General features: G+C 61.2%; 49 protein-coding genes, 1 non-coding gene and 2 pseudogenes across 50 annotated transcripts in view, besides 2 other annotated features; 1 reads left to right on the top strand and 51 right to left on the bottom strand.

Annotated features, from left to right (window-relative positions):
* Window positions 1-4,624: 4,624 nt before the first annotated feature.
* Window positions 4,625-7,069, bottom strand: SCG1 (phosphoglycan beta 1,3 galactosyltransferase 1; the record flags this gene model as incomplete). Its single annotated transcript, XM_001680977.1, has 1 exon — window positions 4,625-7,069. One exon carries the CDS (start codon window positions 7,067-7,069, stop codon window positions 4,625-4,627), a length of 2,445 nt encoding a protein of 814 aa, XP_001681029.1.
* Window positions 7,070-12,527: 5,458 nt separating this feature from the next.
* Window positions 12,528-14,003, bottom strand: AAT19 (putative amino acid transporter; the record flags this gene model as incomplete). Its single annotated transcript, XM_001680976.1, has 1 exon — window positions 12,528-14,003. The coding sequence occupies one exon, from the start codon at window positions 14,001-14,003 to the stop codon at window positions 12,528-12,530; it is 1,476 nt and encodes a 491-aa protein (XP_001681028.1).
* An 818-nt stretch (window positions 14,004-14,821) lies between these two features.
* Window positions 14,822-22,450, bottom strand: LMJF_07_1150 (conserved hypothetical protein; the record flags this gene model as incomplete). Its single annotated transcript, XM_001680975.2, has 1 exon — window positions 14,822-22,450. One exon carries the CDS (start codon window positions 22,448-22,450, stop codon window positions 14,822-14,824), a length of 7,629 nt encoding a protein of 2,542 aa, XP_001681027.1.
* Window positions 22,451-25,732: 3,282 nt separating this feature from the next.
* On the bottom strand, window positions 25,733-26,263 carry LMJF_07_1140 (putative methionine-S-sulfoxide reductase; the record flags this gene model as incomplete). The annotated part of the gene is made up of 1 exon (XM_001680974.1): window positions 25,733-26,263. One exon carries the CDS (start codon window positions 26,261-26,263, stop codon window positions 25,733-25,735), a length of 531 nt encoding a protein of 176 aa, XP_001681026.1.
* An 868-nt stretch (window positions 26,264-27,131) lies between these two features.
* On the bottom strand, window positions 27,132-28,862 carry LMJF_07_1130 (conserved hypothetical protein; the record flags this gene model as incomplete). The annotated part of the gene is made up of 1 exon (XM_001680973.1): window positions 27,132-28,862. The coding sequence occupies one exon, from the start codon at window positions 28,860-28,862 to the stop codon at window positions 27,132-27,134; it is 1,731 nt and encodes a 576-aa protein (XP_001681025.1).
* A 2,248-nt stretch (window positions 28,863-31,110) lies between these two features.
* On the bottom strand, window positions 31,111-32,151 carry LMJF_07_1120 (putative proteasome regulatory non-ATP-ase subunit; the record flags this gene model as incomplete). The annotated part of the gene is made up of 1 exon (XM_001680972.1): window positions 31,111-32,151. The coding sequence occupies one exon, from the start codon at window positions 32,149-32,151 to the stop codon at window positions 31,111-31,113; it is 1,041 nt and encodes a 346-aa protein (XP_001681024.1).
* Window positions 32,152-33,994: 1,843 nt separating this feature from the next.
* Window positions 33,995-35,083, bottom strand: LMJF_07_1110 (conserved hypothetical protein; the record flags this gene model as incomplete). Its single annotated transcript, XM_001680971.1, has 1 exon — window positions 33,995-35,083. The coding sequence occupies one exon, from the start codon at window positions 35,081-35,083 to the stop codon at window positions 33,995-33,997; it is 1,089 nt and encodes a 362-aa protein (XP_001681023.1).
* Window positions 35,084-36,369: 1,286 nt separating this feature from the next.
* On the bottom strand, window positions 36,370-37,666 carry LMJF_07_1105 (annotated as a pseudogene).
* Window positions 36,370-37,666: a sequence feature.
* A 673-nt stretch (window positions 37,667-38,339) lies between these two features.
* Window positions 38,340-39,260, bottom strand: LMJF_07_1100 (conserved hypothetical protein; the record flags this gene model as incomplete). Its single annotated transcript, XM_001680970.1, has 1 exon — window positions 38,340-39,260. One exon carries the CDS (start codon window positions 39,258-39,260, stop codon window positions 38,340-38,342), a length of 921 nt encoding a protein of 306 aa, XP_001681022.1.
* Window positions 39,261-40,800: 1,540 nt separating this feature from the next.
* Window positions 40,801-42,054, bottom strand: LMJF_07_1090 (delta-5 fatty acid desaturase; the record flags this gene model as incomplete). The annotated part of the gene is made up of 1 exon (XM_001680969.1): window positions 40,801-42,054. The coding sequence occupies one exon, from the start codon at window positions 42,052-42,054 to the stop codon at window positions 40,801-40,803; it is 1,254 nt and encodes a 417-aa protein (XP_001681021.1).
* A 1,624-nt stretch (window positions 42,055-43,678) lies between these two features.
* LMJF_07_1080 (conserved hypothetical protein) lies at window positions 43,679-46,198 on the bottom strand (the record flags this gene model as incomplete). The annotated part of the gene is made up of 1 exon (XM_001680968.1): window positions 43,679-46,198. One exon carries the CDS (start codon window positions 46,196-46,198, stop codon window positions 43,679-43,681), a length of 2,520 nt encoding a protein of 839 aa, XP_001681020.1.
* A 1,482-nt stretch (window positions 46,199-47,680) lies between these two features.
* On the bottom strand, window positions 47,681-49,186 carry LMJF_07_1070 (putative RNA-editing complex protein; the record flags this gene model as incomplete). Its single annotated transcript, XM_001680967.1, has 1 exon — window positions 47,681-49,186. The coding sequence occupies one exon, from the start codon at window positions 49,184-49,186 to the stop codon at window positions 47,681-47,683; it is 1,506 nt and encodes a 501-aa protein (XP_001681019.1).
* A 407-nt stretch (window positions 49,187-49,593) lies between these two features.
* Window positions 49,594-51,135, bottom strand: LMJF_07_1060 (putative lipoyl ligase; the record flags this gene model as incomplete). The annotated part of the gene is made up of 1 exon (XM_001680966.1): window positions 49,594-51,135. One exon carries the CDS (start codon window positions 51,133-51,135, stop codon window positions 49,594-49,596), a length of 1,542 nt encoding a protein of 513 aa, XP_001681018.1.
* A 939-nt stretch (window positions 51,136-52,074) lies between these two features.
* On the bottom strand, window positions 52,075-52,413 carry LMJF_07_1055 (conserved hypothetical protein; the record flags this gene model as incomplete). The annotated part of the gene is made up of 1 exon (XM_001680965.1): window positions 52,075-52,413. The coding sequence occupies one exon, from the start codon at window positions 52,411-52,413 to the stop codon at window positions 52,075-52,077; it is 339 nt and encodes a 112-aa protein (XP_001681017.1).
* A 1,882-nt stretch (window positions 52,414-54,295) lies between these two features.
* LMJF_07_1050 (putative cation-transporting ATPase) lies at window positions 54,296-58,030 on the bottom strand (the record flags this gene model as incomplete). The annotated part of the gene is made up of 1 exon (XM_001680964.1): window positions 54,296-58,030. One exon carries the CDS (start codon window positions 58,028-58,030, stop codon window positions 54,296-54,298), a length of 3,735 nt encoding a protein of 1,244 aa, XP_001681016.1.
* Window positions 58,031-59,088: 1,058 nt separating this feature from the next.
* Window positions 59,089-60,063, bottom strand: LMJF_07_1040 (conserved hypothetical protein; the record flags this gene model as incomplete). The annotated part of the gene is made up of 1 exon (XM_001680963.1): window positions 59,089-60,063. One exon carries the CDS (start codon window positions 60,061-60,063, stop codon window positions 59,089-59,091), a length of 975 nt encoding a protein of 324 aa, XP_001681015.1.
* Window positions 60,064-61,303: 1,240 nt separating this feature from the next.
* LMJF_07_1035 (conserved hypothetical protein) lies at window positions 61,304-61,876 on the bottom strand (the record flags this gene model as incomplete). The annotated part of the gene is made up of 1 exon (XM_003721730.1): window positions 61,304-61,876. The coding sequence occupies one exon, from the start codon at window positions 61,874-61,876 to the stop codon at window positions 61,304-61,306; it is 573 nt and encodes a 190-aa protein (XP_003721778.1).
* Window positions 61,877-65,302: 3,426 nt separating this feature from the next.
* On the bottom strand, window positions 65,303-65,650 carry PIN1 (putative PPIase; the record flags this gene model as incomplete). The annotated part of the gene is made up of 1 exon (XM_001680962.1): window positions 65,303-65,650. One exon carries the CDS (start codon window positions 65,648-65,650, stop codon window positions 65,303-65,305), a length of 348 nt encoding a protein of 115 aa, XP_001681014.1.
* A 1,033-nt stretch (window positions 65,651-66,683) lies between these two features.
* LMJF_07_1020 (putative PIF1 helicase-like protein) lies at window positions 66,684-70,352 on the bottom strand (the record flags this gene model as incomplete). Its single annotated transcript, XM_001680961.1, has 1 exon — window positions 66,684-70,352. The coding sequence occupies one exon, from the start codon at window positions 70,350-70,352 to the stop codon at window positions 66,684-66,686; it is 3,669 nt and encodes a 1,222-aa protein (XP_001681013.1).
* A 1,272-nt stretch (window positions 70,353-71,624) lies between these two features.
* On the bottom strand, window positions 71,625-72,329 carry LMJF_07_1010 (conserved hypothetical protein; the record flags this gene model as incomplete). Its single annotated transcript, XM_001680960.1, has 1 exon — window positions 71,625-72,329. One exon carries the CDS (start codon window positions 72,327-72,329, stop codon window positions 71,625-71,627), a length of 705 nt encoding a protein of 234 aa, XP_001681012.1.
* Window positions 72,330-73,667: 1,338 nt separating this feature from the next.
* Window positions 73,668-74,654, bottom strand: LMJF_07_1000 (RNA binding protein-like protein; the record flags this gene model as incomplete). The annotated part of the gene is made up of 1 exon (XM_001680959.2): window positions 73,668-74,654. One exon carries the CDS (start codon window positions 74,652-74,654, stop codon window positions 73,668-73,670), a length of 987 nt encoding a protein of 328 aa, XP_001681011.2.
* A 2,679-nt stretch (window positions 74,655-77,333) lies between these two features.
* Window positions 77,334-78,392, bottom strand: LMJF_07_0990 (putative nucleolar RNA-binding protein; the record flags this gene model as incomplete). Its single annotated transcript, XM_001680958.1, has 1 exon — window positions 77,334-78,392. The coding sequence occupies one exon, from the start codon at window positions 78,390-78,392 to the stop codon at window positions 77,334-77,336; it is 1,059 nt and encodes a 352-aa protein (XP_001681010.1).
* Window positions 78,393-79,727: 1,335 nt separating this feature from the next.
* On the bottom strand, window positions 79,728-80,087 carry LMJF_07_0980 (putative RNA binding protein; the record flags this gene model as incomplete). The annotated part of the gene is made up of 1 exon (XM_001680957.1): window positions 79,728-80,087. One exon carries the CDS (start codon window positions 80,085-80,087, stop codon window positions 79,728-79,730), a length of 360 nt encoding a protein of 119 aa, XP_001681009.1.
* Window positions 80,088-81,019: 932 nt separating this feature from the next.
* Window positions 81,020-83,659, bottom strand: LMJF_07_0970 (conserved hypothetical protein; the record flags this gene model as incomplete). Its single annotated transcript, XM_001680956.1, has 1 exon — window positions 81,020-83,659. The coding sequence occupies one exon, from the start codon at window positions 83,657-83,659 to the stop codon at window positions 81,020-81,022; it is 2,640 nt and encodes an 879-aa protein (XP_001681008.1).
* Window positions 83,660-85,374: 1,715 nt separating this feature from the next.
* LMJF_07_0960 (conserved hypothetical protein) lies at window positions 85,375-88,779 on the bottom strand (the record flags this gene model as incomplete). Its single annotated transcript, XM_001680955.1, has 1 exon — window positions 85,375-88,779. The coding sequence occupies one exon, from the start codon at window positions 88,777-88,779 to the stop codon at window positions 85,375-85,377; it is 3,405 nt and encodes a 1,134-aa protein (XP_001681007.1).
* A 1,592-nt stretch (window positions 88,780-90,371) lies between these two features.
* Window positions 90,372-96,191, bottom strand: LMJF_07_0950 (conserved hypothetical protein; the record flags this gene model as incomplete). The annotated part of the gene is made up of 1 exon (XM_001680954.1): window positions 90,372-96,191. One exon carries the CDS (start codon window positions 96,189-96,191, stop codon window positions 90,372-90,374), a length of 5,820 nt encoding a protein of 1,939 aa, XP_001681006.1.
* Window positions 96,192-100,423: 4,232 nt separating this feature from the next.
* On the bottom strand, window positions 100,424-107,773 carry LMJF_07_0940 (conserved hypothetical protein; the record flags this gene model as incomplete). The annotated part of the gene is made up of 1 exon (XM_001680953.1): window positions 100,424-107,773. The coding sequence occupies one exon, from the start codon at window positions 107,771-107,773 to the stop codon at window positions 100,424-100,426; it is 7,350 nt and encodes a 2,449-aa protein (XP_001681005.1).
* Window positions 107,774-109,971: 2,198 nt separating this feature from the next.
* LMJF_07_0930 (conserved hypothetical protein) lies at window positions 109,972-110,979 on the bottom strand (the record flags this gene model as incomplete). Its single annotated transcript, XM_001680952.1, has 1 exon — window positions 109,972-110,979. One exon carries the CDS (start codon window positions 110,977-110,979, stop codon window positions 109,972-109,974), a length of 1,008 nt encoding a protein of 335 aa, XP_001681004.1.
* A 722-nt stretch (window positions 110,980-111,701) lies between these two features.
* On the bottom strand, window positions 111,702-118,568 carry LMJF_07_0920 (conserved hypothetical protein; the record flags this gene model as incomplete). Its single annotated transcript, XM_001680951.1, has 1 exon — window positions 111,702-118,568. One exon carries the CDS (start codon window positions 118,566-118,568, stop codon window positions 111,702-111,704), a length of 6,867 nt encoding a protein of 2,288 aa, XP_001681003.1.
* Window positions 118,569-122,370: 3,802 nt separating this feature from the next.
* Window positions 122,371-127,905, bottom strand: LMJF_07_0910 (conserved hypothetical protein; the record flags this gene model as incomplete). The annotated part of the gene is made up of 1 exon (XM_001680950.2): window positions 122,371-127,905. One exon carries the CDS (start codon window positions 127,903-127,905, stop codon window positions 122,371-122,373), a length of 5,535 nt encoding a protein of 1,844 aa, XP_001681002.2.
* Window positions 127,906-131,717: 3,812 nt separating this feature from the next.
* Window positions 131,718-132,608, bottom strand: LMJF_07_0900 (putative serine/threonine kinase; the record flags this gene model as incomplete). Its single annotated transcript, XM_001680949.1, has 1 exon — window positions 131,718-132,608. The coding sequence occupies one exon, from the start codon at window positions 132,606-132,608 to the stop codon at window positions 131,718-131,720; it is 891 nt and encodes a 296-aa protein (XP_001681001.1).
* A 3,584-nt stretch (window positions 132,609-136,192) lies between these two features.
* Window positions 136,193-138,082, bottom strand: LMJF_07_0890 (hypothetical protein; the record flags this gene model as incomplete). The annotated part of the gene is made up of 1 exon (XM_001680948.1): window positions 136,193-138,082. The coding sequence occupies one exon, from the start codon at window positions 138,080-138,082 to the stop codon at window positions 136,193-136,195; it is 1,890 nt and encodes a 629-aa protein (XP_001681000.1).
* Window positions 138,083-143,659: 5,577 nt separating this feature from the next.
* LMJF_07_0880 (putative protein kinase) lies at window positions 143,660-147,730 on the bottom strand (the record flags this gene model as incomplete). The annotated part of the gene is made up of 1 exon (XM_001680947.2): window positions 143,660-147,730. The coding sequence occupies one exon, from the start codon at window positions 147,728-147,730 to the stop codon at window positions 143,660-143,662; it is 4,071 nt and encodes a 1,356-aa protein (XP_001680999.2).
* A 5,051-nt stretch (window positions 147,731-152,781) lies between these two features.
* Window positions 152,782-153,900, bottom strand: LMJF_07_0870 (splicing factor ptsr1-like protein; the record flags this gene model as incomplete). Its single annotated transcript, XM_001680946.1, has 1 exon — window positions 152,782-153,900. One exon carries the CDS (start codon window positions 153,898-153,900, stop codon window positions 152,782-152,784), a length of 1,119 nt encoding a protein of 372 aa, XP_001680998.1.
* Window positions 153,901-155,153: 1,253 nt separating this feature from the next.
* Window positions 155,154-159,425, bottom strand: LMJF_07_0860 (hypothetical protein; the record flags this gene model as incomplete). The annotated part of the gene is made up of 1 exon (XM_001680945.1): window positions 155,154-159,425. One exon carries the CDS (start codon window positions 159,423-159,425, stop codon window positions 155,154-155,156), a length of 4,272 nt encoding a protein of 1,423 aa, XP_001680997.1.
* A 10,241-nt stretch (window positions 159,426-169,666) lies between these two features.
* On the bottom strand, window positions 169,667-170,215 carry LMJF_07_0850 (putative ubiquitin carrier protein; the record flags this gene model as incomplete). Its single annotated transcript, XM_001680944.1, has 1 exon — window positions 169,667-170,215. One exon carries the CDS (start codon window positions 170,213-170,215, stop codon window positions 169,667-169,669), a length of 549 nt encoding a protein of 182 aa, XP_001680996.1.
* Window positions 170,216-173,848: 3,633 nt separating this feature from the next.
* On the bottom strand, window positions 173,849-180,880 carry LMJF_07_0840 (conserved hypothetical protein; the record flags this gene model as incomplete). Its single annotated transcript, XM_001680943.1, has 1 exon — window positions 173,849-180,880. The coding sequence occupies one exon, from the start codon at window positions 180,878-180,880 to the stop codon at window positions 173,849-173,851; it is 7,032 nt and encodes a 2,343-aa protein (XP_001680995.1).
* A 7,585-nt stretch (window positions 180,881-188,465) lies between these two features.
* Window positions 188,466-195,620, bottom strand: LMJF_07_0830 (conserved hypothetical protein; the record flags this gene model as incomplete). The annotated part of the gene is made up of 1 exon (XM_001680942.1): window positions 188,466-195,620. One exon carries the CDS (start codon window positions 195,618-195,620, stop codon window positions 188,466-188,468), a length of 7,155 nt encoding a protein of 2,384 aa, XP_001680994.1.
* A 4,096-nt stretch (window positions 195,621-199,716) lies between these two features.
* LMJF_07_0820 (hypothetical protein) lies at window positions 199,717-205,701 on the bottom strand (the record flags this gene model as incomplete). The annotated part of the gene is made up of 1 exon (XM_001680941.1): window positions 199,717-205,701. The coding sequence occupies one exon, from the start codon at window positions 205,699-205,701 to the stop codon at window positions 199,717-199,719; it is 5,985 nt and encodes a 1,994-aa protein (XP_001680993.1).
* A 3,133-nt stretch (window positions 205,702-208,834) lies between these two features.
* Window positions 208,835-209,026, bottom strand: LMJF_07_0810 (cytochrome b5-like protein; the record flags this gene model as incomplete). The annotated part of the gene is made up of 1 exon (XM_001680940.1): window positions 208,835-209,026. One exon carries the CDS (start codon window positions 209,024-209,026, stop codon window positions 208,835-208,837), a length of 192 nt encoding a protein of 63 aa, XP_001680992.1.
* A 1,511-nt stretch (window positions 209,027-210,537) lies between these two features.
* Window positions 210,538-212,331, bottom strand: LMJF_07_0805 (putative N-acetylglucosamine-phosphate mutase; the record flags this gene model as incomplete). The annotated part of the gene is made up of 1 exon (XM_001680939.1): window positions 210,538-212,331. The coding sequence occupies one exon, from the start codon at window positions 212,329-212,331 to the stop codon at window positions 210,538-210,540; it is 1,794 nt and encodes a 597-aa protein (XP_001680991.1).
* A 1,031-nt stretch (window positions 212,332-213,362) lies between these two features.
* Window positions 213,363-214,421, bottom strand: LMJF_07_0802 (conserved hypothetical protein; the record flags this gene model as incomplete). The annotated part of the gene is made up of 1 exon (XM_001680938.1): window positions 213,363-214,421. One exon carries the CDS (start codon window positions 214,419-214,421, stop codon window positions 213,363-213,365), a length of 1,059 nt encoding a protein of 352 aa, XP_001680990.1.
* A 454-nt stretch (window positions 214,422-214,875) lies between these two features.
* LMJF_07_TRNAARG_01 lies at window positions 214,876-214,947 on the top strand. Its single transcript has one exon. It is a non-coding gene; the product is annotated as a tRNA-Arg (tRNA).
* Window positions 214,948-217,170: 2,223 nt separating this feature from the next.
* LMJF_07_0800 (flavoprotein subunit-like protein) lies at window positions 217,171-219,183 on the bottom strand (the record flags this gene model as incomplete). The annotated part of the gene is made up of 1 exon (XM_001680937.1): window positions 217,171-219,183. The coding sequence occupies one exon, from the start codon at window positions 219,181-219,183 to the stop codon at window positions 217,171-217,173; it is 2,013 nt and encodes a 670-aa protein (XP_001680989.1).
* A 1,502-nt stretch (window positions 219,184-220,685) lies between these two features.
* LMJF_07_0790 (conserved hypothetical protein) lies at window positions 220,686-221,564 on the bottom strand (the record flags this gene model as incomplete). Its single annotated transcript, XM_001680936.1, has 1 exon — window positions 220,686-221,564. The coding sequence occupies one exon, from the start codon at window positions 221,562-221,564 to the stop codon at window positions 220,686-220,688; it is 879 nt and encodes a 292-aa protein (XP_001680988.1).
* A 755-nt stretch (window positions 221,565-222,319) lies between these two features.
* LMJF_07_0780 (conserved hypothetical protein) lies at window positions 222,320-223,219 on the bottom strand (the record flags this gene model as incomplete). The annotated part of the gene is made up of 1 exon (XM_001680935.1): window positions 222,320-223,219. One exon carries the CDS (start codon window positions 223,217-223,219, stop codon window positions 222,320-222,322), a length of 900 nt encoding a protein of 299 aa, XP_001680987.1.
* Window positions 223,220-226,826: 3,607 nt separating this feature from the next.
* On the bottom strand, window positions 226,827-228,035 carry LMJF_07_0770 (DNAJ-domain transmembrane-like protein; the record flags this gene model as incomplete). The annotated part of the gene is made up of 1 exon (XM_001680934.1): window positions 226,827-228,035. The coding sequence occupies one exon, from the start codon at window positions 228,033-228,035 to the stop codon at window positions 226,827-226,829; it is 1,209 nt and encodes a 402-aa protein (XP_001680986.1).
* Window positions 228,036-231,768: 3,733 nt separating this feature from the next.
* LMJF_07_0760 (putative 6-phosphofructo-2-kinase/fructose-2,6-biphosphatase) lies at window positions 231,769-235,494 on the bottom strand (the record flags this gene model as incomplete). Its single annotated transcript, XM_001680933.1, has 1 exon — window positions 231,769-235,494. One exon carries the CDS (start codon window positions 235,492-235,494, stop codon window positions 231,769-231,771), a length of 3,726 nt encoding a protein of 1,241 aa, XP_001680985.1.
* A 1,433-nt stretch (window positions 235,495-236,927) lies between these two features.
* On the bottom strand, window positions 236,928-237,815 carry LMJF_07_0750 (conserved hypothetical protein; the record flags this gene model as incomplete). Its single annotated transcript, XM_001680932.1, has 1 exon — window positions 236,928-237,815. The coding sequence occupies one exon, from the start codon at window positions 237,813-237,815 to the stop codon at window positions 236,928-236,930; it is 888 nt and encodes a 295-aa protein (XP_001680984.1).
* A 1,862-nt stretch (window positions 237,816-239,677) lies between these two features.
* Window positions 239,678-240,705, bottom strand: LMJF_07_0745 (annotated as a pseudogene).
* Window positions 239,678-240,705: a sequence feature.
* Window positions 240,706-242,097: 1,392 nt separating this feature from the next.
* Window positions 242,098-242,514, bottom strand: LMJF_07_0743 (conserved hypothetical protein; the record flags this gene model as incomplete). The annotated part of the gene is made up of 1 exon (XM_001680930.1): window positions 242,098-242,514. One exon carries the CDS (start codon window positions 242,512-242,514, stop codon window positions 242,098-242,100), a length of 417 nt encoding a protein of 138 aa, XP_001680982.1.
* Window positions 242,515-243,870: 1,356 nt separating this feature from the next.
* Window positions 243,871-247,731, bottom strand: part of LMJF_07_0740 (conserved hypothetical protein) — a gene marked incomplete at both ends in the record, with an annotated part of 11,319 nt that continues 7,458 nt past the window's right edge. Inside the window, one exon of the mRNA XM_001680929.1 lies at window positions 243,871-247,731. This exon is cut by the window's right edge and continues 7,458 nt beyond it. Coding sequence (XP_001680981.1) covers window positions 243,871-247,731 — 3,861 coding nt within the window.

The raw sequence follows: 247,731 nt of genomic DNA, 5'->3' as shown, positions 1-247,731 counted from the left end.
CACCCGTACACCAGTACAGTAGTACACCGTCACGCACCCGTCCAGGTGGAGAGGGTGTCGCTGTGCAAGGAATCAGTGGAGATATAAACCCTAACCCTAACCCTAACCCTAACCCTAACCCTAACCCTAACCCTAACCCTAACCCTAACCCTAACCCTAACCCTAACCCTAACCCTAACCCTAACCCTAACCCTAACCCTAACCCCGAAACAGCTGAGCGGGCCACAGGCAGCGCGCGCCGACGCAAACATCGTCGAAGATAGAGAAATCCAGCAGTCGTCCAAACAGCCACAAGATGGAGAGCGACTAGCGCGGTGGTGGAGCAGGTGCTCTTCTTCATGCTCAACCCGGTCGCAGAGGCAAGGCGCACAAGCACACACAACGTGACCGTAGCGTGTACACTTGGAGAGGGTGTCGCTCCAGATGAAATAAGCGGAAAGAAAAGCTCTTTCCCATCCGCCCAGATGACGCGCGATGCTGAGGGCCGTCTTCGTATGCCTCCCTTTCCGTCTTCGCTGCAGCCAGGTGATCAGGGGCGAAGCTACGTCGTCTGCAGCGAAAGGTATGCGGAAAGCAGTAGTCGTCTACAGGCGCGACACCACTAGCGTTTCCAGTAGAACAGCGTCGAGTCTGCCAATAGTGTGCACTGCCCTCAAATCCACCAGAATCTTCACAGACACATCGCCATGGCACACAGTGCATCAACGCTGGGCGGACGCGAGGCAAGCCCGCGCCTCCTCAACCACGAAACCCTGTACTCAAGGTCGTCAAGGGCAGGGAAAGGGGTAGACATCGAGAAAAGCCTGCAGCTGTCCCCTGCCCGCTGAAGTCCGCCCTGCTGCTCGTGGTCCGTTCCGCACCCTTTCTCGGCACAAAAGCGCTGAGTCGTCTCTGCCTCCACTTTGGCAGGCGCAACCACAACTGCCATGGCAGCCCCAACGCGTATCTCTCGGAAGACGGCCATTGGGACATGCATCACGCTTTGAAGAGGCCACTGCGCACGATACCATTCCCAGAGCACTCCCTTCTCTGTAGCACTCGGTCACTCAGCACGCATCGACTCCATTTCCCTCAGCGCTGCGTCCATGCTGCGCACAGCAACGACTGCCGCTGCGCAACAGCCACACAGCACGCGAACAACTAAACGGGAGAAAGCAGCGGATCCGAAACAGCTGTGTTGCAGTGTCTATGAGGTGCAGGGTATGGGAGAGCGCTACGTGGAGCACCTGGGAAGGAGGTGCACGCGCGCGGGACTTCTCACGGTGCAGCCTTTCCTAGTAGCTCACTGCGAGGCAACAGGGAGGCGTTACCGGAAAAAAGGCGGGAGCAGGAGAGAGCGGGGGCGGGGCACGAGAGGATCGAGCTCAAAGCAGTTGGTCCAGCGGAACAGGGGCGTAAGTACCGCATCAGATTCACAGTACTCTCCACCTACATTCCCGAGCAGAAGTTCAGGCGTACTCACAAAGGCACCTTCGCTGTGACGTACGCCACAACACGTCCACTGCCCTCGCTGAGGGCACGATCCCATCCTCTCTGGGCGGCCTCGCTGATCCGTGTGTGGTGACGCTGCTCAGCCTCCCCCGAAGAGAAGGTGACCACCCTATGAAGAACGCAGTGGCGTGAAGGCACAGAGGACGGCCAAACCTCCTGCCGCATCGCTTGGCGCTGCGGTGATGGCTCAGGGCTGCAGTGCACGCACCCGTTTACCTTGAGGCATGTCAGAAGGGGCCCTTTGAGGCAAGAACGAGGGTCCCCTCAGACACACGGCGGTCTTCACTATAACATCGGCAAACATGTAGGCCCACACGCAGGCGGTTCTGCGCAGCATTGCCTCTACTCTGTTGCCGCAGCGTCCGCAATCGTGTGTGGTTGAGCCCTCGAGAAGAGGGAGCGACAAGCGAGCGTGCACATGTTCAAACACTGACCGCGCGGAGCAGAACAAACCAGAGGCTCCAACCCACAGCTCTTGCTGCAGCGCCTTGCATCCGCCTCAGCACACCTTTCCAACGCTAGGGCGTGATTTTGCTTGTCGCAGCGATGCCGATCGCGTGAGAATAGAAACATCCCACTACTCTCACTCCATACACAGATGCGCACCCCCGCCCGTGAGCGCAGCTTATCTGCTTGGAGTACACAAGAGCGTCGCTTTGGATCACTCGCTTTTCATCGTGCCTGCCGCCCTGCCCACCAGACCCTCCATCACTGCAATGGAAAGGTGGAGTCTGAGTAACTCGAGTGCCCCTGTCGGGCAGCAGTGGGTAGTGCAGCTGAACAATGCTTGTTTGCTGCGTACAGACTTGCGCGGCGCACTACTCCTGCGCGTCTCTCCAGTTGTCATAGAAAGGCTTCTGCAAAGAGGGGAAGGCTTGGCGCGACCGCAGACAGTGAGCGAGGTTGCGTTCATAGTGTCATCGGCAGACAGAGAGTCTACTTTGCAGCTGGCAGCACGACTAGGGACAGATTGTGAGTGTCCGCTCGCACAGCAGACACCCTCCGCATGTTGTCAACCTGCACACAGTCACTGCAGAGTATCGCATCGGCTACTTCACAGCTCCGCTGGCTGCCTTGGTCATGTTTCCACACGTGAGATCCGGTTTGCGTGTCGAATAGTGCAACCTTCGGGCCTCTTTTCCCCCTCCTCGTCGGCGCTACTGCCTGCACCTTGCGATGCAAGTGTATCGAAGACTGCGCTATGAGACCTTGTGAGCACAACCCGTGCCGGACGCTGGAGGGCGTGGTGTTTGGGGAAGCGATTCTCTGTTGAGCCACTGTAAGGCGCTTATGGGATTCACGGAAGAGTCCAGGTCCTTCATCGCCGCATCACACGGCCTATGCAGAGCGCTGTTCGTTTTCCCGCAGAGCACCTGGGTGACTACATTTTCTTCCACGCCTCAATATGCAGCCGCCCAGATCGGCGAGTCTTCGCCAGACAGCTAGCGTCGAGCCTACTGAGTGGCGCAAGGAAAAGAAAGCGTGCGAATCGGGAACCGCACCGGCAGTCATTCGCGCTGCTGCCCTCCGTACGCATTCCACGGTCTGCCTCCAACCCACGGCCGCCGTCGCTTGCCGCGCGACACGGTCCTCTGGGACATTCGTTGTCCGACATTACTCCCGGATGGGTTTTCAGGATTCGTCACACGCGCACACACTCCACTCACTGGTGCCACCGCAGTGTCAAGTAAGAGGGAGGCGGGCAAAGGCGGGGCGAAAGGCACGCCAAGGAGTCCGCGGTAACGAGTCCAGAGCACGAGATAGTTTTGTTTTTTCTTTCGGTGACAGCCCGGCATGTACCACGGGAGCATTCGGCCGCCTTCTTGCGTGTGCTGTGTAGTGAAAGGAGCTCACGTAACGGCTGCCAAAAGGATGTGATGCGAGTAGAAGGGCGAGGGAGGGGAGAGGGAGACGCGGTACTGGCGGCGGATCTGGAAGCGAAACAGCGTTGGTGGCTCAGGCGCAGGACAGGTTGTAGAGCACCGCTTACGCGTTCGTGCAGGACTGCACACAGCCCTCCAAGACAGGCTCATCTTCACGCAAGTAACGGACACCTGGGATGCGCCGTCACAGAAAACGCCACACGAAGGCGGGCCCTCGCCCGTCTGTTATGGTGTTCACGTTTTTTGTCTCTGGGTATGTTTTTATTTTTTCCTCTCTCTTTTTCTTGCAAGCTGCTCGCCGCCCAACCACCTCGTCGGCAACTATGCGTGCGACTCGTACACATGGAACATTACATTGTATCACAAAGAACAAGAAGAAATAACGGAACAAGACGGAAACAAAACAAGTAGAGATGAGCGAACACTGCACGCGTGTCATGAATGCGGAGGAAGAGGGAAACAAAACAAAAGTCAACAAAGAAATAACAATCGGGAGCGTAGGTGCGAAGAGGGTGAATGAAACAAAGAAACATATCTGTAACGCACGGCGAAGGCTCGGCGGGGCGGTCGCTGTTTTCATGAGAAAGCAATCATCAGAATTCAACCCAGAGACAGCAGATGTGAGAGAGAGAGATAGGGGCGGCACATTGTCTATGGCTTGCATCCGTACAGAAGAATTGGGATGGAAGAAGCCGCGCTCTCTCCACGCTACCGACTCTTTGTGAAGTCCATTGCTCCCAACGCGCCCCTTGTCCTCACCTAGTCGAGCTGAACACAGTTGTTTAGAGGGCCTCCTAAAGGTAGAGGTTAGAACACGTCTGATGTACGACGTAAAGGAAGAGAGAGCAACAGAAAGAGAGCTAGTTTCACTGCATCAGGAAAGAGAAGGAAAAGAAAACACGGTGACAGGAAAAGCAATGACTTGGAGCAATGCACAGCACAGCTCATCATGAGGTGCACGCCTCAGAACGGCAAAAACACCAGTGAAAGCCGACCATCAGTGCCCTAGCGCCAAGCAAAAGAAAAGATGAACGAATGTGTAGCTGTTACAGCAGCGCAATGATAAGGAAAGTACTTGAACTCTGGAAAGCAAAACCACCAGAACGGTGGTGAGTTTAGAGCCGAATCGCTGGCGTCACATTTCCGTACCCTTCCAATCGCAGTGTCACTTGAACACAACCTCGACGTCACAAGAGACAACGCAGAAAGAGCACAAACGCAGCTGGCGGGCTGGCACAATGGAGGCCAATCTACCTCTTATCAGACTCCAAGACACACGGGATATCGTTCCTTCGGCGGAGCTTGTACCGAACATCGTATACCGCGACTTCGTCCTCCTCGGCTACAGTGTACGCAGTGCGTGGGTCTCCACGTACCCAGTCGAGATCGAATGACGCTCCGAGCCCCACGAGTGTGCTCGGCACCTGAGACGCCACCCACTCGTGCATCCGCTGCGTTGCATTCTCCTCAATCGTCTTCACGTCGATGCCCTGCGCAATCAACCGCTTCGCCTCCTCGGCCACCTTGAACTCATTTTTGTGGAAGTAGTGGACATAGTATGGAATCGCTGACATGCCAAAGTGCGCCATCACCGAGATCCACGTCAGCTTGACAGGCTTTGGCCGCAGAATCTGGTGCGCCCGGAACCGCCGGTCAGCCATGTAGCACACGCGCTTCTTGGGGCAGAACCTCTCCACGGCGTCGTGGTGATCTCTTATCTGCTTCCCGATATGCTTATCCTCGTGCTGCATGTTCAAGCTAAGATATTCCTTTTCCAGCCTGTAATCGTAGGGATTTGTCAGCAGCTTCATCAGAAGAGCATTGGAGCCATCAAATGGGTTCAGTGCAGCCTGGATGAGGCGACGGTCCAGAATGTAGCCCACGCCGTTGCCATACGCGATTTTATTGCTATAGATCCACCACACTCGATACAGGCATTCCTCCGCGTCGTCGATGGCCAGTGTCGGTGGGATAACCCCTCTGTGTGGAATCGTCACCGTCAAGTTGCGCGGCTTCTGCCACCCACCGCGCACATGCCGCAGGTCGCTCAAGTACTGTGGCACCTTCAGGTACATGTCGTCGTCGCCCTTCATGATGTACGGCACGTCCGGGAAGGCAGTGTACGCGTAGTTCAGCCACAACACGGTCTTTTGAGACATGCCTATTTCTGTCGGTATACCCCACGATATACCCATGCCCATTTTCTTTTTCGTGGTCGGCTTGCGGTCCGTCAAAAAGTCCAGCCATAGCGAGTTGCGGTGGTGCAGCGCCTCCTGCCACAGTGCCGCGGACGCGTGGCACACGTACTGCGCCGCTGCTGTGAAGGCAGGTGTCACGGGCAGCGACAACTGGGCTGAAAGAGCCGCGAGGGACGAGGTCCCGGCCACAAGACTTGCCGCAGTCACCACGGTGGTCCTTACACCAGCGCAGGGTGATCTCCACACCGCGTCATCGCTTCGTGGGATGTCGCGCCACCCATCACGCAGCACCACGCGACGCTGCAGGTAGGGGGGTGCATTGTTGACGTCTCCACCCTCCACAGCCAGGTGCTGCTCAGTTGCTGCGGCGTACTCGCTCACTGTCGGGGCCAGCTGAACCATGTCCACGGCGGAATGCGTCGAGTCCTCAGAATCATGCTCCGCAGCAGCGAACACGTAGAGCTGCAGCAGCGCGCCAGTAAAGTTGTTCTCGGTGCGTGCAACCTCTCGGTACGTCAGCCACGTCGCCCGCTGTGCGTCCCGCAGAGGGTAGCGCATCGGTTGGTCCGTTGAAGGTATGCCCAACACGATCAAGTGTCGCGGTCGCTCACCTGTGCTCCGCGACTGCGATGTGTGAACGAAGCGGCGCTGCTGCGCGTACGACCAGGTCACCCATTGCCACCGCGGCAGTTCCGCTGCAACGTCCACGTCGTCCGTCACGCTCGCCATCGCAAACAGCATCGGCCCCATGAGGCCCAGCGGTGCAGATGTCGTCGCGAACACGGAAAGCCCTTTTTGCTTATGATGTCCCGTCTTGTTAGTCGACCTCCCCGCATCCGCAGCGACCGCAGAAGCGTATGTGACATTGTCCAAGCACATCGTGCAGTCCTCGTCGATCACACGCAACGTCCACGACGGCAGCTGATCCCGGTCGAGTCTCGCCAGAGAGCCAGCGCCAGAGGCCGCAAGACCACGCTGTGTGGTCGTCAACCGCTCAACAGCACTCTCGTGCTGCACCAGGACAGAGAACGGCGATGAAGACTCATATTCACGGTTCGCTTCATTGAGCAACTCTATCGATGATTTCTGTTGTGAGCCTACATTGGTCGTGAATTGGCTGATGACCCAGTGAACCATGACGATGAGAGCAAGTAAGACGGCTAGCGCAACCAGACGACGCTGTCGAGTGTGTAAACGCAGACATTGTGCCGCGGATCGTCGAGGATGACCGCAGGAGTTGAACAGGGGGGTCTGTGCTATGGCATTCAAGCAGTCATCGCTTCTCGACAGTGTGCCGGTGCTCCTCTTACCACCGCTCGACGCTCGAGTCGAGTGCACCTCCGGCTTGCCGCGTGAGCGCGAGTGACAGCCCTGTCCGCTCTCCGCAGCGCTGCTCTGCCCGCAGTGCCTCTGAGAGGGGGGAAGCAGCTGAAGAAGGTCGAGGCGGTGCGTGTCCCTGGGAGCCCACTCCGCTGGCACATTGTTCTCCTCTTGCATGATGGTGTACTTCCCGCGCAGTGCGGGGGTGGCGGAAGGAGTGCCTAAGGTGTGCAGGTGGCCGGCAAAGTGGCACAAGCACACTCTTCGCCGCGTACAGCGAAAGCGCAGAATAAAGAACAGAGGGTGTGTGTAGCAGGGACGGTGCACCCTGAGTGATGCGCGTTGCGTGTGCGTGATGTGCAGGAAAGCGAAGGACAGCGCGGAAGGGATGTGTTTGTCGGTGTGGGTGGGTGGGTGTCTGTGTGTAGGGAAAGCTTGTCGCGCAGACCGCACCTGTGAGCCAAGGAGCGGTATTCCACCTGTAATGTAGTGGGTATATGCGCTCGGCCGGAGGACGGGAAAGGTGCTGCAGAGGTAGGCCAAGTGTAGGGGTGGCAGAGGGAGGGCACAAAAGAGCACGCAAATCAAACGTGTCACACAAGGAATGGACGTCGGCACCAAGTCCACCTACAAACGGGGCAGCTCCGCATCCAATGAGATGTGGCATTGCTTTGTGATTCGTAAAGGTCAGTGTCGTAGAACAACGCGCCTGTCTGGCACCCTTCACCCCAAGGTGGGAAGCTGGACACACGAAACCACTCAAGAGAGAAGGTCGCAGAAGAGCTGTGGCGCTTGCATGTGTGGGTGCTGTTGAACCACTAGGCGGGGTTACTTTGTTCGACACGCTTTCGAGAGTCGATCAGTTTGAGCCGCCAACGCACAGGAAGGATGGCAAACAAGCGCTACTGCGGCGAGCGTCTCGAGTTGCGAATTGCACTGTACCAGCTGGCGGTGGCGAAGGAGGCAGCCTTTTGCACTCGCTGGCATTGACCAAGAATCAGCTGCACGCAGGCGCCGGGGTCGTTCATACTGCAAGCGTCGCTGTCGCGAGCGATTAACGGCATGAGAGTTGGGGCGCATGCTCACCGTGCGAAGCATTCAAGGTAGCGGCACCAGCTCGGATGCGCCGTTAGTAGTTGCACGCACGTACCGAGTCCAGTAGAATTTCGTAGTTCACCGTTCGTCACGACCGCCCTTTCCAGCAGTGAGTTGCCCGCCGGTGGTGCAAGACACTGTACCTGGTGGTAAACTGCTGACACTGATGGGGACTAAAGCGCCGGTCACATGCCAAGGTTGCAAGAGGCTGCGCCCACTACTCGGAGGCGCGTTTGTGACCGCAAGCCACGGCGCCCGTTCCAGCGGCAGCCGACTCCGCAGAGCCTAGCAGCCGGAGCGGCCGAGATGCACATGTGGGGACACACCTCGAACGCGCGGACGGCCGTGCACTCCCCGCCTGTTAAGCCAAGTCGGCTAAGGCTCTCGGGGGTGCAGCGAGCCTGCGTCTATCACACTGGAACCTACTCTAGTCCTCAACGGTGGCGTCTGGAAGCGGAGAAGCACCTATCCACAAGCCTGCGCGAGGATGCGGAGGAGCACACAACGCACTGTACGCTAAGTTTCCTCCTCGGCGCAGCGACACCGTTCTGAGAGATGCCAGTGAAGCATCGAGCAACAAGCCCCTCGGATCAGCGGTAGTGTGGCCTGCGACAACTTAACCGTGATAGCATCGCTATCGACATGCACCTCCTACGGCGTAGCAAGAAGCACCCGTGAAGCTGCAGGCACGTGCCGTACAGCGGATGTATCGCCGATGGTCGGGAGAAGAGCGCACACTCGCAGCTGCCGGCTAACGTACTCGAGAGGCTAGACAGTTTTGGTGCTGTTAGTTGTGCCCTTAAAGGCCTGAACATTTTCACCACCAACGAACGTGGTGGTTATGCTCCTACACGCATCCTGTGAACCCAGTAGCTGAGCGTGGGCACGCGCGGCCTGTGATATCGCTGCCACCGTAAAACTGGTGAGTCTTCCTTTTTGACAGTCGCACGGTTAATGCAGAGGCGTCGCAGCCCCTGGCGTCCAGCAAACGGTGTGGTGCTGTGAGGTCATGCCTCCTGACCTTTACGGTCGCATGCCAGCAACGTAGGCGCTGGATGTCGTGGAAGACCGCCGGAGCGGCTGCCGCAAGGCGACGCGCTCCATGCCAGTACGGAGGGGGCAAATTCAGGGGTGGGGACAGGAGGACGTGCATTGTGCAATAGTGCGGCTTTGTGCACCATGGCGCGTTTGCATCCCTGCTTGGGCCGCCACGGTAGACAGTCCACCACAGCACATGCCAAACGAGTGCGTCAGTGTGGTGTGCACTAGATGTGGCGGGAGTGCAGCCGGAGTTGTCGCCGCATGTAGTCAAGCACGCTCCCGTCAGACATAGAGAGCAGGAAAAAGACCTCTGCGCAACGAACGAAAAAGAAGCAAGCAAGCGTGGAAGATGCGTGAAGAGAGAAGGGCGTGCCAGGAGAGTGACAGGGGCATTGAGAGACATCATGGAGAGCCAGGGGCGCTAGGCAGGGATCGCTCTGTGTGTGTGTGTGTGTATGTGCATAGCTGACATTTTTTTCGTTGTTTCTTTCCTGTTTGGTCTCTTTTTCTCTTGTTCACTTCGTTTTCACACAAGTCTTTCAAACTGTTGTACGCTGCCGTTTAACACGGAAAGCAGGTACGTTGAGAGAGAGAGACGCAGCCCTGGGAGACACGCATATATAGGAGTGTTGGTATCAAAGCAAATGAAACAGACGAAGCACAGCTAACATGCTGTAGAAGAAGGTGGCATTAGATACACACATACATGCACAGAGAGTGACACATACATATACAACTTCCCACATGGATTCGCGCGCTCACACACACACACACACTTTCTCCATGCCAGCAGCAGCTCTATTTCGTCCAGTTCGTGCTGGCAGCTGTTTGCCCACGTGTGCGCGCTTCTGCCTGGGTGTGTGCGTGTGATCGTACACGCCTGGTGACAGACCAAGAGAGACACAACAAAGACAAGGAGCTGAAAGGGAACCACGTAAAAGAACTATGAAACGAGAAGAAGAGGGAAACAAGATTGCTGAAATCGAGAAAAAAAGAAAATAGGCGGCGTGTCTGGGGCAGAGAACAACAACAACAACAACAAAACAAAAAAAAAACCATCGCCCCCCCGCCGCTGATAGAAGCGGCGGAGCAAACGATAGGGGGGAAAAAAGCGTAAAGAAGTCGAATTCTCGGCAAGCCACACAAACCAGGCGAAATTTATGAAAAAAGAAGGGGAAAAGGAGGGGGCCAGATCACGGAGAAAAAAGGAAAGAAGAGCATGGACAGCAGCAGCAGCAACCAAACTCGAGAGCCCGCATTCTCCCTGCTCTCGGCGCGTAATTGGCCACAAGTCAGCCAGGCGGGGGGGGAAGGGGAGAAGGGGAGAAGGGAAAGTAGCGCGCCATTAGACCTATTGGCACGGTGGAGGGGAGGCAATGCGAGCCCCGCGGCACCGCCATAGAGCTGGGGAACAAGGGGTAGGGGGCGTTCCGTGCCGCTTCTTCAAAGCACTCCTACATTCGAAGGGTCATTCTTTGCGTGCCCCCAACCCCATCGGCCTATATCGCTTTCATTGGCTATGCCGTCTTCGGTGCACTTCTCAAACATTCGTTTTTGTTTCTGTTTTTCATTTTCTACATGTATGTTTTCCAGGGAGTGTAGTGCGAAAACTTGTTGGTGCTGCACCTCTGCTGGTTTGTCCACTTCTGTACATGTGTGTGCGAAAGGGAGAATACAAAACAAAAGGGGGTACGCCGATGCTGCCCAGTGTTGCTGCAACCGTAAGCTGCGTGCAAAGTATTGGTACATGCATGTTAGCTCACAGCAGCAACAGCTAAAGCAGGTGGTAGTATTCCCTCCCTCTCTCGTGACTCATCTGGATGGATTGTTAGCCGCAGACAGAGAAAGCGTGTTCGTGATAGCACTCTCACACATACGGGAGTCGGAAACGGATTGCATGCCTCCATTCCTTGAAGTAACCCCGCGTAAGCGCATCTCCGCTTGGCATACGAATTCAAACGCACAAAAAAAATATATACATACATATAATATTCGAGAGAAGGGATAAATCGAAGGAGCACACAGTCAGAGCAGGGGAGAGAGGGGTTCATACAACCACTCAGCAGGAGGGTATTGATGCACACCCAAGGACGAGCACATGACACAAACACACACACACATACATACAGGTGAGGCAATATGTGAGCGCTTCATCTCTCACAGTCCGCATTCCTGCTGCACCGCTCGGAGTCAAATCCTTCGTTCTGAAGACCTTGGAGCAAACAGCACGCCGTGCTCGCGCTGTGGAGGGCGGAGGTGTCGGGAATCACGCCTTACGCTGGAGAGAGAAGGGAGGCACAATGACGTCATCTTCTCTGATCCAACTCAAGGATAAGTGAAGCACACCATCACGTGAAGAGCAGCGATGCGCACATCCACGAACGTCACAGGAGGAGGCAACACACAGGCTACAAAAGTGGCCTAGCACAGAGTGAAAAAAAAGAGGAGAGAAGAAGAGTGAAGACCCCCAGCTGTGAGCCATGCGCTCCTCTACGTGACGCCTCCCTACATGTGAAATATGCGCCCTTGCTGCAAAAGAAAGGGGAGCGGTATGCGGAGCAAAGAAACTTGCAGCACCAAGTCGAGGCGCGAGGAGGGAGCATAGGGACAACGTGCAAATCGCGGGTGTCACACCCCATCTGATGACGACAACGCGGGGGCAGAAAAGGGCTGCCAGCATGCACAGAGAGAGAGAAGAGACACGCGTGTGTGCACACATCGACGCCATCACATAAGCAGGACAGCCAAACACAAGCCATAGCACACGTGGTTGCACGGGCACACGAACCGCGTAACGTGGAGAAAGAAAACGCACGGAAGGTAAAACACACACACACACGCATAAGAAGAGGAGGGGGAGAGGAGGTGGGCAGCGAGGGAGCCGAAAGGCAAACAAGGAAAAGGACAAAAACACGACAGCCGAAATCAAATAAAATAAAAAGAAGCGCAAGTGGGGGAGGGAGGAAGGCAGCAGAGAGAGACGTAATCGGGGAGGAGCAGACAGCAACAGGCAGGCAGACCACATGGAAGACGTCCGTTTTTTTTTTCTGTGCTTTCCTGGTTCTGTTCCCGTTTTTTTTTTCGTTGTTGCCTTTCTGCAGGTTTCCCTGTCCTTCTGTGAAGGTACCTGCGCGCCGGCGTGGATGCATATGCATCGCGGTCCGTGTGTGTGTGTGTGTGTGTGTGTGTGTGTGTGTGTGTGTGTGAAGTGCGCCAACGGCCTCCGCGTCTTCTTCGAGCGCTTCGCAAGCGCAGACGCAAACACACTCCGACGCGACGGGCGCGGGCACAGACACGCAAACCAGTAACACAGTTACACAGGCCCACAGATGCTTGGTGAAGTATGTATAAGAAGCCGTTCCACGAATGCGTGCGCCACTGGCAGTACTCTGCACTACACCGCACACAAAGAACATGGCGGCTGCAGCGCTAGCCCCAAGCCGGCACCCCTCCCCCCCTCCCGCACTGCCAATTGGTTATGATCACTTCTGCCTTATGATCAGACGATCGAGTAGATGGAAGCGCAGGTGCCAAAGACGACGGCGACGACGCCAACAAGGAGAAGGATATAGGTCAACGACCACTCGAGGAAGCCCACATTCTTCAGACTCCACTTACCCGTGTACATGATCATGAGAGAAGGGAAGATGAAGCCGATAAAGCCGCCGCAGAGGGAGCCGACGAGGCCGAGGACGATGCTGAGGTCTGGAACTAGGAGGCCAATGATCAGCACGAATGCCGCGAGACAGCCGCAAATGAGGGCGTTCCTCCACCAGGGCATGCGGTAGACGTCCCACGAGAAGAAGTGGTAGATGCTGTCGCGCAGCGGCAGCTGGTGCAACGCAAAAGCCACGCAGATCTTCATGACGATGCCGAAATAGGCGAACCAGAACTGCGGCGCCTCACGCGGCTGGTACTTGAGCAAGATGGACGACTTCACCGTGGAGCCGAAACGTGCGCAGCCGAACACGCCAGCGAGAACGTACAAGAGGCCGCAGCCGCTCATAGCGATTGTGCTGTTACGCACCATGTTGCGCGGCGTCGGATCCGCCATCTCGTAGTAGATTTCCTGCGCGTTGATCTGGACGAGGCAGGCGAAGATGACAGTGCCTAGGCCCTGAATGGCGCCATTGCCAGTGTTAAAGAACTTGATATCCTCGCGCCACCCGTTTTTCGCCATGAAATCGCAGCTGTCTTGCATGATGCAAATGACAAAGAACACGACCATGCTCACGCTTATGATGGACGTGTGCCGGAGTGAGTCAATATTCTTGGGCAGGCACATGGGGAGGATGACGACGAACCACACTGCGGACGTGATGACGCTGTTGCCGATCTTCGTCCGCAGGAATTCTGGCACACTAGGGTCATCAAACATAGGAGTGAGCAGGTCACCAATGGAAACGATGTAGCTGACGGCGCCGCCGAGACAGAAACCGAACATGAAAATGGCGGCCACGTAGTCGGCGCCACGGCCGAGCAGCACACGAGCCACATCCTCATACGTCCGAACCTTCGCCGCGTCGGAGCACCGCGCCAGCAGCCACAAAGAGAAGACCGTGAGCACTGTTACCAATATGAGCACGAGCAGCGCAGTCACAAAACCCATGCTATTGAACGCGGCCGGGAGACCGAGGATACCGGCGCCAAGAGTGGAGCTGCCCAGGGTGAAGGAGCTCGCGATGACACCGCCCGGCGGCACGACCTTCTCAACCCACCGGCGAAACTTCGAGCAGTGCTTCTTGCGAGGCACCTCCTCGGCATCGTCCTCGTCCAACGGCTCCCCTGTGTTGGCGTCGTCCGCCTCCACGTGCGGCTTCTTTGTCAACTCGGGATTGCTATCCTGCTGGTCTGTAACGCCTGACAATTTCGATTCGGGTTTCGTATTCACCGACTCATACTCCGGGTGGCAGGCTGGCGCCGTCAGCTCACGCTGCGCCGCGTCCGACAGTGGTTCTCCGGGAAGTCGAGACATGATCTCTGTGCAGATACAATGCGTGAAGGCACCGAAAAGCAGGCGCACACTCGCACGTCACAGAACACTATCACGGCAGGGGAGGACCAAGCCCAAAGAGAAGGGGAAAGTGCGAGGAAAACCCGGGACGCGTAGAGGGCAGCGTGCGTACACAGTCGAGAGCAGCTTCGGGTATGAACAGAAAAACGGACAGAGGACTCCCAAGTGAATTGAAGAACGTTTGGCAAGTTACTGTGCAGATGTATATGCATATATATATATGCATATGTATATACATGTGCGTGCGTGCGTGTGTGCGTGCGTCGAAGACACCGGAACGAAACAGCGTGCGAGCACGCCGGAGAAAGGCGATGTTATTTGTGTTTTGCGCGGTAGTGTTCGCGGGAAGGAAGCATGGCAACATAGCGCAAGGCACAAGAACAACAACGAGAGGGCGATGGGGTGCGTGAAGATTAGGACGCGGGGAAATTGCATTCAGTCGTAATCTGCAAGGGCAAGGCCGCGGTGTGTCGCCGCATGGTAGTACACCCCGTCCGGCAGTAAGGGAAAGGCACAAAAGGCGCTGGAGAGACAACGCAGCAGTGTCGTCGGATGCGCACCCCAACCACAAACAACGAGGAGGAGGGACAGTGGGAGGCATGTGCCCCCACGCGGCGCCTTGTAAGAAAGTGCTGCCGCTGTACGTGAGATCCCGCACATGGAGGGAGGAGAGCACCTGTGGGCTGGTTTGAGGAGCGCATCACACGCGCGCACACACACACACACTTTGGTTTGCTTGCTCTCAGTCCAAGAGCAAACACTGCCGGCTGTGCCTCTCGTCATATCAGCGCCGAGCCGCCGTCGTCGGTGGTGTCCGTCGCGGCCGAGGGACGGAAGAGAAACGACGACACGGTGGAAGTGACCTTCTCAAGAAGGGACGAGTTCTTCTTGAAGAAACCTACCGTGGTGACCATCTTGGGTATCTGCTTCACCACCTCCATTATGAGAATTTGCCTTACACGACCGATCAGCTCCGCCAGCGACACACGCGACACATTTCGGAGCTGTAATTTTGGCAAGACGAGCATGGCATGATGGAGGGACGGAATCAGCTTTGAGATTGCTGAGTCGCCGAGCAGAAAGTCATGCGGCGGACGTGTGCTGCGGTCCCAGCTCAGCTCCAGCGGCGTCTCTGCGATGCTAGCGCTCCCAATGTGCAGGTGTTGCGGCAGGGTGGCGGGCAGACTCCGCAGCAACGCCACCACGGTAGGCTCCTGCACCCATGCCAGTGGGTCAAACATTGTGTCTACACGGCAGCACGATGCGACCATCTGTAGCTGATACAGCAGAACTTCGGAGACGGTGATGGTGAGCTGCTGCAGGCCAAGATAGAAGCCCTTGAGGTAGACGTCCCGGCTCGTGCGGCGCATCTCGCGAAGGCTCACATCAGCGTCGAAGGGCTCAGCTACCTGCTGCTTGCGGCCCTCATAGTTGCTCTCGAGGCAGATGCCAGCCACGCTGCACTGCAAGGAGATCGTCTGAGTCCACAGGACGTTCGCCGCCAGTGACCGCCACCAGAGATGCAGCGGAACAGTGCTCGCGTCACGCAGGCGCAGCGACACGCCGTTCGTCTGCACATTGACTGAAATCTGAACCTCCTCTGCCCACGTCTTGCCTTTGGTCGTGAATGCCCACCTGCTTGACAGCACCACGCAGCACCGATCACACTCATCACGAATTGTCTGCACCGTCACCCCCGCCTCGAGCTCCAACGGCTCTTCTTGCAGCAGATCCACCGTGTACACAGCGCCATCGGCGCTCGTGAGGAGCAGGTACTTGTTGTTCTTGGAGGGTCGAGGGAAAGCGACTTGGTAGCGGCCCACGTCACGGAAGTTGATGCTGGAGAGGTTCACCAGCTTCACCCGCGGCAGCACAGCCGGGCCGACTGTCACGTACGCCGTCTCGTAGAGGCTTCCCTTCGCGATGTCAATCTGATGATGGGTGGCGCCCACGCACACTAACCCGCTCCACGTCGTGCCAGGAGCCAGGTCCGTCTCGACAACGGAGGAGAAACTGCTCGCCGTGGCAGCGCACCCGCCGCTGCTACTGCACCACGCAAAGAGAAGGTCGTTTGTGTAGCCGTACTTGGACAGAGTGTAGTAGCAGTAGTCACTATGTGGTGGCACCTCGAACACGGTCTCCTCTAGTATTTTGACGGCACCCGCTTCCCGGACGACGTGCTTGACGAGCAGCGTGTTGCGGGCGTCGCGGTTGCGGAACACCACCGCGGGCAGCAGCTCCGCGAGGCGGTGGGCAGGGCTGGCTGAGACAATACGCAGAAGGAAGTACAACGCGGAGAAGGCGCTCGCCTCGGGGGCATGGTCGCACTGGATGACGCACCCTTCACCGCTACCGTCAATCTCGAAGGCCTCGGATAAGGCAGCACCCTTCGGCTTGATACGCAGTACCACGTTCGAGGGAACGTAACCGACCGCGCCGGAGGCAGTGAAGCCTGGGAGCCCCCTCGTACCCATGGTCCCGACAGAGTCGCCCTCGTCGGTGGAGAAGAAGAGGTCCACCGTGGTGCAGTTCTTCACAAGGCAGTGACAGCCGGCTGTGACGGCTACGCCGTGCTCTCCAGCCGGCCCCCTGCTCTCCACAGACAAGCGCAAGTGAAAGAAGTAGCGGCGTGGGTGCGCCTGATGGGTCATGAGCACGCTGCTATTCCTGCGGGCCGTCTCGCGGTCGAACAGGGCCTCGTCAACGTGCGCCTCGTACACGTCGTCGTCCACACAAAGATGCACATCGCCATGCACCGCCCCGGTCGGTGGCAGATTGAGGAAGTATGCCCGCCCTCCTGCAAGAACATACTCGCTCGCCAGCATCGCACCAAGGGTGTTGACGGCGGTGACGCGCAGCGGGTACACTGTGTCGTTTACCACGTGCGGCCTCGCAGCACGGAAGCGCAAGAGCAGCACAGGGCCTTGCAGTTCGAACATGGTCACCATGAACGTTGAAGACCCGTCCAGCTGAGAGACAAACTCGCGCGCCATGTCCGCGGGGGCATGACCCTGTTGATGGCACCACTGATAGAAATCCATGGCGGGTATGGACTCTGGCAACAGCGGCTCCCTCAGCGTAGCGGCACCCGCCCTCGTCAGCTTCACCGCTACACCGAGGTCAGTGCAGTGCAGCATCGCCTCTGGGACACATGAGAGCGTGAAGGGCTCCACTACGTACGCGCTTTGGCCGCCGGTTGTGAGCACGAGAGGAAGCGGTGTCTCGTTCTCGATCTGCACCAGCGTGCGCACGGAGATGACGTGCACCAAGTCGCGCTTCAGCGTGGAAGTAACGTGGAAGCACCGCTTGTCGGCCAACACCACCGTCTTACGCGACACAAAGAGCGGCGTCAGGTACCCCGGCGCCGAGCCCGTCCCACTCCCTTCTTTCTCGACGACGTCGCGCTCCACGTGGTCTACGGCCGTCCCGTCGATCTCCTTGACGATGAACGGTGCAACCGCGCTGGTTGCCTCCGAGACCTGTGACGGCGCGTCTCCTGCTGCTTGCGGCCTCGCCGGAACGCGGACGATCGCGCCGTGCCCGCCGCGCGCCTGCAGAGCGACACCGGTGTAGTTAGACCAGCAAAGTCCCTGTGACGAGATGCTTTCCATCTGTGCTCGTGCCGTTGCTGCACGCGCAGACACTGCAGCCGCTGCTTTGCTGGACAGGGCGTGGAGCATCAACTTCACCTGGTCTGTCGATACGGCAGCTTCTATGGGAGAGACAGACGCCGTCACGGTCGCGCTGAGAGAAGTCGGCATACGACCCTGCACGCCGACGAAGACAGGGCTGGCCACGACGGGCTGGAAGGACTGCTCACGCCACTCCCACAGCGCCATGTCGTGTACGGCGATGCGGGCCTCCAGCTGCGCCTCAGCGAAAGGCTCCCGCTTGGACCACACAAAGGCGTTCGAGAAGGTGACCCGCGCCACCGTCATGCCGCCAAGAAGTCTCACCGTCACCGGAATGAGGGAGAGAGACAGCAGCAGCTTCCACGAGTTGTACGGAAAACGCTGCTGCTCCTCCGGAGAAGCTGACGGTGGCGGCGGGACAACGTAGGCCACCGCCGAAAGGTCGTCTGCGGAAGCCGCTGCCCGCTCGGCTGCGCCAGCCGCCTCCGCGCGTGAGAAACTGGTCAGCAGCTCCAGACGCTCCTGAGCAGCATGCACCTTGGAGAGCAGAAGTGGGATGGTCACCTCGCCGCAAGTGACCGAACAGCTCGCGGAGCACGAGCGATTCGGCAGATACAGGGCGAAGTCGCCCTCCACGGACGTTTTTGTAAGCACAGGTACCCGCTGTCCTGCGTCCGCGTACTCGATTCGAACCTCGCCATTGCGCAGCTTAAAGAAGGAGCGGCGAGTCTTCTGCTTGTAGGTGAAGGCGAGCGCTCGCTGCGTGAGCACCACCCGTGAACTGGCGTCGAGCCCGATGGAGACGCAGCCTTCCTCGACCGTCACCTGCGTGCGTCGCCGCGGCCTCACGCCGGTGTCCGCAGCGCTGCTCCTCGGCGACGGCACGGTGGGAGCTGTGGTGGCAGCGGGGGAGGCCATGGCCACGGGTGCCGCCTCACCCTCGGCGCAACAGTCCTCGCACAGGAAGAGAGCCGATCGGCTAGACACGCGGATGAGGTCGTCACCGCCGCGGTGGGGAAACACGCATCGTCGAAACACCGCCGAGGTGCCTGGGCAAACCACGACGTGTCGGTCGCTCGACGATCCGCGAAATGAACAGCTCTCCACAACAAGAATCTGAGTCGGCGCGTCGAGGAAGACGTCGCCGCAGTCGTCCAAGTCAAAGTTTGTTGCAGTGACGCTCTCGCGCAGGACGATGCGGCGGGTGAGGCACTGCTGCGCTGAAGCGACGGCGCTGAGCATGTGCTGCAGCTTGCCAAGGTCAGAGACCGGCGCCGACAAGTCCACGTCGACACTCCACCGCCGCATTGACACTTGCGTCGTCTCACACTGCTCCTCGGTCGAGGAAGCGCAGCTGCCGCGGTCGCTCTCCGACGGACTCAGCTGGAGATCCCTCGAAATGGGGAGCCCGGGCGAGTCCGCCGCGGCAGCGCCAGCGCCGCTGACAGTCTCCGCCGTAAGTGCTGACAGGGAAGCCGCCAGTGCCGGCTGTAGGTCCGCGCGCGTGCGGTCGACACGCGCAATTACCCGCACCGCCTCCAAGGTGATCTGCTGCGGCACCGGCGGAATCTCCTGCGCCTCTGCACACCAGAATGGCATCTTCTCCAGCGGCATCCGCCAGTGCATCACGTTCACTATCACCGCCACGCTCGAGGGAGACGTCGCCACAGGCGTAGAGAGGAGCACCGTCAGCTGCGACACGTCAACGTCCATAGAGAGTCGCCCGACATCGTTCAGAATTAGTATCGGAAAGTTCTCTGGTGTGGCGAAGAGGTGCGGTTGGTATACATCGAGCGCCGTGACCCGCTCCTCGCTGGCCGTGTTGGACATGGACAGCAACAACTCCTTGCCGGGTGTCGGGTGCCCCCCAATGGGGCCATAGCGCACCACACACTCACGCATCACCACCTGCAGTGCCACGTCGCTGAAGCAGCTGAAGAAGGTGCGGTAGTACTCCTCCGAGACGATTTCCGCGCACGCGAAGCGGTAGATCTCGCCTAAGACACAGGCTACCGCATGCGATGGTACGGCGCATAGCTGGCCCAAGTCGATGGCGTTCACTCGAACAGCCACCTGCACGTAAGAGGTGAGACACGGTCGGTCAGCCAGCGGCGCCACGCTCGGGTCCGTCTTGTAAATCAAGTCTACCTCCGCTAGCTGGACGCTGCCGGCCACCGACACGCCAGACATGCTCGCGTACTGCACAGTGCTGTGTGTGACGGCCTCGAAGCGTCGAATCTCGAGCAGTGACAGCTCTGCCGCCTCCTTGTCACGGCGCCCTGTGATGTAGATAGAAGGGATAGACATCGCAAGAGCCGCAGCGGGTTCTGTGCTCATGCCAACGCGCATGCCGTCTTCTAGTGCTATGTAGAGGCCCAAGCGTCCTGTGTAGTGGCACTCAACGGAGGCGTGTCGAAGCGTGAAGTGCGTGCCGTACGATCTGCTGGGAAACGGCGACACTGTCTGCACAGCGACTTGATGCAAGGCAATTGTGCAGTCGAGTGGAGAGAAGTTCACGGCCACCTCCTCCACCTCGAAGGGTGGGCAGCTGGAGACCGGTGACCACTGCAATACCTTGGTCATGGCTTTCAGGGCGTCTAGGCTCGTGCTGGGGGAGGACGACGCAGGAGCAGCAGTGGCATGGGCGACGCCGGCGCTAGCGAGCCGAGGTAGCTTCTGGCACAGCAGGCGAAGGCTGTCAGCATCGCGGCGCCACACCGTCCAAGTCTCACGCGGCACCTCGAGCGCAACGCGCGACACCACCACGCCACCACGCGCAGTCATGCGGACCTCGAGTGGGGCCAAGACGTAGGTAGTCTTGTGGCGCAAGTAGCTCTGGCGCAGAGTGCAGCCGAGCTTGTCGGGGGTTCCCGGTGCCTTGGCGCTGGTGGCGGAAAGGCGGTCGAGGAGGAAACAAAAGTCGTCCAGCTGTACCGACACGCTGTGCACGGCTAGAATCGTCGTCGACGGCCTCACCACACCCGCTGCAGGAGGGATGCCTAAGCGTCCCGGCTGCACAACCTGGGTGGTAGCACCACATTTCTCTTGCTCCCCGATTTGCTGCAGCGCCTCGGCGATGGGCATCAGACAGCACAGCACGCCTTCCATGCTCCCCTTCAGTGCAATCTGCTGCAGGATCACCTTGGTCTCGCTCGACACATAGTCCTCCTTTGTGTGCAAGTAAACGAGCGCTGTATCTTCATTGAACGTGGAGTTGCGCAGCTCCCACGGTGCCACCGTGCTCGTCGTGGGAGCGATCATGGTTTGCACCGCGCCATTGGTGTCGAGTGAGATGGAGGCAATAGTGAATACTGTCTCCCCGTTTCGGAAGACAAGTGCCGTGTTGCGGGCAAATACAGTGTTGCGTGCCGGCAAGACGACCTTCACCAACTTCCACTCAAAGTGTGTGGAGGACACGACAGCAGACTCCAGCTTCGCCACATCCTCCGCGACCGGCGCGGCGGCGTTCGCGGCGTACTTGGCCTGCACGAGCCGGCGAAAATACAAGATGACGTCTTCATACCGCAGGTCCTGCTCGGCGTCCGCGAGCGCCTGCCGCCGATCCTCGACGTTCTGATTACGGTGGCACTCGTTCAGCAGCTGCACGTAGCGCTCCCTCGCGTGGGCATAGAAGCGCAGGTGCGAGGCGTTGAAGTTGTAGCGCTGTCGGTAGTCCCGCAGTCCCTGCACGACGCAACACTTCACATACGGCCAAAGCGAGCCGCGGGCACGAAGACTCGAGAATGGCAGACAGTAGGCTGGCACGCTGAGGCGCATCTGCCGCGACAGATGGCACTTGAGCAGCGCAAGGAGGGTTACTTCGTCAGCCGTCAGAGTGTTGGTGCCGTTGAAGGAGAGGGCTACGTTCTTGCGCAGGACCCGCTCCGTGCCCGTCTCATACACCGTTGTGATTTTGATAGAGAGCGCCTCCACGACGATGACACAGCTGCGGACGTCGTCGGCGCTGGCAAAGACGCTGCCGCCACCGATCTCCATGCTCACAATCTTCATCTGCTCACGACCGGTGGTCTGCGCCGGCTCTATTGTGACGACAAAGGAGTTGACGCTAATTTCGAAGTGTATTTTCTTGCGTGCGTCACACGGCAGAATCAGGGTGAGGTCGGTGAAGGTAATTCGCAGCTGCCGACGCCAGATCCACTCCACCGACTGCGCCGCGCGCGAGCGCAGGTAGTCAAACCAGCCAGCGCTCTGTTTTGCAACCTCAGCCGCCTGCATCTCGTCAGCCGACGTCGGGGATCCGAAGCCGCTGCCGCCGCACGTGGAATCGCTATCTGAAAGATCGCCATCGCTGGCACACGACACGAAGTCCTCTTCATCCATATCGGAGTTGGCACAAGAGTAGTCGTACGACGCCGGCTCCGGTTCGCTAACGGGTGACACTGGCTCCGAGCTGGCATCCGCCGCCTCCGCAGCGGCAGCACCAAGGATGGAGTGTTCCGTGACGCCGTGCAAAATCTGCTCCGGTGTGCGGTCCAGAGGCGGTGAGGAGAGATCTAGCGGCAGCAGCAGTCTGCCGCGGTGTACCTTGACCTCCATCGGGGTCGCCGTTGAGGGGTTTGGAATTTGCAGCTCCATTTCGGGCACCGTGCCTTCCTCGATAGGCAGCGGCAAGATTTTGTTCATTGTCTCTGGACGCAGTGACAAGTTGTTGACCCGCACATTACCGTTGAACAAGGAGGTGTGAACGTCCCTCGGGTTCACATCGGCGATGTTCGCCAGTCCGGACAGGACATACGTGATTACCATCTGCTGCATCGCGTCTGTACTCCAGTGTGTGTGTGTGTGTGTGGGTCACGGTAAGGCAATGGCGGTCGCCGTACTGTGTACAGACGTGGAGAAAGGGCAGCGAATAACAAATCAGTGAAGGTGGAAGACTCGAATAGCACCGATACGCAGCCTTTGCCAAGAGAACCTACAGAGAATTATGATGATAATTATCTCGCCCCATAGAGCCCTTAGAAAAGGGAGCAGGAACACCGAGAACATCCACGGCAGACACCGGCGAAAGACGCCCAGGCAAATACAGAGAACCAGGGCAACAAGCAGACGGATAAAGAGAGGTGGAGGGGACAAGCGAGCAACGTGCACTCAAGGCAAACAACTAGATGTATATAGACATATATATATATATGTGTGTGTGTGTGTGTGTGTCTACAGAGTGGACAGATGTGTGTTTCGGTATCTCACGTTGATCCAGAGGAGCGGAAGACACACAAACGGCACAGACAGAGGCACGCTCAATAGACGGAAGAGGCGACAAGCTCACAGACGCACGCACAGACCACAGTCGGAGTGTGAGCGAGGGCTTAGTGGAAACAAGAAGCCTGAAGCAGAGAACCACCGGACCACTCAGCACAAACACACACCGAAACGACACGAGCAGCCAGCAAGACACTTCTAGACCCCTTCGTGTCCCTCTCTCTGCACCGCCTCAGGGCTCTTGTGCAGCGGCCTAAGCAACCTCCGCGATCCGAGTCCGTGGCCCCACCAGACGGTGGCCAACCTCGACGGTGTCCACGCTTGCAAATGGCGTTGCGTCGGAGCGCTTTCAGTCGATACACGGACCGTCCCCTTCTCGATCTTCCGGTTGGACGATACCGCTCGGTTCCCACCACGGGAGGGGGAAGACAGACCCGTGCGACTGCACACAAGGTGCAAGCGGCAATCCGAAAATATAAACTGCGATGAGATCCGCGGTGTGCGTGGCCGCCAGTGAACTATGTGCGTGTGTGTGAGTGTAGGGGGGGTAGAGAAAGAGAAAAGAGATTGAGCGCAGACTCACTGCCTTCTCGTCTCTCGCTGCGGATGAGTGTGTCTGTGCGTACGGGTGCGTTCGCTTCTGCCTCTTCTCCGCGTACGTGAGCCTGCACGGCGTCGACTCGACGACCGTCTCTATAGTGCGACGAGATGGGCGGCGAGAAGAGCAAAACAAGGCAAGAGGAGGGAGGGTGCCCTGAGCACAACACGCCGCTCAATGTCGCAAGGGAGTTGTAAAATGCACTGATCAGGTGCAGCACATATACGATTGCGCGCACACACACATATACGCACACAGGGGGGGGGTATGTGTGTGTGTACGTGTGTGTGCGTGTGTGCAGAAGGAGTGGAGATGTCCGCCAACAGATAACACGAAAAACAGGAGGGCAACCAGCTTCGGGGGTGGGGGTGGGGGGATAGCAAGGAGAATGTCGGTCAAGGGCGAACACAACCGAGACGGTGTGCGACGTACAGACATACTTGCACGCGCTTACGCACTAGAGGAGGTGTACAGGATGATCATAGCTACGAGCTCTGTTTGCTTCGCTGAGCCCGCTGTTCACTCTATTCCTGTCTGCCTTGCACTGGCATCCCGCAGTCGCCGGTCAGCTGCGCGGTAGCCTCTGTATCCGTGTTTCACAGATGGACGGGAAGGAGCCACTCACTTTGGCTCGTAGCTGCGGATTGCTGTTACGCGATGTGGCGCGGTGCCCACCTTTCCTGCCAGTTCAGGATTACCCCGTCTTGCAGGAGCAAGGACGCCTTTGGCTCCTCAGCTTCCTACCAACCCACCTTCCTCCCCCGGCGTTGGACGCCATCTCTACCATCACCGCCCCCACGTGCGAGCACACGTGCACGAGGCGGTCAAGTACAATCAGAGGAGAGCGTGCGACGGCGTAAAGGAGAGAGAGAGGGAGTACGGAAGGCAGGCGTCGACAGCTGCAGTGCACCACAGATCATCACTCAATGAGAAATAAAAGACAAGATACAAAATAGGAAGGGCACGCGTGCACCTCCACAGCGACAGCTGATGAGTGCAGCGGGGGGGAGGGGGGGGGGCATTGTACGAAAGCCAAGCCCCGGCGCAGTGCCCACCAGCACGCATCGATGGAAACAAGTCGTGTATGGGCTGATATGCGGTTCGTTGTCGCTCAACGGCGACCAGGTGCGCGGAAGGCCACACCGGGGAAGGGGGGGGAGTTCACACCGTGTATATAAGACGTACAACTGAAATGAAACGAAAACAGTTTGACCGCAGGCACGCGCTGCCCTACAGCATGAGCAGAACGCCGCCCCCCACCACAAGAGCCCGTCGCAGCCCCCGCACTCTCCCACCACCACCACCATACGCGTCGTGCGAAGCAGCCACACACACACACACACACACACACACGCAAGTTGCAGCACGGCGCCCACTCAGCCATCCGAGCAGGGCCTGGGCCTCACACGCTACCCACCCACCCACACCTCGCAGGTCGCCTGCCCCTGGCGCATCTCCCTTCCCCCCACCCTCGGGGTGTGGCACGCAGGCTCTCCCCGCACCAGTAGGCAGTGTGAAGGCCGAGGGTGAGACGCGTCCGAGTCGCGCTGGTACTCGGCCTATCGCATGGATGGCACGGGCGTGTGTTCACGGTCGCAGGTCGCTCCGACGCCACGCCGTCCAGGGTCTAACCGCTGGGCACAAGCAGCGGTACATCGCTCTGGCCTCCCCTGCGTCGTCGGTGCCTGGCCCTGCTACCGCACACAAGCGGCTCGGCATGGGCAGAGACATGGGGGCTGCTCGGCTTCCTCCCAGACAGGGAGTGGACACACCGGGCCCTGCGATGTCATGCTCAGAGGTGCGCACCCCCTTTCCCCTCTTCTTGGCAGCCGGGGAAACGAACAGCGGAGCGTTGCGTCAGAAACCAAAGAAACGGCAAGGTGACGCAAGGCGGCGGCACACGCGTAGAGAGACGAGAAATGCCATGTGCCCCATGCTCAGACGCTCCTGGCGCACGCGCTGACAATACAGCGAGGGCTGCACTGGGAGGGAAAGAAGCGGCCAATATGAAAGAAGGAGAGAACAGAAAACTAGCAAACCAAGCGTGGCGACGATGGTTATGATGGGCAATAGGAGTCGCAATAGGAGTATGCCGCACAAGCGTCTCCCGTATCCGCGGCACGCTGCGTCACTAGACACGCGGTGCTCAACCGCTACCCTCCGCAGAGGGCAGGTAGGTGACAGCAGCGACCCGCATGCAACACACACGCACACGCGCATATGCAGACAGCCGAGGGAGCCTAAAAGTACAAGCGGTGCGAGCAGTAGCCATTCGGGTGCTTCTCGAGGTAGTTCTGGTGTCCCTCGTGCGCTGGGTAAAACGTGCCAGCCTTCTCGAGACCGGTGATGCAGGGGGCTCCAGCAAAGGCTTTGCTAAAGGAGGAATGGAGCTTCTCGTCGGCACCGTTCAGCTTGGCGATGTAGGCCTCCGCCTCCTTCTTCTGCTCTTCGTTGTGGTAGAAGATGGCACTGCGGTAGTTGGTACCGATGTCGCCCGCCTGCCGGTTCACCGTCGTGGAGTTGTGCATGCGGAAGAAGAAGGAGAGCAGATCCTTGTACGAAACCTTTTCGGGGTCGTACATCAAGTCCAAGACCTCGGCGTGGCCCGTGGTGCCCTTCGTGACTTCAGAGTAGGTTACTGCCTTCCCCTCAATGCCGCCCATGAAGCCGACCTGGTGCGACACAATGCTATCCTTGAAATTCCGCACGAAGAAGTGCTCCGTGCCCCAGTAGCAGCCGGCGGCAAAAGTGGCTCGGATAGGTGCGGGCATGGCTACTGCTTACTGGTGCAGGCGCTCAGCAGTGGTCGATGACGGGTGGGTGGGTGCGTGTGATTGCAAACACGCAAGCTGTACCGTTCGCGTGCGTGGAATAGCGTGCGTGTGCAAGTGACGGCGTAGCACTCGAGCAGCAGGGGGAATATGTCGATGGGCAGAGAGATGGGGAGATGCTGGAGGAAGCTGGCAACGGAAGTGCCTGTCTGTTGGTTGCTCACTATGCGGGGTGCAGCGATGTGAGTGGGTGCGTGTGATTCTGGTGTTCACCCGTGAGCGTAGCAGATGCAGCATAGAGGGAGGAGATGAACAGAAAATGAGAAGAGGCGTGCCACGTCGGCAGAAGCGAGCAGCAGAGACACCACAGCTTCCAGCAGAGATCGAAGAGGCGTCAGAGAACACCCCAATTCAAGCCTGCGCCCATCGTCAAGGCCTCCCAAGGGCTATCCAGCATCCCTCCTTCCCTCCCTCCCTCCCCCCTCCTCCGCCTCTACCAACCTGCTGATCCACGTGCGCAGGCTACAGGGGGCCAAAGCGGGGCGAGAGAAGTACTGCGCGGTCCTCTTCAATGAGAAAATTTGTGCGTCATCGCGTTCAAGCAAGGCCACGCATCTACTAATCCACACAGAGATGAGAAGAGAAGAGAACGGCGAACAAGAGAAGCGCAACGACACTCAACACAACAGCTTCCAGCGATGCATCGCACCGAGAAATGCCAGCGGCAGCGTCGATTTTTGTTTTTTGCTCGAACATACATCTTCGTCACGCAGCATTCGGAGACACACCACTGACGTGAGCACTCTCGCCTATCGGGGGCCGGCGCCGTGTCGCTCTGTTTCGTCTCTCCTCCTGTCCTTAAAGAGCGCTAACGCCGCCGTCGCCGCAGCACGCTGACGAGGGTTTGTCCAATCCGAGCAGCCGCGACAGCGACGATGGCGACAAACGTCGCTCGGCGAAGAATGCGCACGTACGTGAGGGGCGGCTGGCCAACCGCCAGCGCCGGGTCCGAGGCTACGGCGTACATGTACTCGTTCAGTGATGCGGCCTCGCTCTGATCTGGCTGCTCGCTGCTGGTAATGACCGGCGGCCACAGCAGCTGATGGGCAAGGCAGAAATCTTTTAGACGCTGCCCCGCCCGTGTCTCTTTGCCGCCCGCCACGGGCTGCGCAGCATCGGCCTTCGTCATGGCAACGACGAACGGCAGCCGCTCGCATGCGTCGCTCGCGCTGACCTGCTCAAATAGCGACATCGCGTACGCCCCGCTGTCATCGATGTCAGTGCCGTCGTAGCACAGTAAAACGACGTCTATGGTCTTGGACAACTCCGAGTCGGACAGCAGCTGCGCGCACGCCTCGGCCGACGTCGTCGAGTACACCAGCGTCTGCGCCTCCTCCACCCCCTCATGGCCTTTTGTGGCGAAGAAGGTGGTGGTGCGTACATACGTGCCCGCTGGATGCTCCGAGCCTTGAAAGCCATCCGGGCCGCTATTCGTCAAGGCATTCATGAGACTCCGCCGACCGCAGTTTTCCGACCCGGCCACGAGTACGTGAATCGTGTTTGGCACAGTTTCGTCGGGGAGCCGGTATGCACGGGCAGCACGGCGCGTGAAGAGGTAGCTAATCTCACCCTTGTATCCCCAGTACCGGGCGTAGCGAATCACCTCGTCGCGCTGCACCAGTGCCATGTACTTCCAGTACTCCACGAACTTGACCATCGGCATATGCGTCTTTCGGAACCCCTCCACAGAGTCCCACGGACAACCCGGCGTGATGCACCACATGTCCGGCGTGTCGGCGAACCGCTTCAGCTTATAAACATTAGTGAAGAACTGGATCGCGTGGGAGGACAGGTACGTGTTTGTTCCCCGATCCACACGGATACAGTGCAAGTCGTACCACGAGTAAGGCAGCCCGTCGGGGTGGATGCCGGTGGCGTGCAGCGTGGCCCACGCCTCGAGCGTGTAGCCCTTCTGCAGCCACTCCATGTGGAGGGCGAGAAACTGAGCCTGATCCGCTAGCTTCTCCGCCGCGACAGCGCCGCCCCACTCGGACAAGAAGAGACCTATGTCTTCCTCCGCGCTGTAGGCGGCTGCCTCCACCTGCTTGCGCCACCCAACAAGCTCCGGCAGCCGCAGCAGTCCGTCCGCGTCGCGGTCGAAGAGCCAAAAAGCACGCTCGAACGCGGCCTTGCCGACCGGCGTGAAGCAGCCATGCACAGCATCGAAGATCACATGCGGTGGGGCGAGGCCGATCGTCAGCACCCTCGTCTTGAGCTCCTCCAGGGGGCACGTGCCATAGAAGAAAGCATTGTCCCTCAACTCCTCCACACAGCCGGCCGTCGCATCCGGCAGCGCCAGAACCGCTCGATCACTGTAACTCGACTTGTTCGCCGGTGATCGGCATCCCTTGCACAGCACGATAATGTGGCACACCAGCAGAAGCCGCTTGTCCACTTTGTCTACGCTCAGCGCCGAGGTGCAGGAAAACTGGTAGGATGTGTTCCAGGCGCGGTGCGTGTGCACCGCCGTGCCCTGCAGCGCGCCTTCCACGTGAAACGCGTCCGTACCGATTAAGAGGACGTGGAGCGAGGAGCTCATGGGTGGCGGCTGGCACCTATGTGTTGGACGTGCTTATGGATACTTCCCACCTTTCCAGGTGTCAGAGCAGAGAGGTGGAATGAGGAGAAGACTAGTACTGGCTTGAGGTGGCCCGTCCCGTTCTCTGACTTCCTGCGGGCCATCATCACACACACACACAGACACAGACACGCTGGACGTAGCCGGGTAGACAGTGCAGGCCGCTACATTCCACGCTTTCAAGCATTCCTTTGCCCTTTCGGATAGCTTCCGCAAAGGTGCAGTGTCGAGCGCCCTCTCTCTCGTCCTTCACGACTCACCTGGTGACGGACAGGGTTGAGGGCTGCTCGGGTAAGACATGATTTCATCGGAAAGACGAAGCAGTCAAACTAGTTGGTACACTCCCTGACAGCAGAGGGAGGCAAGGAGAGTCACCATACCCCGCAGGCGCACGCGTGTGCCCGCGTGTCGCGGCCGGAAGCCGCCCGGTGAAGCAGCTGAGAGCCCCTACAAGAGGCAAAAAGGACGTCCCTCACGCGAAGCAGAAGGAGAGACATGTTTCATTTCCACACGTCCCTTTGCTGCCCTACAGCATGAGCAGAACGCCCCCGCACCCTCCCACCACCACCACCATACGCGTCGTGCGAAGCAGCCACACACACACACACACACACACGCAAGTTGCAGCACGGCGCCCACTCAGCCATCCGAGCAGGGCCTGGGCCTCACACGCTACCCACCCACCCACACCTCGCAGGTCGCCTGCCCCTGGCGCATCTCCCTTCCCCCCACCCTCGGGGTGGGGCACGCAGGCTCTCCCCGCACCAGTAGGCAGTGTGAAGGCCGAGGGTGAGACGCGTCCGAGTCGCGCTGGTACTCGGCCTATCGCATGGATGGCACGGGCGTGTGTTCACGGTCGCAGGTCGCTCCGACGCCACGCCGTCCAGGGTCTAACCGCTGGGCACAAGCAGCGGTACATCGCTCTGGCCTCCTCATACACGGTGGGGGCACTGAGCATTATGATACGACGCACGGAGGTGCTCCCCATCCTCATCGCGTGACTGAAGCGCAGGGAAGAGCGCACGTAAGACAGAGAGGGAGATGAGCGTACGCTGGACGCCAAGGTCAATGCGTAACGGATCGACTCTCCGGCGGCCGACTCTCCCCTTCCACCTCTCACCACATCACACAACGGCCTTATCAGCGGGGCGGGAGCTGATGTCAGTGGGCAGCGGTGCGAGAGGAGGAGGTCGAAGAGGAGAAACGAGATGCGCAATTATTCACGGTTCGCTCGCACACCCACACTTATGCGTATGCCGCTGGGTGGCGGGGTTGTTCCTTAGTCCCTGCATGTTCAAGTCTGCGGTCGGTACTCTGCACCGGCAGGGGGTGGGGTTGTACATCGCAGGCAGCACACGCAGCCTTCCCTGGCCGGATGCCCTCTAGGCAAAACATTCTGCGCCAGCTGTGCACATCGCTAGAAGTGACAACGGTGCTGCGCACGCACAGAGAGAGAGAGAGAGAGGGCTTGTTGGAGTGTGCGTGTGCAGGCGGGATGCGCAGCGACACAGTTGTCTGTGTATCTGTGTGAGGTGGGGCAAGGAGGGAAGGGGCAGCGGCGCTCGTCGCAAAGGAGAGGGCAGGCGAGTGAATACAAAAAGGGAAAAGTGAAATGCTTATGGGAGTCACCCGATGCGCGCATGAAGGGCATCGCGACCGCCACGTCGCCATCATCCCCGTCTACTTCCTCACGGCAAATACGATGCGGGATCACTGGCACGTCTAGCTCGCCGGCCAGCGTCTTTTGCGACGCGCTGTCAGACGCGGTACCCCCCCCCCTCCAAGTTTGCGCATAGCGGCGTAGGAGTGAAGAATACGTGGGACTGTCCGCCCACGATGTTCGCACTGCGTCTTTGCTTGGTGTTCCGTTGTCACCAAGCTGCATCCAACGATGGCGGGTTTTGCTCTTGGCACTAACCCGCAACCATCGCCGCAGTGACGGCACACACCGGGAGAAAAACACGCAGACTCATACACATAGCCAAGCGAAGGCGCACACGGGACCCTTCCGTCTTTCTCTTGCAACATCAGCAACATCACACCTCTCTTTTTTGCTCACGGCTTTCGATGCGCGCTCTGGTCCATCGACCACATCCACAGAACACACCAAATACGCAACGAGAACACAGTCCGTCATGCACAGGCGCACGCATAAAGGAGGGCAAAAAAGGGGGCGAGGTGGAGGGAAGGGAGCCCGGTCATTTCTCCTTCACGAGCGGTTCTCCTCATCCTCCTCCTCCTCCAAGGCAGCCTCGACGCCTTTCGCAAAGTCGTCCTCGTTCTCCTCCTCATTCCTGCACGCTTCCGAGGTAGTGGCAGGCTGCGGCACCGACGGCGAGGACGCTGTGTCCGACGCGCCCTGCGCGGTATCCTGCAGCGAGAGGGCGATGGCCCGCCGCATCATCTCCTCCTCCGACATGTTCTCGTAGCTCAGCTCATCCTCGTCCACCACCGGTGCCGCTGCTGGGGCTGCCGGAGCAGCAGGAGTAGCAGCGCTACCAGAAGCCGGTGCGCTTTCGGGGGCTGCAGATGAGGCCGCAGCAGCGGCCGCTGCTGCCTGGCGCTGCATCTCGTCCTCCATGGAGAGGCGGAGAGCCATGGCTAGCTCCGGATCCATGTTGGGGTCCACGCCAAAGCCGCTCATGCTGGCGCCACCGCCCTCAGCTCCCTCGGGAAGGTCCTCGCCGAGGAGAATAGCGTTGCTCATCAGTTTGTCGGTCAGGTTCTCGCGCGCGGCCACCGCCAGGAAACGCGAGTTTTCCTTCTTGGATACCTTCTTCACAAAGGCCTGCAGCAGCTCCACGTTCGACTCCACACCGAACGCCACCACGTCGACCGCGACGTCGTCTTTGCGCAGTTTTTTCGCCAGCGCCTCCAGCTCCGCCGCCGTCTCCCCGATCGGGCTGCCAACGAAGGCGACAATGCGTTTTTCAGCGCGGGAGTTGGTGCGGTGACTGAGAGCCAACGACGCGATTTGCAGACCAGAGCTGAAGTTGCAGCGCTTACCGTTGACGGGGATGCTGCCGATCGAGGTCATGATAGCGTCCACATTGTTTGTGAGGGTTTCGTACACCGTGCACGCGTTTCCGCCTGTCGTGAGGAAGCCAAGCGTGTTTTCAGCGTTCGCTTGCAGCTTCGCATTCGCCAGCAGGCAGGCCGCGTCCTGCTCCGCCATCATGCGAGTGGGGTACTGATCCCCATTGCGCATGTACTCCGTGGAGTCCAAGCACAGGAAGCACGCCTCGACCATCTGCGTTGGTGTCTGCTGCTGCCGCGATCGGCGACCAAACTACAAGGCACAGTCGGTGTGGGCGGATGTTCCTTGGTGACGTACTTGGGCGCTGTGTATGAGCTAGACACTTACGGGTGAGTGGAGAAGGTGCGCTAGTCTAGATGAATGTCGGTGCGGCACAGAGAGCGTGCGCTACTGCCTACGCAGGTGAGAGATACGAGGGAAGGAAGAAGAGAGAGGTGCGGGTGGATGAGGCGTTCCTCTTCCACGTACGTTTGCGTGCCGGTGTGAAGGCAGAGAAGAGAGTAAACGGTGCATCCACCACCGCCAGCGGTGTGGGGGAGGGGGGGAGGGGGGGAGGGGGGGAGGGGGGGGGGATAAGAAGCAGTGGGAAGAAAGCCGCGGGAGGCAAGTGAGACAGTGGGAGAGTACGCGGAGCCGGCAAAAAGAAACGGCATGCCGACAGGAAACATGCACGAATCGTCGTAACAGAACCCAGGGGTGAGAGAGGGGTGGATGTACAAGACGCTGATAGGCTACCCGGCCCGCCTCTCCCAACACCCACCGACACCGTGACGGAGGTGGAAGCAAGGTGGTCCGCTACGTCACTGCGGCTCGTGCACCTTTGTCACGTCGCTGCTATAAGCGCACGTGCACGTGTCTTCGTTTACACAGCGCGCACGTCTTTCGCGATGAACGCTGGGCACCCGCTGCTCTCTACTTCTTATTCCTTGGCCGCGCATCCCTGTGCGCAAAGATGCTAACGACAATCAACCCCGAGTCGGCGTTCTCCTCTTTACCGCATCCACGCGCTGCCCTACAGCATGCGCAGAACGCCCCCGCACCCTCCCACCACCACCACCATACGCGTCGTGCGAAGCAGCCACCCACACACACACGCAAGTTGCAGCACGGCGCCCACTCAGCCATCCGAGCACGCCCCCTGCCTCACACGCTACCCACCCACCCACACCTCGCAGGTCGCCTGCCCCTGGCGCATCTCCCTTCCCCCCACCCTCGGGGTGTGGCACGCAGGCTCTCCCCGCACCAGTAGGCAGTGTGAAGGCCGAGGGTGAGACGCGTCCGAGTCGCGCTGGTACTCGGCCTATCGCATGGATGGCACGGGCGTGTGTTCACGGTCGCAGGTCGCTCCGACGCCACGCCGTCCAGGGTCTAACCGCTGGGCACAAGCAGCGGTACATCGCTCTAGCCTCCCCTGCGTCGTCGGTGCCTGGCCCTGCTACCGCACACAAGCGGCTCGGCATGGGCAGAGACATGGGGGCTGCTCGGCTTCCTCCCAGACAGGGAGTGGACACACCGGGCCCTGCGATGTCATGCTCAGAGGTGCGCACCCCCTTTGCCCTCTTCTTATCTCCCGGTATGTAGTGCGATCCAACACGAGAAGGATAGGTGGAGAAGGAGAGCCGGCGCGACTTGGGCAAACATAGCGAAAGAGAAGTGCAGGGAACTCAGACGTGGTAGGAGAGGAGGCGAGAGGAAGTTGATAACCCCGAGGGAAGCGTGCACAGGGCAGCGACCGATGCGAAGAAAAGAGCTCGATGCCGTCGACCGCCTTTGCTTCTATCCACCGTTCTGCCTTGTGACTTCTGCGCACCTGTTGGCCCACCCCACCCCGAAATCGGTGCATTCCACTGACTCCCACCACCATCGCTCCGCTCTCGGCCGTCACACTCGTGCGCAGCGCAAGGGCCACAGTCGCCGTATGCTCAGCGAGTGTGGCCTGTGAGCGTATCGGTCTCTCCCTCCCTCAGCATGCCCTCACGGCTGTGTGGCTTAGGTGATGCGCCGTCGTTTCTCCTGTGTGTGATCCATCGCCTTTGTTAGGCTGCCCGCCCTTCCACTACTTCAACTCATTCACTGCTGTAAGCGTTTCGGCCAGGAGGAAGTAGTAGCTCTGCAGCGCGTCCTCGGCCTGGCGGTGCACCAGGAAAGTGGTTGCCGAGTCACGCCACAGGTCGATCTGCTGGATGGCCTTTTTCACCTCACTATCCGACCGCACGGCGGCCAGAAAGTTATCCTTCCTGGAAGGCGATGAAAGCAACAAGTCGGTTCTTCGTGGTGCAGCCGCCTGAAGGTGCTGATCCAGCTCCCTCGTGTAATCCAGCGCTGCCCGAATGTCCTCCTCGGTGTGCAGCTGGCGCTGGGCACGGCGAAGCGTCCGTTCCAAGTCCCTTCTGCGCTCCGCAAGCTGGCGCTGCCCCTTGCAAAGCGTGTCTGTGCGCATCATACTGACAAGCTTCCGGACACTATCTGACAAGATGCCAGGCGTGGCATTTGGGGGCTCTTCCAGTGCTGCCGCATACCGCATAGCAACCGTCCCCACGGCGCGGTCGAGCTCTTCCATGCAGAACGTGAAGGCGGCGCTGGCCGCAGCGATCGAACTGGGATGCGGCGGAGCCGGGGCTGCCAAGATGCTCGTGCACACCGCCTGCACAAGTGGCTCCGCGACAAACATTGCCTGCACTGTCGCCGCCACACGCTCAATGCCTACCGCCTTGCCGTGCTCCAGCATCAATGCCAGGTTGTGCATCTTGGAGCACGCGATGTCGAACCCCGTGAACTTGGGCATCTCCTCCGACATGTAGCGATAGTGATTCGACAGACCCTTCAGTACGCCGATCGCCTCAGGCAAAGCCGCCAGGTAGGCATGCAGGTCCTTGTTCACCTGCGCATAACGCGCCAGCCGATCGCTCCATAATATGTCCACCGTCTCCGCCGTCACCTTCGCCTCCGCCTCCTTGGCGGCCAGGCGCTCATCGCGGGTGAGACGCTTCTCGTTGAAGGTACGCATTTCATTCATGAGCTTCGTGTACTCCTCATTTAGCTCGGCGCGGCGCAGCTCGACGCGGTGCCATCGCCGTCCTCCAAGCATGCCGACCACCGATAAGACGCCGACAGCGCCAAAAGACGCCACATGCTTGAGTGACATCTTCCGCCCAAGGCTTCGTAGGTGTGACGGCGTGCAGGCATGTGGGGTGGGGCGTGGGGGCAGTGTGCCCGCAGACAACAAAAGGAAACGGGGCGTCGTCATCACCGGAGACCGAAAGAGAGCCACACATACGTGGAGTAGTATGATTGGGGCGAGGGTGAGGTAGAGCCGTCTCACACAGCGCCCCTCCCGCCGCAGTCATCATCATTATAGGCCAAGAAGCAGTGTGCGCTCACCGCCTAAGATGCGGAGCACAAATGGGAACAACGGTGAGTGCACGTGGGCCTCCGTCTTGGTGCATCCACGCAGCCTCTTGTTTGCGCAGCCGCGGGGATGTGGGTACTCTGGGGCAATCAGCAAGAGAGGCGAGAGGATGGGAAAGGGATTCGAGCACAGCAACATGCCATCTCCTCCCTCCCCCCCCCTGCACACACACACTCCACACGAGAGCTGCAGCACTCTTTCCTCGCCGCACCAGCTATTGGCCAACGCCTCCGCTGTTATAAAGGGTTCTTGACGGTTTTCTTTACTTTTCCCTCCGCATACGATGCTCTGTGTAGTGTCGCTCTCAGCGACACCACAGGCACCCGCACACACGCATCCACAGAGAAGGCAAGACAACAAGAGGGAGACAAACAGTTGCGAGGGAGAAGGATGGATGGAAAGGGAGACGGGCAGTGCCCACACCCGCCGCGGCGGACGTCACACAAGGGCGGCGTGCCGGATACCTTCCCAGTTGGCTTCCTGTCGCACCGTCCCTGTCCCCTCCCTTCCGCCGCGTCACCACTTCGCTGAGGGGGGAAGATCCGCTAAGTTAAACAGAGGCACACGAAAGGAATACGAAAACGGCGAACGCCAGGAAACGAAACAAACGAGAGAGATAGAGAGAGAGAAACAACAAAGAGGAGCGCCACTGCCAACCACCCCGCACGCACCCGCTACGGAGAACGCACACCACGCACGCGCACAGCGTACCGCGCGCATGCCGCCCTCCCGACACAAGGTACGCTAGACAGACAGGGAGAGAGAGGAGGGAGGGAGGGAAGGGGGGTAGACGTAAAGGGGAGCTTGTGGACACACGGAAAGGTCGGTAGGGAGGCGGGGGGCGGGGCGCGATGTGGCACGCAAGACCACCGCTGAGGGAGAGAGATGAGCAGTGGCAGACTCACGGGGAGCACGCGCGAGCAGCGAACGCGAAGAAGATGCCGACACGGTCAATTCACTCGGCAGTCGTTTTCTCCCCTCGCGTCTTCGGCGCCCACCGTGTGCGGCATTACTCGTCCCTTGCCCTACTCTGACGGCATTCTGCCCCACGGCCGCTCCTGAGAAGTTCCTTTTCTGCCCGTCTTCGTTTCTGCTACGGAATTACCACGCAGACGTCAACAACCCTACGAGAAGAGCATGAGGAAGGCGAGCATCAGCGCGAACAGGCCAATGGCCTCCGTCAGGGCGAAGCCGAGAATGGCGTAGTTGAAGAGCATCTTGGTCAGGTTGGGCTGGCGAGCGCAGCCTATCAGCAGGCAGCCGAAGATGGCACCGATACCCAAGCCGACACCACCGAGGGCGATGGCAGCGAGACCGGTGCCGACGTAGTGCAGGCCCTGGACGGAGAGGGTGACAGTGGAGGCCTGGCGAGGGGCCACCACGAGCGCGCTGGAGGCGGCCGCCGCGCGACGGGCGACGGGCTGAGCAATGGCACGGCGCATCATCTTGCTTCAAGGAAGTATTGTCAGGTGACACGAAAGCGGAAACAGAAGCTGATCCCGACGAGAAGTGCGTAACGATATCGGCGGATGGGCGTGCACGCGCGGATGGACTCAGTAGTGAGTAGGCGCGTGTTCGAGTGTATGTGAGAGATTAAAGTCGAATAGGAGTGAGGTGCATGGACAGATGGAGCAGAAGAGCACAGGGCGATACCGACAGCTCACCGCAAGCAGCAGGGAGAGAAAGGAGGAAAAAGAGCGAAGCCACAGCGTAATGCTGGCGTCCGAGAGAGAGAGAGAGAGGACGACACGCTCGCTGGAAGAGAGGTGGCGGTGGAGGAGTTCCTTTTCCGGCAAAAAGAGTGGCTGCGCCTCGAGCTCGGTGTTCTCTGGTGCCGCGCTAGCGTGAGCGGAAGGCATTCTGGCGAGTCCACACACAGACACGCATCAGGGCAACGCACGCGGGTTCCTCTCCGTCTGGTCTTTAGTCGATTTATCCATCTCATGCACACACACACACACACGCCGCACGCCTTTTTCGACGCAGCTGCACACGTCGTGCTAACCACTACTTCTCCGACTGCGTGGGCGGCTTCGGTTTACCGATGGGCTTCGGCGCCATGCGCACAATCGAAGGGCCCGAGTTCGTGGGGCAAAGCTGCTCCGGCCGGCTTGGTGCGCTGCCGCTCCTCTGCACCTTCGCCTTCAGCTCTCCCGCGATGGCCTGCGCTCTCTGCTTGAGGAAGCGCCTTGCCTCGACAGCCTCCTTGACAGCGGTGGTGTGCGACTTGGCGCCTTGCGCACGGAGCTTCACCTCGAGGCGGCCCTGATTGACACGCTTTTTGTTACCGCCTCGGGTGATCTTCGCCGAGTGGCCCATCGTGGCTGCGGAGCTGAAGAGGGGGACGAGCGAAAGGTGGGCCGGGGCGGGGTGGAGTCTGCAGCTGTCTAAGCGGTGAAGACTGCAGAAGGAGCCGCAAGCGAAATGAGCAGCGGATGCTGCACCGTTGGTTGAAACGATCGAGAGACAGCGGAGTACGGTGAGGAAGAGCAGTATCGGCTTCGTCCGAGAAGTTGGAGGGAGGATGGAGAACGAATAAGCGAGAGCGAATGTCGCCACCGCTGGCGGCAGCAGAGCTGCCGCATACACCAGCGTCAATAGAAGGAACAGAAGGAAAGGCCTGCTCGCAGCGGCCATGTTGTCCGTGCGCATCGCAGCACATCAATCAGCCCTTTTGTGTGTGTGTGTGTGTGTGTGTCCGTTCCGCAAGTTCGACAATCCGCTCATGCAGCAGAGAAGCAACACAACTGAAAGAGAGGAGCACGCGGAGAATGTGGAGGTGGATCGTGAGGTAGAGAAAGGGCAACCACCACGTGCATACGAGTACACAAACCACCTCCACCTCTACCATTCACAACCACACAGCTCAAGACGACAGGGACAGCCCTCTGCTTGACCGCCGCGACAACACAGGAGAAAGGGAAGCGGTGTGCACGTGTGCACCGGTGCGTGTGTGAGCAGATCGAGAGGGACAGAGACAGAGATGCCTATGTCATCCTCGTGGCTCATCCATTTCGCCGCGGCGCAGCGCACGTTTCATCTCGCGGTCTCGCTGTTGCGCTTGAATGCGCACCTCGCGCACGTACTCCTGCCACGCCGCCTTTTCTTGAAATCTCTTCTTGTCCGTATAGCTCGACTTCGTGCGGCTGTGCCGGAAGTTCTCGATCGTCTCACCCTCCTCGGTAAGCGTTGCGGTGAGATGCGCCTCCCACGCCTTCATCGACTGGGCCACGAGCCCTGAAGACGCGGAGACGCTGCTGGCGGACGTCTTGGGATGCTTCTGCAAGGCCCCCCTGGCCAACTCTCCATCGGCGTCGCGCTGCTGTTGCCCTGCATCTTCCTTCTCTGGCGCGGGTCGCTTGCGCAGGACCGGCGGTGTGTCCTCCAGCCAGCGCCGCATTGCCGGTGCCTCCCGCAGAGAAGTGGCGGCAGCGTCGCCGGCACCATCGACGACCTTCACGGGCATCCGATAGCTGAAGTAAAAGAGTGGGTTCGCGTGCGAGAGAACCGCGTCGAGCTGGCCAGCCAGCGCCGGCATCGCAGTGGAATGCACGTCATGCATCAGTCGCTCAAAACACGCCCTGTTGGTCAGCGTGTACAGCCAAACCGTGTCCTCCTCGGACAGCGCAGCGCGGGTGCAATAGAAGGCGTTCTGCGGAACCGGCTCGGGCTGACCAAGGTGACGCTGGGACAGCACCCGTCGCAGTCGCTGCTCCCGCTGCAATCGCAGCTTGGTAACCTCGACTGTTTCGACCGTGTGCTGGCCAGAGAGACTTTTCAGTGCTGCGCAGCGCGCTCGCTTATCTTGCATGTCGTCATCCTCGGAAAGAGGCGCGGCGCTGGAGCCCGACGAGGAGCTGCGAAGGGAGGCCTCTGAGGACAACGCCGCGTCGTCGGACGCACCCATTGTCATTCAAAGGTCGGCGTGTACGTGCGAGGCTGGCGAGAGGACGAAAAGCCAGAGTCGAAGAGATGTAGAGAAACGAGGAGAATGGTGGAAGGGAGAGCTTGCCGCTACGTGAAGAGTCTTCAGGCACGCACATGCAGGTGTCTGCGCCGGTCTGAGGGTGTGTTTCGTGGCACAGAATGAAGCGATCCCGAGAACGAGGAGCTGGTGGAGGCTTCGTGGTTTACGTGGTCAGTGAGGCCCGCGAAGCGGGCCTGTCTGCTTTTCTTGCCGCACCCGTCGTCTTTGCACAGACATGTGAAAGAGCAATCTAAAGAGTCAACCTGGCGTGGCAAACCGCTGCCGACGAGGAGGGCCGAAAGGCTAGGAGGAGGTGAAGACGCACCCCCCCCCTCCACCCCAACCACCTCGTTTACAGGTGTGTCACTGCATGTCTGCCACAAGTGTGCACATGTGCTTCTGCCAGAGTGTCTTACAATGTGTGCGCCTACGTATGGGTATGCGCACCATCACACGTGCAACCGCAAGGCCGAGAGGTCAGGCGCTGTGTCACGCCCCACGGCGGCTATGACCTCTCTCTGCCATCGGGCCCTCTTCCACCTCGATCGCTCGTTATGCGAGACCTGCACTGCTCGGGCTAAAACACCAACTTGTCTCTGCCCTCTGCGCATTATGTCCCCTCCTGTTTCGAGGAGCTCAAGCAGAGGGGAGCGGCTAGTGCGACCGCGTCGCTTGCGAATCAATGAGCCTCTTTCGCGCTCCTCGCACTTCACTGCGTGTTCCTTCACGTGCGTGCTTTACCGCATGCACCACGCTCACGCACCGCCGAGGTTGCCCGCGATCACCACCACAACAGTGCAAAACGCTTGAGCAACAGAGTGGTAGAGAGATACAAGAGGGCGCACAGACACGCACACACCGAGAGAGCCCAAGTCACCCTTTACAGTGCAGCTCGGAGACTAGGCCGGCACGGGCAAACAGACGCCGGGTAGGAATGGAACGACGGCGACGCAGCGGGATGAGGAGCGGATGGGGGCCTCCGGAGGAAGGCTTCAGAGGGCGCCGAAGAAACGGGTGAAGCTGGAGGGGGCGGGAGGAGCCACCAGCACGGGCAGACGCCGCGCACCCCACCACCAAGAGCAACGACAGCGTGCGTGAACAAGGCACACCTGAAAAGGGTGCAGCAAAGCCGCCCACATTCATATGTGCATACGCAGCTCTTGCACGAGCATCTTGGCATCAGCGAATCAACGCACGGGAAGAGGGGGCGACGAGATCCTATGACGAGGCGGCGTCACCGCCGTGGGGGGGGGGGGGGGAAGGGGTGAGACCCAGTAAAAGAATCGCGTGGACACGAAGGAGTAGCACGAAGCGCACCGAAACGCACAAACAAAGCGAGTCATCCCTCGGAACATCAACAACGAGGCAAATCCCCTGTGGCACGATCAACGATAGACATCGGCCGCGTGCATCTTTCCTCACACACACGATACCCGCTCTCCTCCTCCCGCCTTCACGTGGCACCGCTGCTTCGTTCTCAGGCATCTTAGTTCCCAGCAACGATGAACTCGGCCACGTCGCCGAGGTTCTTGAAGGTTTTCTGGAGCGACTCCATGTACGGACGCGAATCGTACTTGAGGCCGTTTTCCTCAAAAAGTTTCCGCACTCGCGGCGCCAGTTGGACGAAGCGGAACTGTGGCATGGTAGGGAAGAGGTGGTGTTCCACCTGGTAGTTAAGGTAGCCCATGAACCACGTCACGAACCACGACGGTGTCACGTTCATGGTGTAGATGGCCGCGTACTCGACGAAGTGCGCGTGTTCGTCTTCCGGAAGCATCGGCAGGTGAGAGTGGTTGAGGGCGAAGTTTATGAAGATGTAGGCGGCGCTGAAGGCCTGGGAGAAGAGAACGCCGCCGAGGCCTTGCCAGAACGAGACCTGCAGCTGGTGACAGATAACGCCGACCACGATCCAGCGGCACAGGATGGCAGAGCCCTCTGTGTAACGCTGAGTGCGCATGGCGTGGCGGACGTGTAGGAAGAGCTGCCAGTAGAGGGCGACAAGGGAGCAGGTGACGGGGCCGAAGAGGAACATCTGCAGGGAGATCCAGCGGCGAATGCTCGCGTTCCTCTTGCCGCGGCGCGCGATGATCTTGTTGAAGGCGACGAGAGGCAGCGTCTCAAGGTCCACGTCGTGCCGGTGCTTCTGCGGAGTAGCGTGATGCTTGTTATGCTGCGACCGCCACCACGACGCGCTCATTCCATCGCCAAGTCCGTAGAGTACCTCCTGTATTTTAATGTCCAACCACGGAATGCCTGTGACGCTGTAGTGACCGGCCTCGTGCATCCACCAGCCACATCGCCCCTCCGCCACTCCAAGGATCACCAGCGCGACGGGCCACAGGATCGGAAGACGGAAGAGCATGTAAAGACCGATGGCGTGCATCAGGATCAGCTCAGAAAACCGGTAGACGATGTGCGGCCAGCTGGCGTTAAAAAGGCCCTCCTCTACGCACGCATCCTGCAGCGCCTTGAAGTCCCGCGAGAGCTTCTCCAATCGCTTCTGCTCATCCACGTTGACGCTGTGCTGTGGCGGCGCCGGGCGATTCGGCAGCCGCTTGAGATACTTGTCCGCCCTGGGCAGCTTCAAGTGGAACTGTTGGTACGTCTCGGTGGCGTCGCCGCTGCCGAGGTAGTATTTCAGAATGCTGCCACCCGGATGCCGGAAATCGGTGCAGTCGTAAAGGACGCCATCGATCAGCACCTCGTTCGGTTGGTGCGGACGGACATTGTCGAGGGCCATTACACAAGCTAGACGTAAGGAGGCGAAAGAATGGGACGGGTTAAGAGGTAAAGCAATGGCGCGCTTTAGTGCGCGGAGTAGTGGGGCCAGGGGTGAAGCGGACAGGACGAGAAGGGCGAGATGATGATATACACAATAGTAAGTGTGCCGAGGTCGAGCACCCTCACATGTAGCGCGCGGCACTGAAGAAGCGGCCACCGTTTCGTCGTTACAGCATCCACGCGCTGCCCTACAGCATGAGCAGAACGCCCCCGCACCCTCCCACCACCACCACCATACGCGTCGTGCGAAGCAGCCACCCACACACACACGCAAGTTGCAGCACGGCGCCCACTCAGCCATCCGAGCACGCCCCCTGCCTCACACGCTACCCACCCACCCACACCTCGCAGGTCGCCTGCCCCTGGCGCATCTCCCTTCCCCCCACCCTCGGGGTGGGGCACGCAGGCTCTCCCCGCACCAGTAGGCAGTGTGAAGGCCGAGGGTGAGACGCGTCCGAGTCGCGCTGGTACTCGGCCTATCGCATGGATGGCACGGGCGTGTGTTCACGGTCGCAGGTCGCTCCGACGCCACGCCGTCCAGGGTCTAACCGCTGGGCACAAGCAGCGGTACATCGCTCTGGCCTCCTCATACACGGTGGGGGCACTGAGCATTATGATACGACGCACGCAGGTGCTCCCCATGATCAGGCGAGGGCGCTGCAACGAACATAGAGAGCGCTAGATCACACGGAGAAATGTACGGGTGCGAGTCTTGGACACGTAGCCGTCGAGTAACAGGCAACGGTGGGAGATGGAAAGGGCTGCGGGTAGTGGTGGAGGGCACGAGGAGCTGTACATCTCCGTGTACGTGCATGTGTCTGTGTGTGTGTGTGGGTGGGTGGGTGGGTGGGTGGGTGGGTGTGTGTACGTGTAGGAGTCTTCGGCACTTACGCGGTGCAAGCGAAGCACCAACGAAAACGTGCCGTTCACGGAAAGCGAGGAAACGGCGGCATGTGGCAGCGCCCGGTGCAGAGCAGCGAGTACCCTCGAGTGCGCCAATGTGCGGACGGACCTCCTGTGCAGCTGGGAAGCGATTGCTGCACCGCAGCGACTCTACGCGCTCGCACTCGAGTCGGTGATTTCCTGCTTTTAGTTCGCCCTCATCTTTGCACGCGCAACGGCACCGACGGGTCGCCGGAGAAAAAAGGTGGAAAGGTCAAAACGCCGATCAAGCACCAGGAGCGCTCGACGGCTCGCCCTCGAATCAGTCCGCCCCCTCCCCTCCCCTCGTTCGTCAGCGACAACCACGGCTACAGGCGCGCGAGCAGGAGCACAGCACACGTGTGTCTCGTCACCCTGCAGCGCACAGTGGCGCTGCCGCCGAGAACGGCGACCGAGTTGGGGGGGGGGCATGACAAGAGAGGAGGTGGGAAGAGAGACGTGCACGTATGCTCGCCATCTAGTCTATGTAATCTACTGGGCATACATGTGTGTAGAGGCGCTCCGTTGGTCGGCAGAGAGCAACAGTGGCAGCAGCAGCAACTCAGGTGCGCAGTCTCGCGGACACACGGAGCTGCTCTGCACCTTCACCTTCCCCCGCTGTCCTATCCCGCTGAGACTACGGCTCACGCGTCCCCCACACTTTACTGCGCCACACCAAGACGCTGCTTTTCAGCTCCGGAGAGGTAGCGCCGGACCACTTCGGTGGTCAGCTCCTCCAGCTCGCGCACGATGCCGCTGAAGATGCTGTGCAATGTCTGAAGATTCCTCCGCGACGGCGTCGTGGCTGGCGAGGAAGTGTTGTGGGCAGAAGTGTTCACACCGAGTGCATCCACCACCTGCCGCGCGCTCACTGTGCGCTTCTGCAGAATAGCAAGGCTCTCGACTAGAAGTCGGCGCGTCTTGAGAATGAACTCGAACATGGTCTGCTGCTCGCGGATGTAGTTCTCATCTAGAACCCGCTGTCCATGTAGCTCGCGCATCAAGGCATTGTTCGCAACCTCCTCCTGTGTTGTGAGACCGCCGCCGGTGTTGTTGCCAAGGAGCCTTCCCGGCGCCACTACATCTCCCCCTGGTTTGCCGCTACCGGCCGCGTCGGCGCCGAGCAGCGCCGGAAAATCGGCCGGAGCGGTGCCGCTGCCGCTTGCTATCTGGCCGGCGTCCTGCACTGACACCGAGTCTGTGAGGCAGAGAATCGTCTTTTTAAAGTTCGCGATGTCCTCGCCGGACATCTCGCCTTCCTTGGAGGCGAGCGCGACGAAGCGGTCTAGCAGCGCCTGCGTCTCAGCCGGCAGCCCCTGGGCCATGGAGGGGTTCTGCAGATACTGCATTAGCTTCCGGTACGCCTCCGGGTCGGCAGCACGGAGGGTCTGAATGAACTGCAGGAATGGCCCGTTGCGCTCCATCAGCTCTGCCTTGGTGAACTCGTTGCACGGAAGGTCGAAGCGCGGGGCATGGCGTACGATGGTGGCGAGAAGAAGCGCAGAGAGGTTCGGGTCTGTGACACGGTCAGCGACGCGACCACGGAAGGCGTTCAGTAGCGCCACCAAGTCACGGTCCTCCTCCTCGCGACGGCGGATGGTGTACTCCATCGACGCCATGGCAGCCCCCATAAGCGCGTTCATCTTTCGCGCGTGCTCCAGCTCCGCGCTCAGAGCGGCACCTCTGCTCATCGATTCATCCGTGGGCGCCTTGCTCGTCTGCTGGTGGGCGGTAGCGCTGCCCAGTGCCTCACACACACGGCGGTGTTCCGCTTGCAGGGAGCACAGCCTCCCCTCCACGTCGCGCAGGCGTTGCTCCAACGTGTCTTTCTTTGTCCGCTCCTCCGACAGCTGCCTCTCGATGTTTGACTTCTCCGTCTGCTTGACGCTCGTCTCTGTGCGGGCGTTGGAAAGGTCCATCTTGAGCTGCGTTACCTCGACGCGCAGGCTGTTGCGCTCCCGCTCGGCGACGGCCACTTTAGACGCAATGTCTGTCACCTCCTTCGCCAGCTTCGCGTTCCGCTCCTCTAGCTCGTTGCGGTGCTTCCGCTCTGCTGTCAGCTCCACATCCACCATAAGCCGCCTCTCCTCCTCCTTGAAGACGCGCAGTCGCAGCTCCTGGGCCTCCTCACGCGCCTTCATGAGCTTGTCTTCCATGCTCATCCGGCTATGCAGCTCTGCCCGCGCTTCCGCCCGCAGCTCGCTCTGCTGCCGATTCAGCGTATCCTCCACGGCGGAGGTGAGAGCAGCTTGCGCGGCAGGTGGTAGCTTCGGCAGAGGCACCACCGGCACCTGCAGCCCTGCAACAAGCCAGACGCGCAGCGCGCCATCATTGCCGACACTCCACACCTGCGCCACCTCCTGGTGCATCGCCTTGCAGCAGCCGTGGATGAACTTGTCGTGCGCGCCCGCCACGTTGACGGTGATCTTCGCTGTGGTCGCCTCGATCTGTACGACTCGCTTCGTGCAGGTGGTCGCCACCACAGTGCCAGACACCGCCACCATCCCTGTAACTCGCCCGATCCCGCTCACCCGATGCTGCAGTTGCAGCGCTCCGTCCTTCACTGCGTATATGTCGACGTGCTCATTCGCTCGGGACACCCATATCGTTCCCGTGGTGGGCTCGTGCAGCAGCGCCACGACTTCACTCTTGCTCCCGCCGTGGTAGATGACGCACTCCCCGGTTACCGGGTCCCAGAGATACAAGGCACCGCTCGCATCCCCGCCAACGACGAAGCTATAGAACTGGATCGCTGCCGTGCACGGGGACGCGGATGTGGAAAGGGTGCCAAGCCGCTGGTGATTCACCGGGTGATGGACATACACAGAGCCGCTGGCGGTGGCTACGATGGCGACGTGGCCGTTGAAGGAGAGGTTTACCACCTGCACCTTCTTCTCTGCCCCGGGAATGAGCATTGAGTCCACCGGCGTGTGCGTGGCGAGCTCGTAGAAGTGAACGCGACCCTCTTTCGTGCTCACCCACACCTCCCCAAAGACCGCCATCATGTGCGTGACCTGCGCCGCCGTTGAGCCGTCATCGGCCCTGAGGGCGATGTCCGTCACATGGTCTCCGGAGCGCGCCGAGAAGACGGCGATGCCTCCGCTCTGCTTCGCTACCCATACCTCCTCGTTGGCCGCGCAGCACATGCGTCCATCAGCAGAGGCCTTGTGCAGGACGTTCATTGTGTCTCTGCCTCCGTGCGTGTGTCTGCGTGTATATGGCTTCCGTGGCTTCTCTGCCAGTAGCAGCGGTCGAGCGGAGGCGTGAACCGCGCAGAAGTCCCCAAATCCTCGAGCGGCAACAACCAACGCGTGCGAAGAAACGCTAAGACGAGGTGAGCACCGCTATCGAGAGGCAGATGCGCCTGTGACGTGCGTTGTATAGATGCGCTTGTATGTATGTTTGTGGGTGTGTGTGGTGTGCCTGAGCCCGCGCAATGGCGTATGTGAGGAGTGTATGGACAGCGAGCACACGCTCCGACTTCTCCTGTGAAGGTGCACGCAGGCCCTCAGCTCTCGAGCGAGTGGAAGGTGGGAAGAGCAGAGAAGTCGGCGCTGCTGTCTCTCTTGCGCCTGAGGGAGGGGGAGGGGGGCCTTTGCGTCCAACGCAGCATGCGCTCAAACAGCCGTTGGGCCTTTGGATGTTAGTGCCATTCACAAGTTTGGACAGCGAAGAGGCGGGTGCGGGTCAGCGGGGCGGTGCAGAGAGTGAGTGAGAACGTGCAGTGGCGTACCTGCCCAAAGGAGTGTCTCCTGGGTCACAATCGATGGTCGCTCCCCGCAGCTCCGATGGTTTAGTGAGCGCAGGCGGCTCAAGAGAGCAAGTAGTGCATCCCTGCTGCCCCCCCCCTCCCTAGCCACACATGACGGTACGGCCTTGTGTGCCAGCAGGCGATCCGCGTCGATAGCGATCATTGGCATCAGCGCACGGTGCCACGGTGTCGTCCACACGAGCACGGACACAGGAAGTCGCGTGCGCCTTCTTTCTTGCAGCTCGGCATCGCCTTCGTTTGTTGTCTCGCCGTACCTTACTTAGATGGTCAGGGAGAGCGGAGAGGAGAAGTGACGCGAAGCAGCCAGAGAGATGATGCGTGCGTGCGTGCGCCAGAGAACACAGATGCGTCTCAGCCGAATACAGGAGAGCTGCTAGAGGGGGGAGGGGTGCCAGAAGAGGCAACAACAACAAAACGCTGCACAATACGCACCGCCACACATGCTCATGCACAGGGACGTTCTCTTTCGCCACAGGCACACGCCCTCTCGTACGAGCCCGTTCGACCCCCCCCACCCTCCCCACACACACAGCCACACTCACAGACACATCTCTTCACACCTTTCAGCCTGTCCCTGAAGTGGAGCCCCTCCACTCCGCACCCCCTTCCTCTTCCAAGCACGCCCCAGCGTCGCCCCTTCTCGCCAAGTCCTCAACATCATCGCATTCCCCCCCCCCTTCCCTCCCTCCCTCCCTCCCGGCACACAAGAAGCAAAAGTCCCTCAGGCGCGCAGTGCATGTCGATGTCGATGGGCACCGCCCCGGCAGCCAAGCCAACGGTAGCGAAAGCAGACGACAACGCAAGCCTGCGGGATCCGCTTCCCTGCACACCCCTCACTGTCCGCCTCCACCACTGCAGCTGACGTGTACTGGCGTACTCCAACGAAATTGTGTCAAACACGCACCACGTTACCAGTGCCGGGAAAGACCTGAATCACTGGATAGTGATAGTACTTCTTCAGCTGCGTATCAAACTGCGGCACCATACACAGTCGTCCTGTGACGAGAAAGCGACCGCCACTCTGCATGTCTGCCTTCAGTGGGGCCCAAAACTCGTGCCCGTACACGCGCACCGTGTGGAAGTCCATGTCAGGGTCGCCAGGGGCCGGGGTAGCAAACTCGGTCGCCACAGTGAACTGCAGCACATGATCCTCAAAGACGTACCCCTCCTCCACCTCCTGCACGTCGCCCATCAGCACACACATGTTCACGCAACGCCAGTGCGCGGCAATGTCGCCCTCCTCCGGGGCGTTCGGGGCCACATCGAGGTGGTACTGCGGGGCGTCAGGCAGCGCTCCCTCCTGCTGTCGCACGTACTGCGCAGCACCGAAGCTAGAAGCGTTCGCAGGAGCTGCGGCACCGTCTGCAGCTACGCCAGGCACGCCACCAAACGCGCCTGCACTACCACCACCATTCGCACCAGGCTCTCCCGGAGTGGACACGGAGGCGCCGCCAGCCCCTGCTGTCGTGCTCGCGCCGCCGCGAGCAGACGGAGACGAGGCGGAGGTTGGCATGTCCATGTTGTGCTTCGCCTGATAGTGGTGCTGTAGCGCCGCCTCAAGCCGAAACGTCTTCTGGCACACCGTGCAGACGAACATGCGCTTCTCCCTCTCCTCCGCGGCCCCGTCGGCGCCGCTCCCATTCTCGTCAGTGCCTGCCGTGGTTGCGCCGGCCGCGGCGGTCGCAGGGGCCTGCAGCACCCCTGGTGCGGTGCCTGGTGGAGTGGAAGACGACGCCACCCCGCCCATGGATGCGGCGGCGGCACCAAAAGGAGCGGCAAAGTGCACCGGAAACGGTGAGGTGGTGCCGCCGGACAGTGGAGAGGAAGACGCTGCGGCGGCAGCCCCGGCCGGAGTTGCCGAGCTCGCCGTCGCTGTGGAGGAGGAGGAGGAGGACACACAATGCGCCCCACCCTTGAGCTGGTCCGTTTCCACAGGGACTAGCTTGCCGTCCTTCTTCATGAGCGCCTTGGCGTTGTTGCCGTGGCGGGTCATAATGTGGTGATTGAGGGCGTTGACGAGGCGGAACGTTTTGCCGCACTCACCGCACTGATACTGCGCATCCTTCGGGGCGCAGCAGACCGCCGTGGAGCGCACTTCGCGGACGGCGGTTGTGAGAGACGCCGCGGTATCGAGAATGAAGCTGTGCCCTGACCATGGCGTTCCGCACTTCCCGGCGCGGGGCAGCATTGCTGAGGCAAGCCACCGTCGCTGACATGTTGCCACACCAATCCGTCGCATGAGCGCTGAGCTCGGAAAAAGCGTAGGGGGGAGGAGTTGCCTCTGTGTGTGCGTGTGTGTGCGTGTGTGCAGGTGTGTGTGTGTGTGTGTGTGGGAGATGGGCCCCACCCCCTTGTACGGCAGTCGTTGCCGCGACGATACAAGCTGATAGTGATGCATTCAAGTGTTCAGTGGCATCGGGCCGCCAAAAGGCACAGACGCATACGCGTGACCACAGCGCCGGCACACCGATAGTTGGACGAGAGCGAAGGGGAGAGTGGGGGGAGACGTAGAGGGAGGAACGTCGCATGCGAGTCAGTGGCGCACCGGGTGTGCGTTGGGGACTGCCAACGTGGACAGCAATGGCGAAGACGACTTCGGTAGGAAGGGGAGCGGAGAACGCGAAAAGGGGCTGCGCAGCACCGATGCTCTCTTCCGCTGCTCCGTAGGTACGGTTCACGGGCGTGATCAGGCCACCTCTGAGCCAAGCGACTACGCCGTCGTGATTATCCCTTCGAGTTTGTATCTGTGAGCCACAGCTTCGATACACGCCTCGCGCACCCCCGGCGACGCGAAGGCTCGACGGATTAGGTCGCGATGTCGAACACATTCTTGTCTCGCCACACATCCAGCAGCACTCGGGCCACCATCAGCAGCGCCGCGTCGCCGACTGCGTCTGGCAGATCGGGGCAGAGTGACCCTGCCTCGTGCACCAGGCCCTGCACCACCGCCGTGGTGTCGCCAACACACTCCAGGCCCTCGATGGCGGCATCACAAGGGTGGCCGACCAGTAGAGCGGAAAGGTACCTCTGTACCCACCCTCCAGAGCTCGCACTCGATGGCGCCACAGCGCTAGCCGTGGCTGTCGTGGGCGCCACGCGTCTCACGACAACAGACGTGACGAGACGATGCTCGACTGTGGTGACCAGGTGCAACCCCGCTTCGGTTCCTGCCACCGCCTCGGGGCCTTCCGAGCCCTCAAGGACGCACCGCTGCAGCACCGCCAGCAACTCCTCCTCCGCAAGGGAGCATAGCAATGCGACGTGCTGCCGCACAGAAAGCGTTTTCAGGCGCCGCCGCAGTTCGCTGTCGCTGAGGAACACCGTGGATGTAAACGTCGGCATCGCGTAGGCCCACTCTTTCGACGCCGCCTTGTGAACCGCCTCGCCAAGGGTGGCGGCGTCACCGCGGGCCGGCTGCCTGCCCTCTCTCTCGATGAAGGGCATGTCGGCCGCGACAGCTCCGACAACGTCCAGGGCAAACAGAGGCGCGTTCGCGCAGCGGTGTCGTGCGGTGGTGAAGCGCTGCCGCAGCTCCACCGCGTCAAGCTCCCACGGTGTCGCCGCATTCAGCACGCGGTCGCCCTCCGCTAGGAAAAAGTCTGCCATGTTTCCCTTGAGTGCCGCCACGGCGCCCGGCCCGTCAGCGATGCAGCCCGACTCGGCGAGTGAGGTGACTGGGCTTCGCACCGAACCCACCGACGACGTCTTGAACGCCACGTAGTCCCCTTCTGGGCGAAGGTAGCGACCGACCGACGCGTGTGGGGTGTCCACGAGCAGTGTGCAGTGGTGGTACGCAATGTCGCGCTGCACCCGCATAGCAGACCCCGTGATCTTCCTGCCGTCAAGAAAGAGGTCGTGCCGCCCTGTCGTGGTCAGCCGTGCTGGGTCGATTGCGTAGCTCGCACAGAGCCCGAGGCGCACCAGCTGGATCGTCTTCTCTGGAGCATAGCGAGTGCGGTGGGTGATAAAAGAGAAACAGAGGTTGCCCTCGTCGTGGAAAACGGCACCGCCGCCAGAGGCGCGGCGCGCCACGCAAACGCCGTCGGCCGCCGCCCGTCGCAGCGACACCTCCTGAAAGATGTTCTGGTTGCGCCCCACCACGACGCAGGGGCGGTTGACATAGAAGAGGAGTAGACGCTGCTTCGTGTCGAGCGAAAGACCTCGAATGAGCGACTCTTCCGCTGCTAGATTTTCAAAGATGCTGAGGCTGTTGGTTTCAGCGACGACAAGGTTCGAGTCGCTATGCAGCGCCGCTGTGGGCGGCTTAGCTACCATGCAGTTGGACTCGAGGAAGGCTGCGAGGGACGTGGGCTGGAGTCGATATCGCCGCACGACAGTCTGCCACATGGTTGCACACGATCCAGTTGCACGTGCTTATGTCCGCGTGTGCCTGGGCGTACGTGGCGCCGGCACCGAACGAATAAAAGGAAGACGGAGCGAGCAAGGCAGGCGACCGAAGCAAGAGAAAGACGGGGGATAACATGGATGTATACAGAGGCCTGTGCATGCGCATAAACGTGTGTGTGTGTGTGTGTGTTTATAAGAGGGAAACGAATCGAAACAGGACAACGAGAGAGAGAGCGCGTGCGTGCCGGTTAGCACGCGCTCGGTGGAGGGCGGAGTACAGGGTGCGGGGAAAGATCGCCCAAAGCAAACGTGTAGTCAGTGCACAGCCCCGCCGCGTATCTCGCGGCTGGGTATGCGTGCAGCATGAATCTGTTTCCGTTGCATTACACGTGCAGCGAGTGCCGTTATCCTGCACATCGTTTCGTAGCTCGCGGGATCGCCCAAAACGGAGTCGAGAGCAGAAGAGTGAAGAAAAACAACACACGCATGCGGGAAAGCTGGGAGCCGAGGAAGTCGCGAGCGAGGCATGTTATGCCACCACGTCGAGGGCATCGTCACCCCTCTCCTTGAACCTTCCTGGTCCACGTTTCAGGCCCCTCTCTCTCTCTCTCTCTCTGCCTCGCCATGCCAGTTTGGAAAGTCAGTGTACATCATTATCCCCAAAAAATGTGCACGCCAAGCTCGCGTCCCTAAAAACCAAGAAGGGAAGCACGAACTCCACCTTCTTCCGCCCTCCGCCCTAAGCCCGCCGCTGCAGCTCGGCTTTCATGGGCGGTCGCACGCCGCGGCGAGCAGAGTGGCAGTCGCGGCTCAGTGAGTGCAAAAGAAAGCAGGGGGGAAGGTGCCCTCAGTGAAGCATCCAAGAGGACGACACCGCTACCGGTAGACGTGCACGGGATGCAAGACACGCCACCCCCTCCGCCACGCCTCACGACCACCTCACTCATCGGTAGTCGGTACGGCCTTGGGAACGGTGTCCTCGTAGGTCACCTCGACGGTGTTGTTCGCGGTCGATCTACGGAGAAGATAGCTGCCGAGGTAGTCTACGGGATTCGGCGGTCGCACTCGGCACACGTCCTCCAGAGCAAGCGCCAGCACCCCCAGCACCGTGCGCTCCAGGTAGACCTGAGTGGAGAGGGTGGAGAGGTCGTCGTCATTGGCGGCAGCATTCGTGGCCGCCGCAGCAGGCAGTAGGTTGTCTTCGGTGGGTGCTGGTGCCGTCAATGGCGGCCGCTCCTCTCCGGCGTCCGCCATCGGCGTCGCTGCAGGCGAGGACATGATTGTGGCGCTCACACTACGCGCACAAAACGAGAAACGGAGAGGCAGTGCTTTCTAGAGAACGGACACGCCACGGGATGTGCTGCAAGGCTGCGTGGTTGTGTGCAACGCGCGTGCAAGCTCGCCAAATGTGACACGCGGCACCACAGGAACCACGTCCGCTGGGTGCACAACGGCAGGGAAGCGGGCAAGACAGCGAAGGAAGAGGCAAGGCCAAGGACAGACAGAAGTAGAGAACGCGCCCGTTGGGATGATGTAGTCGGGAGCACCGGCCACGGCTCGTGCCACAGGCGTGCGCAAACACATCCGGTGGAGCGCATGGCTGAGGCGTGCCATCAAGAGAACGAGAGCATGGAATGCGACGTGAGAGGGGAGGAGAGAGTGGAGAGAAGGGGGGCTAGAGGACCGCAGAGAGACGACCGAATCCATGCCGGTCAGCACCATCCCTTGTCACCCCACGTTCGAAAGAAAAAAAGTTCAATCACGATCACCACACACGCCAACTGCTGCACCTGTCCCCATGCATGGAGGGCGCCTCGACGATGGCCGCCAGCCTACCGAGAGAGACAGACGCTGTGCGCCCTGCACGCGTGTGTACGTTGAGTGTCGATGTTTCTCCAGCGAGCTGTGCTCTTCGCCATGGTGGCCGTCCAAGTCACGCACACGCGAAAAAGAAAAACAAAAAAAAAGAAGAAGTGGAGGACGGGCGCAGCCGGGGGGACGATGGAGGTGGTGGGGCACTCCTTCTGACTTTCCTTGGCACACGCGTAACGCATGCCTCTCGTGCGCGCAGACGCGCGGCAAGCGATTAGAAGAGCGCCGGAAGAACTTACAGTATTAAGATGAGTTACACCACAGAGACACAGCACCGAAGAGAACAACCATAGACAGCGAGGCAGCGGTCAACACCGACCTCACGATAGTGCCGCAGCTGGCAATGTCGACGAGGGAGAGAGAGCGAGAAAGTAGCAGTTGTAGAGGCACTGCGTGATGGACGAGCGGGAAGACAGAGAAGACACCAGTACGGATGTCCGCTCGACCCCTCCCCCATCATATGGGGCTGCCCGTATCCCTTGTCACCACCATCACACTCCCGCCCGCCCGCCCCCCCCCCCGCTCCACATACGCAGATGGTGGAGCACCACCACAACCACACTCACAAGAAAGTCTACTCCCCCCCCCCAAACCGTCAAGCAACGAGACGCGAGGCACCAGTACGTCACAACACAACGTCACTGGCGCACGCACGCGCACCCACTCAATCAACAGAGGAGGAGAAAAACGCCATCACACGCGCACACACGCGCACACCTCCAGGCAAGCAGCGGACGACCCCACAGGCCAGCAATTGATAGAACCACACCATGAGATATGAAAACAAAAAAAGGTGAGGAGGGGCGCGATGACGCACGCGGGCACACAAGCGTGCCCGGAAAGCAAAGCCCGCGGTGGTGCATCTTCGAATGCCTACGTCGGTGTGCCTCCGCACACACGCACACGCACACACGGAGACGCGGACACGCAGAACCGCGCAAGGATAGAGAGAAACGGCACGAACACGAGGAGAAAAGTCACCGATCGATCCATCCACGCATGTGCTCCGAGTCCACTCAGCACAGCGAGGAAGGCGTTCACAGAGAGCCCCTTACAAGGAGAGGGGGGGGGGGCAACGGACTGCACTACTCGTGTGACCGCAACCTCTGCGACGACCTGGGTTGCAGCGGTCACTGCAACGTGCAGCTCTCCGCATTGCGAACCCGAACTTGCCCACCCACCTCTCGAGTACTCCGCAAAACATCCACTGCAGCAGTCTAGCCCCATTTGCCGTTCCTTTCTCTGCCCGCCACAAAACCCCGACACCGTGTGGTGGATCACTCACTGCTCAGTAGTCCGTGAAGAGCATCAGCGAAGCCTTCTCAATCACAAAGCAGCCGAACGCGTCGAGCAAGAGGAGCTGCGTGAAGCGCGTGCGGAACTCCTCGGTGGGAAAGACGGTGATTTCGAACTCCTCGTTGAGCTCCGGGCTCGCCTCGGAGGCGAAGCAGAAGACGACGAAGCCGAGGATGATGAGGGCAATCAGCATGGGGCGGTTTTTGCGTATGCCCTGCATGAATGGCTCGCCGCGGTAGTTCACCGCAAACGTGACGCCGGAGATGAGGGTGGTAAGGAGGAACATGGTGGAGTTCAACAGCGTCGGCTTGAACTCGACGTCCTCGTAGTTCTTGCCCATGTCGCTCATGGTCGCCGCGTCCACCTCCGCCACCATCCACAACGTCTTCATCATGCAGTATAGATGCAGCGCAAACTGGAAGAAGACTGTGCAGATCATGTACGGGTGGAACACCTTCGTGACAGGCCGCTGGCGGCACAGGTGCGTCAGCGGCTTGCTGCGAGACATGAAGAGGAAGCACACAGACAAGATGATGCCTGCCAAGATCATCTGCTTCTCGCCAAACTTCACGCCAGCGCAGTGCAGCACCGACATGGAGTACGCCTGTGTCAGGCAGTTCAGGGCGAGGATCTTGTACATCATGTGCGTCGTCACAAGCGTCGTGCGGCCAAGCCGGATGATGTCGCACACGGAGGTAAGAGCCTTGGAGCGGCACGTGAACGGCGCCGCGATGGACGCGTCGCCGAGCTTGATCATCGGCGGACCGCCCATATTCTCGTCATCCGAGTTGAAGAGGGACTCCATCAGGAAGTCCGAGTCGCCGGTGCCATTCGATGGCGGTGGCGGCACGGCCGCCTTCTTGCCTGCCTTGGCCTTTTCCGCTTCCTTCAGCTGCTTGTTCCACGCCGTGATCTGCTTGATCTCCACCTTGCGCTTCGCCTCCAGCATCTTCCACTGCATCATCTGCATGAACGGCGTCCCCACCGGCGGCTCGGGAGGCAGGACCGTGAACTTGAAATTTGGCGGCACCTTCAGATCGGCCGGCACATCCGGCTCGTTGTGCGGCTGCGGGCCAACCACCAGCTCCTTGTTCTCCGCCTTGGGGGCGACCGAGGCCGAGTTCAGCACGGCAATGCCGGCGTGTGCCTGCTTGAGCGCACCAACGTCGTTCGTGCCGTCGCCGGCCATCATGACAACGTGGTTCTTCTTCTTGAGATCTGTAACGATTTCCTCCTTCTGCGTCGGAGCGCAGCGAGCCCAGATGGTGACATGCTCGTTGTACGTCTCTATGATGTGCTGCATCGACTCCGGGCTGATCGTCTCCGCGTTCACGCAGAGGTCCCACTCGCCCTCGCGCGGCGCCAGGTGGCGACGGCTGCGCTGGAAGGTGTTGGCGATGATGTCCTGGGCTGTCCCCGGCTGCACCACGCTCGGCACCGAGTCCACCCACTCTACTCCGCCACCCGCCGCGTCCTTCGCCACCAGCTGGCGTTTGCACAGCAGCATCGACACGTCCTTGCCGACCGAGATAGCCGTCTGCACACTGTCGCCGGTGATGATGACACAGCGGTGGCTGCCACCCGTCAAGTTTTCGATCGTCTCCTTGGCGTCCTTCTTTAGCGGGCAAACATACACGGCGAGACCGGCAAACTGCAGCTTCTTCTCGATGTTCTCGCGGCGCAGCGCAAGAATGGTCTCCTTCGACGCCCGCTCCGCATCTGTCAGCGAGCGATACGCAAGGGCGATGACGCGGTACCCCTTAGCCGCCGTCTCCTCGGCGATTTTCAGGCAGTCTGCAGGGACAGACTCACACAGGGCAGTGATGGACTCCGGCGAGCCCTTGGCGACGATGTACTTGCCATCTGGGGCGGAGACGACGCAGGCCATGCGGCGCAGCGTGGCGAGGAAAGGAAAACGCAGGAGAACCTTGTACGTCGTTTGTGGCGCCGCGGCCCCTTTCTTGGCCGTCGCCTGCCCCTCCCTGTCACCACCCCTGGGAAGCTTGGGGTCGTAGAGGATGCTGCCCTCGCTGTCGATGCGGTAGCCCAGAGCGGTGATGGCGGCCTTCTCCATCTCATCTCCGGCCAGTGTCTCTTCGTCGAGGTAGACGAGGGAGTGGCACGTGGCCAGCACCATCTCCGAGTACTTCGGAATTGCCTTTAGTTTGTTCAACAGCCCCTTGCCATCGATCATGTCCACACCGCCGAAGAGCATCTCGTCCGTGGTGAGGGTGCCGGTCTTGTCGAAGCAGCATGTGTCTACCTTTCCAGCGTACGGAATGCGGAACGGCTCCGTGCAGAACACCTGCAGCTTCGTCAGCGCAAGCAGAGTCGTGTTGACGGCCAGCGACAGCTCCATCGGAAGCTCCGGCGGCACCACGGAAGTGACGATCTGCACGCAGGACAGGAAGAGCTTCCACCGGCTGCGGTGCGGATCTGCGAGGCCACGCTTCAGCAGGTAGCCGCTGGCTGCCAGCGCGAAGACCACGAGCACGCCAATGAAGCCAAAGGCCTCGCCGCTGTTCTCACTGACCCGGCCCTGACTGTGCAGGATGGTACGCAGCAGCTTGCCTTGCTTTGTCTCGAAGCCCGTCTTCAGCACGACGGCGAGCGCCGTGCTCCTGTCGCGGTTGTGCGCGCCCTCCTCTGAGGCCTCGTGAGGGCCATTGCTGAGCAGAATCTGAGTGCCAGAGAAGAGCATGTGCCGCGCGTGCTTCTTGACGCTGAGGGCTACATCCACGTCATCCGGCGCCTCCTTAAGCTGCGGCGTCGACTCGCCTGTCAGAGTCGCCTCGTTCACTACCGCAGTGCCTTTCACCAGCAACGCGTCAACCGGGCACGGGGCGTTGCTCGGCACCACGATGATATCCAGCGGCAACAGAGCATCGGTCTTGATCGTGACGCGCTTGCCGCCACGCATGACGTCGATGTCGCGTACTGGCACCTCCGCCATGTCGCGGAGTGTGCGCATGTTGCGGATGCGCTGGTAGACCGTCGTGCACTCCATGCCCACCATCATGAAGCCGGTGAAGAGGGAGTAGTACCAGTACTCGTCGAGGCACCAAAGCAGCACACAAAACATTTGAAAGACGAAGAACGGGGAGAGCGCATGGTCGACGAAAAGGTCCTGGAACTCGGGGATGACCACCTCCATCTTGTTGAGCCCGTACGCGTCCACCTGCTTCGTGCGGTCCGCCTCCTTGTTGAGACCTTCCCAGTGAATATAGTAGGAGAAACTGTGCTTTGTAGGGAAGCGCGGCTTCACAAAGACACCACCACGCCCGTCCAGCTTCCACTTACGCTGCTGGAACAGAAAATATGGCGGCTGACCGTCGTCGCCCTCCTGATGCAGTGGCACGATCTCCGACTCGCCCTTGTGCAGGTGCGTCTCCACCAGGACATCCGTCACCTCTGTTAGCTGCTCCATCGCCACAGCCCGATAAATGATGCGAGCGCGAAACCGCACGGACCAAATCGTGAACAGGGAGAGGAAGGAGTGAAGGAAGACGAGAATGGGAAAGCAGATGGCGTGAAAGAAGTCGATGTACGTCTGGTGCACCAGGTACGTCACGCGGTCCCAGACGAGCTCGGGGTAGAGGTAGAGGACGACGGAGACGACGTAGAGCACAGTGAAGGGCCACACAGTGATCCAGGTGTACCATTCACGGCGCCGCAGGAGCCGGAGCTGCCGGATCATGGTGTTCTCAACAATGTTCTCGGTCGGCATGGCTGGTGACGAGGGTGTGCTGGGCGTGGCCTACGAGAGATCGATAAGGACAGGAAGAAGCCGCAGGGAGCGACAGTGGCGGCACCGACGCACGTGAGATGCGTGCGGGGAGGATCGAAGCGAATGACCCGCTTACTCGCACGGGCACAGAGCAACAACGACGGCGAGAACGGGCGCTGACGCCGATGACGATGACGGCAGCAAGAAGAGCCGCACAGGAGTCGACGAAAAAATGTATGCACCAACGAGACTTTAAGGACGTTTCGGAGGCTACCACCCACGTTAAGGTGGGGCAGGGGGGTGTGGGGGGAGGGGGCGGCGGAGGGATTCAAGTACTGCCGAGATGCGCATGGAGAAGTTGTAGAGGAGAGGAGAAGGGAGAAGAGAGAGGTAAAGTGGCGAAGAGTGGGGCAGCGCGCCACGCAAAAGCTGTGCTGGCGGTGAGTTCCGCAGGAAGGCAGATGGGCAGCCAGAGCGCTCTGAGGTTCTCAAGAGGGTGAAGGAGCGGTGTGAGCACATCGCCGCGCTACGGTGTCCGTGTCGGTGTGCACAGCTCACGCGTGGTCTGCGCTCGCGCGTGCGGTCCGCTTCAAACTGGAGAAGCGAGCGAGTGTCGGCACGCGTCTGCGTCACGGAAGGAAAGGTGGGGGCAACGAAGTACAAGAAGCAGGAATGAGCCTGCTCTGAGGGCACGCGAGACGTGAAGTTGCGGCAGCCAGTCACGCAAAGACAAGCACGCCCACACGCATGCGCGCATGCCATCATCGCTCTTGAGTACACATCTTGTTTGGCGCTCTCCTCCCGCCATGCGTCATCCCCTCTCGTCGCGTGCAAGTACGCCTCTGTTCGCTGCCAAGGAGAGAGACACACTACCACGGACAATATGCCAAGAGAAAGATGATGCAGCGAGCACGGCGGAGAGACCGAGAAAGAGATGATGACGGACAGACAGCCATGATGAGCACGTCCGTTGCAGCTCTTTCTTTCTATATATGGATAGACACATACAACTCCATGGTAGTCCCCCACCGATCCTAACGAGTGCGCAGCAGGGCTCCTTAGCGCGCACCTTGCTCCTCGATGCGCTTCACGAGGCGCACTGCCTCCTCTACGCCGGTTGCAGCGCACGCGTGAAGCCAGCGCTTGGCCTCCGTGAAAAGATGCGCCACCTGTGGCGCAGCGGCGGAGCCCGCACTTTGGGCATGCTCACTCGCTGCAAGGAGCAGTTTCCCCAAGTTCAGCTGCGATGGCGGGTACCCGGCCTCAGCCGCCCGTCGATACCACTGCATCGCCTCGCCCCAGTCCGCAGCGTCTTCCGCCGCCCCCGCTGGCAGCTTGGAAGACGCGGGGGCGCCACGTTCGTAGGTCTCGCCGAGCTCGTGCATAGCAGGAAGGTAGCCTGACGAGGCCGCGCATCGCAACCACGTCTCGCTCGATGTTACATCTCGCTGCAGGCCCGCTGTGCCCTCGCGCAGGCAGATGGCCACAGAGTGCATCGCACCCGGGTGGCCTACGCTGATGGCTGCGTCAAGGAAGGACAGTAGCTCTGGCATGGGTATGACGCAGGACTCGACCTGGCCAAGCGTGACGACCTCAGCGAGCGCTGCACCCACCAGTGCAACCGGGGAGGAGAGCAGCGCGAGCCCGTCCATCGGGTGTGCAGCAACAAAGGCGGAAAAAATGTCAGCGGCAGCCGCCAGTGACGGCGCCTGCGCAGCATCCACGATGCACTCGGTGACCTCTGCGTCGACGCCGGTGCCAAGCGACCGGGAGTGCCGCCGACACGGGCGCTGCCCTTTCAGCTGCGCGCGCTCTTGCTGGAGAATGCGCAGCACGTTGGCGAGGATGCGCTGCAGGGGCGCCGGCAAGAGTGATGTCACGCCTACGGGGTGTACTAAGCACCGCACCCGATCCTCCACAAAGGAACTAGAAGCACTGCTACACTCCATCCAGTGCGGCAGGCACCCCTCGTGTGAGCGTGGGGAGGCGGCGGAAGGAGCAGCAGGGCCGCTTCCATTACCGCACCGCATCATTGATGGTGGTGCAGCACCTCCGTGGAGTGGAGGTGGTGGCGCTGCGGAGGCGCGACCGGAGGTGGTGGCGGAGCGCTCCGCACGGCTCGGTGGAAAGGGGAAGGCGTTGCAAGTGGGCGATAATGTGCTGCCTGTCAGAGGCCCAGCGTTCGCCCGCTTACAGTTCCTTCCTGCTTCCGCTGCGGTCGTCAAGCCGTCACCGTGCAGCGTGTGGAAGCGAGAAGAAGATCCACCGCGGAAGCCCCTGCGCATCGGGGACGTCACCGGACGGGGCGGGTGGTAACTTCCAAAGTTGCCGTTCTGCGGCGGCGGCGTGCTCGCCATGAGATGAGCGACTGGACGACTCCGAGTCGGCGGCACGGCGCGCCGCTGAAGCTGGAGAAGAGCGGAAATAGAGGAAGCGAGACGGCCCACCGGCGGTGGGAGTGTAGGCGTTGATGTGCGCGCCGTTGTGTCGAGCGGCTGTGATGTACCCCTGTGCCCCCTGCCCCCTCTCAGAGCTATCCGGTTGGCGTGTGTGTGTGTGTGTGTGTGTGTGTGTACCCAACGCGCATCAACAAAGTCCGCACCCGTGCGCGAGCGCGCATGAGCGAGTCGCAGAGCGGCGGAGACAAATGGAAGTGAAGAGGCGAAACCGTAGAGACAGAAAGGGAAGCTCGCACAGAGCACTCGCACACACACACACACACACACATTCACGTGTATATGTGCAGATACAGCATGGCGGTGTATGCAGCGCCACTGCGCGCACCAGCGCCTCCACACGGGGAGGGGAGATAGAGAGAGTCATTCGAGGCATACGTCTCAGCCACTGCACGGTGTCGCCACAGCTGTCATGGTGCGGCGCAACACCACCGAAAGTAACGGCTGTGCGCAGCATGGCTGCAGGAAGCAGGAAAGCGATGGTGCAGTGGCAAGGGGCGACAGCCGCCGCTCACCCGAGGCTGTGTCATTCGAGAACAACTTTGCCGGCTGATGATGATGATGCGCGCGTGCTCTGCGCCGCCCTCCTTCCTTTTGTGTGACGCAAGCACCCGCATGCACAGGCACGCGCTCGACATGCGGAGAACCCGTATAGGCTCTCACAGGGCCGCGTGTGGTGTGGGCGCACACCAACACAAGGCAGACGCGCGCTAGAAATTTACCGAGAAAGAGGCGCATGCACGGCTGTCTTCGCCTCTCGGTGTCTCTCGGCTCACGGGCACGTGCCTCTCCCTCCCGCACGACGGGACGGTCAACGTCACGGCTGCGAAGCGAGAAAGACGGCATGATAGAGACGTCGCTGCCTCGCCACCGTGTTGTCGGGAGCGCGCAGGATACGGAGCGAGTCCTCAGTGCGGCGCAGTCGATCGTATGAGAGACGCACGGTGGGGCACTTGTGCTTGCCGGATCGCCAGTAGGCGTACGGCTCCACATGATACCTGCCAGCAAGGTCGACGAGGACGTCGTCGCTAAGCACCTCAGCGACGACGGCGACGAACGCGGCGGGGCCCACTACGTGCACGATGTACACACTACCTTCCGTTGACATTTCTGGTTGTGCCACGACACCTGGTGTGTGGAGCTCCGCCCGTTCTGATGGCAGCAGCGGCGCTGCAGGGCCGCCGCCGCCGTCGTCGTCGACGGAAAAGAAGCTCGACGTGCTCAGGGTGCATTGTAGCCCCGCCGAGACGCCGGTGATGTCCAAGGTCCCCACTTGAAGGCCGTGGATGGCGCCGACGGCACGGACAATGGACGTGCCACACCATGGACTTCCCGTGCCTCGATCAGCGCCCTTGAATAGGGAGCGGCTAATGCGCGTCGCACACCGCATTGCCTGTGCAGCGCGCACAGTGGAAGAAGACGGGTGGTGGTACGAACACCTAATCGGGTACCAGTCCCCCATGAGGACACACGGGCAGCGGTGTGGAGTGTGTGTGTGTGTGTGTGTGTGTGTGTGTGTACGCACGCGAGGCGGTGCGTCGCACAAGCAAAGCGACCGATACCGGGAACGGAAAGGGAGGGTGTGATGGAGGCGCAAGTAGCGTTACATAGCAAATCGAGCGCAGCAGCATACGCAGAGGGAGGCTGAGAATACCGCACAGGAGAGGTGCACGGGACGAACCCCGGCGTACTACAGGGTCGCGAGTCGTCACTGGTGCGCTATTCACTTTCTCTTCGGGTCCACTGGCGTCTGTGCTCACGTAGCGCCGCTGCAGTCGCGTGAACAGAAGATCAGTCACCGCAAGAGAGGCGCCGTGCACGGATGCAAGCGAAAGGAAGTGGCGGAAGACACGAATGAGGGGGTGACACGGCACGGCGTGGTTACCGTTCACCATCCACGAAGGGCAATGAACAAGCCAGACTCATTGGAGGCTGCATAGCCCGCCGGTGGCGGTGGTGACGATAGCGGCGGCGCTGCAGGACGACGCGCTCTGATCTCATCGTAGGGCTGTGGCGCTGGTTCCTCTCTGGCAGTCTGGCGTGACTGCTCGTAGCCCCACAGTGTACGCCGCTGCCGCTCCACCTCCATGGCGTGGTCGAGATGCATGCGGACAGGGGTGGAGAGCGCAGGAGGTTGGCTGGTGCACCACACAACGTCCGTCAGCGTCGCCTGCAGCTGTGTGAAGGGCATGAACAGGTCATCTACCACGCGGTGCAGCCTGAGCGCCGTGACACGCTTCAGCGGTGACTCGCACGCGGAGAGCGGGGAGGCTGACCAGGTCGCACTCGAGTCGCTACACGGGCACACATTCGCAATCGCCTCTGCGGCCACTGAAGAGGGGTCGCGCAGGCCACCGTCACCCCTAAAGTTGACGTCTGCACATCCTGATAACGTGGCTGCCGACACGCCAGTGACCAGATCGCCCATCCATTGATACAACCTACGCAGACGTCTGAACAGCAGCTGCGACTCTTGCGGCGAGAATACGTCCGCCTCATCAGAACCCCGCAAGCGCGGGTTTGGCCTTGACGATGGTACCGTGGTGCGCTGGAACGGCGGAGGGTAGTCGCTCAAATGACGTTGGGTTACTCTCCGACTGGATGAGACTCCCGCGGGTGGCGCCTTGCTACACCAGAGATGGGTGCGAGTGTGACCCACCATGGGAAGCTGAGACCGGGTAGCCCAATCCGTGCCTTCCCGCACTCGCAAGCGGTGCTGTCGCGGGCGGTGCCAGCCGCGATGGCGGCGACGACGAAGCCGGCACAGCAGCGCCATCTGCAGCGGATGGCGGCCCTCTTCCCGTTGAGTCATGCGCACCGCGCCCCTCGTTCTCCGCCAAGTTGTCCAGCACATCTCAACAGACTCCCTCCAGCTCCTCATAGTGGCGACGGTAGTGGTCTTGTTCTGTCCGCAACGCTTGCAGCTGTTGCTCCAGTGACAGAATACGTGCCGCTTGCGCCGCGGTCGGTGTCGCTGCCGCCGTTACAACGCATCGACCGAGCAGGCGCCGGGCTCCGCAGGCCACGAAAACCGTTGTGTAGCGTGAGGGAGTCTTCCTCCATTCCGTCAAGTCCGTGAAGAGAAAGGGCATGTGCGTGCGACACACCCCAGACACCGCGCCATGTGCATGTGAGGGGGAAGGGGGGGAAGAGACAAGGAGAGCGGGAGGGCGGCGGGCAGTAACGAGAGGGCGCGGGCTGTGCGCCGGCATGCGAGCGCAGCGCCGCAGTCAGCACAAGGCGTGCCGGTCCTTCTCTTTTCTTTCCACACGCCGGCGCCAGGCCACGAAAGACGCACACAACACGGCGGCGAGCGCGAGCGGAAACGGAGGATGGCGGCGTGCGCACTTCGCCATCGAAGACGTCTGAGCAGAGAGTGTGCACACGGCCAAAACCAGCACAGTGCCACGCGTTCCGGACGGCAGCAGCAGCACAGCGTGGTGGCAGCGCGCAACGCAGGACGTCACAGATGACGGCCGAGAGCGCAGAAGAGGGGAGGGGGATGGTAACCGAGAGTAATACGTTGCGAGGAAAGAAACAGAGATACGGCAGTGGGAGGGAGCGTTGAAGGAAGAGCAGTGGGCTCAAGAGACAACGCATGAAAGCCCCCATCGGGGAGGGGTCGATGACATCATGCATGTGGTGCGTGAGAGAGGCAGACGCGAGGCGACGGATCCGCAGGAGTGGTGGCTGCACAGGCGGAGGTAAGAGAGGGCGAGGTGGGCACAACGACATGTGCGCAGCTGTGCGTTAGCGTGGGCATACACCAGCGCCGTTGTCGGCTCCGCGACATCGCATTGAGCGGCGCGACATGACGATAGGAAAGACATGTTTTCTTCTCATTTCTAGCGTGCCCACTTCGCTGCCGTGCAACGCGAGCTTCACTCAACGCCACCCTCCCCCACCCTGGCCGAGCACAGAGCCCCCCCCCATCCACGTTGGGCGAAGCAGCCACACACACACACACACACACACACACGCGAGTTGCAGCACGGCACCCACTCAGCCATCCGAGCACGCCCCCTGCCTCACACGCTACCCACCCACCCACACCTCGCAGGTCGCCTGCCCCTGGCGCATCTCCCTTCCCCCCACCCTCGGGGTGTGGCACGCAGGCTCTCCCCGCACCAGTAGGCAGTGTGAAGGCCGAGGGTGAGACGCGTCCGAGTCGCGCTGGTACTCGGCCTATCGCATGGATGGCACGGGCGTGTGTTCACGGTCGCAGGTCGCTCCGACGCCACGCCGTCCAGGGTCTAACCGCTGGGCACAAGCAGCGGTACATCGCTCTGGCCTCCCCTGCGTCGTCGGTGCCTGGCCCTGCTACCGCACACAAGCGGCTCGGCATGGGCAGAGACATGGGGGCTGCTCGGCTTCCTCCCAGACAGGGAGTGGACACACCGGGCCCTGCGGTGTGTCATTCGCGAAGAGGGGTGCGCGTGCCCTTCCCCCAGAGGCCATCGCGTAGGCGCTGCTCGCAAGAGGAACAAAGGCGTCGACAACTTTGCGGGCGGGTAGCGACGAGGAGAAGGAGAGCTCAGAGAGGGAGAGAGAGAGAGAGAGAGAGTCACGCGCACGCATGCAGAGATGCGGCGAGGAGGGCTGCTTACAGGGTGAAGAGCTTGGTGGCGGCCTACCGCTTGTGCCCTTCTGAACCTTCTTCTTTTACAGGGGTCCAGACACATCAGTGGCAGCTGCGCACTCGCCCACCCGCCGCCCACCTCACCTCTACTCTCCCCTCCCAGCCTTCGCCGGTGTTTAAAGCATGCTACAATCCACCCAGACCACTTCCTCACTCTAACAGGGAAGTGTTTCTGCTTCAGGCTATGCGCTTGATGATGTGCACGCCGCTGTCGGTCACGACGATGCCGCTCACCTGCCCCACCTCAAGAGACTTTGTGGCATCCTCGAATGGCTTCATCATCTCCCCAGGGCCGAAGACGCCCAAGTCGCCGCCGCGGGCGTAGCTGCTGCAGTCGCTGCGCTGTCGCGCGGCCTCCTCGAAGGTCACCTTGCCATCGTTGATGGATTGGCACCACTTCTGCAGCTCCGTGACGGCTTCCTCGTACGATATGGTGGTAGGCTGCCCGGTGCGGCGCGACACAGGGTTGCGGCTGCCGCTGTGCTTGATGAGCAGATGCTCCGCCCGCCAAGATGAGGTGGGCATGGTCGTGTTGGTAGTGGCGGATAGTTGGGTGCGCAGTGGAGGGAGGAGGATGGGAGGTTGATGGAAGAAGAAGGGGGACCGTTACCTTCACTTCGGTGTCGATGTCAACGCCACACTAGACAGGACGTCCACGAGGGGGAGCAGCCAAGTAGAATAGAGGGAAGGACAGCGAAGAAGGAGGGGGAGTCTACCGTGATCCGGACGCGTGCGGGTGCACGTGGTCATCATTGTTGTATGCCCGAAGAGAAGGTGTTGATGGTGATACAGTTGAGGTCGTGGCAACGTTGCTGTGTACAATCACGTGCGCACACCAGCGAAAAAACAGCTGTCGCTAAAGTGAGAGAGGGAACGTGCAGAGGGCCAGAACAGCGTCCCTGAGTCGACACCGACAAGATGCGTTGATGCACAGTTTGCAAAGAAGGGGGGAGGGGACATGTGCCTGACACATCCGCCACCCTCCTCTTTTTGGCCTCTGTCCTCCAGTGACTTTACTTTGCTCAGCGCACCAGCAGAGCGGGGACAGGATGACAAGGGCATTCATCAGCAGAGAACCCGTGCGAGCTAAAGTGCTATAGCGCTGCGAGAATGAGGAGGCCACAGTGGTGATGTTGATGCGGTCCGGTGCAAGACCCACCATCATCATCCTGCGCGCAAGAGTGGAACGGTTGCCTTGCCACGCGCGGTGCCGCGGTGGTGTTGGTGGATCCGTACTAATACGTCGCTGTGTGTGTGTGTGTGTGTGTGTGTGTGTGTGTGTGTGTGTGTTTGTGTGTGAGAGAGAGAGAGAGACACATGACAGTGTGCGCAGAAGACAAACAAAGGAAAGGGAGCGGCCCCCACAACCAAACAAGCAGAGACCCCACACCGAGACACACGCGCAGTCAGTGGCTTCCTGACTTCGCCGGCGGCACTCGCCGGGGTCAACGAGATAACTTGCACTCACCTTATCCGCCAGCTTCGTTCCGGGTCCCGCGCGTGTTCGTCTACGTGCTGGGCACTCTCTGTAGCGCATGACCTGTCTGTCCCCAGCCCATCAAGCAGCCACGTCATCGGCACCGCTGTTATCGCCGCACAAGTAATCCATCGACGCGACGCGCAGCCGCCACGCAAAGGCGTACGCGGCCAGTAGGACGGAGTCCGTGCAGATGACGACGCCTTCGCCGAAGGAGGCCTGCAAGTACATGGCATACTCGAGGATGGCGCGGTGGTGGAGAATCTCGCGGGGGTCGCGGTTGAGGATGAAGTCCACCTCGCGGCACGTGCCGCCCGCGTCACTCGCAGCATCGACACCCGCCCCGTCCTTCGCTCGGGCCTTCGCCTGTCGATGGCGGAGCAGCGGCAACACCACTGTGAACCGCAGCCAGCCGAGGTCCGCCGCCGGCAGCGCGCACGTTTGCTCCGGTCGCTGCACGTCGAGAATGAAGTCCTGCTTCGCCCGCTCCATGACCGCAAGAGCCTCGGCTGCCGCGTGGGAGGCTGCGAGCAGCGGGGCATCGAACGGCTCGCGCCTCGCCCCACCTAAGCCTCCTCTCAAGGTGTCGTAGCCCACGAGGGCGTCGCCGTGGCTGCTGCGTGACCCGTCCACGGGCTGATGCGGTGACACAGGCTGGCTGAGGGACTCGGAGCAGCTTCGGTACGCCGCCGCCTCCGTGACGAGCGTGTGCACGCACAATGGCACCCTCATCATGTTGTCCTGCTGGCCAAACAGCACATCAAACGCCGCTGCGGACTCCGGCCCAGCCACGAGCTGAAATAACGCGTGCGCGTCGACGACGATGCGCGAGTTACGAACATGATGTAGCGGCATCGCCTGACGTGTGACGAGGCGCTTCACCATGGCCGCCGTCGTCAGCAGCGGCGTGATGCGGCGCCGCAGCTTGTCTAGCCGTACCGTCTCGTTCATGTCGTCGCCGTCCTCGTCGTCCTCGTCGCTACCGTCACTCGATTCCCCGTCAAGCCCGTCACGCGCATATGCGCGAGAGCGCCCCGCGCTATGATCACCCGCCCATGCGTGGCCTTCTCGGTGCCGGTGGTGCTTTTGACGTCGCCTCTGCGTACGTCCTTCGCCCCAGCCGTCGCGCCGCTCTTTCCCCACCACCTTCACGGCGGCCCCGTTTCCCTCGTCGAAGTCCTCCGATTTGAGGCGGTCCCCGTCGGATGCCGGGGAGCGGCTGGACAACGTGGACGTGGAGGCGAAACTGTCGAGGCTGGTGCTGAATCCGGTCGCGCGATCCTCCCTTCCGTGTCGTACCAGCGTCTCGGCCTCGTTGAGAAGCACGTACCCATACGGGGTGCAGCTGAACGCCTCCATGGCCTCCTCTGCCGCCACCATCTGCGGCACATGAGTGCGACGCCAGCGCAGCCGCTCTTGCTGCAGAGCCAGCGCCTTGTAGTACGCGAGAGCGGTGGGGTTGGCGCTGACGCGATGGGCATCAAATCCGTGCAGCCGCACGCTCGCCATGTCAGTGCACCGAGACAGCGCCACGTACGACTGGCCAGACTCAAATACCTTCTTGAAGTCGATGTCCACCTGCGTCAGCGACATCCCTTGCGACTTGTGGATAGTGATGGCGTAGGCGAGGATGAGCGGGATCTGCACAGAGCGTGACACCTCGCGCGACCCAAGCATCTCCTTCCACTCCTGCGGCTCCACAACGAGCTCGCGTGTCGCCACAGTGCCATCAGCGCAGCGCAGATCGAAGGCTACAATCGGCAACATCGTGTGCCACTGGTCCATCATCGTGCCCCGCCCAACGCAGATGGATTGTGCGTCGGCGGCGCTGATGCCCTGCGTCTTGAAGAGGTAGCCGTTGGCGAAGCTCACGAAGTCGGTGATGGTGCCGGTGCTGCCGTTGACTAGCCCTAGCCGAGGGTCGAAGTTTTTGATGAGCATAACACGGCAGCCCTTGCGCAGGTGCACAATCCTTGTCAGTGTGCTATCCGGAAAGTCGCCCTTGCCCGTGTGGAAGCCGTGGTACATGAAGATCTCGGTGTTGAGCTGGCGGTAGTACCGTTCGTTTTCCGCGTCCACCTCGGCGCGGGTGGAGCGAAGGATTGTGTAGCCATCGAACGGGGCATCCATGGCGCGTCCGAAGCCGTTGACGAGCTCCAGCCGTGTCTGTCGCATATTCGTAGCCGACATCTCCGTCTTGCAGGCGGCTGCGCTGCGCACTGCCGCCTCGGCGCTCACGTCCGCCTCTCGCTTGAGGCCCACCCGCACCACCCCCGGTGCACCATGGTCGTCCTCCACCGTCACGCCCGTGGCGACGTCTGTGCGCCGCACAAAGTGCACCCGCTCTGTCGTGTCCATCGAGTAGAGCAGCTCGACCGAGTCCGGCTGCAGCTCGCCAACGCGCATCTCGTTCAAGACGGCAAAGAAGCGCAGGCTGCGTTGGCGGAACGGCATTGAGAGCAGGCACACCCTCGGGTTCACCCTCCACCACGCCTCCGCCTCGAAGCAGAACTGCGGGCTGCTGCCGCGCCGTTCGCGCGACACCGGCGGGAGCTGGAGGAAGTCGCCCGAGAGGATGAGCTGAATGCCGCCGAACGGCTCGTGCGGGCGGTTGCGCACGTGTCGAGCAATGTAGTCAACCAGGTCGAAGAAGCTTGGCTCGAGCATGGACACTTCGTCTATGATCAGTACGCGGCAAGTGCGCCAGCTGCGCACGCAGCGCTGCTTGCTGAGAACGATGCTCAGCAGACTGTCGCCCTTGCTGTTTCGATCGGGGATGCCGCACCCGACGAAGCTGTGCAGCGTCGAGCCGCTGAGGTTGAGAGCGGCAATGCCTGTCGTCGCGGTGACGAAGGTGGAGGAGGCGGGTAGGGCGCGAATAATGGTGCGCAGCAGGTGCGACTTGCCGGTGCCGGCGCCGCCAGTGATAAACACACTTCGGTGCTCCTTCACTGCCACGTGGAAGGCATAGCGCTGCTCACTCGATAGCGCCCGCTCCGCCGCCGCTGGCCTGATGATGGCTGATGGAGCTGCTGGCGCCGCTTCCTCGGCCTCTTCAACGTCGCAGACCGTGCCGTCCGGTGGCGGTGCGCGTGTCTCTGTCGCGTGCAATGAGCGGCGCTGCTGCTCGTTTGCTGTTGACGCCGCCCGAGTGCCGGCAGCACAGTCAGCGGATCTACCACTGCAGTCCGAGTCGAGCAGCATGTAGGGTCGGCCACGGGCTTCGTGCTTCACGTCTTGCTTTTCAGCGTCGCTCAACGCTCTGGTGTAGCGCGTCAGCATGGCTGTCGCCGCCGCGGCCGATGGTCCGACGGGCGGTTTCGACGGCGCAGGGCTCACGGAAGGCGGCGCGTGGGCGGCGGTCTCTCCCGTCGTCGCGGGCGGGGTGAACGCCGTGATGATGCTGGGGAGAGAACCGCTACAGGAGAGGGGCTGCGCGGTCTCCTCCGTATGCGATGCCGTTGCCGGCAACGTGTATTGGCGTTCGTTGCTGGACGACGACAGGAGCACCCGCCGCTGCTGAGGCAGTGGCGGCAACGCTGCTACCACAGGAGACGTTCCTGGAGAAGTTGCCGTCGAGGACAATGTCATGCAACTGTGCACCTCCTCCGCATCCTGACCGTTCTCGGGGGCGGTGATCTCCGCTACGTGCTCTGTGGTCGACACCGTCAAAGGGTATGCGACAGAGCTGCGCCGCGGCGATGATACATCTTGCGCGGCAGCGGCGCCGACGGCGTCCGGCGTCGTCATGCCTGCCGTGTCCCTCGTGGCTCGTGCACCGCCGATGAGAGCGGTCTTGCAAGCTTCAGAGCCCGAAAGGGAAGTGCTCAGGCACGTGAAGAGAGACAAGGCCGATGAAGTCAGCGTCAGGTTCTGAGCGGAGGCGTCCCCGCCGTAGGTGACGTGATCGTGCGAGGCAGACGACGCACTTCCGCTGTACCCCATCGAGAGCAGCGGTGGAGTGGAGGTGGAGTTGCTTCTATCGGACGGGACGGTGATAGGGACGTGATGGTCGCGGCGGTGGTCGTTGTCGTTGTCGGTTAAGAGAACGTGGGAGGTGGATGCACTGTCACTCATCCGCTGCGAGGAATGCTTGACAGCCGACGCATCCATCTTCATCGCACTGCAGATCAAAAGGCTATGAATACAGGAAGGAAGGAGCAGACACGCATGCGGTGGGCGAGCAGGCGTGTGTTTGGGCTTCGGGTGTCCGCAAGGTAGGGGGAGAAGTGCATCTATGCGTTACGCTATACCGACTAAACGAGAGGAGGACGACGGCGTGCGCAGACCGGACCCCGCCCATGCTGTGAGGGGGTGAGGCAGGATGTACAGCACCCTCCCACGTCCCTGACACACGCACACACGCTTCACCTTCGCTGGAAAACGTGTATCTCGATACCTGCGCTGATTGGGGATGGTGAAGTCGGCGCCCACGGCGGTGAGCCCGTTCAACATACGATGCGCGGGTACGCTGGAATCAGTCAAGTAGGGTTGCGTTGACCGACAGAGAGAGCGCGTGGGGGGTGGCAGGAGGACAGCGGGCGAATACACAGAGAGACGGAAGCACTATCTAGCGGTTCGTGCTCAGGTGGCTACTGTTGGGAGGGGGGGGGGGGGGCGACGATGCAGCCGCTGTAGCGGTGGAGGCCAGTAGGTGCTTTCCCATGGTGTCTCGAGGCACCGAGAAGGGAGGGAAGAGTGTGCAAGCATGTGCTGGGCAGCCTCTGCACGTGCGTGCAGACCCACCGGCAGCGACGTCGACACGTGAGGCGACGACGTTCAGACGACTCACTTCGTTTTTTTCTTGTTTGAGAAGCTAAACGGCGAGGGAGGGAGGGAGACAGTGTTCACCTCTACACTGGATAGGGTGCGCATGCACACACACACACACACACAGAAGCGACGCTACAGCCATCGCACAACTCCCACTCGCTGGCTGACGAATAACCGCCACGCAAACAGCCACCACAGCCACAGCCGTCACCACACCGTCGCTGCCGCGCGGAAGGGGGTGCAGTCTTGTCACTCATCAAACTCGTTTATGCACGACTCCACCACGTTCAGCAGATTGCGGTTCTCCAGCGCGGCCGCCACGCGCTCCTTGTCGTTGAGCTGCTTGTTCACCTGCGCCTCCTGCTCATGGGTGCCGGGGGTGACGTAGATGTCGACCTTCGTGTACTCGGGTAGCGATCGCTCGAGCTGCAGACGGATGCTCAGACCAATCAGCGTGGTCAGGCTGCAGTGCGGCACCGTCGGAGTAAAGAGAACACGGATGTGTCGCTTCTTCCAATCGACGGTGATGAGCGAGGGCTCGACGACTTTCAGCTGCTCGAGCGAGTTGGGGTGCTCAGGGTCGCGGATACGGCGGATCATCTCGAACACCTCCCATGCGTCGATGGGGTCCTCCGTGTCCTCGTCATCCTCAGCCGCGCGCTCCGCATCGGTGCGGCCTTTGAGCGGGTCATGCGTGGGCTCGAACACAGTGGGGTTGGGGTTAGCTAGCTCGGCCATGATCGCATGTGCGCGTCGTTTTGTGTGGACTTCGAGGCGGCGGAGGGAGCACGACCGACGACGCATGGCATGCAGGGCGTCGTCAAGGTGGCAGAAAACGGTGAAGAAAGGGGGAGGAGAATCGGTGGACAAGAGACACGGGTGATACGCCGGCAGCGAGCGGCACAGGAGGGCAACAGTGCATTGGTATACGGGGCGGAACAACAGCAGCAGCATCAGCAGGAGCGTGGGAGGAGGGTGTGTAGAGGAGCGGTGTGGCCCGCTGCACCATTGCGCCTCCCCCCCCTCTGACCTCTCCTCCTCCGCCGTCACCTCTCGTTACTCCATCACGCCGACAGAGTCAAGATCATGCAGAGCGCCTCGCTCTCCCGAGTCTATCACCATCCCTTCCTTTGAGGGACCCACATCAGACAGCCACCCCGCCCACCCCGCCCCACCCCCGATTTCAGTTCGTCTTGTCGCGTTTTTCGCTCGTATGTGTGACGCATCGCTCGTGCCGCGACGGGGCGGCGGAGGTGATCCGATGTGTCGTCTGCCACCACCGTTGAGCTGCCCTTTGTGCCCCGCGTGGGCCGATCGCGTCGTGGTGCTGTCCGTGTGGGATTCGAGTCCTTTTCGCAGTGCACGGCAACCCATCGTACAGGGAGCGCACGCCCCTCCCCCTCCCCCTCGGACTCCCTCTCCCGTCCACCCGGCGTGCACGACTGGGGAGAATGAAGGGAGGAGGCGGTGACGACAGAGGAAGGTTAAGCATCTTCTGTCCAACAAGAAGATAGAATACGCGGTGGCACCTGAGACACATATTGGGCAGCGGGTGCTCACACACCCAACCGTGCACACGATGCAGCAGACAGGCAGGCAACAACAACAATATGTGCGCTGACGCCCAACGCCGCCACCCTCGGCGGCGGCCCTCTGCTCGGCATCCCTCCCTCCCCCTTCGTCCCGCTCTCTGAACCGCGCCTCTCTTTCTCGCTGTCGTCTGCCGTGCTACACGCAGCGGTAGACGAAGGCGAGAGAAACAACATGGCGAAGCGGCGAGATCGAGACCGGGGGAGCACGAATGCCCATCAGCCCCACACAGGCACAAGCACTCAAACTGCTCCACCACAGATGAAGAGATGGAGAAGTGCGCGGACACGCATATCCGCCTCCCTCCCCCCACTGCTTGCTCAACGTGTTAGCTTAGATAGAGAGACAACAAGACAGTCCCACCGCAGCACCCGCGATGGGAAACGAAGAAAGGTAAAGAGAGCCGAGAACATTACACGTTAGGAGGTCAACACGAGGAAGATGACGCCGGCCGACGCAGCGGCTGGCACACAGAAACAGGGAGGGGTAGGAGATGAGCTCTGTGGGTGAAATGGGGCACGAGACGCACGCAAGAGGAGGGCTGGGATGCGAAGGGCCGAGCACAGGAGGAGGAGCAGGCGGAGCGTCCAGCCCTTACAGGCCTTCCCCACCCTCCATCCCAGCCGCCTTCGGTGCCGCGAGTTCGCCGGTGCCTTTCGCCTCGCTTAATGCCCGTGTGACGCTTAACTTTGGCGGCAGCGATCACTTAGAAGCTGTGGCGGGCCTGTGGCGGCCCTGCGGCAAGCCGCCAGCGCTCGGGCGACCCTGCGGCGAGCCGCCAGCGCTCGGGCGACCCTGCGGAGAGCCGCCAGCGCTCGGGCGACCCTGCGGAGAGCCGCCGCTGGGACGACCCTCTGAGCGTATCACCTTCATCGGCGGCTCTGCCTCCTCCTCGTCATCGTCATCGACGTCCTCCTCGTCCTCTTCCATGGCGGCGAGGTCATCACTGTCCATCTCTTCATCGCTCTCCTCGTCATCGTTGCCATCGGAGCCATCCTCCTCATCCTCTGAAGAGGGGGCAGTGGGGTCAACGTGGCGGGTCTGCATCCCCTTCGGCTCCTTGGCAATGTCGCTGTCGATCTCATCGTCGTCGTACTCCTCATCATTCTCTTCGTCCTCGTCCTCGCCTTCCTCCATTTCTTCTCCGTCGCTCCCTTCATCGGACGCCGCATCCGCAGACGCGTCCTCTGCGCTATCGGTCAGCTCCTCCTCTTCATCCTCGTCCTCTTCATCCTCGGAGACGCTCTCAGTGGCAGCAGCGGGCTTTCTCTTTGCCGTCTCAGCATCCGTGATGGCATCTGCCGGCAGCTTTACCGCCGCCTTCTTCACGGCACCAGTGTCGTCATCGCTGCCGCTCTCCATCGCAAAAGGCACGTCGTCGTCGTCGTCGCTGAGGTCCAGCTCCTGGCGGTAGCCGACGCAGTGCACCGTCGCCGAGCCCTTCGCGAAGAAGGTGACCTGCTGCTGGTAGTTGAAGATAAGATCGGTAGGTGCCTGAAGGACGCTCTGCTGAGAGTCGAGAGAAGCCAGCGCGTACGACTTGCCATCCGCGGACACGTAAACTGTCGACTTGCCGTTGGTGCCTCGCGGCAGCGAAACGACAGAGAGGTGGAAGCCGCAACCCTCCGGGATCTCTAGCTTGTGCTCCTTGTTTGGAGACACCGAGAACGCGTGGAACTCCTGCATCATGGTGAGGAGGAGAGCGTGAGGAAGGGAGTAGGGATGGTGCAACGGTGTCCGTGTGTGTGTGTGTGTGTGTGTGTGTGCACTGGAACCTTCGGTGGTGAAGAGCCAAGCGGCAACTGGAATAAGACGAGTGCGAAGATGCGTGTGGCAGCCGTATCTAACAACAATGCCGAACCTTGCAGAAGAGGAGAAGGAAAGAGAACCGTAGCGGTGTCTGCGTGCCGGCGTGTGCGTAGGTCTGTCTATCCCATCGCGAAAGAGAGCAAGCGCGGAAGAGGAAGGTGGGGTGGATGGCAAATCCATCTGCGGTAGACAGCTGTCATCGCAGGGAAGGGACCGGTGTGTGTGTGTGTGAGTGTGTGTAGGGGGGGCAGGGAGCTTCAGATGCAAGTGGCACGCAAAGCCTCTTATTGAAACAGACACACACACACGTGCTGTTAGGTAAACGTGGCGCACAATGACCGGGCACGATTGCCTCACCCCTCGCGCGTCGACCTGCGCGCCTCCTTTACCTCTCATCGCCACCACCACCACCGCTACACACACTTTTTTCCCTCTTTCGTGCGCTCTGAAAGAGGACCATCAGCCTCCGCTTTCACCCACATTGCGCACGCACGCATCAGCGGACTGCGCGAGTCTCGCCGCCCCCTCTGATGTTCTCCCGAGGTTGTGTGTTCGACTTCAGTGCGCGCGTGAACGACGCCAACAACAAACCACGCATAGACACCACCTACAGCCACCTGAAAGGAGTCGGACTGACGGGCACGTGTTCCGTGAACGGGCCCCTCTTGAGAAGGTAGCAATTGAAAAGGAAAAAGGGGGGGGGGTGCAGTCTTGCCGCTCCTTGCGCATCCTTTCTCTCTTGCCACCGCTGCCGCTGTCCCCCCGCGCGCCGGCCCTTGTCTTCGGGGGTTTTCGTGCTTTGGTGTTCTTGCACTCTCACCGCCTGGCTGTGTTACTCGGTCTCTCCATCTACCGCCCCCATCCTGCCATGTCCTCCTCCCTCCCTCGACGTCCTCTGTCGCCCTCCGACACACACACATACACACACGCACACACATACACAGGCGCGCCGGTGCGAGAGACGACGAGAAGGCAGCGAGCGGCACGCCGTAAGAGGACACCTCATCCGTAGAAAAGGGAGTGCACAAGAGCCACGCACAGCACAGCACAGCAGAGAACGCCGATGCGGAGATCCTGCTATCGCATCACGACGCAACACACAACGAAAAAGGAAAAGAAAAACGACAAAGGCAGACGGCAGTGGATACGGTGCCGCCGCAGCGCGCACGCCCCACACCCACATCCTGCATCGCTGGCACGTCCACGGTGGACCGGCGCGAGCCAGCCCCGATGGTCCGTGCGGCGCACCGCTCCCTGCCTCTCGTCTTTGCGAAGCGCTGTGGGATTTGGACTTGATGGCTCTTTGTTTCGCTTCCCTCGTTACACGCCTCATCGGTTAACCGTCGAGAGAGACGCCACACACACACGCACATCCATCTCTCTCCGCTGCCGCGGCCGCAGCGCATGCCCGGTCGTCCCGCTGCCGCTGCTACGTCACAGCTCCGTCACCGACAACGACCATCGATAAGCGCGAAGACGCCGATGCGAGCAGGGCAACAGCGGAGGACGCAGAGACAAACTACGAAACAAAGAAACACTTTTATATGAAAAAAAAAAAAAAACTTGACCGACCGGATCATCGGGCTTAGCATTTACGAGAACATCACACACACGCACACACACACACACAGACACGCACGTCATCGTCGTCGCACAGACACGCACACCCACGCGCGCACCCGCATGCGCCGCTCCGTCTCTGTCTGCGGATATGCGCCTGTCACCTCCATCAGTTGTCTGCCATCCCGAGTCGGAGTGCGTGCCCATGAGTTTGTGTGGGTGTATGTGAACGGGGGTCGGTGAGTTGAGGGAGCGCTGGGCATCTGAAGAGAAAGCTGCTGCTCCTGCACCGCCTATCATCGCCAGACCCTTCCGCCTCACATCTCCTTCCCTTTTCGCGTGCGCCCACTGCTGCCCTGCTCCTCCTCTCTTGCGCATCCCCTCCACTTGCCGCTTGTTGGGTGCGGCGAGAGAAGCGCGGCAGCGGCAACAGGAAAGGTGGCATGGACAGCTGCAGGACATGAGGGAAAGAGGAGAGAGAGAAGGGAAGGGCCGGTGCCTGCGCGTGCAACGTCGGCGAGCGAGGAAGACCAGCAGCCACAAGAGCAGCACCCAAGTGCCTGCTTTCCTCGTAATCTCTGTGCGTGCGTGTGTGTGTGTGTGTGTGTGTGTGTGTGTACGTTCGTCAGCGGATTCGAGTTGGAAGGACCTCTCCGTTCGTTATTCCGCTGAGGCGTGGCCTCTCTTCATCGAGGAGCAGCGCGAAGGCACACGCGCACACACTTGAAGTGTCGAGCGTGAGAGGCACACGTGAAGACAAAACCCCACTAATGAAGAGAGACGAACGACTGCCCCGCCATGCGGGCAGGGATGGGGGAGGAGAAGGTGCGGAGGGACAAGCAAGAGAGGTGCGCGGGTGGGACAGGAGAGAAGGAGACCTGGTGCATGGAAGCACGATCCGATGGCACTTCCTCATCCTTGGCTCTTCTCTTCGCTTGCTTCGTGACCTCCACCGCTGTCAACCTCGCTCATCACGCTCCTCAGGCACGGACAAACTGCCTAGTAGCGGCCGCGCTTGCCACCGCGAAAGCCACCGCGATCACCGCCGCGACCACCACGGAAGCCACCGCGATCACCGCCGCGACCGCCACGGAAGCCACCGCGATCACCGCCGCGACCACCACGGAAGCCACCGCGATCACCGCCGCGACCACCACGGAAGCCACCGCGATCACCGCCGCGACCGCCACGGAAGCCACCGCGATCACCGCCGCGACCACCACGGAAGCCACCGCGATCACCGCCGCGACCGCCACGGAAGCCACCGCGATCACCGCCACGTCCGCCGCGGAAGCCATCGCGGTGGTCTCCGCGCTCCGCACGCTGGAACTTCCGCGGTACGTCGTCCTCGTCATCCTCGTCGTCCTCGTCCTCGTCCTCGTCCTCGTCCTCGTTCTCGTCCTCGTTCTCGTCCTCATCCTCGTCGTCATCATCGTTATCCTCATCATCCTCGCCTTCCTCGTGGTCCACCTGTCCCTCATCGTCATCCTCCTCGTCGACCTCCTCGTCCTCTTCGCCCATGTCGCTGTCATCGAGGTCGGCGGGGGGCATATCCTCGTCATCCTCGTCCTCCTCGTCCTCCTCGTCCTCGTCCTCGTCTTCGCCCTCCTCGTCGCTGTCCTCCGCACCAGCGGCAGCGGAAGCAGGGGTCTTGGCGATCTCATTGCTCTCCGACCCTGACACCTCCTCGAGGTCGTCGTCGTCATCGTCGCTCTCGTCCTCCTCACCCGACTCGCCGGCCATGGCATTCATCATCATATCGTCGTTACCGACCGGCTGTACGTAGCCGGTGACATGGATTGCGCCAGCACCCTGGGCAGAGAAGGAGACGTCCTGTGCCTCGGTAAAGACGAGGTCGGTGCTCATCTGGTAGACGCCCTTCTTGGGGTCCAGCGTGGCAATCGTGAACAGCTTGCCCTCGAAGGACACAACGAGAGAAACGGCTCCAGCCGCGTTGGCGGGAACGGCGAGCTGCGTCACGCGCAGCGCGCACTCTTCTGGGATTTTGGCCTTCACCTGCTTGCCGGCGGTCACCTCAATACCGTAAAAGCCCTCCATGATGAACACTGGGGGGAGAAGGGGGTGGGGGGGTGATGGGATCGAGAACGAAGAGTGGAGACTTCACGAGAGAGAGAGGGGGTGTGCTCACGAGGGAGGACCGCGTCGTTGATGAGGAAAAGAGAGACGCCGAGAAGACGAGGTGGTCGCCTTGACGGGGTAGCAGCTGAGACGGCGAGGAGAGATGGCACGAAGAAGCTGCTCGGCAGAGAGAGAGAGAGAGACGTCTGTGGAAACAAGTGAGCGATGAAAGGGAAGCTGGGATGTCACAAGAAGATGCGGTGCGTCGCGCGTGAGTTGTCTGGGTGTGGCGACTACGGTTATACGTGAAGATGATTAAAGAGTGGGCGACGGAGGTGTGTTACTGCGCATGCGCGTGGACGGCGGAGAAGGGGGAGGGAGGGAAAGCAAGGGGATTTGGTGAGCGCCACCGGGCAGTTCGCGGGATGGTAGCGCAGAAGAAGGGAGAAGGGGCGAGAAGGCGGTGGCAAGTGCATGAGGGAAGGGGGTGTGGTGCATGGCGTGCACCGCAACCCCCTTTTAGCGCGAAGACATGGCATAGAACACCACGATCCGAGCAAAGCAAACGGCGGCGCGCAGCAACGCGCACGCACCGCCGTGGGGTGGCCACGCAGCCGAAGGGGGTGGAGGGGCAGAGGGGTGAGCGGTAACGGGGCAGTCGAAGAGGACGCACGTGCGCGAACGATCTCCCCGCCCACGTACGTCGTTGAGCAACAGGCGAGTAGCAGCGCCGCACATCAACAGGCATCGCGTTGGCACGCGCCTACCTTCCCTCTTCTGCATTCACTTTCGCTTCGGTGTGTGTGTGTGTGTGTGTGTGGAGAGGGGGGGAGGCTCCTTGCCGAGGCGAAGGGCGCCATCGACTGCGCGCGCCTGTGCTTCTGAAAGTAGGGAGAGAGTCCGTGCAGAGCGCCTGTGTCAGCTTTGCTATGACGGTGAACAGAGAAAGGAAAGACGCCGTGTGGCAGTGAGGAATGAGGCATCCGATGGTCCAGCTTCCCAATGTGTCGCCTCCTCCCCTCCCTTACCTAGACACGTGCCGTCATCACGCAGGCAGTGACGCGTCTCATCCACTGCCGGCCCCACCCTGTCAGGGCAATGACCCGTTTTAGCGTCACGTACACGCCTACCGGAGATGCACGGCCTTTTCAAGGAAATCAGCGGCGCACGCATGCACGCACGGATGTGGCGGGGCGTTCGTCACTGGTGGCACCACGCCCATCGCGCAGGACAACCAAGACGTCATCGCGCAGGGGCTTACACGCAGACACACGTACACACGTGCTCCACCGCGCCTTCTTTTCCAACTCAACGTTACGCGACGTCCTCGTCGTCCATCATATCATCGTCATCCTCGTCATCTATGGCGTCCTCCTCCTCCTCCGCGAGCTGTGTGTACCCGATGATGTGCACGGCTCCAGTCGCACCTTCGCAGGTGAAAGCCAGCTTCTGCTTGCCGCTAAAGAGCATGTCCACGCTCACGTGAAAGAGTGCTTGCTGCGGGTCCAGTGTCGCGAGCACGAACGACTTGCCCTCCGTCTTGACGAGCAGCGTGATGGCGTGAGACGCGTTCGGCGGTAGCGCCACCTGCGTTACGTGCAGCACGCGGTCGGCCGAAATATTGGGCTTTGCCGTCTTGCCGGCGAAGACCTCCATGCCGTAGAACTCCTCCATGGCGCGGTGGCGACTACGGGGCGTAGCACTTCTTTGGGGGAGGCGGAGAGGCTGTAACTGCTATACAGCGGACGCTGAGTGTGGGTAGCGAGAGTGAAAAATCGATGCACACAACGATACACAGAGAGAGAGAGAGAGACAATGACCGGGGCGTAGTGGAGATGAGGGGCGGGAGATCGCGTCGATGAGGTGCAGATGCTGGTGTCCAGGTGCAGGGCACACACCGCGACGGGCCAACGACGAAAAACGAGCGTCGGTCAGCTCGTTGTTCCGATGCGGTTTCGCGCTGCCAGGGGCATGGGGGAGGGGGCGTTGCTGTGACGATGCAGAGAGTCACGGATGCCGGAGGGAGGAGGGAGTCGGACAAGAATGGCACAGTGCCATTGGAAGTAAATCTAGCGGTGGCAGAGCTGTCAGTGTGAACAGGAAACGGGGGAAGGGGCCTTTGGCATACGTGCACCTCTCAAGCATCACGTGTCGGTCGTGTGAGTGATGTTTTGGGGGAAACAACAGAGGCGCGCCGATGTCCGGCGAAGGGGGAGGGGTAGAAGATCTAAAGAGAGAGCACACACACACACACACACACCGGTGGAGTCGCTGATCAAGATGGTGGGCGATATGAGCCCCCCCCCCTCTCTGCACATTCAGAAAAAAAAATGCAGTTGCCGAGCGCACGATACCACCCACCAGGTCGTTCCTTCCCAGCACCACCACAAGCTGCTCCGCACCCAAAAACTATCACCACCTTCCCTCCTTCGCTATCCATGGCATCTCTGTGCATGACTGCGCTCGAAACGCGTACTCCTTGGACAGCAATCTCTGCTGCTCGCTACGTCTTTGAGCGCCCAGATGCGTCGCTGCCTACGCGAGAAACCGTTCGCAGAAGGGCAGGAACCAAGGTCCTCTCCCCCACCACCACCTTCATCCCGTCTCTACGGCTGCGCATCTGCCATGCCGCATGCAGCGGAGGCTTCCGTGATGGTGGTTGCCGCGGCAGAAGACATCGGTGATGGTGGTGGGGTAACAAGACCGATGCGCCACGTGACCAGAGAAATGCAGTCACGGTCGTGTGCGGCAGCCACTTGGATCATCTGATCCTGCACACGCGTCACCACGACACCGCTGCAGGCATCCTCAATGGGGATCGCCGATGCGAAGGCATGAAACGAGTTCACCTTGCCCGGCGATGCGTCGTCTTCGCCGTCGTCCTCGTCCTCATCCCTTTCCTCCTTAGCACCGGCAGCACCAGCGGAGGACGGCACAGCCGCTGCTCCACGACGCTTCGCAGCCGGCTCAGACCTCCTCTTGCTCCTTGAGGTCTTCGGCGCCGGTCGCGGACGTTTCTGGCCACCAACAGGGGTTGGCGAGAGCCGCGTCGACGGAGGCGACGGCAAGGGCATGTTGTCCTCGTTGTCTTCTGCGGCTGCCTCACAGCCGTTGCCGAGCACATCCTCCTCTTCGCCTGCGCAAGGCGACTTTGCCCGCCTCTCGTTCCTGCGGTCTGCCGTGATGGAGACGGGTAGAAGAGAGCTGGCCGGCGCGACTCGCCCCTCCCCGGCTGCTGAGCCGCGGCGGCATAACTGAAAGGTGGAGTGGACAATGTATTGGCTCACCGTCCGGTCTAGCAGTGCCACGCGATTCGAGCTGTCCACTGCAAACTGCCAGTGCTTCGTGTAGCTGCGCCGACTCACGTACTTTTCGGTGAAGGACTGCACGACAGCAGGGCTGGAGGCGACGTGGAGAACCGGGCATTCCAGCCGCGCCATCCGGTCGTAAGTCAGGCACGGACTCACGCGATCGGCAAGGCCGGAGTCCAACTTTTTCTTCAGAATTGCAGTGCGCCGCTCCGCCGCCTCGGCCGCGGAGTCAACGACACGCAACCGTAGCAGCTTCCGCGCCACGGTGCAGACTAGTGGTCCCAAATCGGGCTGCACAGTCGCGCTCACGTCGAGGATCGTGTCGACGCCGCGGAGGACAGAGAAGTCCTCCACCACGCCCTCTGCGGCCACGCCGAGCTTGACAACAGCGGTGGTGGCCTCGTACGGCGAGGAGCACACGAGCGCGCCGTCATTGAGGCTTTCGAGGTCGGCCGCGTGCCTCGCCCACGGAGGTGCTGCGGGGAAGTCGGTGAAGCAACCCGGCGCGCGCTCCGGCTGACGTGCAGGGAACACCGCCGCGAGGCGCGTCACCGGGTACAGAGAGCTCCCATACCCCCTCAGCGAGATCCAGCGCGCGATGCTCTGCACGGCACCGGTCGACGTGTCGAGGTGGCACAGCAGCACCCCGTGCTCAGCCGTGCCTATGGCGAGAAAGGGGCGGTCAAACACCTCCGAGATATCGAGCGGAACCACACCGCGCGGCAGCGCGTAGCTGTGCACCTCTGACATGGCAATGATCGCAGTCGGAGTTGTGCTGCCACCGCCACGCACCAACGACGGTGATGGCTGCCGTGCGCCGCTGTGGTCGCCATTCGCATGAGGTGCATGCAAGGTCAGTAGTCGCTCCTCGCATGGCAGAGAGACAACGATGCATCCCGGCAGCTGTGAGAGCCAGCGAAGGCGGAACGGGATGGTGTAGAAGAAAAAGGTAAGCACCGGCGTGGGTGCGAAGGCTGAGCCTCGCTGGGACCGTGATGACGCTGCTGGTGGGCTCGATGCCGCAGCTATCTGCCCATGACCATGCTCCGTCGCTGACGTCACCGATGAGGCGGGCGCCGTCTCTTTCTCTGGTTTCGCACACGGCGATGGACGACCGGGGCTCTCTGCCGGCAAGTTCTCCTCCTCTCCGGCTGTCGGCGGGGGCGCACTGAGCTGCGTGAGGGGCTCGAGTAAAATGCGAGACAGAAACGACGGCCTCATAGACGCATGCGTCTTGTTGCGTCGGGGTGACGCAATCGCCCTCTCACGGCGCTGTCGAACCGCCCGCTCAATCCTGGGAAGCTCACCGACGACAAGCTCAGCGCAGTACGGCGGCTGGTAGGCGGCGCTAGGATGCGAGGAGGACGACAACGACTCTGCCCTGCGGGATGGCGGCTTGAAGGCTGTGCGCCAGAAAGCCACACCGGCCCTGTCCGGCAGCTGCGCCGGCTCGCCAAGCTCGACCAAGGGTAAGAGGCAGCGATGGCCTGGTGAGAGAAGCACACTAGCGCGACGTGTCTCATGCCCGCCAAGAAACGGGTCACTCGAGAGGTCAAGGATGAACGTTGGCCGTCCGTAGCGGCGTCGCTCTCGCCAAAGTGGCGATACGCTACTGCAGACCGCGGCGGATGCGTCACTGCCGGGCACACCCTCCTTGCCGGTTCCCTCCTCGGGCACCTCTCCCTCGTCATCCTCTCCCTCCTCTGCCTCGTCCTCCTCCTTGAAAAGGACGCCCTGCGGTGTGTTCGACGAGCTCACCACGACCTGCGCATTGCCAGTACCGCTGGCGACGCGAGACCGCCTTTTGCGCTGCAGCGCTGGCCACGGCCACGTCACCTCGAACTGATGCGTCAGTGTCGGGTTAAGGGAGCGCTTGCAGTGCATGGGGAAAGTATAGCTCCGCTGCTGTTCGCAGCCGAACGCAGGCAACGCCATGCTGGAAGGGGAGCGAGAACACAATGAATAAAAACTCTAGCGCGTCGTTGTAGTGCGCGCAAGTGCCGCTGCAGGGATGAGCGCGTGTTGGCGCGGGTACATTCGTATGTGGATGGTCGTGCGTGTGCTGTGCACGAAGAGACGGGGAGGAGAGAGAAGGGAGGGCGAAGAAGCACCTCGGTGGACCCGTACGCACGTCTTGCTCAACCAAGTCGGGCAGCACGCTGCCACCCCCTCTCTGAGTCTTGGTGAACTGCCACAGCAACACGGAGGCGCTTGCACACACGCGAACGAAGACGTGCACTGGGAGAGGGAGGGGGGACATCGAAAAAGGTGAGGTCGGAAGTGCAGCAAGAGTGTGTGTCATGAGCCGACAGAAGGGGAGAGCACCCCGCAGTGGGCACAGAGGCGGCAACGCGGCCCGCGTCGGTGCGTCACAGAGGGAATCGCTGGGGGACTACAATCACTGCGCTAACGCACGTACATGGTTGACAGGTTGGCAACGGAAGCCGCAGAGAGACACAAGAGTGCACCCGCTACCCCACACTGGCACGCGCCCCCCCCCCTCCGCCTTCTACGCGCTTCGGCAGCAGGCACAGGAGGAGCAGAGGAGAGGGGCAACCTTCATGTCAGGTGGCTCCTATTTGTTGTACGTTGCTTTCCTTGTCTTCTATCCGGCGCCACGCACGAGCATTGTGTGTGCGGACGAGAGAAGAGAGAGGAGGGGCCGAGATGGCGACCAACAGTGGCCGTGCCGGCTGGCGGGCGGGCGGGCGTGAGCGGGAGCATGTGGAGAAGAGAGGGGGAGGAGGGGGAGGAGGGGGAGGAGGGGGAGGGCGAGGCATTGATAGACATGACGCGTCCTTCCCCGGCCTCCTCCCTGCTCCTCCCTCCCCTCCTGCGCGCGTCGATCTGTCACACACACACGCGCGCACGCACGCACACACGAATGAGGGAATGAGAAGCGCAAGGCAGAACAATACGCCACGCACCCGCGTGTGTGCGTGTGTGCGTGTGTGTGTGTGACAGATCGACGCGGCCTGCGAGGAAATCGAGGAACCAACAACATTTTTTGAGAGGAGGAAGAGAAAGGGGAGGGGGGCGCTAGCATCCCTGTGGTATATGTATGCTGCTCAGAGGAGTTGCAACGTGTTCGAGGGCGGGCGCGCGGGCGGAGGAGGACAAGGGCCAGAGCCGCCAACCTCCGCCTGCCTCTCTCCGAACCGGCCTCTTCCCATCCCTCGACGCAACTCATGCAGAACACAACCTACACAGAAAGGGGAGGGGAGTAAGACAGATTTGCCTCGAAAGCGGGCGCACACGCACGGGTCGGCGCAACTGTGGCACTGAAAGCAGAGAAGCGACCACACATGGATGCACCTCCATGCATACATAAAAGCAGCAGCAACAACGTAATCGTACAGTGGCGAGAAGGGAGGGGGGGGGGGGTGAGGATGGGAAGACGGGGTGCAGAAACGGCCCTCGGCGCGCACCATCACACAGCGCGGAGTCGACGTCGTGGCACCGCTGATTCCACAGCTGTGCACCGAACACCCCATCAACGAGCTCGCCACCTTCGCGCAAGAACAGACGCAGACGCTCCTTGACTAGCAACCGGCACACCCCCACACATGGGCCTACAGAGGCGGTACAAAGGGACAGGGTCAAGGATAAGCGGGCGGCAGCCACTCCCTGTCCCTCCTGCGCCACCCCGCTCAACTGCGGTGGTGATGACGATGGCTACGGTGGCCGTGTCGGCCATCCATGTCCACGCTACCCGAGGCCGCGGGGACGGACGTGCTTGTCAAGGACTGCACTGTTAGCGGCACCGGGATCGGCAGAGGTGGTGGCGGCGCGCTGTACCCGCCAGCTGAAGGGGATGGTGAGGTGCTGGAAGGGGCAGGTACCGGGACACTCGGGACACTGACCTTAGGCACCGGTACAGCGGCGTAAGAAGAGATCGCCGGCACTGGCACCGGTGGGGCGCCACCAACGCCGCCGCTGTGGATGCCCCCGGTCACAGACGGGACAGGTGGCGGCGGCGGTGCCGCGGGGGAGGGGATCGAGTAGGTGCCGGTGGAAACGTTGGTGGTCGCAGTCGCGGGCGCGGGTAGGAGAAGCGGCGGTGTGGGGACAGACGGCGCGTGCGCCGCCTGCAATGCGGCAGATCCTCCACGTGGGCTGCGCGGAGCTACGGTCACCGGAGTTGGCGAGATGGCATACTGGGCCGGTGAAGTGGTGTGGGAGAGAGCGCCGGCAGGGGTGGGCACGGCGACCGTCAGCGACGGGCCTTCGCCACTCCGCCGGCCGACGTGGAAAGACGACAGCGACAGCGAAACCGGGACAGGGATGCTCAGCGGGGTTCCCTCCGTCGCGCCATCGGCCATGGTCGTGCCGTGGTCGAGGAAGGGCGTCAACTGCAAGGCCACGGCCGGTGGCTTCTCTGCAGCTGGGATCGATGGAGGCGGCGGCGGCGGGTGAGAGCCGTCCCAGGCGCTGGCAGGCGCCGGGGGGACTCTAGTCGGGCGGCCATCGGCACCGTGCACGGCCGGCGCCACAGGCGCTCCTGACACGTTCGCGGACGGCGTCACCGACGGTGCGGCTCCGCACGAAGCCACTGTCGTGCCGGCTGTGATCGAGGGCACACCCGTCAGTGCCGCGTGGGACAGGGGCGGAACTTTCGGTGCAGAGGGCGGCGGCGGGGGAGGCGGCCCAGAGAGTGGAAGAGGTGACGCGACAGGCACGGCCGGGGCCGACAGCGGCACCAGTTGTGCCCGCAAATCCCGCACCTCGCGCTCCAGTCGCTCAATCCGCTCCTCCCGCTCGCGCAGTACTCGTTGCGCGTCGTTGCTCTGCGCAGTGGCGGAGATTCGGGCGGTTTCCTCGGCACGCATACGGTGCTCCAGCTCTGCCTTCTCCTCTTGCAGCTGGCGCAGTCTGCGACGGCACTCCTGTAACTCTTCTTCTCGCTCGCGAACAGCCTTCTGGTAGCCGTCCGTGCTGGTGCCACTGCGCTGCTGCAGCTCATCGTACGTCGCCTTCCACTGCTCAAGCGACTGGCGGCTGTCCTCGAGCTGCCGGCGTAGCTGCGCCACCTCCTCCTCCCTCTCCCTGAGTTGGCAAGTTAGTCGTTGCTGGTGGCCCTCCTTGTCAAATTTGGAGCTGGCGCTCTCTTCTCGCAGCGCGTCCAACTTCTTGTTCACCTCCAGCAGATCGGCGCGGCACTGCTGCACTTCTCGGTCCTTCGCTTCTAAGGCGGCCTCGTACTGCCGGCGGCACGACTCGCGCTCCGCGTCGTACTCGGCCTGCAGCCGTTCCACCCGCCGCTTGGCCTCCCGCGCCTCGTAGCCTAAACTGGCGTTACCCTGCACCTCCGTCTCCAGCGTGCGCACCTGCGCAGAGCGCTCCTCTAGCTTCGCCTGTAGTTCTTGGATGCGGCTCCGTGCCTGAACCACATCACCCCGCGCGGCCTCAGCGCTACGCCTCGACGACTGCGCCTCCTCCTCGGCGAGCTTCAGCTTGCGCGTCACCTCGGCAAGGTTCTTCTCGGCGCTGCGGCGAGCCTCCTCAGCCCTCTCCACCGCGTTGCGCGCGTTCTGCTCGATATCCGGCACGTTCAGCTTCACGGCCGCCTCCTCTGCGCTCTTCAGTTTTTTCTGCAGGCGCTCCACCTCCTCCTCGTAACCATCGCGGGCCATCGCGAGCTGGCTCTTGAGGTCGGTGTTGTTGCGCCGAAGCTCCTCCCGCTCCGCCATGAGTTGGCGCTGGCCCGACGCCGTGTCAGTCTGCAGTTCCCGCAGCTGCCTGCTCTGACTTTCCACCCGCGCCTCCGCCTCGCGCAGATTGCGCTCCAGCCGCCTTTTGATCTCCTCCAGCTCCGCCTTGGCTGTGTGTAGCTGTCGCACCTCATCCTCCATGCGAGCCTTCTCGATGTCCGTGGAGATCGCATGTCCCCCGTTCGTGCGCAGCAGCGCTAGCTTCACGCTCTCATCATGCAAATCAGTCTCTAGCTGTCGAACACGGGAGATGAGGTGGTCGATTTCGCTGTCCTTGCAGCGTATCGCCGCAGCGTGGCAGTCCTTCAGCTCCTCAAGGCGGCGGTCTTGCTCATACTTGGCGCGGTCGCGGTCCTCGGCGTAGCGGTGTTGCTGTGCCCTCTTGTCATCGTCGTACATCTGCTGCAGACGCTCTATGGCGCTGCGATGCGTCGCCACCAGCTGCTGCGCCGCCTTACGATCCTGTTCGGAGCGCGGGCAACTCGACTGAAGCTGCAGCCGCAGCTGATCGACCTCTTGCAGGAGCTTCGTAAGCTGGTTCCGGGCTTCGCACAGCTGCTCCTCGCTGCGGGTGGCGCGCGTCTGGTCGAGCTTCAGCTGGTGCGTCAGCTCGGCCAGCTCCGTGCTTCGGCTCACCTCCATCGCATTCACGCGATGCACCCACTCCTCCTCGCGACGTGTGAGCTCAGACCTGTGCGCCGCCTCCAGCCCGCGTACCTCCTCCCGCAGCTGTTCTTGCATGGCGCTCTGCATCTTCTGCAACGACTGCTCTACTGCCGCCATCACTTCCTCTGCTTTCTGAGCCGAGACTGCGCGCGAGGCCGCTTCCTCCTTGATGCGGGCCAATTCACGCTCGTGCTGCAGCTCGCGGCGCCGCTCGTCCTCCTCCTGTTGCCGACGACGCGCTGTCTCAGCCTCCTTCAGCCGCTCCAGCTTCCACTCCTCGAGCTCTCGCTCCCGCTGGAGAAGGCGCTCCTGCTGTTCCGCCACACGCCGCGCACGTTCTTCCTCGATCAGCCGAGACAGCTCCATCACGCGTTGCCGCTCCGCCTCATCGTCCTGGCGGCGTTTCGTCTCCCGCTGCTGGCGTATGTGCCATTGGTCCTCGGCGTACAGTCGGTAGTACTCGCTGCGCAGCTCCCACTCCCGTCGCAGCAGTGCCGCCTCCACGCTGCGGTTCGCGACCGTGGTGGTCAGTGGTGCAACACTCAGCCCCACAGCGCCGCCGCCGTTAGCACTGTCAGCGCGAAGGCCTGAGACAACGGGAAAAACGTCGTGCCGAGGGGCAGGGAAGACGCAGACCGAGGGCGCGGGCAGGACGGAGCCACGCAGGAGTGGCGGCATCGCTGTATCAAAAAGTGCGGTGCAGCTCGCGCGCAGCGCGGTGAAGTCCGAGGCCATTGGTGCTGGTGCCGCGCCGTGGACAACACACTCCGCGGCTGGTACTGCCTCACAGATGCCCAAGCTCAGGGAAGGGGAGTGAGAGAGGTGTTCTCTGATGAGGCGCGCGGCGAAAGGAGGACGTGCCGGTGTATTGCACGGCACCAAGCGTGAAGGTGAGGGCACAAGAAGCCGAAGAGCGTGACATTGTGGAGAAGAGGCGCACAGTCACGCTCTCGTGGGGCGGCGTAGGTAGGTGCAAGAGAGCGAGGGCTGTTTAAGGAGGTGCCCACACACGCGCACAACCCCATCCCCACGCGCGTGCGTCGCATGTGTGTCCTTCCTCGCTCCCCTTGCCGCGGTCAAGAAGCGGCGGGGTCGAACGACAGAAATAGCAAGCCTAGGGGGGAGGAGGGGAGTGTCTCCGTTGCAGAGCTGAACACGCGGTGCGCCGCGACCGTCACCACACGCACACGTGCAGTTTCGTCATTGCACCCGCCCTGCACCTCCACCTTGCCTCTCCCTCTTTCGCAGTTTCACACTTCTTGACGGGTGCACCACTGCCCTTGATGTCGTAGTCCTCTTGTTGGCCGCTCGAGCGGCTCTCGGTGTTGTTCTGGCATCCTTCCACATGAAGTTCGTCTTGGCGCAGCACAAACCCCTCATCGACAACGAGGGAAACGAAAAAGAAGACGCCGCACTGAGGGGAGGGCCGCTTCCACCCTCTCACGCACACACACACACACACACACTCACAAGATCGTGGAGCGCCCTCACACCACTGTACATAAAACGGAAAATAAAAAGGAGGAGGAGATGCCAGTTCGACCCTTCTTCCTCTTGCCCACTTCGCTGCCGTGCAACGCGAGCTTCACTCAACGCCACCCTCCCCCACCCTGGCCGAGCACAGAGCCCCCCCCCCTATCCACGTTGGGCGAAGCAGCCACACACACACACACACGCGAGTTGCAGCACGGCACCCACTCAGCCATCCGAGCACGCCCCCTGCCTCACACGCTACCCACCCACCCACACCTCGCAGGTCGCCTGCCCCTGGCGCATCTCCCTTCCCCCCACCCTCGGGGTGTGGCACGCAGGCTCTCCCCGCACCAGTAGGCAGTGTGAAGGCCGAGGGTGAGACGCGTCCGAGTCGCGCTGGTACTCGGCCTATCGCATGGATGGCACGGGCGTGTGTTCACGGTCGCAGGTCGCTCCGACGCCACGCCGTCCAGGGTCTAACCGCTGGGCACAAGCAGCGGTACATCGCTCTGGCCTCCCCTGCGTCGTCGGTGCCTGGCCCTGCTACCGCACACAAGCGGCTCGGCATGGGCAGAGACATGGGGGCTGCTCGGCTTCCTCCCAGACAGGGAGTGGACACACCGGGCCCTGCGGTGTGCCCCTCCCTCCGAAAAACGTCATCAGCAGATGGAGGAGAGGAAGAGACACAGACAAGTTCACTGTACCCGAAAGGTGCAAGCGAGAAGGGGCGTTAAGGCGAGAGACTGTGTGGTGCAGCACGCCTCTTCCCGCATGGCCCCACCCGCCCCTCGCCCCATTCAGGCCCGAATACCTCCTCTCGTGCTGCCTGGCAGCTCACAAAACGGACAGGCGCTCATGGCAGTGGCGTCATCGCGGGAGGCGATGAGGTCGGAAGCCGCATCAAACACCGCCCGCAACTCCCGCACGTACTCGGTGCGCACCTCACCACGGTCATCGCTGATCTTCTTGAGATCTCCCTCCAGTGTCTGTAGCTGCCGCTGGATCCTCGCCAGCAAGCCTTCGCAGCTACGCTTCCAGCTCTCCTGCGTGTTCAAGAGCTCATCGCTCATGTGGTTGAGAGACTCAGCGTAGCTGGGTGTGTCCAGCTGCAGCAGCAGTCCATAGGGCATGCGGAGCAGCGTCTCATCCCACGTGTCCAGAACAATCCACAGCAGTGGCGCCGCAGAGGCATCATCGGCCGGCCTCTCTGCGTCCGTCATGGCGGAGCGCCACTGTACCAGCCGCTTCTGCCACGCGCTGCCATCTGCATCGACGGAGCGGTGCGCAGGTGCTGCTGCCGGCGTGGCCGACGATGCAGCGCCGTCTCGCGCAGCACCCCTTGATTCGGCGCCGACCACGGCTTGCGCCGCCGAGGTGGACGATGGGGACCGAAGGGGCTCCCGCTTCCTCACCTCCAGCATCGCGAGCACCTCTGCGGCCACAGCCGAGACGACCGGCTGCGTCGGAGAGGCAAAAAAGGCGAGCGCCGTGGTCTTCGCGTCACCGGCGTCATAAACACGCAGCGCTCGGGCACCGCCCTCGACACGGACGCACGCCTCCTCCCGACTCCACACGGCCGACGTGCTGGACAGCGAAGTGCTCAAGCCCAATGCACCACGCCCACTGCCGCCGCCTCCTTTCACGCGTGAGCTGCGGTGCGGTGACGTCAACGTTGAGTTAACGCCCTGGATGGAGCGCAGCGACCGGGAAGGCGACGGGGATGCTAGCATTTCGCCGAACACACCGCTACGCTGGGCGTTGGCAGCCATGCTGGTGTCGGAGAGTTTGTCGCTGCCGCTGGACCCACGCCGCTTGCAGGCGAGGCGAGTGTAGTAGCGCAGCATCCGGGCAGACCGGTAGCCCACCTCCGCTGCCAAAGACTTCGAGGCGCAGGCGCAAGGGGTGCCGCTCGGACTAGGTGCGGCGGCGTTCTGCTCTGCCGACCCTTTCAGCGTGCTGTCCAGCAAGCCACCGCTAGCGCTGACGCTTGCTCTAGCACTTGCCAGAGGTAGACGTGCCGCGGTCGCATAGATTCCGCGACGCGCCTTCGTTGCTGCACTGGATGGCGACGGCGAAGTATCATCTACCTGCGGCATCTGCCACGCCGCGGTGCCCGAGTCCGGCCTATCCCCGCTGTCGCAGCGAAAGACTGCGAGGGCGCGCACCTCATCCTCGCACAGAGCCGCCCGCAGTTCCGTGATAAACTTTTCGAGATATGGCCGCGACCGCACAACCGACACGAGGTGTGACATTTCTGCGCTCCACTCCTCGAGCCGGGCGTAGAGGTGAGACATCGCGATGGCGGCGTCTTTGCGTCCGCGCACCGCCGTCGTGAAGCTCGACACCATCTCCGCCTGCGCGTCCTTCACTCGCGCGAGCTCTGCGCCTATACAGTCCTGCTGCAGGTGCGGGACGGCAGCCACACAAGTGGCGAGCAGGAAGTTGATGATCTCTGTGTTGATCTGCGAGACATGCGCAATGAGCTGATGCTCCATGGCGACGCGCCGCTGCTGCAGTTCCTCGAGACTGAGTCGGGGCGTGCCGTCGCCGTCTGCGCCCTCGTCTGCCACTTGCTCTGAAGATATCCCCCGTGTCCCACGCTCCCATCCAGGCACGCCACTTACAGAGTCCATGCCGTTCTTCATAGCTGTTAGCTCCGTGCACGCAACCCTCGGACACGCCGCGGCAGCAACGACCTCCCGTGCAGCGGAAGCGAGAAACGACGGTGACAAGAACGACCGCTGCGATCGTCGTCCACCGCCGCCGCCTTCGACGGACTCTCTGTGAGGCGCGGCAGCTGGCTCTCTCCGCCTCACAGATCGCAGCGGTGATGGCTCCTCCACCAGAGAGGCTGCTGAGCCTGCCGCACTCGTGATGCGGGAGCTGCTGCGGCGGCGGGAGTTGGACCGGAGTTCCACCTTCGGCACCGGCGTCTCTTCGGCCTCGCTCTTTGTACTTGCCGGCGTCCGTGCCGCACTGCCCGACGGGGTCAGTCGAACAGCAGGAATTGTCGGCGTTTTGGTGGCAGGGGTGACCGCTCGCGTGGGCGGCGGTGGCGGCGGTGGCGGCGGCAGCTGCGAGAGGCACACAGCCTCCCGGAGAGCGGCGTAGCGCTGCTCGTACACGGATATGGGCCATGGCGACTGCGAGAGCTTTCTCTCGTGGGCTGCATCGTGGCCCGTGCGCGAGGGCTGACTTGGCATTCGTGCATCGAAGGCGAAGTGCCCTGCGAGGTAGAAGGCGTGGAATCGAAGCACCGCCCGAGCGAGGCGCTGGTACGCCTCTCGCAGGCCCGGCGAGTCGTACACGAGTAGTGCATCCAGCGGCGCGAGGGGCAGCGCCTGCTGCTGTCGCTGTCCGTGCCCTGGTGCGCCTGTCGCTGGCCACAACGGCGACGACACCTGGGAGATGGGCGAGAATGCAGCAGTCGTCGCTGTCGAGGCTGTAGAGATGAACAGTCGGCGGAGGTCTCGCAAAAACCGCTGCGCCATTTCGTTGAACCCCGCCTGCAGTCGCACCTCCAGCGCCGCTACGTTCTTGGCCGGGCTGGCAGCCAGGTGCAACGTGATGCTTCGCTGCACCCCCTGCAGTTTGTGCTGGCAGTGACGACTGTTGTGCAGCAGTCGATTGCGGCGCGACTGCGCGTCTTTGATAATGACCGGCAGCAGCGAGCATAGCTGCCACGACCACATCATCACCGGAAGCGCCGCCCTCCCCACGCGATGCGCGGTCGCAGCGTGCTGGAAGTGGCGAAGAGCGCTGCTCACGCCCGCGGCACCGCTGGCGCGCCACACGACCTCCTGGGCGTGCTTGCACGCCGCCGCCGCTGCAGCGTCCACGCCGTCGTCACTCACGTCCCCCGTGGCGGGGCCCTCGATGGCGGGGACGGAGCCCGCCGCACTTGAAAGCCGGCGGGCGACGTCAACAAGGGCTTGCACACCCTCGCCGATCGTACTAGTGGCGGGCCCCGTCCCGCCTGCGCAGCTTGCTTGGGTGCAGATGCCACTGGCTGGGGATGTCGTGGCCGCCACCGCACTCGCACCGGACTGCGCAGACATCTGCGTCGCAGCGTGGCGCTCCAGCAACGGTCTGTACTCCTCCAGCGCCGTCGGCAGCGGCTGAACGCTCAACTCCTGTGTCAAGGTGTAGAAGGGGTCGGAAAACTCCTGCTGGCCACCCTCGTCGTCTTGCGGCCGACTCGCCCCGTCATTACGACAACGACGCCACTCGCTTCCGCCAACCAAAGACGTTAGTGTGAGCCGCGAGGTTGACATGAGGGATGCACCGCGCGGCGTCTGTGCCCCGCCAGGGGTGGCGATCACAGGCAAGCCAGGTGTCACGCACGAAGGCTCAAGTGGGGTGACGGAGCAGCCGCTGCGGGGGACGGGCGGTGCGGTAGATGCAGCGAGCACATCAGCGCCATCGGCTGGAGAGGCAGTGCCCGCCACATCGTCCGCGCCGGCACCACGGGTCAACGGCGCCGGTGACAGCGTCTCCGAAGCCGGCCGCCAGTTAGCGCTCTGCTCGTGTTGCTGCTGCTGTTGCTTCTTACGAAGTCGCTGCCCGTAGACAGCCAGCATCACGTTGCGAGCTCGCGTCGCATCGCGGTAGCTGAAGGTAATGACGCGCCACGGCTGCACCGTGACTCCATAGTGCGTCTTGGCAAACCGCAGAAACCGCTGCACTACCCGTTCGTTCATGGCGCTGTCCGAGCCCTCGGCGCTACTCGTCGCGTTCGCACGGCGCGGGCTTGACGCCGGCGCCTCTTCACTGCCGGGCTTGACAAGGAGGAAGATCGTGCGATTCACAAGGGCTTGACGCAGCGGCAGCAGCCAATCCTCGGTCAAGGAGAGTGGCAGCCCCGGCACCACGTGATTCTGATGCGGCAAGACGGAAATGTCGCTGTCGAGGCATCCCGCAGGTTGCAGTCGCTTCGAGATGAACAACGGGAAGTCGGCAGCCGTGGACGTGCGTGCCTTGGAGACTCGCATTCGTGGCGATGAAGCCTCGGGGGAGTGGACCTCGCGCGAGGCCATCGCATCGCCATGGCCGCCCTTTCCCCCGGCGTTGTCGATGATAGGCCTAGCGGCGACCTGCGGGTAGGAGTTGGAGCAGGCCTCTGCATGTCGCTTGTCCCGCCAAGTACGCTGCCCGTCGTCGTCGCGGCCAGCACACACCATCGGCTGCGGCAGCGGATCCTCGCCGTCTTGCACGGGAGAGCTGCCAGACTGTATGTGTGCGGTGGAAACGGTGGCGCCGCCGCCGCCGCCGTTGTTCACTGTGAGGAGGCTCGACTTGGCTCCGGTCGTGCCACGGTGCGGCGGCGGTCGCTGCTGGTGTGCTGGCGAGTGCTGCTGCCTGGTGCCACTGAAGAGACCAAAAAGCACGTCGAACACCGCCGCCACCTCCTCGACCGCGCCGTCACCACTGATAGCTACTACACCGACGCCGCCGGCGCTAACACCGAGCGGACCGCTCGTGCTGATATGGCTGTGGTGGCCCACCTCTGGCCCTATGCCGCGCGCGAGCGCCTCGTAAGGTACACAGAGGAAGGCAAAATCGGCAGTGGTGACCACCGGCGGGGATTGCATGTACGGCGGCGGCTGCGCAGCGGATGGCAGCGGCTCGTAGCGCAAGAAACCGTCCTCGCTCACGCTCAACAGCCAGTGGGGGCCGGGTAGCGCCTGCTGCGGCATTTCCGACACCGCGTGGGAACCACACAAGTGCTGTGAGTACTCCTGGGACCGAGAGTTGCTCGACCTGCTTCCGCTGCTGCTCCCACGGCTCTCCGGTTCATTCTTCGCCCGCCAACCACCTTGCGCTGCTGCGGTCAGTGAGACGGCTGGGCTTGTGACGCCAGACGCTGCGGCAGTGACCTGCAGTGCCGCCTGGGAGCGGCCACCGATGTGGTCTGTGTGGAAGAGGTCCCAGGCGGAAAGCTGCAGTTGCATCTGACTAAGTGTCAGGATGCGGCGCCGCACCCGCTGCACAAACCGCATCGCTGGTGGAGTGAAAGAGGAGGCACGGGAGAGGACGGCGGAGTCCTCGCGAAGGCTGCGGGCTCCGCTGCTCTGCATGCCTGCCCCCGCCCGCGACACAAACGGCGTTGGCAGCGTGGTGAAGCGCGCCGTGCCGGGCGGCAGGGAGCTGCCGAGCAGCGACTGGCGGTAGGGATGCAGCTGCTCGCTCGCCTCCGCGCACTGCGAAGACGTGCGCGGAAGTGAGCTGATCATGATGGGCGTCGGCAGCGCCGGAGATTCGCCAGCAGACAAAGGAAAGGCACCAGACAAGGCATGCCTGCTTCCCGCTCTGCTCCGGAAGCTCGAGACAGCGGCGCCATTGGGGGACCCAGCTGTGTGGTTATCCGCCCCTGGCACGACGATGCCCTGAAGTGTTGGCGACGGTAGCGCGACCACCGTGGAAGTAGCAGGTTGCGGCGATGGGGTACGCCATGGAGCACCACTCACCTCCAGTGTGGTGAACCCGGGCAGTGGCGGCAGTGGAGTAGCGGGAAGGTCAGGCATGGTGGAGGAGAGGCTCATTGACCCGGCCGACACGCTCCCATCACCTCCTTCGCTGGCGACTTCCTCCGGCGAAGTGGCGTCGCGGGGCACCATCTGCGACGGCGGCTGCGTCCGCGAGTCGTAGCTCGGCGCCTCGGCATCCTTCGTCACCGCGCCGGAGGGTGAGTTGCCAGACGTGTGGAGCTCCAGCGATATCGTCGAGCGCACCCGACGCACGTGGTGGTTTGCCGGCGCTGCGGGCAACGGAGGTGGCGGTGTTGCAACCTGCGGACTGCCGCCGGCCACGCTCGAGGGTGGCGGGTAAGGGGAAAGAGTACGGTGCGGATGTAGGTTGTGGGCAGCGGGGGCGGCCAGTTGACGCCCTGCAACGCTGCCACCGTCAGCGCACACGGCGGCTGCGCCAGAGCCTGCGGCGCTGATCGTCGTCGTCGTCGCTGTCGCGGACACCGTGGCAGGCAGCGGCAGCGGGGGGGTGGTCTGTAGAGGGTGAAGTGGAATAGCTGTGTTGTTCCGCGACACCCGCATGCTGCCATGGTGTACGCCACCAGCAACGCGCGCATGCATCGTGGACAGCGCTAGCTGGTCAAGCGATGGCGAGTCTGTCATCATCGGACTGTGGGGGTTACTGGCACCGCTGAGGGACCCGGAGTCGTGCGCCGTCGCATGTGTGCCGGACATGAGCGTCGGCGGCAAGGGTGGGGTGGAGGGGAATCGAAAAGATGGCGCCAACGGCGATGATGGGCAGGAGGCGTCGCCGAAGCCGATGGCGCTGGTCTGCCACAGTCCACTGGCGGAGGCACCGGTGGTGGTGCTCGAGGCCATGGCGTTCGTCCCTGCGCCACCAGCACCCAACTCGAGCCGCGACCACCTCCGCGGCACGCTGCTAGACGGTGCTGCGTGCGGGGAGACGAGCATCCCGGTGCACGGCGTGGGAGGACGGCCGCCAGGTCCGTTGCCGCTGCTGAAGGCAGGAGGACGGCCGCCACTCGCGCCTCCAGCCGCTCCAGAGCAGGTTCCGCACCGCTGCAACGGTGGATCGCGGTGGGCGAGAAAATAGAGCACCTCTTCCATATCGGTGTACGACGTCCCCGCCACGCACAGGCGCGGAGACACACTTGTGTCCGACATGCTCACGGAGGAGATGGACGCACCGGCGGAGGCGCCACCCGTTGCGGTGCCGACAGCGGCGGGTGGAACGGTGACGACGAGCTGCTCCTGTAGAGCCCTGAGAGCGCTGCGGAGTCGAATAAGCCGCTCTGTGGCGGGCATAAGCGACCTGCTGAGCCGCGCGATCAGCGCCAGCAGCTCTGTTCGCTGTGTTCGCTCATCCGCGACGGCAGCGCCGCCCGCGCGGGGGTCCTGCGCCACCGACGGCGGCGTGGGCGGTCTTGCTCGCAGTGGCCGCTCGGGTTGCTGTGTAAAGAGCAACTGCGACGATGACTTCAGGGACAGTGAGTTACAGGGTGCCGCCGCCCTCGCGAGCGCGCCAGCATACTCCGCGGGGGCAGCAACGGTGAATGGAGAGGGCAGCAGCGGTCGGTCATTGGGCGAGGACCGGCCCACAGCGAGGGCTGAGGAGGCAAGCGGAGAAGCGGAAGAGCTCATGATGACGTAAGCCATGCGTTTCCTAGCTGCGTTCTAGCCTGCTGCTGCGATCCTCGCCGGTGCGGCAATGCCGGACCGGCACACGAGAAGCAAGCGAGAGGATAAGTGTATAGAGCACAATGGATGCACTGCCGAAAAAGCAAGAAACCAAAAGGCGAGAAGCGCACCGGCACTGAGCCAGGGGACCTCTTGCACTGACACGTGTCTGTGTGTGTGTGTCTGTGTGTGTGTGTGTGTGTGTGTGTGTGTGTCTGTGTGTGTGTCTGTGTGTGTGTGTGTGTGTGTGCCACGCTCGCTCGCGTGGCGATCTGCCCCCGTGGGAGAACACGCCAAGGGAAAAAGGAAAAATTTGTGTCGTGGTGGTCTGCCATCACCGCGCACGCATCTTCAACGTTGCCGTGCTTGCCAAGTACACACGTTCACACTAAGCGGAAGGGGAGGCACGTGCGCTCACACACGCACGAACGGCAGAGAAAACGGAGAAAACCCCGACAGGAGAATAGTGTGGACGTGAAGATGATGCTGGAGCCACGCGCGGAGCGCGAGACACGCAGACAATGAAAAGGGCGAGAAGCACACGAGGGGAATGACGAAGAAAGAGAGGGGGAGAGATTGATATAGATGACAGCTTGCTATAGGAAAAGGGGTGAGGTATGCACAGCAATACAGGAGAGGAGGGAAGGGGGGGGGGCGGCGGCAGGGTATCAGTACATACATCTACAGAATAAAGGGTTGCGGTGTGTCTGCGTGTCTGTGAGCGTGTCAAGGCGTGGAGCGAAGGGAAGGGAAGGGAAGGGAAGGGGGGTAAGGAAGGACAGCCAGCATCACCACGACCACGACAACAACAGCGTAGACGGTGTTGACTCGATCCCCAAAAACGAAATATAGGAACACCACACAGGGAAGTCAAACAACAACGTAATCGAAAGGGGAGGAGAGAAGACCAGGCGAGACGCGAAATGAAAAAGTAAGGACGATGAGGAGAGCGAAACCCCAGCAGGCGCACGAGCCCACGCACGCAGAGAGAAGGAGAGGAAGGGGGAGGGAGGGGAAACGGAGGGGTACCTGCTCACCGCACAGGTAAGGACGAGAGACACAATGGACAGCGGCGACGGACCGCGTCACACAAACAAAAAGGGGGGCGAGGGAACGAGCAGAAGGGAAAGACAATAAAAGATGAGAAGAGATCGAAGAGTAAGCCGTGGAGGCGCGGGGCGCCTCAGACAGACACACACCACACACACGCACACCTAAATGGCATGCAGAGAAAGAGAGTGGACGGGGCGAGGCGGGTGTGGTCGGTGGCAAAGTGGGCGTACACGAGAGGGAGGAGACAAGAACGTGAGGAGGCGAGGGGAGGGGAAGGAGATGATACACAAGAACATACAAGGCGCAGGAGATGAAGAGGAGGAAGAAGGAGGCGGCGCGCGGGGGGGGGGGGGGGGGGCGTGCCACAACGGCGGCCGATACCCCTCCACGCACACACACACAAAGAAAACAACAACGCGGAAAGGGGAGGAGACAACGGCAGCAGCGGCGGTGGCGCCAAAACCGGCCGCCCCACACGTGATCGCGGAAGCACAGGCTCGCCCGGCAATCTTCTTCGACACAAGAAAATTGGAGACTGATGAAGAGACGGAGGGAGGGGGGCACGGGGGAGCAGGGGAGCCCTTTGTTTCTGTTTCGTTTACTTCCTGTATAAAAGTCGGTGGAAGGGCAAGGGATCACGAGTGTGACGGCGACCCCCTCCTCCTCCTACAACCACCACGGAGGCTCCCGGCGCGTGTGTGGATGTGTACGTATGAAGTGCGTGCGTGGGTGTGTGCCGACACACGTGCACAAGTCCACTGGCGGCCTGATCGGTTCAATCGGATCGGTCGTCGCGGTGCCACAGAGTCGGTGCGCACGGTGCGAAGACGACGAGCTGGCAAACGCAACAGACGTGTACGTGTGTGCGCGTGGCGAAGGGAGTCAGCAAAACCGGTGGGGAAGTTTCCGCCCAGCGCTCCTTCTGGGAATACGGAGAGAGAGACAGAGAGAGAGAGAGCTGCCGTTGGGTGGGTAGGTGAAGCTGATCTACGCGGCGCCGATAACGCGGAGGTTTGAGCGAGATGATTGTGAAGGTACAGGATCCACCGTGCATAGCCAGTGAAATCAGCGAGGGTGGGTGGAAAAGGGGAGGAGGGAGGAATGGTGGCCGGTGCGAGAACGTAAGGGACGCAGAAGGAGCGCGTGGAACCGTGCCGCTGCGCACGACTCGCGTGCACGCGTCTCTCGGTGCTCCTTGTGTCGCTCTCCCGCACCTGCGAATCGCCGAAGCGGCTCAAGAGGGAGGGGAGACTGGAATCGAAGCACGCAAGCTCTACCAGAGGAATGGGGAAGGGGCGAAGAAGGGTATGTCGTATGGCGGAGGGGCCCTTAAAGAGAAGGCACGAGCGCCCAACATGTCCCCGAGCGTCAGCCCACACAGACACGCACATATATATATATAAACCCGTTGTGCTACAAGTCGAGAGAGAGAGAGAGCAGAGACAAGCCTGCCAGCGAGAGATGGAGCGGAAGGCCGGCATTGACGAGAGAGGGATGGGGGTATGCAACACTTTCCTCGTGGTTGCTGCAGCTAAGGCCGCCGCGCCGCTCCTCATCCGCCCCCACCCCCACCCCCCTCTCCTCTTCCTCACACACACACACACACACACACACACCTCTGCAGACTTCATCTATGCGTAGTACCGTGGTGCGAGGAGAAGGTCGGACATCGCATCCACCTCCACGGGAGTAAAGCGCGATTTGTACACGTGCTCCCACCCCTCGCGGTGCGCATGCCACCATTCCTCGAAGACGCGCTTCGCCACACGGCCGCACTCGGTGTTGCCCTCCCGCGCGCAGCCCGCGAGCTGCACCATCACCTTTGGTACGTAAGAGGACGGTTCACCTGGGTCGGCCAGCACCACCGCGCCGAGCGCTTGCACGAGGACCACGCGACGGCCCACAGATACTGTGCCTGCACCACTGCGGGGGGGGCCATCCTCCCGCTGGTGCTCTGACACCGCAGACGCGGCAGCGGCGGTTTCACGAGGCAGCTGACGCAGCTCCTGAATCAGCCGCTGCACTAGCACGCGTGTCTGCGCTTCGGCCGCAACCTTGGTAAGCACGGCCAACAGGTGGCTACCCTCGGAACGGATGCCGGCGTCACGATGTGCCAATGCAGCAAGGCTCGCGGCAGCAACCTGCTCCATGACGGCAAACCTGCCGATGCGGTGCAGGTTCGGAAAGATGAGCCGACGCAGTGCACGCGTGCACGCCACCTTCGCCCGTCGTGAGGTGCCATACGAGACGGAGCCGGTACAGACACTGCAGAGCTGCTCGATCAACTCATGGACACGAGCCTTGGACATCGGAAGAGCCACCAGAGAGGCGAGAGCCGCCTCCACCGCCTCGTGCAGCCGCTGCACCTCCGTGAAGGACAGGTCAAGACAGCAGCAGAGCAGCAGCACCATGTCGCGTGCGTGTGCCTCCAGCATGTCCGCCGGGGATTGTTGAAGGCACAGAGCGGTGAAGGTAAGCAGCGCAGCGTCTTGGGAAGTCGGCGATCCAGCACCGACAGAGTCAGGTGCCTCACCGCTGCTGATGGCGGTGGCAACGCGAGTCGCTGGCAAGGCCTTCGACAGGCTGTCCTCGCTTTCGACCCCGAGACACACAAGCGGAAGCCGTCCATGGAACACGGTGGTGTTGGCACGCTGCATGAGCGAGACCATCAGCGCATCAGCGGCGGTGCGACAGTCGTTAAACTCAACTCGAAGGCTGCTCTGCAGAGCCGTGAAACCGATCAGCTGCGCCACAGCCATCGCCGCCATCTGCCGCACCTGGTCCGCCGAAGAGAAGCTGAAAACCTGCGCTTGCGCTTCGACGAGGGCGACCAGCCTGGGGAGGTTGGCACCGATGACCGCTGGCGGCACGCCGCAAAAGAGGGCACCAATGAAGGACAAGAGGCGCTGCCGTCGCTGTGACCACGTATCACTGCCGCCGTTGCAGGCGTCATCAGCGGCGGTGGTCGCGGTCTCCGCGTGGGCCGTACTTCCCAGTTGACCTACCAAGGCATAGACCACCATCCACAACTCCTCTGACGCCAGCGACTCTCCCAGCGTCGTGAAAGCCACAAACATGACCCGCTGCGCGACGCGGTGCGGCACGGCCGCATGGCTGCAGACGCACGCGACAACGTCTGAGAAGAAGTGCACTGCCCGCGTTCGCAGCTCCGCATCTGTGGGACCCTTGTGAGCCGAGCTCGGCGCTGCAGCCGGCCGCAGTGGGGCAGTCAGTCGCAGCACGGCCGAGGACACAATCGCGAGAGAGCGGAAGAGGCGGTACATCTCATCCTCTTCCACTTCTCTGGTGCCCTCCTTACCGTCATGCTCGCCAGCATGCCCTTGTGCGTCTCCCTCGCCACCGGTGAGGTGAGTAGGCGGCGTCTCTGCCACACCACGCTCGGAGAGCGACACGGAAGGGCCGTCACAATCGTTTATGTCCGCAGCGCATGTGCGTTGCTTTTCCCCGCCGCGGGGCTGGTTGGTTTTACCACGACGGCGTCGCCACGCCCGCAGTGCATCATCACCCCACTCGAGCAACAGCGAGGCAGCAGAAGAGAACGGCAACGATGCATCATTCACCGCCGGCTCCTGCGACAGCGAGGCGAGCAGCTTTACGACCGTGGTTGGAGACGCGACCTGGCGGTCATGATGCACTTGCGAACACTCGACTGGCAGTGCTAGCAGCCGCAGCACCCACGAATGCGGACTCAGCTGTCGCGCGGTTGCGTCTGCTGCTCGGCAGCTCTCCTCCTCATCCGCATCCACGACCGTGACGCCGCCACCACCGCCATTCATGCCGCCCAGCAACGTCGCGAGCCACTGGCGACGGTACGCGGCAGCGCCGGACGGCTGCATGTACGTGATGGCGTCCACAAAGGCGGCGCCGGTGATCGCGGTGCAGTGACTAGACGTCGCTTCGGCGCCTGGCTGCACCGGATGCAGGCCCAGCGCGGACGCTGCGCACCTGGGCACCGTGAGGTAACTCAGCGGAAGCACGAGGCCCTTCGTGCCAACGTAGTAGGGCATCAACGGGCATGCCTCCGTCAGCCGTTGCACGCAGTCCTGCACCGCTGCCACGGCAGCCTCATGCGCTCGCTGCTCCATCTCACTCAGCAGCTCCTTCGCTGCGTCTGGTGGCAGTAGGAAGGACGCGGGCACCGCAAGGGCACCGGGAACCGCACACACCGTCCACGTCGGTTCACGCACGGTGACCGGCACCGACACAGCCTGTAAGAGGTCAGCTGCCACGCACCGCAGGACGACGTGAGAAGATAGGGACAGGCGCGCTAGGTAACGTACGGCGCGCAGAGAGACCCAGCGACACGGAGACGGCCAGTAGACGAGATGGGCGTACGCCACAAGTAGCACGGCGCGCGCGGGGTACGTGGCAGCAAGCTCGTAGGCAAGCTGCACCAACTCCTCCGTGAAGGCGGGAGAGCGGGCAGCGCCGGTGATGAGAAGCGTTTTGGCCGAGCGCACGCGCTCCGTGAACTGAGGCAGCAGCAGCCCGGCGGTGACGGAGCGCAGCTCTTCCGGGAAGCGGACCAGGAAGCGCAGCGATTTCATGCACGTGGTTGGCGCCTCGAAGAACTCGCGGTTGAGGGCCAGTGACATCAGGAGCGTCTGCACCCCTTCCATTGCACCCTGCAGCGTGTGCAGCCGCAGCGTCGCGGAGGGTGCGACTCCGATGACCGCCGGAGTGCTGAGGACAAGTGGCTGGCCAGCTCTACCGTTGCCGTAACCGGGGCTTTCGACCGCTGCTGTGGTGGTCGCAGGTAGCAGCCGCAGCTGCTCCTGTGGACGCAGTGCCGCCTTCGCCACGGCGGCGTCCGACGCTGCAGACGCCACCCCTGCCCGCCACTGGGAAACGATGTCGGCCGCCACGGCGCGCACCCGGCCCTCGAACATCGCAAGCGAGGCGCTGTCGAGGGCGCCGAAGAGGCGCACGTGCACGAGCAGCCGCATCGCACCACCCCACACGGACCGCCGCGGCGACAGACACAGGCTCTGCGCAATGGACACAACGTCCGAGAACGTCTTCTGCGTCACTGGTAGATGCCCGTGCGCCACCGCCTCTACCTGCAGCTGCAGCGAGCGGTCGGCCCAGCACCCCAGCGGTAGACGTCGACGCACCCATGGGCACTGCCTCCCTATGATGCGGCGCAGGTAGTGCGAGAGCGACGCGGCCGGTCGCCACCGCTGCTGCGGCAGCCGCACAATGGAAGACGACAGCCACTGGAGCAGCCGCAGCAGCTCCATCACGTCAGCTTGGCTGTCGTCAGCCGACGTGGACGCCTCCTCGCCGGAAGACGCGCCAAACCACTCCTTCAACTCCACGCCGCACTGACGCAAGGGGACGACGACGTGCTGACGCAGCATGGGAAGACACACGCACCTGCGAAGCACTTCAAAAACCTCCGCCCGCGTGTACGCTGGCCTGCACGACGCTGGGAGCAACGGGGCGCCGGTGGGGCGCCACGGCACGTGCGGATTCACGTCCCACCACGGCACGCCGCGCGTCTGCTGTGGGTCCGCTGCCGTCGCGGTCGGCGTCGGCTCAATAAACACCCACTCACATGCACAGAGGAGTCGCTGAATCCAGTGCAGCGTCCCTTCCAGGACGCTGTACCGCGTCACAGCGGCGGCACTCTCGCACAAGACAGCATCAGCGCCGCCGCTCGGTGCTGCGGTGGCGGTGGAGGCAACCGCGAAGAACTGCGCGTAAAGCGAAATGTCACCATCGCTTGAAACAGCCACTGTCGCCCCTGCTGCGGCGGTATTGAGGACGGCGCCACTACTCACCTCCTCAATCAAGTGCACGCAGTCTTCGAGGGACGCGTTGAAGAGATCCACCGCCACCTGCACATCCTCTGCACCCGGCCACTCTACGTACACCCGCGCCTCCGTTGCCGTGCCGATCCTCGGCAACGGCAGTTCAGTAGCAGCACCCGGTACACGAGTACAGCCCGGGGCCGCCGCCACCGCCTGCAGCTGCTGCAGTCGAAGCTGCTTGCCGCTTGAGATGCGAAGATGGGTCTCGGCACATTCCCGCGGCCGCATCAGCGATGTCATGAGCGCATCCATGACTTGGGCGCCAGCGGTACGACGCTTCTTGCTAGTCAGGATGCGGAGCTGCAGTTGCACGCCGCGCCAGATCGATACGGCGTGCGCGCGTGCGAGCGAGCGGTCGCCCAGGTCGGCGACGCAGGCCGCTAGCAGCGGTGCCGCCCACTCCACCTCGGCATCTCGCGCAGACGGATCAAGCAGCACTCGGAGCCAGTGCTTCTGTGCCCAATCCCATGCCTCAGCCGGCGCGCAGGCAGCAACCATGCGCACCAGCTCGGCCATGCGAGCACCGTGATCACGGCTTTGCGCCTCTCGCAACACCTCGCGCGTCACCATCGAGAGAGCCGTCGACGGCAGAGTCCGCAGGAACGCACGAACCATCACCTCGGCGTTTGGAAAGTGGCCGTCGCTCACGTCGGCGTTGGCAGCGAAGAGCGGAAGCACCCGCGCCACGTAGGCTTTCGCAAAGGCGTCCACCTCGTCGACGGTGCCGAACACCTCCTCCGCTCCGGCGTAGCTCGTCGCGACCGCCACGAGCGAGAGGACAGGCAGCGCACTCACCACGTCGCTCGGATTCACGAACGCGAGCATTGACGGCAGCGTCTCCCGCAGGAAAGCAAGCAGAGTAGCGCTGCTCGTGTTGGACGACAGCGGCGACGCGGCCTCTGCATCTGCCAGGATGGTGGGCACGGCGCCGGTGAGAAGCCGGGTTGAGACAGCACGCTGCGCCGCCACCTCCGTGGGGCTGCGTAGGCCTGTTCGCACACAATTCAGAAAGTCTGGCAGCACCGTGGCGGGCGACAGCCGCAGCAGCGCCCACAACAGCGGCTGCGCCTGCCGCGCCCGTGCCTGAAACGCCGCCACGGCATGCGGAAGAAGCAGAGAGACAAACCGCTCCACCGTGGCAGGGCTCCAGCGGCGCGCTGCCTGCGCCGCCGTCGATTCAGCAGCAGCATCGTCGGGAGGTGCGCTGGCTTGCGCGTCAGGCCCCTCTACGACTGCCGCGCCGCGTGACGCCTGGAGCTTAGGTGCTGCCCTCTTCTCACTGAGAGCGCAGCGACGAACTGCCTCGCGCGCCAGTGAGCTGTAGCAGTGGCACACGCGATCAGCTGCACTGCCTTTCGTGCACGGCATGCCAGGACGCACCAGCACGCTCGTGGCGTGGAGCCACCGCTCCAAATGGCGCCAAAGCGGTGAGTCGCCGGTGTCCGGGAAGCCGTTCAGCAGGCGCACGTACCGCGCCGCTGTCCGGCTGCTTGCGCGCGAGCTCGCGTCTGTCCCACCACGCGCAGTGTTCGAGCCCCTTGGCGAGTTGGCCTCATGACCTCCCTTACGCATGAGATGCGACACGGCGGCCGCCGATGTCGCGGAAGCGCCTGGAAGTCCGGCGCCGCTCCCTGCCGGCAGCTGTAGCGCCTGCAGCCACGCGGTGAAGAGAGGCTCCGCAAATGCGTCCATGCCAGCGACTCCGGGATGCGCGCGTGCAAGCGACCCGGCGAAGGTCATGACGGCCTTCTCCCATGTGAGGTAAAAGTCCTGCGGCGACGCTTTCGACTTCTTCCCTCTGGCGCCGCTCGGTGCCACCGCAGGCGAGGGACAACCTGGCGGTTGCCACGTTGCCGTCTCCACCAGCAAGAAGCGCAGGATTTGCTTTGCGCGTGCCGTCAGCTGCGGCGGCGCGGCCGCCGCCGTGGTGGATGCGAGCTCGCCCTCCTGCTGTCTGTGAGACCCGCGGTCGTTCTCCCTTGTCGAGGTGGTGACCTCGTTCTCGATTGCGCCATGCGTTACGACCACATCCGTTTGCAGCTGGCAGAGGTGGCGGTACGGCACGAGTCGCACAAACAGGGACAGCGCAGCAACGCCGTCCTCCGTCGGCGCGAGTTGGCCGGCCACGAGGCCCCAGAGGCCGTCCACGGCGGCAGCGCTAAAGTGAGGCGACGCGCGACGGCACAGCGACGGCAACGAAGTGACGATGGCGGTGAGTGTGGAGCGCCACGAGGGCAACTCAGCGTTCCGCTTGTCTCGAGCGCTCAGGCACAGTGCCGCCAACGGCTGCCACGGCAGCGTGAAGGTTGATCTGCAAGCTGCCGCCGCATTCGCGCCGGAGGACCCCTTACCAGGGCTCGGTGGTCGGCACGCCACGTAAAAGCAGCGCACGACCGCTCGCCAGCACTCGATATCCGCCTCGATAAGGGGCCAGTGCGTCGCCCAGGCGTAGAGAAGCGGCACCACCGCCGCCTGAAGGCGTAGCGGAAGCACGTAGGCGCCACAGCAGCCGTGTGGCGCAGATAGCACCCCGTGAAGTCGCACACTCAGGTACGACAAGTGACGCGTCAGCGTCGACCAGGGGACGGTGGCGCCGCTGCCACACTCCGCAGCGCGGCGCAGCTCCGCCAACGACGGGTGCGAGGGGTACGCCACGTCCTCGCATGAGTACAAGGCCGCTTCGAACAAGTCAGCTCGCGGCCCCAGCTCCAGGGCGGCGCTGGCGGGGTGAGTTGCCTCGATGCCCCTCGCGTCCTCTTCGACTGTCGCCGCGTACTCGTCAAACACCGTAGCGGGCACGTGATTCGCCCACGCCTTTGGCGTGCCGAATGCCTCCAGTTCCGCACACAGCTGGACGAGCAGAGGCCCGTCCGCGGACCGCTGATGGGACATGAGCGCTGGAGGAATGCATTGGTCGATGTACCGATGAATGCGCTCCCTCGGCTCCAGTCGCCCGGTGCCCCACACGCGGTCGGCAACGCCGTCCACCGCCGGTCTGTCCTCCTCGCTGCGATGGCAAGGCGTCGCAACGTTGGCGTTCGCCTCGTCTGTCACCGAATTCGCCGCGTCGCTGCCATCGCTCCACCACGAGGCCGCGTGGTCGTTGTCGTCGCCATCTGATGACGACCACGAACGCGAAGAGGACATTGGGCGGCGTGGTAGAGCGGGCGGAGGCCAGAGAGACCGGACAAGGGCGGGGTGCGGCCAAAGCAGAAAACTACACGAAGAAGCGCACGCAACGTGTGAAGCGGAGCTCAACAGCTTGACGCGGCCACGTATCCGCGCGTACGCAGAGGGCAGCAGTGTGTGCAAGGGGGCCAGGAGGCGTCCGATAACGATGACTCGATGACGTGCCTGTGAGGTTCTCAGAGCTGGTTCCCAAGCCGCCACCAGACCCACGCACGCAGTGTGCTGCAGTGCCCCTTCCTTGCTATCTCTTCGGAACCAGTGGTGCGCTGCGGTGCCTGAGCGACAGAGAAGCCGGGATTGGGCAGCGACGAAAGACAGCCGTCTCCCCGCCTCCGTCGCCTCCACTCCTCACTGCCCGTTTAGTCGAGCACGCGCGCCGAGCACGCAGTGTCGATGAGAGAAGGGAGGGGAGTTCAGCGTGGTGGGAAGATGCGCTGAGGGTAGCAGAGGGGCGATGATACGAGAAAGGGGATGCGGGGAGAGGCTCTGTGGCAGTCTGGCCTCTGTGTGTCGAGGCAATCGGGTTGGACAGGAGTGCAAGACCGCAATCGTCGGAGATACAAAGAAGAGGGAGGAGGGGCGTGTCGGCATACAAGCAAACAATGCTGTCGTGTGTGCGTGTGTGCAGTCAAGGAGAGGAGCGCAGTTTGGGGGGTCGGGGGTGAAAAGCCGACTGCCACTGTGTGTGCGAGAGGCGGTGAGAGAGAGAGATGGGGATTGTGTGTGAGGGAGGCAGAGCGGGCGGAGGCGCAGGAAGTACGTTCGTAGGTGGAGGGCCCTTCCCCCTCCCCCATAAAACGAAGCAGCGGGCACCAATCGTGCATGAGTACACCCTCCCCCTTGGAATGAAAAGGGAGGCCGCCGTGGTTGTGACTTCGGAGCAGCCATTGTCCCCCTCCCCCACCCCACCCCCACTGGCGTGCACCGATGCGCACGTTTTCGGGCATCCATGTCGAGAAGAGAGATGGGGTAAACGTTGACGTGTCCACACACACACACACACGCATGATCCCGCTTGCTCGCTCTCTCTGTGTGTGTGTGTGTGTGTGTGTGTGTGTGTGTGTGTGTGTAAGAGACTCCGAAAGGAGCGACCAGTCACGATTGCCTTCACTCACCTTCGACCCATATGTGCGCTGCAGTGACTTTGGCCTTCTTGATGCCTCACCTGATGGTGGGCAGTGACGTCATCTGCGCCAAGGGGGAGGGGTGTGAGCACCGCTCGCTACAACGCAACCCTGCAACGATGGAGAGGAGGAGATGAAGCGCGTCGGAGTACGGACGCCCATCGGTACATGAAAGAACAAAGGTCAGAAGGAAGCACCGAACCCCGGGAGCCACTCACGCTCACACACACAGACACACACTCAGTCCCCGAGGCGAAGCACGTGCTCAGCAACGCATGCAGACAACCGCAACGTCGCCCAACCGGGAAACCGCTAGCCGTTCAGCTCAGCAGCAGCAGCTACGGCCGTGACGACGGGATGGGAGGAGGGGAAGGGGGAAGAGCCAAGGTGAGCAGGTGAAGGTGGTGTGCCGAGCCGCGCCGTTCGGCTTCCTGTCTTCCCTCTCGAACAGATATTATGTACATCTCGCAGACCCGAAGCACGAGTCGACCACACTCGCAAGCAAGCGCACCCGCACCGCGCCCAACAATACCCGTTCTCCTCAAGCCACAGAACGGCGACAGAGCAAGATGCGCGCATGTAAAGCTTGCCCAAACCTGCAGTGCGAAAGGAATACGAAGATAGGGTGTGGAGAGGGAGGGCGCGGGAGCGCAGACGCGCACACCCAGACAAGCACCACTCCCGAGGGCGCGGCGGAGACGGAGAAAGGTCAGAGAGACGAGACAAGACGAGGTAGGTGTATGGAAAGTAATATGTTGCTCACTACGCTACGCATCCGGGACGATGTCCCTCATGAACAGAGCGACAGCCTTGCCTGGAAACGAACTCTTCAAGCGCTGAGGCGCACACTTTAGCGGGCACTCCGTGCTGTCCCACCGCGCCCTCCTATCCTTTGCGTCGCGTGCGCCGGTCAAGGGCCACACCTTGCCCTGCAGTGGGGTGTGGCTCTCACCGAACCGGCGTCCGTCGCCCCTCTCGCCATCTCCGACGCTGCCTGCGAGCGCCTTCGCGCCACGCCCCACCAATAGTCGGCTACAGCATGAAGCACAGGTCGAAGTTCCGCTCGCCGGGGCCGCAGTAGACCTGGCCGCACTCCAGCGTACCCGGACGGTACCAGAAGAGTGAGCCTTCGTAGAAAAGGTTGCGCACGCTCACGACGTTCGCCGTTGCGTTGTACTTGACCGACCACACACCCGCAGGGGCATCGTCCGTGATGGGCATCAAGTAGTCCGTGTGCGGGTTGTACGTGAGGCCATACAGGATGCGGTTCCGCTCCTCCGTCCCCGCACGCGCCATCTTTACGTAGCACGACGGCTTCTTCGCGTTGTGTAGAGGCTGGCCGCCAAAAGTGCTGTTGCGCGCACCGACAGCCGCGCCGTCTTGCAGGACGTACATGCCGCGCACCGTCAGGCGACAGTCCGCGTCGTGCAGCTGCACAAAGTGGGCTAAACGCATCGCCTCCGTGACGCTAAGGATGCGGAACTTCGCCATACGCTTGCGCGGTGCCAGCACGGCACCGGCGTCCTCCTCGTCCTCCTCTTCCTCGTCGTCCTGCTCCTCGTCATCGCCTTCGGATTCGTCGGCGTCGCTGTTGGCGTCGCTAGCAGCGCGGGCGGCAGCGATGTCATCCTCGGCCTTCTTCAGAATGTCGTCCGGCGTCGGCATGGTCACGGCGGCCTCGTCTGTCTCGGCCGGGAGATCTTGACGCATCATATATTCGTAGCTTGGTACCCCTTGGTAGGGGCCGCGGAGGGCCTCGCACAGGGCCGCTTGCTCCTCCGTCAGCTCCGAGAGCATCGTCCACGTGCTTCCACCATCGATGCTGTAGAAGCTGACAGCCGGCGCGAACTCGCCGTTCGGGAAAGCCTGCGCAACCCAGTAATTTGCCTTGATCCCAGTGACCTTACCCCACAGCTGCATCGGCGTACCGCGGTAGCGCTGCGAGAGGAGTGGGAGCGAGCACTGCAGCGCCGTCTGCTCTCCTGCTGTCAAACAGCTGCCGATGAGCGGGAGGTACGCGGCGTTGGCGACGGACATCATTGCTAACAGAGATGCAGAGGGCGAGAAGGGAGGAGAGAGCGCGGCGGTGCGAGAAGAGCCAAGACAGCCGGGTAAGGGGAGCCGTCGTAGGCAACAAAAACACAAGGCCGGGTGAAAGAGCACGGTGCGCTCGCGGTAAGCGCACGCACACACGCGGCGCGGAAGCAGGAGCCGGAGAGAGGGCCGGCTGTGTCGCAAAGACCAGAGAAGATGTTTGTTAACTACGCGGCGGTAGCGGTGGTGGTCGGTGGCTGGGGAGAGGGGGGCGTCCCTGGAACGCGGAGCACAGCTAAGGAGCACGGAGACAGAGAGAGGAGGTGAGGGAGGAGGAGGGGAAGGGGGTGACAAGAACGAGTGAAGATGTGGCGCCGACGAGGAGAGCGAGACGCGTGACAAGAAACGGGGAGAGGGGAGGGGGGCGCACACACATATGCATACACCCCACACACACGACGACTACTTGCGTGCCCATAGGTGGTCCCCACTCCGCCTTTGGCCTCAGGCCCGCATGTGCTGCCTTTTCCATCAATGGCATACAAGCCACCCGCTCATCAGCAGGATGCCCATCATTGTCCGAACCACCCGCGCTCCCTTCTCATGCACCACTGTCGTGCCTCATCACTCAGCAACGTCTAGATGCCACCATTTCGAATATCAGCAACAATGCTACAAGCGGAGAGCCGCAAGCACCGCGGCGGCAACAGCAGTACGACACACGGAAATCACTGCGAGCAGCTCACACTTCCTCCCGTTGTCGGGTGAGGCACACCAGCAGCAGAGGCGGGGCCAGCGGCTACGTCCGCGACACGCAGCCGCGCCTTCGTCACCGCCTCCTTGAACTGTGCCAGCAGCTCCAGCTGCTCCACAGAGCCTTGCCGCACAAACGCGTTCTGATACCACTGCGCCACCGTTGTCGCACTCGGGGGCACAACGACGCAGCACAGGCCGCTGACGTGCACGAGGCGACAGTTGCGCGTCAGCACCGGCGTGTCCGGGTAGTAGTGGTAGGCCGGCGTCATGAGTAGCTCCACCAGCGCCCGACGCAGCGCCGGCTCCTCATCCGGCGACGCCGCCTCGACGTCATAGTGTGCGGTCAACGACTCCGCCTTGGGGCTGTTGTAGTAGCAGCCCACGGGGACGGCGTGGAAGTGAAAGCGCGCGGCGTTCGCGATGAAGGAGCCCATCCAGTCGACGACGATGCAGGCGGCGCACGCCAGCCAAGACACTTTCAAGAAGTAGCAGCAGTGGCTGTCGTACTCCTGTGGCAGACTGATGTCGATGCTCGTGAACCGCTCCTGCACGGGGACCTCGAAGCCGACGGTGCGGCCGGTGACGCGGTCGACGATGTTGCGTGTGTCGAAGGTGAGGGGGTTGTCGTGCACGAGCGCCACCTCCATCAACGGCGGTGTTGCGGGCAGAATCAGGGGCATCGGCTCAGAGATGTCGAGCGACACACCGTCCTCGTGCGGCCTCCACGCCACCTTGCCGTACGTAGACAGATGCACTGAGAAACTGTAGTTGATGAAGCGGCAGAACTCCTCGTACGGCGGAGGGTGGGCCGCATCCTCGGGAAGCAGCGCGACGGCCACCTCGCGTGAGCGCAGCCAGAGGTCTGGCCCGCGTGGGATGAACTCCTTCGGCCGCTCCTGCAGCCAGCCATCGAGCGACTCCCACCGGAAAGCACTGCGCTCGCCCACCTGAGCCTCCATGTGCACCTCACGCGCGGTGAACTCGTCTGCCAGGTAGTTCCACAGCAGGTAGCGGTACCTCAGCATGTGCGTCACCTGTCCGTTGCTATACATGCCTCGGTGCAACATGCGCGTTACCGAGATCGTCTTCGCCGTCTCGCCCACCTTGAGCGTGTGTGTCTGATGCCCAAGCGACATCTCCAGCCGCGCGTTCGGCGACGGGTCGGCGCGCGGCCACTGCGAACCAGCGGCGAGGCCAGGGCTGTCGACGACGATCTGATATTGCTGCTGGAGGCGCTGCAGCACAAACTCCAGCAACCGTCGCTTGTCCTCCGCCGGGTCGGCGTGACTGCCACCGTGACTCGTCACGGTGTACTGGTGAGGCGACACCGTGTAGAAGCTCTCACGCGGGTAAGCCGGCTTACTGCCGTACAAGGGCAGCAGCCTACACGTGCACAGACGCGTCCAGCTCGCCAGGTGCTGCGGCTCGGAGGCGATATCAGGGTGCTTCCACTGCCAGCGACGGCGCAGTACCGTTGCGGTGCTCACGCTCTCGGCCGACTGCGACAGCGCCGTCAGATCTTCGCGATGCTCCTCCTCAGAACCGTGCCGAAGGGGGTTGATGGGCTTGATCGCGAAGAGAAGACTGTTGCGCAGCTGCACAAAACCCACGGTCACGGTTGTGCCGGGCATCAGCGGCACCTCGTCGTGGTGAAGCGAACTGTATGCGGGGTGCTGCCCGGCCGAGTACGTAGCGGTCGTCGGAGTCGGCGACGACGAAGGCGGTCCAGCGATGCTGCTGCTTCCTTGCCGGCTGGCCGCTGTCATGCGCAGCTGCAGTGGCGCCCCTGCGGCTGGTGCTCGGGAGTTGGTGACTGTCACTGTCGGTCGCAGGTGCAGTGGATAAGGTCGGGATGTCGACGTTGCGGACTTTGTAGAACGAGCGGTGCCGTCTTTCGGTGTAGGAAGCGACTCCGTTGACGCCATCGCGTCCTCGGTCGCCGGCGCCGCGGTCTGCCGCGACGGCGCATCCGCCGCCGGCTCCATCACTTCTGCGTCGATGTTCACGCTGCCCGACGCACAAGCAGAGTTCGACGACCGCGGCGCAGCCGCGGTCGTGTCCTTCGCCGTCTTGGCACGCGATATCACTACGCTGTCAGCGCTGCTTCTGCTGCCGCTTTCGACGATGCTCTGCATCAACTCGGCACCGGTTGGATGCGGAGGCACCGGTGCTTGCCCTTCCCCACCTACATCATCCGTTGCGCCGGTGGTCGTCGCTGCAGCGGCGCTGCCGCTAGTTGGCAAAGACCAGCTCCCCTCTTCTTCCTTCTGCAGGCGCCCGCAGACAGCCTGCCGTCCCGCCGGCTCAACAGCGGCACCGCCCGAGAGCGCCTCCCCTCCTTCGTTGCACGATATCGGACGCGAGACACAGCTCACTGTTGACCATCTCTCTACCGCCTCATCATCCGCAGCAGCTGTGTCATGGTGGTGCGGCACAGTCGACGTCGTGGGGCCAACCTGCTCCAGCGCCGCCTCATCGACCTCGTCCACGGTCGACACAAACAGTTGCGGACTGAAGCGCAGGAGGATCTCCTCGGAGGACTGGAAGTACACGCCGTTGCTGTGCGTGGGGATGATGAGCGTCCGCCCATCTGGGGTGATGCCGCTGTGGGAGCGGCAGAACACCTCGGCAGGGCGGAAGTCGGACTGGAAGTGGTAGTCATCACCAGCGCCGCCGCTCTCAGGGACGCCGCGGGTGCCGCCGCCCGGCTCGTTGCCCGCCGCCGCGGCAGTCGCTGCGGCTGCCGATGACGTGACGTTGCCTCCAGCATCCTCCTCGCACCATCTCCGGCCGCTGCTGCCGTTCAGTGGCGACGACTGTCCGTCAGTTCTGTTGCCATGAATAGTGAGGGCGTCGTCATCTGTGCCGTCCTTGGAGACAAACTCAAGCTCATCATCCAACGTGAGGCGGTCATCGCGGCCAGTGAAGCAGCTCATGAGGTGGGCCCAGCAGTTGTCGTCTAGAAGCAGCCGAGGCGACCAGAACGACTTCGGCAGCACCGCCGCACTGATGGTAATCTCCAGGATCAGATACCCGTTGCGCAAGTCGCTGTCCACCACGTTGCAGCCGCAGAAGACGGCGTCGCTGCGCGTGCCGCTCGGGGCCTTATGCCAGCTCTTCACCGAAGCCTGGAGAGAGGCATCGCCGTAGCTAGACTCGGCAGCTGCACCGGCGGCAGCACCACTGCCTCCATGGCGTGCAGCCATGGCGTGTGATACGGGCGCGTTCGTCGCACCGGTGCCCGTCACGGCCGTCGAGCCGCCTCCGCAGTCCTGGTGCGGCTTGGACGCGTGGAGGCAGTACCACGCGCAGAAGGCGAACGAGGCGGCTACGCCCATGACATCGCGGTACATGTGGCCATCCTCTAGCCGCAGCTGCACCGACCGCAGCCCACCGCCGGCGCTGCTGCAACTGACACCGAGGTCTGTGCCCGCGGCGGTGGTGGCGGCTGCCACGGAGGTGATGATAGAGGTCATGCTGGATTTAGAGGTGCTGCGGTCGCGCCACAGCAGTGAGCGGGTTTGCAGGCGCGGTGCGTTGGCATACAGTCCCAGCAGAGGCGAGCCGACGCTGCGCAGGGAGTGCTCGAGGCCGCCAAGGGAATAGTGCTCGAGGTTCGCGGTCGTCTTTTGGTCGAAGGAGCGGCTGATGTGCAGAGCTGGCTTGGCGCTGGTGGCGTAGTACGAAGGCAGGCTGTTGGGGTGGCTAACTCGGCCGCCGCCAAACGCAGAGGCCGCTACCGCCACCATTGTCGTGTGATGGCCTCCATTTCCGTTGGGTGCAGCAAGGTGGTGGCATGCTGCACCGGACGCCCCGGCAACCCCAGTGCGGGAGCGCCGCGGCTGAGCGGAGCCCCACGTTACCGCCGATGTAGGGGCGACTTCGATACCCCAGTTGCCGCCGTTGTGTGCCCCCGCCGCCATGAATGGCATGCCGTTGAATGCTTGGATCGGCTGCGCATATCGCGCGTGCTGCAGCAGCGCATTGCTCGCTGAGCTGTGTGGAAACGTGTAGGAGGTGAGCATCGGCTGCAGCCCCTGCTGCAGCTGCGCCTGTTGGCAAGCCATGGCTTGTGCCGCCTGTGCGCCGGTGCCCGTTATCCAGCGTGGCATGGGCCCCTGCGTCGGGGCTGTCGGGGAGGCGAAGAAGCTGCTGGTGGTCGTCGTGTTGCGCACCAACAGAGGGCTGCTTCCCTTGGACACTGTCGAAACCGGAGCAGCAGCAGCGGCGCCGAGCCAGCCGGCCGCTGCTGCTTTGCCGCTCGAGCTGCAGAGTGGCGACGTCAGTGACGGGGCTTGCTCGGCGCTCATGCTGCCGGTCCACGAGGCGCTGAAAGGTTCGGCGAAAAAGGGCTGCAAGGGCAAGGGGGCAGGAGGCTGAGAAGGCCCACCTCCTATGCCGCCAGCAGCGACGGCCAAGCCAGCGGCCACCCCAGCAGGTAGGACAACGTGTTGTGACTCCGGTGTACCGGCGCCCCAGCCATTAGCGTACAGCAGTAGATTGGCAGAGTGAGGATGCACTGGAAGCGTCACCTCGGGCACGGGGTAGGAGCGCAGCCCCAGCCCGGGAATGAGCAGAGGTGGGTTGCCGCCCGGAAGGGACAGCTCTCCAGCGGCGACGCTGGGGCTTCCACACGAGCCCATTATCGCCGCAGCCGCAGCGACCCCGCCCCTCCCGTTCATGCTGGTCGTCGCGTCCGCTCCGGCAGAGGCGCTGCCACCCTCCTCACCACCGTCACCGGCTGCACCACCATGCAACAGCGTGGACGCCGAGTACACCCGAGACTGCTGCTGCCGCGCTTGTTGCTGCGATTCTGGCGGCGTCGTCCACAGCGACTTGAGCGCCGCCATCACCGAGTGCTCCCGCAGCCAGCACTCCTTCGGCAGCAGCTCGAAGACTGTCTCGCCGCCGCTTTTATATTGAAGAGAAGCATGGAAGAAGAAGACGAACATCCACTCCGGGGTCTCATAGTAGCGCTCCGCCTCTCCTGAGGGTAATGATGGCGTAGGCGCGCCGCCCCTCATGCCCCGTGCGCTGACGCCAGCACCCGACAGCACACGGCTGTGCAGATGGTACTGCGACCGCAGCGTGTCATCGTCGGACGTGTACTCGAGCAGCGGCGTCACGTGTAGCGGAGGGCGGCCGATGCAGACAACGTGAATCTTCTCTATCCCTGTGTCGTGCAGCCGAGCGCACACAACCTGCACAAGATTGTTCGTGACTTGGTAGAAGCCCTTTCCGGCCGATACCACCGTCACAGCGTGTCCGCAGAGCGTGAGATTGCGATCAATGTAGTTGTGAGTGCACCGCTCCAGTAGGATGCTGAGTGCCTCGAGCGTGTTCGACTGTTTCGCGTGCACAAACAAGCGCTTCGCCGTGATGCTCTCGATGTACTGCTGGCGCGATCGCACGTAGGCGTCAAAGGTGGCTTCTGTGGCAGCAGTGGCTGCGGAAAAGGCTGCGCTGGTACGGCCCCCCTTCAGAGTCTCGCTCGCTGGTGGGAGCTGGCTTGGGGCGCTGGTCGTAGCAGCAACAACGCACCCCTCCTTCTCTCGAAGCAAGTGCGGGTCGGTGTCCAGGTCGTCGCCGTCGTTCGCTAGTCTGCATCCCGCACTCTTGGCTCCGCTAGCGCGCGAGTGGGACGCCGCAGCGGCCTCGCGGTACGCCCGCACCTCGGCTTCCAGCTGCCGCCAAGCGGAGTCATGCACCTCCCGCAGCACGCGATCCACAAGCGCCTCGCAGTGAATGCGGATCTCTTCCACAATGTCGACGTTGCTGCGCAGATCTCGCGGCAACTCCAGCAGGTGAAAGACGTCGCCGTGTCGGCTGAACTGGAACTCCTTGCGCAGTCGTCCTGTGAAGACGACGCAGATAAGCGGGGAGGCTTTGTGCTTCGGTAGCTGCTTCAGCAGCAGCTCACTGAGAAATTTTCGGATGGCCAAAGTGAGCGCTATGCGGCCGTCCATCGTCGTCTCCCACATCTCACACGACAGCTCGAGGAGGATGTAATGAACCGGCGACAGGGACTGGAAGTTGATGCGGGTGGTGGGCAGTACAATGCCGTTGCCGACGCGGATGTGCGCGATGGCGCCCGCCGCTGATGTCGCAGCGGTCCCGGCAGCCCCCGCGGCGCCGGCGCCGATGCTCATGGCGTTCCCCGAAGCGCCAACGCCAGAAGCTGCAGTGCCGGTAGTGCCACCGGAAGAGGATACGCCAGCAGGTGTCGCAGGTGCGGATGACACGCCTGCCGATGACGCACTCACGCCCGGCAAGAAGGCGGAGAACGCGGGAGGCGCAAGGGAGGTGGCGGCGCTGCTTGGCGCCGTGTTCGGCGTGCTCACCACCTCCTGCAGCATCTCGCGCACGCGAATGCGGAAACCGCAGACGTGCATCTCCTCGCCCTCGTACAGGATACGCTCCCGCAGCGCCTCTGATATGAGAAACATGTCGGAGCGGCTAAGGTACTGGTTGTCCACGGTCACCTCCACATGTGAGAGTCCGTAGCGCTCCTGCACATACTGGTACGTGCTCAGGATGCGCGCCATGATCTTGCCCTTGGCGACCTCGTTGATGAGCGCGCACTTAGACGTGAGGGACTGGTTGACGCTGATAGCACCATTCGCGTGGCTCACCTCTTTCTCGTTAAACGCCATGGCGCGGCATATCCAACCACCAGACGGGTGCATGAGGAAGCACAACTCACCAGCCCCGGCCACGCCACCACCAGACGCGGCGCCGGCGCCGCCTGCGGCACCGCTGCCAGCGCCAGCAGCACCAGCAGTCGTGTTCGGCACGCCGCTCAGCGATGGGATGCTCGTTAAGCTGGAGCTGCCCAGCATGCCTGCATTGATGCCGGCAGCACCACCCTGCCGCGGCGACGCGGCGGAGGTGTGCAACGACTCGCCGTTGCGGCTGGCTCCTACAGACGGCGCGAACGCCATGCCGCCGCCCTCCCCGCCGCTCACACCGGCGAAGCTGCCGCCAGAGGGCGGAGACACGAAGGGCGATAGCCCCATCAGGTCAACATAGGAGCCGACCCCGACTGAAGAGCTGCTCGGCACGTGTGCGGGGAGGCCGAGGAAGCCGGTCGTCCCGTCACCAGTGCCGCTCATGAGCGGGCTGCCGGGGGTCAGGCCAGAGAGATTGTGGCTGCCTCCCATCCCACCGCCACAGGCGCCGTGGTTGTGGTGAAAAGGTTGGGAGAAGGAGGGGCGCAGCTCCACGATGGCCTCGACGAGAGTCTGCACGCTCTCGGCGGCGGCACTGGACGCCACTGCGCTGGTGAAGCGCTTTCCATCATGCGGGCCTGTCGACTGCGGCGACGCGATGACGCCGTGCCGCACCGACTGGGCAGGCAGACCACCGACGGACGACAGCGAGGCGGATGACGAGGCCGACGGCACCGCCGCTGCTGCTGCCGAGCCTGTTGCGGTGACGGGGTTGGCCAAGTTAAAGTTCTTTGGGCAGAAGAGAAAGGCAGCCTTCGAGAGGCTGTCGCCGTGGGTGCGGAACACCAGCGACACCGGCGCGTCGCTGCCCTGCGAGACGCTCGGCTGATGACTGTGCCGCTGCTGGCGACGTAGACTGGCGCCCTTCATGCCGACAAGCGTGGGGCAACTCACTGTACCGCTAAGCGTGTCCTTGTGCCTGTGTGAGCGCCGCGCTTGCAAAGACGGCAGCGCTGACCGCTGCCTCGCTCAGCAGTGGAGGTGCGCGCCTGCACACGCACTCCACTCAGGAAAGGAGACGAGAGACGTGGTCGCCGATGCGCCCCTCTTACCGCGCCCACTTCGCTATCGCGCTGGCTGCACGGCAGCACAGTGAAGGCTGGGGGAGGGGGGCGGGGATGTTGGGTGACTGATAGAGCGAAAGGGCACCGACGGCAGCGACGGCGGTGAAGATTGGTAACGATACGACCACAGCAAGACTTGTGCGCTACAGCAGATACTTTAAGCCCTCCCAACAGAGGAACGCTGGGGGTACTTTCGAACGCGCGTGGAAGACGCACCGGTGCGCACAGACAAGTGTCTGTGTCACCTGTGTACGCCCGGCGGGAGGATAGGGTGAGGACTGCAGCAGGGCAAAGGCCCGCGCCTGTCAGCAATGGAACGAGCAGCAGGGCTGCGCACAGCAAGATCAGGCGAGGGAGAGAAGAAGAGAGAGAGGTAGAAAGACCTTGCCACGACCACTCTCGCTAGACGGGCGTGCTCTTCTTCATACAGGAGACACGCAGAGGAGTCGGCGCGCGTGTATGCGTGCATGTGGAGGTGTGAAAGCCGGACGGACGAGAAGGGCGTTGGAGTGTTGGAAGTGGAGTGGAGGGATGTGCTCGGGGCAGCAGTCTCCCGCAAGCGGCGGTGAAGCCAGCAAGGGGGCAGCGCCGGGTGATGGATAGGCAAAGTGTGATGAGCGTGTGGGTGTGTGGCGTTTCTTGCGCGCGTGTGTGATGGGCTCAAGCAGGGACAGCGAGCCAGCGCGCCCGCCAGTGGCACTAGCGTCCCGCACATGCACCCTCGCGCGCGAACCGGCCTCGTTGATTCATGAATAACCCCCCGCATGTGTACACCGCGCACTTGACGAAGAAGAGGCGGCGCTGTCGACGCTGACGCATACTTGAATATCGAAGGCGAACAGCGTCCATCTAGCACAGAGCACGCCTTGCGGAAAGAAGGGGGAAGAGGCATGAGAAAGGGCTGACCGCGGCACTGGCTCTTCCTCTCGCAGGGCATCCACAGCCGCGGATCTGCACTGCCAAGAAGTGTGAAGGTCTAACGTCTTAACACAAGGAGAGAGAAACGAAGTGGTACCGCGAGAGAGGAAAGGAGGGGGGAAGGTAGGCGACGCACACGGAGAGGTACTCTCATCTGCAGAGACGCGAGATGGCCCGCAACACGCCTCACGGCCCCACCCCCACCACCACCACCACCACCCACCCACCCACCCACCCACCACGGCCGCGGTCGTGCACAGCTGTCAGCTTGCCATGAAGTGTGGCTCCCCTCCCTGCCCCTTTTTTTTATCAAAGCTGCTGCAGCAGCGCCTCTCGCAGACGCGCGTACTCGTCCGGCTGCGGTGGATGAGAGTCAAGTTCGCCATCGTCTCTAGACCGCCGAAGCGTTGCCACAGGGAAGGGCACCTGTGGCGTGAGGAGCGCAGACCTGTGCGTTCTCTCACTATCCAGTAGAAATGCCCTACAGCCTGAATTCAGCCGCGCCTCGAGTTGCGTGGGTGCGACGGCATCAGCAGCAGCGGCCCACTCAGAAACTGCAATGTCGCTGTCGTAGCTGCACGAGTGACGCGGCAGCGTGCGCGAGCAACGGGGAGGTGCAAACTGTTGCAACAGCATCGACGCGTTGCCTGCCGTGGCAGCAAGAGCACCTGCTGCCTCGCCTGGGGAGATCCCTGGCCTTGCTAAACAAGACGCCGGTAGGACAATCGACGGAGAGCGAGTGTGGCAGTGGCGGCTGCTGAAGCAGCTGTCACCACGGCCGTGATGTGCACCACAGTCACAATCAGAGTCGAAAGAGGGCGCACCCCCGGAGTGAGGTGCAGGAACGACGGCTTTCACGGGTGCCCTCTCGGACTCTGGAAGCGAGGGATGGCGCTCCAGCGCTACCGCCAGCACAGCTTTCAGCTGATCCAGCTCCTGCCGCAGTGTCATCTTCTCTGCCTGGTGCTGGCGGGTGAGGGCCACTACAGCAGCGTGCATGGTAGCGACTGAGACCATGGCGGTCGGTGCCACCAGAGGCTCCGATGATGAGCTCGAGGCCGCCACAAGCCTTTGCTTTGGCCACGCTACTGCAGCTGAGCCAGCGGACCTCTTGCGAGGCGGCGCTCGGCTGCGGTGCGCCAACTCGTGCCCGCAGCCTATGCAGAATCGCACCAGAGGTGGCAGCGCGCCGAGCAGGCCGCCTTCGTGCGGCGGGATTTGGGCCTTGTCCGCAAGGACGGTGCTCGACGAGGGCAGTGCGGGGCTGACAGAGAGCACCAGGCACGCCGGTGTGCCACATGAAGTGCACAAGTATTCGTTCATAGAAGTCAGCGAGCCGCTACTCGCAGGGAGTGAGTGACTGTGGCGGATGCATGCGCGCCGGTCTGCCGGGGTTTGAGTGCGCCGGTGGCGGACGAGAGTGGGCCCGAATGCAGCCAGCAGAAGCGTAAAGCGAGAAAACCGTTGTGGAGAAAGTGGTGGCAGAGGCGGGGAGATGAACACGTGGCGAACGGCGCTGGCGCTCTACATCCTTCCATCTTGTGATCCGTGGCGACACGTGAGAATGAGGAGAGGAGCGCGACCTCGCCACGGAAGCACGCACTGTTATGCACGGCGCTGTGTCTAGGCGTCCTCCTGCCTCGCACGCTCTTCATCCGGTTCGCTGAGGTGATACCATCTGCGCCCTCACTCCCCCAACCCACCCACCCAATGGTGAAGAGAGGGGGGTGACGCCTCACCGTCGTGTCAGGGCCCAGCACCCTCCGACGTGGCGAGGAGATGTGCGATAATGGCAACCCAAAAAGAAGACCAAGAAGCAGGGTGGCGACCGGAGAGCATATCCGAGACGTCCGCAGGACGCCGTCATTGAACATCCGCGCATCGCGGTGAGGATAGAGGGACGAGGGATGGAAAGAGGGAGGAGAGGTGCGTCACCGTGAATCCGGTGGTGCTGTAGAGGCTGCGGAAACCTCGTAGGAGGAGTCGACGGCGAACGTTTCGGTACGATCGCAATGGCCCGCGTGAAAGGGACTGCCCGCGGAGTGAGCATCGTCGGCTTCGCGGATCTGATGCGCGTGTCGCTGCTTGTGGCACCGCCGACGATGCCGAAGCCGCCGTTTCTGATCACCCCCTCCGCCAGCACCCTCCTCGCCCGCCGCGCCGTCGTCGTCTGATTCACGTATCGTTGTGGTGCGCGACGGATCGAGCGACGTGGCTGGCTGAGACAGCCGCGCTGCGTCCGCGCTGGATGTAGACGGTGTGGCAGCTGGTGCCTTTGCGGCTCCCGTTTTCTGCCGCTCTTCTTCTTCGTCTTCGCCCAACATGAGCCACAGCACTTCTAAGTTGGCGCGGACCGCCTCGATGGCCTCCTCCCGCGCCTCCTCTCTGCTCCGCACGGCAAACAGCACACTGGACGTGCTCAGCGCGGCGCCGAAGCGCCGCCTCAGCCGCAGCCACTCGTGCTGCGTGATGGTCATCGCCATGTTCAGCATGATCATCATGAACGTGAGGACGAAGGATACGACGAGGAGGCTGGCGAAGAAGGCGGTCACGGCATACGGCGTGTCCGATGCCACGTCCCGGGTGGCAAGCAGCGAGTCACCATACGCGGTGAAGTACAAGCCCATGCAGGCACTGCTGAGGGTGGCGAAGTGCCCGTTCGAGTGCGCCCCAAAGGCGATCACACAGAAAAAGGCGAAGCCCAGAAAGAGTGGTGACACACACATGCCGAATAGGAACAGCTTCGGCACAACGTGAATGGAAGCCATGACAGGAAAGTAGAACGTGGGGAAGAAGCGGAGGTAGCTCAGCAGCAGCACGCACGACATGAGCGCGGCGACGCCGAGCAGCACACTTGTCCACGCGTAGTAGGCGCCGGTCTGCGCCACCTCAGCGAACGGCAGCAGCGGAGCCAGCAGCAGCGCACTGTAGCTCAGCGTGAAGGCGGCTGCGATGATGGCGACCCGGTGCCAGCCGGCTCCCGTAGACTGTTGGAGGTGATGTCGCCACGCGGTGCGCACGTCGACGTAGCTACGCTCTGCGATGCGCTCTGCCAGCTGCGGGGTCAAGGGTGCATGGAGAGGGGGCGGGAACGATGCGTGGGAGGCGACAGCCGACACGGGAGTGCCACTGGAGTTGATGCAGAAGCGCAGCGGCAAGGATTCGGGCGCGCCGCTGGCTCTCATGTCACTGCCGTCGTCGGATCTTGGGTAGTGCCCCGGTGTGCATGGAACTGGCGTGTTCGGAAAGGAGCCGCGCTGCGACGACGTAGGCGTGCCAAGCAGTTGAGCCAGACGCCCCAAAAGGAACCGCCGCAGGGCGCTAGGGATCCAAGTGGGAGGGCCAACGCTTGAGTCGAAGCCGTGCTGGTGACTCTCGGCACTGTTGCGCAGAGGAAAGAACGATGCTGCCTCCTCACAAGGCCAGCTCGGGAGCACAGAGGCGTCTCCCGCACCCTCTTGTGAAGCACAACGACTGCGCGAGTAGCTGCTCTGACCCTGTGAAGCGATGATGCTGAGCGAGGTGTCTAGCATCAGCGACGGCGGCAGCACCGTCTCCGAGTGGCTGCCTGGTCTACCAGCGTGATCGTCGTCGTCATGGCGGCTCTCTATGGTCCCGTAGTTCGACGGCTTCACCCCTGACGGGTAACTGTTGGCCGGCGCACGTGCGGCCGCGCTGTCGGTCGCCTTCGCGTACCCCGCGATTCGACCACTCTGTGGTGGACGACTTGGACGACCGAACGGCAGGCTAACAGGCATCCCCCACTCGTATACGGTCGTCTTCGTGCTCAGAATCGCAGGCTGCAGCGAGGCGGTATGGGTCGGGAGCGTCCATACCTTAGATGCGCCATGCTCGGCGCCGCCCCCGATGGGCGCGTACTGCAGCTGTCGTGCGAGGAACGCCGCGCGCTCTCGACCCAGTCGACGCTTATGCTGAGCGATGCGCTGCAGCGCGCGCAGCTCTAGCACAATCTGGAGCACGGCCAGCGCGCCCAGCAGCACTGTCATGAGACGCCGCGTCCAGAAGTTGCGCAATAGCCCCAGCGGCCACACGCGCGTGCTCACGTGCAGCTGCGTCTCTACGAGGCCGCCTGGGTGCACTGTGATGTCCTTCACGACGTGCCACTGAAAGACAGCCGACGCACTAGCAGCAAAGGCCGACTTCAGTCGTCCTGTCGAAGAGGAGGCGCTTCGGATTTCGAGATTACCTACGCTGAACGCGTTGGCACCGCGCGCCACCTTTTTCGCAGCAGAACCACCCATACTGGCCGCTGCTGCAGCGGCGCTGATAAGGTAGTCCACCTCGTCCGTCTCGTGCCGCAGCGTCACCTCCAACTGAATGCGACGCACGTTGTCCATGAGGGAAAACTCTGGCACAATGTGCGTTGACATCCCAGCCGCAGCGGCCGCCGCGCCACCGATGATCGTGGTCGCCTGCGTGGACGCACAGGGACGGTAATAGCGACCCGATAGATCGTCGTACCGGGGCATGCATACGACAGAGAGGGCAGCGTCCACCTCCGTCCAAGAACCGCCTCCGGCACTGCCGGGGAGCGCAGTCGCGTCAGTAGCGGACGCGCCCTCGAACTCAGCGGGTCGGCCGGCGGCGTCGCCCGTTGTGCGCTCGGTGGCGCGGTGCCGTTCCTGCCTTCGCGCAAGACGGAGTAGTCGCACCGCCTCCTTGTGCTTGGCGAATGGGCCAAGCGGGTGGTCAGCGTCGACAGAGAACGTCAGCCACCGGTGCTCGAGGTTCACAGCATCGGCCACTGCCTCCTCACCGCTCTCATCAGCATGGCCACCATGGTTTTCGGCTGCAGCCTCGCCGCTCAGCCAGCGGACCGGCGCGGCGGTCTTCAGTGGAGATAGCTTCACTCGCTTGTGCTGGGTCCCCTCCCGGCGGGAGTACACATCCACCTCCACCCGCATCAGGACGGGCGCGATGACCGAGACAGGGATGTACGGCGGCGGCAACTCCTCCGAGTTTCCCAACGCAGAAGCGGCGGTTGCGGTGGCTGAATGGACGCAGGGCCCAGCAACCGAGGCGGGGTCACTAAACGGACTCGGTGATGCCGCTGCCCGCGCATTCCACAGCAACGACGGCCTCCAGCCCGCCGGACCACGTCGCCGCCACCACCACTGCCCCTCTCTCGCCATGCTGTTACCTTCGCCTCCATCGACTACGCTGTTAGTGCGCTCGATACCTGTCCCGCACCAACTCGTTGGGTTGGCGTTGTTGTAGCGGTATGTCATTTCACTGGAGGACGCGTTCGTCAAGTTGTAGTACACCTGCACGTAGCGCTCGATGGACGCGTAGAGGTTCTCCATCCACTCCGTCGGCGCTGAAACGATGTCGCCCTGGTCCTTGCTGAAGTAGGCATCGTCGCCCATGAAGTGTTTCGTAATCGCCAGCCGCATTGCTTCGTTCGCGCAGGCCAGTGGAAGCTGATACCAGGTCACGTGTACCAGCAGCAGGATGCAGAGTAGGACGCTGGTCGTCAGCTTCCACGGGAACCGGCCATCGCGGCGCAGTTTGCGACAGGGGCTCGAGAAGAAGTCCTCTGTAAGGAGACGGCGTCGCAGCTCAGCCACGTCACTGAGCCCAGCATCAAAACCTTCGCACAGGCCCGGCGCAGCTGCGTCACCTGCAACGCGAGAACGACGCTGATTGTGCTCGGCATCAGCCGTCTGTGTCACTACCTCCGCCGCTGCCCATGAACCCCTCGCGGCACGCAGAGGTACGGCGTCAGTCACAGTGGAGAGGTGCGACGATGACGATGGTGGCACTCCAAGAGGACGAGCATCGCAGCACATCGCCGGAGTCTGCTGTCCAGGATCTGAGCTGTGCGACAGGGCGGCAGCGGAGTCAACACCGTCTCTGCGAACACCATCGTCGTTCCTAGCAACGGCGTCACCACCTACCCCGGGGTGCGGTTGCACTGATGGGAAGCACTGCGGCCTCGTGCGGCTGCCCTGTGCCGACGGCGGGCTCCGCTGCGAGGTGGACAGCGATAACTGCCGCGACTTTGACAGGCGGTATTGGGGCGTGGTGAGCCTCCGGGCAGCACCGCTCAGATCCATCGAGGTCTGTGCGGACGACGTGGAGGAGTCCAAAAGAGCGAGAAGCCCGCGCCCGATCGCCGCTGTCGCTGTGCAAGCCGTGGTCGCCGCCAGGTCCTCCCCGAACCCGGTAGTAGTCGCGGCAGCCATGGGGGCGGCATGACTGGGGCTGCACCTCGTGCGGCGCTGGCCGCTGCCGCCTCCGCCACCCCTGCTACCCGTTGAGAAGTCGGAGTAGGACGAGGATGGACGACTGGTTGCGGCAGCGGGGGCGGTCGGCGAGGCCCCAAACGGCGGCGTCAGCACGAAGGGCTGACCAGCAATTTGGGAGCGTAGCGAGCGGGCGAGCTGCGCCACTTCCTCGTCGATCTCCCATGCGTCGAGGCGCGGGTCACCACCCCCGCCGAGCGCGGTGTAGCGGCGAGGAGAGCCGACAGACGCTGATCCAGCTGCCCCTGCCGACGACCCCGACGCCACTGGCGCTCTGCCAATCGAGGGCGACGTGGCAAGGACCACCTCAGACTGCGAGGCCGTTCCAGACGTCACGCGACAGGGCGCGGTTATCATAGAGCTTGCGGTGATGTCGTCGCTGGACGCCTGCGACGGGCGCCGTCGATGCGGCTTTGGCCGACGACCATCAGCGGATAAGCCGGCCACTGATGAGGTCATGAGCGGTGATGAAGGCCGTGGCAGTGAAGCAGCAGTGTGAGATGACGGTGGCAGTTCAGAGGGGCCAGCGGCGCGCCTGCTGAGCCCAGCAGACTGGTGCGACTGCGGATATGTGTGCGTAGTGGAAACGGGTATCGGAAGAAGGGGCAGTGATGTGGGCAGCAGCTGCTGCGAGTGCTGTCGTCGCCGCTGAGGGCGCTGCTGCGTCGGCAGCCGCTCTGCGGTCCTTGATTCTGGTGCACCAGAGCAGTCTGCGAGGGATGACGCGGAGCGCTCCGTCGTGGCCTCATCTACCGTTCGCAAACACCATGAGCTGCCAGCGTCAGTATTCGCTACGTCGGGAGCTAGGTCTGCGGCAGTGGAGTAGGTGGCCGGCACACACAGTGGTTCCTCTTCTCCGTCTGCGCCCACGCTACCAGCGCCGGTGGTGGCGGTCGTCGTGAGCGCATTGTCTTCCCGGACAGGCGGCCCTGGTGCAACATTTTCCGCACCCCGTGATCGAGCGTTCCATGACACCACGAGGGGAAGGGCATGAGGCTCCGGCACGGCTGATGCAGAAAGCACATTGACGACTGGTGTGACGAGCGCGCTGGGCTGCGCCGTCGCGAGCCCGGCTGCGAGCGGTTCCAGCGTAGACGCCTCGGAGCGCAGCGGTGTATTGCTGTCAGTGTATGTGCACGATCCGCGTGAAGAGGCCGCCGACAATCCGGACGACGATGAAAAGGCGGATTGGCGAAGCATGGCCACCTCCCCTTCAGATGATTAACTCCCTCTGCAGCTATTCGTGGAGGATGAGAAGTGAAGGGATGGATTCCGACTCTACTAGCCTGCACCTGCACGCAGAGGGTCGGGAAGGCAGGGCGCCCAGTCGTGGAGGGGAGGGGAGGGGGGGGCGAAGCGGCAGGTATGGCGGAATACTTCAGTAGAAGGAAGATTAGAGGCTGTGGGCAGCAGCAGCCGCAGTGCAGCAGCGCGCCATCAAAAGAGAGAGGCCACACGTGCGCGCCAAAACTTCTTCTGTTTTCGTTTTCTTTGGCGGACGCATGAGTGTCTGTGTCCGTGTGCTTGCGTGCGTCTCGCATGGGGAAGGGTGACGCAGACAGAGACGGAAGACGAGGCAGGCGTTGGACGGGGGGAGGAGAGACGCCAGCGGTGGTGGGGCAGCACATTAGCTCTAATGAGAGCGCCCCTCTCTCGCTACACACTGTGATAGACAGGCACAACCTGCACAGCCACCTGTCCTCCGTGAAGCAGCCGCAGTCACAGGGATCACTGAGAGGGTGCAGTAGCCCGGGAGGGAGGGAGGGGCTACGCGTTCGTGAACATGTGGTATGGCACGGAAGAACAGGCAAGAACAGCGCGTCCACAAGCCCCGTTCAAGTCGTGAGTGTGCTCCCTCTTTCGAAAACTCGAGCTCCCCCGCCAACACACTTTGAACGCACTTGGTGCCCGACCCCCAGACTCCCTCCCTCCATGCCTCCCCGACGCGTACACGCACAAGTGCGCATACATCCCTCTCACTCTCACCACGACGCCGTAGATGGTGAGCGTGCAACACTCTCTGGCTTCCTTCATATATACATATATATATATATATATGCATGCTTTGCTCTGGTGCTTGGGTGGGGTTTCGGGGGAGGGGTCGGCGGCTTCAGGATGGCACTGGTATTTGGAGAAGCTCATGAACATTAAAAGAAACAAGAGACAGAGGCACATAGCCAGTCAGTGCAACAGACAGAAATACAGGCAGCGAAGGTACACACACACACACACAGAGAGAGAGAGAATCAAACCTGTATCAACCCACAGCGACAGCAACCGAAGACGTCGAGGGGAAACGTCTCAATGGTGGCTTCATCATCATCAAGAACGAAGCGAACACTCACACACACACACGTACATGAGAGAGGCGAGGCAGGAAGGTAAGAGAGAGAGAGAGACAAACAAAAACGAAGAACGACCCTCTGCCATAATGGTCGTCATCCGTCACAAAGCAGCGACAAGAGCCACCACCACCCACACATACAAGGGATAGGCAATACAGGCGCGCACACACAGCAGACACATACAGGCATAAAACAGGTGTAACGTGTTGCAGCACAGCTGGCTGACATCACTTCAACCCTCTCGCTTCTCGCGCGTATCCACACTTTTCACTTTTCGTTGTACTGTTACCTCCTCTCCATTGCTTGCGTTGCTTTCTCATGCATTGACTCCATCCTCTGGATGTGCACCTCGTCGGACATACTCCTCCCCCCTCCTCCTCCTCCTCCTCCTCCTTCCACCCCCCCCCCCTCTCCTCTCCTACGCCTTGCATGCCGTTCTCGCTCTCTCCCTTCGCGCACACGCGAAGACCTGCACAACATCCATCATCACCTCATCAAGCTAACACGACAACGAATAAATAAATATAAATAAATATATATATATAGAAACAAGAAAGGAGAGAGAGAGAGAGAGGCACCGCAAGGACAGCAGAGAAGCACATCGGCTCGGTCTGTGTGTGTGTGTGTGTGTGTGTGTGTGTGTGTGTGTGTGTGTGTGTGTGTGTGTGTGTGTGTGTCAACGTACACGTACACGCACATGAAGAGAGAAAGGGGGTAGAGACCCACAGCTGAACAGCTCCACAACAGACGGAAACGATGAATGACGTCACCACCCACCACCTCCACCACCATCATCATCATTCCAATGCAACCAATCAACGGAACCCACGAAAAAAAAGGAAAACAAAGTGAACCCGCGCAAAGACAAAACGAGGCGGTGGGGGAGAGAGGGGTGGGGGAGGGGAAGACACGAGGAGAGGGCGGAGAGGGTTGGTGCCGGCCGTGGTCGAGGTGTGAAGCCCGCTAAGGCACCAAATAAGGAAAACGCAAGGAGGAGCCTACAACGAAGGAGAGGGAGAGAGCGAGACAAGACGCGCATGCACGCACCCAGGAGGAAGAAGAGGAGAGGATAGCACATGGAATGAGCATCAGCAGCCGTTACTCAAACAACAGGACGACAAATTTCACATAACGCCACACAGAGATAACGACAAGTCAGAAAACATCGCTTAGCGTTGTTCATTACCGCGAGAGAGGAGCGGGCCGCCGGCCGTCATGAAGTGAGCAGAAAAGAGTGAGAAGAAGCGCCCGCACACACGCGCGCAGTGCAACTCGCACTCTCTTCGTGTCCCCTTTATCGTATTTCTGTTCCCCGAGGGGACGGAAGGAGATGTGCGTGTGGAGGGCACACGTCTTGTGCCGTCCCCTCCGCCTCTCTTTCTTCCGCTTCATAGCCGCGGGCAAAACACCAGTCATCGTGGCAAACACGAAGGGAACAGCGCCACGTGTCAACGACGAATAAAAGAAAAAGCTAGGATCTACACACACACACACACACACAACAGACACACACACGTACGTAACCGGTGCATAAAACCTTGAAGCGCAGAGAGAGAGAGAGAGAGAAACAAAGAAATGAAAAGACAGAATAAGATAGATGGAGATTGAAGTTGGTTGGGAGAGGGGCGCGGATTTCCACCGTCCGCACCGCAACCCCACACCTTCAATCTATCGCATGGCGCGCGCTCTCGCTCACATTTCCTCTGGCCTCCCCACCACCACACACACTCTCGCACAAGACAAGCGACAACACGGAGAAGGCGAGCCGAAGAAGCACAAAGACATTCACATCCTTTTCGAGCGGGCAAGAGCGGAGGAGGCATGCAGGATGGCGGCGAAGCCTTCTGGCGCCCGTTTCCCACGCCCTCCTCAGCATGTCGGTTCATCTTCGCGTTTCTGTTTTCTGGTGCTCCTCTTCGTGCACACACACACACACACACACGAGCTCGCCCCTCCCTTCCGCAGCGCTTCACTTCGACGACCGACCTTGCCATAGAGAGCTGCTCCCCCCCCCCTCTCTCCCTTCGCACCAATCAGGCACATTAACGGTTTGCGCAAGTCACACTGAAAGACACGCGCACATGGGCAGTACACACACAGACACAAATATATATATATATATCATATATATATGTGAACACATAAAGAGGAAGAAAGGGGGGAAGCATATATAAATTTATTTATATATATATATATACATGTATATAGGCAAGTGCGTGCGTGGGTTCACTCGTGTGTTGTGTGTGCCGTGAGGGAGTTGGTGTCAGCGTGTTCCTCAACACTAGAAAAATGAACCGAAAACGACAACATGGAAAAATGATTGACCGTAAGAAGAACATCACCAAAAACATGTACGGAGGCAAACACCTGCGCCTATGGTGCCGCTGCGCGGTATGTGTGACTCCGCGCTCTTGATGCGCCAGCACCGCGTCTATCCCTTTTCCGCTCTCCCTCTCCTCGCACGCTCGAGGAGGGAGGCCTTCGCACTCACTACCTTTCTTCGCGGTTTGCAGTCTCTCTCTCTGTCGCGCACGCCTTCCTTTCGTCTTCGCGTCGAGACGACGAGGACATCGGTGTCTGCAGTCCGCGTATGTGGAGCGGCGGCAGGGGAGAGGGGAGGGGAAGGGGGGGATCGCGCTTGTGTGTCTGTGAGCCTGTGCCACTGGTTTACATATTACGAATCGCATTGCTGATCTGAGTCGTGTTTGGCGAGGAATGACTCTCGCCCCGCGTCAGCATCGCCGGGTTCCAGTCCACGCAGAACCAAGGATGCGCAATCACATCGTCTAGGGAAATACGCTCCTGTGGGTCGACCGTCAACATGCGTGAAATCAAGTCGCGCGCGTCGGCGCTGAAGTGACGCGCCATGCGAAACTCACCGCGCTCGATCTTCGTAAAGAGCGCGTTAACGTTCTCGTCGTCGAATGGTAAGTAGCCAGCCATCATGACGAACAACACCACACCGCAGCTCCAGATGTCCGCCTTGAGACCGTCGTAGCCTTGCTCCTTCAGCACCTCCGGGGCGACATAATTGGGCGTGCCGCACACCGTCTGCAGCATTGTGCCGCCGCTCACGCTCGTGCGCTGCAGGTTGCTCAGACCAAAGTCAGAAATCTTCAGCGTGTCGTTCGCATCTAGGAGCAGGTTCTCCGGCTTCAAGTCACGATGAGCAATGCCCTGGCGGTGGCAGTAGTTGATGCCACAGATGAGCTGGTGGAAGTAGTGCCGTGCCGTCGGCTCATCGAAGCGCTTCGCGCTGGCGATCTTCTCGAACAACTCACCGCCCGTCACGAGCTCCAGCACCAGGTAGATGTGATGGCTCGTCTGCATGACCTCGTGCAGCTCAATAATGTTTGGCTGGCGCAGCATCTTCATGACGGCAATCTCGCGCTTCAGCTGCTCCTCCATGCGCTCCCGCACGAGCTGCTCCTTGTCGATCACCTTGATGGCCCATTCCTTACCAGTCTCCGTGTCACGCGCGATCTTGACCTTCGAGAAGTTGCCAGTGCCTAGTGTACGGCCCAGCTCGTACTTGCCGAGACGCTTGGGGGCACCCATGACGACGACGTGGTGGGGGGCGGGGGAGATAGATTGAGTGAGGGGGGTGGGGCGGGGACAGTGAAGGAGAAAGGCGGGAAGGGAGAGAGCCGTGCCGTGATGTGCGGCTGTGTGCTGCGGACGCGGAAAGGGAGTGGAAGAGACAGATACAAGCGGCAACGCTTTACGGTGTATGTGTGTGTGTGTGTGTGTGGGTGGGTGGGTGGGTGTGTGGGTGGGTGTGTGTGCGGGTGTGGGGGTGGGAGAGGGGCGTGAAAGGGGTACGTACGATGTAAGCTGTGACTCGCAGCCTCTGGTACAGAAAGAGCCTCTGGAACAGGTAGTCGTATCGTCAGTGGATAGGATGCGGGGCAGGTCGGGGAGGAGGAAGATGAGGTGCATGATGAGAATGATAACGATGAGGGCCTGCACAGCCTCTTCAAGGGGTCCCTTCGCCCTTATCTGTTCCGTGTCGTGTCCGCTGGCTAGGCTTATCTGGTCGGGTCATCCCAACACCTCGCTGCTAGCATGCACCCCGACTTGTGGTGATGTGCGTGCGTGCGTGGACGCGTGTGGTGGTATCGCCTTGCTGTTGTTGTTTTCTCCTCCGCTAACCGTGGAAGGATTGCAGTATGGCGCACCTCACGGTAAAAGCATGTCGTGGGGGGGGGGGGGGCAGCACCTCGTCATCCACGGTTCGCCCTGTTGGTTTCCAAATCTCCGCGGGGTGGTGAGGCGAGAAGTCAGATGTCGCTCTCACACGCTGCTGGGCCTTGTACAGACTGGGCAAGTGGCCGCCGTCGATGAAAACGCATCATACCGTCTCCTGAGGGTCCAGGGGCAAGGCCGCGACGTGCGCGCTCTCATGATCCAACAGCCCACCCTCTCCTTGTCTGCATGACCTCTGGCGTCTACCCTGTCCTCTGCTCGCACAGCATGGCAGCTGCAATGCACACACACACACACGCCCCTCTCGCTCCGTGCACTCACTCCTCCCCTCTCTTTCTGCAGACGACGCGCCAGCTCAACAGAACGAGTGTTTAGGCTCATCGCTTCATCAGTCATCACCCCGACAGAGACCACCGCTGTCAAGCATGCTGGGTGCACCGAGTCCGGCAGCAGGCGAGTGCAAGCGCCGTCTTGCACTGCGTGAGAGGCGAAGGGCAGAAGAAAGGGATAAATTCTGGCAGCTCTCTCAGCGGCGAGGTGCAAAGCCAGCCGCAAGAGCCCTCCAAAAACTTGGAAGACAGGGCTGCCCGTCGGGTGGCCCGGTGATCGGCAGTTCAAGAGACAATAATGAAATGCTCACAGGGGTGGTGTCTTGTCACGCAAGAAAACGACACGCCACAGAGCTGCCTTTTCTTCGGCTAGAGTGCATGCCAACGCAGCTTCATTGCCCTAATGACGCGCATGATGCGCACAATGAGAATGAGCACAGCCGACACATTATCGCAAGGAACTTTCGGGCGTAGAGGCGGAAAGAGCAATTCTTCGCTATCAGACTCAGGGGGGGCCCTCACACTACCCCGCAGCTGCGCCGGGCCGCGGCGCTCGGGCTTGAACGCACGGAGGTGCTGACAGTGGGGAGTTCGAGGCCGCAGTGCCACAGACGAAAGACGTAAGTCGAGCGATAAGTGGATGGGATGGCACGCGTGCGAGAGCGGTGGAGAGCGCAAGTCGCTACCCAACGCATGAGCGGCAGCAGGGAGCGCATGTGTTTCTCCTCTCCACCAGCTCCCGTCATACTTCGGCACGGAGCAAAAAATAGGAGTGTGCACCCACTCCTTAACATCACGACTATGCTGCTGCCATACTCTTCCAGTCTTCCACCACCACCCTCCAGGAAGGCAAGATGGAGTAGATAGACATCAGAGACACCTCCCACCGACATGCAGGCCACCATTCAATGATTGCCAGCGCCGGCCTTCCCTCAACGACAATGCCACCACGAGGAAGCCCACGCTCGATCCATTCCTTTCTTTTTCTTCGCCCAGCCTGACATCCTATACCACGAACAAGTCAACCCATTTACGCGCATACGGCTACACTCCACCAACCTCTGTCGCACTACGGCTTAATCCTGGTCGTGGCGGCCAAGCCGTTCCGCCGTCGAGTCGGGGCCATGCGCCCCACCGGCTCCGCTTGTCCCTCCTCGTCCCTTCTCATAAGTGCCCCGTCATCGGCGCCAGACCGACTCGGGCGGACTGCACGCCTGGACCCAGGCGGGCCGCGTCCAGGGTCCTGCCCCAGGGCGGTGGCGTCTGTCGTGCCGGTAATAGGGGGTGGTCCAGGTGCATGCCACGTGCGCTCGAGGAGCAAGTCCGCCAGCCCCAGGCCAGGGCCCTCAGGGACCCCGCCTGCATGCCGTGCTTCGCCCTCAGTCGCCTCCAGCCGCAGCATTCCATAACGTGGTGTGGAGACTCTCCACAGCGGAGTCTGGAGAACTCCGTGGTGCCGTTCGCGGCGCTCTCGTCATGCTTCCGGCACCTGTGCTGCACCAGCTCACCCGGCCGGATGCAGGAGATGCCGCACATGTCGCACGCATGCACTGTGGCGCTCATCGACGTGCATGTCTTCGCGCCGTTCTCGCCCATCGCCCGTGCTCTTCGGGCTGCTGCACGCCTTGGAGGATGATGACAGCGATCCCCCGAGGCAGCAACGTCGTCCTGGGACAGGCCCGAAGATCCGAAAATGCGAGCACTGTGCGCAGGCGCTGCATAGCACAGCTGACATGGTGTATCACATCCGAGCATTCCCTTCGATGTCACGGGGGGCGCCCGGATGGCTCGCCCGCATGTGCCGTCGACACGTGGGGCGCGGCCATGAGTCTGTGGCAGCAGGGGGCATCTCCTTTTCTCCTGAGCCCGCACGCCTTTGGCAGGAGCGAGCGTGTCAAGCAGAAGGGGGCCCGCGGAGACACTTGTGCCGGCGCACGAAGAAGTCATGACGCTCGATAATGATTTGATCGCCGACACGATTCACAGTGAGCGGGTACAAACCTGATCATGAACGCACGTCTCGTCAGCACCGCGCCAGTCCACACGTATCCGTCAACGCCACAAATCCGCAGCCGCGCCCAAGGGTCGACTGCAAGCCGAGTGGCCTCCCACACACACACAGGGTGGAGGTGCTGGACCCTAACACCACGCACGCTGAGTTGCGGTATCCCGGCATCATGAGGGCGTGCACACAATGAAGACACACATACAACGGGCGCACAGAAACGCAAAGAAGAGAGGAAGGAAGGAAGGGCTGCGCAGTTACCCGACGGCTCTTACGCACGAGGAAAGCAAGCAGCAATGAAGAATATATATATATATATGTGAAAGGGAGGGAGGAGGGGGTGGGAACAGGAGAAGCCTCCGATGTAGTACAACGATCCGCGGCTGCTGCGGCGTGAAGCAAGAAGGTGATGGAGGCCATCACGCATCACTAAGAGTCACCGGCAACTCAGCACGCGTGCACGAACACACATATACACAAAAGAAGAAGCATCCACGTGGATAGGCACATCCGCCCCCCCCCCCTACACACACACACACACACACATCACCCCATCACCTGCGCACCCCTTCGCTATCTGTGTTGGCGTGTAGGCGTGGGCGCTACATGACGACACAACACTTGGCTTTCTTCCTCGCGTTGGTCATCGGCGGCCTGGACTCCCCTGAGCTATGCTTGTCCGCCTCCACAAGCCAGCGCTGCCTTTGCACTGAGCCAAAGGGCCCTCCATGCATCCCGAAACCTCCAGAGTTGCCACGAAAACCTTCGCGTGCATTCCGGGACGGCGACGCCTCGTGGACTTGCGAGTCGTTGCTTGTACCATCGAACGGCATGGAAAGCATGCCGTGCCTCCCGCAGTTTTGGAGGCTGCCCTTGTACGCTGAGGAACCGGCGGCGCCGGCGCGATGCCCGTCCACGGCACTGCCCGACAGCAGCGAGCCATTGTGGACGCCACCCACTCGCTTGTCGTTTCCCCTACCTTCAATGCTGCCTCGTCCCCCCAGGGGGCTGTTCGACACCTTCACGCCCAGCGCCTCAAAGTTGCCCTGCAAGGACGAGTTGTTCGGCATATCAGAGCATTCCGTCGACGAGCTCTCTATGTCGGGCACCACCACGCCAGGCTTGGGGTGAGAAACTTTGTACGACGCCTTGCCAGTTTTGCGATTGGCGTTGATCACGTCGAGCGCCAGCGGCGGGATTTTGATCATCGGGGGCCCGTTATGGAGTTTGACACCTTTGGCGAGTCTGGCCCGCTCCTTCAGCACGCCACTCGGGGAGTCAGGGCCGGCAGGGTCGCTGCCCATGGTGCTCTTGGTGGTTAAGTGACGAGCCCCACCGGCCTGCTGCGTTGCTGTGGTGCCACTCGCCAGAGTCGCTCCTCGGGTCGGTCCTCGCGATGCGGCCCATCGCGCATGGTTTTGCTGCCGTAGCCTGTCCGGATTTGATGCCGCAGCGGTGGAGAAGCGATCAGGGCCACCCTTGGAAGCTTGTCCGCCAAAGTCATTGTGCTTCGTGCCGCCAAGCACGGTGTCATCTAGCTCGAAGTCCTCCACCACAAATTCGATCGGGCTGCCATCGTCCGTGAAGCTGTCAGTGTTGGCGCCAGCATTCAGGTCATAGATCCAGCTGCCACTATGCCATTGCTGCTGCTGCTGCACCTGTAGGGTCTTTTGGTAGGTGGGATTCGCAGGGGTCATGGGGCTAAGCACGTCGAACGCGTCGTGGACGCTGAAGTCGGCAGAGTAGTCATCGGAGACCGTAATAGCGGTGTGCGGCGGTGACAGCGTCGCCGTAGAAATCCCGCGGCGCGCATTCTGTGCAGAGAAACGCTTGCCGTTCCTTGTGACGAACGGGTTGCTGTGGAACACCCGCCCTCGTGCACCGCCGCGTGCCGCGACCGTGATTTGCGTAGGCACATTCATCGCCATCGCACTGTCGTTACGGTGACCGTCGTCGTTGACGTTGACGGCGGGGCCGCACTTCTTCAAAGACTCAGACGGGCCACGAGAAGCAACAGCATTTCGGTTACTTTTTACGATCCTGCGTCGCTGCGCTCCTGCCTTCAGCGTTGACTCGGCCATAGATGGCGGCTTCGGCGCCTCACCCGTGACGTCGTTGTTGGCAAGGGTGGTCTTATTCAGCGTATGGGCCGTCACGCGCTGCCGCTGCACCGACTGATGGGATGGCACAACGTTCGCAGCAGCGTTGTCACTCGTGCTGCCAGCGCGGCCATTATCGAGCACCTCCATGCGCCTCAGTAATGAGACAGTAGCGGCCTCGGAGGCTATGAATGGGGGGCGCTGCGAGATGTCCGTCTGGTTGAATGAGCTCTGTGTATGCTCAAGGCACTGAGCAGCAGGACGGAAGCTCTGGCTGCTGCCGTTTGAGCCCGCCTTCGCTCCCAATATGGCAACGGCTGTCGTGTCCCTCGCTGCCACGTGTGTGCGCGCCTGAAGCAAGGTCTGTTGGTGGTTCTGCACCGACGACGACATCAGAGTCGGGGCAAGAGCGCGCCCGTTCCGTCGCGGCCTTGATAGATGAGATTCGCTGAAAACGTTCGTACCCGATAGCGGCAAGACCTGCTGTGAGAAGCCACGACTCGTGCTTGGATGGATCTCCTTGCTCGGAGTGTGTGTACGCCCTCACTAACTTTCGGTTTGGACTTCAGCTGCTGCCTTCGGGCGGTCGTACCTGCCACCACCACCACCACCACCACCACCGTGTTAGGATGTGATAAAAGCCCGTCAAGTGTAACAGTCGTCGCACCGCGTCCCGTTCGTTGGCGCGGCTGGTTGATCCCCTCGCGTCAGCGATGGAGAAGTAACGTCTGTTTCGCAAAGACGGCTCTGTCCTTGTCCACGGATGCACCTCGTCCTCCACGTCCATGCAAGGGGAGGAACACGGGAGGGGGGAAGGTGAGCGAGGCGCCGGAAGCCGGTACCACGCAGGGAGGGGACGTCGTACAACTACAGGGGAGGAGGGGAAGAGGGAAGCGCAGTCACGCTGTCACGCGCAACAGGGAAGCTACGACACCAATACCAAAGGAAAACCCAACGAAACGGAGAAGAGCGGCCAGAGAAGGAGGCCGGCGACGGTGAGGATGGGGAGAGAGAAAGGGGGGAGAGGGAGAGGGGAGTCGACGCAGCGCTCTCACGCGTGAGTGTGGCGTCGACAAACAAACACGGAAAATAGCAGCAGCGAGCAACGTAGCAATGGGAAGCAATACAAGCAACACGCACACAAGTAGAGAGAGAAGAGGAAGAGAGACAGACGCACAAGTGGCAGCCGTTATATGGAGAGAGAGAATGGACCCGCACCAATCTCTGCAGCACGGCTACGACTATCACTGCCACTCTTCACAAGAACGAGAGAGAGAGAAAGAGAGAGAGGTGGTGGTGATGGCAAGGCAAGGGGAAGGGAAGAGAGGTGAGGATACACCAATAGATAGAAATATATATATATGTGTGTGTGTGTCCTCCGTTCGGTATTGATGATATCTTGCCAAGACGCACACCGGAAGAGAGAACAGGCACACACGCACACACAGGGAGGCACGAGCAGCAGAGCACAGAGCAAACGGTGGCACGCAAGAAAAAGGAAAGGGTGTCACTCGCAAACAAGGCAAACACCTAAAAAAAAAAGGCGAGCACTAGTGGGACAGGGAGAGAGCGAGAGAGCGAGAAATCGGAGTTCATCAAGGATACACACGAGCAAGGCAACAGACACGCTTGCAGACGCCACAGAGGCGTAGCAGAGGAGTATCACAAAGAGAGAGAGAGAGAGTCGCGAATGCGTGCTACAACAATATGCTATGCCCGTATCTGTTATACACGTATTCCTCTCTATGTGTATGGCACGCTCACTCTTCTTTTCTGCCGCTATCACCGCTCGCTATGCCGCCGCCTGTCCGATGGTTCGTATCGGCCTATAGCGGTGTCGGTATAGGACGTGACTACACTTTTGTTGCTGTTGTTATGGTGTTGTTGTTGCTGTTCTTGCGCTCCCCTCCTTCGCCTTCTTCTCGCTCGCTGCCGACGATGCTGCGCGACACTTCCCAGCAACCTCGCCGTTTCCGCTGTTGCTTGTAGGTGGGTGTGGGTGAAGGAAGGGAGGAGACGGGAGGAGAGGGGAGGGGAGGGGGAGTCGTTCTCTCGATACGCGCAGCGCACGAGGCCCAAAAAAAAAAAATGGCGAAAGAGAATGAGCAGGAAAGGAAGGGTGGCGACGAATGTGCTTGTCGAGCTCTAGGGTGTGCGAGAAAGAGGGGGGGGGAGGGGAGGGAAGGATCTCAAAAGCAGGCAACAACAACAAAAAAAAGGAAATAATGAAGAAAGCAAAGGACAACGGCGACAGGGGAGAGAGGGAGAGATGATGATGATGATGATGATGATGATGATGATGATCGACGACAGGACGACAGCACCAGCAGTAGCGAGCAGCAAGCAGCAACCCAACAGCAGCTACAGCCATGCATAAAATGCAGGTGGCAGAGCACACCGAGAGGCACAGAAAATCGAGAGGAGGAGAAAAGGTAAAGCGTGCGCGAGTGCGAGAGTGAACCAGAGGTCGACGTGGCGCACCAAGTAAGATATGTTGCTCAGCAAACACAAAACAGTCAATCATACAATGGCGAAGAACCAAAATAGAGACGATGAAGGAAAAATAGATATATAATGTGGAGGGGGAGGAGGGGGGGAGGGGGGCAACAAATATCTGTTCAATAAAGAACCGCCTCGCACACACGGACAGCAGAGCCAGAGGGCGGGGATGAGGCGCTCGTCGTCTGTATTTGTTTTCCTTTTCGTGTAGTACTCTTGGTTTCGTTGCAGTGTTCACGGGCTTTAATTAGCCTCTAGGCGAGGGAGGAAAGGAGGGAGGGGGAGGGGGGGGGGGGGCGTTGATGTGGGCGCGTGCTTTTCAACGAGCGCTGGTGCGTCGGGTCTTTGTTGAACTACCCCGCAAATTATGCGGGGAAACAAAACAGATGGAGGGAGAACGGCGGCTCCCACAGGAGGGGGAGGGTGAAGGGTGGGGAGCACCAAGGATGATTCACGCACAAGTGTGAGCGGGAGGGAAGGTAGCGGTAGCGGTGGCAACGATCGAGAATCGGGTGTCAGAGTCTGTCCTTCCGTTGTGCGTTCGCAAGCGCGGAGGCGAGGGTAAATGGTCGTCAGAGGATAGGTGTGGGGAGCTGTTGCCTGTAAAGGAGGCAGAAACGGAGTCGTGCGCACGCAAAAGTGATGGGGGCAGCGCGGTGGCTTAGGGCGCGACTCACCCACGTGGTCAGACTGCCGCGTCAAACACAGAAAAAAAAAGGGACGCTCAATTCAGGAGAAATACAAGGCTGTCAGTGCGGAGAGGGGAGAGGGAGGGGAGTAGCGGTTATTACGATGACTGACACTCAAGAGCGTGTGCAGTTCTTTGCTGAGGGTTAGTTTGCGTCCTCACCACACGTCCGTGCGCATGCAGTGCGCCGAAATGGAGATAAGAGACCAAGGCAGGAGGGCCGAAAAAAGAATGAGGACGAGTTGGGGAGGGGCGGGGCGGGGAATTCATTGCTGCGCACGGGAGGAAGGGGGTGGATGGATGGGTTAGAGAGAGAAGCGCGCGTTGCACGACGCACCACCAACCCCAGAGGCACATGCACGCAGCACATGAAGAGCAAAACGTAGAGGCAAGGTGGTGCGCGCGAAGAAGCGCAGCAGGAACACAAGAGTTTTACCTCGTGACCTTCTTGCTCGGCGACCGCGGTGGAATAGTGGTGTACAAAGACAAGAATGAGGGGGAGTCGCAGCTGCACGTGAGCTCAGAGGAGGCCAAAGCAGCTGCGGCACACCTGACTCGCTCAGAGCAGCGCGTGGGAGCGGTGGGGAGCGCAGCGACGTTCAGGGAAAAAAAGCGAGCCGAAGAAGCCCCTCTACACTCCCACACGCGCCGCGGCCCACGAGCACCTCACGCACGCACATGGCCGGGAGAAGCCCCTCGCAAGCTAAACGAGAGAGTAACAGAAAACGCAAACGCATGACCGCGACGACCTCGGCTGCTGTCCTTCGCTCCTCATCTCCCTTGAAGCTTTAGACGGTCTACGCAGCACCGAGCGCAGGCGTGCAGAGCACACAAGACACAGCAGATGATAGGAACGTGCACCTCAGAGCGGAGTGGGTGTGGGCGGTGGACACGAGAAGAACTACTGCGCGAGAGAGAGAAGTGGCGGTACAGGGGACCGAACCTCTCGCTAGCCAAGTGGCTGCAACCCCGGAAAGCAGCAGAAATGCAGAAATGCATAGCAATAAAAGAGGCACCCACGACCAGAAGACACTTTCGTTTTCTCCGCTCAGCCTGACATCCTATACCACGAACAAGTCAACCCATTTACGCGCATACGGCTACACTCCACCAACCTCTGTCGCACTACGGCTTAATCCTGGTCGTGGCGGCCAAGCCGTTCCGCCGTCGAGTCGGGGCCATGCGCCCCACCGGCTCCGCTTGTCCCTCCTCGTCCCTTCTCATAAGTGCCCCGTCATCGGCGCCAGACCGACTCGGGCGGACTGCACGCCTGGACCCAGGCGGGCCGCGTCCAGGGTCCTGCCCCAGGGCGGTGGCGTCTGTCGTGCCGGTAATAGGGGGTGGTCCAGGTGCATGCCACGTGCGCTCGAGGAGCAAGTCCGCCAGCCCCAGGCCAGGGCCCTCAGGGACCCCGCCTGCACAACGGCTGCGCCGCCTCCGCGAGCAGTTCGTGCGCGCGGTTCTTCATCAGTCGCGACGGCTGCAGCGAAAAAGGGACGAGGATAACGTATGGATGTGCCGCCCGTTAGTGCACGCGTGCGCGCACCCTCCCCAAGCCGAGCTGCGTGGGGCTCCCAGTGTGTTGACGTGGGTCTGTAAACCTGCAACTGTGGGGCGGGGTGGGGAGCGTGCTGAGAGTGGGCAGCGTAGCGACACAAAAAAAGGGAAGATAGAAGAGTGGTGATGTTCACGGAAAGGGAAGCGGCGGTGGTCTGCTGCTGAGTCAAGCCGCCACCACCATGCGATTTTGATTCATCGATGTGTTTCAGTGGATGCACTTGACCGGTCTTCGTGCATCCCACGCGTTTGTGGTGAGTTACGTGTACGCGCCCCTTCGCACACCCCCTGAAGTTTGTGTTCCTGGTGCAGGGGAGGACGAGGTGGCATGTAGTGCCGCGGTGTGGGCGGAGAGCCGACACAACAGCGTCTGATGGGTACGAGCGATGGCAGGGAGGGAGATGAGATGAGCACGCGAGGACAGTTGACGGGTGAGAGGGGGGGGGGGCATCGGAGAGAAAAAGGAGCGTGATGGCATAACTGGAGAGAAAAATGGCCGCAGACGGTGCTGTGGCGCACCACTGTCTCACGGCAACGCCTCTGTTCTCCACCGGGTCCCCTCGAGCAGCAGGAAGACGCTCGCCACACTACCCTGCCGCTCACCTACACACGCACACACACACACGCACCGCGCTCGTGACTGAGACCACGAGGAGGATATTTCCATGGTAGAGACTCGCGACAACGGTGTAACCAACAAGAGACACGCACGTGCACACATAAGCACCAGGAGGGCGGAGAGAGAGAGAGAGGGGGGAAACCTTTGCCCACGAACGAGACAGACAACACGCATACATAAAGCAACATACGGACACACGTGCACGTGCACGTACACGTACACGTACACACGCACACATATATAGATCGATTGAGAGAGATCAGGAGGGAGGGAGCACATCCACAAGCGAAGTAAACAAGAGCAAGCACTAAAAAAGGGGAGCATGAAGCAAGCCCACAAGCACGTGCCTCGCAGCACCCACTGACACGCACACAGCACTGCCACACCCCCGCCACGGTAACACACACGTGCGTCCCATGTGCGCAGGGAGGCGGGCGGGCGGGCGAGAGGAGAGCGAAGGGACGGCGAAAACAAGGCACCGAGCAACAAAAAAAAAACAGAAACCATCGATAGAAATGTGTGGTACGCACGTATGCACCACACGACAACATGAACAGCGCACACTAACACGCACACGGACCGGTGTGGCGGGACGCACCTTCGCCACTCATGAAGACTTGAGAACTGAGGGCTTCGCGGTAGCGGACATCGGCGGCATCCAGCGGAGGTGCTTCGCATACGGGTAGGTCATGAAGGGGTGCTTGAGCAGCTCCGCCGCGGACGGGCGCTGCGCCGGGTCAACGCGCAAGCAGCTCCGGAGAAATTCCAGATACACGGAGAAGCCCTCGCATTCCGTCTTCTTGCCTTCCGCCTTGAGCGCGGCGAGCTCGTCGTCCGTTGGCAGCCCGTGCGGGGGCGTCCCGCAACGGCTGATGCGATAGAGAAAGACGAACGGGTTTGTGCATGGGCTCTCGCACCAGATGGGCCGATCCATCATCTCAATCCCGACGCACCCGAGTGACCAGATGTCGACCGCGGCAAACGACTTGACGGTGCCATGAATCACCTCTGGCGCCATGTACTGCGGTGAGCCGACCGGGAGGCCACCGTTTGCCGTGCTGTCCGCACTCCCGCCGCTGCTCCCCTTGGAAGGGGACTCAGCAGCGGTCACTACCTTGCAAGGCGCGCCGGTACTGCTGCCAAAATCGGAGAGCTTGATGCGGCCATTTTTGGTGACGAGAATGTTCTCACCCTTGATGTCGCGATGTGCGATCGAGAGGCTGTGCAGGTACTGCAGGCCACTCAGTATCTGCTGCATGTACTGCTGAATCGCCAGCATCGTCAAGGCGCCGAAGCGGTCGACCAGGGAGCGAATGGTGCCGCACTCCACGTATTCCGTGAAGACGCGCAGGTCACGCGTCGTCGTATTCAGCGAGCTGCCGAGGAAGCGGATGATGTTCTTGTGCCGGGCGGCGCACAGCACGTCCAGCTCACGTTGAAGGCTCTCCATCTCCGACGGCGCTACCGCCTCGCCGACCCTCATCACCTTCACGGCCACCATCAGCGAGCCACGTTGAGTCTGCACTAGTCCCAGGTAGACAGAACCGAAGGTGCCGCGGCCGATGAGGTTACCGAGTTGGATGTGCTCGAGGTCCTCCATGGTGACCTCGTCCAGCTTGCGACGACGCACCACGGAAGAGCAAGAGGTCTGCACGCTGGAGCAGCTCTGCGAGCGGCAGAAATTCCTGCCATCAGCGGTGCCGCCTCCAACGCCCCCCATAGTGGAGGAGCAATAAGCATTGAGGGCGTCCACTGTGAGGCAGCCGGTGCCCGCCTCACCGCAGCCAGTCGCCGCAGCCGCTTCAGCGCCGGCCTCGCCATCTCTTGAGTGGCAATTAAGATACTTCGAGTCACTAGCAGACCCTCTTCGTACCTGCGGTGTCGCCTCCATGTCGGCGCCGACGCCCATCGACGGCGATGATTTGGCGTGCATGGCGCGTGGTGATTTGCTGGGCCGATAAGCATCAGCTCCGCTGATGCGGCTGCCTTTCGCCGCTGCGGTGCCCGTCGCTGCAGCCGCGCCGGCGTCGGTCAAGTACAGCTCCAGCCCGAGTAGCTTCACTATTTCGATGTGACGAATATAAAAGGGGCTCAGCGCGACGGCCTGAAGAAACGCCTCGACTTCTGCACGACGCTCCTCTGTGAACACCTCTGTGGCAAAACGCAGACTTGGCAGCCGCTTCATCGGCACCGCCGGCAGCTCTCCGCCCGCGATCACCTTCACCCGCTCAAGAGCGGGTATGATTTGGGTGTAGAGACGCCGCTCCTGGGTCAAGAGAACGTCGCCGCTGTGGCGGTGTTTGATGACAAGGCGGTACGAAATCCTCTTCACCTCCACCGCGCCAGTGCCCATGGTGTCGCCCGAGCTGCCGTGCTGCTGCCGGCTGCGTAGACGCTTCACTGTGAGCGTGCCTGACGCAGACGACACACCGACGGCGCTGCTCCGCCCGGCGAGCACATCGCTACCGCCACTGCACTGGCGAATGTGCCGCGTCACCTTGAAGTTGCCCGACTGCCCGGCAACGTACACCTGCCGCTGGTAGCCGTCGTTTGTGCGGAAGGAGCCACTGCGTATCGAGTCGCAGCGGCTGTGTGTGTCACCTGTGGTAGTGCTACTCTCGTCGTTGCAGCTCGTTGAGGTCTGCGGTACTTCATCACCACCACAAGGGGCGGATGTCGTCGTCTCTGGTGCGTTCAGCAACGATGGCTGAACAGACTCGACGGTTATGTGTAAGGCATCGATATAGCTGCTAAGGGGCGTTGTCGCAAGCCCGTGGCCCGCGCTGTCGCCTGCCCCCTTCTTCGTTGTGCCGTCCACCGACTTCGACACCTTTTTGGTCCGCTTCTTCGTGCCCGCATTGAGGGCGTTGGTGCCGCCTTGCAGCGCTCTCCTCGTGTCGGTCCCACTGGCGGCAGCACCGTCCTCTCCGGCGACGGCCTCTGGCGTTGCCGGCGATACCACTAAGGGCGACGATGAATCCATGGTGGAGGTGTCAATGGACACGCTGGACGAAGCCGACTCCGAGTCGCCGGAGGAGCCTCCGCGGCTGCCTCGCTTGCTGCGCCGGCGTCGGCTGCTGCTGCCGACGCTATGAGAGCTGTCGAGCGCAGCGGCGGTAGCCCCTGAGGAATTTGGCATACGACTCAGCGACGGCACTCCTGTGCCAGCGGCCCCGTGCGCGTCTACGGGCCGCGCCGACGTGTTCGGCAGCATTAACACTGGCGCCGGCGCTGCGCTCGAGCGCTGAGCTCCACCTTGGGAATCTCGTTGGACCTGCGTCCCCCCGTTGCTGCCCGCGTGCGAGTGAAGCGCCGGCGGTCGCGACGCGGGGCCGCGCCCCATCGCCGAGGAGGTGATGGATGTGTCGCAGCTGCCTGCACGCGGCGCTGGCAGACCCACGCTCGCGTCCGGGAACATCACCGGTGGCTGTCTGGAGGCCCGCGGCACCTGCGGAGGATGCGCGAGGTTTTGGCAAAGGCCCGCTGCTAATGGTGTGGCACCCTCATCGCCCCGCGGCGTACTGGAGTGCGAGTGGTGCTGGTCAGCGGCGGAGTCGACGGGTGGCAGGGTGGCGTCGCGCAACACGTCGTTGCCACTTTTGGGCATCAAGTGCTGGCCCTCACCGCAGCAAGCTGCGGCGGACGCAGTCGTGATGGCGGAGGACGGCGGGGACGCAGTCGCGCCGTTCGGCGAGGAGGTGTCCATCGCCTTTCTGATGGACTTTGTAGAGACCGTGTGCCCTGCGGAAACCTTACTCACATCGGCCACGGGCGGTGGCAGACGCGGCGCGCCCTTGGTCATCCGAGGCCCGTTGCGGGGCGGCAGGCGCGACGGGACCGTCTTGTCGCAAAGAGCCGGAGCTTGATTGTCGGGCTCCTTCTTCGTTGCGCCCTTGTGGGGAATCGGCGATGGAGGGATGCCTGAAGAATCTCGGCAGCGCTGTGTCTTGCCGACAGCATCTCTACCGCTCTTCTCCGATCTTGAGTCGCTGCACCGCACACCGCCACTCTCTTGGTGTTGAGTCACAAGGGGCGGAGGTGTTCCACGCATAACTCCAGCATTATCGCCGACAGCAGCCGAGGAGGAGGCGTTAGTGTGTGAGCCAGACGCAGTGTTCTCTTGCGGTACTTTGCTGAGCACGTCGGATGTGGATCTGGTGACGCCGTCAGCACCGCTCATGAGTGTCTGCCGGTCGCCGCTGCCGCCCTCACCGGCGCTTCGATCGTTCTCGCCGGAGTAGCATGCCTGCTCCATCGCGGCGCGGTACACCGAGGTGCCGCTGATGTACTCTTCGATAGGGTGCAAGGTGATGCTGCGCGCCGTGGATACTCCGGTGGTGCCGCTGTAGTCCTCCATGGCTGGCGGTAGCGACGAGGAAGCAGAGCTGAAAAGGTGATTGGTGCGGCTGCTGTCTCCGGGTTGCACGGAGGAGGCGGTGTCTAAGCCGGCAGTCGGGCTCTGCGCTGGAAAGGCATTGGAGAAGAGTTTTTTTGCCTGCCGCTTCTGCAACTTCGCGTAGTGCTTGTTCGACGACTTCCCTACGCAGCTCGCACACTTGAGGCCTGACTTGCGGAGGATAAGATCCTCACTGTAGCCTCCGCAGACCACGCAGAAGACGCGCGGTCTATTATGCGTGGACCCGCACGCAGAGTCGCTAATGCCTGACGCCGAGTCCATCACTCTGTGTGTGTGTGTGTGTGTGCGTGTGTCCACGCGTGTTGGTGCACGCGCGTGCTCTTCGAGCCTTTCTGGGACTCCAGCACCGCTTGGCTAGAGTGCCGCAGCCACTGCCGTCACTGTAAGAAGAGGGCGACACGGAAAAGAACAGCCCGTGGGTCCGCGTCGCCACACAGATGATGTCCGACGCGCCGGGGCAACGAGGGGTGTGGGGTGGATGGAAAGGAGAGAAAGGGGGGTACACCCATGCACCGCCGATCGACCTACCAAACGTCTGTGCGTGCCCCCACACAGACAACGGCAAGCGCGCGCGCAACGAAGTAACGAAAGAGCGTAAGCCGAAGACTGGGGGAGGGGGGGAGGGGGAAAAGAGGGGGAAGGCTACGCCACACCGACACACCAACAGAGCGAGCCACACCCGTGAGCAGCGCACACGCACACAGCAGTCGAGCGAACGGTTTTTCTTTTTTTGGAACAAGAAAAAGAAACGAAGAAGGCGATAACGCTGAGAGTAACAATAATGGCAGGGCGAGGCGAGGGTAGAGTACACACACACACACACACAGACTCTACTTCAAAGAGAGACGGATACACAACAATGTTCGCGCACGATAGCTGCAAGGTCCTCAGAGAGAGGGAGAGAAAGGGAGGGAGGAGGGAGGAGGAAGAGAGGGCCACACGCGATGGGTTAAAGGTTGAGTGGAGGGCAGCGAGAGAGATCCCGGATGACGATGCAGAAAATAGCAACAACGACAACGAGAACGGCGAGAGATGGCCAGCGCGCCCCAATCAACGGCAGAGCAGCAGCCCGCAGCACAGAGATGAACGCAAGAAGAGACGGCCGCAGAGGGACGTGAAAGAAGGGAAAGAGGGTGGGGGAGACGAGGAGAGCTTGAGAGGAAGCACGCAAACAACCCCCTCATAAAAAAAAAACACGAAGAAGGGGCGACGAATGTGACACAAAGATCCACTGATAGCCGGCGAAGGCAAGTAACAAGCAAAGAAGCGAGAAAGAGAGTTGATCAGCGACACAGACAAGCGACAAGGGGGGGGGGTAAGGGCCAGGGAACGGAGAGCGCGGTGAAAGCAGATGACAGCTATGGAGGGTGGAAGGAGGGGGGGAGGCAGGGGGAGGCAGGGGGAGCCACACCGGAGAAACGCACCCGCAAGAGCGGGAGGAAGCTCGGCGAGCACAAAGGACAGCAATGCGATGCGAGGCACAGGGAAAGGTGAGCCGGAGAAGAAAGAACGGAGAGAGGGAGGGAGAGAGAGAGAGAGAGAAATCACAACTAAGGGAGTCAGGCGTAAGAGCTGCGAGACGGGTCACAACGAACAAACACAAGTGGGGGGCGAGGGAGGGGGAGGGGTGGCAGTCGTGTGGTGAAGGAAAAGGGAAAGGGGAAGGGGGGTTGACAGACAGACACACACGCACAGGGAGATAGAAATAGAAAGTGAGGGGAATGGGAGGAGGGACAGACAGGAAGCGACAGGACGTGGCCGACAGCGGGAGTTCAACGACAGCGTGGGGGAGCAAAGAAGCAAACGTAAACACAAACACGCAGAGGAAAGGAGAGCGTCACTGACGCACAAGCGCGGGCGTGCAGCGAGACGGAGGCACAACTACGAAATAAAAATTATCAGGAAAGGAGAGACGCGCACGCCAACGAAGAGAACGCTCAGGCGCAGCCACAGCGGACGGGTAGCGAACAAACAAACACACACACACACACAAAGAACGATCTAAAATGCTGATGCGCCGGTGGGGAGGGGTTCGAATTACACAGAAGTGTATGTGTATGTGATGGTGGTAGTCGTGTTTCGGCTTGCAAAGGATGAAAGGGGGAGCGTCACTGACACGCACACAGAGCAAGAGAGAGAAACAGCGTACGGCCGTGACCCACCAAGAAGGCAAAAACAAGGAAAACCACCGATACACGCACAAGAGAACAAGGTGCACTATTGCCCGTCCTTCGTGTTTCTCTGCTGTTGAGTGATGGCTCGATCTGTAGTGGCGCCTCAAGCAGTAACCCCGCAGGTGCCTCAGCCACCTCTGCCCTAATATACTTGCGCGTCTTCTGGGTCCTCCGGCGCTCACACGTTCGGTGAGAGGTGCGTGCCGACACGTATCGTGAGCCGCTGTTTTTTTTTTTGCGGCTGCCCGTTGCAGACGCGCGTTCTTTTTGGTAGTTGGGGGGGGAGGGAGGGGGGGGGAGGGAGGAGGGAGGGGGAGGGAGCGTGTATTGTGTGTGGTGCGGGGGCTCGACTTTGCGTGGTTCTCGCTTATCCGTCTGTTGAGTGCGTTTTCGCAGACTTCGTCCGTTTCTAAGCTACGGGGTTAGGAAAGAGAGGTGGAGGGGGAGCGGGGAGGGAGGTGGAAGGCGGACTGGCTACTGGGTCGTGATGCTTCTGCCTTCCCAACTAGGCTGAAATTGTTGCAAGCGAAGCGAAGAGGAGGTGGGAGGGAAAGTAAATGGGAAGGAGACGGGTTGCGGGTGCCGTTGCCACTCACCCAACAGCGGGAGGGGGCGGGCGTGTACCCATGACGAACGGTGAACTGGCTCCAGGTTCGCACTTGGATTTTCAAGTGAAGCGCAGAGCGAAAACAGAGATTCACACTCAGATACAGACGCATGTCCACGCAGGCATGCGAGGCTCGTATGCCCACGCCTGCGTGAGCACAAGAACGTGGAAGGGCTATCGACTGAGAGACACGTATTCAGCACTATCTTCCTCCCTCTCTGAACACGTGCAGTCGTCCATACTCTATTTCCTTTCTTTCCGCTCTCCTCATCGAAGAATTTCTAAGTTACGTGTTACCGTACACAGCACCCAGACATCCGCAGACAGACAACAAGATCACACGCAACACACAACACCTGAGGCGCAGGGAATGCCCTCACTCGTCGACCCTTCATCCCTCCCCCCACCCCTTGTCAGTCTCCTTTCTTCAAGATGCCGCCACCGCAGCAGCAGCAGGGGTAATAGGAGTGGAAGAGAAGAGGGAGAACGCATCGGAGAGCACCATGGAGGAAGGCACAACACCCCACGGACACCATGAACACTACCACCACCACAGACGCCGCCCCCCCACACACACACAAACACGCCCACCATGCACGCCCGGGTACACGAACAAAAAAAAACAATCACCAACAACTGAACGCACGAACATCGCCACCACCACAGCGAGGAGTAGGGAATGCCAAAGACAACAGAAAGAGACAGGGAGGGAGAGAACCGTTGCTCTCTCTCTCTCTATATATATATAGATAGATAGCTTAATATATATATATATATATATATTCGTTACAGGCCGAAAGAGAGGGAGAAAACAAAGACACAGTCATAACAGATCGACAACTGCAGACCAACACCCACCCACACACACACACACACACCTCCCTCAGACACGTACACATACAAACAACCACATTAGCATATTAACAGCGAAGAAAATACACGGTGAAAGACAGAAACTGCCTCTCCGCTCAGCCTGACATCCTATACCACGAACAAGTCAACCCATTTACGCGCATACGGCTACACTCCACCAACCTCTGTCGCACTACGGCTTAATCCTGGTCGTGGCGGCCAAGCCGTTCCGCCGTCGAGTCGGGGCCATGCGCCCCACCGGCTCCGCTTGTCCCTCCTCGTCCCTTCTCATAAGTGCCCCGTCATCGGCGCCAGACCGACTCGGGCGGACTGCACGCCTGGACCCAGGCGGGCCGCGTCCAGGGTCCTGCCCCAGGGCGGTGGCGTCTGTCGTGCCGGTAATAGGGGGTGGTCCAGGTGCATGCCACGTGCGCTCGAGGAGCAAGTCCGCCAGCCCCAGGCCAGGGCCCTCAGGGACCCCGCCTGCATGCCGTGCTTCGCCCTCAGTCGCCTCCAGCCGCAGCATTCCATAACGTGGTGTGGAGACTCTCCACAGCGGAGTCTGGAGAACTCCGTGGTGCCGTTCGCGGCGCTCTCGTCATGCTTCCGGCACCTGTGCTGCACCAGCTCACCCGGCCGGATGCAGGAGATGCCGCACATGTCGCACGCATGCACTGTGGCGCTCATCGACGTGCATGTCTTCGCGCCGTTCTCGCCCATCGCCCGTGCTCTTCGGGCTGCTGCACGCCTTGGAGGATGATGACAGCGATCCCCCGAGGCAGCAACGTCGTCCTGGGACAGGCCCGAAGATCCGAAAATGCGAGCACTGTGCGCAGGCGCTGCATAGCACAGCTGACATGGTGTATCACATCCGAGCATTCCCTTCGATGTCACGGGGGGCGCCCGGATGGCTCGCCCGCATGTGCCGTCGACACGTGGGGCGCGGCCATGAGTCTGTGGCAGCAGGAGGCATCTCCTTTTCTCCTGAGCCCGCACGCCTTTGGCAGGAGCGAGCGTGTCAAGCAGAAGGGGGCCCGCGGAGACACTTGTGCCGGCGCACAAAGAACTCGTCGCCTGTCCTTCTAAAGGGGCACAGCGATGAACACCCAACGGGGTGGGCAAAGGGGGATAGCCCATGCAGCGCGAGTGAGATATGTGTAGCGCGATCACAACGTGCGCAATCAGAGCGTGAAAACAGAAAAAGAAACGATCACATATATATATATATGTAGAAAACGTTAAAGATAGTAAAAGAGAGTGGAAAGATGACACAGTGCCGCAGCACAGGATGGACAGGGCGCACGACAGGGGAGACGCGAGGGGAGGGGAGAGGGGAGGGGCGACACCAACCGCGGCTTCAACGTGCACAAACACGAAAGGAAAACAAAAACAAACCAAAAAAAAAGTAAAAACGAATAAAAAAAAAACACAGACGAAAAGACGGAGAGGCGAGGGGGGAGTTGTGTGGACACCTCACGACACGGCCACCATCTGCAGTGGCCCACTGCCCCCATGTCATTGCTGGCCATTACGCCTAGCCTCACTCAGTCTCCCACCACCACCACCGCACCCCTCCAACTTCACCTCCACTTTATTTTCATTTTGTTTTTTGCCCGGTCTCGTGTTGCTGGAAAGCCTCGCTTTGCTTACATGTCCAAGGTGAGGCTTGGGGACGCTGGTCAACGACGTGTGCGGCGCTCGTCGCCGCGGCGCTCGCGACGGTCACTGCCGCGCTCGGCACGACCACCACGACGGCGGTCGCTGCCATGGTAGCCGCCGCGCCGGCTGCGGCGGTCGCGAGAGTCCTCAGAGTCGGGAGAGTAGCTGCGGCGACCGCGGCTGTGCGAGCGGCTGCGGGATGAGTAGGAAGAGGTGCTGCGCGACGACGGCGTGTAACTGCGACGCGAGCGGTGGTGACGGCGGCGACCCTCGCGGCTGTCGCTGCGGCGGCGGTGGTGGTGCGAGTCACGTTCGTGACGGTCACCTCCGCGGCGAGGAGCATCGCGAACGCGCTGCGGCGAGCGCTCACGCTTGCGGACCAAGGTGCTGATCTGCACCAGCACGCGCACCTCGCCAATCATCATGTTGTTCAGCGCTGCCACCACCCGCCTCGTATCCTCGGCGGTGGGCACGTCGACGTACATGCAGTAGCCACGGCGCTCGAAACGCAGAACCGAGCAGATAGCCTCGATCCTGCTGCGAATGGTCTCGTTGGGGATGTCCTTGCCGGCAGGGCCGAGGTTCACAAAAACCTGACGGCCTTCGTTCACGTAGTGGCCCTCTTCCCCCTGTTTGGTGCCGCGCGCCTCCTGGCGCTTGCGCTTGTTCTCCTTCGCCTCGGCCATGGTCTGTTTGCTCATCTGCACCGCCAGACGGAACTTGCCCTTGTAGTCGTGGTTGTCCAGCTGCGCGATCAGGTGGCGCGCCTCCTCTACTGTCGTCGTATCCGCGAACGCGCAGCGGCCGCGAAGGCGAATATCCTTCACGTTCGCCGGGTCCATCGCCTTCGACTTGAGGTATTCCGTCAACTCCGCCAAGGTCACGGTGCGGCCAGCGGGACCCATGCCAATGAAGATGGACGCCACCTCCTTCTCCGGTGCATGCGGCTGTCCCGCATCGTCGGTCGTGGTCTCCACGGCAGCAGGCACGGCTGCAGGCTCGGCAACGGTGGCCGATGCCGCGGTGGGCCCCGGCAGCCGCATCGAGTTGGAGCTGCTGCGGCTGCCAGAGGCACTGCGCGACGCGCTTCGAGTGGCGACGCCTCTCTGGCTGCCGCTGCGACTGAGCGACTGTGACATGCGCGGAGCGATGCGAAGTTGGCAGGGAGACAGAACAACAACGAAAACGACAAACAAAAAAAAAAAACAAAACGAAGAGGCGAAGACGGGAAGCGCGGAAGCGGCGATGGACGGCAATTACGAAGGATAACCAAGAACGAACAACAACAAGCGGAAGCACGGCACTTGCTTGTGTAGTACGATACAGGTAGTGCGTGTGTTGTGTGTATGTGTGTGTGTGTGTGGGGAGTGGGGGGGGGGGGGGGGGATGGGGGGATGGGGGTGGAGGTACAGGTGGCGGCGATGATGCGCACGTGAGGCACGCCGTGTATATACGTATATAGATGTATATATACGTGTGTGTCCAGCGGAAGGGAGGGATGAGTGGAGGACGAGCAGTGGCTACAAGACAAGCCTGAGGGACGGCAGGATACTTGGACGGACGGACGGAGGTCGTGGGTGGGGGAGGGGGAGGGAGGCTGCACTTGTCGAATGGCACCACTACAGCTGGACTGATTGCCAACGCCCAGCGAAAACAAACGCGCGCGCGCACACGAAGACGCGGTCGTCACTGTATGCATGTGCGGCTGAATGCGTGCTCTTGCCGCCGTCGTGGACCGACGACAACGGGAGAGAGAAGAAACGATGAGTGTGGGGAGGGGAAGAGGGATCGCACAGCGTGGTCCTGATGCATCCCGACACGGAGTAGGTTCCCGCGTGCTCCATCTGCGCAGCCCGAGGTTTCGCACGGATCCGTTCGTTGTTGTCTTTGAACTCTTCTTTTTTTTTGTGGGTGTGTGCTTGCGGCTGCAGTCGCCTTTCGGAATGAAGGCAACAAGAGGGAGGGAGGGAGGCGCATGCGCACACGCAGAGGTACCGTCGGCTGACGTGCACGGTTACGGTTTCTCTGCCTTTCAAGCATCTCGCTCGCGTTCAAATCGCGTGCTGTGCACATTATGGACGACGAGGTCCCGGAGGATCGATGCGGTGCTGCTTCGCGTGTACCAGTAGCGATGTCAACAAGGCATGCAAGAGAGGACCCCTAAGGTGACACAGAGGGCAGGAACGAGGGGGAAGGGGGAAGGGGGGTCACATGGAAGCGGCATGAGTAGCCGCAGCAGTACGACAACGGTGAGAGAACGATGAGAGCAGCGATGTGTGCGGTTGTACTGCTTGACGCTACGCCTCCATCACAGCCCAGACTCTTCACGGTCTTCTCTTCTCCTTTCCGTGCGCGGAACACGCGCAGCACAACGAAGGCAAACGGAGCGTCTCTAGTATCCGTACTTCACCTTGTGCGAGGCAGACGGCGTCGGCATCACCAGCATAACGTTAGTGCCAGGCGCAGATGACTTTGCGAGCGACGCCGCCGCCGCCGCCGAGGTGGTCTCACCTAAAGCACTCCGATCACCCGCGACGGTGATGATCATGTGCTGCTGTTGCTGTTGTGGTGATAGCTCGGCTTGTGGGGAGACGGGCATGCACACACCGGGGTGATTGCTCGGTTGAGGAGCTGCGGCCTCAGTGCGGCCGTCTGCCCCCGCGGAGCCGTCGCTGACAAGAGCGCTTCTGTCCACAAAGTGCAGATCACGGCACGGCTGGCCACGGTTCACAAAGGCCTCGCCTGAGGAGGCAGACACCATGCGGTAGAGGCGCCCATCAATCGTGACCATGGTTGTCTGTACCGGCGGCAGAGACTGCTGATACTGTAGCTGCTGCTGTTGCTGGTGTTGGTTGTGCTGGTTATGATGGTGCTGTACGTGCTGCAGTTGTTGCTGCTGCTGCGCTTGTTGCAGTTGCACTTTCCGAAGCTCGTTTTCGAGCTGCTGGCGGTGCTGCTCGAGCTGCAGCGTGATCATATCCTGCTTCCGCCGCCACTCCGCCTCCTCACCCGCACAGCTTGCAGTGGATTGCTCCTCTGCTGGCGCGCCTTGGTGATGAAAGTGCTGCTGTAGCGGAGGCGGCGGGTGCAGTCGTTGTTGCTGTGGATGTTGCTGCTGTAGAGCTCCGAGGCAGTACTGCTGCACTCCGGCCTCAGTGTACGAGAATGGAGGTGGCACTGCGATGACAGCTGCGGTGATGGTGCCGTCGCCGCCCGTGACGGGGATCGTCACGACGACAGAGTTGTCGGCAGCGGTGTGGAGACGGCCGCCGAGGGGGGGGTGCGATATCGAGGGCGGAGGAGAAAGCCCTTGTATATAGAACTGCTGCTGCTGCTGCGACGGCGGCAGCTGCGGCGGCTGTCTCTGTGGCAGCGGCAGCGGCGGCGCCCCAGTCGGGGCCTGCTTGGACGGTGAAGAGACGGTGTCTGGCCAGGCGGACGTCGCGGCCGGTGCAAAAAGGTCCGCGCGCGATGCGAGCTGACTGTTGCCGGCCGGCTCCTGCCGAAGCGGCATTTGCGTCGAGATGCACTTGGCGGCGCCGCTGCCGTTTGCTGAGCCGAGCGCTGCCAGTGGGGTGTATGATGCGGAGGACGCAGGGGCCGAGATCGCAGGCTGCGATGCCGACTCCGTAAAGTGGGCAGCATGGCCGCTGTTTCTGGCGACGGTGGCATCTGCGCCGAGGCCACTGTCGTGCGGCTTGAGCGCCGTGGGGAGGTGCGCGAAGGTGCTGGCGTTGCCTAGAGCGTTGTTGTTCGGCCCTATCAGTTCCGCCGCTACCACACCTCCTTCAGAGCCGGTCGCTGCGGTGCCGCTGCCGTTCGCAGGTACGGCAATCTGCGCATTGCTGCCACCTGTCTTGACGCTGCTCGGTGGCTGCGCCAGAGTGTTCGTCACGCTCAGCCCAATATTTCGGTCAGAATCGACGAGCGTGGGTTGCACTCTCGAGAGAGACGGCATGGCGGCGCCGTTGCTAGACGATGATGAAACCGGGGCTGCGTTGAGGTTCGGGTGGTTGGCGCCACCCGCGGACGAGGAGGTGCTGATGTCCTCGTGTGTTGGGAACGTTGGCAGCTGGAGGGACCGGCCACCGCCATTCACGCTGCTGCTGCTGCTGGGGTGTCTGCCGAGACGCTGCACAAGCTCACCAGCGGAGGCGCCGTGGGAGCTGCAGACGAGAAGCGGCGCTACAGAGGCTGTGGGCGGTTGGCTGCCATGACCCGCAGGCGCTGCCGCACTGCCGCCGCCTGTCGCCGCCGATGCACCAGTCGTAGCAGCTGAGCGGCCGACCGGAAGAGGCGGTGTTTCGGCACTCACGATGCCAGCAGTGGCCACTGCGGGGGCCACCGAGACACGGGCCTCGGCGTGGTTTACCGCAGCGTCGTCGCGGCTCTGTCCCGCGTTGAGGCTCGTCGGCACATTTTTCTCTGATGCCACAGAGCTGACAGTCGTGTTGGACGCCTGGGTGCTTGAACGCTCTGCGCTGCTGAAGGGGGTCGCCGCGGTGCCCTTCTCATCCTTGGGACGGCCCGCCTCACCCGCCAGCCGCCCCGCGCTCTCTGACTGAGAGCCGGGGTAACGCATAGAGTGCAACGGGTTGTTGCGGCAGAAGAGAGCAGAGTAGTTGCTGGCGGTGACGTAGTTTCCAGTGAGCGCGGAGCTGGTGGCGGTTGACGGCGGTGGCGGAGGCGGTGGCGGTGGTGGCGGCAGTGAGTGCTTAGGCGGCTGCACCTGTGGCGCTCGTACGCCGTCAGGGGTGAGCAAGATCAGCCGGCCATGCGGAGTGGCGGCGTAGATCTTCCCAGGCATCATGGCTGCTGAAGGAGACGCCGCAGACGCTCCAAGCTGCTGTTGCTGCGACTGATGGAACTGTGTCTGCGACACCGGATGCTGAAGATGGGATTGCTGCTGCGCTTGCGTGAGCGGCTGTGGCTGGAGGTGTGGTGGCAAGTTGGGGAACCTTGGGCCACCCTGAAACATCATCGAAGAGGCCTGCACACGCTGCGGCCGCCGCTGCTGCTGTGTGTCTTTATGAAGACACTTCTGTTGGCTATTCGTGGGATATTGCTCTTGTAAGCCCTCCAGCTGCAGTGCCTGGATTTGGGGTTGATGCGGACGCCGGCAGTGTCTAAGCTGCTCCACAGACGAACCTGAGCGAAGCTGACGGGGGTACTGCCGATAGTGGTGGCCTGAACTAGCTGGCTCTTCCTTCGACAACGACGAGCGCTCAGAGGAGAAACGGCAGCTCTGCAGCGTTGTCGACGTCGAGGACGATGAGGCTGTCGTTGACGTTGTCGAGGACCTCGCGGTCGCCGTTGCGGTCGCCGTTGCGGTTGCCGTCGCCGTCGCCGCACCGCCGCCGATGTCGCGGCTCGGGTCCCTGTGAGAAGGGGTACCAGTTGCGGCCTCGGCGGCGATTTCGCCAGAGCCGCTTCTGTCGCCCATCGAGCGGGCACCGGAGGGCGGAAGTGGGATGCGTAGGCCGCCGGCGTGGATGCTCGCCTCAGCGCGAGAGCTCGCGTCGCAGGCCTTGCCGCCAACGCTGTTTGCCGAGGGCTGGCGCTGTTGCTCAAAGAGCGTCGCACGTGACGCCGCAGCATTGAGCGGGTGCACGGTAGCCGGAGCTCGTTTCGGTGGCGGCTGCTCGGAAGACTGCTCGGATGTCAGTTGCACAGCCTTCTGAGCGGGTGCCTGGGGAGACTGTGGTTGCCATGGCGGTGGCTTCGAGCGAAAACCCTTCGCGTCGCCACAGCTTGCACTGGTGAGAGGCACACTTGCCTTAGGCATGGATGACTGGGCAATGCTGATGGCAGCGAGCTGCTCCACGACCGACACGGGCGACGAAGAGCAGCGGATCGTTGTTATCTCCCCTTGCCGAACGGCAGCAGCTGCAGCAGCCGACTGAAGAGCAGGGGGTGCAGCAGCGCTAGTGATGTGAATTATGCGATCATCGCCGCCGGTCCGACGCGCACCGGCAGCCTCGCTGGAGGCGCCGCCCCGCAGCTGCACTGCTAAGTGGCGATGCTGTTGCGGGTGCTGGTGCGGCTGCAGCTGAAGTGTCTGCCGTAAAGCGGCCGCTAAGTTGTCGTGCGTCGTCGCGCTGACGAGCTCATCCTCCTCGATGCTGACGAGCTGGCGCTTGATGCTCTCCTCAATGATATCGAAAGCTTCATCGTCTCCGTCGTCGCTGTCGCGAAGGGTGGTCGGCATCGTTGAATGCGGTGGCTCCACCACCAACGACGCGGCTGTGTACTTGAAGGTGCCAATTCCAGCGCCTCCCCCAATGCTGCCGTTGAGGCGCTCTGAGTGACTGCTGAGGTCTGCCGACACGACCGATGACTTCTGCGACGGTGTGCGCTTACCTTCGCTGCTGAGCGCCACCAGTCCAGCTGGCGTGGTCGCACCACTGGGGGCGCGTGTGCCCTTGTATGCAGCGTTGCGGGTGCCACGCGTGTTGTTCGCCACCGTCACCGACGACCACGAGGAGGTGGAAGAAGTCAGCGGCGCCAACGCAGCGGTCGTCGGAAACGTTGACGGCGACTTTGTGGAAGCGGCAGCGGTAGCGGCGCCTCGATCATGATGAGAATCGCCCCAGAACGACGCAACCGACGTGGTCGCTGCCGTCGGGGAGCGCAGTGAGGCGTCTCTGACGTCGCCGAGCGGCATCACGGGGGTGGAGGCACTCGAGTCAGAGCCCCACACGCGCCACTCGAACGCGGTGGTCGACTCCTCCACCGCATCGGAAGAAACGGTGTACATGACGCGGCCCTCTCAGATGCGCTAGGAAAGAGAGGAAGAGCCAAGAGATCAGAAGAAGAAGGAGGCGGAGGGAGAGAGCACGAAAAAAAAAAATCCGCGCAGATGCAGACACGCACGCGCCTGGTAACAAAAACGTTCCCAAGTGCGGCAACGAAAGAAGTCGAGACGGAGACTGAGAGAGAGAGGCGACGAGGAACGGCGTTCGGGCAGGTGAGGGAAGGGAAAGGGGGAGGGAGGGAGGGAGGGAGGGGCGGGTTATATACCTCACTGCTGACTTGCGCGCTGGGTGACGACGCTGCCGCCGCTGCGGACTTTCACAGAAGCGAGAGCGAGATAGAGACAGGGAGAGAGAAAGAGAAACAGAAAAAAATGGCAGAGCGCGCGCGAGTGCGCGGGCAAGAGAACGAGAGAGAGAGAGAGAGAGAGACAAGGGCAGAAAAGTAATGGTGCTAAAAAGATGTCCCCGGAAAAATGATGAGGGAGGATGTCGAGCGGGAGGAGGGCGTGTATGTGCCCGAGGGCGTCGGCTTCGGTGCGGGTGTGGATGTGGATGCGGATGCGCGTGTGCGTGGTTCGGAGGATCGTTGGCAACTCAACACTGAAAAGGCGAGGAAAACAGAGATAAATACACACAAGCAGAGCAGCCGGCGAACGAGAGCAGACGACGACCAACAGCGAGCACAGGACGGGAGGGCAGGAGAGACAACCACGCACAGGCACACGCGCGAATGTAGAGAGGAGAGAAAGAATAACAGATCCTACAGATTAGATGACCCGAACAACGAGAGCACACACACACGCACACCGACACACCACACACGCGCACGCCGCTGTGTCTTCTGGCAGACGCAAGCCAGTAAAAGAAAAGAAGAGCGAGAACCGAAGGGACAAGAAGAGAGGAGGAGTAAGCCCGAGTTACGGACAGACACAGACACACGCAGACAGAAGAGAGCACGTGGTGGAGGGGGGAGAGTGGAGGAGGAGGAGGAGGTGTGTGTGGGTGGGGGGGGGGGGGGGCAGAGCGTCAACGGGAACGAGACAGAGAACAAGAGAAGACCGAGAAGACAGACTGAGGCAGAGAGAAAAGGAAAAAAAAACAAGGAAGTGATTCGTACGCAGGCGCCGTTACGGTGACACAATACAGGCACAGACAACACGCAGCGATACTTGCGCTAGAGACATAAAAGAGAGAGGGAGAGGGAGACAGAGAGCAAGATGGCACGGGCAAGGGAAATCGACGCAGGTAAACGAGCCAGACGAAGAAGTCCAAAGGAGATGGTAATGGAGAGAGGCAGAGGGGGAAAAGAGCGCAGAGACGGCGCGTGTCGTGGTGTGTGTGTGTGTGTGTGTGTGTGTGTGCGTGTTGGGGGAGGGGGCAGCGGAAAGGGGTATGCGTCGACAGTGAGGAGGCAAGAAAGAACGGTAGACGGGGCGACGGTAACCGGTGCAGACATACAACACAACGGGCAGCGGCACACAACAACAAAAAATCGCACAAAAACAGCGCAGCGCTGCGCGACACGGAAAAGACAAGAAGACGAAACAAAGGGGGAGCGAGGGAAGGTGGAGGCGGTGAAGGATGGCTGGGAAAGGAAAACGGCGGAGGCGAGAATGTGATATAATGAAGCGCTGCGCTTCACTGGATGCGTGACAGTACAGCGGAGCTCACGCCTTGCGGAGGGAAAGGAAAGATTCCACACGAACACACGCGCACTCACAAACCGAGAGAGAGAGAGAGAGTCTGTGTGAAGATATCGAACAACAACACGAGAAAACACGCAAGGAAGCAAGCGAAGAAAAACAGGAGGAGGGGAAGGAGGGGATGGAGACGAAGTCCTTGCACACAGCAAAGCTGAAAGACAGACACAAGCGGAAGTACGGGGGCTGGCAGAGGGTGCGTCCGCCCCTATATAGCAAATCCGTCGATGTGTCCCTTTCACGAAATTGCAGACGTGGACCCACGAGTCGACTTCACAACAATAAATTTTCAAAAACGAGAAGAGAGAACGTACGCGTGGGCAACTGCGCTGCAACTGAGAGACGTTACGCACCCAGAGAAGAAGACAGCGAAATAGACAAGAACTCTTCAATCCCACGGAAAGATGTCACGAGGTGCGCCGGAGAGAGGTAGAGCGAAGGTGACCCTCCCCTGTAGCCGGAGATGCTCCAGGCTTGCTCGGAAGCAACGGAGGCTCAATGAAGTGGGAAGAGTGGGGAGGGAGAAGGCACGCAAGAGACAGGGAAGCCCGCCCAAGTAACACAGATAGAAAGCGACACGTGCGCACGCACACGCAGAGATGAAGGGAGGGAGGGAGGGAGGGAGGGAGGAGCCGCGCCGAGAGTCACTGGCAAACGGTCAGGAAATCGGTACACCCGAATCAAGCCGTAAGGCAGCGAGCAGCGCCAAAGAAACGTGCACTCGCACGCACACGAGGAGAGCCGCCAGGGCCGGAAAGACCGCCCGACGGCACAGGCGCCTGTGCTGGGCGAATGAAAAGCGAGCGAGAGAGCGGCACGGCACGGAAAGGAAGGCTGCACGGAAACCAAAATCGAGGAAACGGAAGAGGGGAGGGGGGGAGACAAAGCAAAGTACGCCCACTGTGAATCTACGCGTGCGAGAAGAGGTAGACTGAGAAAGGATAGGGGAGGGGGGAGGGGGCGAAACAAAAGGGGGAAAAAGGTGGTGATGATCTGCCCCGCTCAGACAGCGTCCTCAAACACACACGCTTGCTGACCTCGTTGCTGCTGTTGTTCCTCGTCACCGCACGAGCGGAGAGCGGAGAAGGAGCAAGAATGAACTAAAGAGAGAGGGGCGTCACTGTCCTTGCGTGCACTTCTATCGATGAATATCAACAACTTTGAGGGGGAGATGGAAAAAAGAAGAGGAAGGGCGCTGGGAGGCGATGGAGAAGAAAAGGCAGAGGCAGAGGGTCGAAGGGAGGAGGCCGTGGGAAACAAGAAATCGAGGAAGAAACTAGCGGAGGGAGGGGGAGGGGGCAAGACGCAGATCCACAGCCACCACCACAAACACCACCAAAATAACAACACCCACACAACTACCCGATTGCAAACCTAACCAGAGACAGAGAGAGACACCCAAAGACAACGCGCACGCGGAGGAGAAAAGGGAAAACACAAACGGTTGTCTCTCTCGGGTATGTGTGTGTGTGTGTATAGAGTACAACGGCAGCTCGCGCACACAGCCACACAAGGAGGGCGGAGACGCACCGCTGCGGCACAGATGACCCGGCAGACGGAAGACCGACAACCACAGAAAACACGAACAAGGGGAAAAAGACAGGGAGAAGGACACAGGACTGAGATGAAGGGGAGAGGAGAGGATGATCTCTCCGCTGGCAGTTGCGCACACGTGTAGCAGCAGATCCCTTGTAAAGACGAAATTCCTGTGCACGAGCCGGCCGCGAGACAACAAGGCGAAAAAGGATGCGCGAGGTGGTTGTCGTAAGGGAAGGGGTGTCCGGAGGGAGGGGAGGGAGGGCTGTGAAGAAGAGAAAGACTAGAGGAGCGGCGGAGCAGACGAGGAGTAAAGCAGCGCAGGTGCGGCACTCGTAAAGCACACGCGATCTAGGGGAGAGCGAACGAAAAAGAGCGCGATGGGCGGCGAAGGCCGGCGGATCGCGCGAGGAATCGCGGAAGGGGGAAGGGGGAAGGAAAGGGCGGCGCAACGGCGGCCGTACGACGAAAGGAAGAGAAACCGAAAACAAAGAAAAGGAAAATCTAACGTGTATAAGAAGCTTGTGACGTATCTGTAGGACGCGCGAGCCCCGCACGCCTCTTCGTGGTTCGTTCAGCTACGCCCCTCACCCCTTTTTTTTTCGTTTCGTGTTCGCCCGTTCGCGTGGGATGAGCTGGCCGCGCGTGTGGTTGCGTGTGCGCTCGCGAGCGTATTGGCGCCGCAGAGTGTGCGCACACGTATGTATAGGGTACGCTGTGGTGGTCGAAGGGGCAGGGAGGGGCGCGCACGATCAAAATCAAATACAAAATTGCGGCAAGTGTGTGCGCGTGTGTGTGTTTTGCGCACACGCACGAGCGCGGCAGAGTGAGGAGGCACCGCAGAAACAGGAGTAGGAAGGAGATGGAGAGAGAGAGAGAGAGGGAGAGGGAGAGATGTGTGTGTGTGTGGGGGGGGGGGCGCACCCCCGACTTTGCGCGTGTTCTTCTCGGAAAGACGACAACGCCTCACAGCAACAGGGAAAATCAAAAATAAAGGACGACGACAAGAAGAGTGGAAGAGAGAAGAAAGAGGGAGGGAGTAGGCAGAAGAGAGGGATAGAACGCACGCGCACGCACACAGGGAGAGAATGAAGAAAGGAGGTTTGATAACAACAATAAACAAAAAAACGAAAGGGCGAGTAGTGATGGCGACGGTGACGGCAGTGTCTAGCGAGATGATCGATTCGAAAAATGGTGACGGAGAGTGTGAGAGAGGAAGAAGAAAAATCAAAAGACGAGCAAGGCACAGGAACAGCGGGCGGAGGGAGGGAGAGAGAAAAACACACGCACACGCACACGCACACACGCACACAAGAACAACAACAAGAGGTGACGGAGTTGAGCACAGAGTGCACAAGAGAAGGAAAAGGAAGGAAGGACGGGGAGTGAGAAAGTGAGAGGGGGAGGGAATGGGGCGGTAAAGGCTACAGGAAGCAAAATGTGTGTGTGTGTGTGTGTGTGTGTGTGTGTGAGAGAAAGAGAGACAAAGTAGAGAGAGAACTCTCTTGAATGCAAAGAGAAGAGAAATCAGAGAAGACAAGGAGGGGGAGGAGGAAGAGGAGGGGGAGGAGGAGGAGGGGGGAACGAAAAGTGCACCAGTCGCCGCCGCAGTACTCAACGTACATGCACAAACACACACAACACACAAACACAACACACACGACGGGAACGCTACAAGGAGAGAGTGCCCACTTTTGAGAAAAGACCACACAGCAGAATGTTCAAGGCGATGAATCGGCAAGCGAAGGCCGACGCACACCGGCGCGGAAAGAGAGAAGGTATGTGAGAGAGAGAGAGTGAGTGAGAAAAAGAAGAGAGTGGGAAGTAGCGACGGTGGCACGTGTGCAACTCTTCTCCGCCCTTCGTCGTTCCGCTGTGTGTGTGTGTGTGTGTGTGTGTGTGTGTGTGTGTGTGTGTGTGTGTGTGTGTGTGTTTTCGCCTTCGCGTCGTCGCGTTACGAGGCGTACGCCGCTCCCGTTGCTTGAAGACAGTCTGGGCGAATGGAAGAAGAGGGATTGATGGAGGAGTGGGGGTGGGAGTGATGGTGGTTGATTGAAAGCAAGAGCCAACGTAGCTACACAACAACGTACAACCACCAGCCACACGCACAGAAACAGGCACTCGGGTGAGCCCCAGGTGTGTCATGCAATTCGTGAGAGAGACACGCAGAGAGAGAGAGAGAGATAGCGGGCACGCTAGATGTATGGAATCGCGGGGAGAAGCAACGAGATGAAGGGGAAGAGGGAAGTGCCAGCACAGGTACGCCAAGTGTAGTTGAGAAGGCAAGGGAGACGAACCGAAAAAAAAAAGAAGAGAGAGTGAATGAGGTGGCGTCTCACAACTGTCTCGACCTCCCCGATACGTGTTCACGTGTGCTCGGGTACGCACGCGTGTACGTACGTCTCGCGGGAGGGATGGGCGGAGCAAGAGGAGGAGAGGGCAATGAGGCGAAGGAGGAAGGAACGCGGAGCTCTTCTGCACTCGCGGTAGCCGTTGCGTCGTTGCTGCGCCCTCCTGGAGAAGTCGCGAGGCGGCGCGGTGCAGTCGAAAAGGAAGACGAGTCACGAGAAGAAAGACAAGAAAACGAGGAGACAGTGATGGCGCTGGATGTCAGTTGGGTGAAGAAAGAGAGAGAGACCGACGGAGTCGACGAGGTGGGGACCAAGGCAGATAGCCGAGAAGACGACGAGACACGTGAGACGTACGAGAAGACGCAAGGAAAGGCAAACGAGGAGGGAACAGAAGGCTTGGCGAGGGGGAGGGAGGGTAGAGAAGGAGGACACACACACACACACAGAGACACGCACACCCAGGAGCTAACAGAGGTGGAAACGAGAAAGCAGTGAAGCGTCTTTTCGCAATGAGACCGCCGCTAGTGTGTGGCAAGAGGAGGAGGAAGAGGGGGAGGGGGAGGAGGGGGGAACCAAAGTAAGGAACGAAGAAAGGTGCCGCGTGGGAAGGAGAGCGAGTACGGGGAAGGTCAGGGAGTCACACACGCACACACGCAGAGAGATCAAGACAGACAGAGACACGCACAAAAAGAGGGAGGGTCGGGCGGTAAAAGAGAGAATAACACACCGGAAACGAAGAAGAAAAACGACGCAGCCAGCTGGGGAGAGAAAGAGAGAGCGTGCGTGCACGAAAGGAAGAGAGCGAGAGAAGAGCGAGCCAACGTGAAACACACAGTGATGCAGAGGAAAAAAAAAATTACACGATCGAGAAGAAGAACTGCCCAGCGCCAGCGAAGCGGCAGACCGAACAACAAATCCAACAAAAAAAACGAGAGTTCGGCGAACGAACACAACAAAAAGGGGTACAAGGCCCCCCCCCTCCCTTCCCCCTTCCCCCCTTCCCTCGCCCACACACACACACACAAAAAAAAATCCACCCGAAGGCAGCAGGCACGCGTGCGGGGGGAGGTGTGTGTGTGTGTGTGCGTGTGCGTGTGTGTGTGTGAGAGAGAGAGAGAGAGGGGGGGGGAAGAGGAGGAGGAAAAGAGAAGGGCGCTTAGCAGAGGTGCAAGCGTCGTGAAAACAGAGAGAAAGAGAGCAAGACACATACACGAGCGAAATGGCGAGGGGAAGGAAACAAGACCAAGACAGGGGAGAGGCGGGCGAGGAGAAGGGGGCGAAAGAGCTAAAAAAAAAAACAGGTAAGTGGCAGGTGCACGCACATAGACACTCGCAGGGAGGCTCACATACACACACGCACACACACAGAGAGAGAGAGGGAGAGAGAGAGAGGGATAGCAGGGGGACGGAGACACGAAAGAAAAAGGGAGGGGTGATGCGTCACACTTGACCACAGCGCGCAAGCACAGGCATACATAAGAAAACAGAAGAGAGGGAGGGGGGCGGTGGTGGTGGCGGCGGCGGCGGCAGAGTGGAGGTGGCGAAGCGGATGTATTCAAAGCCGAACAAAAGACGTACAGAGGCAGGGGGAGAGCTGCAGACAGAAGAGAGAGAGCGGCAGACAACCACAAGTAGGCGAAGGAGGAGGGGGAGAGAGAGAGGGAGAGGGAGGGGGGAGGCAACAAGAACAAACAGCCAACGAAAACTAAAGAGACGCGGTACACAAAACAGAAGAAGAGAGAAGAGACAAGGCACGGCGACAGAGACAGAGAGAAAGATGGGAGACGAGCTTGTCGATGAGCATGTACTCGACTCCGTGATTGCTTGGCTGTGAAAAGCGAGACCGGGGGAGGGAAGGAAAGAAGGGATGGGGGATAGATGTGTACACGCAGACGCGTATACTGACGGACACACGCGCACTCGCAGACGAAAAAAAAAAGCAATGAGGGAGGGAAGTTGGCGTTAGTGGGTGTGGCTCAGAAAGTAGCAAGGCTCTCGTGTAAATTCGGAGCTGCAGCCACCGCGGGAGCAGTCAGCAACGCAAACACTCAAGCAGAGAAAAAACGAGAGGGAGAGAGAGAGAGAGAGACGATACCCCCCTACTCCAAGGTTGCTCTCTCTCGCCTCCTTCCTTGAGGTTTTGCTGTTGGTGGTGCTAAACAGTCAACAGGCGCACGGTTAAGGAGGGTGAGGCGAAGAGGCAAGTAGAAGATTCGAGGGACGAGGGAGAGGAGTGAGAAAAGAAGGGGGCGCGAGAGACTTGCGCCACACGCAGATAGAGAGGGAGAGAGGTCGATACGAGTGATGCCTTGCGGCCGCTCGTCAGCTTGATGGTACTCAACAGAAATACGCCGGCTACGTGTATAGTGGAGTAGGTGCAGGGCGCGTGTGTACGTCCAGTCCCTGCCCCTTTTTTCCTCCTTCGTGCACCTCCGTGAATCTTCTGTTGGGTTTCGCTTCCGCTCCTCGTCCGTCTTTCTTTTGTTCGTCCTCCCTCCACTGAACGTGTTCGCGGTGCGGCGACGTTTCTTTTCCGTCGTCGCCTCCCCCTGTGTATGTGGCCGTGTGCGTGAGCGGAGAAGAAAGATAAGAGAAGAGGGGCGTAAAGAGGGGCGCGGCGGCGGGAGAGATGGCGTATGTGTATGAGGGCCACTCGTGGCGATAGCAACAGAAGTACGAGCAGGAGGGAGGTGGGAGGTGGCGTGGTACCGATGTGTGTGTATGTGTGTGTGTGTGTGTGGTCTGTTTGGGTGAAAGGGAGTCGGTGGGTGATGGGTAGCAACTGCAGCGTTCCTCTCCCGCTTGTGTCCCTCTCGCGTGCGCGTGCGCCGACGAGGTCCAACACGTGCGGCGAAAACAACAGCGACACAAGCGCACGCCAAAATGAGCGAGTCGGCTCGGCAATGTCGACCGCTTCTCTCAGAGAGGGTGTGCCGGTGCGCGTGTCGGTGTGACGGCGTGGGGCGTAGAAGCAAGCAGATAGAGGCAGACAGGGTCTGCCCGAGGGACGACAGGTGCGCGTAGCTATCGAGGTGGGTCGGGAATGGTGAGGGAAGGGGGGGGGGCGTTGACGTGCGATGGCGAGGTGGTGGTGGTGGTGGAAAGAAAGGGAGCAGGCTCAGGGATGGGGTCCAATGGGTGGAGAGGGAGCGAACAATGGCAGCGTCGATGAATCTCCGAGAAGCCCGGCACACACACACACACCGCAGAACGAAGCTGGATAAGGAGATAGCTCTGTGGCAGTGCAGGTGTGATGGCTGCCAAAAAAAAAAACGCAGCGTTGAGGGACGCTTGGCAGAGAGAAGAGAGACAGCGTCCAGGCAGAGACCGACAGACAGGAGGTATAGGCGGAGGTGCGGTGGGGGGGGGGGAGAGGGGGAAGAAGAGAGAGACCAGGCGAGGCTAATAGACGAAGAAAACGAAAGGATGATGAAAGAACGCCCTCTGGAACGTGACTGTCCCCGATACGAGAAGGAGCAACCACAATGGGGGGGGGGGGGGCAGAGAGTGCGCATACGAGTCAGCAGGGTGGTCAGCGTGGATGTGAGCAGCCGCAGCAGTAACGCACCGATCGCCAAGTTTGTTGCCGAAGCGCACAGCCGTCGCATGAGAGACACAAGGTGGAGAAGGAGCGGCAGCGGAAAAAAAAAAAAACAAAGACAGAAGGGGGGAGACGAAGAGAAGAAAGGGTGCAAGGTGAAGGAGATGAGGTGCGGTGCACGTCGTCGGCGCCATCACCCGCGCCACGGGAGGCGCTGGAAGTGCTGTGAAGAGAAAGGGAAAGCACAGAGATGAATGCGGCTGCAACGACGAGCACAAGCACGGCTTGCTGACGACGGCAACTGTCGAAGAACCTGAAGAGGTGCCGGCTAGGTACGTTCTCCATACAAGGCCCACCCTCCCCTGCGGAACCGCCCTCATGTGTTTGACGGCTCTCTATCTTCTTGGTGATAGCTTCCACGGGTGGTGCTACCTTTTATGTGTGCGCGTTGACGGCGGCTGTGCATAAGCGTCCGTGCGGTGCCAGAGCAATACAAAAAAAAAACGAAGCAACAGCGAGGGCGGCGCTGCGCGCGCGCGTGTGGGAGGGTACGTGGGCCAACGGCAAGGAGGCCGCACAAGGACGCACACCTTACTAGAGCAGCAGAGGGACAAGACTCACCCTAGTCGATTCTGATACCCCCACACACCACATAGCGCACTACCATTCCACCGGCCCACACACCCCCAAACAGAGACACCTCCTATAGCTGCGAAAAAAAGAGGGAAGGAGGGAGGGAGGGAGGGGGGGGGCACATATCGAAATGAAAAGGGTGTGCAATCCTACAAGCGCACATGCGTCACATCAGACAGCACATCCGTGAGAGCCCGCCCTACGAAAGGGGGCGGGAGGCGGCGGAGAGATAAAGCAGCCACAGCAACAGCAGCAGCAACACCGATTCAAAAAAAAGCAAGCGAGCACAACAGGAGCGCCGGCCGTTCAGTCTCTCTGCTCCACTCCTCGTACTATGCTTCACTGAGCCGCAGTCGCCTCCTGCCATCGTTTTGGTTCTTCTCCAGCGGTCACTCCTCGTTATCCGCGAAAGGCGGTGCTCCCGCGTCGGTGATGGCGTAGTACCGCACCAGACTCGCGTAACCCTCCATGTCGCCAGCGCGCAGAAGGTTTCCGGCATCGCAGTTGAACGGGCTATCCGACTCTGGCTCCGCCAGTAGATTTAGAATCGCGCGGCACACGGAGCTTAGCGTCCACACGGGCGACCACCGCTTCTTGAGAATATCAAGACAGACGTTGCCCGTGTTGAACTCGACGTTGGGGTGGAACACCTTTGTAATAAAGGCAGCCTTCGGGGGGACGAGGGGATACTCGTGCGGGATGCTCAACACTAGTCGATAGCTGCCGCCCGCGAACGGTGTATCAGGTGGGCCCTTGAGAATCGCCAGCCATGTGTAAAGCCCGGGCTGCTGCTGCGAAGGCTGCAACGCAGCGCCCTGGCTACTGCGGCTGCCGTCGCTGCCCTTGGTGGGGTCATACAGCTCCAGGTGGATATCCGGGTCGGGGTGCTCCGTCGCCTCCTTCAGCTCCTTGCCGAGCCGCACAAGTGGATTGGGCATATCAGCGTGTGTGTGTGTGTGTGTGTGTGTTTGTGTGTACTGCACAGGAGGGAGTAGGTCGCTTGACGTGTATTTTTCTTTCGATGTGGATGATGCCTCATCACCGGGTGGAGGGGAACCGCACACGGGCACCAGGCGTATGCACGAGCGAAGGAAAGAAACCAGAGAGACCAAGACGATAAGAGGATCTCGATTCGCACATGATGATGGCGCGAGCTGCAAAAGGCGGAGAGGAGAGAAGTGGCACTCCGCAGACTCCCTGTCTCCCACCTCCCACCCTTCTCTCTTTCAAGCGACTGTTTGCAGTTTTTTTTTTTGGGGGGGGGAGAGGCGGGGGAGGGGGAGAGGGGCCTTCCCGACGCTGCGGCTTCAAGAGCGGCGAGGGACGGTCGCGGCAATGGCGTAGCTGGCACGTCCATGAGAAGTCTTCGCTTTCAGCAGCTCTTGACTCTCGTCGAGGGGGGCAGTCTCGCGGTGAATGCTGCACTCGCGCGCACCGACCGAATAGCAGATGTGGCCGGCGTTGCGGTGATGCAGAGTTTTCATCTGGGTAAAGTCTCGCGCGGAAGCGCGTTGGCGAACGAAGTATGAGAAGGGGAGGGCCGCGTCCACGAGATGGAAAACAACAACAGCGAAGAAAAGAAAAGATGCGCGCCACGGAGTATGAAAAGAAACCTGCAAGAGAAGCCGAGCCGACACGCGGGCAGGCCGCCACCGCCGCCCGCACGCACTCACTCTCTCTCCTAGAGAGATGTGCACACGTTTTCAATGTCAACGGCGACGACGAGGCGAGCGGCACGAGAACAACACATAAAAGTGTGCAGCACCGCCTGGGCCACCGCAAGGGCCCGGCACTGTGCACGCATGCACACACACACACACACGAACTCGTCGCCTAAACTTTGCGGAACAGCGGGAGGGAGGGGGGAGGAAGAAAGAACACCAATAAGCAACGCATCTGCAAGCGTAGAAGAGAGAGATGCCAGACTCGACACACAACACATATAAAAGGCAAGGGGAGGGGAGGGGAGGCGAAGGAGAAGACGATTCAAACACGAGCACGGCGGCACAACACATGAATACTCGCCAAGAGGCAGACACGCGTCCTGTTGCCACCACACACACACACACACACATACACATACAACATGAAAAACAAGGGGGAAAACAACGCAAGACGCAAGCCACATCGCGAAGGGCGGAGGTGCACAGACGTATAGATGCACGCCTGCACGTACGCTAAACAATAGAGGCCGGTGGAGGAGCGAGAGTGGAAGGAGAGAGAGAGTGGCAAAATAACAAGCCGCTCCCTCCACTCCTGCCCGCTTGCCCGCCCGCCCCCCACCCCCCACCTGCTTCACTGCGCCATCCGCCCATGCATGCCACTCGGGCAGACGGTGACACAGAAAACAAAACAAGGAAAAAAGGAGGAGGGGGGGGGGGGCGAAAGAAGGAGCTGCACACAGCGCCACCGCCTCATCATCCTACGCGCTCGACGCAACCACAAGAATAGAAACAAACCCGACCCAGCAGCAGCGGCAGCGCTGCACGAGCCGTGCCCGCGCATGTGCAGACCAATGTCACGACAAGATAGGGAAAAGGGCGAGGGTAAGAAACCCACCTCGCGGTCAAGCAACACGGAAGAGAGAAGCATGAGGGCGCACACCAAAAAGAGAGCCACGCAGAGGGCGAGGGCCCTCATCCATACACAGCAGTACAACACGCGTCGAGGGAGAAGGAATGAGGGGACGGAATGAGCAGCTAAGGGCACATCCTCCGTGACGGAGCACACAAGAACAAGCGAAACAACACACGCGACGCGTCATCCTAAAAGCTGCAGGAGCAGAGAGAGAGAACGAGAGAGAGAACGAGGGGGAAGGGGAGGGCGCCGGGCGAGCGAAGAGATGCAGGATGAGGCAAATACGGAAGAGCGGTAGACAGAGAAAGAGAGAGAGAGAAAGAAAGAACGAAAGAGGGAGAACCAACGCGATACACGCGGCCGCAGAGGACGCAGAGATAGACACTGCACAGCCGCAGGCAGGCAGGCAGAACCGTCCTGACAACGAAAAAGTGGCGGCAACGGTCATGAAGGAGAACCTGCCCCACGCCACAACAGCAACGAGCGGGAGAGCAGGTGCAGTGCGGGTGCACGTGTGGCGCGGGTGCGGTGTGGTGCACAACCATCACAACGACGAATGCAGAAGAGTCGAGGGGAAAACAAGAAGGCAGAGAGGTGAAGGAATACGCGAACGCGGTACTTGCGGATGGAGAGAGGGCGCCAACGAGAAGACGACCAGCAAAGAGAGAGAGAGAGAGAGAGGATGAGGCACAACATGGCAAACAAAGACAAGGAAATGAAACGGCGAGGAGGAGAGGTGTGGAAGGTAGCAAGAGAAACGAAATCAGAGAACAAAATCGAGGGCGCGACACACACGCGCACAGACACATCGAGAGAGACAGAGAGAGAGAGACCAGGAAAACGATATACACACAGAGAATAGGGGCATATCCGTCAACAACAGGAGTGATCAATGAAGAGGACGCGAAAGGAAGGACGACAAGCGGGCACACACACACATACACGCAAGCAAGCAAACTATAAGATAGAAACGAGAAGAGAGACGTGGCAAGACGTGCCCGACGCGCGGCGTCGTGACGCAGATCGTCCAAACAAACCCATGCGTACATCACCAGCTGCAGCGTCGCCGGCGCCCCACACGAAAAAAAACGTCAAGAGAACGCAAGAAAGCAAGAGGTCGGAGCAAGAGGGGAGGCTGGAGCGGACAGAGAACAAACACGAAGGAGTGGGAATGGCAAGAGGAGAAAGTGATGATGATGAGCGCCCCTGCACCCTCACGCATTCGAGAGGCATGCGCACGCGCACGCCCACAGAGAAACATCTCAGACGCATATTATGTTTTTCAGTGCGTCTCTTGTGCGCGTCTCCGCCTGTGTAAGAGCGCGCGCATGGCATTCAAAGACGTGACGCACAGCGCGAGGCGAGGCGAGGGGCGATGAACCATGGAAGAGAGCCGCTGAGAAACACAGTGACAGCGCGGTGGAAAAGGCAGCATCTCGGCACACAGGCAACCGACACCTCAACGAGTCGAGCACAAAAGCAGCGAACACTCACGAGCACGCACCCGTGCCTACCAGGGAGACGGGGAGAGCGTCGCGAGAGCAGTGTCTTCCGCCGCCACAAGCATGAGCCATGGCCGAAACGCAGGGCCTTCACTGGGCGCAGGGAGGGGGTGGAGGTGTGTCGCGTGTCGGCGCAGGTGGCACGGGCATGGACAGAGAAAGAGAGAGAGACTGATAGGGGGGAGGTGGGGAGCAGGTGCAGAGCGAAGCGAAGAAAACCTGCGACACCCATAGGCGGTGCACAGAAGTTCGCCAGCGACACGGACGATACGAGTCCGAAGAAACGAATACGAAAAACGGGTGCGCTGGTGTTGTATCCGCCAGCCGTCGCGGACTTGCAGAGAGGCGGGGAACACAGAGCATGGCGGCGCCATCGCGAAAGCTGTTGCGGTCGGCTCTGCATACCGATCAAACTCATCCGCAGCGTCCCCACCCGACGGCGACGACTCGCTGGAACCATGATTGCGCTACCATCAGTGATTCACGGGGCCTTCACCGTTGTCCTTCGGCACTGAGGGGCCGAGGCCAGCCGGCCATTACCGCGGGGCCGATGATGCCAGTCGGCCCGTAATCGGAGTACATCACCGGATATTCGCTTGACTGTGACGGCGGCTGGGGTAGCCGAGGCATGCTGGGCTTTCGCGTAAGCCGGGCCGCATCCGCCGCCGCCGTGGCTAGTGTGCACTGTGGCAGTCGCAGCTGCCCGTTGGTGTCAGAGGATACGTCTAAGGAGACGGTGTCACTGCGAGCAGCGGCGGGGAACTGTACGGAATTGAAGCCACGCCCGGGCGACGGGTGGCGCTCTTCTGGAAGCGGCCACGGCGGCGGCTGTGCAGGCCGTGGCGGTGCTGCACCGGCGGCGTTGGTGCGCGCGACACCAGGCGCAGTGCTCTGTGGCGCCGGCATTGCACGCGCCTTCTCGAAGGGGACAGGTTTCTGAGTTCTCGGGGCTGGCGGCGTCTTTTCCCGGTTGGCGGGCCCCTGCGGCGGTACCGGTGGTGGTGGCTGTGGTGAACTGCTGCGAGCGTTGGCGGCGAGCTGCGCCAGGTAGGCCTGCACCTCGGGGGCCATCATCGTACTCTGCAGCCACTGTCGCATATCCTCCTCGTAGTTACGCCGAAGAAATCTGTCCTGCTCACGCACAGTTCGCAGGTGCCGAGCCGTCGGCCCTGTGGCCTCAAATGGTGGTGCCGTACCGCGCGGGGAGCACTGCGCGTGAGGCACCACCGCCTCCTCCGAGCTGCTGCCGCCCTCCGACAAGATCCAAGGCACCGACTTCTCCAGAGAGAGATCGAGCGAGAAAACAGAGAACAGAGGGTTTCGGCTCCGGGTCGACGCGGACGTCTGCCGTTCAGGAGACAGAGGCTGCCAGCTCTGCACGTCTGCTGGGCGGGTATGTTGCGGCATCTGCTGCAGTGGTGCCTGAGATGCCGACTGAGGCCACGGCTTCGATGTCGGCGGACAAAGCAGCGACGACTCTGCGGCTGCCGCCAGCGGTGCCCGTTGTAGCGGCTTGGGCGGCGCCTTCGGCTCAGCCGCAGGCGGCAGCACGCGGTAAATGTGCGGAATCGAGGGGTCTTCCTGGGGCGATGCGGTGGGCAGCACCGCTGGCTGCGCCTCTAACGCTGATATGGGTTGTAAAGCACGCCGCCACGTCTCAATCTGCTGCTTCATCGATGACCGACACGAGCCGCTTCCCCTCCTAAGCTGCGATACCCGCTTCACCGTCAGCGGCGCAAGCGGAACCTCAGATACCGACTTCAGCGAAAGCTTGTCCGACATTTCCAAGCCAGACTCGCGCCTGCGTGACATACTCCTCATCACGGGATGATCGCCAAAGACAGGTCCCGAATCACCCGATCTCTGCAGCTCGTCGCCCAGCTCGTGGCCCTCCTCCGGAAACGCACAACCACCCGGGGTGCTGACCGTCGTGTCCCCATATTCCGTAGAGGAGCTCAACCAGCTACGGCTTGCCAATACATCGTCATCCGTCCCACTCGTCTTTTTGCTGTCCTCTCCCGCCTCCGCGCCACCACGAGACGCACGGCTCAGACACCAGTACCACACCGCGAACACAGCCAACCCCACCACAGCGCCACACACAATGCACGCCACCGCCACCCCCGCCACCGCGCCACGGCTCAGCCCCCTGCCACCGCGCGTGCAGTTCGTGCTCACGCGCGCCTCGCTCACGGTCGTGCACACAGAGTCGTCCGCGCTGTCCCACACACACACGTGGTACGTCGACCCCGCGGGGTACGCGGACACCTTGTCGTAGTCCAGCGTCAGCTCGCACGTCCCGCTCGCCATGCTCGCCTCCCCGACAACCGCGCTCCGGCTCGACTCGCTGCAGCAGTCCCCGTGCACAACAGCAACCACCGACGTCGCACCGCTCGCGCTCGCGCCCGGCGGGTAGCACTGGCCCAGCGTGTACGTCGTGCACGCGTCCCACCCAGCAGACGGCAGCTGCATCGCAGACGCAACGAACTGCACGCTCCGCGCCTCAGACCACTGCCCGGGCAGCGCCACAAGCGTCCCGTTCACCGGCGCACGCGCGCACAGGTACAGCCCAGCAGTGTACACGCTCGTCGCAGTCACAGACACAGACGTGCTCGTCACAGCAGCCCACTCGCCGTGCTCGCTCGACACAGACGTGCAGTCGCGCGCGGTGCTGAACCCGGGCACAAGCGCCTCAGCCGTCAGGTCCTGCAGCAGCGGCATCCGGCCCGCCACGCCCACAACAAACGTCGTCCCGCGCACGTCGAAGTACGACGCGCGCACAAGCTCCACCGACTCCAGCGCCGCCGCACCGCCGCCGCCGCCACGCGGCGCACCGCCGTAGCACAGCGTGTACGTGCCCGGCGCAAGCGCGCCGCCGTCGCCGCCCACAAGGTCCACAGCGCCGTAGCCCTCCGCATCCGTTGTGAAGCTCGGCATCCCGGCAACAGACCCGCACCCGCTCGCAGACGCGCTCAGCTGCACCGCCGTGCCCTTCAGGCTCGGTATGAAGACAGGCGCACCCAGTGCGCCCGACACCATTGTCGTCGGGTGCACCCTGCCGGGCGCAACAGCCACGCCAGCCAGCACAACCGCGGGCCCCGCAGCCGTCACCGCGCACAGCCACACAGAGCTCACGCCCGCCGCAACGCCCGCCGTCGCAAGCGACACGCTCCCGCTCGACGACACCGTCGCCGCGCTCGTCCCCGCAAGCACGCCCGAGCACGCGTCCCCGGACAGGTACACCTCGCGGCTCGCGCTCGTGTAGTAACCGCTGTGCGTGTACCCGCTGTCCGCGCCAGGCACCATCGAGTACAGCGGCGGCGCACCGTCCACCACAAGCGTCGCGCTGTACTCGCCGCCGCGCACAACAGCCGGCGACACACGCAGCACAGCAGGCGGCGTCACGGACAGGAACTGCGCAACCGCCAGCGTCTTCCCGCTCAGCGGCGCAACAGTGCACACGTACACAAGCCCGCGCACGCCGGTCGTGCTGTACGTCGCCGACCTCGACGCCCCGCTCAGCCCCGCAGCGCTCGCTGTCCGCACGCTGCAGTCGCTCGCGGTGCTCAGGAACGTCTCGCTCGACGGCGTCGCGTAGTTCACGCGCACCGCAGTAGCAGCAGCAGCGCCAAGCGTCGCGTTGTACCGGCTCACAGCAGCAGTCGGCGACACGGCCCAGTTCGCAACGCGCAGCGTCGGGCGCGCCGTCGTGAACGTCACGCTCGCGTCGCCCGCAAGCACGGCGCACACGTGGAACGCAGCGCGCTCGTCAGCCCCGGGCGCGTACCCAACGCTCGCAACGGCTGCGTCCAGCAGCACGTCGCAGTCCGGCGACGCAGACAGCCGCGGCCTCGCCAGGTACGCCGTGTCGATCCCAAAGCTGCCGATCGCAGCGCCAGGCGCCGCGTCCACCTCGGCAATGCTCGCATCCGCGCCGCCGCTGCACCCACTCGCGCGCAGCAGTCCCACCGCACCGCGGGACGCGTACGCACCGCCGCTAGCAGCCTCGCAGTAGTACAGCGACGCCAGCGCACCGTTCGCGCCGCACGACGTGACAGTGAACGTCACCCTCGCGTCCACGATCGGCGCAGCGCCGCCGCCAGCCACGACGCCGAGGCAGTCCGCCGTGCGCGACAGCACCGCCGCGGCGCCCCTCCTCACACCGCCAGACGTCAGCGTCGTCGCGCGGTCGCCGATCACAGCTGCAGGCGTCATGTAGTGCTGCAGCGTGCCCGTCAGCATGCTCACGCTGCTCAGCAGTGGTGAGGAGGTGCAAAACCGTATCTGCTTGCCTGCCCTAATATTCTTGATGGAAACCTCCGCGTTGCCGCCCTCCACCATGATTTCCTGCGACTCGTACGCCGTGGCACCACAGACGACAGACGCGGGCTGTACTTTGAGGCTGTAATCCGTGTACTTCGCCCCCGCGCCGCCAGGGCCGCCCGACATGGTCACTGCGAACGGCACGTATGCGCGAATGGCAGAGGGGTCTACGGAGAGGTGCATCTTAAACGGCTCCACCACCTCCACCGTCGTGTTCGAGCCGACCATCGACACCACCGTGCCCACCGTCACGCGCTGGCACAGGAAGTACCGCCCCAGCGGCGCATTCAGCGCAGCCGTCGCAGAGCTCGTCGCGCCCTGCGACATCTTCGCGCGGCACACGCCGTCAGCGTTGTCAGCGGCGCACTCCTTCCCGTCGCACGCGACAACGTACAGCGACCCCGTCGCGGCCATCGGCGCCCCGGACAGCACGTTCGGAACGCCGCGCTGCAGGTACACCATCGACGTGTGGAACTGCTCCAGCCGCAGCGTCGCGCCGTGCGTGTACCCCAGGCTGTCCGACACGAGGCTCTCGTTCGACCCGACGCACACGCGCACGGCGTCCACGCCGCTCGCACGCGCAGGCGCCACGAACGCAGCCGTAGCGCCGCTCGTACGGTCCACAGAGCCGCTCCCGTACACACGGGTCTCGCTCAGGTCGCCGCTGCACCTCGCCGTGTCGCCCACCACAACGTAAAACGTCACAGCAGCAGTACTCGTGAAGCTCGGCGGCAGCTGCAGCCGCACGGGCAGCCCGCGCACTGGCACCGGCGGGTCCGTCGACACCGACGGCACCTCCATCGCCGCGACAACGCCGGCATCGCAGTAGCCGTCGTCTATGGATCGCCCCACGCACACGCGGTACACGGTTCCCCGTTCCAGCGCGCTGCCACTCACCGTCCCGTACGACACAGTCGACGTCGCGTCCGGCCCCTTCAGTCCCGAGCCCAAAACCGTCGCGTCGGGCTCGCTGCACGACGTCGCATGAGGCAGAAAGAAAGCGAAGTAGCCCGTCAGCGACATGCCGCCGATCCCGGCGAAGCTCAGCGTCGTCGTCTCGCTCACGTACGCAATGCTTGGATACACGCGCGCGGCTAGGCTTTGAAACTCGCCGACGGGAGCGTAGTTCGCTTCCATGTCTGTGAATGACGACTCCGATTCTGCAGGGTACGCGAAGCACACCAGCAGCGGCCCAGCCGAGGCTGACTGCACGTTCAGCGTCACGACGCCGCCCTTCGCTGTACCGTTAGCAACCCACTCCGTGGATGGACTGCATGTGTTGCTGGACGTCACGGTGACGTCGTGATCCGACTCAAGCCCGGAAATACGCACCGGTGTTGTGACGTTGGCGAGGACGAGGTCCTGTGAAAGCTGCGCGGTTGTTCCATAGATCCAGAACCTGCGCAGGTCGAGGTATCGAAGCTGGCGCCCGTCGCCGGAGTGCAGACACATGAGCCACAAACCCCCTGTAGGGAACACCACAGGCGACAGTATCGCCGATGCGCCGGACACGGTGAACATCATCATGCCGCTTCCTTCACCCATGGCGGCTGCGGCGGTCATGGAGCCGGCGCATGGACTCCCATCGGCTTCGGGCACAAGCACCACAGACGTCCCCCTCGGAAGCAGCACCTCGCTGTCCAGGACGAAACTCAGTGTCGAGTTGACACGCAACGCTCTGTGACCGACGCGGTACGCTCGTGTGCGCAGTGTGCCCAGCGCGTAGCTCACTGTATGGAAGTCCTCTCTGGGCTCCCGCGGGTTCGAGACGCAGTAGGTAACGTCGCCCTGCAGCGTCGTGACGGTGGGCAGTGTGACCATCGCCGTCCCGGTGGGCTTTCGAACGATGGCGAACATGTCGACGCAGTCGAACTTATTCGAGAGCATCACATCAAACTCCGCTGTCGTCGCGTTGGGATGTTTGAGTGTCGCCGTTATCGGAAGCCCCCCAACCACTTCATCCGGCGAGAACGTCAGCGTCGGCACGTCCGTCACAGTGATCGCGCTCGTGTACCCGGCAGTGCTCGCCGCGCCGCGGTCCCGAACGCACGCGTAGTACGTGCCCACCTTTGCCACCGCCCACGACATCGATGCTCCCCAAGGAACCACCAGCGAGCCTCCAATGCAGTCCGTCGTCGTCGCCAGCGCCGTCTCCAGCTCCGCGTCACGGCCAGCCGCACTCAGGCCGTAGGTCAGCGGAGTCTCGCGGGCCGCGTACATCGTGTGCGGCTGCACGTCGTACTCCTCCACCGTGAAGGTGTTGGTGGACGGCGTGAAAGTGCTGAGACCCTTGGCTGCGCAAAAGTAGTACACACCAGCCGGGGCGGTAATGCGGAAGCTGAAGTGCTCGTTCAGCGTTGCGAGCTGTGCGGGCTGAGCCAATGTGTCGCAGTCACTCTTCCGAGAAAGTGCGACCTTCGCAGCGCCATCCGTTGTCGTCGTCATGCTGATGGTGCGATGGCGCACCCCTCGAGAAGGCTGGACAGCGTAGACTGGCGCGCCTGCGACGACTCCTCGAAGCGCCAGCGCTGTCATGGCCCCCGACACGGTGGGAATTGTGGCGCAGACGTACATCGGTACTGCACCTGTTGCTCTGAGCGTGATAGTGCGTGTAGCAGAGATGGTGAAGGACCGGGGGATCGTCAACGGTGTAATGCACGTGCTGATGACGTAAAATCCGATTGTAGTGCCGATGGGTGTCGCCTCGTTAAGGCGTACCGTCGTTTCCACGCTGACAAACACAAACTGTCGAGACATCCCCATCACGTTCATCTGCAGCGCGCCCACCGACGCGCCGGGACGAGCGCTGCTGCACCAGTACAGCGCAGGAACCGTGGGGCGGGGCCTCGTCAAGTCGACACCCAGCGCCTCGCTCGTCACATGGAACACGCACGTCCCATTCGCGAAGCTGACGCCATCCACCGCGCTCCCAAGGGTGCACACCGACGTCACCTTCGAGGCAGCACTGCAGTCGCTCTGGCTGGAGACAAACAAACTGTGCCCCTTGCCGATACCCGCCACGTCCGCGTGGAACGGCACGTCGAGCAGCGGCAGCGACGGGGTCGTCGTCACCGTCATCGGCGCCGCAGCAGCAGCACCGACGAAGCCACACGCCGCCGGGATGAGCAGCGCGAGTGCCAGTGCCGCAGACGTCATGCACACCAGTGCGCGGCACAGCCATCGAAACCCTCGAGCGGGCATGAGAAGAGGGGAGAAATATGTGCGGAGGTGAATGAGTCTGCTGGCAAAGACTCTGCCCCACTCTCACACTCGCGCTGCCGACGACGACGACGAAGAGGGGGGCTTCAGCACACGAAGGGTTCTAATGGAGAGAGCCCCCGCCCAGATGAGGGCAGCACTGAAAAGGGTCGCCGCACGCGCCGCGGCAACGAGGGAACGATGCACGAAAAACGAAAAAGAAGCCGCTTGAACACGGCAACCGCAGCGATGAGGATGACGACGACGACGGGTTGAGCGCCTTGTCAGCAGAAAAAAAAAAAACGAATAACAAGAGCATGAAAGCGAGGAGGCCGCGACACCTTGACGGGGAGGCGGTGCTCGCAGTGATGGTGCAAAAAGAGGGCGACAGAGAACGAGAACCACCACACAACGAAAAACAGCCAACGCGTGAAGGAGAGCGCCACACGCTCGCACGGAAGGAGAGGGAGGAATGCAGCCGCTTGGCCGGACAGCAATCACACACCCCACATAACACTCCACAACGTAGAAGAGTAAAGCGCCCCTCGCTGATGTCGTCTTCTCTGCGGCTCTGCAGTACAGCGGAAAGAGAGACAGACGATGGTGTAAAGCGTGTACACATGTATTTATACAAGGAGTCGGATACAAATCTGGGATGAGGCGAAAAAAAGCAAGGAGCAGAGGGAGGCGCACGACCTGCAGCGTGAGCGACTGCACGGACGCGCGCACACGCACACGCGCGCGCGCCTTGCGCAGGACGAGAGAGAAGACGCCACAGCCAGCACCCCCAAAAAAAAAAACGAAAGGAGGGGGAAAGCAAGAGAGAAACCTCTGGAGAGGAGAACTACCGACCGGGGCAAGAGAAAATCGCACCCGCACGCGTGCAGACGGCGGCACAGGGAAGGGAAGGGAAGGGGGGAGATGCTGCCGGACCGAAGAAAGGAAGAGCGAGCTAAGAATAAGAAGCAGCCATGCACATCAAGAACGAAAGATGCCCGTATGTGAAATCACAAGTAGAAGCCAAAGTCGTGGCAGCCGCGCGAGCACGTCTCTCACTCGCCCAGACAGACAGACACACACACACACACACACGCTCACACGTGCGCACGCACACGCGGCAACACGACAAGAAGCAGCCCGAGAAAGAGAACACAGAGAAAGAGAAGAAGCAGCGCTGTGGGGAGGATCGGTAGGGGGGGAAGAATAGGGTGGCACAAAAAAGAAGTGCACCCAGCAGAGAACGCAAACGTGAGAGCGAAGAAATCTGACAAAAACGGGGAAGAGAACCAACACAATGAGGACACGCAGAGAAGGACGCTCGTGAGAGCTACGCGCGCATGCACGTGTGTGAGGCGCACCCACACACCCACACCCACACACCTACACGCGAGCGAAGTAGCGACGACTAAAATGAAAAAAAAAATAAAAATGAAAAAAAAAAGAAATACCATCAACTAAACGAAGAATTTGGCGCATGCACGCGCCGCCATCATACGCAAAAAAAAAAACACACAAAAACAAAACCCCTCCAAAGCGAATAGAGACGTAAAACAAAAACAAAACGAGGAAGAAGAAGAAGACGAAAGGAAAGGAAAGGAAAGAGCAAAGCGTGCGAGAATGGATGCTGGCCAAAAACCATAGCACGAGATGATGTGGCGGTGGTCAAGCACAGAGAAAGAAGGCGGAGGGAAGGAGGGGGGAGCGACAACAAGAAGTAGGGCGATCGGAGGACAACGAGGGGTGAAGAAAGGCAAGACGAAAACTGAGACAGAAGGCACGCAATCCTGAAGTCGCTTACGGGTGACAGCCGTGGTGGGGATCCTTTGCTTGTTTTAGGGAGCCGCGTATGCTGCTTCGTAAAAAGAGACTGTTGAAGGAAAGGGCGAATCTGTGCGTCCTATTTCGTCCTGCGTTTGTGATTGTGATTGACCGCTCGTTGTCGCCGTGGTTCGATGGATGTATGATGAACAAGGAAGGGACTCAGCGACCAGGACAGGCGGCTGTAGCAAAAAAAGAGCTAGCGAGAGGCAGAGAGAGAGAGCAGGAGAGTAACGCTAACAAGAAGAAACGTATGCAAGCCGCCTCTCCGCCTCTGTGTGTCTGCCTCTGTGTGTCTCCCGTTATGACTGTTGGCCAGCGCCGTGGTCGCTTGTCGCTATGGTGCTTGCGTCGATCACACACACACACACACTATACATATATATAAATGTTATGGGAGAGTAAGGAGAAACGTAAACACCAGGGCGGATGCGAAGAAGATAGAAGACTCGGAGAAGATGTCCACCCTTCCTTGTGTGTGTGTGTGTGTATCCTTCTGCTCTTCCCTCTCGCTGTATGTATGTATATATACGTGTGTGTGTGTGTGTGTGTGTGCCTTTTACGATGACTAAGTGCCCTCCTGCTTGGATATGTGCCTCTCCGCCTTGTCCCCCTTTTTCGTTGTCGATCTGCTTTCTTACAAACACACACGCATGCACACCTATCACGGCCGTCTCCGGATTCAAGCGGTGTCTCCTTCTCTTGGATGTATCCGATAGCGAGAGAGGGCGCGCAGCTGCCACGTGGCAGTACTTACAAGGCAACACACCAAAAGAAAAGATGTATATAGGTATACATAACAAGGCACAAGGCGTGGCGTGTGGCTGCTGCAATGATGTCGTTAGATGGGTAGGAATAGGGAGTCGAGAAATAGAGAAGGGGAGTCACACTTGCCCCACACGAAAAGAAGAGCACACACAACACAGAATCGGAAAAACAAAAACAGAAAACAAAGAAAAAGCTAAACCGAGTGAAACACCCTTCCGCGTTGTCCTTCTTTTGCCTGACAAGCAGCAAGGGGGAGGGGGGGGGGGGCAAAGAAGAAGCCGCAACCACAAACAGCAGAAAAGGAGGCGATGATAAAGTGTGCCTCGCCGCGACCCCGAGCGCGCAGACACACGCGCCAGGTTGAGAGTCTGCAGAGTTTGTTGCTCCGCTCTCTCAACAAGTTGTTTGCGCTTGTTCTCGCACGTTCGTGCGGCGTCTGCTGGGCGAATTAATCCCTTTTTCCCTTCCCTCTCTCACTCTCTCCGGGCGTATCTGCGGGTGTTTGCAAAATCGAGCTGTCGACAGAGGAGCGCGAGAACACGACGAGTTGAGACGAGAGAGAGAGGGAGAGGGAGGGAGAGGGAGAGCAGCAGGTCAGGTGCTCGCAAGGTTCACACGCCTGCCTCAGCTCTGCCTTCCCGTTTCTGTGCTGCTGTTGCTGCTGTGTTTGCTTCGTTGCTTCTCTGTAGAATCGATGGTCCCTTGTTTTGTTTTGTTTTCCCGCACGCTTTCGGTGGAAGGACGATATCTTCGGAATTGGGGGTGGGGGAGGGGACGATAAACGGGGAGAGGCCTTTTACTGTCACAGACACACGCACACGCGCACGCACCAACGGAGCAGACGGGGCAGGAAACGCTATATCAGACTCGATAAGGAGAGGGCACAAAGTCTCCCCCTCACTTCTGTTATTTTTGTTTTGGCTTCGAGCGGCTTCCTCGCATACGCCCGTCGCCTTTCCGTCGCGTCAAAGTCCACGTCGCCGTCCCGCGGCGTTGGCGACGGCGCACCTCTCCCGTTACTGCGTCACCTTGCCCTCTCCTCCTCCTCTTCCTCCTCCTTCCCCACTTTTCACACTTTCTGTTTGTACGCGGCGGTGTCTTGCTCGAGGCCCGCGAGTGGGATGTATCCTCTTCAGTCTGCCGGTTTGCTATCACGTCGAGAGAGCAGCAATGGTGCTGCGATGCTGCGCTGTCGATCCTCCGCAGCACCAATGCGATGCTTGCTGATTGGTGGGCCGCGGGTGCGTACACAAATCCGCAGGCAAGCAAACACACATACACACGCACACAGACACACACCTGCAGTGAGGCGCACCGCACACCACTCGACAATACGAGGCGACGACAAGCGAAGAAGAGGTGGGGGGCGTCCTGGGAGGACGATGATAAGGGGGCGGTGGTGGCGGTGGTGGCTGATGGAGGTGAAAATTCTGAAAGGTGTTGTTTGCTTAGGAACGGTGTTTTGTGTATTGTACGCGTGTGATTGCGCGCACGTGCGCGTGTTCGTGCAGCAGGGGTATGGAAACCCATGGCAGCAACGCCGAAGGAGCGAAGGCGGAAAAGGCGAGAGGCAGAGACGAGTGAGTAAGTGAATCAGTGAGAGAGCGAGTGAGAGAGGGAGGGCGGGGGCGGGGCGGATGTGCAATGGAGGGGACTTCGGGCGGAGGTGGTCAAACGACGGCCTTTGACAGAAAAGGCAGTACTGTGTTGGCGTGCGTGTGCGTCTGTGTAGACAAATGAGCGGAAGCGCACGGTTGGTTGCCGCCCACAGCCCACACGCACGCATGCACACACATCTGCACAGCGCGCCAACAACGCCGACCAACGGACGCGAGAAATGCCCCTTCACGAGCGATACTCTTCCGCACAGAGTGCTTTCTTTCAGTGTCGTCTGGGGGGGGTCTACAACGAAGATCGTTCGCACTCACGTGCATGCGTTAGTTTTGCCATGGTCCGCCTCTCCTCCACTTCCGTTTCTATAGGTGGATGCCGATGTTGCCCTTGTTGTTGCCGCTTCTCTGCTTGTTTTTCGATGTGTCTGTGTATGTGTGCGTGTTTGTTGCAGCGCGGCGCATCCAGCGAATGGAGGAGGGAGGCAGTCACGAGGGAGGCGGAAGATGAGGGGATGCGTGGGTCACGAAAGGTGGCGAAGAGACGCTTGGTCGAACGCAAACCAGCCAACAACAAAGAAAACATAGACGACCCGCATCGTTCAGCGATTGGTGGCCCCCCCTTCCCCTCCCCTCCCCTCCCCTCCCCCCCCCCCGTCGCGTTCTTCGCTTTTCTGTTGAACTTCCTCAGTTCCCCCTGTGCGTGTGTACATGTACGTATGTGTGTACGTGTGTACATGTGTGGTGTACGTGTACGTATGTGTACATATGTGTACGTATGTGTGGTGTACGTGTCTGCACCAACGGTGAAGAGCGCTCGGGGCAATCGCGTCGAGACACAAATTCGCAGGTCACGCCACAATACGCACACACCCGCTTGAGCGTGCATGCGCACAGAGAGAACGCTTACAAGCTACCCCCCCCCACAAAAAAAAAGAGAGAGACCACGCAAACATGAAGAGGCGTCTGCACACATCACCCGCATGTATCATCCATACATGGAGAGCTGTTTGGCGTCTGTGTGTGTGTGGGTGGGGGGGGGGGGGGTGCCTGCGTGAATGAGCGGCGTAAACAGTGGTGCGCACGTTGCTGTGGCAGTGAACGCAAGTGAAACGTGGAACACGCATAATGAAAACAGGGAAGGCGGATAAGGCGGTGCTTCGCGTTTCGCCGTTTATCGCTAACCGCTCATGCGCACGCACACAAGCACGCACAAAGCCATGCACAGGGAGAAACGACGACGACGCAGAGGCAGGGGGGAGGAGGGGGCGAGACACACGGAGGTGGGAAGCGGCGTCGGTCTGCAGCTAACAGAAAAAAAAAACGAGGAATATGAACGTCACCTAAATGGCACCAACACATGTACACGCGGGGCATGCACACGTGTACACATGATCTGTGCACGCGTGTACATGTAGTCTGCAGGTGTGTGCGTGCGGCTATCGAGTAAGGTGTCCGCAAGAGTCGAAACGCCCATGCATACAAGAAACGTCAGCTTTTACTTATAGAGAGATAACATTCCTCTTGCACCCAGGGTGTGCGTGTGTGTGTATGTGTGGCATCAGCCGCTGATTCAGCTCGCCGCGGTGACGTGGTTGCGCCCGGTGGATAGGGCACGCACGCGCTCAGATGTGCGCGTACGTGTGGTATTCATCAGGACAGCGGCGGTAGATTCGTCTCATCGCTCCAGCTGGCAAAGCCTGAAACGCAGAACGAATATCAAAAGCGAAAGAAATCAGCGGTGCGGTGAGGTGGAGGGGGTAGGAGTGACGGATTGGGGAGCGGCCCGCCACGACAGAGAGAGAGGGAGGGAGGAGAGAAACGAACGTTCTTGGTAGAGGGGTGAGGCAACGGCGACAAGCACCACGCCACGCCCGCTCCTGCCCTGGCACAGTATACAAATCCAAACGCGAAAGAGAGCACAGGAAAACAGGCGCTCTTGCCTTTTGGTGTTGTTCTCATACTGGCATATGCGTCTGTGGCTGTGTGTAGGTGTGTGGGTCTGTGAGCTCTGAAGAGCGTGCACACTCGCAAAGGAAGAGCAGCACAACCACAGACGCAAAAAGAAAAGTCGTGAAAGATTGGTTAGGGAGGGGAGGGGCGGGGAGGGGCGATGGGGAATCAGGCAAGCGTCTATGTAGGTGTTGTGCATCTAATGGCCCCCCTCCCTTTCTTCCTTCCTTCCTCCTCCCCCACCCCTCGAACAAGCAAGAAGGGCGAAGAGAGCGAGCGAGAGAGACGAACACAAGACAGAAAGCAAAGGCGGGCGAGGGGAGGAGGAGGAGGAGGGGGCGGCGGAGCGCGAGAAATATGTTTCCGAAGTCAAAAAAAACGAAAGCGCCTCAAAACACGACGAGGACAAGAAAAAAAGATATGGTGCCATTGCGTGAGCGGCACGCACACGCACACACACACACAGGAGCCAGATGCGCAGACGCGCTCATGCGTACATACATATATATATGTATATATATGTATATATGTCTACAGAGAGATATATACATCTATTAGAGGGAGCCTGATAGCAAAATGCAGTGTATCACTGTGTCCTTCTTTTTTCGCGTGTGTGTGTGTGTGCGTGTGTGTGCGTGTGCACCTCACTGAGTCTGTCTCCCTCGCTGTGTGCCTGATTCACCTCCCCCCCCCCTCTCTTTTCCCGACGTGATCGCTCTTCTTGCGTGTTGATGCGCGTGTGCATGTGGTTGCTGGTCGAGCAGAGGTAGCAGAGAGACATTCGACGTCACGCGTTGTTTTCTGGGGAGGGGTCCAACTCCAGAACGCACCTAAGCAGACGAAGAACTACAAGAAAGGAAGGAGAGCAACGCCATACGGCCAACGCCAACACACAAAACAACAACAACGCAAGGCGAAGAAAACGAGACCAGGACAGCACACCAAAAGAGGAGGGGGCGGCTGGCAAACACCACGCCGGGGACGAAGAGGGAGCGGCAGTACGGGAGATGGAACAGATGACTATACACGCCTACATATATACGCATATACATGTGTACGTACCCCCCACCACCACCACCACTTAAGGCCGGTAACGCGCACACGACAGAGTAGAAAATGCAGGGACGACATAAAGTCAAACACACACCATAACTTAAAAAAAAAAAACGAAAACAGGCGAGCGAGGGAGCGCCTCAGTGACGCCGACGCACAGCTGCGGTCCTTCCGTGGCAGCAGCCAAAACGCACTCGGCTCGAGGGGAAGACACTGAGGTCCATCCGGGGATGAGGGTGCGTGTACGGTTGGTTGTCAAGGACAGACGAAGTTGCGGGGATCATGTGAAAGCCAGAGGTCGCGATCAAACGATGAAGCTGGCACATCCTCATGTACAGAGAAACAGAGACACGAGCAGGTACACCTACACAAGTGTGTGCCGCTTCCTAACTCGCACCGGTGTCGCCAGTGGGGACTACGTAGTAGTAGTCGTTCTGAAGTGTTTGCGGGCGTGGGGCCGGTGGCAGCGACGGCAGCGTCGTTGGCGCAGCGGGGATGTGGGACACCTGCTCATCCTCGCCCTCGTGCTTCGCCGTAGTCTTGCCATAGTGGCCCTTTCCCAAGCTGCCGCCGGCATTGTACTCGGTGTCGCTGTTCTCCGAGTGATAAGAGGACGCGTTGACAGTATCACCGCCGGCCCCGGTAGCCGAGGAGAGCGCCATGTAACCGTTCAGCTCATCCTGCGCCAACTGTGCCCGCTCCTCCTCCTCCCAGTTGCACAGACGCTGACGCCGCCCGTCTTCCTGCTCCCGTAAGAAGCGCTTCTCATCGTAGAAGCGCTGCGTGGTCGTGAAGCTAAGCAGGTCATCCTCGCTCTCATCGCTGTTGACTTTGCCAGCGATGGCCTCGGAAGACCGGACGCGTGCCATGCCCACCGGCAGCGCCTCCTCTGACATGTCGTGTGTCCCAGCATGGGCGATCGGGGAGCGAGAGAAGATGGCGGACTCGGCGGTGGTGGTGTCACCGACTTCGTGCGCGGTGTTAGTCCGAAGGTCTGGCGGGCTATCGTTTTCTCCGTCTGGCGGCGACAGGATGTAGTTCGTGAGGCCCTTGGACGTTGACAGCGCCTTTGGCGTCACCGGCATCACTGCAAGTGGGTCATAGTGTGGCTGCTGCTTTCTGTCGTCGCTCGCGGAGCCAGTGGGGCCACGTCGGTGGCCGCCGCTGCCGCTGCGGTTCAGCGAGGCACTACGGCGCGACTTGAACGATGTCGGCTTCGCAAAATGCCGCACAGCTACGCGTTGCGGCTCCTCGTGGTCGCCACCGGCCTGCCGTGGCCACATCCGCACACTCAGCTCCGAGTCGGGAATTGCCGCCTCGACGGCAACCTTCCGGTAGCTCTCTTCCTCCTCCCGCTCTTCGAAGTCTTCGTTTGTCCAGCAGCTCTCCACCGGTGAGAGGCACCGCCGCGGCGCGCTTTCAATGGACCGGCTACGCACCTTCTGGTACTCGCCCGTGATGGGATCCATCTCCAGCGACACATTCGCGTCGGCACTCAAGCTGATGTCGCCCTCCTCAGGTACCTCAAAGGCCGCGAGTTCGAGTTCCTTGGCGCCGGCGTGGCGCGGGGCCGCAGCCCTCACAGGGAAATCCATCTCAGACTCCCTCGGCCCCCCCTCGGTCAGGATGCTCTCCACGCACCTGCGCTCCGGCTGTGCTACGCCGTGCAGGTACGAGTCCCCGCTGGCGTACGTCGTGTTCATGCCTGCCGCATCTGCAGCGGCGTTCTTTTCCGCCAGTTCGAGCAGCTGCAGCCGCTCCGCGAACGTTAGTCGTAAGTTGTAGCGTGCCCGCGCCTCCTGAAGCGCAATCTGGTCGCGTCCCTCATCCTCCACCGCTTCCAAGGCACCGCAGCCTGAGCCACTCATGGAAGGGTAGCCTAGCGATGCGCTCACCGAACGGCCAATACGGGCGCTTGAGGACGGGTAGTACAGCAGCGGGTGGCGTCCGCTCATAACATAGCCCACAAGACGGTCTTCGTCACCGAGCTCCTGAAAACCAACGAGTTGCCGCCCCTTTTCTGGCTTCCAGTTAGCGCCCTCCGCCAGCTGCCGGCGGCAGCAGCACCACCACACGGTCCAGAAAAGTAAACAGAGAAAAGCAGTTCCCAATACCACGCACACAACAATGATCGCTATCCGTGTTCCACGGCTCAGCCCTCTGCCACCGCGCGTGCAGTTCGTGCTCACGCGCGCCTCGCTCACGGTCGTGCACACAGAGTCGTCCGCGCTGTCCCACACACACACGTGGTACGTCGACCCCGCGGGGTACGCGGACACCTTGTCGTAGTCCAGCGTCAGCTCGCACGTCCCGCTCGCCATGCTCGCCTCCCCGACAACCGCGCTCCGGCTCGACTCGCTGCAGCAGTCCCCGTGCACAACAGCAACCACCGACGTCGCACCGCTCGCGCTCGCGCCCGGCGGGTAGCACTGGCCCAGCGTGTACGTCGTGCACGCGTCCCACCCAGCAGACGGCAGCTGCATCGCAGACGCAACGAACTGCACGCTCCGCGCCTCAGACCACTGCCCGGGCAGCGCCACAAGCGTCCCGTTCACCGGCGCACGCGCGCACAGGTACAGCCCAGCAGTGTACACGCTCGTCGCAGTCACAGACACAGACGTGCTCGTCACAGCAGCCCACTCGCCGTGCTCGCTCGACACAGACGTGCAGTCGCGCGCGGTGCTGAACCCGGGCACAAGCGCCTCAGCCGTCAGGTCCTGCAGCAGCGGCATCCGGCCCGCCACGCCCACAACAAACGTCGTCCCGCGCACGTCGAAGTACGACGCGCGCACAAGCTCCACCGACTCCAGCGCCGCCGCACCGCCGCCGCCGCCACGCGGCGCACCGCCGTAGCACAGCGTGTACGTGCCCGGCGCAAGCGCGCCGCCGTCGCCGCCCACAAGGTCCACAGCGCCGTAGCCCTCCGCATCCGTTGTGAAGCTCGGCATCCCGGCAACAGACCCGCACCCGCTCGCAGACGCGCTCAGCTGCACCGCCGTGCCCTTCAGGCTCGGTATGAAGACAGGCGCACCCAGTGCGCCCGACACCATTGTCGTCGGGTGCACCCTGCCGGGCGCAACAGCCACGCCAGCCAGCACAACCGCGGGCCCCGCAGCCGTCACCGCGCACAGCCACACAGAGCTCACGCCCGCCGCAACGCCCGCCGTCGCAAGCGACACGCTCCCGCTCGACGACACCGTCGCCGCGCTCGTCCCCGCAAGCACGCCCGAGCACGCGTCCCCGGACAGGTACACCTCGCGGCTCGCGCTCGTGTAGTAACCGCTGTGCGTGTACCCGCTGTCCGCGCCAGGCACCATCGAGTACAGCGGCGGCGCACCGTCCACCACAAGCGTCGCGCTGTACTCGCCGCCGCGCACAACAGCCGGCGACACACGCAGCACAGCAGGCGGCGTCACGGACAGGAACTGCGCAACCGCCAGCGTCTTCCCGCTCAGCGGCGCAACAGTGCACACGTACACAAGCCCGCGCACGCCGGTCGTGCTGTACGTCGCCGACCTCGACGCCCCGCTCAGCCCCGCAGCGCTCGCTGTCCGCACGCTGCAGTCGCTCGCGGTGCTCAGGAACGTCTCGCTCGACGGCGTCGCGTAGTTCACGCGCACCGCAGTAGCAGCAGCAGCGCCAAGCGTCGCGTTGTACCGGCTCACAGCAGCAGTCGGCGACACGGCCCAGTTCGCAACGCGCAGCGTCGGGCGCGCCGTCGTGAACGTCACGCTCGCGTCGCCCGCAAGCACGGCGCACACGTGGAACGCAGCGCGCTCGTCAGCCCCGGGCGCGTACCCAACGCTCGCAACGGCTGCGTCCAGCAGCACGTCGCAGTCCGGCGACGCAGACAGCCGCGGCCTCGCCAGGTACGCCGTGTCGATCCCAAAGCTGCCGATCGCAGCGCCAGGCGCCGCGTCCACCTCGGCAATGCTCGCATCCGCGCCGCCGCTGCACCCACTCGCGCGCAGCAGTCCCACCGCACCGCGGGACGCGTACGCACCGCCGCTAGCAGCCTCGCAGTAGTACAGCGACGCCAGCGCACCGTTCGCGCCGCACGACGTGACAGTGAACGTCACCCTCGCGTCCACGATCGGCGCAGCGCCGCCGCCAGCCACGACGCCGAGGCAGTCCGCCGTGCGCGACAGCACCGCCGTGGCGCCCCTCCTCACACCGCCAGACGTCAGCGTCGTCGCGCGGTCGCCGATCACAGCTGCAGGCGTCATGTAGTGCTGCAGCGTGCCCGTCAGCACTTCGAAGCTGTCGGCAGGGGACGGTTGCACGCAGAAGCGGATGTTCTGCACCGGCACGATGTCCGTGATGGTGATGTCCGTGGTGTCTCTGCCCGTGACAAAGCGCTGTGACTCGGCAGCCGTCTCGCCGCACGGAGTAGAGGCGGGCTGCGCCACCACCGTGTACTTCGCCCCCGCGCCGCCAGGGCCGCCCGACATGGTCACTGCGAACGGCACGTATGCGCGAATGGCAGAGGGGTCTACGGAGAGGTGCATCTTAAACGGCTCCACCACCTCCACCGTCGTGTTCGAGCCGACCACCGACACCACCGTGCCCACCGTCACGCGCTGGCACAGGAAGTACCGCCCCAGAGGCGCATTCAGCGCAGCCGTCGCAGAGCTCGTCGCGCCCTGCGACATCTTCGCGCGGCACACGCCGTCAGCGTTGTCAGCGGCGCACTCCTTCCCGTCGCACGCGACAACGTACAGCGACCCCGTCGCGGCCATCGGCGCCCCGGACAGCACGTTCGGAACGCCGCGCTGCAGGTACACCATCGACGTGTGGAACTGCTCCAGCCGCAGCGTCGCGCCGTGCGTGTACCCCAGGCTGTCCGACACGAGGCTCTCGTTCGACCCGACGCACACGCGCACGGCGTCCACGCCGCTCGCACGCGCAGGCGCCACGAACGCAGCCGTAGCGCCGCTCGTACGGTCCACAGAGCCGCTCCCGTACACACGGGTCTCGCTCAGGTCGCCGCTGCACCTCGCCGTGTCGCCCACCACAACGTAAAACGTCACAGCAGCAGTACTCGTGAAGCTCGGCGGCAGCTGCAGCCGCACGGGCAGCCCGCGCACTGGCACCGGCGGGTCCGTCGACACCGACGGCACCTCCATCGCCGCGACAACGCCGGCATCGCAGTAGCCGTCGTCTATGGATCGCCCCACGCACACGCGGTACACGGTTCCCCGTTCCAGCGCGCTGCCACTCACCGTCCCGTACGACACAGTCGACGTCGCGTCCGGCCCCTTCAGTCCCGAGCCCAAAACCGTCGCGTCGGGCTCGCTGCACGACGTCGCATGAGGCAGAAAGAAAGCGAAGTAGCCCGTCAGCGACATGCCGCCGATCCCGGCGAAGCTCAGCGTCGTCGTCTCGCTCACGTACGCAATGCTTGGATACACGCGCGCGTTCGCGCTCCGCACGGTTCCGGCGGGGGCATACTCAATGCCAACATCCGTCGCCGACGACTCTGACGCCGTGGGGTACCCCGCGCACACCAGCAGCGGCCCAGCCGAGGCTGACTGCACGTTCAGCGTCACGACGCCGTCGCTGTTCGTCGTGCCGGCGCCCACGGACTCCATCGACAAGCCGCACGTGCTGCTTGACGTCACCGTCACCGGCGCCTCAGGCGGCAGACGCGACACAACGACTTCCGTTCTCACGCCGTTCAGCACCGTGTCCGTCGATAAGGCCGCCGCGTCACTGTACACCTGCAGCTGTGCAGCCTGCGTGTAGCCGGCATCGCCCCCGGCACCGTCCCGCACGCACACCAGCCACGCACCTGGGGACGCGAACACCACAGGCGACAGTATCGCCGATGCGCCGGAGACATCAAACGCCATGGACTCGTCCGCACCAGCCGCGTCGGCAGCCGCCATCGCCCCCGGGCAAGTGCCGCTCACCCTAGCCGACGGCGCAAGCACCACAGACGTCCCCCTCGGAAGCAGCACCTCGCTGTCCAGCCGCATCGTCATCCGCATGTTCGTGAGCAAGGCGCCGTGGCCCACGCGGTACGCTCGTGTGCGCAGCGCGCCCAGCGCGTAGTACACAGCACCGCCGACAGGTGTGTCAGCGCCGTCTTCGCCGTCTCCCAGCGGGTTCGAGACGCAGTAGGTGACGCTCGCCGGCATCCCGAGCGGCATCCGTACCGTCGCAGTCGCGCTACCACGCGGCGTTGCACCCGTCGCACCCTCGGAGTCGCACGTCCCGCCCTTCGAAACACGTACACGGAACACATTCTTCCTGCTGAGCGCGTGGCTGACCGTCGCAGACACCGGCACACCCAGCACCGCAGGCGACGGCGAGAACGTCAGCGTCGGCACGTCCGTCACAGTGATCGCGCTCGTGTACCCGGCAGTGCTCGCCGCGCCGCGGTCCCGAACGCACGCGTAGTACGTGCCCACCTTTGCCACCGCCCACGACATCGATGCTCCCCAAGGAACCACCAGCGAGCCTCCAATGCAGTCCGTCGTCGTCGCCAGCGCCGTCTCCAGCTCCGCGTCACGGCCAGCCGCACTCAGGCCGTAGGTCAGCGGAGTCTCGCGGGCCACGTACATCGTGTGCGGCTGCACGTCGTACTCCTCCACCGTGAAGCTGTTCGACGAGGGCAGGCCGACGTCTTTGTTCGTGATAACGCACAAGTAGTAGACACCGGCAGCGACGCTCCACACAAAATCAAAAGATGTCAAGGAGGCGTAGAACTTCCCTGGTTGCTCAAGGGTGCGGCAGTACGGATCATGTGAGACGGAAATCATTGCAATGGATTCCGTTATCGTCGTCGTCATGCTGATGGTGCGATGGCGCACCCCACTCGTTGGGCTGATCCTGTAGAGGTACGTACCTATGACGGTCGCACGGTGTTCCAGCGCTGTCATGGCCCCCGACACGGTGGGAATTGTGGCGCAGACGTACACAGTATCGCCACTGTACTTCAGAGGCACAACGCGGCTGCTGCCCAGCACCGCATTCGCGTGGTTCGGCAAAGGGCTGCCGCAGTCCGGATTCGAGGACCACCTTATGACGCTTCCAAGAGGCGTCGCGTCGCTGAAGGTGAGCTCGTTGTACTCCGCTCTGTAGAAAAACAGAGGAACTGTGCTCACCACGTTCATCTGCAGCGCGCCCACCGACGCGCCGGGACGAGCGCTGCTGCACCAGTACAGCGCAGGAACCGTGGGGCGGGGCCTCGTCAAGTCGACACCCAGCGCCTCGCTCGTCACATGGAACACGCACGTCCCATTCGCGAAGCTGACGCCATCCACCGCGCTCCCAAGGGTGCACACCGACGTCACCTTCGAGGCAGCACTGCAGTCGCTCTGGCTGGAGACAAACAAACTGTGCCCCTTGCCGATACCCGCCACGTCCGCGTGGAACGGCACGTCGAGCAGCGGCAGCGACGGGGTCGTCGTCACCGTCATCGGCGCCGCAGCAGCAGCACCGACGAAGCCACACGCCGCCGGGATGAGCAGCGCGAGTGCCAGTGCCGCAGACGTCATGCACACCAGTGCGCACCGTGCTGAAGTCCGTCCCTCCATCCCTCCGTAAAGCAGCGTCACAGCAATCGGGTGGGGTGGGCCGAGGAGAGGCGAGGGAGGGGCGAGAGATGCAGCACAGGTGAAGGGGGAAGTTGTGATGAGGCGGGTGCGTGTAAGAGCTGGAGGGGTGCCGGTAGAGGCGAGGGTCAGCGAAAGCGGAGGCCGTCTGGCGCTCAACCGGACACAGGCTCACGCTACACGCGGCGGCTGCTCACGTGAGCACGGTGCAACGCAGGAGCCCTCGATACGAAGACACGCGGTCAAGAGCACAAAAATGGATGAGCAAGGAGACGGGTGCCGCACTGGTGAGCGATCGGGTTTCGAGTAGGGCACAGTGCACCGATGATGAGGGGACGAGAGCCGCAGCGTGAGAGACCGGCAGTTCCGCACACACCAGAAGACCAAAACAGAGGGACAACAGAGGGAGGGCGGCAGATGAGGGGAGGACGGAAGGGAGGTGAGGGAGGCGCGCTCACACACACACAGCCAAGTCAACAATGGCAGACACGAAAAGACGCACACAACGAATAACAGGAAGAGGCGCAACAGCGAGACGACGATAGACGCGCAAGGAGACACACACACGCACACGCCCAACGAGAAGAGAAGAGGGGGCAGGAGCCACACAGAGAAGCTGTGACGGTTGGGTGCACAGGCAAGGGAAAACAAGAGGATGTATGTATATGTACGTGCATATATAGAGAGAGCGAGAGAGAAATCGGTATCTGATCGGATGCAGCTATACAAGCCTTCAGGCCTGTATGCGTGTAGGGAGGAAGATGAGGAGGGGAGATGTGTGCGTGTGTGAGGGAAAGCCGAGAAACCACAGCCACGACAGCAACGGCAAGAAGAGCAGCGACAGAGAGAAAAGAAGAGGCAGACACACACGCACGCGGGCAGACGCGAAGTCCGCTCAACTCGAAGAGTAAGAGGGGAGATCGAGAGTGCACGGAGAGGAAAGACAAAGAAACGATAAAGAACAGAAGAAGGTGCGTCGCAGGAAGACGTCGTAGCACACACCGTCACAGCAGGAGTGGAGTACGCAGTCCCGTAGGCGCAGACAGAGAGATGCGCACTGGTACGCACAGACAACTCGCACGCGAAGACAGGAGCGGTACAAGAAATGGAGCCGTAGACACGATATTGGCGATATGATTCCTTACGTGCTCGCGAGAGGGGCGGACAGAAGGGGGGTCTGGTGACCTGAATAGAGGGATGCGCGGATGCACGGTAGATGGTGTGTGTGTGTGTGTGTGTGAGGAGGTGGGATGAGTAAGACGATACAACGCAGCAGGCGCACGTGCACGCGTACACGCACGCACCCCAACGTACGCGGACGATGGACTACCCGTAGCTGTGGCAGCTGTGGCCCGCAAGAAGGGAGAGTGAAACAGAATACAACAGACAAGGCGAGCAACGAGGGAGGAAGGGGGAGCGGAGACGCACTCGCTGGCACGCACAACGCGTATGTTTGGGCGGAAGCGGTGCGGGCGCGTGCTTGTGGGCGCTCGGAGCAGGAGTGAGATGCGAACAGTGAGTGGCGGAGGTGACTGATGGAGAGCGGAGGGAGGGAGAGTAGAAGAGGTGGACGAATTCTGTCGGTGCTGCCTCGAGTCACAAAGGAGAACACACACACACACACACGCACGCACCGACGCACCTGTATCCGACTTCCACCGCCTTGGTTCCCCTAAGATTGTAAGCCACCTTCGCCTGCACGCTCGAGCCTACGCTTGCTCGTTCACACTGGACGGCCGCGTCGGCGACAGACACGCCCAGACGCGACGCGAAGAACAAGAGGAAACTACACCGAAGAGGAAGAAATAGGGGCGCGCGCCTGTGGGAATGAAGGTGTTGCGCAGGGCGGCATGCATTCACTTATGCGTGTGGGTGTATTCACATGAGGGTATACATGCAGGCAAGAAGACGCGTAAAGCCTTTTTTCTTGGGAGAGAGGAGAGAGAGAGAGAGAGGGGGGGGCTTGCGTGCGTGTTAGGTGGTGGGGGAGAGGGAAGAGGCGATATGGAGGCACTGAGGAGAGAAGAGGGTGTGCAGCAAAGTTGGAAAGAGTGAGGGGGAGGAGGGGCAGAAAGAGCAGCGGACTCCATGAGCATGCGCATGCACAATGCGCCTCAACGATGCGGAGGCCAGACCTTCGTTTAACGCATAAACATGGTGGATATCGGCGGCACGCAGCGATTCAGAGAGAGGGAAGGGGAAGACGCATGAAGAGAAACTCAGAGAGGGCAAGAGCAGCGCCGGCGAGCGTGTGCTCTTGGTTCCCCCCTCCCCCTCTCCTCCTGAGCTCGATAAGTGCGGTCAGATATGGAGGGGGTGATGCGAGCAGACGCACACGTGCTGTCCCGCTCTACAACGACGCACAGCAGCTGGTCCAAGAGGCGATAGCCAGGCGCACGCACAAGTCGCCGCATGAACAGAGGTAGCAGGCCTCAGTTGCCTTCTCGCTCGCGTATTTTCTGTTGCTTTCGCTGTTCGGCCGCCCGACGGTGGCGTTCGCGTCGATGAAAGCCGCACTCAAAGACGACAAAAAAAAAAAGAATAGAGCGCCGCACTGTGCACACCCATACACACACACACACACACACACACACACACGAGAGCGTCCGTGCACACGCGCGCAGACACGCACACCGCACCGAGTGCGGTGTTCCACCACCTCCACGCTCGACGGCATGAGGGAGAAAGAGAAGCAGCCGACACAGCACCCTGTCGAGGCATTGTAGGGCTTGCAAAGAAAAGTGGTGATAGGGGGGTGACAAGAGGGAAGCAGAGGGAAGGCGTAGCAGCCCACTCAGGGTGGACGAACCCACTGTTGAAAACGAGAGCATACCACGTCCGCTACACCGTCCAAGGCGTACACGTGCACACGGAGAGAGAGAAAGATAGCCCTGCCCATGTTTATCGCATTCACTTGACGGCAAGCGGGTACGTGCGCGCGTGTGCGAGCAGGATGGGGGAGAGGTAGAGAGAGCGAAAAAAAGGGCTTGCGCCGGCACCTCAGAGGCCGAAGAAGGAACCACGTGTGAGACGAAGGGGAGGGGGGTGAGAACAGGAAAGTGGTGAGAGGGCGGCGAGGAGGGGAAACAAAGAGGGGAGGGAGAGAAGGAGAGGGGTGGGAGGCTGCGCATGCGTATGTCCTCGCACACTGTGTAGCAAAGGCCGGGGAGGAAGAGGTGTCGTTGGAAATCGATACGTACACACACACACACACGTCCATCCACTCCCCTGGGTAGCGGGGTGCGCTAACACACCCACACTCACACGCATACACGAGCATAGCAAAGTCACGGGTGAAGCGGAGGAAAAATGCCCTGGCGCACCGTGAACGCCCAAGCGCGCGCCAGCGGAGAAGAAGGTGGCACCAGGAAATACACGCCGACGTCGGTACTCGTGCGCACACACGAGCACGCTGTGCAGTCATCGACACACAGACGTAGGAAAGGGGCGAGAGAAGCACGCACAAAGTCCCCACCCCCCCCCCGAAGGCAGCTCTCTCACTCTCTCTCGCTCTCGCTGCCGCACATCCCTGTCGCGGTCGATGTCGCCTTCCTGAGCTTCTTCTCACACAAAAGACGCGAGCGACAACGGCGGCCGCCCGCCCGCCCGCCTGCCGGCTGGCCTCCGCCACCTCCCCCTTCTCTTCCCTTTACCTTTCGCGCAGAGAAAGAGGCGGAGGAGAGCGAGCGAGGAACAGGCAGAAAAACCGCCTGCGGCTTGTGAGTATGTGGCGCAGGTCGATAAGGAGTCAGAGACCTGGCGCAAGAGCGGGAGCGGGAGGGGTGAGAAGGGGAAGGGAGAGAAGTCGATGCCGCTGGGCATCCGACGAACGCAAGACAAGGCAATGCAAAAAGGACAAGCACAAATGCACAGCCCGCATGCTCACGGAGAGAAAAACAAAAGGCACCGCGTAGCCGCACAGCCAGCGCGCCACACACGCGCATGCCGCCGCACGAGCACCTAACAATGATCAATGAAGAGGCGGGAGAGAGACGTCCTGTGCAGCGCTTCTATTCGCCGCCTCCGTGTGCCGCCCCCCGCAAGCGCGCACCATCCAACACGCAGGCGTACTGCCGCTTCACTCGAGTCTCGTCGGATCCTCGTCGTCGCCGTCGCGGTAGGCACTGGCAGAGACGAAAACGACCACCTCCGCCTTCACCACCTGCAGGTCCGCCTCGCACCGCCTCCGCACCGCACGCCGCGCCTCCCCTTCGCGAGCCGCGAGGCGCCGACGGTGCTCCCACTCTAGCTTCGGCAGGCTCCTGATTTTCTCCTCGACGGTAACAGGAACTATCGGAAGGTCGTCCGGCAGCAGCGCAGCCCCGCTGTTGTACGCAGCACTCACCAGTAGCGGGTTCAACGTCAGCGACATATCAGTCCCCAAAGACGACATTGAGCCACTGAAGCTTCTGAAGGAGGCGTTCGGTGAGTCGCCGCGCCAGTGGACCTCCGCGGAGCGGCGTCCGTGAAGCTTCACCACCAACGAGGGGTTGGCAGGAATGTCCGCCTCTACCTCCTCCGCGAGCTCGACATCGACATGAACGCAGCAGAAACACCACAAGCCCACGCACGCCAGGCAGCAACCAAGAACGAGACAAAAAACGACAATTCCCGCCACCGCGCCACGGCTCAGCCCCCTGCCACCGCGCGTGCAGTTCGTGCTCACGCGCGCCTCGCTCACGGTCGTGCACACAGAGTCGTCCGCGCTGTCCCACACACACACGTGGTACGTCGACCCCGCGGGGTACGCGGACACCTTGTCGTAGTCCAGCGTCAGCTCGCACGTCCCGCTCGCCATGCTCGCCTCCCCGACAACCGCGCTCCGGCTCGACTCGCTGCAGCAGTCCCCGTGCACAACAGCAACCACCGACGTCGCACCGCTCGCGCTCGCGCCCGGCGGGTAGCACTGGCCCAGCGTGTACGTCGTGCACGCGTCCCACCCAGCAGACGGCAGCTGCATCGCAGACGCAACGAACTGCACGCTCCGCGCCTCAGACCACTGCCCGGGCAGCGCCACAAGCGTCCCGTTCACCGGCGCACGCGCGCACAGGTACAGCCCAGCAGTGTACACGCTCGTCGCAGTCACAGACACAGACGTGCTCGTCACAGCAGCCCACTCGCCGTGCTCGCTCGACACAGACGTGCAGTCGCGCGCGGTGCTGAACCCGGGCACAAGCGCCTCAGCCGTCAGGTCCTGCAGCAGCGGCATCCGGCCCGCCACGCCCACAACAAACGTCGTCCCGCGCACGTCGAAGTACGACGCGCGCACAAGCTCCACCGACTCCAGCGCCGCCGCACCGCCGCCGCCGCCACGCGGCGCACCGCCGTAGCACAGCGTGTACGTGCCCGGCGCAAGCGCGCCGCCGTCGCCGCCCACAAGGTCCACAGCGCCGTAGCCCTCCGCATCCGTTGTGAAGCTCGGCATCCCGGCAACAGACCCGCACCCGCTCGCAGACGCGCTCAGCTGCACCGCCGTGCCCTTCAGGCTCGGTATGAAGACAGGCGCACCCAGTGCGCCCGACACCATTGTCGTCGGGTGCACCCTGCCGGGCGCAACAGCCACGCCAGCCAGCACAACCGCGGGCCCCGCAGCCGTCACCGCGCACAGCCACACAGAGCTCACGCCCGCCGCAACGCCCGCCGTCGCAAGCGACACGCTCCCGCTCGACGACACCGTCGCCGCGCTCGTCCCCGCAAGCACGCCCGAGCACGCGTCCCCGGACAGGTACACCTCGCGGCTCGCGCTCGTGTAGTAACCGCTGTGCGTGTACCCGCTGTCCGCGCCAGGCACCATCGAGTACAGCGGCGGCGCACCGTCCACCACAAGCGTCGCGCTGTACTCGCCGCCGCGCACAACAGCCGGCGACACACGCAGCACAGCAGGCGGCGTCACGGACAGGAACTGCGCAACCGCCAGCGTCTTCCCGCTCAGCGGCGCAACAGTGCACACGTACACAAGCCCGCGCACGCCGGTCGTGCTGTACGTCGCCGACCTCGACGCCCCGCTCAGCCCCGCAGCGCTCGCTGTCCGCACGCTGCAGTCGCTCGCGGTGCTCAGGAACGTCTCGCTCGACGGCGTCGCGTAGTTCACGCGCACCGCAGTAGCAGCAGCAGCGCCAAGCGTCGCGTTGTACCGGCTCACAGCAGCAGTCGGCGACACGGCCCAGTTCGCAACGCGCAGCGTCGGGCGCGCCGTCGTGAACGTCACGCTCGCGTCGCCCGCAAGCACGGCGCACACGTGGAACGCAGCGCGCTCGCCAGCCCCGGGCGCGTACCCAACGCTCGCAACGGCTGCGTCCAGCAGCACGTCGCAGTCCGGCGACGCAGACAGCCGCGGCCTCGCCAGGTACGCCGTGTCGATCCCAAAGCTGCCGATCGCAGCGCCAGGCGCCGCGTCCACCTCGGCAATGCTCGCATCCGCGCCGCCGCTGCACCCACTCGCGCGCAGCAGTCCCACCGCACCGCGGGACGCGTACGCACCGCCGCTAGCAGCCTCGCAGTAGTACAGCGACGCCAGCGCACCGTTCGCGCCGCACGACGTGACAGTGAACGTCACCCTCGCGTCCACGATCGGCGCAGCGCCGCCGCCAGCCACGACGCCGAGGCAGTCCGCCGTGCGCGACAGCACCGCCGTGGCGCCCCTCCTCACACCGCCAGACGTCAGCGTCGTCGCGCGGTCGCCGATCACAGCTGCAGGCGTCATGTAGTGCTGCAGCGTGCCCGTCAGCACTTCGAAGCTGTCGGCAGGGGACGGTTGCACGCAGAAGCGGATGTTCTGCACCGGCACGATGTCCGTGATGGTGATGTCCGTGGTGTCTCTGCCCGTGACAAAGCGCTGTGACTCGGCAGCCGTCTCGCCGCACGGAGTAGAGGCGGGCTGCGCCACCACCGTGTACTTCGCCCCCGCGCCGCCAGGGCCGCCCGACATGGTCACTGCGAACGGCACGTATGCGCGAATGGCAGAGGGGTCTACGGAGAGGTGCATCTTAAACGGCTCCACCACCTCCACCGTCGTGTTCGAGCCGACCACCGACACCACCGTGCCCACCGTCACGCTCTGACACAGGAAGTACGTGCCCGCGGGAGCTGTGAGGGGTGAGTGGCTGGAAGTGGTGTACTTGGTGGCGTCAGTAGAAGAGCACGCGGCGTCGGCGTTGCTAGCGTCACATTCAGCTCCGGTGCAGCGGACAAGGTAGAGCGTTGCGGTGCTGAGGAGCGGTTTGCCGACCAGCGTGTTGGGTCTCCCCTGCTGTGCGTACCTAGTGATGGAGGTGAAGGTGTCTAGTGCAATGACGCCTGCGTCTGCGTAGCCGAGCGTGCTGCCGACGAGTTGGCCCTTCTTCGCCACGCACAGCCGCGCCGACGTGACCGTGCGAGGCAGTGTGGGGACCACAAAGGGCTGCGCGACCCCTGTTGCGGTGTCCACGCTGCCTGTGGCGAATACGGTTGCGATGCTCATATCCGAGGTGCAGCTGTCTGTGGCTTTGATAACAGTGAAGATGTCCGCGTGAGAGAGGGACATAATGGCACGGCTGAAAGTCACATGGGCTGGGAGTCCAAACGTGGGCGGCGAGGGATCAGTCGTCACGGCCGGAGCAGCAGCTACCGTCACCGTCCCGGCTGAACTGAATTTTCCAGCTGCACCAGCGCACACGAGATACGCGGTGCCCACCGTGCTGCTGGCAGGAGTGAAGGTGGCGACGGCGATCGAGCCGGTTGTAGCGGAGGGAGGCGCGGATATCGGTAGCTGAATAAGTTCAGCGGTCTCGGATGTTGGACACGTGGTCGCAACGCGGCCGCTGGGGCTTGGCGGCACCAGCAGCGCGGTGTAGCCGCTCAGTGACGAAGCGCCTCGGGCGGAAAAAGTCAGCTGCGTGGGTACGGAATCGACAGCCAGGGGTGGCACGACGCGGGCATTCGTGCTCGCCACGGTGCCGGCCACCATCAGCTGCGCTGCCGTCCCCTGAGACATGTGCTCGCCATGGTAGCCAACGCATAGAAGGAGGTTGCCCACGGCCGTGTGTGTGAAGACGAGGGCAGCCGTGCCAGTCAGGCTCGACTGCGTCGTGGTCACCACTGGCATGTCGATCGAGCAGGCGGTGTCCGTCGTCAGGCTCACCGTCGTCGACGGCGGAATCGCTGTGACGGCGAGCCTTGCAGGTATCCCCGGGATGACGCCGTCTGGAGTCACAGTGGCGTTGCCGTACACGCGCAACGTGCGCAGCCGCACGTATGTGCTGCCCATCACGCCAGGCTCCCGCACGCAGAGCAACCAGCTTCCTGCCACTGGGAATAGCACGGGGGTGAGTTTGGAGGTGAGGCTGGAGAGCTGGAATGTCATGGCGATGTCGCTGTTTGCGGCGATCGCGGTGTCGCAGGTATCATGGTCAACGAAGCTGCTGCTGCTAGTGCTGCTGCTGCTGCTGGGGAGAAGAGCAGGTGTCAGACAAATGGAGGTGCCGCTGCCGAAGACAACGTCGCTGTCAAGTCCCACCTCCATCGTCGCCTGGGTGCGTAGGGCAGGGTAGGACAGGCCATAGGTGCGCAGCTCCAGCGCTCCAAGCGGGTAGTAGACCGCCTTGGTGGGCTCACTGCTGTCACCGCCGCTCGCGTCTGTCGTGAGTCGGTTCGACACGCAATAGAAGGTGCTGCTTGGCGAGTTCTCAGGCACATAAAAAGAGGCCGTACTGCCCGTCTCCGTCGTGCTACCCCCGGCAAAGAGAGTAGCGCAGCTCGAGCTAGTCGACAGCCCGACTGTCACTACAGCTGCGGGGACGTCGTCGAGGGCGCTGCGCGTCACCGTAGCCAGCTCGCCGAGACCACTGATGGCCGGCTGGCGAGCGAGAGACACGGCAGGGATGTTGGAGACCACCACCTGATTGACGTAGCCCACGTCGGCGGCTAGGGTGCTGCCACTTGTGCGTACGCAGGCGTAGTAGGTGCCGGCAACACCCACCGTCCACGTCATTGACGCGCTCCAGCTTGTCACCGGCTTGCTGCCGCTCACACCGCAGTCGGCTGTGGTAAAAAGGGCGCCCTGCAGCTTGCTCTGCACAGCGACAGCGTCCAGCGAGAAGGACATCGGGGTGGCGTGCGCCGCGTACATGGTGTGCGGCTGAATGCCGTACTCGAGCACCTCGAACGTGCTAAGAGCTGGCACAAACACGCCGACTCCTTCGAGGCCGCGGATGACGACGCCGCAGAAGTAGTACGTGCCGCGCGGCACCTTGATGGTCAGTGCCCCGTCGCCCGTCTCCGTCTGCTGATATGGCTGCGCCAGTGTCCGGCACTGCGGGTCAGTGGAGAGTGACATGTAGTGGAAGGACGATGAGGCGCTGATGGCGACGCTGCGATGACGGATGCCCTGGGTGGTGTATATGTCATAGGGAGACACGCCGTAAACTACCGAGCGCACTGCGATGACGGTGGCGTTGTTGAAGACGGTTGGAATGGACGCACACACGTACGTGACTGTGCGGGGACCGATGCTCGCTGTTAGCTCGCGCGAGCTCTGCAGCGTCGTCAACGGCAGGCCATTCAGCAGTGTGTCACAGCTGCTTTCCCGGTACAGCCCCACCTTGGCGCCAACGGGGGTTGCTTGGTTGAAGGTGAAGGTCGTCTCCTCACTGTAATAGGCGTAGCCGGGTGTCATGCGAACCGCGTTCATCTGCAGCGTCGCAAAGGACGTGGTGCCGGTGGCGCTGCTGCACCAGTGAAGCGCAGGTATCGACGACGCTGTCGCCGCGTTCAAGCCGAGAGAGGCGGATGTGACGTTGAAGATGCACGTTGAGCTGTTGTAGTTTACACCGACTTGAGTGCGGCCCAGCGTGCAGATCGGCGAGACCCGACTGCTGCAGTTGCTTGCAGAGGATATGTACAGCGTCCTGTCAGGGTCCATGGAGGCGGTGGCGAGGAAGACAACATCCAGCAGCGGGTATGTTGGCGTTGTCTGTACCACCGCATCGGAGCTGGCATCGACGCCGGTGACGCCAACGCACGCCACGCCGGTGATGAGAAGCACACCAAAAAGCGCAGCGGCGCGAAGTTGGTGCCGCGGCGCCATGACGGATGGCGTGCGCGATTGTGTGGAACTGGGTATCTCAGCTGACCCGAAGATGCGCTCACGTCACCGCTTCGGCGAGGATCGCCTGTCGCCTCTCTGTGGATAGCTGCTGCTGCTGCTGCTGCTGCTGCCGTTTGCGCACTCACGGACACCTCTGGTCGTGCCGTGCCAAGGAGGGGGAGGGGGATGGTCACGTGCTCGTTATGTGTACGCGCGTGCGTGGAAGACACTCTCGCAGCTGCGCCTTCGTCACAGATCGCGAGAGGGAGAGGGAGAGAGAGAGAGAGAGTCGAAAGCAAGGAAAACAAAAAAAAAAGAAAGGAACCAAGACGATGAAGAAGATTGCACACACCGGCACACACACACACACGCGCGCGCGCGAAGGGAGGAGACAAAGAAGGGGAAGACAGACAGAGGGAGAAAGAGAACAAAACTATGAAACAGTCATAGAAAAATAAAGAATAAAGAATAAAAGAGTGCCTCGCATAAAAGGGCAATACCAACAAAAAAAAGATGCGAGAAAAGAGAGACGATCATACATATATACATATATATATATATATATATATATATGTGTGTGTGTGTGTGTATGTGTATCCTCTGCTTTTCTTTTCGGGTTTTCTCTCGCACACGCAGCAGCGACAGAGACGGCGAGAGAAGGAGAGAGAAAACTGGGAGGGAAGGAGGGGGGCAGTCTGGGAGAGGTCCCTTGATTGCTTGGCTAAATTCTCTGGATGTGGCCTCTCTTTAAAAGAAGCCCAAATGTTGAAAAAAAAAGGTAGACAGATATATAGAAAGATATGCGGAAGCAGACACGCACACACAACAACGGCAACGGGACAGAAGAGAAAGGCGAATAAAATACGGCTGCAGCGCAGCAGCTCCTCTCCAGAGCTTCAACGGCAGACGTAGGATGGGGAAAGGGGCCTGCACGTGTGTGCTGGGGAGTGGGGAAGTGGGAAGAATAGAAACGGGCGGGGGTGAAAAGGGAGGAGGGGGCAGGGGGCAGCAACGAGAAAGGAAGCTGGTGCGCGCACGTACCTTCCTTCTTTGTTGGAATGCGTCTCCGCACGCATATACGTGTGCGTGTGTGTCCGTCTGTGTGTATGCGCTTGATGAGTATGTCTCTTGTAGGTAAAAGAACTTGCTGTCCGACTCTGTGTTGTGCAGTGGTATTGCCCTGTAGACTGCCTTGTGTGCGTAAGTCACGTCTTTGACGTCTCGGCTTCTTGTGAAGGAGAAAAAATATGAGGGGCGGCGGATGGACGGACGGCAACGGAGGAGGCAAGATGGCGTGGGGATGGGGAGGGGAGAGGGGGGCAGGATCTATCTATGATTTTTTTCTGCAAAACAGACTAAGCGATAAGAGAGGTAGTCAATGAATAAAGGGCGGACAGCTCCACAAAGACGCACGCACGCACAGAGTGAAAGATGTTCGCAGGTGGGAAAAGGCAACAGGAAAAAGAAGATTGCAGCGACAGTGTCGCTGATGAAGAGACGGATGGATAAAGATGACCAATGCTTCTGTCTGTTTCTTCACCCCCGACGCAGAAACAGCCAACAACGTGTGGTGCTCTTTGCGTGTCTACAGTCAAACCGAAATGCAGAAAACAACCCGACAAAAAAGGTGGAGAGCGAGCGAGAGATGATACGGAGAGGGGTACGAGAGACGCGAGTGAGATGTGCGTATGCGCCGTGTGTCCAGTGGGGCAGTTACGGACTGCCTGCTAACGGACCGTACTGTCTCTCTCTCTTTTTCGCTTGGCTTTTGATGTGTTTGAACGGGACAGACGGACGTGTGCGTGTGTGTGTGTGTGTGTGGAAGGGGAGGGGGGTCACTCCGTGACTCCCGACCTAGGGGTCGTCCGACAACGTCACTGAACGTCTCACCGCCGGGCGACTCGCCAGCGAGGAAGAAGAGGAAGGAAGGGGTGGGGAGCACGATGAAGGATGCCTGGAAAAGTCGTATATTGAGTGTGTGAAGAAACCTGTGGGAGGGGGGCAACAAATACGCGCACGTGAACAGGAACACACACGCACAACGGCTAACTGGCACTACGAAGGGGCGGGAAAATGTATGCATATGCATATATATGTATATACATGTAAACGAGAAGGATAAGGATAAAGAGGAGGAAGTGGGGAAGAAAGAGGGGCAGAGAGACCCATGGCACTAAAGTACCCCGTGTGTGTGCGGGGGGGGGAGGAGGAGGTGGGAGAGGGTGGGTATGCTCCTACGTACCCTCCTTCTTCCTCCTTCCTCCTACTTCTCTCTTGCACGAATGTGGAGAGAAAACGAGGGAGAGGATCGAAAAGGCCAGTGAGCCTTTCACCACAATCAGAGGCACCACCATGTCACTCCCCGTCGCACTGAGAGGGAGAGGCAGACAGAGAGAGAGACGAGGCAGAGATGATAAGTGCGTCTCATGCCCGACACTGATGGATCCGTTTTCTTTTTTCTTGGTGAGGGAGGGAGGGGGAGGGGGTTCTTGCTTACTCTTTTCCACAGAGTAAAACGAAGAAGACAGTGGATAATCGGAGAAGAGAAGCAGGAAAAAGGAGAGCAGAGAGAGGAGAGGGAGCAAACTGCGTGGCACTCTCCCACTCTTTTCTGCATTGTCCGCTTCTGTGAGTCTTTTCATGTCCCCCCCCCCTCACACACACACACACACTGCCCACACCGTTCGTTGGGATGCACACCACAGTTGAAGAGCTCATCCCGCACACATGCATATATGCAAGCACGCAGAAGCGTTGGCGCGATGATGGTAGTTACTCGCGAAAGCACAGAGACACACGCACACAAGCCGAACTAAAGACACAAATAAAAAGATACGAGAGGCACAAGCTGCTATTTTAAGACAGGGCGAAGGGGGAGGGGAGGAGGATCCGTGGCTGCCTGTATGCATGTCGCTATGTCTGCTGCTTGACGGCTTTGCGTGCGCAGGTGGCGGCGCTTCACCGGAGAGAGACTCATAGCAAGCACCAAGTGGGCAAGGTATCAGCACGATGGATTTGTGGTGTATGTGTCTGTAAGGATTCCTATGAGGTCGCCGCCGCCGCCTCTAGTGGAACAGTACGTGAATAATCGACTTGGGGTGTAAGCCTCCATTCCATCCAAGTCGTGAACCACCTAGAATCCCTTCACCGAGTCCTCGTCGGCGTAGTCAAAGAGGATGCGCTTGCCGCTGGGGTGAAGCAGCATGTGCCTCGGTACATCCAGCACGAGGTTGTGCATCACAATCCAGTGGTTCGCCTTCGTGTTGTGCTTCGCCACATCGGCGCATGGCAAGCGCTCCGCCCTCGAATCGGCAACGACGGCCATGCTCTTCACTAGTTCCTCGGTGGTCGGTGGGAGTGCCGTGAGGACGTGAGGCTGACACTAGGTTAGGGCCGTCACACTAGCAGCTAGCAGAATCATTTGAAGGGTGCCAGAGCTGAGCGCAGCATGCGGTGCTTTTGTGGTGCTCGCGTATCCGATGGACGATAGTGCCCCACCTGCACCACTCTCACACTTGTGCAAGCAAGGCTTACCAGAAATGCAAAAAAAAGGAAAAAAGAGGCAGCATCAGCAGCAATACAATCGTCTACAAGTGACGCAGTTGAATGAAGGATACCGAGGAACCGCGAAGAAATGGAAAAAAAAAACGCACAGACAATACGATACACATGTAGAACGATATGTTATCGGAGGAGGTAGAAAAGGGTTGAAACAAAGAGAGATCCGCGCCTCTCATCGCTTGCCCTCCCCCTTTTTTTTTTCCTCGGCGGGAGTAAAAGAGATGGCGGACCATATATAACTGCAGAACAAAGAAAAGGAAAAACAAGCCGGAAAAGGCAAGCGAAACAAGAAAGCTGTAAGGTCGAGGAGAGGATGAGGAGGAGAGTAGACATACAATGACCCACCAAAGTTGCATGGTGCGCTGCGCTCTTTCCGCTTTCTTTGACCCCGATCTCCCCTGCTCTGATCGAGCGTCTCCCGGTTTGGTGAGAGGCAGAGACAGCATATGCAGCAGACGAAGGGGGGATAAAAAAAAAAATGTAGGGAGTAGCAGAAATCCGTCTTTCAACGCACAGGTATCACTGCAGCACCTGCTTTGATACGAAGCAACAAGCTCCTCTGAGGCACTCGGCTTAAGGCCTACATGCGCAAACAACACAGAAGCAGTCGAAGTCGAAACCTTGTGCGCCTTAAGAGTTGGCCTGATCTCACCCCTGCGAGCCGCCTGTTGCAATCTACGGAGACGGGATCTGCCCTCATTGGTGTCCGTTAGTGCGTGTGTTTGTTTGCCTGTTTTTCCGCTGATATTCGACAGAGATGACTACAGCCCATGAGGGAAAAAAAAGAAAGTGCTAATGTGAAGGGAGGGAAGAAAGGTAGGGGGTGCTCAGCGCGCCAGTTTACTACGACCACATTCTAGCAAAGCCTCCTTTCCAAAACCACGAGCGGCAGCCGTGCCGACAAACACAAAGGAGAAAAAAAAAGGTGGCCGCGCATAGGAAGCAAGGAAAAGCAAAACGGGCAAAAAAAGGAAAATGAGAATAACTTTGGAGGGGACAAAATGTAGTATCGTGGTGGAACCAGTGGAAGCCACGTGTTGCGTTTCTGCTCCTTTTATGTATGTGTACATATTATATACATATATATAATGCAGCATCTGTACTGCTTTTGTTCTGCAAGAGAGACAGCAAAAGTTTTTTTTTCGCGTAAAAAGTGCGTCGAAGGGAAAACCCCTTCTGTGCGTCCGTGAACCGTCATTTTCTCTCCCACACGAGAAAGAAAAACAAAGCAAAACAAAGCCGTACCAACAAAAACAGCTTGCCTGCTCATACCTTTCAGCTACAGTACGCCTCAACAATCTTGGCGACCTCTGCGGAGAGACACTCGCACACTGACGGGTCAGTGGCCTCCGCATACACACGCACAACCGGCTCCGTGCCGCTTGGCCGGACAAAAGCCCGCGCCGCCTCGCAACGAGACAAAGCCAGAGAAACCGCGGCATCGATTTCATCCTGCATGCCGGCAGGCGCCAATGCTCTACGCTCATCAGGGGTGTTCGTGATTCGACCACGGTGTGCAACAGTGACCTTGATCTGCTTGCAAGGACGATCAACGTACAAGTCCGCCCAGTCCTGAAATGTCAGATTCAGAGCTTTCAGCGCAACTTCACACATTAACATGTCAGCGATCGCATCGCCACAGTACTGGGACATCAGACGCCTCATCGCAGCGAACAGCGCAGCCTTTTCAGGTCCTGCCGAAGCAGCTCCTGCGAGCACCTTTTCAGATAACAAGACTGTACCGTGGCCGTTTGCCTCAAAGTAGATTCCCACGTCACGCGCGCGCGCAATCGGGTGAAGATTTTTGACTCCCGTGGCGGAGGTATACACCTGCATGTGGAGCTGCTTCTCGAGAAACTCTGTTGATGCGCCGTTTGCATAGGCTGTCTGCACAACAGCCACATCCAATGCTCTCATCTGCTCTTCACCAAGCCACTTATGCAACAGCATTGCGTAAAGGATGGATATTCGATCACCGTCCAGCAACACCCACTTAGAATCCCGCTTTGGGTCGTAGAGAAATGCGACAATGCGGTCCGCGTCGCCGTCGAGGGAGTAAAAGTGTGCGGTAGTAGGATTCACACCTGGCGGGCAGGTGCTTGGCCACGCAGACATTGCGGCAGACGGAGTTGCGTGCTGCTTTGCATAGTCGGCTCCACATTTGGTGTTCAGCATCGTTTCATCCTGGCAGTTGCAGTCTACCTGGTGCAACTCAAAAAAGGTAGCTAACGCTACGAAGTCGGATTGCTGTCTTGAGGCGTTGATGAGCTCCTTCACCATCAGGGAGCCGATACCGTTGGCGCAGTCAACAACAAGTTGCTGGGGATTGCCTTCTTTCTCACGTGACGGAAAGCCCGAGCCTGCAAAGCGATACATCTCCTCGAAACCAGCTAAAAGCTCGTTATAATAGGAGGGAGACTCGGACTCATCCGCCAAGCCGAGCTCGTTGGCTTTTGCGATTGCGAAGTGCATGCAAGGCGTCGAAACAGGCGGGTAAGATCTTGCAGTGGTGTTCCGTAAAAGATGTAGTGTCCTTAGCCCTGCGTTCACAATTTCTCCGCCACTCGGTCTCGTGTCTCTGGAAAAGTGCACCTGGCAATACGAGTATGGTTTTGGCTGAAACACGCTAGGGTCATGCGCCAAACAGTCCATCATGACCCTTGCCAGGTCGCTTCCTGACGATGCATTTGCAGCGCGTGTGCACCACTCTTCCCAGGACTCTGCAAGCATTCCTCCGTCGACATCGATAATTTTGAATCCATTGTCCACGTACGGATTGTGAGATGCCGTGACCATTACACCCACCGTGCAGGGTACACTGTGACCTTCTACTGCTCGCTTTCTTTGACAGTACACGGATCGGAGTGCGGCTATCATGGAAACACGGGCTGCCACTGGTGGAAGAAGATCCGCTTTAAAACGAAATCCTGCCGTTCCATAAGTGAGTGGGCTCTTCACGGGATCATGGCGCAGAGGAAACTCAGAGTCGATAATACTCTTCAACTGATCAAAAAACAGGCTAGTGAAAATAGCATGTGGGTGTGATGCTGCCATTTCCTCGAGCTCCATTGTAGCAGTTCGAAAACAGCACCGCAATGCTCCTTCCGATTCAGTGACGTTGATGTATATGCATATACAGATATAATACGTATATATACATACATATATAATATATATATATATATATATATACATATATGTATTATATATGTATTATATATATATATATATATATATATGTATGTATTATATATATATATATATATATATATATATGTATTATATATGTATATATATATATATGTATTATATATTATTTTTACTATTTCACAAAGCAAAAATGTGGCGGAAATAAGTGAAGCTGGCAGTAGCAGTAGGGTAAAAAGCTACGGAATGAGGTAAGCTGCAGTTTGAATATAGTGTATCCCCTTCCTAAAGCAAATTTATACAAAATCCCGAATACAATAAAAAGCCAAATTGAAGCAAGCAAAAGTGAAAAGTAAGGCAGTTAATTTTGCCCTTCACAAAAATGATGGCACAGAGACCTAAAGGTGTTTGCTGAGAGACCCGAGTCGAGGGATCGAGTTGCATCGCGTATTTTTCCTCTATTATAGCAAGCATACTAGGAGGCTGCACACTGCTGAGAAGAGACCCAAAGATCACATGTACTTCATTTCTAGTTTTTTTTTTCGGTGCCTCCCACATATAACACATGCAAAGAACAAATAACGCTGCTTGGGCAATCGCCTAGTTTTCGAAGGCTTGGTAGTTGGTGCAATTTTATCCGCAATTAGCACTGCGGCTCGATTCATCTTGTCTACCTCACACAATGTCAAAAGCAGATCATTGCTCTACAGCACGCGATATACACAAGAACCGTGCTCCCTGTAAAACACCGGTGAGAAATCCGTTGATTCCTCACCCCGCATTTTTCCTTCGTGATTCGGAGCAAAAGCTGCTGGTTGTAATTTGAATTCGTCCTCTTTCCAGACAACCATTATCAAAAAGGCTTTACCAGTCCTTTCTTACTCACGGGAATTATCTGAGGCGGCTGCGATACCGAAAAGGGGACTTGCAAACCGAAAAGAGAAAACAGCTCATCAGTAACGCCGCGGAGGCGGGCCAGGTGGTGGTGGAAATCGAAGAGGAATTCCGGATGAGCAACTTTTGGTAGGAGGTGGTCCAGGAGGCGGTGGCGGAGGTGGTGGTCCCGGTGGTGGTGGAACCGTTTCGCGAAAGGGTGCAGTTAGATGTGGAGGTGGTGGTCCCGGCGGCGGTGGTGGTGACGGTGCTGGGCCTGAAGATAACGGTGGCATCGATAAAGGAGTCTGTGGTGATACGCGTTTACTGTTTACACTTGCGTAAGTGGAATGCTGCTGCTGAGGAATACCTGGTACGACGTACGCTGCTTGCTCAGCGTGATGATTCGGTAAGGCGGCGTGTGGCGTCGGTGTCACTAATATACTGAGCTTACCTACCTGCGAGGGATCCAGCGTGCAGCAGAAGACCCGTGGATCGTGCAAAAATGCACCGGGACAAATACTCAGTGGAATGCAAGCAAAAACCGGTTGTGCAACGGGCTCTTGTGGAGAGGACGAGAACTGATGCTGCAAAGGTACAGTCTGCGGCATCGGTGTAGGAGAGGGTTCCGTCTCCGGCTGCCGTGACTCTTTCGGGAGTGATTGCGGTCCAGGAAGCGTTTGCGGCTTCGGCGGCATAATTTCTGTTTGGATTTGCGCGGTTCGAGAAGCAGTGTGCACCTGTGGTCTGAAGGTTTCTTCTCTATATCTTTTATGTTTCGGGAAGTATTCCTGCGACCTTCCTTGCTGCGTTGGTACGTTGATTGGTTGTGACGGTGGTGGCGGCGGGGGAGAAGCGGCAGGTTGGGATTTCGGCGATTTTTTACCCGGCTGATACCTGAGCATTACCGGGGACCCGCCTAGTTCGTGCTGCGAGGCGACAACGCGCTCGACATCAACACTCTCAAATGTTAACCAGCCGTAGCCAAGAGACAACCCGTCTTTGTCGCGCATGAGTTGCAGACGGACGCCGCTTCCGTAGCCTCGGAAATAGGCTTCTACGACATCGCCACTTACGTGCCTCGCGATACCAGATACAAAGAATTTGTAGTGTGGACTACTGTGCATGGTGAGAGGCATTCCGAAGGTAGGCGCGCGTGCCTAAAAGTTGATCAGAAGCCAGAAAAAGAAAAAGGGGAGAAAGAAATGAGTGTGACAGGGCAGCGGGGAAAGAATGGCGGGGCAGCACTTTACGCTTGCTTTGTTTGCTTCAGAACAAATGCGTATGCACTCTTTCGTGCTCGTCTCTATGTTCGCCGTTTGCCGGAGCGCGCCAACACGCTCACTCGGTGTTTGAGCTCTTTTCCGTCTTGTGCGGCAAAGTGCATTGTTAAGTGCATATATATTTAGTGCTGCCTTGCATTCCTGTTTGGGCCGACCTGAAGCACTCAAACGAATTTGCCCTGTGCTTTGCTTAATGAGTGATACGTTTGCACCCCCCCCCCTCCTCCTCATCGGTAAGCATGACGAATGGGGCGGCGGAAAGGGAAGGGACAGAACAGTTGTTTGACCCTATGTGCCAGGGTGGCACGAAGTCCGTGTGGCTCAATGGAAGAGCATCTGACTACGGATCAGAGGGTTGCAGGTTCGAATCCTGTCACGGATGTTTTTCCGGCCCACTCTCGGGAACGGCGGACGAGGCGCTCAGCCGATCGGCAAGGTGGGGTGCGGCCTCGCTTGGCATGGAGGCGGGTCCGCCTTAGGCGTTCGGGGAAAGGAGCACCGAGCACACGGCCCGGCAACAGCGCCCTCCCGCCCTTTACGTGCGCGAGCGTGGAGGCGGGCGCCTACGCCGCGGGTGGCCTTGGCCCCAAGGGCACTCCCCAGCCCGCACGAACCGAGCACCCGGCCCTTGCACCGAGGCGCCGCGGCAGGCCGACGCGCGGGCCCAAGAGGCCGTTGTTGCCGCTAGCGTTGTCCTCCATTGCGGTCCGCCCGGTTCCGCTTGGACGGCCGGCGTTTTGCTGTCTTTGCGGGGACCACTGTGGGGTGGCAGGAGCACCTCGCAAGGTCTTTCATGTTCGTCTTCATCCGAGCCATTTCTTGGCCGATGACAGGTGTGTGTGTGTGTGTGTGCTCCCGTAGACGGCGGCGAGCCCGCCCCCGAGCATGGGTGGGGTGCCCCTGGTGCGGAGGAGCTGTGATGTGTGACGCATAAACGTCTCTCCATGTGGGTCGGTGCTGCTCCCTCGTGCAGTTGGGAAGCGCAGCTGATCAAGCTCCTCCCCCCCCCCTGTCCGAAACGAGCGTACGTACTCTACTCGCGTACAGCTTCATTGTTCGGCCAACGCTGTGAAGGGGATGGAAGATGTGGTGGGGAGGAAGAGGGACGGCCGGCAGGGCTTCACCACTGCACGCGTACATGTGTGGCCTGCACAAAGGCATAAACGAAAAAGAGGAGGGGGTGCAGGAGAGACGTCCAGTGCTATTCATTGGCGCACGTATGTGGTACCGCGCGCGCACAATCACATGCCTCGTCTGCGGCCCGGGCATCGTCTGCCTCCTCCACGTGTGTGTGTGTGTGTGTGTTCATCATCCGTGATCCGCTGTGTCTGATCGTCGATAGAATTCCGCTTACAAGTTTTGCAGCACGCTCTCCCCCCTCCGCACCGTTGTGCCTTAAACAACAAAAGAAAACATGCATGAGGGAGCACACACACACACACATATATATATATATTTATGTGTGTATTATATGTAGAACCGCGCAGGCCTCCCAACGGCTCGACTCCCGAGGATGGCGGGAAAAGAACAAGGATGGGCACGCACACTCCAGACAAGTGGCACAAGGGGGTAGGAGAAGGCGGAAAGAACAAGAGCAAGCAAGACAACGCGAAGCACCTGCCCCGCCTACACACGTGCACATCAATGCACTCGCCCAACTCCAGGATCTCTTGACGTGCACTCTGGCGAGTGGGTGCGTGTCTGAATGCACCGCACTTGTGCGGGCTGCTGCTTCGACGTTTTATGGCTTGGCCTTCTTGTCCGTTTCTCTCTGGAGGGAGGGCGGGGCGGGGGGAAGCCAGCTGCCGTGGCGCACGCGTTGGACCGGATGCCCCACACAGCAGCAAGAACGTACATGACATACACCCCACTCGCATGAGAGATCGGTGTTTGTAAGAATTTGGTGGCAGGTGCGCCCCTATCGAGGAAGAGAGTGGGGTGGGAGGCGGAGGCGGAGGCGGAGGAGGAGGCCAGCGTGCAGGCGCGCACGCGTTCACAACAAGTCCGCGTCTCTATCAGCAGAGCACCCCTCGGCCTCTCGCTTCTTCGTACGTTGTGATCGTCGCTCCTCCTCCTTCTCTAGGCCCGTTTAGTCGTTACTATATCATGTCACCATGTGCAGTAAGGAGGGGAAGGAGGACTGGATAAGAATAGAATGGGGGAGGGGGGAGGGGGGAGGGGGGGGCTGCTTCTGAGAGATGCACAACACACAGCGAAGCGTTACAGAACATGGCGTATACCTCTAATATATATGTATAATGCATGAATTATGTGTGTAGATGTGCATGTGCGTGGGATGGAGAAAGAAAGGGGACAGACACAAAACGAAACACAACGCATGCAGGACATGCTGGAAGCGACTCAGGGGAGGGGGGGGGGGCGTTGTAGAAGGGGAGGAGGGAGGGGCGCATGGGGAGCGGTGGTGCTGGAGGCGCGCGGACACACGGTGCGTTCGGGGTGGTGGTGTCCCTGTCGCCTCCTTGCCCGCCTCTTTCTCTTCGTTGAGCACCTGTGCCACCCCCTCCCTTGCCGTCGCTCGCTCCCTCTCTCCCTCCCTATCCCTGCCCCTCGCACGCATGTGGCGGTGAGGGGACAGGGTTGACGTCTAGTCCGACACAACACCAATGATGGCGTCCGGCGTATACTTGTCGATCACCTCCGGTTGATGCACCAGGTCAAACTCCTTGGTCGCATCGCCGCCGGCGTACATCAGCACCGACTGCTTGCCGCCTGGGTGATCCGGCAGGAATTCAGTCAGATTCAGCACCAGGCCGCGCACGATGCACCAGCAGTCCGACTCCTTGTTGTGCTTCGCCACCTCCGCGCGAGTGTAGCGCTTCAAGCCCTTGTGCTTCTCACCATCCACGGCGGCAGCCGGGGAAGCGTCGCTGCCAGCATGAGCTTCCTTGCTGGCGGCCGGCGCCACTGCCGGCTTGGTGGGGGCGGCTGCCTTCGGAACCGGCGGCAGGTCCTCGATGGCGAGGTGCGAGTAGATTGTGTTCAGGCGGTTGTTCGAGAAGGGCCCCATGTATGTGGCGAGGAGGTACTTGGTCGCCGCCTCGCCAGCCACGCGGCCGTACACGACACAGTCCAGCAGCGAGTTGCCGCCGAGCCGGTTCTTGCCGTGCACGCCGCCAGCGGCCTCGCCGGCGCAGTACAGGCCAGGAATCGGCTTCTTCGTCTTCGCGTCTAGCACCTCGGCGCGCTCGTTGACGTGCAAGCCACCCATCGTGTAGTGCACAACAGGCGCGATCCACGCGACGTAGAGCGGGCCGTCCATGCTGAAGGCGTCCACGTTGCGGAACACCGTCTTGCCAAACTGGTCGGGGGTGCCGCGGCTGCTGTCCTTGGCTACCGCGGTGCCCGTTGCCGCTCGCTTCTCGCCGAAACCGAAGAGAGAGAAGCCTCGCTTCGCGGCTCCTGCGGCGGCGGAGTCGGCACCGCGCGAGGCAGCGTTGACAGCGGCATCCTTCTTGTACTGCTCATACGTCGCCGCCAGGGCCTCGGGCTTTGTATTGGTAGCCGTACAGAACTCGTAGCCACTGGCGTAGCGCTTCATGAGGCCACGGCCCACGTAGTGCTTGCAGTGCCACTCCATTTCCCTCGCGCTCTTCTCGTTCAGCAGAAGATAAAAGGGGCTGGCGCTGTCGTGCTTCAGCATGGCGGCGCTGACCTGATCGCGGCGCGCCAGCTCGTCCACGAAGCGCTGCCCGTGCTTGTCCACCACGATGCCGCCGGCTCCGCGCGTCGCCTCGGCGCACAGGAACTTGACGTGGTTGTTGGGGTCGCGCGGGTCGACGAGGCCGGACGGGTGCACCTGAATGCGGTCCATATCGACGAGACCGGCGCCAGCTTGCTCAGCGATCTTGATGCCGTCGCCGGTCGCATGATCGGCGTTCGTCGTTGAGAACTTGGTCAGCTGCGGGGCGAAGCGGGCGATGAGCGACGAGTCGTCCTGGGCGAAGTCTGCCGCAAAGCCGCCGGTCGCGATCACCACGGCGCCCCGCTCCATATGCTGGTTACCTTCGCGGTCCTGGAAGACGACACCGGTGACCGGGCCATCCAGCGGGTGGCGCACGAGGCGCACCACACGTGCCTTCGTCAAGATGCGGGCCCTTGCGGGGTCTACCTTCTGCACCGCCTCCAGCGCGGTGATCAGCGCGTACGTGATGGCCATGCCAGGGAACCTCTCCTTGCCGCGGTGGGTGCGGGGACGGCTATGACCGCCCATGAAGCCGAGCTTCGACAGGTCGCAGTTGAAGTATCGGACAAGCCAGTCCAGCGACGGACCGGACAGACGCGCCATCTCCGACACGAGTGGCGAGACGGGGCCCGGCTTCTCGCCCGCCTGCACGCCGTGAAAGCTGCGGTTTGTGTCCTCCGTGAACAGCTTCACGCCATCGAGCACGCCAGCATCGATCTGCGCCTGCGTTGGTGTGCCGGCGATCCCACTAGACGCCTTGGTGCTGTTGCCGCCGAGAAACGCGGACTTGTCGAGCAGCAGCACGCTGCCACCGTGCTGCAGAGATGCGTGCGCTGCGCAGACGCCGGCGAGGCCGCCGCCAACGATGATGATGCGGTTGGCACCACCTTCGACGGGAGGCTGAGACGGCGGCATGTCTGTCGCACAGGGAGAAGAGGCCAACAGAGGGAGCAAGAGAAAGTGGAAGCGAGGAAGAATAACGGCAGCCACAGGCAGCACTGGTGTCCAGGTACACGGACACAGTGCGGGCACGGCAACGCGCGTCGACGCTCACGAGCTGCCGAGAGAGAGAGAGAGAGAGGGAGGGGAGGGGAGGGGGGCTAATGGTGGGTCGATACAAGTGCTAGGAAATGAACGATACAAGCGGAAAACGATTCGAAGAGGCGCGGGTAACAGCGATACAGACGGAGACGGGGAGAGAGAGTGACAGGGATACAGACACAGCCTAAGTGACTAAGTTCTTGCGTATGTTCGCATGCGTGTGAGTGTATGTAGATGTATGTACGTGTGTGTGTGTGTGTGTGTGTGGGAAAGAAGAGAGGAGGGAGGGGGGCACATCGCCGCGTTGGTGATGTTGCAGAAAGAAGGGAAAAGAAAGGTGCAGAGCAGCTGTTTGTTGGCGAGAAAGGCGAACACTGGCGGTTTGTGAGGCAGAGAGGTGTCATCACATGGTGTGCTGAGGATACCGGCGCAACGTCCTTCGGGGGTAACTCGTCGTCGACTGACCTAGAGCGTGCCAACGGAAGAAGAGGGAGGCAGATGCTGCGTCAAGCGGAATACGCCGCGATGTGCGACGCCGAAGTGGTGACTCGTTGAGGTTTGCGCGCTCGTGAGCACGGCGCAGCGTACACATACACCTACGCCCATACGAAAAGAAAGGGACAGAAAGACTGCCGTGCTGTGCCGATCCGCGAGCGATCACACGAGACATGCGCACCCGCACGAAGGAACGACGACGGAGGGCGTGATGAGAAAGGAGGCAGAATGCGCTCGCGGACGCGTGCAGTGGCTAGGTGTACGAGTGTTTGCGTGGGCCATGTGTATGAGCGCACGGGTACGGTCTTCTATGGCCATGCTGTCCTCCCCACCCCACCCCCTCCAAAGAACGGTGGTGGAGCAGGCGAACGAGACGGTACCGTGTGTTAGGGATGCGAGGGGCCGAGGGGCTCTATCGAGGTCGGTCGTGCGCGCTAGCGTCCCAGTTATCATCTGGACAGTATATCACCGGGTGTGTGCGCGTCTGCAACGGCTCACCAGCGCGTGCGCTCCACGCCTACGTTTCTCTATACTTACGTGCGCGCCTTGACGCCTCCTTTCTCCACCCCTCATCGTCAGCGCCACGTAGCAAGCCCGTGTGTGTGTGCTGAAGAGGGACGAGGCGGGAGGCGAGCAGGCGAATCTATGTTCCGGCTGGGAAGTAACGCAGCAGTACGATGGTGCGGGGCCGAGGAAGAGAAGGGGCAGGGCGAGTATGCGCGGTTCAACACGAAAACCAAAAGGAAGGAAGGAAACGATGGTCCGGTGGATGGTTCCAAACTCACACGCACGCACATGCCGCCATCCATGCACCTCGGCGTTCGTATGTTGGTGTGCGCATCCCTCGCACGCGGTGCGTACACTCTGCAGTTAGCTCGGCTTTACATGTAGGGGGTATTGCCATTCTCGCGGGACTCGACGTACTCGCGTGTGCGGCGGCTCTCAACAGAGGCGTCGTGGCCACTTTCGTCCTGCAGCCGCTGTGCAATCTCCCTCACAACCGCAACGTCCAGTCCGCTGAAAGCGAGAGCCGTGTTGCAGCGCGCCTTCGGCAGCGTTTCCGCCGCCCGCGCCATCGAGGCGAGCGCCGCGGTCGCCTCCCCCGAGGACGTCCCTGTTGATGCGGTGCTAGACACCTCCTCGTCGTCTGTATCGTCGTAGCACAGCCACCGAGCACAGTCCTGATCACCGCGGTGCCGCCGCAGGCTCTGCGTCTGCTCCACGAGCTTCGCGGCGTGCAGGCTCCGTGCACGCGTCTCCTCCGACAGTAAGGCAGGCGTCGCCACAGACTTTGCGACCGTCTGCGGCTCTCGAGTCGTTTCCGCAGCGGACAGCGTGGTTGCGGCGGCGCCACTTACAACAGGCGATGGTGCCACGCGCTCGTTCTTCTGCGGTCGCGCCTGTGCTGCGTCGTCGCACCAAGCGCGCTTCCGAGGCACCCCGCGGCGGCGACTATCCTCACCGTGGGCATCTGCCATCCGCTCGGCTTGTGCGGCTTCCAGGCCACCCTTGGTCTGCTCGCCAGCGCGGTGGTGTGGCGGTGGAAGGTGCAGCCCGGCGGCGCGGAGCTCCGCGGCGCTGAAGCCGAACTCGAGGAGGTCCGCCGCCTGCACGAGCCCGGTGCTCATGAGCTGCTCCATCATCTGCTGCTGCTCCCGCAACATCTGACCAGCGTGCGTGTCATTTCTGAGACTTCGCTTATTCGCCTGTTGCTCCTGCGGCTGCGGCGGCGGTGGCGGCAGCGGCAGATGAGTGCACATGGGCGCTGAAGATGATACTACCGAAGAGGACAAGGCACCTGGTGGGGTGGCGTGCGTTGCTGGCAAGGACGCGGCGGCAGGCAAGCTGGAAGATGATGAAGACATCGTCAGTGCACAGTGCGTCGGTTGCGCTCCAGCGTGCTGATCGCGTCCGTAGGAAGACCTGTATGTGTGTGTGTGTGTGTGTGTGTCTCGATCGAGTTGTGGAGAGGGAGGAAGGGGGAGAGGTGTGTACTTACGCACGAACAGATCAGGAAGTACGAAAGCATGTGCTGCCAGGCGCGACCCTTCGGCAGGACGCCAACGGAGGCGCAGGCAGATGGGCGATGTGGGTGCGCGCGGGGGGGGGAGAGTACGACAGCCAAGCGAACACGAGCGACACGAACAGCGGGTGAGGACGCGGAAGACTGTCGGGGAGGAGGAGGAGGAGGAAAAGAGACGCCCTTTGGATGAAGAGCACCACTGTCAACGAATGCGCCATCACAAGCGAAAACCACGGGACTGCACACACGCACGCACACACACACACACATATGCAGAGAACGCCACGTTGTTGACGCCGTGGTGCGCGCCTATGCAGAGAAGGAAGGAGACAGAGAAGCATGATGCCACGGCATCACGGCGCACGTCGGTCCATTAACAACAACAACAACAGCAGCAGCAAAGAAGACTTGATCAGCCACCACACCGGCTCACACGTCTGCACGCAGCTGCGGCATCGAAAAAAGGGAGGCGCAAGCGAGCGTGCCTCTTCTCTACGAGACAATCTTGCGAAGATCACCGAAGATGCCGCGCATGACGGCCTGCGCCTCCTGCTCACTACCCACCGGCTTCACCACAACGGAGCTGACGTTCGCTTCGGGTGGTAGCGGGGCACTGCTGTCTGCGGCAAGCGGCGATGCAGTCGCCGCACCACACAGAGGCCCTCGAGCAGCCTCGTTCAGCTGTGGCGACGGCGACTCACTCGAAGAGGAGCGCGCAAAATCGCTGCCCCTGCGATGATTCTCGATCTGGCGACGTCGGCTGTCCTCCTTGCGTGGCTCAAAGAATACAATGCCAGACGGGTCCTGCGCACGCTTGATGATGCGCCCCTTGTCCTCCCCCACCTTAGGCCACCCGCGCAGCTCCGGCAGGTTCGCGGCAGTCTCCTGCTGCGCCTGCAGCGCTTGTATCCGGCGCTGACGGGCGTACTCGTACGCGCGAGCCGTGGGCGACTCCCCAACGTACTGCCGACTGCGGTACGACGCGGCCGCCGCGTCTTCGTCGTCGAGGCGCTGCATGGCGCGCGCGCGCTCGTGCATCTCTTGCCGAATGCGGTGCAGCTCTTCCATCTGCTCATGTCGCGCCAGACTCTCCGACATGCGCCAGCCGTCGTCGTGCCGCCAGTCGCGGTACGACCGATAAGCGAAGAGGAACATGGTGGACAAGACAAGGTAGACGACTAACCCTTGGATGAGCAGCGAGCCAGGCGGCATGAAGCGGGCGCGCTGAACCTGCGCGTACATGCTGAACGGACTTCTGGAAGTGAAGGGGTTCTCGGCGAAGCCGCCGGAGCCGCCGCGGTTGTGGAAGTGGTTCCAGTAGCCGTGCTGCCCCTTGCTGTGTGCCTGGTGGTAGGCGTTGTTGGCGTCTTGCTGATAATACTGCCCGTACATGTTCGCCGCCTGCGCCTGAAACGGCTCGTTTGGTGCCGCGTAGCCGAAGCCGCCCGGTGGGCCGGGGCGGTAGCGGCGCGATGCTGCCGGGGACGCGCCGCCGCCACTGTGAAACATCTTCTTCTGCAGCTTAAACGCTTCCCTCTCCCGATTCGTGAGCTCGCTGAGGCGCTCGTAGGCGACAGTGACGCGGGCCATCGTCGCCTCCTCCCCACCAGCGTCAGGGTGGTTCTTCTTCACAAGTTCGCGGTACCTCTTCTTGAGCGCCTTCGGGTCCACGTCGATGCTGACCTCCAGCACCTGCAGCGCCTCTGCGATTTCGGTGAAGGTGGGGCGGCGCCCAGTCGAGGCCTGGCGGCGCGCCATGCACCACGCCGACATGGCGGAGGGACCGCCGCTCGCCATGAATGCCCCGATGGGAGTGCAGCGGTGAGCGGACGACGAGGAGGCGAGAGACAGCGACGAGGTCAAGGATAGCGATGGCAACGACCGTGAGACGCGCGCGGAGGTAGTGTGCCCACGCAGGCGCCGAGGGCTAGCTACCGCCGGCGAGATCGTCGCCGCGTCACTGCGCATCGCCATCAGCAGCAGCAGTGGGTGGCAAGGGAGAGAAACCCGGCAAAGAGAGGTAGCGCCGACAGCAGCGCAGCAGCGGTGGCTCGAGTGGAAGAACACCGCAGCGGCGCGCGATGCCCGCTTGAGGTAGTATCCAGTTCTCGCCGTCATGGTGGTCGCAGCCGGGGTGGTGAGACATGTCCGGAAGGGCAGCGATGGCAGGCACATTTTCTTTCGCTTTCAAATCAGAAAGGAAGACGGCAGACGGCAGAGGAAGAGAGGGGGAGTGGAGGGAAGGGGGCTGCCGGCGGCTTGTGATGGTAAACAGCCGACGCACGCTATTCCACACACCACTGGTGCGGCCTCTTCACGGTCGCTGGTGTATCGGACAATGCGAAGAGATAGGGTGCAAGCTGTGCCCCACAGTCAACACAAGAAGAAGGTTGGGTGGGGCAAGACGAGATGGAGGAGAGCGTGCGAAAACAGCGAATGCACGCCGCCACAACGGCGCTGATGGGCGGGTGATGCTAAGGGGGGGGAAAGGACGGAGAGGTGGGGATGGGATGGAGGGGGTTGGTGCACACAAATGGCAGTGCAATCAGCGCACGCCAAAACCCGCTGAGAAAGTCGGGGGAGTGCGTGCGCTCGGCTACGGCTACGGCGGCAGTGAGCGGATGTCGGTCCCGACAACAACCGCGAAGAGTGCGCGGAGGTGCACACAGGAACAGCGGCGCGACAGAGCGGGAGAGTAGGGGAGGAAGGAGAGCTCTTGCCACTTCCGCTACGTAATATGGTGGCCTGGGCGGTACTGGCAATGAGAGGGGTGGGGGCTGTGAGGCAGTGTGCGTGTGTATGCGTGCGTGTGGCACACGACATGTCGGGTCTGAATGCTTCGCACCTCCTTGTGCGCCTCTCTCTCTCTGCGTTTACGTGTGGGTGAGGGTGTTCAGTCTTACACAGAGGCGCGGCTGGTTGTACAGCGATGCCAGCGCGTATCCGATAGCGATGTGACTGGGCATCGCGGTGGTCGTCGTCGTAGAGGAAGAACACAGGGAGACACATGCGAATGTGTGTGTGTGTGTGTGTTTGTGTGTGAGCCGTTGATGCGGGGATCGGCGGAGAATGGACCAGCAAAAGGAAAGAGGAGAGATGATGATGATGACCACAGTGCCACGACTTGCTGGATTGCCCATGTAGGACGGATCCGCTGCAAGTGGAACGCAGGAGTGAGAAGCGTGTGCGAGCACGGACGGGCACGGGAGGGGCCATCACAAAAACACAACAACAAACGTGAGGGGTGCGCGGGAGGAAGGGACGGAAAACTGCAAGAAAGCGAGCGAGCGAGACAGCGACCGCAAACGCCTTCCAACACCCCCACCCCTCCCTCACCTACGCGGATCCGCTCACAGCAGATGTGCTGGTCGGTGTGTCGACCGACTCCCGCACGAGCAACGGCGAGACAAGAAAACTTGTCTCTCAAGCACACGCGCCCCCCCCCCATACACACAGGCAGACCTTTCCACAGATGCACGAGATGCTCTATCGAACGTCGGATTCCGACGCGAGTGCGAGGACACAGGAGGGAGCATGGAGAACCACGGAGAGGGGGCGGGCCCGTAGTAAAGACAAGACGCAGAGACTCCCAGAACGAAACAGAGACAGACACACACAAAACTCCGTTTATCAACAAGAGGAAAACAAAAACAACAAGAGTTATAACCGTGTAGCGTAACTGTGCCCCTCCGCCCGATGCTTGCCGTAGAACCGGAGCTCCACTCCCCTCTCGAGCCCCGGCTCGTCACGACCGCCCCATCGCCTGGTGCGAAGCAGCGGGAAACACGCGTGTGTTGCAGCAATGCGCCAACGCAGCCATCTGAGCAGGGTCTCTGCCTCAAACGCTGCCCACCCACCCCCTGCCTAGCAGGGCGCCTCTCAGGCACCCCACACCAGCAGTCGGTGCGAGGGCCGGGTATGGCATACGCTCGAGCCACGCGGACACTTTTTGCCCATCATGTGGATGGTGCAAGCGGGCTCGCTATCGCAGGTCTCTCCGATGAAGCACCATCCAGGGTGTGACCGCGAGCATCCACATCGATGACTCGCTCTGGCCTCCCTGACACAGAGTAGGCACTGGAACCTTAGATACCACGCACTGAAGTGTCCCTCCGTCATCGGGGGGAGGGGGAGGGAGGGGGCCACCGTCGCAGAGAGAAGCAAGGAGACACTTCACCGCAAAAGGCACGCAGCCACATACGAAATTAAAATTAAAGATAATAAAAAGCATAACGTCATTTACATATACACACACACATGTATATTGTCTGTCTGTCTATATATATATATATGTATATATGTGTATATGTGTATAGATGTGAGACGCCGACCATGCAAAGAACTAGTGGAAGAGGAAGCCTATGCGGAGCAGCTGCAGCAGCACCACCACCACCACCAACACCACCACCACCAGCCGCGGCAGTTGTTACAAGTCACCGCTATCCGTCATGATGGTGCTCTGTCGCACTGAGGGAAAAAAGAAAAGGCACCATGAACGCGGGTCGACCTCTACCAGTGCCGCCAACACCAGCATCATCATCACCACCTGGCCAACCACCTCACTGCAGCCGCCACCACCGTTAAGACAGAGACATCTAGTTGGCTGAAACGAAGCACCATCACCACCACCACCACCACCCGCCCTTATCCGCCACCGCTGCTCTCTTACCCTCACCCTTCGCTCCTCTCATGCTTTTCCACCAATCGAATCGGCTGGCAAGGGTAGAGAAGGGAGGAAGAGGAGGGTCTAGGGATAAGGATAGCACGTTCTGCACGTGCACAAGCACCAGGCACTTCGATACTGACGAAGGGCGCGGAGAAAGGGAGAGAGAAGAAAGGGAGCACAGGGGCAGATGTGGTGCTGGCGGCAGCAGCAACAGCGAGAGCGAAGGGGGCCGTCAGGGCTTCCTCACGCTCTATATCGCTCTCGCCCCCTCTCAGTACGATTCTAACTCTTGCCGCCGCCGCCGCCGTCCCTTCGCCTCCCCTCGGCGCTCCCTCAACCTGCACTCTCGCCACCGCCGCCGATGAGCATCCGCTGAAGAACGCGCTGCAGCATGACGGTGTTCATCCAAGCCGCCAGCGTGAGCGCCACCGCCAAGGCGTAGCGCGACACGGCCGTTCGCACCAGCTGCAGCATCTGGAAGGATAGATGCGGCGGCATCCACAGCGCACTGTTGCCGATGCTCACCACGCCGTACTGCACGCCCGCGGCCGTCGACACTGTTGCGCCTGCCCGCGGAAACGTCAGTCGAGTGGCAACGGGGTGCACACCCGCGACGTTGATGCTGCAATGTACCTTGCTGCAGCCACCGACAGCGCTGCCTCCAATAGTAGCTGCACCACCCACAGAGTTGACTACTGGCGAGGTGCCGTAGAGAGCGCGCCACACAGCGTACATGGCGAAACCAGATAGCGTGGCGCACCATCCAACCATCATGAGCTGCTCCACTTCACGGGACGTCCAGCGAGAGCCGAGCAAATCCTGTTGATCGTGAGCGCGCTGCAGCTGCAGCTCTGCCTCACCACCCGTCTCCAGCCACATGCGGTAGTTGTCCGCCAGCTCCGCGGACAAGCCCATGAGCAAGTCGTAGGACGTGTTCACCTGCTCCATCAGCTCGTCGTCACCGCCGGCAACGTCAGGGTGCAGCTGCTTCGCCAGTGTCCGATACGCCTGCTTCACATGCGTTGCCGTCCACTCGCGCACAACGTGCCCATCATCCTGGATGAGTTGAAGGGTGCGGAACGCATCATAGATCTCGGCGAAAGACGGCACCGCAGCTGTCTCGCAATCCTCCTTCGCCTTCTCTTCCTCCGTGAACCTCTCGCGCACGCTGCTGCTGCTGTCGGCTGCGCTGCCCTCGCGCTCATCTGGCCGGTGCTCACTGCACCCCGCCTTGCTTACAGCGCTGTCAGCTGCCACACGCGAAGCGGCACTCTCAGGCTGTGGCGTAGCAGATGCGGCTGTCGTGGCCGCGGTTGGACTGTCTGCGCTAGCGGCAGAGGAGTAGCAGCGCCTCGCTGTGTGCAGCGAGCCGGCTGGGGCGGTGACAGCGGCCCCGGTGCTAGACGAGTCCGCCGAGGCTGCCGCCGAGCCAGAGATGATCGACTGCGCGGTGCCGCAAGAGCAGGGAGGAGAAGCGGATGCGAGCAACACCAACGGTGTTGCCGCTGACTGTGTGTTTGCTGCTGCTTCAAGCGCCTTCATTGCCGCCGCCCATCGGATGCCGGAGCGCAGACGCGCTGCCAACCCACGGCGCTGGGCACGGGTAGTCCAAGTGCCGGAGTGACTGCCACACAAGTCAGCGTCGCCCGCCGCGGACGCCAACACCGGTGCACGGTAGTTGCGTGCCCGACGCCATTGCACAAGTTGCGTGAGTATGCGCACCGGCAGCCTGGCCAGCTGCGTCGAGGTGGGCGCTGTCTGCAATGACAGGCTGTTCAGCGCCTGCACAGCTGTGGCCCTAGCGGCTAGCATCGGCAGCGACGACGGCGTTGGGGCGACGGAGGAGGAAGGGGTGTAAGGCAAGGCGTCTGTCACAGATCGCCGCCGCATATGGGAGTCAGTAAGCTTGCGCATCTTGTGCAGCGCACGGAGTGGTGGTATGGCAGCGAGAGCAGCGGAGGCGGCAGCTACGGCGTCTGTGGTCGTGGTCGTGGCAGCGACGGCGGCGGTGGCGCGCGCCGATGCAGCAAAGCCAGCCGCGGTCGTGCAGCACCGAGCACGCGAGTAGCGTGTCGGGTAGGGTCCCATAAAGATAGGACGCATCGAATCTCCAGAGAATGCAGAGGAGCTATAAACGCCAGACCGGACAGTGGAATGGACACGCCACTTCACACACGCACGCACACGACTGAAAAGACGGTAGTTGATCTTAGGAGAGTGACACACGCAGAAGAAGGTGATGGCGACGACCGCAACAGGAAACGTGGAAAACCCTTCAAAAACGGAAACGAAACGCTTGGCGGCAGTCGCAGTGGCGGCAGTCGCACAGCCACGCAACAAGAGAGCCGCAGCCACAACGAGACGCCAGAAAAAAAAACGTTTACCGGTTGCCTCTCTGTGTTGAACGTGTGTTGTGCTCTCTTCTACAGCAAACACCGTGGCAGCACTCGCCTGCTCCGCTTCCACGCAGAGAGCGAGAGAGTGAGACAGACAGACAGACTTGAGCTTGGCAGATGAAGAGAGCGAGAGAGAGAGAGAGAGACACACACACACACACCTCGTCGTCTTCTCGGGATAGGGGGAGGGACGAGCGGGCGTTAAGAAAGGCGGCCAAGAGATAGGCGAAGTGGTGTTGCAGGCCTCGGAGTAGCCTAAAGATGCACACCGAAGACCGTCGTGATGGCAAGAGCGCGTCTATGAGGAGCCGCGGCCAATAAAGAAGGCAACGAGCCGGAGAAACAGCAGCCACAAGATTATATATATATATATATACGGAACGGAAGCGCGGACACAGCCGGTCTTGACCGGTGGAGGAAAGGGTTCAGTCCTGCGTTCTCCTCTCAGCATGCGCTACGGCACAAGTGCCACCCGCCGCCACCACCCCAGTGTAGTGTGCAAGCGTGGCTTTGTGACGGCAGTGATGTGATGCCCTCTGTTATGTGTTGGAGGAAGGAAAGCAGCGTTGGTGTCTGTGTCTGCGTCTCTGGCTGTGCGTGTCTGTGTGCCCAACGAAGGCACCTGCTCTGTTGGTGAAGGAGGCGGGAGGATATCAAACACACACAAGCACACACACACAGGGAGGGCGGGGCGGGCGCAGCAAGCTAACCACCTCCGTCCACGATTTACGGTTACTCAACTCAGTTAGGTCGTCTAATGTAACGGCAAAGGCCCACGTCAGGTCGTCGAGATGGGGCGTGGCATGTACATACAACACAACACAGCACACGCACGCACGACCCACCCACCTATGCACATAGATGTATGTGTGTGTGTGCGTCTTGGGTACGCGTTAGGTGTACGTGATGGCCTATGGCGCCGTCGTCGCTAAAGCCTGCTTGCCTGCAGCAGGAGAGAGGAGCGCAACGGCAGCCCGCCGCAGAGGGTGGGGGTCTGCGAGGTGGGGAGGAGGGGGCAGGAGAAGTGCTTACTGAAGGTGGTCGTGTATTGCAGTGGTGATGGGGATGAGGGAGAGGGAGGGATGACGAAGGATGTCGATGATGGTCAGCCGGAAACATTAAAGGAACGAAGAGAAAAAAGTGCGGAGTGGCGAGGAGTCCGAGCAGTCGGCGCGCTTACGAATATGCAGGCATGCCACTGGGCACTGTTGGTTGTCGTTGCTGTTCTTCGCCAGCCTCGAGTGCTGCGGCAGCGCCCACACGCACGGACGCGAAGCGACACCAGCCACCGCGCGTGCAGGTGAGTGAGGTGCATGCCGCCAGCGGTGATAAAGGGAGGGCACAAGAGTTGGACTCTTGCGGAAGGAGAGGCGGGCGGGTTGAGGAGAGGCGAAAAAAAAAGACCCAGCCCCCCTCCCCCCGCTTCGCTACCACGGCCTCGCTCCGCGGCATCCCGGCTGGTGGCGACTTTTCTCCCATCCACGACGCCCTGCTCGTCTGCTCTATGGCCCGTTGTCATTTTGGTTTGTTTTTCGGTGCAGTCGGGTGTGTACGGGTGCATGCAGGCGTGCACGCATGCGACGTCCACGTCGGTGCCTGCGCGCCCCCGATGGACAAAAAGACAGTCAAAATCGAACCATGAAAGCACAAGAGAGCGCTGCTGCGCATGATGATCCGCCAACGCAGACGTGTACGGCACTCAGAGAGGGCGAGGGAAGCAGAGAGATGGGCAAGGGCGGAGTGGTGGTACTCATCGTGATAGGGACGGAGGGCAGGAAGGAGGAAAAGTGACGAGTTGTCGTAGGCGGGCTACGTAAATTCAGCAACAAAAAGAAGCAAGACGTAAAGGAAAGAGAGAGGAAAGGGTGGACGAGGTGCTTGCGCGTGCGCGCGTGCGACTACGCCACGGATGCACACACGCACACACGAGAGAAAGAGCAACACGACTGGAGGGAACAAAAAGGAGTCCGAGGGAGGGGAGGGGCGGATTGCCCGCACAGGCGTGAGCCCCGCGCACGACTCTCACGACAAGAAGCCGCCAGACACAACGCAGACACGCGCACACAAACACACGAAAAAAGAATAACGAGCATCACACCAGCAACATCCAAACCCGAAAGCAGACTCCCTCCCACCCTCTCCCTCGCTCCATACACACACACACACACACACACACACGTACAAGTAAGGCGGGAGAGCGCGCAAACAACGCCACAAATCGCATGAAATACATAGAGAAAGAGCGAAGGGCAGTGGCCCTTCGGCAGAGGGCGTACGTGTCTGTGTCTATGTGCGTGTGTGAGTGAGTGTGTGTGTGTGTGTGTTTGGCCTGTGCCGATGGGGCAGATACACAAGCAGGAAGAGGTGGGGTGAGGCTGGACGGGATGGGGGCAGGGGGGAAGAGCTCGCAAGTCGCTGCTGCAATCCAGTCCTCTGTGATGTTTGTTGGTGCCTGCGCTGTGGCGGTGTGGCGGCCCGCTGCTCCACCTCGCCCGCTAGCGTAGCCCGCTTGCGATATGTCGTTCTTTATGAAGGCGGCACCAACAGACGCGCTCGGTACACGGACGGCGCGGGTTGGTGGTGGTGGTGGTGGTGGGATCGGCAACAACGGTGATGACGACGACACGGAGTGTAAGTGGGCCGCGCGCTCTCTCCCTCACGCATAGGCACGCGTAGCGCCTTCCGTGGAAGGCGGAGGGAGGGCTGTGGGTGGTGAGAGAGCTGCTAGCACGCCCTCATTTCGTGTCACCCACAGCTTCATGAGGCGAAGCCGTCTCACCCCTCAATGGCCGGCGGCGCTTGTTTTGTGCATTCCTTCCGTTCCCGCGGAGGTCAGCAGAGAAGGGAAGGGCGAAGGAGCCCCTTCAATCATCGCTGTCTCAGGTGCTCGACGTGTTCGCCGCCGACGCTGTCGGCGAGCCCTCTCGTCTCGGAAGGTGGGAGCCTGCCTCATTGCTGTCCAGCTTCAACTCGTCCAGGATGGCGATCCCCTTCGAATCGTACGTGCAGCGCCAAACTGTGCGATGCGGCACCTCGACGCCGATACTGCTCTCCGCCGAGGTGCTGCCAAAGTAGGCAAGCAGGCAGCGCAGCACTGCCTGGTGCGCCACGACGACAACGACCTTGTCGGCGTTCTCGAGCTCCATGATGACGGGCTCCAGTCGAATGACGAGGTCCTGGTAGCTCTCGCCCTCGGGGTACCGGAAGCTGTACTTGTTGAGCTTGCTAAAGTAGTCGATGAGCGGGTAGCGCTCCTTTACCTCGGCGTATGTCATGTCCTCGCATACCCCGGCGTGGATCTCGTTGAGGCTGCTCCAGCGCAGCGTGCGGATGTTCAGCAGACGCTCGCTCAGTTCAGTGGTCTGAATGGCGCGCCGCAGCTGGCTTGTCCACATCTCCAGCGTACTCGCCGTGTTTGCAGAGGCTTCAGTTGCCGTGCTGCTGCCCTCGTCGTTGCCAGCCGCTCCCGAGTGAAGGCGTTGCTGATTGTGATGATGTGCGCGCTGCACACGGTCTACGTGTTCGAGGTGGCGCTTCAGCGAGCCAAGGAACTCGAGCAGCGCCACAGCGTCCCGCATGCCCTGTTCCGTGAGCGGCGGGTTGCCACCGATGCGGCCCTCCACATTGTAGTAGCTCTCACCGTGAAGCACAAAGTAGATAGGATGCTGGATCTTCACCTGCGACAGGTTCATGACGTACGAGATTATGCGGCTGGCCAGGTAACCAGAGATGCCGTGGGTCTCAATCGTGCTCGAGTTCATAATCTTCACGTAGCCGCGCGTCCGCGTCGACTGTTGCCGGTGGTGCGTTGACTCCGGCGACGTCGTGGGCGGGCAGGCAAGCCCCGTGTCACGCTCGACCGACGCCTTGGCATCGAGGCCATCCGCGATATCGACGCTCGCAGTAGCCCCAGAAGCACGCGCGGTTGGTGTCTGGCGCGCGTTCCTCTTCGTATTGGGTGCCTCCGTCAGCGTCTCGTACACGCTCTCCAAAAACGCCAGCCGCTCGTGGAAGTCGTCCGAAGCCGACGCGGGGTCGATGACGCTGAGCGGATACTCCATCGGATCGCGAATCTTGCACCGCACAAAGTCGAGCGGGTCCTCCTCGGCGTCTCGGATCACCTCTATGTAGAAGAACTGCGTCGCCAGTGGGCGGAACAGCGCCTCCGCCTCCTGCCGCAGCTCCTCTGTAATGAAGTCGTCGTTCAGCACAACCACCTCGCCGCCGTGCTGGAAGAAGAGGCGGCAGTCCTCCGAAAAGCTTTGCAGCACGTGGCGGTAGAGGCGCCGAGCGACGCTCGCGGGCCGCTTGATGAGCTCTCGGAAGTGCCGAGTGCGCAGCACCTCCGGCGGCGGCGGCGGCGGCGGCGGGAAGCTGTCGACGCCGGCGGTCGTGCACGGCGACTCCCCTGCAGAAGCCTCAAGTCTCGGCCCGCCGCTGTCACTCGTCGTCTCCGCTGACATGGCGGCAGTCGACGAGTGTCGCACAAGGAAACCACGCGGGGCATTTGCGGTGACGTCGGCCACCACGTTAGCGGGGTGGCGCGTCCCTGATAGTAAAGAAGAGGCAGAGGCAACGTCTGATGCGGGTATCGCGGCGCTGTCCTCGAGCGAGGAGGCCGTGTGCGCCTGCATGGACGGGCACACGGGTGATGCGCTGCAGTCGAGGCAGACAATGGAGGTGTTCGCGGACGTCAGCGGCCCCGCAGCGACGCCAGTGTCGGAGAGGGTGCAGCTGTAGTCATACCCTGCTCTGAAAATGGCGTTCACGGTGGTGGCTGTCGCCGCGGTGGTCTTCCTCGCAGAGGGCATGGATGAAGTCAGCGCGGACCCGCTGCTCAGGCTTGCAGTCACGGCACACCGCGCGGATGCGTTCAGGGACCCCGTCGCCAAGTTGCGCGCGACCGGCGTCGAGTTGGTGTCTGCAAGAGAGTTTGACCGAGTAAACGCGGGCGGTGCCGGCGCTATGCTCGCAGCCGCCTGCGAAGAGGCTGTGGAGGTGCCCTCGTCAGCTGGCATCCCTATAGGTCGCGGAATCCTATGGGAGGCGCCTCGCTCGCCAGGCGGCCCCTCGTCGGCGACGCTCCCTTCACCAGCGGGCGCACTTGCCTCCTGCTCCTGCTCCTCCGCCTGCTCTGCCTCTGCGTGTGCGCTGCACGCCGCCATCTCCGGATGCGCCGCCTCCCAGTCTAGCAGCATGCGGCGCCACGCCACCTGGATGTTCTGCATCTTCGCGCGGCTCCCGTGCCACCTCAGCAGCCGGCAAATTTTTTGCGCCAGGAACGTCTTGCCGCGGGCGGGCAGGCCCATCATGACGATGATCAGCGTGCTGGTGCCGCCCTGGGCGGCCGTCTTGAAGCACTCGGGCCCCTGCTGCGACGTCGGTATCGTGTACATGGGGAGCTGGCTCATCAGCTCACAGGGCATATCGCTCGAAGCGGAGGAAGAGATAGGTGGTAGCCTCGAGCCGCCGGCCACCTTGTCGGAGCTGCCGGTCGACGGCAAGGGATGTAAGCCCAGAGGAGACTCCGTCGGTGGCGATGCTGCTGTGGTCCATGTGCGGGCCAAACTCTCCGCCGCGGCGCCCCTTCCAGCGTCGCTCACGCCTTCCCTGGCGTCTGCAAGCCCGACGACCGGGGCGACTGGACTCGAGGACGGGTCCGACGGCGCGGTCTGCAGTGGTATCTCCAACGACGCCCTCCCGCTGCCCACGGAGGCACCACCGGCGGCGTCACCCGGCGGCGGCGTCAAGGAGGCGGTCGGCGACACCTTGAAGGCGGAGTGCAGGTGCGCCGCGGTCATACCCCCTGTCCTGGCTTCCATCACTACGGAGCGACCAGCAGCTGTGGTCAGCTGCTGATACACGCTGTTTTTGTGAACGCTCAGCGCGTGCAGCTCCTGGTAGTCCCTTGCCTTGCGCCACACCCACTTGTGGTACGCGCGCGGGCGATGTCCGACGATATGCTCCACGATGGCCTCGCGATTGAGCCACGACAGCTCCGGAGAAAACAACGTGTGGTATGTCGTGTCGATCAAGCTAACCGGTGTCTGGACGGATATGAAGCTCGTGGCCGAGCTGCAGTTTGCTGTGAAGGTGTCGTAGCTGCAAGTGCTGTGACTGCCGCTGCTGCTGCTAGAAGGGCAACTAGAGCCGCAACTGCCGCTCCTGTCGCTCGTGCCGGAGGGCTGGGCCAAGAGCAGGTCTTGGGAGAAGGTACGCGGGTGCGTGTCAGCAGCTGGCGCAGCAGCGGTGGTAGTGGTGGCTGTGGGTGCCACCGCTTTCCTCGCTCTTGCTGGGTGGTTATGGTGGGTGTGGCGATGAGCGCGGTGGCAGTGGTGATGGTTATGGTGGCAGCCCGCCCGGTGCGGACAGGGCGCACTGTCCTCGGCTGCGACGGTGTCTGCGTGCAGACGGGCGACAGAGCGTTGCTGCCGCTGCGGGCTGCCGCGACGCAGGCCGCCATTGCGCCCCACCGCGGCGGTCGCAACGTCCCCCCTCGACGGCTCGTCGCCGGCTTGAGAAGACAGGTTTTGGTAGTCCTGCTCCGCATCCACTGCGGGACGCGCGGTGGGGTAGGTGGCACCGCGGGGCACCACCGCGTTCATGGAGCTCGCTGCCGTGGCTGTGGGCTCCAACTCGCTCACAGGCGCAGCGATCCACTCGCTGCTGGTGCTGTCGTGGTCCAGGGCACTGGCGCCACTGTTGCTGCGTTGCGCGTCGAAGTGTCGAGTGACCGTTGCCCTGACATCCCCGTCCGAAGTCAGGGCATCAGCAGCAGGCGGTGATGATGGTGACGGCGACGTCACCGCCGTGTGGGCCTCCATAAGTATGTGGTCCCTCACAATGTGTATGGGTGGGGATAGGCTTGTGTACGAGGTAGCAGTGATTGTGGTCGTGGGCAGTGGTGGTGAAGGAAGGAAATTGATGGCGGCGCCAGCGAGCAGCTGCGCATAATGGGTGTGCAAGCGCGTCGGTGTGTCAGAATGAGAGCGGGCACGCAGGGAGGGAGAGGGATCAACGCAGCAGGGTGGACGGAGATGCGAAAGAGGATGTAGTCACCTGCACCGAAGATCGAGCATCCACCGGAGACTGTAAACGAAAACAAGACTTCACCGGATGAAGAGACGCGTGAGTTGCGTGGCAGTGGCGGCGATGGCGATACTGAAAAAGCAGGACAGTCCGGGGAGGCATGCACACACCGAAAGAAGAAGTGTGTGTGTGCGTGTGCGTGTGTGTGTGTGTGTGTCTGGGAGCAAGTGTGCAATATCAACCAAAGAGAAAGAGAATAGACGTTTATGGAAAGCGAGCAACAACGCAGTTCGTCGGTCTCAGTCCGTGACGGCGTATGTGTGACACGGCTGGCGAAGGAGGAGGGGAAGGATGGGGGCGGGGGGTGCGTGCGCCTTTGTGGGCCGCTGATTCGCGTGTGTGTGCGAAGATGGTCACGTAGCCGAAAGACCATCACCGTAAGAGGAGGAGATTTGCAGGAGGAGAAGGAGAGCGAGAGCTGGCGGTGGTGATCGACAAGGCAGCACTGGCGATGGGTGGCGAGGGCCTGGTAAGCGTAGATCACATGCAAGAATAGCTGGATGCGCGGCAGAGGGGAGAGCGAGCGAGCTGCACTCCCGCAGGGCGTGAGAAGAGAAAGCACAACAACAGAACTATCTACGTGTGCGGTTCATGTGTGTACGTGTGCATGCGTGCGCGTCTCTCGGCACCTGTGAGGGAGGGGGATCACTGGCCGCGTTCCACACCTCCTCTCCTTACGCTCTTTCACCTGACGCCCCTCCCCCTCCACACCATTCTTACTCCTCATCCAGGTGCGCGCTAAGCACATGCACATGCGCACACTTGCAGGCAGACACACCTGTCCATCCCCTCAGCCGCCGCTGCTGCTGGTAATTCTCTTCCGTTGGTTGTGGTGGCCGCGCCTCCTTTTTACTTTTCTCGCCTTCGCTGCGGGACTGGCTCGTATCCGACTCGTGGGCAGGAGGCCTCGGTGTTCGACTACACGCCCCGCCCCCACTCCACGCGTTGGTCATGCGCCGCCTCGCTCCTCGTCACGCCGGCGAAGATCCTCATCCTTCTGCATGCGCACGCGATACGATCGCACCGTCGCCGCCATCATTACCATCGCGGCCGAGAGGGAAGCCAGCAGGAGGAACAGGAGGAGCGGCCGCCCCACGGCACGGTCCACGATCGCCTTTTCCTGCGCACGACTTTTCATCAAGATGTACTGGTGCAGGTGCGGGTTGGTGCTGATCTCCGGCGCGACGCGCGCAGCGCTGTGTGGGTTGTCGTAGGAACTGCCGTCCATCCCCGCGAAGCCTGGTCGGCTACGATAGAGATCGCGCACCTCCCTCAAGCTGGCTGTGGTGACGTTGAAGAAGTGCAGGCCCAGGCGGTTTGTATTGCGCAGGCCGGTGCCGCCGGCGCGGCTGCCGTGACGCTCCTGATGTCCATCCCCGGCGTTACCTCCACTTGTCGACGCTGACCTGCTATCGCCCGCTGTGTCGGCGCCCTTGTCGTTCTCGTAGACCCTCCACGGCGGCAGGTCGTCGCGGATGCCTCGCCGGCGCATCTCTACGACACGAGTTTGGAATTCGTTCAGCCGGGCAATGCGGCGACGGCCCTCCTCCGTTCGGGCGTCGAAGAGGGCTTCGTCGCCGTCGCCGTTGCCGTCGTCGGCGCCACCGCTCTTGTCACGACCGCCGCGGTGGCGCCGGCGACGGTGACGGTCACCTTGGTAAATCCGCTGCACCTTCGCGTACTCTTCCGCCGTAAACGTGAAGTTGGCGTCGTGCGGGCCACGAAACCGGCCTCGCACACCAACACCACCGCTCTGCCCCTCCCCGCGTAGAATATGCTGCCGCACCCCATATGGGATCCGCCGAAGGAGCTGGTACGCCTCTGTGCCAAGTCGCATGCGCTCCGCCGCGTGTGCTTGGCTCCTGGTGCTGCTGCTCGCCTCGTCTGAGCTCGACGGCGCTGCCGCCGAAACAAGATTTGTGTCGGGGTGGTGTTGTATAGCAAAGGCTTGAAAGGCTCGCTTTACCTCCGCATCAGTGCTTTCTTCGGCGAGTCCCAGCGTACGCAGAGCAGCGCGGAGCTCGTCGGCGGCGACGTGGTGCTGCTGGTGCTGCGAGCTGCCACCACTCACACACCGATACGAGCACCTTGTAGCAGCCACACCCCAACTGACGCCGCGGGTGCGCAGCGCCATAGTGCTGCCGCACACGTGCACACTGGTCATCCGTGTCATGAGGCGCATATGGGTCTCATGTGCCGCAGATGCTGGGCACAAAGTCGCGTTGGCGCCGCAGCAGCGACGCACACAACCACGGAACTGAGGCGGCATGTGCAGGCACCTTTAGGTGAGTGGGAAGTGTCTACCTCGTCGAGCGCGTGTGCGCCTCAGAAGTGCTGAGCTGCTGTGCGGCGCAGCCACGGCGCCGTTGATGCCGCCAAGCCTGTTGCACGCACACACACACACACACACACACACACACACACACACACACACAGATTTCTCACAATCTCCTTTCCGCGTGCTTAGCCCCGCTTGGGCTAAGCATGCACCACCACCACCACCACCACCCCGGTGGGTGCGTGTGGGGGAGGGGTGGGGATAAGGAGGACAGGTCAGGCATGTCCCCGCCAGAGTGAAAGCACATGTGTGCAGAGCAGATAGCGAGAGGGCAGGAGAAGGAGGTATACGTAAAGAGGCGAAGCGCGTTGGGCAAGAGAGGTTCAGCCTTGAAGGCGCGACGAAGGGAAGGAACGGAGGCAGCATGTTGTTCCGCTTCTCTTCCCTGTCACGTCTCATCGACGTCTGCAAGGCGCCAGCGCACCGGCACACACGTGGCGGCCGCGTCCCTTCCCTTGTATTATGTTTGCCGTTCCGTAGCACACGCGACGCCGTTGTCGCTCGCCTCGTCTCGCTCTCTTTTCCGACTGGAGTTACGCTTGGCACGCCACGCGCATGTGCGTCCACTGAAAACCATCGACTACTGCTGCTGCTGCGTGGTCCAGTAGGTGCACTCCCTCACCTCACCCCCGCTGCTGCCGCTGCTGCTGCCGGTGTATGGAGGCATACACACACACACACACACACACACACACACACACACACACACAAGCGAACCTACACACGCACACGGAAAGCAAGACTCGGAGGCCTACACCTGTGGTACGCGGACATGCGCACGCCAAGCATGGAAACGCAGCGGCACACAGACGCGCACACATGCGCACACTAATTCAACAAAGCCAAAGGGAGAAAGACGTGCGTGCGCACATGTGTGTGTGTGTGTGTGTGTGTGTGCGAAGGTCGCGTAATGGGGCTGAACCAGAGTTGGCCAAGAGCGGACAAGGTGCGGCAGGAACGGAGGGAGAAAAGGAGGGAGAAAAGTGTGTGGGTGTGCCGGGGGAGGGGGGAGGGGGAGGGAGGGTGCAGACAAGAGCGAGAAGACGCGCTCACGCAGACGAAAGAACTCGCCTCACGCGCGAAGGACGAACACCAACAAGAAAAGAAAACGGGGAAAATGTCCGAGGAAGCAATGCAGAGGCAACACTGCACACGCACGCACACATGTGCGCATAGACCCCGAGGTACGGGGAGGACGAGCATGCAACGCACATGAAATAGACGATAGGCATAAGCACCCTTCTTAGCGTGCAGGTGAGCAGCTGCGGAGGGGAATACAGTGAGAAAGAGGTAAGGGAAGGGAAGGGAAAGGAAAAAGTGGGTCAGCTGCTTTGGTCAGCGAAGAAAGGGAAGAAACACTGTCAGGATGGGTCGTCGAGGGAAGAGGGGAGGGAGGGAGGGAAGGAGGGGAGGGTGCACCACGACGAAAGTAACAGCGATGGAAGTGGCGCCGCCGGAGAAGGAAAATAAACAGAGAGAAGAAATAGGTGTGTGCCTCTGGCTCATTGAGACGCTCACAGAGTAGATGCGACTCCTTCTCGCAAAGACGCACAAGGGCGAAGGTGAGGGAGGGAGGATGCATCAGGAGTGCCGCAGCAGCCACGCCTTGGCACAAACGGCAGCAGCGCGCGTGTCGCTGCTGCCGCTTCGCTTGCTGTCGAGAAGCGGAGAGGTGCTGCTACCGCTGGGGCTCGAGAGTCGCACAACCGCCGCCGCTGCGCTGCTTCTCCAGAACACGCCCCGCCCATCCCTCCCAGGTGTACCTGCATGCCCGCCTTGGATAGGTATATGTGGTCGGTGCGAATACTGCGATGCACGACGTGATGCCGGTGCAAGAAATGAACCGGCCATGACAAGCTGCTAGGCATAAAAGACGGCGCCTGCCTCGGGTAAGCATCCGTGTGCGAGGGCGTTTTGAACGCTGGTGGGCAGAAAATCGCGTATCAAAAACATTTTCGAGGCGGTTTGCATCTTATCATGTAATAAGCAGCACACGTGTGTTGGGAGCAGTGGAACTCAAGGGGCACATTGGCGTCGCTGATGGCCACCGCTGGGAAGGCTGAAGTATGCAAGACGGGACTGGTTAAAGGGGTCGAGCTCTCCACAACTCGGCTAAGCTATCGTTGCTGGCTCGCACGCTCTTGCCCTCCTCCTGCTCAAGGGCGCGACAGCGAGCTCGCGGATACGCTACGCTGCGGCCGAGCAGATTCTCCTCAATGCCAATACGCACGCTAATGTTCTCCGGCGCGGCACGGTCCTCCAGGAGGGCCTTGGCACGTACGTGCCGGTTGGGATTGTCGACCTCGTGGCCCTCCAATACCACGAAGCTTTCCTCGCGACTCGCCTCGGTGACCAAGTAGCAGCCAATCTGCTTTGGCTGTGCCTTCATGATGACAACGTCTACGAAGGCTCAAGCAAGCAAGCAAGCAAGCAAGCAAACCATCACGAAAAAGAACGGAGAGCGGAAAGATGAGGCGCGACTGCCCGGTTGCAGCCCTTCCTCCCTCCTCTTCCTGTTCCTGCTCGTAGGCCGCCCATATTTTTTCTCCAGTATTCCTGCTGTTTACCGTTGGCGTTCGCCCATCTGACGTACCCGTTCGTCGGTGCTGGTGCTGCTGCTACCGCTGTTGTTTGGGTGGGAGGGGAGGGGTGAGGGGGGCTGTTCACTACACACGCACACAGAGAACTATAAAAGAGGACGGCGCGTCGTGCGTGCGTGTCACTGAATGGGATGCGTGGGATGGAGTGGTGGAGAACGAGGGTGCAATGTGAGCAGTGCCTTTCGCCTGCTGTAACTCGCTGCATGCGTTGCTTAGTGTGGGTGTTGTTGGCCGCCGCAGTGCCGCTGTCACCGCTACCACATCCTGTCGCTCACTTGTCGCGTGTCCTTCGTGGTGTGCACCGGCCCTTGCGGGCGCGATAGCACCGGGCAGAAACAGAGGAGCCGACAAAGAGGATCGACGGAAAAGGTGTAGAGAGGCGGGGAGGTGAGCACCGCGGGATGCGTCCTCTTTATTATACCTCCCCCCTCCCTCCCTCCCTCCCACCCCTTTCTCCGCACACACACACGCAGAGAGAGAGGGGGCAGCAGCAGCAAGGCCAGGGAGAGCGCCGTTTAACGTGCTGACTTCCGTTTTCGAAAAGTTGTGAGTTTTTTTTTGCTGATGATGTCCGTGCTGACGCGGCACGGTTACACTACAATACAGCGTAAGATAACAGCATAGAAGCAGCAGAGCTGCTTCGCAGAGAAACGACAATGGTGGAGTGGTGGGTAGGTGGGTGGGGTTAGGCAGCAGGGCATGAATGCGATGGACTATCTTGTCTGCACGCCGCCGCCGCAGAGAGGACGGGGTGGGGGTGGGGGAAAAAGACGACGAGGCTCACCGACACCACGCAAGTGCAGCAGTCGTTGGGAGTGCAGGCGGGGTGTGGGTGTGAATGGGTGGATGGGTGGATGTACCGGACGCTCCACCTAAGAGCACAACCACAGAGAGAGAGAGAGAGAGCAGCACATGAACGCAGATGAGCACGCGCGCCGGGCTACAGAGAGGAGGGGCAGAAGGAAGGTTGGTGGCGCAGACTTGGCCAGGGATGAAGTGCGAGCGGGAAGGGGGAGAGGGGAAGGGCCGAGAGGCATGAGTAGGGCTGTCGTTCACTCACCACCTCCTGTGCTGGACGGCGCAGGGCGCAAGAGGGCGTTCATCGCACAAGCACCCCTCGCCTTTCACTGGATCGTTGCCTCTATGTTTCTCTCCCACTGTGGCAACGCTCGGTCCTTCGCTTAATGGAAACGAGTACCACAATAGCAATGCTCCTTCGTGCACTTGGGGCGCTGCTTGCGTGGCGGGTGATGGTGAGCGTGCTGGCAGTCATACCCGCACCCTCCCTGGTGGCCCACACCCCCCGCGCTGTCGGCGTCGTCGTCGCTGCTGTCGGTGCTGCTTGAGCTGCTGTCGCTGCTACTCTCTCCAAAGAGCTTCTTCTTGTGGAAGACGCAGCAGCACTTGCTCACGTGTTGGTCGACAGGCTCGCGCACGTCCGGGTTCCACGTGACACGCATGTCGTGCTGCCGCTGCGCCCGCTCCGCCTCCTCCGCGGTCGGGGCGGGGCGGAGGTGCAGCACAGCTGTGCGCGTCGGCACAAGGTTGTCGGTCTGATGCACATGACTCTGCTGCTGACGCATAGAGAGAGCGTCCATGGTCGCTTCTCAGCGCCTGTGTATATGTGGGGAAACAGAGAGGAGGAGGACCAGCAACGCACTCACAAGCGAAGAAGACAACGAGCAGATTGAAAGAGATGCGCAGGACGAGAGCGGAGAGGGTGGAGAATGTGAGAAAAAGGAGTGCAAAGTCTGTGCGAGCGTTTATGTTCTGTTCAATGATACTAACACATGACAGTGTTGGCGTTGGATCGGAGGAGGGTGCACGGAGCGAAATAAGGAAGTGACTTCTTGCCTTGTTGACTTTCCGCTCTCTCTCTCTCTCTCTCTGTGCGTGTGTGTGCGTGTGTGTGTGTGTGTGTGTGTGTGTGTGTGTGTGTGTGGTGGTTTGGTGGTGCTGCTGGAAAGCGGGCTGCGTACCTCTGCGCAGCGGCACGTCGAGAGTGTGGTTGTTCAATGTTGGTTAGCGAGGGAAGAGGATGCAGAGCCGGAGTGAGACAGGAGGGGTTGTGGAGGCAATCCAACGCACGGAAAGTGAAAGAGAAGGTGGTGGTCATAGCTGAGTTGGTGTGGTCTTGTACCTCACGCTCCTCTCCCTCTCTACACCGCAAAGAGATGAAGGAGCCCTTCTCCTCGGTCAGCAGGTGGTGGTGGTGGGGAGGGGGGGGGGGGGCTCACGAATTTCTTGCTTGACGCCGGGGTTGTAAGCGTCCCCTATCATCTGAGAAAGCACCACCAAACCACCACACACGCACACACACACACGTATACGCACATACATACACTCACATACACACATACACACACATACACGGTAAAGCTGCAACTCCATCCCCCTCACTGCAGCGCGCGTGTGTTTGCATGCCGCCGCCCCATCTTGATTGCTTTCGCCCCTTTCGTGTTCTTCTTCCGCCGCTCACTCCGCGTGAAAACGTCGCCCGGACAGGGAAGGGAGAGGGGGGCAAGCAAGCGAAGGCACCGACACTCATGCGCGCAGGCGGACGCACACGTCGATGTCACTTGACTAATACACATTTTGATACGCCCTCAAGCCCGCTCCCTCTCTAGATATATAGTATACAGTGGATATGTATATACACATATATATTGACGTTTTCTTTTCGCCGAGTTTGCTTGGTATGTTATCAACATGCCGCCCGTCTCCGCCCCTCTCCGGTCCCCTCACCATGCGCGTGAGGAAGCGCGCTTGAGGGGCGAGGGAGTTGTGGAAGAAAGGTAAAGCATGCATACATGCGTACGTGCATCTGTATATACATAAAAACAAAGGAGGCGGAGGAGGAGAGCACGGGTACGAGAAGACGGCACAAAAGCGAAAAGGAGAGAAGGGTGGGTACGTGGGTGCACGTCGCCACGTGGTTGGAACGTCCGAGCCATCTACTTGGTGGTGCCGGCCTGGCCAAAGAGCGAGTAGTAGGTGAAGGGCTGCACGGCTGCCGCCCTGCTGCCTCGAGTTCCCCCTCCCCCTCCAGCTCCTCCTCTGCGTCCGCCGCCATAGCCGGTAGACGTAGCGGGTGGCACCGTCGTCCTAGCGGCAGCAGCGTGAAGCGTGTTCGTGACGACGGTGTAGTTGCCTGCAGCGCCCCCTCTACCGGTCACACCCGTGGTCACTGGTCTCTGCTGATGCGGAGCGCCACCGCAGCTGCCGGTGTGTGCCAGTTTCGTCCGGTGCAAGGCGGACGAGGTCAGCAGGCGCTGTCTCACCTGCGGCGTTGGGTAGACGGCGGGGCTGCTCAGGGTGGCGTTGGGCGGGATGCTTGTCATGGAAAGAGACGACGTGCTCGAGAGAGAACGCGAAATGAGCGACGCCGTGTCACCCATGGCAGAAGCGGCCCGGTTACCACGATCCGCTATCATCGCACGCGCGTCGTGCACACCGAGCGAGCCCAGCCGATGCCCGCTAATGGTGCTGGCGCGCGTGGACTTGAGCGGCGGCAAAGGCGAGGGTAAGGGCGAGCGCGAGTCTTTCGACGACAGAGCCATACCGACGTCGCCCAATGACGGCCGATCCGCGGTGGATGACAACCGGGACGACAGGGAACGCTGTCCCGCTCTCCTGTCGGTGCCACCCGTCACTGCCGTGTGCCCGCTCGCACCAAAACCCACCCGCTCTGGGGGGCATAAAGATGAGCCGACAGCAGCACCAGCGCCATTCGCGTCGCCTGGCACCTCAGTAAGGAAGGCCTTCTTGTTCTCTCTGCACCCCTCTGCAGGTGCGGCGTGGGGGTCGCCGTCGCCGCCGCCGCCGCCGGGCGTGGAGGAGGTGTGGCAAAGAGCTTGCAGCGGCGCGTTAGTGGGGGAGGGCAGCAGCCCCTCTTCGCCAGAGAGCACAGGCATTGCCGTGGCTGCCAGGGCCGGGCTGCGCTGCTGTCCGTAGATCCATGTCGACCCGTAGCGGATAGGGATGACAGCATGGCTTACCGACGACGACGCGAGCTGCAGCCATGTCAGCAGCGGCTCCGTAAAGGCTTGCTGCACCTGTTGACGGAGGACGCTCTGCACCCACGCTAGCCCACCACCACGCCGGGAGGTCGTCGGCGGCCAGGCCGAATACGCGCCGCTAGCTCCGTCGCCTGGATGAAGGGGGGGCGGCACCAGCGCTGCCCTCGTGTGAGCGGATCGACAGCACAGCTGCACGTTCCGTAAGAGAGCAGCCGCGACAGCGCGGTGCGACAGCGCCACTATGCGCGCCTCCAGACCGCGCTTCACCTGGCGGTCCACCGCGGCGGATACGGCGGCGGCGCTGCTGAGCGGCAGCTGTGCGGGAGGGCTGTCGCATACATCGGCACGGTCACGCCCACTATTCCAGCGCGCGGTCGTGGAGAACGCTGTGGCGGCCACTGTGGAAGCCTGCAGTCGCCGCCACGCTCGACCCAGCTCCTCGACCTCCCACTTCGACTCCGCTTGCACCTCCGCCACCTGCAGAACGTGGCACACTTCGTAGTATTCCCCATCCGCAGGCGCCGTGCCGTCAGCAATCGCTGCAGGTGTTGGGGACGGTGACTGGGCACCAGCGGCGTGAGCCGCAGTGCCGTGCGCAATCTCCATTTTGCCAGCGTTCACGGGAGCCGCCGCAGAGGCGGCGGTCAGTGGCGAGGTCGCCGCGACAGCGCCGTTCGACAAGTATGGAGCCCTTTCCATTGCCCGGTGCAGCAGCAGGCGCAGCACCCCTGGGAAGGTTGCCGCCCCTGATGCGTCAGACGACTGCCCCTTCTGCGGCCGATCGGCACCATCGTGCCAGGCCCGCGCCAGAGATGATAAGCGGTAGTCGTACACACTTTCCTGCCGCTTACGCTGCAGGTGACCAGCGCTGCCGCTCAGCGAGACGGGAGAGGCGGGAGAGGTAACGGTATGTGATGCCGTCGACACAGCCTGCGTCACGGCGGCGGTGAGAGCGTCTGGCAAGAGTTGCGGATTCCCACCCGGTTCCTCGGTGGCGTATTCCTCGGCCTCCTCGATGAGATCCCGCCGCAGTCGGCGCATCGCCACTGCCACCGCCACGTCGTAGGAGTGGGGGTTGAACGCCTCCAGCGAGGCGAGGTTGCGGGCCTTGAAGGGGAGGAAGAAGAGATCCTCGAGGCTCAGCTGCCGGGCACGCAGTTCCGCCGGCGACGAGACACCGAGCAGCAAGCACAAGAGCGGACGCATGGCCAGCAGCTCTGCCTCCATCGAGCCACACACGAAGGGCTGCGTTGACGTGCTGCACTTCTCCAAACCCTGTGCCTTTGCGACGGCCGCGCGGCTGCTGTGCCGCCGTGCATTGGGCGTGCTCCGTTTGCGCGGGTTCAGAGCACTTTTCGCCGACGTCGAGAACATGGACGGCGGCTCTGTCTCCTGGGCCCTGCCAGCCAGCGCGTCCGCGTCTCCCTCGCCTTCGCCCTCTGTCCTCTCCAGCTGCAGCTGGGCCAGGTGATGCTCGAGCAGCATCGCGCGGATGCGGCGCTTCATGCAGGCGACCCTCTCCTCCTCTGTGTGGCGACTGTTGCGCAGACTTCCCTCGAAGGCGAGTCGCTGCCGCTCCAGTAATATGCGCTCATGAAGGCAGTGGAACTGCGTCTTGACAGACGCAGCGAGGCGGTCCAGCGTCGCCGCCAACGATGTACTCGGGCACAGGCTCTCCAGCCGCGCGCACGCGTACGGCGTCCACAGCGTCACGCCGCCGTCAGCGTGGCCGACGCAGAGGTAGCCGTTGCGCCGGCACTGCAGTACTGTGATGGAGCGTTGCTGAAGTGCCTGACGCTCAACCTCAGTCAGCACCTGGCTCGGGTGGCTTAGAATGTCGGCGAGGTAGTCGGGCAAAGCCCCCTCGACGTAAGCGTTCCACTCCGGAATCGCTGGCGCATCGCCAGCTGCGTTTCCTGCAGCAGCTGCTGCAGTGGCAGCCATCCGCCCTCGCCGATCCTGCCGCTCTCGTCGGGCTCGCTCGAGCATCGCTGGCGGCGTCAACAAGCACAGTGGGGAGCGACTGGTGGTGCACATGGCCTGCCTGGTAAAGAGGAGTTCGACCCAGGAGTCTGTGATGGGGTGCTGCGGAGTGGCGGCGGGTGTGGTGAGCTCAGACATGGGCCCGTAGCCGTAGTGGGCAGCCGCCACTGTCGCGGGGGCCTCCTTTCCAAAGAGAAGCTCCTCCTGTACCTCCTGCACAAGAGCCTCCGCTAACTGCTGTGCCGTGGCCGTCTGCGAGGCCGCGGTTGCGGCGCCTCCTCCGACAGCATCAGCAGCTGCCCCCTGGTCGGCACCGGCGTGGCTGACGCCGCTAGTGAAGACGTCATGACCGCAGGCTGACGTCAGCACTGGCGGCACTGCCGTGAGTCCGCTGCTGCTGCGGCTTCTACTGCTGGAGGTACGACTCACTCCGCCTTGAGTGCCAACGGGTGTAGTGGAGAAAGATTCTTGCTGCCGCTGCTGTCGCGCTTCGGACACTGCCTCTGCATCGCTCGTGTTACGCGGCAAGTAGCGACGTTGCTCGGCCAGCACCGCGGCCACCCATCCACGCAGCAGCTGCACTCCCTCTGCGCCCAGCTCCAGCTCACCCAAATCGGCGGGGCTTGCGTTAGCAGCCCCGGTGCTCTCGCCCATGCCGCCCCGAGCTGCGTCGCCTCTGCACTTGCGTGTCACGTACTCCTTCACCGTCCGCCCCGCGGGCGTGCACCACCACGGCTGCGTCTCGTCTGGTGTCGCGGTGGTACCTGGACAGGCCTCCGCCGCGGTGCCACAGGCCGAGGCGACTGTCGTCAT

Source organism: Leishmania major, chromosome 7, assembly GCF_000002725.2.
Source record: "Leishmania major strain Friedlin complete genome, chromosome 7".
NCBI classification, from domain to species: domain Eukaryota; phylum Euglenozoa; class Kinetoplastea; order Trypanosomatida; family Trypanosomatidae; genus Leishmania; species Leishmania major.
Note: the sequence above shows the minus strand (reverse complement) of the source record. Positions and strands in the feature narration are given on the sequence as shown.